Source organism: Zalophus californianus, chromosome 3 (assembly GCF_009762305.2).
Source record: "Zalophus californianus isolate mZalCal1 chromosome 3, mZalCal1.pri.v2, whole genome shotgun sequence".
NCBI lineage: Eukaryota > Metazoa > Chordata > Mammalia > Carnivora > Otariidae > Zalophus > Zalophus californianus.
Genome location: NC_045597.1, coordinates 157,635,026 through 157,923,383, shown reverse-complemented (window position 1 = coordinate 157,923,383; position 288,358 = coordinate 157,635,026). Strand labels below are relative to the sequence as shown.

Genomic DNA, 288,358 nt, shown 5'->3' with positions numbered 1-288,358 from the left:
AGTATACCAGTTTACACTTTAGCTAACAGTTTATGAGAGCTCCAGTTTCTCCATAATCTACCCACCCTTTAATTTTAAATTTTTGCCAATATTATTATGAAATAGTATTTTGTTTTTTTATCTTCCTAGTCATTGGTAAGATTGAACATATTTCACGTATTTATTGGCCATTCCACTTTTCTTCTGTGAGGTGCCTCTTCATGTCCTTTATCCTTTATCTTTTTCTATTGGGGTTATTTGTCTTTTTCTTGAGTTCATTATATGAATTTTGTGAGTTCTTCTGGTGTGTGGTTTGTCCATTAACTTTACAGGTTTTTTCGGTCATATACTAATTCTTTCTTTTAATGTTAACAAATGTATTAATGTTTTCCTTTATGGAAATGGTTTCATCTTTTGTCTCTTATTTTTAAAACAAAACACTTCCGAAAAAAGAATAAAAAATTTTAAATTAAAAAAACACTTCCTTATTACAATATAGGTATTCTATATTTTATTTTTAAAATATTATGGTATTGCTGTTTTTCACATCTAGATCTTAAATCTGGAGTTCATGTATTGACTAATCCATCCTCTTTCATTATTTTGAAATGAATCTTCTATGAAATGCCACATTTGGGGGTGTTTCTTCTGGGCTCTCTATTCTGTTCCATTGGTGTGTTTGCCCTGCCCAATTCTGTTTTAATTCCTACTGCTTTAGAACGAGTGCTAAAATCTGATAGGGCAGTCTTGTCACTTTTTTCTTCAGGAGTCTCTCATCTATCCTTAAGTCTTTACTTTTATAAATATAAATTTTATAATCCAGCTTGTTTAATTCTGTGAAAAGCCTTTATTGGATTTTTATTAGAATTGCATTAAATGTGTAGATTAATTTGGGCATAATACTGAATTTTACCATCCACAAACATTTATTTAGGTCTCTTATTTCCATCTGTCAATAAAATTTTCTTTCTCCATAAAATAGTTGAGCACATCTTTTGTTAGATTTATTCTTAGGTACTCTGTGGTTTTTGTTGCTTTTATTATGGTATATTTTTAAATCATACTTCCCAGTAGGTTGTGACTTGTATGTAATAATGCTTTTTTAAACGTTGACATTTGATCAGTAACCCTACAAAACTTTCATATAGACAGTCATTTATGATTCAGTATACTTCTGTTTCTTTCTGCTCTTTTCTCATTTTTTCTCCATTGAATTACTGCACCATCATTGTCTCTGCTATAGTATTTATATGATAACATGACCTTGTTCTTGAAAAAGGAAACAAGTTCAGTGATTCATGATTAAGTTTTATATATACTTATATAAACTTTATATATACCGTGTATATATTTATTTATACACTGTAGGTTTTGGAAGATAATCTCAGCCATAACCGAGGTTTCTCAGCCTCAGCACATTGACATTTTGGGCCAGATGATTCTGTGTTGTTGGAGGCCAGTCCTGTATATGGTAGGATGTTTAGCAGTGTCCTAGTCTTCCCACATCTATAAAAAGCAAAAGTATTGCCAAATGTTCCCTAGGGGGGCAAAGTCACACCTGACTGAGAATTATTGCCCCAAATCAATTAAGGAAATTATTTCATATTCTGTTTGCTAAGAATGAAAGAGTATTGAATTTATCATGAAAGGGTATTGAATTTTAACAAATCTTTTTCTATATCTGCTGAGATTTTTTTCCTCCTTTAATCTATTAATAGAAAATAAATAATATAGTAAATTACATTATTCTTTTCTAATGTTAATCTGTGGTATAATTTTATTAACATAGTCTGAAAATTGTGCAAAACTATGATACTTTTCTTCATTTTGCGGAGGGGAGGGAGTGAACATTAAAACAAAACGGTGTAAAGTAGATCCCATGTTACAAATTGAATTTTAATTGCTATCATTAAAGCTTATTTTACCTATCCTATAATACAATTTGCCTGCTTTATTAATGGTCTGGTTTTAAATAATCTATTTTGGGGTTTACTCTAGTACTTTGAATAATGAAGTGTTATGCGTACTTTCTTCAAAATAGAGAAATCACTTAAAATTTACTTTCATTTAAATATCAAATTAATAAAATAGGATTTGATAAATGCTTCAATAAGTAATATATTTGATTTAATTAAATGTATAACAAAGGAGTAGGATTTAATTACTTGTAAGCTGTGGGAAATCAGTGGCAAATCAGATATGATCATTCAGTTCTATGTTGTATAAATATTATCTACTGCTGGTCTCATGATGGAAATAGGCAGTGTCACCTTAAGTCCAGCTGCCATTTTCTTTTAAATATTCTCTTAGAACTATATTTTCATACTCTTTGGACTAAAAGCAACTTTTCTGGTGGTTGTTTTAGCATTATCATGAAAGTGAAAGCAAAGAAAAGTGGGAATACTGTGGTGATTTTAGTAGACTTAAGTGGAATTAGTAATAATATCAATAAGAGGTAGAAAAATGACATTTCCAATTATAGACCGTAAGTTGACTGGGTTTAGGTAACAATTCGGGATAAATTTTATAACAAACTATTTTAAAGAATTTTGCCTAGGCCTAAAATAATTTTTCAATTTTTTTCCCTCTTGTAGTCACGTTCTATATCTAGTTCCCCTGTGATGGTAGCTCAGCCAGTTTATCAGCAACCTGCATATCACTACCAGGTAAACATGGAGTTACAGTGAAAATTCTCTTTAAAAACTGTCAGTCCTTTTTGGGTAAATTTCATTGTATTCTTTCTCATGCAAATACTCTAATAATTTAAAAGAGATAGTTAAGCCTTGATAGCAGTGCTGGTTTTCTTTTTTTTCTTTTCTTATGGGGAACTAAACAATATCATACAAGAAGATGGAATGTTTGCTTCATTTAACCAAATGTAATGAGGTTGGGTTTTGCTCTCCTGGCTAACATTTAATCTAAGAAGTTTTTAGAAATAATTCCCAAAGAAAGATACAGATAACATACTGGATCACAGGCTGATTTTTTAATGTTATTGTTAACATTATGTCACTTTCTTGCTATTATATTTAACATAATCTATATTAAAATAAGTAATATATTATGGTTTATATTATGGCAGCCTCTTTTAGTTAACCAGTACTCTTCATTAATTCTTGTGGGAGACTGGGGATAAATGAGCCATAATGCCAGACCATCTTGGTGTTTTATAAATAAAGAATATTTGTTGACATACTGTCTATGGCTGCTTTTGTACTACAATGGCAGAGTTCAGTAGTTGCAATAGGATATTATGGTCTGCAAAGCTGAAAATATTTACCCTCTGGTCCTTTATAGAAAAAGTTTGCCAACCTCTCCTCTATTGCACTCACAAATAAAATCACATTCTTTCCTACCTCTGGAATTGTGGAAGAGAATTTATTTCTGTTTCTTTTTTCTTTTGAACTTTTAAAATAGACCCAGATTAAATGCTAAGTTTCCTGGAATTCTTTTTAATATTAGACTGGGTTTTGCGGGGGGATGGTGGTGTTTAAATTCTAAGTAGAATTTAAGATTTAAATTTATTTAAATTTATTATATTATTACATACTAATGTATATTATATATTATTACATTATTTATTTACAAATAAATTTGTAAATCCTGTTACCATGCTAAATATAAAACTATCTAAAGTGTTTCACTTACTAAAGATGAAAATAACTTAATGACATATATTTAAAATATATATATTAACTTAATGACATATTTAAAATATAACTTAATGACATATATTTAAAATATGTCACTTTTCCCTAAGCTGCCTCCAAATTCCAGCAGAAGCCCCAAAGACAGAATATTAGGTACCAGAACTTTTAATATGATAAGCCAAATATTGTGAAACCTGTTGGCGGACCCTTAGCTTATTGCCCACCTTGAGTACACATGAGGGGAGGATGAGATTGCAAGAGAGTTGTTAGAATGCTATGGCATGTCCCCTTCTTCCCAACCAAGTAAAGAAGACATCAGAGAATGACTGAGAAAACTTAATGTTTGTCCCCTGAAATTTGTGAGATGGTACTTGGACCTGACCTCTCCTAAAAAAGTCCAAAGAGAGAGGTGGAGGGTTGTGGTGAGGGGGAATAAATTAATTAATTAAAAAGTCCAAAGAAGAAGCTGGACTAGTCTCTGGAGGCTAGAAGACTGCAGTAAGAATGTGTTGAACTTCTACTCACAACAAGCAAAAGTTTATGCGTCCCAAGAGCAAGATGTGAACCTCACAGAAGAAACCCTTTTCAAAAACTTAAAGGTGATCCCAATAAAGAAAGAACCTGTGTGAAGTAGATGTCTAGAATCAAGGACTAGAATTGCAGTTAGAAGTTCTCAGTGGGGAGAGGCGCCTGGGTGGCTCAGTAGGTTGGGCATCTGCCTTCAGCTCAGATCATGATCCCAGGTTCCTGGGACTGAGCCCCGCGTCAGGCTCCCAGCTCAGTGGGGAGTCTGCTTCTCCCTCTCCCTCTGTTTCTCCCCCTGCTCGTACTCTCGCTTGTTCTCTCTCTCTCTCTCTCAAATTAATAAGTAAAAATCTTAAAAAAAAAAAAAAAACAGTTCTCAGCAGGGAGATCACCAAAGAATCCAGTAAACTACCTAACTAGAGAGTCAGCATTTGGAATCTGCCACACTTAAAAAAGTGATCTGTCCTAATATTTATCCTGTGGCAAGGAAGAACAGCTCAACACAGTGCTTTTAAAGTGTCAGGGGGCGAGAAAGAATAGAAGTGCTTTCTGCTTGCACCCCATTGAGTCCAGCTCCTCCCTTCATTAATTGATTACATACAGCTATAGCTCACTTGACATACCAAATACATTCTTAAAATTTCTAATACAGTTTAATTTTATAGTTTGACTCTGATGTTCTGTTTGACACAAGTTATAAAATTGGAAGTATGTTACCTAGATATTACTCAGGAAGGACTTTGGTACCAATTTATAATATAATATTTTGTAATATAAAAAAATCATTTCACCTCACATATTTCTTTTCAGGTATATATTCATCATTCTGCCTCTTTGATAAGAATCTTCCATTGTTCTTTCTTTTTACCAGTTCTCTTTTTTTTAAAGATTTATTTATTTTGAGAGAGTGAGAATGAGAGAGAGATCATGAGAGGGGGGAGGGTTAGAGGGAGAAGCAGGCCCCTCGCTGAGCAGGGAGCCCGATGCGGAACTCGATCCCAGGACTCCAGGATCATGACCTGAGCCGAAGGCAGTCGCTTAACCGACTGAGCCACCCAGGCGCCCATCTTTTTACCAATTCTAAGATTGGTAGCTTTATCATTTATTAGTCAAATCAGGTAATGCATGGTCTAATTAGTATTTATCTCCATATTTCTCATTTCATAAGTAGTTATTTCATTTATCTAAAAACTCTATAAATCATTTTATTTCAGATTTTTTATTAAAATATTTTAGGAGATTATTTATTATCCTGCCTGTCTGAATGTAGACTACAGAACATAGACTTCACATTATCTTGGTCATTATAATATAGTGATGTCATCCATTAGCAACTTAAATAGCACTAAATTAACAGTGATTCAGTTTAGATGGCAGATCCATGGCATCTTCTTACTCTTTTTTCTGTTTTTTTTTTTTTTACTTTATAATGAAAAAAGACTATTAAAAATGGAAAATAAAGAATAAAACACATATTAAGAAATAATACAACTAGTTTAAGAAATAAATGTCTGACATACTGTCATTTACAATAAGTTTAAAAAATTTGACCCTCTTTTATTTAACAGGTTTTTAATATATAATTCACATAGCATTCAATTCAGCTTTTTAAAATGTGCAATCGTGTTTTTTACTAAATTCAGAGTTTTATAGCCATACCACAGTCAATTTTAGAATATTTTAATCAACCGTCCTCCCAAAAAAACCTTACCCACTAGTAGTCACTCCTCTTTCCTCCTACTCCCAGCCCTAGGCAACCAGAAATCTATTTTCTGTCTTTATAGGTTTGCCTATTCTGAACATTTCATATAAATGGAATCTACCATATGTGGTTATGACTGGATTCTTTTATTTAGCATAATGTTTTCACGGTTTATCCATGTGGTGGCATGTATCAGTACTTCATTTCTTTTTATAGCTGAATAATATTCCATTATATGGATATAACACATTTTGTTTATCTTTTCATCAAATGACAGACATTTGGGATATTCCCATTTTTTGTCTGTTATAAATACTACTGTGATCACTCCTGTACAAGTTTTCTTTTAAATGATTTATCTCCAGATATGACTTTTCTTTTTTTTTTATTATGTTATGTTAATCACCATACATTACATCATGTATGTTTTCCTTTATCTTAGCCTTATTACCTGGGAGTAGGATCACTGAGTCATATGGTATCTCTATGTTTAAAGTTCTGAGGAAGTGTCATCTTGGTTTCCAAAAAGGCTGCACCATTATACACTCACACCAGTTGATGAGGATTCTAATTTCTCCACATCCTTGTCAACACTTATCATCTACCTTTTTAATTATAGCCTGTCTAGTGGAGACAGTGGATATAAAGTGATATCACACTGATTTCCATAAGCTGAGGCCAATGATGTTGAATATCTTTACATATGCTTATTGGCCACTTTTACATATCTTCTTTGGAGAAATATCTATTCATATTCTTTACCCATTTTTTAAATTTGGGTTACTTTTCTTTTTATTATTGAGTTATAACACTTCTTTATATATTCTAGATGCGAGTTCCTTATCAGATATGTAATTTATAAATGTTTTCTCCCATCCTTTGTATTTTCACTTACTTGCTGGTATTCTTTGTAGCACAGAAGTTTTTCATTTTGATGGAGTCCAATTTATCTCTTTTGTTGCTTGTGCTTTTCATGTCATAGTGTAATTGCCTAATTCAAACCCACAAAGATTTACACATATTTTCTTCTAAGAATTTTATAGTTTTAGCTCTTACATTTAGGTCTTTGAACCAATTTGAGTTACTTTTTGTATATAGTTTGAGGTTTAGGGATCCAGCTTCATTCTTTTGCATATAGATATTCAGTTTTGGCCCTTGTTTATAATCTGGGTGGGTTTTTTGTTTTTGGTTTTCATTTTAGGCCCCTGCACAGTGTCTACCAGGACAGTGGCAGTGGGGTGTTCCTCAGGTAAATATTAACTTTTTTCATTGTGTTTTTGTGAAGACTGAATGAATATTAAAGTCAGGAGAACTAGATTTGAGATATTCCTCTTCTATTTAGTAACTGTGATACCTTTGGCAGTTAATCACTATATTTCTTAGCTTCCTCATTGTAAAATGGAAGTAATGATACCACATCTTTGTAAATTTCTTTACCTGATCTTGGTGAAGATGAGATCATGTAAGTGAAAGCATTTTATTAAAAGTGAGTACTCATATAAACATGAAAAATTACTTTTTACTATTATGGGAAAATGTATAATTTTTCCAGTTGTACTTCAGATTTTGCTTCAGTTTGACTTGTGCTCCTAAGTAAATAAACCATCTCTCAACTTTTGATACAAATAGTATACCACCAAAACTACTATTTAATGACATTTCCCATTTCCATGTGAAGTCGCAAAGCTAAGAATAGATGTTTATGCCAACTCAGTACTGTAAGTTATATTATTACAACCTTTGATAGTGATCTTAATATAACTATTTTCTGAATTTATGAGTTTCTGAAGCATTAAGAACTTTTAATGTTTACCAGTGGTAAAGTTCTTTAGTCACATCTACACAATTGAAATTTGTAATAAGATACATCTATGCTATCCCTGGAAAAGAATTTCAGCAAAATAGGAAACAAATATTTCTGTCATCTGTTGGGTAAGTCATTTGGTTTAATTGAAATAATTAATCATATTTGAATTAGAAATATGGTTTTGTTTTAGTCTCCTGCCTCTTCCGCTCCATTCTTATACCTGCAACCTTCTGAGGTTATTTATCAACCAGTGGAAATTGCACAAGATGGTGGATGTGTTCCTCCTCCGCTATCTCTGATGGAAGCTTCAGTTCCAGAGGTATATATTAGTCTCAAGGTGATTTATCTATAACTGTCTCATCTTAACATTTCTTTTTCTTTTCTAAAAATATTTGTTTAAGACCCTTGTGGAAGCTGCACGTTTTTTCTTTGATTTATTCACACCTTTCCCCTTTTATATGTATCTAAGAATGCTTCATCTTAGACTTTTTTACTAACTAGTTCTGAACCATTTCTAAAACCAACTGTTCACTGTACTAGGCTAATCTCTGACTTGATCTCCTCGAAAGAGTAAGATACCAAATACTTCTCTTTCTTCTGGCTTGCCTGTCAATCTGTGTTGTTACTAACATTCTGTGAATTAAAAGCATATAAAAATTCAAAAGATCTTAAAAATTTCTTCCTTCAAATATGTAAATCAAAAATATTTCATGGGGCACCTGGGTGGCTCAGTCAGTTAAGCATCCAACTCTTGATTTCAGCTAGGTCATGATCTCAGGGTCATGGGATCAAGCCCCACGTCGTCAGACTCTGCACAGTCAGAAGTCTGCTGGAGTTTCTCCCTCTCCCTCTGCCCCTCCCTCCCTCAAATAAATAAATAAATCTTAAAAAATATACTTCATAACTACAAATTGTAAATGCTATCTTCAGTGTCTTTAAATTACGTTCCCAAACAATTACTTACCTTACCATCTATGTGCCAAGAACTGTACAGGTATGTTTTAAATCAGTGTTATAAAAGATTAGAAAATTAGCACCCACCTCCCAATTAGGGTGTATTATATTATTTTTTATATTGCTAAGGTTTATAATATTATGTTCTGGAACAATAATTTTCACAGTTGGATTTTAATGTTACTATCACTACTTCTACCAGGATTTTTCTGTTTTCATCTCAGCCTGCATTCATTACTTGCTTGACTGAATCTGCAAAGTACTCTTTGTTAAAGAAAGCTTGTGGGTGCTGTATTCTCTGAGTTTCTTACATGCCTATTTGTTCAACATTGTTGCCTATAAATCTGAAAGACAGTTACACTAGCTATAAAATAGCTGCATCATACTGCCAGAACAAAGTACCACAAACTGGGTGGCTTAAACAACAGACATTTATTGTCTCACAGTTCTAGGCCCAGAAGTTGAAGACGAAGGTGTTGGCAGGATTGGTTCCATTGAGGGCCATGAGGGAAGCATCTTTTCAGGCCTCTCTTCTTAGCTTGTAGATGGCCACCTTCTCCTTGTGTCTTCACATTATTTTTCTATCTCTGTGTCCAAATTTCTCAGATTAGGTTCTATGCTAATGACCACGTTTAACTTGATTACCTCTGTAAATACCCTGTCTACAAATCAGGTCACACTCTGATGTACTAGAAGTTAGAACTTCAACGTATGTTTTGAGGGAACCAAATTCAACTTTTTTTTTTTTAAGATTTTATCTTTATTTGAGACAGAGAGAGAGAGACAGAGCACAAGCAGAGGGAGAAGCAGGCTCCTCGCTGAGCACGGAACCTGGGATCATGACCTGAGCTGAAGGCAGATGCTTAACCGACTGAGCCACCCAGGCGTCCCCCAAATTCAACTCTTAACGTACTATTTTCTTATAGAACTTCTAGTCTACTCTTTTCTGGTGTTGAGTGTAGCCTTAAGGAATTTTGAAGCTGGCCTGATTTTCCCCCTGAACATAATTTGCTTTTTCTTCCTGCATGCCTTATGATGTGAGGTGTATTGTTGTTGTTGTTGTTTTTGTTAAGATTTTACTTATTTATTTGAGAGAGAGAGAGCAGGGGGAGGAGCAGAGGGAGAGGGGCCAGCAAATTCCGTGCTGAGCTCAAAGCCTGACACAGGGCTGAATCTCATGATCTTGAGATCATGACCTGAGCCAAAATCAAGAGTTGGGCACTTAAACCACTGAGCCTCCCAGGTGTCCCATGAGGTGTGTTCTTAGTTGTCTTTGCACGTACTATTCCCACCTTTTTTCTCTTAATTCTTCAAGCATCAACTCCACTAGAAAACTTTTTCTGACTACCTCCCCAATTTTCTTAAGCTAAATCAAGTAGTTTTCCTTTCTTCTATATATGTTTCACAGGACTTATGGTAATTTTGACTATTCAACTGTCCCTAATCAGTCTATAAATTAATTAAAGATAGGGAATGTGTTTTCCATTTGTGTTCCTCCATTGTGTAGCAAAATGCCCAGTACATTGCAATGAAAGGTAACACATTTTTTTTCTTTTTTTTATAACAGCCTTATTCTGATCATGGAGTTCAAGCAACGTATCACCAGGTTTATGCTCCAAGTGCCATCGCTATGCCTGCACCTGTGATGCAGCCTGAACCAATTAAAGTAAGAAGTGTGTTTTGATCTTTTATTATTTTTTCAGTCATGTTTCAAGTTTTTCAAATTTCTTTTCTGAAAAGAAGTAATTTTGGATACTTATATTACATTTGTGATCAGAAGAACAGAATTAGTGAACTATTTCATGTGAAGAACGTACAATTCTAAATTAACTATAATTTTTACAGTTAGTTTTGAATAAGTTATAAACCACACATGGTCGAAAATGCTTTATTTACTGTAATAAAATATATATAACTTACAATTTGCCACTTTTAAGTGTATAGCTAAGTGGTATTAATTACATCCATAGTGCTATGCAACCGTTACCACTATCTGTTTCCACGCTTTTTCATTACCCCAAATAGAAAATCTGTACCCATTAAGCAATAACTTCCCATTCTTTTCTCCCTACCAGTCCCTGCTACCCTCTAATCAACCTTTTGTCTCATTGAATTTGCCTAGATATTTCATATACTCAGATTTTGGTTGTGTTAATGGCATATAGCATTTATGGGGAGATGAAATCAGTTAACAATCTACTCTTCCAGTTTGGGAATTGTGCTTGTGCATCCTAAATCAGATGCAGGCCAAAGAGTGGGAATCCAGTTAGATCCATGTATATATTCAATATATTTCAACTCTCTACTATGTAGCAGGGAATTCTGCTTATTCCCTTATGACCTAGTTTCTTAGTGAAACTCTTCATCATTACTTGGAGGAAATGGACTATATCTGTAAGAACACAGATTAACTATTGTGATGGTAATATGAATCTTGTTTACAGTGTACTTTGGTAAGGAAAGTAGGCATACTCTACAATAAAATGATGGAGATTAGCTATTTCACACGCGTATTTATTTATGTGTTGGAACTCAGTACCAAGACAGTCTACTTTAAGGAGCTGCTCCCCTCTCCTATCAGCTCATCCTGTCACCACTCACCGCATTCCTTCACTGCTATTACTACTGTACTGCACACATGAAATAAAACCATAATTTGACCTAGTGTCACAGCCTCGAGTGTTCCTAAAATTTATCTATCAAAATCTTCTAAAACAGACTTCCTCTGATGTTAACATTTTCTCCAAATATACTTCTCTAGGAATAGTGAAAAGAGCTTCGCCATATTAAATAAGTACTAGTTTTTTCAGTTACTGATTATATAGATCATATATATAAACACAAATGACTGAAGTTGTACTTGAATAACTCTAAGAGAGGATGGAGTGGTACTTGGGTAGGAGAAATTTTCAAAGGACATTAGGATAAGGAAGGGAAAAATGAAGGGGGGGAAATCAGAGGGAGAGATGAACCATGAGAAACTGGACTCTGAGAAATAATCTGAGGGTTTTAGAGGGGAGGGGTGGGGGGTTAGCCCAGCGATGAGTATTAAGGAGGACACGTACTGCATGGAGCACTGGGTGTTATACAAAACAATGAATCGTGGATCACTACATCAAAAACTAATGGTGTATTGGGGCGCCTGGGTGGCTCAGTCATTAAGCATCTGCCTTCAGCTCAGGTCATCATCCCAGGGTCCTGGGATCGAGCCCCACATCAGGCTCCCTGCTCCGCGGGAAGCCCGCTTCTTCCTCTCCCACTCCCCCCGCTTGTGTTCCCTCTCTCACTGTGTATCTCTCTGTCAAATAAATAAATAAAATCTTTCAAAAAAACAAACAAACAAAAAACTAATGGTGTATTATATGGTGACTAACATAATAAAATAAAATTTAAAAAATAAAAAATAAAAAAAATTTTTTTAAAAAGAATGTTAATGCTACACATTCTTAAAGTTTAATTCCTCTAGTTTAAGAATAAACACTTTTCTATATTTTCTTAAATCTATGAGTAGGAAATGACAAATGATACAGAGAAACTTCTATCTTAATCTTTAGTCATATAGAAAGTACACATATGTTGAATATAAATCATAACAGAGGCATAAATAGATATCTTTCTTTGTGCATATAAGCTTACAACTGGAACCAGTAACTTGCCTCTTCATTCTAGAGAAATGCTGCTAAAAGGGACTTCACCCCTTCTGTCCTGATAGAGATCTTTGCTCTATCATGCCGCAGACCAAAAGGGAACAAAACTACTGACTTGTTTCAATTTGGAATTTAATCTGTCTCATTTAGGGTTAAATAATTCTGGTAATCACATGGGATACATCCTAGGGAATATTTTAGTCCTACCCAAGTTAAAATTTAAAGAATAGGGAAGAGTTGAAGAGTTCTGAACCATACTTAACTAGCTTACTCCAAAGTATCTGAGCACTTGAACTATTATGCTTTTAAGATCAGTATCAAATCCCTAGGTAAGAAGGGTTTAAGTGGAAAATTATAAAGTGTTTCTGTTTTACAGTGTTTTTCCATTTTTGCATTAATATAAGTATCTAATAAATTCGTTCCTACAAGAATTAACTGAGATACTGGAAACTGGGGAAATTATAATTTGAAGTTAACCTTTAAGTTAAATGTTCATTTTATGAACTCTTGCCATTTGCAACGATGTGGATCGAACTAGAGGGTATTATGCTAAGCGAAATAAGTCAATCAGAGAAAGACAATTATCACATGATCTCATTCATATGTGGAATTTCAGAAACAAAACAGAGGGGCATGGGGAAGAGAGAAAAAAATAAAACAAGATGAAATCAGGGAGACAAACCATAAAAGACTCCTAATCACAGGAAACAAACTGAGGGTTGCTGGAGGGGAGGGCGGTTGGGGGATGGGGGTACTGGGTGATGGACATTAAGGAGGGCATGTGATGCCATGAGCACTGGGTATTATATAAGACTAATCACTGACTTCTGCCTCTGAAACCAATAAAACATTATAAGTTAATTAATTGAATTTAAATAAAAATTAAAATAAAAAATCATTTAAAAAGTTAAATGTTCATTTTATTTAACTCCAGTATATAATAGCTATTCATGAAAATATTTGATATTAAGGATAATATTTACTTGCCAGGCTATAAGGAATTTCTTCTAATTAAAGCACCAATTGGATTTGAATGAAAAGCACAGCTATTTACCTATTACATCTTACCTTTTAGAAAGACACTGTGATTCAAAGGTAAATTAGAAAAGGATGTGACCTCTTACCACTATCTGTTTCTAGCTCAGAGACCCATAATGTACACTTAAAATAAAAATTGACACTTTACAGAAACATTCCACTACTATCTTCTTCCTAACCATTTCCTTATTTCAGTATCATTAACACTTCCTATAAAGCAAGTTAGAGACTAAAATTCCCAAACATTCAGCAAGTCATCAGAGTAGAAGACAACAAATGTAAAGCACTGCATTCTAGAGGGCAGAGACAGGAAAAGTCTGTGCTTTGCAGCTCTGGGCTTACAGGAAGATAAACATTTTCATGCACTGTACATAGTCAAACTATAGATAGTCTCAGATTCTGCAGAATAAATTATTTTACTCAATAGAGAACTTGGCAGCAGAAGCAAAAAAGCTCACTGAACTAGGCACTAGGAATTGTGTAGGTTCTGTGTGTATCAAGCCTCTATAAGCATAAGAGAGGGGATGGGGACAGTAAGAGGAATCAGGAACTCATGAACCTTTTAGAATTGTCATGGACAGATCTCCATTCAAGGATAAGCTAAACAGAAAAGTATATACTGTATAGGTCCCATGAAAATATTTTTGCATATGGCACTACAGTGAAGGCAAGAATAAATAGCATATATATGGATATATGTATTAAGAACATATAAGGAAATTAAATTAAACTTGTAAAAACGCATCCTATGTTTCCAGTAATTACAGACTGAAAAACAGGAAAGATGAAATGGTTCTCGGCCAGTTTAAGAAAACACTGTATGAAACTATTAATATGATGGAAAAAATTAAATTTGTCTTTGCTGTAAAGGACCAGTAGTTACTATATAAAAACAAATCCTTGACATAGAATTTTTTAAAATTCTCTCAGAATACAGAAGATAACATGAAAGATAAAATGATGAAAGATAAAATGCTACACTAGAGAGAATAGAGACAAGTCCAACCAAAAAAAAGAGTAATTCTCAAAAAGAATACAGAAAAAAATTGAATGAAAAGAATGAGCAGGAATTTTAATAGTAAAACAAAAACACCCTTGGTTTGTTTTGAATTTACAAGTCAAAATGGATTTGCCATTCTTCAAGCAGAATTAATGAGAGGTAATCCATATATAAATATTCTGGTAAATATCCATTGCCCTCCTTCAAACATCCTGGTCCTTTTAACTTTGTTTCAACCATTTATTTTTTTTTCAACCATGTATTTTTAAATAATTTTAGACCTAAAGTTGCAAAAAAGAATAGAGTTTATGTATCCCTTAGCCCACCTTCTCCTAATTTTAACAACTTATATAATCATAAACAATTAGGAAAAACAAAAATTAGCATTGGTACAATAGTACTAACTAAACTACAAACCCTATTTAAATTTCACCAATTTTTCCACAAATATTCTTTTTCTGTTCCAGGATCTAACCCAATACCCCATGTTACATTAATTTGTGATCTCTCCTTACTCTCCTCCAGTCTGTGAAATTTAGTCTTTCTTCGTCTTTCATGACTTTGACACTTTTAGAGTACTGGTCAGTTATTTTGTTGATTATCCATCAATATGAGTTCGGTATTTTCTCTTGATTAAATAGAAGTTATACAGGGGCTCTTAGCTGGCTCAGTCGGTAGAGCATGCGATTCTTGATCTCAGGGTTGTGAGTTCAAGCCCCACTTTGGGTGTAGAGATTACTTTAAAAAAAATAAAATCTTAAAAAAATAGAAGTTATGCATTTGGGGCAAGAATATCACAGAAGTGATGTTTTCAGTGTATCATTTCAAGGGAATATACAGTATATCTGATTGCTGGTAATAAATAACCTTGATCACTTTACGCATGAAAAGTAAATTGCCTAAGTAGCAGAACTAATAAGTGGCAGATCCAGGATTCTAACCTAAGCATGCTTTCTACCAAGAGAAAAAGTTAGCTGGTCTTCTGAAATCCCTAACGGTAAAGTTCATTGACAAACCTATCCATGCACAAAGAACTTCCCATTAGGATTTTAGAGCTTCCCTCTTAAATATGGACGTGCAATCACATTAGAAGAAAGCCTCCAGAATGAGAGACCACAACAAACAGAAAGAAACATATAATGCAGGGGACAGAAGAAAATAGCAAAGATACTATAATTAATATCCTCTTAGAGATAAGAGAAAATTAATGAGAAGTGGTCCATGCATAGACAGCGGGGCAAACACTTCATTTTTTCTCAAACATATTGGTCCTTTTAACTTTTTTTAACTCTGCATTTTGAAGTAATTTCAAGATTTACAGAAAAGTTGTAGAAATAGAATAGTGTTTCTGTATATCCTTCACTACTGTTCTTTGACTAGAGAGGACTGGTACAGGGAATAAACATTAATACAATCCTCTTAATTAAACTATATACCTTACTCAAATTGTACTATTTTTCCATTAATGTGATAGCTGAAATAAATTAAATGTAAAACATAGGCAAAAGCTTTTGAGAAAATAGAACAAAAAAAAAGAGGTGAATAATAATAGAGAAGATAGAAGCTTAACCCAAAAAGCTTTTTGAAAGATTAGAAGATTAATCCAAGAAGTCAAATATTAATTCCAGAAAAATAAATGATTTGGAGGAAATAAGCAAAAAGTTAACACAATAAAATTCCCTAGGAAGTTAAGGACAAGGGTCTCTAGATTAAAAGGGCCTACCAATTACTTGGCATAATTACTGCAAAAGACTCATAGTAAGACACATTATTGTGAAATTTCAGAATGGTAGGGATAAAAAAAAAAAACTCTAAAGCAAGAAAATAGATCACATACAAAGAATCAGCAACACTGGACTCTAGAAAACAATGGAGTAAAGCTTTAAAAATATTTAATGACAATTTTAATCTAGGATTCCATAATAGACATAAATGAAAAAATATATTGTCATACAGTAGAGTCTCAAAAAATTTACGTCACATGCATCTTTTCTCAGGATGCTTCTAAACATGTATTTCACCAAAACAGGAGAATAAACTAGGAAAAGACATGGGATGGAAAAAAAAAAAAAAACAGAAAACAAAAAAACAGGCATCTAACACAGGGCAAAGTCTATGGGAATTCCGAGGATGACGATAAAAAGAAGTCTCTGTATGATAGCTGTGTAGCTGATTTAGAGAGCAATCAGTTCTGAATTAGAGCAAGATTCAGGATTGTTCTCTGCAGGAGAAGTAATTTTTATTTGTGTAGAAAGTTGTATTAAGTATCTTACAGAACTGTGTAAAGAATATGGAGAGACTTAGCCATAGGTTTGAAGAAAACTAAATGAATGGGGAAAATGAAGCAATTAGTAAAAAACAAAAAGGTGTTCAAAAAAGAAAACGTAATTATAATATACCAGATGGCTCGGGCACCTGGGTGGCTCAGTTGGTTAGGCGACTGCCTTCGGTTCAGGTCATGATCCTGGAGTCCCACGATCGAGTCCCACATCGGGCTCCCTGCTAGGCAGGGAGTCTGCTTCTCCCTCTGACCCTCTTCCCTCTCGTGCTCTCTCTCATTCTCTCTCTCTCAAATAAATAAATAAAATCTTTAAAAATATATATATATACCAGATGGCCCATTAGTGAACAGTATTTAAGCATAATAATTAAAACAATTAACATAAATTTAAGCAAAACCTAGGATATAAAGAGGATGGGCAAGGAAATAAGAGATATTGAAAGAGTTAAAATCCTTATTGACCATAAAGTCATTAGATAATGAAAATTGTTCAGTTAATAGAGACAGAAATATAGAAATAAATACTAGAAGAAACAACTCAAACAAATGAATGTGACCACCTCTGAAAAAGTGAAGTGAAATAGGTAGCAGTGGAGTGGCAGGGGAGGAGGAGTGTGTTGAAGCTCTTTTTTCCGTACCCTTTAACCACTATTTGCTTTTTAAAACTAGGTATATAATTACTTTAATAATAAAAATTAACTTCAAAAGTGCAAGGAACACCAGATTGTTTCCAGCCAAGATATATCAGGCAAATGTGAACAACATTAGGGAAAAAACCCAGGATGACATTAATAAGAAAGTAAATTTCAAAGTAAAAAGCATTAAACAAGACAGAGAAGTCCAGTTTGTTGTGATAAAAAGTCAAATCTAATATGAATAAGTAAGTCTAATAATGTAACATCAAAAATATAAAGTAGGGGCGCCTGGCCGGCTCAGTCAGAGGAGCATGCCACTCTTGATCTTGGGGTTATGAGTTCGAGCCCTACATGGGGTATAGAGATTACTTAAATAAAACTTTAAAAAATAAAAGAGAGGGGGCACCTGGGTGGCTCAGTTGCTTGAGTGTCTGACTCTTGATTTCGGCTCAGGTCACGATCTCAGGGTTGTGAGATTGAGCCCCCAATCAGGCTATACACTCAGCAGGGAGTCTCCTCAAGATTCTTTTCTCCTCTCCTTCCGCCCCTTCTCCCAGCTCTCACTCGCTCGCTTGCTCTCTAAAAATAAATAAGTAAATCTCTTTAAAAAGTATTTAATTAAATGAAAAAGTCTAATACTGTAATATCAAAAGTATAAAGTAGGGGCACCTGGCTGGCTCATTTGGAAGAGTGTGCAACTCTTGATCTCAGGATCGTAAATTCGAGCCCCATCTTGGGTATAGAGATTTCTGAATAAAAATAAAAAACATAAAATATATACATAAAGTAAAAACTGCTAGAAATACCAAGAGAAAGAAACACAGCTGTGATAGGAGACTTTAATATCATAATCATAACTCAGATTCAAATAAATAAGACCTAAAAACACTATATATGAATAATACATTTGAATTTTGTGCCTTGCAAAGAGAAAGCTACTTCTTTTCTAACATTTACATAAGTTGATAATATTTTAGTCACAAAGTAAATATAAATTCAATAAAGTATACTGGCTATTTTCACTAACTATAATGAGTTACATGTATGAAAGGAGAGCATTGTGCAAGGCAGAAGCATTGAGAGACTGACCCTAGTAGGCAAGGTTGCCTACTGAAATGGCAACAAAGAGTTGTTATAGCCTAGATGATGATGCCTAAGGGCTCTAGGTCCGGTCATGACAACCCCCACTCCTTCTCAAACCACAGCATGAGCTAGGACCACTCTCCATTCCTCTATTTTTTTTTCCACCATCTAAATGTTACCAACCATCTTAGCTGATGATACCCTCAGGAGAAAATTTTCTCAAGGCGAAAACCACAAAACATCTGAGAACAACAACACAAGTAATATGTGAGAGAAATAGCAGTGAACTATAATTGACATATAACATACTAGTTTCAGGTGTACAACATATGTATATATTATGAAATGATCATCACAGTAAGTCTAGTTAACATCCAAAACCTCACATGCTTACAATTTTTTTCTTATGATAAGAACTTTTAAGATCTCTCTGAGCAACTTTCAAATATGCAATACAGTATTATTAATTTTAGTCACCATGCTGTACATTAGTGGTCCACTTAGAAATGTCTTCTATATGTATTACCAAAGCCATTATTTTTGCTTACTTTTCCATCATTCAGATTTAAGATTCTACCAGTTTGAGTTAGTTTTCTCCACACAACTAAATCAGTTAAAATAAATTACTTCAGACTTTAGTTACACCTTTCATGAAACAGTGTTGTTTCAGAGCACGTATCTGTTGCTTATCTTTAAAACTTCAGAATGAATACATTAGTGACAGTGACAGATTTTAAAGTATTTGTACATTGCAAAACACCTTATCTTTCTTCATTCTTTCTGCAGTGAAATGTGCTTAATCTAAACTCTATTAGCTCTTCATTGCAAGGGTGAAAAAGCCTCCTATTTCGTCTTGTAAACCTTTAAGGAAGAGACCTTTATATCATTCAGGAAATTTTAACCAAGGTTTATTTAAGACCCTCCTCTCTCAACTTTAAAAATTAGCCAAAACAATTTTTACTTGAAAAATATTTATAGGATATATTTTCTGTCTTATACTGTCAATTTTGTCTTTTTCATATATAACATTTTACATCATTTCATAATGCTTATACTACTTGGAGTTTACCTCAACTCCTTTATTTTCACTTTCTATCTTGACTTTTGGTATTTTTTTCCCTTTCTTGAATGCTCTTTAAGAAAGTTTCTTTTTAGGGCGCCTGGGTGGCTCAGTTGGTTAAGCGACTGCCTTCGGCTCAGGTCATGATCCTGGAGTCCCGGGATCGAGTCCCACATTGGGCTCCCTGCTCAGCAGGGAGTCTGCTTCTCCCTCTGACCCTCTTCCCTCTCGTGCTCTCTATCTCTCATTCTCTCTTTCTCAAATAAATAAAATCTTTAAAAAAAAAAAAAAGAAAGTTTCTTTTTAGAAGGAGGGAGTCAAAATCAAATCAGTTTATCCTTCTAATCTGACAAAGATTTAATTGGAAGATTAAATTGAAACTACATCAAAAATAAAAAACTTTAATTATGGGTTAAAATTATTCATTACTGGGGCTCCTGGGTATCTCAGTTGGTTAAGTCACTGCCTTTGGCTCAGGTCGTGATCCCAGGGTCCTAGGATCGAGCCCCGCATCGGGCTCCCTGCTCAGCGGGAAACCTGCTTCTCCCTCTCCCGCTCCCCCTGCTTGTGTTTCCTCTCTTGCTGTCTCTCTCTCTCTGTTGATTAAATAAATAAATAAAATATTTTTTTAAAATTATTCATTACTCTTTCTGACACATATTAATATGTTCTGTCAAATCTGACAGAATCTAAATAAATTATGGGCCATAAGTTAATTAATAAATCACATAAATAAGTTGCCCCTTGCATAGACATGTCATATGGACTCTACCATATGACAAGTCTTAAGTAACAACTCATTCTCAGTAGTTCAATTTATCAAGCATTTATTGAACATTACATTTGAAAAATAATATTTGAAGTGCTGTAAATATAATTAGTAAGATTTCACCCTCAGTTTTATATTCAGCTCTGTCCATGCCCTGAGCCCATAATTTTTTCCTAACTTTAACAGTTACCTGTAATGTTACATTAAAAATTTTTCATGTGTGAACATTTAGTGGACTCGAAGGTACCACTTCTGTATTTTTAAGTGTAGTAAAATTATTAATGGGGAATAAGGCAAGGATGTCTCACTTCATTTCTTCATTTTAACATTGTCCTGGAAGTCCTGGCTAATGAGGAAAGACAAGAAAAGGAAACAAAAGTATATAGATTGGGAAGGAAGAAATAAAACTGCCTTTGTTTGCAGATGACATGATCATCTATGTAGAAAATCCAGAAGAACCGACCAAAAAACTCCTGGAAGTAATAAGCAATTATAACAAGGCTGTAGGATACAGGGTTAATACGCAAAAGTCAACTGCTTTTCTGCTCACCAGCAATGAATAAAAAAATGAAATCCTTAAGTGTAAATCTAACAAAATATGTACAAGATCTAGATGAGAAAAATTACAAAACTCTGATGAATGAAATCAAAGAACTAAATAAATGGAGAGATATTCCATGTGCATGGATAGGAAGACACCATATTGTCAAGATGTCAGTTCTTTCCAACTTTATCTACAGGTTCAACACAACCCCAGTCAAAATCTCAGCAAGTTATTTTGTGGATATTGACAAACTGATTTTAAAGTTTATATGGAAAGACAATAGACCCAGAATAGCCAACACAATATTAAAGGAAAAGAAGTCAGAGGACTAATACTACTCAACTTCATGACACTATAAAGCTATAGTAATCAAGACTGTGGTATTAGTAAAAGAAGAGACAAATCAATGTAACAGAATAGAGAGCCCAGAAATAGACCCATATATATTCAACTAATCTTTGACAGAGGAGCAAATGCAGCACAATGGAGAAAAGATAATCTTTTCAACAAATAATACTGGAACAACCAGATATCCACGTACAAAAAAAGTGAATCTAGACACAGATGTTACAATTCTCACAAAAATTAATTCAAAGTTGATGACAGATCTAAATGTAAAACACAAAACTGTAAAACTCCTAGAAGATAACATAGGAGAAAATCTAAATGACCATGAGTTTGACAATGACTTTTTAGATACAACACTGAAGGCATGATTCATGAGAGAAATAACTGGTAAGTTAGGCTTCATTAAAATTAAAAACTTCAGCTCCGTGAAAGAGAATGCCAAGAAAATGAAAAGACAAGCCATAGATTGAGAGAAAACAAAAACATATCTGATAAATGTTATCCAAAATATACAGAGAATTCTTAAAGCTGAACAATAAGAAAATGAACAAACTGATTAAAAAACAGGGGGAAGGCCTTAACAGACACCTCACCAAAGAAGATACACCAATGGCAAATAAGCATATAAAAAGATATTTAACATCGTGTGTGAATAGGGAATTGCAAATTAAAATGAGATACCACTACACACATATATTACAATGTCGAAAATACAAAGCATTGACAATACCAATGCTGACAGGGATGTGGAGCAACAGGAACTCTCATTCATTGCCGGTAGAAATGGTACAACCAGTTGGAAGATAGTTTGACAGTTCACTATGAAACTAACCATACTCTTAACATAGAATCTAACCACACTCTCAGATATTCACCCAAATGAGTTGAAAATTTATGTCCATGGGGCACCTGGGTGGCTCAGTCGGTTAAGTGTCTGCCTTCAGATCTCAGGGTCCTGGGATCGAGCCCCACGTCAGGATCCCTGCTCAGCGGGGAGCCTGCTTCTCCCTCTGCCTCTGCCCACTGTTCTGCCTGCTTGTGCTCTCGCTCACTCTGTCAAATAAATAAAATCTTAAAAAAAAATAAAACGTATGTCCACACAAAAACCTGCATACAGATATTTATAACCACTTTATTCACAACTGTCAAAACTTGGAAGCAACTAAGATGCCCTTCAGTAGGTGAATGGATAAATTGTGGTAATATCCAAACAATGGAATATTATTTAGCAATAAAAAGAAATGAGCTATAAAGCCATAAAAGACTTAGAGGAAACTTAAATATATATTATTGAAAGAAGCCAGTCTGAAAGCACTACATACTATATGATTTCAACTATATGACATTTTGAAAAAGGTAAAACTATGGAAACAGTTAAAAAGTGAGTGGTTGTTAGGGGATGAGGGAGGGAGAGGTGAATAGAGCACAGAGAATTTTTAGGTCAGTGAAACTATTCTATATGATAGTATCATTATACATTTGTCCAAACCCATAGAATGTATAACACCAAGAGTGAACCCTACTGTGAACTATGGACTTTGGGTAATAATGATGTGTCAATGTAGGTTCATCAGTTGTAACAAATGTACCATTCTGACTGCCAGATGTTAGTGGAGGAGGTTCCCATGTATGGGGTTAGGGAGTCTATGGGAACTCTGTACTTTTCTTTTTTTTTTTTTTTAGATTTTTTTTTTTTTAATTTATTTATTTGACAGAGAGAGAGACACAGCACAGCGAGAGAGGGAACACAAGCAGGGAGAGTGGGAGAGGGTGAAGCAGGCCTACCGCAGAGTGGAGAGCCCGATGCAGGGCTCGATCCCAGGACTCTGGGATCATGACCTGAGCTGAAGGCAGACGCTTAACGACTGAGCCACCCAGGCGCCCCGGGAATTCTGTACTTTTCTGACCAGTTTTTGCTATGAACTTAAAACTGTTCTAAAAAATTAAGCCTGTTTTTTTAAATTATTAAGGTACTCAGGTTCTAATCCATATTTTAATTACTGATTTCCTATATTCAGTAGTATAATTAGTTGTGGATGTGCCCCACATGAAAAATAAACATTGAAATATTGTCAATAATTGTTTCCTATCAGTTCATTATTATACTGTCATAATTATGACAATCTTTTCTTTGTACTTACATCTTTCTTTAAAAGGTAATGTGCATTATATATAATATACATATTATATATTTACTCATTATAATGTATAATTGTTGGAAGTTTTTGTTTTCCACACAAATGGCAATTCATATCACTATTCTTTTTATCTTCTTAATACATTTTAAGGGATAGTATATCCCAGCTCAATCAGATTCTCTAAAAGAATTAGGGAATTACACTAATTAAGTTCAGAATCATGTTGCTGCTCTTAAATATACATACCTGAATCTTGTTGCATTTGGTTTTCCTGAAATGTTAAAATTCCATCTGAGATTCATTAAGATAACCAAACTGAATATTATGTCACTTTTTATACTCAAAATGTTAATGATGATTGTGTCCAAGAGATGGGGTCTATATGCTGTCATGAGTACCTTTGTAGCAAAAAATGTTACATACTGATTTCTTAATGGTATTATAAAATAACCATGGTTCTAATTATTTACATTTAGAGTTCAAGGAAAAGAGTTACTAAGATTCTGCATTGAGTTTTAAAGTTAATTTAGTCCAAAGACCACCCCCCCAAAGAGGCTGTGGATAAAAATGTATTACAATATAACTTTATAATCCTACATATTTTACATTTAAAAACCTGGTTCTGAGAAGGGGTCCATATACCTCAATATACTGCCAAAGGAGTCCATTGCACACATACACAAAAACAGTTAACTTCTTGCAACTATTTATGAAAACCTATGTTGTACCTGTAATATATAGAAAGAAGAAACAAAAATTTTAAAAAAAGTTTGCCTCTGTGTTAGTCACTTTATTTCACTTGTAACATAAATTTTTGCAAGGAGGAATGTCTCTAGCCGCATGTTCCTAATTCTAAGAGCTTTTAAGTCTTCCATACTGGTTGAGACTATTCAAACTAGATAAGGAATGACATAGAAAGCAGGCTGATAAGGAATAATACCAACCAGACATTGCAAATACAGTTTACCACATTAAATAAACACACCTTAACCACAACAAATATAATGAATGTAATTTTCTATTTAAAAAACACTAATAGTCCCAGTGTTAAAAAGTCAAGGCCTTGGAAGTATTAGAAACAAACTTCAATATTACAAGATAGTTCTTTGTGCTTTTGTAAAGACAGGAAACTCAGTTTCTGATGGTAAAACAGAATAAGTATAGGGCACCTGGGTGGCTCAGTTGGTTAAGCAACTGCCTTTGGCTCAGGTCATAATCCTGGAGTCCCAGGATCGAGTCCCACATCGGGCTCCCTGCTCAGCAGGGAGTCGGCTTCTCCCTTGGACCCTCTTCCCTCTCGTGCTCTCTATCTCTCATTCTCTCTCTCTCTCAAATAAATAAATAAAATCTTTAAAAAAAAACAGAATAAATATAGATTTAACTTAAACATTATGGTAACTAGTGCATAGATACTCACTAATCTTATATATCTAAACATGTACCTAGTTAGTCCTGTTCTTTGTAGTCTCAAAAACATTAGTTTCAATAGCTTCTGAGTTTCTCTCAAGATTTCTATTAAACTTGTAATGTCTGATTTTGACTTTCATTTAATCAAGGTGAATCCAATATATTTGAGGTTGGTGATAATTTATTTCCACAATATGGAGTATATACACTCTTTAAATTTAAGGCATCTTATTAAGGTTTTCTTTCATAGATATTCAGAAGTACTTGGCCTGAAAATTTCTTTGCAGCCTGAACAGGTTAAAGCAGGAGTCAACACACTTTATATAAAGGGCCCAATAGTAAATATTTTTAGCTTTGAGGCTACACAGTCTCTATCTCAACTATTTGATACTTGCAGCATGAAAATGACCACAGATAAAATATAAACAATGAGTTGACTGTGTGCCAGTAAAACTTTATTTACAAAAACAAAAGATGGGCCAGACTTGGCCTGAAGTTCATAATTTCACAACTCTTGGGTTAGCCCATTGCTGAGATCATGCATCCTTATAAAATTTAATGTGAAATACAGTACAAATGCTTTGCTTATGTTTCTATTTTTAATTATTTCTTTTTACTTTTTTAAAGATTTTATTTATTTGATAGAGAGCATAAGTAGGCAGAGAGGCAGACAGAGGGAGAGGGAGAAGCAGGCTCTCTGCTGAGCAGGGAGCCCAACGTGGGGCTCAATCCCAGGACCCTGGGATCATGACCTGAGCTGAAGGCTGCCACTTAACCGACTGAGCCACCCAGGCACCCCTAATTATTTCTTTTTAATCTATTTTTAACCTAACATGAACTATTTGACCCTGGGCCTCTGGACTATAATATTTACATTTGTCATAAGTTCTTACCAGCCAAAATAGTTATTAATCAATGTGGGTTAAGGGTGGATAAAGATAATTTGAGGTATATATTAATGACACTGCAAAGGTAGATATAGTTGATACAGTATTCTAAGTCAATGTAATGCTTCTTTTATGGGGGAAAAGCTATCTCATTGTGTAGCATATTTTATTTGCATACCCAGTTACATATTTCCATTCTGAGTTTGAGCACTTAATTCCCTTGCATTCTGAGTCTGTCATTCCCTCTGACTGGACATTTTTTCTCATTTTGCTCAATCTTCTTTCTTTCCCCTTAGCACACAGATTACTTGGATGAGCATCTTCTTTTTCACAAGAGTCAACTTATCAAATTTTAATTGCTTACAGAATTGGAAACTTTTTGGATACCATCATCCCCTACTTTAAGGATATATGATAATAAGCAGGAGGATTTTGTATTACATATTTCACTAAAGATATTTTAAATTTATCTGTTTTGGAAAGGCAAGAAGGAAGAGTATAGGGGTGTCTTTTCCATTCCATATGAAATTATTGTTCCTTCAGTACTGAGATCTATTCAAACAACTCATGTAAGACTTATTGCCAAGATTTAATGACTCAGCCAAATTCCAAGGGTCTTATCCTAGTTCTTATCCTCTTAGATTCTCCTAAATTTAATACTGTCAACAGCATATGTTCAAATTTTATTAATTCTCAGATGTGGTTCTCTTTCCTTACATTCAGTTTGAGTTTTCAGTATCTCTTTCAAAAATATATTTCTTCTTTTACCAACTACTAATCATGGCACTATTCGCTTTGCCCTGTAAACTGTCTTATAAGGGAGTTTTCCTGTTTTCTTCTGTACTTTAATAGTGTTTAATAGTGACTCTGACCTTAGTGCTCTGATTCTCTTTCTAATTTAACCCTAAAAAACAAAAAACACCTGAATGAGTGTTTTCCTCTAACTCAAAATCACGAATACACAATTTTTTACATTTTATTTTCAGAATCCATACCTCTTAATGTTAGTTTGCTCATCTTTCTTCTCTCCTAAAAATCAAAACAACACCAGTGATTTTTCTGACCTCTTGATGCTACATGGTCTATTTATATTATGTCCCCTTTTCAGCTAACTTTATAAAAATATTTGTTTTTCCATTACCAAATCCCTTTGTTAAGCTCTATTATTGCATAACCAGATTACTATTTCTTCAAGACCTCTCTATATTCAGGGGCGCCTGGGTGGCTCAGTCGTTAAGCGTCTGCCTTCAGCTCAGGTCATGGTCCCAGGGTCCTGGGATCGAGCTCTGCATCGAGCTCTGCATCGGGCTCCCTGCTCAGCGGGGAGCCTAGTTCTCCCTCTGCCCTCCCCCTTCTTGTGTTCCCTCTCTCGCTGTGTCTCTCTGTGTCAAATAAATAAATAAAATCTTAAAAAAAAATAAAAGACTTCTCTATATTCAGTTTCCATCCTTCAGTCATGTATACAATCTGAATTTAGGTTTTTTAATCTGAAGTAGTTTTTTTCCTCTTAATCACTCTCATCAACTGTTATCCACATCCTTTCTAAATTCCTTACCATTAAATATTATATTCTCCCTTCAGTATTCCCATACTTATCAACCTAAATTACTCATATACAACTATTTCTAGTTCTTTTCTTTGAGCTATATTGAAGCTGCTCCTGTTCCCCCTAGACATATGAAGTCTTCAAGCAATTCCACTTACATAGAACAGTTCAGCTTCACTTCTCTATTTTTCCTGAGAGTACCAGAGCATATTGCCAATAAGCTGTGAGTAGTTGACCAGGCTTGAATAGCTATATATTACCACAAATTTCATTCATTTACCTGATATTTATTGACCACCTCCATGTGCTAGCCAGTATTCCAGATACTGAGAATAAAGCAATGAACAATACTGAGTGGTATTGGACAGTATTGAACAAACCAGAGAAATTCAGGTCAGTCTATAGAGTTTAGCAAACCAGATGAGTTTGAACCCCTAGAGTCTGTCCCCAATATAGTAACCACTAGCCACACAAGGCTAATTTCAATTTTAAATTAATTAAAATTAAATGAAATTTAAAATTCAGTTCCTCAACTGCAACTAGCCACATTTTAAATGCTAAATAGCTCCATGTAGCTAGTGGCTACCATACTTGACAGTGTAGACAGAGAACTTTCCCATGAACAAGTTCTATCAGACAATACTGCTCTAGAGATACTGGAACAAATATGGAAAATTTTGAGCCTATCTAAAATTTAAAAATATGTCATGGGACAGCTTGGTTACCTAAATTAGGAGCTGACCAACAAAGTGCCAAAAGGATAGTAGCAACTAGGTGTTTCTTTGCCCCAAACTAATCTTAACACACAAAAAAAATCTCAGGATGACACAAGTATATGGAATTACTCTATTATATGGCTATCCTACCATTGCCAAATTCAAGGGTACCCTTTGGGTTTCGAACAACTTTCTACACAGCCTTCTGCCAAATTCCCCTTTTAAAAGCATGTTTTTAAAACGCACCTAATAATGTTTTCAGAAATAGAAGGAATGTTTTAACTCACTTGTTTCTGTGTTGACCTGTTCCTCATTTTTATATACTAAGCATTGTACTGTGACACTAAATTAGAGATTGTCTAAAATAGATTGTAAGCTCTGAGAGAGCAGGTAGTAGTTCTGGAGCCCTCCTCATCTCTAGTCTCTCACTTCTTAACACTCTAATATAATTAGTACACTTTCTGCAAGTATTGAGTAAATGTTCATTGATGTCCTACATTCATCTACCCTAATGATCTTTTTCTTTGCTGTTCAGACTTTCTGATCTGTATTTTCTTTCTCTTTACTTAACAGACAGTGTGGAGCATTCATTATTAAGACAATTGGGCAGCTCTAGTCCAGCTCAACTGATTTCTTGTCCAATGATCCTTGTGTGGCCGAGATCCAGCTTCAACGAACCGGCTAGAAGCTGCCCGTTGTGATACTTAGGGTTAGTTAATACCTCGCCATACTTATTTATTCCATTATAAGCTGTCTAAATTTGATGAAATTTGCTTTTTCAGCTGTTTTACAAAACTATTTAGGTAGTTGTGGCATGTTGGTTTATGTGTTAATCTAACTGTAGTGACATTTTCTACAACATGTTTTACCATTCCATAAATAATAACCACATTGGGAATAGTGAGGTGTCTTTCATTTTCTCTGCTTTGTGTTATTTCTTTCTTTCAGTCTTTTAGAAGTAATGTTTAATAGTCTTTGCTATTTATTTTAATATTTAGGATGAGTCCTTTCTAATAGAATTTTTAATACTTTCATGCCTTTTAGTAGAAGTACATTTGATCTTAATGATTCATTTCCACTACTTGCTATTTTGTCATTTAATATGCTTTTGTCTAAGTTTTTATTTATTTGTTACTGCTACTCCTTATTTAACTTTGCTTCTGCCATGGTTTTCAAAATTTGAGTAATATTTATACTTTTTTATAACATTTTCCAAATATTAGAAAAAATTCAACATGATCAGTGTTCTTACCTTTTCATGTGATTAATTTGACTGTATTAAACTTTTTCTCTCATATTTGTGATAATGCTGCAGCCTTCCTATAATATAAGCCATTTGGTACCAAAATTTATATAATATGGATTACCTAATAGAATTGTTTTGATAAAAGAAGGGCTCACCTCTGACATGATCCCATAACGCTGACTGATATTCCACTATATTTTGGCATTCTTTGAATGCTTTAATCTTTTGAACTTTTCTTCTTATATGTTACCAGTATATTCAATTACAGATATTATTATTTAAAAAGACAATTATTTTCATAAAAAAGCAAAACTATTTCTTACACCAAAGGAAAACTTTAAATTCTGATTCTTATAAAATTCTTATAAAATTGTTCAAAAGTTACTGAACAAAGCTTAAGTGTTTTTAATCACTAAAATTTCTGTAATAGTATAAAAAATCCATTTTACATTCACTTGCCTTTTCTTTTACCAACTTCCTAATTTTAGGACAGAAGAGGAAAATCCACAAATATTGGCATTGCCTTAATAAATCTCTCTCCTCTCCCCTTTTCCATCCCCAAATGTATACATGTTCAACAGCAGAAGCAGAAATGATAGGACTTAGATCCCAAAGATTTTCCTGGTGAGCCAAATAGGGTGTTTCTTTGAAACCATAATGAATATGTTTGCCAGCCAGGTGGTTTCATGAGAACAGTAGGACTATATGATTATATACTAGCATACAAGTATCCCATGCACATTAATTATTCTGTTTTTAGAAATATAAATAGACTTATTAAATATTAATAAACTTTTAAAGTCGCACAATGAAATATCAAAAGTTTTTGTTCTGTAAGTAAACATTATTAACCACTGATGTTAAAGATCTTTTAATAGCACTATCCTTGAGAACAAAAAAAGTTAAATGTTTTGATTTTCAAAATGTTAAACATGATGCTAAACAAATCCTGCACTGTTAATAAAAGTTAATGATGTATTATTGGGTAAGAAATTTTGATAATAATTGATACCCAAGTATGTTTCTTCCACAGAGCTGTATAGATTATGTACGTACACACATCTACTATTTCTATACACATATATAAATTATATACATACACATTATATACATATGCATATATATAATTCATACATTATACACTTTCTTAGACTTTAGCTTTATTTTGAGGAGCTAATTAAACCTGCAGAATTTATTGTCAACCTGTATATATAGAAAACATCATCAGCTTTCTTTATGGCCTGGTTTGATAGACCAAACATGTTACTTCTACAAACAGAATGGGAGGGTAAAAATTCTCCTTATATAACTAAGTAAAGCCCATTTTAATTTTTCTCTTTTCTGTAGTATATCTTCTATACATAAATTTGAGAAGTTTTTATTTACTTAGTTCCCATTTTGAAAGGTCAGTCTGACGACATCTGAAATTCACTGTGTTAGAGTAAAATAGATAATATAAATACATGTACCAATCACAAAGTAATAACTTTGCAACGTGTTTTCCCAAAATCTCTAATACAATCAGAAAGATGGTAGCTTGTCAAAAGATAAAGGATCTTGGAAAATTAATACTCTAACTTCCTTTCCTGTCAGCTGATTTCAGAAGGATGGCTTAGAAAAAGAGGTATGATTTAGTTTATAATACTGCTTTATAAATTTCTGCCAAAAATGGCAGTACAGTATTTTCAAACAAATTTATACCTAACTCCCAGATGTAGGAGTGTTTCATGGATTTATGCTATATTTAACTAAAATAATGAATTGGGGTCATATACACAAAAAATTTTATATCCTTCCCAGAAATAGTGTTTGGACAGTATTAAAATACAGAATCAAAGTACTAGAAAAGACTTTACAGGGACATCCAATCCAACTTTGATATCATGCTTTAACATTCCCTATTGTTATGATAATAAATTGTTGACCCCGTAGGCCTATACTTTGACTAAAATGTATTCTGAAATCTCTATAGACTTCTGGGGAAAGGAGCAAAATTTTCCAAAGCGTGGGTGTAATAGTCTTAATCGGTGCTATTTCTTTCAACTCTATTCAGTGTTTCCATTCCTATGCATAAATTCCTAAAAATATGCTATCAGCTCTGTCCTTCCAGGTTGAGTACCACTCTCTGATTACAGCTTCAGTTATTGCTGTTTGTTGGACCTGCTATATGTGTTTCTGTCTCTTTGCTTTTATGTATTGCATAAAGTTGCTAATATTTCCTGCATTCTCATGATTCCTCTCAGAAATCAAGCGCCATTCAAGACTAGTTTTCACATTGTCATTTTTGTCCTTTCCACCTGATAATAATCCTTCTTCAGTTTTCTATATACTGGTTATCTTGATACCTACTTTCTGACCTGTCAGGATAAATAGCAGGCATCGATTTTAAATTAGTGAATTAACAGATTAAGGTTTTCCAGTTTTACCATTCTTTTTAGGTATGCTGCTTAAAATAGTATCAACTAATATAATACCAAGCCTGACTGCATTGAAGTAAAGATATACACAGTAACAGGCTGAATAGTCATTGAAATATTTTATCTAAGCTAGTGAATGATACTATATTGACAAATGACTTATTTTTAAGACATGTTAATTAAAAATTTTTCCATCTACTGCTTTGTCAGTTTTCCTCATTTGATACGTATTTCTTAGTTAAAACAAGCCAATACTTGATTATTTACTAATATTTTGGTACATAATTTTCTTAGTGAAGCTAGTATATGTTAACATCAGTTTTGTGTTTCTGTCAAGGTATGTACCCGTGAGTAAATATCATTTAGTATTTCTCTAAAGATGTCATAAACGTCTTGGTGTACTTCTTTCCTTTGGAAAACAGGGATATGAGAAGCTGCCTCCCTATACCTAGGAACTAAATCCCTCCCCTTCCTTCCCTGCTGAGTTTTTTCCTCACTTCAACCCTCTTACTTACTGGTTTTTGTTTCTCATCAGAGAAAATTTGGGAAGCCCTAGATCTTCACACTTATTTGGGATATACCTACAAGATTCCAGTAGGCCTGAAAAGAGAATTTTTAATAAGAATGTCCTTTGATTAGACTCTTACTTTTTTCTTCGTTTCTTCCTTCATGGAGTAGAAAAGATAAATACATCTCTGAGAATTTTTCTTTTGTGGGGAAAGTAACACTTTTGAGAAGATGGTAATTTTTTGTGTTGTTATTTTGTTTTATAAGGGAGTCAAGTTTCTGCTCTAAAGCCTAAAGCCTTCAAAATAAATGTCTCAAAGCTTTTAGCATTTATTTTCTTCTGGCATGATCTTTGATAGGTTTCACTATTTTAAGAAGTTTTCCCTTTGGAAAATTCCAAGCTAAAAATCAAACTGTACTCTTCATGTCCCATGAATTCCCTAAGCCTACCAGTTGTCCTCCTTCAATCCGGAAAGAATTCCCTGTCTATTCATCTGAATGTCTACTTTCCAACTTGTTTTCCAAGTACTATATCCCTGTTGTTTGAATCAATTAAAAAAAAACCAACAGCTGAGTGCACTAACAATGAGAAAGACCTCCCTCCTGGTTTTTCCCCATTCTGGCTATTAGCATTCTGAGGTACCTCTATTTCCTATTTTGGATAGAATTTCTCCAAATTTTTAGAGGCCCTGATTCTTTTCTTATCTACCCAATTCAATTAACTTTCTTGGATTTAAAATGATAGGGCTTAAGGATATTTACTGTGTAGTCATTATTTATGCAGTCATCTCTGGTTTCATTTTCAAATGTGGCTCTAAACTGAAAGAAAAGAAATGCAATCAAGTATACTTAATTTTGGAAGAGTTTTGCCCATTCCAACCATATTTAATGATGTTGAAATTCACAGGATATTCCTACAAAAGATATCTACACTGGGCTAAATATATAATCTAATAATACTAACTTGAATTCTAGATTTTGGAAATAAAAGCAAGAGAGAAAACAAGGCTCTTTCCTTGCTTCAACTTGACTAAGAATAGGATTAAAGAGAATTCCAATGAAACCAAACAATCCAATTTGTAGAATTTCTAACAGTATAATCTAACATAAAAGAAAAAAATCAGGCAATATGGGGAAAGATGTTTTGACTTAAGGAATCCAGCTTAAAAGCAGCTAATTCATGCTTAAGAGTGTCATTCTTGGTTTTCACAGCTTCTCTCCTTCTTTCATTTCTGAGCTTATTGGTACTCTTAAAGTTCTATTTTTCTCACAATGGTTTCTAATAACAGAGTGAGCATTTTGGAAGTATGAAAAAAGAGAGAACCAAGATAGCTTTTGCTTAATGTGGAATGTTATATCCTTTTGATCTTCAATTTATTTTGCTTTATATATTATAAATATATAAAAAGGAAATTTTAAAAGATAATGATCAGGCAGAGTTACCTCTGTGTCTAACTCCTAAAGAGCAGATGCAACTATAGAGAATATGTTAGTTAACACACATCTTTTTGTACATCTGTGTCTTATTCTTAATTTCAAAAAGGCTATCCTGTTTCCTGAAAGGATTTCGTAGGTGCAACCCTAGATAATAATGGAATACCGACATTCTGTATTGCACTTTAGATTTGTTTTTGAAGTTAAAAACTTCTTTTGAAGATTCCGATTTATGATATAAACCTAACACTATACAACTCATTTAATCATTCACTTGCTTCTTGAAAATTATTTTCTAAATCATTGTCACCTTTGCTTAAATGTTGTAAATCCAATACAAAGAACTTAGTTTTATTTTCTTTTAAATGATAAATTATTTGGGAAAATATCCAAAATTTATTCTAAAGATCATTTCTTCAAATAAATCATTCACTTGGTCTTTCTTTATTAAATATCCTTCAAACTAAACATATTCACACTCTGTAGGTAAAGGTAACCAACAATATAGTTTTCACTGACATGATTTAATCTCAGGTCATGAAGTTTCAAAAGAATCTTGACTCTATTAATAAAAGTACAATTCATTCTATTATAATAAGACAAACCTTAATTAGGGTCTATCTGAATAGAGTCATGTGTAAGAACGTCACTACATTTTTTCTCAGAAATAATTATATACTCAGAGATTTGCCAAGTTCTAATATGAATATTAGCTTTAACCTCTGAAATATGATTATATGGATTCAGAATTAGGGGTCCTTGTTCTCCAGCACTTATCTCCTCTTGAATCTCACTCCCAACTTCACTGATGAGCAGCAGACAGGCTTGATTTGATTACCTTTATAGAAATCAAAGCTGTTTACCTATGGACAAGGTCCTCTGATGTTTTCTCAATCATATGAAGTTCTGCTTTCACTTTTCTTTGTAGAAGTCGTTCTCGACTTTGCTAATCTCTGCTCCAAGTTCTTACTATATGCAGAAATGATATATTCATCATTAAATCAGGACATTTGAGAGTGAAAGGGGATACCAAAAGTAATTAAAATGATACAATTTTTTGAAATATACTTATTAACCAATAAAGAAGTTGATCATATTAATATATCTATAAAATCATTCTATTCAAAGACTATTTTTCAAAAATAAAATTCTAATAATATAGTAGGCATAAACCTAGAATGTCCCAGGGAAACTGGAATGTTGGTAACACTATTAATATACTACAAAATGAATGTAACATTAAACTGGGATCAAAAAGTATAGTTTGAAAGGGTTTAAGCCTCAAGGGATAGGCCTGAATTCCTCTATTACTTTAGCCCTTGAAGCTTTATGATTTCTGGTTTAACCATTGATACAGCTATATAAATTGAATTATGTTTAGGTATAAGCCTATTTCCCTATGTTATAAACACTAAATCATAGAATCATACTAACTTGAAAACTACAAAGTCTACAACTGTGGAAAATATTCAAGATATCAATCTTAAAATATTGGTAACTTAACCTTATAACTAAATTTGCTATATAATAACTAGGTAGTTATCAAGAAAAGCTTTGGTTTAGTCATTGAAGATTAAAGTCCATGATAATATTCCTTATAAAAATTATATTAACTCTGTTGATAATTTGCTATAAAATCTTGCTTACATTGTATTTTTGCTTACCTTATTATTCCAAAGCAAGAATAACCCCTTATTTTTATAGCACTTTATAATTTACAAAGACTTCATGTATATTATCTCATTTTGTCCACTCAATATATCTGAGAAATAATCAGGCAACTTTTATAAAAGAAGTGAGGCTTAGAGTAAGAGAATTGCCCCAAATGACATTACTATTAAGTGGCAGAACCCAGACTTTTGATTACTAATAAACTTCACCAGTAAGGAGGCAAATGATTTCTGGGGACTAGAGGAGCTGAGAGGGGAGGATCCTTAGAGAACACAATACTTTTTAGAAATAATTTTTGCCCAGTCCAAGAGTTATGGACCATCTTTTGTTCAATCACTAAAATTAAATCTTACACAAATTAAGTCTTAGATCAAAATGTCTATTCTAATCCCTTAAGCATCTGGGATTCAGAATCAGAAAATATTTCAATTCTAAAATAAACAAATTATGATAAACATGAAACTGTTTACTCATGATTTTAGCCAGTAACTGAAGTATGAACAGTTCCCTAACCAAAAACAGTGGAAAACAGAATTGCCCTATAATTTTATTTTTTAGATTGTTAATCAAAATGTTCTTTAAAAGTGCTGTGCAATTCAGCATTCTGGGAAATATAAGAAGGAACACAAGGTGAGAAGAAGGACCTTTTAAGTTACCTCTGAAAATTTTAATCCCTCTGATAGCTAAAGATACCTATAAGTGGTGCCATCTACTCTATATTTTGGGAATGTGGGTATTTCCACGAGTTTTTGGAAGCATAAAGTCCACCAACAAAAACAAATAAGCCTTTGGTTGCTTTTCTTCCTTTCCATTCTTCTTGCTAATAACTGCAATGTAGACATTTATCAGTCTTTGTATAGACCCTCCATGTATTGTTTGCCATTTTGAGAAAGGACTAGTTTTCTTTTTTTACATCTTAATACAAGGGCCAAACTCATGCCACTCTTTATACTGATAAAATGTGTGATTCTAAGATAAAGGGATCATTATCCTAATTGCCTACTAAAGTTTCCTTAGCTCAAAAATTTAAACAGTGCCTAAGGTTAGGTACAGCATGTCCTCATTGGAGTGAGTTTCTCAAACACTGTTTTTGGTAACTATCTTTAACTTATAATACTTTATAAATGTTTCTTTTCTGGTTAGACTATTTTAAACCTTCACAAATTATCCTGAAGTGTAACCCTACAATTTAAAAACATTTTAACCCTAGAAGCATTTAGGTTTGATACACCATAAAATTATCTATTGTTTTTATGACTTACTCCTGATAATTGACCTATTCTTATAGTTGTTACAAGTTACATTGCAAGTTGTTACATTGTTAGTAGACATGCTCAGAGTCTTGCTAGGTCAGTAGAGTGGCATCTGTGCCCAAATCACAGAAAGCAGAATATATAATCAACTATGCCTCTTTGGAGAAATTTACCTTTTATATTAGAAGCTTCAGTTCATTTCCCCTAACTATATATAAGTTGCTATTTAAGTTTTTAGAAGAAGTACTTGAACACTTGACATTAAATTTCTGTTGTCAGATTCAGGCTGGGCAACTGACTTAGCCTTCATGCTATTTCTGAAGTTTTAATCAGCTTCATTAGATAAACTCAGGCTTGATGCATGCATTCCTCTTGAATCACAACATTCAAACACAGATAATTTAAAGCAGTACAAATGATGAGATTTTTAGGCAAAAGTATTTGGCTGAACACTGATGCTCTAAAGTAGGCATTTACTCATTATAAAAACACCTTAGCTGAAATTTTCCTATTCTCAACTATCTTGACCAAAGCAGTATCTTCTAACAATCACTATGTTCAGTGGTGGATCAAATAAAAAAATTTGTTGGAACACATTCTGTTCATTGGATGTTTTACTTAACAGGATAAAATGTTACTCTAGTAATATGAAAGTTTATTAATAATTCCCTGATTTTCTCTGGGTAGTTGCTTTCTCAACCATAGGATCTAATTTATATATAACTAAGTATATAAATCTTCCTTTGAAGCGTATCTTTACCAAAGTTCAGGGTGACACAAAGGAAGTATAACCTAATAATTTAGAAATACCATTAGATATGGCCGTTCTCAGATCCTTTGTAGTGAGTTTTTGTTAAAGCCCTAGGATACAGCTTGGTCCCCCAGCAGGTTTTAAGGTAGCCCACTCTTTATAGTGGGAATTTCTTAAGGCACACCTCTCCTCAGAATCCAGGCCCAGTTAATACTATTTTTTTAATTTTTCCCTTAAGTAATTATAAATTAAGAGCCATTTAAAATGCATTAAAACCCTAATTTTCTTTAAATCTCTTAATAGGAACCAAGGTACATTCTGTGAGAAGCTTTTCTCAACCTTCATCTGTAGGTTTGCAACCTCGATATTACTGAAGCCCACAATTTCATCCAATTTCAGAGCAGAGGATTCAATTCTTACTCCACCTTCCTCTACTGATTCTGTTAAGTAGAGTCTTAGATAACTATTTTATCGAATAATAGAAAACAACTAGCCCCATGTGTGGTCTGGTAACCAATATGAGGGGTTTGGATGTGCCTAACATAAAATGTTTTTGCTTTTTTAAGGGCATTAAAGAAACCTTAGTAGCCAGAACATTGGAGGTGCAGGATAAAATCATGGTTTCCTTTATTAATTCACACACATTTAAGTAACTAGACTTATAATTTGTAACAAAGAGAACAAAGGTTGTATCTATAAAACAAGTATTTTGAGAAAGTCTGAAAATTTGGTCATCATCTGGCTATCTTATCAACATGATAATGTCTATATAAGCACTTAAAAACATTTTTGGTGTTTGGATTTTTCAGATTTATTCCAAATGTTTCATATTTGTAGACATAACCATAGCATATACAGAATATACATAGCAACAGGCCATTTACTGAAATATGGCAAATTCAAAAAAACACTTCTTGCTACAGAGATAATGTATGTAGAAGATTCTAGCTTCTACATCATTTTGACTTTGCTGTATTTAGGTTTGTGTATATTTCACTTACATTAAATATTTTTATAAAACAGTTCAAACTCTAGATTTACAGGAGAAATGTTGACAGATATTAATATATGTAAAAGATAATTTATATATATATATAATATCTGGAAATCTGTCATATTATGACCATTTATTTTATACCAGTTACTATGACCAGAGTAGACACTATTCTTAAATATAAAGATACCTCTATTTCTGGCCCTCTTTGTCATTCATACCAAAAGTATAAGGGTTCTTATAGCATCTTAGCAAGTATGTAAGTATTCACTGCATATATCATGTCAGATTCAATACATATTTCTTCCTTTAACACTGTGACACTATCATAATTCCTTTTTATCTTTCATTCACGTCTTAGTTTGTGAGGTTTCTAGGCTTTCAAAACGTTAACTTTGAATAAAACTTAACCCATAACATTATATTTCATCTTTTAAATACAAAGAAGCTATGACTGTCTGCTCTTTCAGAATTGAAAGTTTTTTATAATTAAAAAATGGAGCACTAGGTAGAACTTTTTAAAATTAAAAAATGGCCATGCCAACTTTTCTTTAAATGCTGTTTAATATATATCCCAACTTTCTTCTGTAAAAACATTATATTCCTTATATACAAAACCGGATTGATAATAAAACAATTAAAAGTTATATAAATAAGCAACACTTAAATTGACTACATGTAAATTTATTCTAGCATTTATTGAAATTTGATTGCACATAGTAGAAAAGTCTTATTTTTTCACTTTTTAATTTCATGTATACTATAAAAACTAAAGCTAGTTTTGCACTTCTGTTGGAAAAGAGTAAGAATTATATATATTATTATTATATATATAATATTATATATTAAAACCTTCTTACAATGTTAGAAAGATAACGCATTATAACTTAATTTTTTATCTTGCCTCATAAAGGATAATAATTATCCACTGATGTATCTACTTTTTGAGTATATTGTCAAAATGTTTCTATGCTAAAATATTTAGGTGGAAGATAAAATGTAATAGCATGGTCATATTAATTATTCTGGCACATCCTAAGTCCACTCCATCTAATAAGAATATTTTATTTTGCTACCTTTATTCTGAAAGTAACATGCTATGTGTTAAGGTCCAGTATTCTCTAATTAGAGCCCTAGTCAAAAATATCATGAAATATTCTATTTAATACGCCACTTGTCTGGCATTTTCATTTTAATCCTATATTTGTTATTCAGGGCTTATTCAGTATATACCAAGGCATTTTTGTTCTAAAACTTTCGTAAATTTCAAGAGTCCAAGAGTAATTGCATTTTCCTTCAAAGAAAGATTTCTATTTGAAGTATTTTTCTTAGCTAATTTATTTTAGGCAATTGTACTCCTTACCAAAACGTACTGATATACTTTCACAGAGCATTCATTCAATTCCATAAAGATTATATTAATATTACTTCATTTTTCTCTCCAGATATAAATTACAGAAAAATGGAGATGGTATGAAAGTCATTAATATAAACAACAAAAAAAAAAAAACCCAAAACGCTGTTATGTTTCAACTGTGATATTTGGCTCTTATTTTACAGAGAATGTAAGATACCAATAATAGCAAAAACAAATTTAATACCTTAAAGAGATAAATGTTTTAGCTTTTAACTATCAAGGTCCTTTTTGCTACAAATCAGGATATCAAAATGGACAAAGATATAGAGACTATAAACTTTCATCCTTAGTCTCATACAGTTCTGAAATGACCAATGATACTATATAAAGGAAATACTTAACACAAAAAGTATTACCAAAAAAGTGTATTTTTTTTCCTTTGCTGTTTTAGAGAAAAACATCTAAAGGATAATAATTTTAAAGTATACATCAACAATTTGAGATGGTTTTAATACTTTCAATGTGTTTCTTGATAATCATATTTAGGATCTTTGTTTTTAACATGTCTAACTTTGGTACCAAAGCAAGCAAACTATATACAGTATATACACTTAAATATTTTTAGCAACACATAAACTTTCTAAAATCCTTATTATCTGACCTATTGTGCAAATTATTTTTAAAAGATACCAATACAAGTAAATTTTTTTCTGTACTATCTAAATGCTGACTATTAAAGTTAAACTTAGGATTATTTTATTCAGGCTATATCCAACTGTTTATGAGAATAGCTTTCAATTAAAATAACACATATAATATCCTAAATGTCTATGCCAAAGGAAAAATGAAAATAAATTCAGCAACAATGTTTTACCAGTTAGATTTTTATGCCTGTGCCCTATGTGTCTATCTTTAGAGAATGACTTGTTTAAAACTCTTGAGATCAAACATAATCTACCTTCACTTATGAGTATTTAAAACATCTACCTCTACAGACTTACTAATGATGGGTTTTGATAACTTGGTTGACCTTGGCTAGTCCCCTTCTCACTACTCTTGATGTTAAGCAGTTTTTCCTTTGCTTTTCTGAGATCAGGTTGATTTTCTAATTTTTACACTTAGCTACACATAGTTAGTTATACATTTATATTGGCTTTTGTGCTCCAGAATGGATAGCCCTACTTTTAGATGGTCTCCATAGATTATGGAAAAAGGAAGAAGTCCTATATAGTCTCCTTAGGATAGAAAACTAATTTTATGACATCAGTTACAATAAAACAAAAATGTTTTATTTAAAATTTGCTATAAATTAACTACCTCCTAGAGGCTGATTTTTATGTGGGCAACATTTAAATAAAAAATATTTCTAGTTTGAGGATTATTAACTAACAAATTATTTTTTAATGCTAGGTCACACAATGTCACAATGAACGTTAAATTTTTTTCCTTTATATTCAGCAAAAAATACTCCTTCCATATTTTAAATGGTGTGGAAATCCAACCATCAGTTTTCATGCAATGAACCATACATATTTTCAATAATTCATCTCAGTGCTTACATTTTTCTTCTCTAATACCAAAATAGGCTTCTTACACATTGTTACTTGATTTATTTAATTACATTCCAGTGATGAGTTATAAAATGAAACTGAACTCAGGAATAAAATGTTTGCTTTTTAAAAAATGTAGGGAGTTTCCATAAAATAAGTTTTACAGAAATTTAAATATAAAAAGTTAATGCAGTAAATTCAGGACTGAAGATTCTTTGCTTAATGAAAGCCTTTATAAATTGCTTCAGTAAGTGACTTTCAAAGACAACCTAAAAAATTCTATATATATATTTTTAAGAGTTTATTATAAATGCTATATACTTTTTATAATACACCAGTCTGATTGTATTAACAAGTCATAATCTACCATGCAAAAAATACTGAAAAAAAAGTACCCATCATGCCTTGCTAACTTGGACTTTGTAACTTGAATTTAAACATAGCTCTGAAGAAATTATTTAAAACATAGAATAAAGATGTAGGTGTTCTTGGCTTCCAAGTTAGCAAGGACTTTAATACTTTTTTATACATTTTTATAAAACTAAAATTTAAATGATAGCTTAAAGATCCATATAAAAATAAGTTTCATCACACTTCTTCAAGGGTGTAGCCTATGTCCAAGATAATAGCTATGTTTCATTAAAAATGTAAAATATGACATTTTGTGCAGTTCATAATAAAATCTCTAATTAGGGAAGTTAGAACATGTCTTCATGTTCTATGAAATAATTTACCAGGAATTATTCAATATGTAGCATTTTAGCTAACAGGTGGTATTTGCTTTGGTAATAACTGAGTCAAAGGGCATTTAATCTGGTTTCTGCAGGCTTATTAGGAAAGGACCTAAGAATACAGTAATAAATGTTCAGTAAATTCATAGAACTTAAACTGTTAGTAAATAGATGAGTCTTTTCATAAGTCACTTGTTTTAAAACTGTATGTATGAAATGAAAAAGTTTCGGTGTTTGTAAGCTCTAATAAAATTCTCTGGCTTGGTTACTATAATAGTCAATTCAAATAAAACTTTTGAATATTGGCATGTTTTCATGTTTAGAGATAAATGTGTATTTATAGTATTAGTAAAATGGTATTTCAAAATACTTAGATTCATAAATTTATGACAGCATACTTTTATTTAGAGAACTGTTGGATTCAAGAATTTGGAACAGTGTTCTGAAAATAACAAAATAATCTTAAGGAAAAGAAAAAGAGACCTATAGTTATTGAAATATTTAACAATTTTACACCAGCACACATAAGCAGGCTTAGGATATAAAGGAAACTATCGAAAGCAAGAGAGAAATACATCATACTTCATGATGAAAGCAAGAGAGAAATATATTTCATGATAAAGGTGAGTATTTTTCCTAAGTTTCTGTGTTGGCACTCATCGATTTCATAATCTAGCTATCAAGAATAATTCCTCATCTTGAAACACTCATTGCTTTATTTCAATTAAGGGTTCTTATTGAGACTTTTCATCCTCAGATCTTTGGCTCTGATTATACTACTTCCTCTTTCCCACAATACAATGCCCTTAGTATACTCTATGATTGTGTTGGTTGTGGTGTTGGTGCTGCAGCTCTGGCATCAAGACAAATCTGAGTCCAGGCTCTTCTGTTTTACAAGCTATAACCTAGCCAAATTACTTAATCTCTCTGTGCCCCAACTAAACAGAGAAAGAAAAATACTTCAGAGTTGATGGGGAAAAAAAATGAGAGAACACAATCAAGGAACATAGAACCACTGGTTCTCTCCCTTCACCTTTGTTTGTTACTGTGAACTAACAATGAAAAAATGTGGCAAAATTATGACCATGGGATTCTCCCCTTAAATCCAAAGAGAGGACTTACTGAACAGGTATATTTGCTAACATTTCTATTTAAAAAGCAAGATATTTTCACAGAGGCGTATATGGAAATGGTCAAAGTTTTAGAGTCATAAAACCTTACCTGCTATAAAATTTTTATTTTTTTCTACACTTAGCAGTAATGATACACTTGGTAGTGAACATTAAAGACTGAAGTACTAATGTCTAGTTTAAATTTTTACTTTCTCATTGCCTAATCTCTCTGAACTCATGAATGGTGATTTCATTTTTTTGCAGACTTTAACATTTGTTATTTTCAATTTTATCCTTTTACCTTTTGAGACTATGTTGTTAGATCATACAAGTTCCTAATTGTTATATCCTGTTGGTGCATTATTCCTTTATATTAAGTCTCACTCTATCTTTAATAATGGTTTTCCCTCTCTATATAGACTATCTACTATTAATATTACAGTACCAGCTTTTCTTTTGGTTTATTTATACGCCTAGTGTTTCTTCATGTCTCATTTTCTAAGTATATACTTTTTAACTACATATAGCTAACTTTTTAATTCAAGCATGAACATTGCTGTCTTTTGAAAGAAGATTCATCCTGTGATATTTATTACAATTCTAAAATATTTGTAATTATACTTATTTCTACGTCTTATTATGGGTTTTCTTTTACCATATTTTTCATTTTTCTCCTTCCTGTCTTCTGTTGGATTGAGTTTTAAACATTTTTCATCTGGCTTGAAAGAAATACATTCTATTTGTATTATTTTAGTGATTTAACCCAAAGTGTGTAACATTCTTAACTTTATATCTTTAATATTTATAGCTTTTTAACCAAGAGGACCTCTTCTAGACTAGCTCAAAGGAAGCCAAATTACTGAAACTATCTTATTAATGTTTTCCAAAGTAAGTTATTACACTTTTTAAAATATTTTGAGGAAAAAATGTGTAGTTGTATTTTTATTCAATGTACTAAGAAAACAGAAATTCTAATCTTTACACAATCATAAACTAGTTTTTGAAGTTTATCTTCATGTTAAATCCCATAATCCAGTGACTGTCAACTATGAAGGGTACATGCACAAGGCATGGCCTTAGGAACGGTAGCACAGTAAGGATAGTACCATTTTCCCCATGCCATACACTAAGAAAGGTGGCATCATCCATTTCCAGTTATTCCTAGAGCTGTCCCTCCAGCTTACCCAGTGAGTCTGAGGATCTCTGCAGATGTTTCATCCAAAAATCCTTCATAACTTGAAAGCAGGGCTCATCTCTCCTGGGAGCTCTAATTTTCTTCTTGCAGATGGCACACTTGTTTCCTGAAACATCCTGACATCTCATACCTTCCCGTTCTTAAGTGAGGAGTTGTGGACTTTAAAATCTATGGTGAGTAATCTATGCCATAAACCAAATGCGGGTGAATGAAATTCAGTTAATAGCCAAGGATGGGAACTTCTGTACTTAGTCTCACTTACTTTGAAGATGCAAGTATGGCTAAAACTATCAATAGCTATTCATGAAAAGAGGCACAGTAGACAGTATATTATTTCTAATTGTCAGTGCCATAGGAAGATCCTTTTTTTTTTCCTAAGATTTTATTTATTTATTTGACAGAGAGCGAGAGAGGGAACACAAGCAGAGGGAGTGGGAGGGGAGAAAGCAGGCTTCCCGCCAAGCAGGGAGCCCGATGCGGGGCTCGATCCAGACCCCCGGGATCATGACTGAGCCAAAGGCAGACGCTTAATGACTGAGCCACCCAGGTGCCCCTGGAAGATCCTCTTGTGTAGCTCTTCCAATTCCCTTTCTTCATCATGAAAATACAAGTAGAAACTGATTAATGTGGATATTATCTTTTTTAAATATTTTTTAAAGATTTTATTTATTTGACAGAGAGAGTATACAAGCAGGCAGAGGGAGAAGTAGGCTCTCCGCTGAGCAGGGGAGCCCAACATAGGCTTGATCCAGGGTCCTGGGGTCATGACCTGAGCCGAAGGCAGCCACTTAACCAACTGAGCCACCCAAGTACCCCAAGGTGATATAATCTTAAGCAGGGTATTTTAAATGTGATCAACTATTCCCTATTAGATGGTTCTCTTAATTCACAGGATCTGTACTGGGTAACCTAGGACTACCAAAAAACTAAGACAAAGCAGCAATTTCACCTATAAACTGGTTAGTCCCTTCCCCTCAGCTCAAAGTAGTTCTTAGTGATAGAGGAAAGTAGCTTAGGCTGGGTTTCTCTTATCCTCTGTCTCAAAAAAGAGTAAGACATTCCTCTTGGAAGGTTCAGATCCCCACTTATTAATCGTTATTAGCTTGGTTGTTACCGTTTGGCCCTTCCAGCAATATTAACCCCCAAATTTGGTGTGTTCCTATTGATAAAAGTTAACCAATGCTACACAAAGCTCCTTTAAGAGGAAGGGTCAGCACCAGCTAGCTGTTGTGTTGAAATGACGTATTTCATACTGTTTTAGTTCTGCAAGGGACTCAAAGCCTTTCTTCTAAAACTGATCCCCCTAACCTGTGCTCTTGATTACCCCAATCTATGCCCTAGCTCCCTCCAAGCTGTCAGGATTAGTAAACCTTTGCTGCAAAATAGACACATGGCTGTCACTATGTCTAAACCCTTATAGGTCCACTCATATTAGTCACTAAGGCAAAGGATGAGGGCAAGGACTCACCCAGGTTTACAGTACCCCAGACTTCACCAACAAGAACAGTTGATCTATATCTGGTAGAACTATGGATAGTGGGGAATTGCCTCCAGGAGACAATTTTAGATCATCATATAGCAGCTTTATGGACTAAGTATTAGTCAAGAGGCATGGCCTCCCCCCATAACTCAGGGTTACACTAATGCAGGCCAAAAATGCAACTTACCAGGTGTGGGGCAGTCAGAGATCCAGGAAACCATCCCTACCATAATGCCTATGGAGGAATCTGCTGAATACTTGGTACTGCCACCTGCTATCCAAGCTACTTCCTGATTATAAGGATCCTAGTTGGAGGCCCACAGCCTGACTAACCACTGGCTTTACTTCAGTCTTGGAACTTCCCAGATCTAAAGAGCTATTTCCCAGGCTACCTGGCTGGCTCATTCAGAGCATGCGACTCTTGATCTTGGGGTTGGAAGTTTGACCGCCATGTTGGTTGTAAAGATTACTTAAAAATAAAGAGCTATGTCCCAACCACACCTACAACTGTGCAAAAAAAAACATGCGTCTTACAGCCCACGTTCCGGCCTAGGCTTTCTTGAGTACTTTGACATCAACTTAATATTCAACTTATCAGGCTTTTCTCAGCCCCTATAGAGGTCATACAGGTTAAGAAAAATAATGAGGCCTACTTCGGAATAACTTTGAGATTTCAGTGAAATCAGAGATTGTATCTATTTATTGTTCCTGCCTATTCTTGATCTCCATGGGTCTTCTGACTTCTGAGGTGCCTAATCTCTGAGTTCACTTGTAGAATGGCTCTCATAAACAGTGATGCCACCTAACATATACACTGACCACAACTTCTAGCATGATTTCATTGATAGGAGTGTAGCCTACTAAGTTGACATATTACTTTAATCTGACATCTTGTGAACACCTGCTCTATCACCTTCTGCAACTCTGCCCCCAAGAATACCCCAAAATGAATATTAAGAGCCTCAAGGTAGTAATTTGGGAGAAACCTCCTTTCTGTCAAGGGATCCACAAGATGCCCTCTCTAAAAAATACATGCCCTCCAGTTTTAAGTTTCACCTGTTCTCCACTTGCCATTCCTAAACTGCTGGATCAAACCGAACACATCCACTAAGAACCCAAAGGCCATCTCCTTTGTCTATCTTGCCTCCAACAGAGAATCCAACTGGTTCACCTTCCATATCACCACAGAGTAACTTAGATCCATACTTCTTCACTCAAAAGTATCTGTCTTCTGTATTAATTATGTCCTCTCCTCTTTGTTTCCTCTATTTTCTTGTGCCCTTTGGTACCATAAATATTCTGGTAGCCAGTTAAATTCCCGTACAAATGACAGACTGCACGAAAGGAACTCCATTAACACCCAGAAAGCCAAGGTCCAGTGTATTGACTAGCACTAGGCCATAGGAAAGAACATTCAAGTGGAAGACACTGTCTCTCCTTTCATGATAGGTTCAGTAAGATTGCTGTAAGGGGACTTCAAAGGCAGAGGTTATCATTCCACTGGTTTTCCAAGTCTGTTTTTGTTCATTCATATAAACATATCTCATCTCTTTCACCACTCTACTCCATCCATCCCTAGCAAATATTATACTCCCTCAAAGGCCCCAGTAATCAGCCCTACTAATCCCAGCATGTAACTAGAATATGTCACGTGGAAAGCCAAGGATTCCATTATGAAGAACAAGGAGTGTCTGAAGGAACATTTGTAGAAATGATCCTTCCATCTTTAGAATGCCTTCAAGCATTCTTTTCTAAGCAATGTTTCCAAGCAACCAGAAATCTCTCACCACACTGATTAATAAAAAGAAACTGGAACTGAATAGTAGCACCTAGAATAAATCTGGGGGAACTTTCAGCACAACAGTTTACTTAATAGTGAGCCTTCTCTCTTGCTACCATGCTTAGAATGGATTTTTCAAGGCAAGTTCTCATTTTAAACTTTGGCCTAGCTGTCCAATCACCTAGGAGATATAAAGCTGGCTTTCTGTGTTGTAGTCATTGTATAAATTGATACCTTAACATCTTCTCTGTGATGTTCTCTTATGGAGCCTTGGAGAGATCCCTAAATCCAGTTTGAGATTCCTGGAGCATTGATCATTTCCTCCCTTCACCATCACCTTCAACAAATTCAACAGAACAGATCTGAATAAGGTACTCACAAACTTTTAAACTTTAATAACTTAACAAAGCAAAAGAAATAATCAGTAAAAAGTACTTGAAAATAAATGTATTAACATTTAGAACTATTCACACAATGTCTATATTGTATTATAGATTCTGATTGACCAAAAGAAATCATATAAGGTAAATTATATATGTGGTGACAAAATTATGACCAAGAAATAAAAAGAAAATGTAACTATTTTGAACTGTTTACAGATTTTTAAATCATTATCTGTAAACCTAATGTTATTAAAGTTTAAAAATTTTAACATACCAACTACCTCGAGAGCTTTATAATTTATCACAGATAGTCCAAACAAATTTGATACATTTACTTATTAGCTTACTAAACATTTAATAGAGTAAATGTCCTTTTTCAGTAGTTTGAAAAAAAAGGATTCTGATCTTTTTTTATTACTTTATGTAAAACAGTAATGGCTACAGTCATCCCTTATTTTAAGAAAAGCAATAAAATTTCTTCCTTAAATTTAAATTCTGCATAATTAGAAAGCAGAAAACTAATTTATTCTAAATATTCTGAAATGTCAATGCCAAGTAATTAAATATGTGAGACTTTAGGGCCATCTACTGGTTGAAGTGTAATGTTACAAAGCACAACTACCAGACTATTAACTAAAAAAGTACAGTTATAGTTGTAGGAACTGAAAACATAAACATGGGCAAAAACCATCTAATCCAGGACACTAGTTTTTAAAGGTTTAATAAAAGAATCTCTTTCTAAGAGGAAACCCAACATATATAACAAAGTTGGACTACTAAAAGCTGAGGTAGGGGGCCTCCAACCCCCACTCTTCACTCATTTGTCCAGCAGAGGCCAGGCCAATGAAAAGCCCTTAAGAGGTAGTCTGGGCAAATAACATTAACTGTGGCTTGGAAGGAGGCACAATGAGAAGGAATAATGTCAGCAAAGTTTTCTCCTACCCATCTTTACCCTGAAGACATCTTAGAGACACTGGTGTACAAAGGATAGTGGTTAATGGGCACAGGGAAACCGAAGAGTAGGGGGTAGGCACCTGAAAGGCGACAAACCTCTTTTCACAAGGACATTATGTGCTCATATGATGCAACACTTTAGAAAACATTAGTATAACTTTCCTGAAAATGCAAAATAAGAAGATAACACATTTGCTTTTTTACCACAAGCTGATTAAGAACTAAATTTCTAAGTCCTATGGGCTTTTACCAGCCAGGCCCTGGACTGGTCTAGTCTTGGAAATAAGAGCCCAGTTTCAGGTCCCAGCCTCCTCCCTTCAAAAGGACATGGATGTCCACAGAATCGAGGCAAGAAACAGAGCTCTCCAAGGCCCCTCTCTGTGGCAGAGACCCCCAACCTGGATAGCAGCTTATCAGCTAGGTTTGGGGTGACAGGCTGGAGCAAAGTTCCAAAGACTCGCAAACATTCCAAGGCCACGTGAAGCACAGTACCCAGCCAGGGGGCATCCACTGGGCTCTCCCAGTTCAACTTCCATGGTGCATGCCTTTGGACAAAGCCATTAGTTTGCCGGACACAGCTGGACACTGCCTCCAGAGCCTTATAGATCTGAAAGTTATCATAGTGGTCAGCTACCTGCCTGGGCAAAGTGGCCACTGCGTTGACCAAAGCATAGTCCTCTGCTTGAGCACGAACTGATGGCCCCACCAACCCTGGCTCACTGGGAAAGCAGGTAGTGCAGAAAACCGGGTAGGTCCCAGAAGGATTTATTCTTTTGGCAGTGCACCGGTTCAGGAGACCTCCCAAAGCATCTGCCAGCTCAGAATCTAGCAACTTAACCACCTTTTCATCATAGTAATCGCAGTCCCAGTTGGGGACGCCCTGCCGAAGAAGAAAGTATCGGAAGCCATCCACAGTATAGCGATCAAGACAAGTCCTGGGATCCACCACGTTACCCAAGCTTTTAGACATCTTTTGGCCACAGACCGTCCAGTGAGAATGGACATAGATGCGGTGTGGTGGGCTCATGCCGGCCCCTAAAAGGAGGGCAGGCCAATAGATAGCATGGAATTTAAGAATGTCCTTGCCTATGATATGAGAGGTGCTTGGCCACCAAGATTTAAACTCAGCATTTGGGTAGCCAATTACAGTAAGGTAGTTGACCAAGGCATCTAGCCATACGTAGATGGTCTGCGAATCGTCCCCGGGCACAGGAATGCCCCAATGCAAGTGGCTGCTCTTCCGAGAGACAGAAAGGTCCGGCAGCTCCTCCTCCAGCCACTCAAGAACTGCGCGATGAAATGGCTCGGGAGTGATTGCCTGAGGGTCGCCCCGCAGCCACCGCTGAAGCGGCTCTCGGAACTGAGAAAGCCTGAAAATGTAGTTTTCTTCCTTGGTCCAAGATACGGGATGCCCACTCTCTAGAGATACAGGACACGAGTCCCCTGACGAACCCGACTGCCGGGTGACCTTGGCCTCAGGCAGGAAGCACTCTTCGGAGGCGCAATACCAACCTTCATAGAGCCCCTTATAGAGCAGACCCCGGGCCTTCAGCAGTCCCCAGAAATGCTGCACAGCGATCCGGTGCCGGGCTTCCGTGGTGCGGATAAAGTCGGTGGAGGAGATCCCAGCCTCCCGAAAAAGCTGCTGGAACTGGGCAGACACTCGGTCGCACAGCTCGGTGGGGGCCAGGCCCGCAGCGGCTGCTGCTTGCTGAATCTTGAGGCCATGCTCGTCGGTACCAGTAGAGAATCGCGTTGCGGCAGCGCTGGGAACTCGGAGGCGACGGTGGCGGCACAGGGCGTCTGCCAGTAGCGCCGAATACAGGTGTCCGATGTGCGGCGCCGCGTTCACGTAGAAAATGGGTGTCGTGAAGAAGGCGCGCGCGCCGCGAGCATCGTCGCGGGCACCGAGAGGGCCCGAACTGTAGTGGCGTGGGCTGGAATACTCCAGGAGCGAGACTCCACTCGTTCCCGGGCGTCCTAGCAGCCGCAGGACAGAAATTCGCAGCATGATGCCGGCCGGGCCGCAGCTGCGGAGGGGGCGTTCTGGCAGCACGTGTGAGGGGCGCATGCGCAGCCGGGGCGTACCGCCGCTTCCGGCCGGCTGGAAAGCCAATGAGTTGGGGCCCCGAGCGCCGGCCCTCTGTCGGCCGGCCGCCCCCCGCCTCAGCCCCCGCCCTGGACGTCGTGGCTGTGAAAGTGGAAGCGCAGGAGAAAGATGGCTTAAAGGAACAGGGTTTAGGAGAGCTTATGAAAGCAGATTTTTGTATAACATCTTGTGTGCCCCGCTTTGGTTTTTGTAATTTTGTATTTGTGGATCTGTTTTCCTCTCTAGGCCGACTTGCTTGTTGGGGCAAGAATTTTACATTCAGACATCTTTCAAACCCCAGTCAGTGGCTGGCACGTTGCAGGACAGCAAGAGTATGCACTCTACATACGCCGTGGTCAACATAGGGATTTGAAATATCATCTAAATTTTATCTCAGAACCAAGCGGACACAATAAATCTGGAAGGAGGAGTGAGAAAAGAAGAAAAATAATTACCTAAAGCGCTGAGGGAAGAATAAGAATCAGCAAACTAATGGAAATCTTTAAACACAATTTTTGATGAATCAACCAAGGAAGTAGATTTATGTGCCAAGTCTTTGCCAAAGATTATTGAGATCCAGAGAGGTGAAATGCAGTCTGTTGTCATTGGCAAAGGAAAAATCAACCTTCAACTTTATTTCTCAAAGTAGTTGTAATTTTCATTTGAAGTGGTCTTGCAGTTCTTCTACAGCAGTGTTTTTCAAGTTTGCTTTTAGTAATGGGACCCTAGTTCTTTTGGGGTGGATGCCTCCAGAGACCAGAATTGGATTAATATTAATCCTTGCTTCGTGAAACACTCATCTTTGGTCTACGATTGGCTATTTTTTTTTTTCATTTACATACTATGTTCATTTAATAATAAAATGCAATACAACACCTGTGAACCCACAACCCAACCTAACAACTAGAAGTGGTTCTCTAACTGTGGTTACAAAAGAGCAGCATTAGCAGAACCTGGGACCTTGTTAGAAATGCATATTCTTAGGCCTCACACCCCGCCCCCCCACCCCACCTATTCTGGGGGTGGAACCCAGCCATCCAGGTTTTAATGAGCTCCCCAGGTGATTCTGATGCACATTCAAGTTTGAGAACCACTTAACTAGAAGATTACCAATGATTTAGATCTATGTGGAGAAAATCCTGTCTTATCTTCCTCCCAGAGGTCATTATTATCCTAAATTCTGTACTTTTGCATTCATGTTATATACATAGTATGTCTAAGCAACATATTGTTTAATTTTGCTTGTATTTAAACAGTCTAAGAAAAGATTTCATGCTACTGTGGTCTTCTTCCACTATTTTCACTCAACGTTTTGTTACTAAGATTCATCCATGTTTCTTTCTGTAACTCTAGTTACTTCATTTTGACTGCTGAATAATAATTTGTGAATGGAGGCATTTGGTAAATTGGATCGGATTTGTGTGGTGATTTGGAAAGTAGAGCAATCAAATTCTCTAAACAAGTACAATAGGTAACAGCAAATATTCTTTGAGTACTTAGTTGATACACTCTATCTGATCCAGCAGCTTAGGAAAGGAAAGTGAAGAATAGGTAAAAACTAAAACTGGAGGGTATGTACAGCACCCTCCAGAAAAGGAGATAAATCCAGGCTAAATGTCTAAGAAATCAAGTTTTCCAGTAACTCTCCACACCCCCCACGCCACCCCTTTTCCATGTAATCAATTCTTTAGCATAAAAATATGCTAGTTTTTCTCCTGTTTTAAAGAGAAAAAACTCTAGGTTGCGCCGGGGTGGCTCAGTCGGTTAAACATCTGCCTTCGGCTCAGGTCATGATCCCAGGGTCCTGGAATCGAGCCCCTGCATCGGGCTCCCTGCTCAGCAGGGAGCCTGCTCCTCCCTCTCCCTCTGCCTGCCGCTCGCCTTGCTTGTGTTCCCTCTCTCTGTCAAATAAATAAATAAAATCTTTAAAAAAAGAAAGAAAGAAAGAAACTCTCAACCGCCACTACTGCTCCATTACTTTCCTTCCCTTTATAGCAGATTCCTTGAAAGAAATGGCTATTGTTGGACATCTGAAGGGTTCAAGTTGTTTGCTCTTAGGAACAGTACTACTATTAACTTTCTTGTATAAATCTCCTGATACTTACATGCTAAAGTTTCTCTAGGTATATATTTAGGAGTAATATTGCTGGATCATAGAGGATACGAAAGTTCAATTTCACAAGATAATGCTAAGATGTTTTCCAAAATGGTTAAACAAATTTACATCCCCATCAGCAAGATACCATTGAAGAGGTCTTTCCAATACTTGATATTAGCTCCTTAATTTTTGGCCAGTTACATAAGTATAAAATATTATCTCACTTATGTTCATAGAAACATTACACACAATAGCCAAAAGGTAGAAACACTCCAAATGTCTATCATCTGATGAATGGATAAACAAATATGGTATATCCATACAATACAATATTATTCAGCCATAAAAAGGAATGAAGCGCTGGTGCATGCTTAGGTAAACCTTTAAAACATTATGCTAAATAAAAGAAACCAGGGACGCCTGGGTGGCTCAGTTGGTGAAGTGTCTGCCTTCAGCCCAGGTTATGATTCTAGGGTCCGGGAATCGAGCCCTCCATCGGGCTCCTTGCTCAGCAGGGAGCCTGCTTCTCCCTCTGCCTGCCGCTCCCCCTGCTCATGCTCACTCACGCTCTCTCTCTCTCTGACAAATAAATAAATAAAATCTTTTAAAAATAAATAAAAGAAACCAGACACAAAAGACTGCATATTGCAGATTCCATTTATATGAAATATCCAGAATAGATAAATGCATAGAGATGGAAAGGATATTAGTGGTTGCCAGGAACTAGGGGAAAGTTGGAATGGAGAGTGAAAGCCTAAAAGATATGGGTTTTCCTCTTGGGGTGATGAAAGAAATCTGAAACTAGATAGTGATGATCATTATACAATATTGTGAATGTACTTAACGCCATTGAATTGTACACTTTAAAATGGTTAAAATGATAAATTTTAAGTATATTTTACCACAATACAATGCTATCTCACTGTGATCTTAGTTTGCAGTTACTGAAATAGAAGAAGCTAAGCATCTCTGTGTGTTTATTAACCATATATGTTTCTTTGCCTGTGAACTGCCTCTTTGTATTTTGTGTCTTTCTATCGACTTGTCTTTTTCTTTATTTTCAGAAGGTTCTTATATATTCTTGATGCTGTTCCTTTATTGGTTGATATTTTACAAATATCATATACTAAACTGTATATTGTCTTTTCACATTAAACTTCTTAATGAATAGAAGTTCTTAATTTTAATATAGTAGAATTTATCAAAATTTATCTTATGCTTGTCATTTTATGATTAATTGTGATTATTTTCTGATTTTATTTTGCTTTAAAAATACTTTTTAGTACTCTGATATTAGAATAAATATATATCCATATTTTCACATAAAAAATGTAAAGTTTGCTTTTGATGTTCAAATTCTTCATGTAAAATTAAAATTTTTTTAAAGATTTTATTTATTTATTTGAGAGAGAGAGAATGAGAGACAGAGAGCATGAGAGGGAAGAGGGTCAGAGGGAGAAGCAGACCCCCCGCTGAGCAGGGAGCCCGATGTGGGACTCGATCCCGGGACTCCAGGATCATGACCTGAGCCAAAGGCAGTCACTTAACCAACTGAGCCACCCAGGTGCCCTAAAATTGAAATTTTTATATGATACAAGGTGGGGATCCAATTTCATCCCCATATAGATGATAAATTGTCCCAGCTCCATTTCTCCACTGATCTGCCATGCCACTTCCATCATATATTATATTTCCACATATGCAGGCTTCTGTTTCTAGGCTCTTTGTTCTATTGTATTGGTTAATTGGTCTATGCCTTGCTAAAAACAGATTTAATTACTATAACTTTATAATAAATCTTAATATGTAGTCTTAATATCCCCTCCTTATTCTTCTTCAGAAGTAGGTTAGGGGCGTCTGGGTGGCTCAGTTAAACACCCGACTCTGGATATCGGCTCTGGTCATGATCTCAGGGTAGTGAGATTGAGCCCTGCATCCAGCTCCTTGCTAAGGTTCTCTCTCTCCCTCTCCCTGTGCTTTATAAATAAATAAATAAATAAATAAATAAATAAATAAATAAATAAATATCTTTTTAAAAACAAAAAAGAAGTATCTTAGACATTCTTGGTCTTTTTATCTTCCACATAAAATCAACTTGAGTGATTCCATGCAAAAAACCTTTTGGGGCTAAGATCACCATTGCATTAAATCTATAACTCAACAACAGGTGTCAAGGGCTAGGTAGAGAGATAATTACAGTAGTAAGTGTTCCTAAAAAGGACTATGTATATCACTCCATTTACCTGCCACTCCTTTAATGCTATTCAGTAAAGTTTTATAATTTTATACATACAAGTCTGGCTTATATTCAGGAGATTTATTCCTAGAAACCACATGGCTTATTGATCATGTAAATGGCATCATTTTCTGAAAATTATGGGAGTTTAATTGTTTGTTACTGGTATATTAAATTGATGAAACCGATGAAGGTTAAGCTATTCTGTTTGAAGAAAGAGTGGTATGGTAGACCCAGAGCCCTGCCTGCTTGACCTCCCTTCATGATCAAAGCCCCCTCTCTTCACCAAAACTGACACTCTTTGGAACCAGAGGGCTCTTCCATACATAGTTCAAAAACTTCTGATCTAGAAAAATAAACAGTTAAGAATATTCAATAAGGGGCACCTGAGTGGCTCAGTCAGCTAAGCGTCTGCCTTGGGCTCAGGTGATGATCTCAGGGTCCTGGAATTGAGCCCCACATCAGGCTCTCCGCTCAGCAATGAGTCTGCTTCTCCCTCTCCCTCTATGGTCTCTCTTACTGTCACTCTCTCTCAAATAAATAAAATCTTTTTTAAAAAGTAAAGATTTTATTTATTTATTTGACAGAGTATAAGCAGGGAGAGCAACAGGCAGAGGGAGAGGGAGAAGCAGGCTGCCCACTGAGCAAGGAGCCCCAACTCGGCGGGCCTGGATCCTAGGACCCTGGGATCATGATCTGAGCTGAAGGCAGACACTCAACCAACTGAGCCACCCAGGCACCCTTAAAAATTTTTTTTTGTAAAGAATAATATTGTGAACTATGGGACACTGAAAGATTATACAGCCATTAAAAATTTTTAAATATGTAATGTTGAGAAGCCAGACTGTAGAATGAAATAAAAAGTCAAAATAAAATCTTAGGCTACGCAACTATTAAGTATGCATGAGTGGCATTTCTAATCATTAAAGAAAGCCTTTTTTAAGTAAATAGTGCTTTCAATAAGTCATTAGTTACTTAGGAAATTTGACTGCATTATGAGACTAATAGTGCATTAGTTAAAACTCAGTGTTGGCCTGCTAGCTTGTGAATTCTAGAGAACATAAATTGGCTTTTTCATCTTTGTGTCCACGTGTGCCCTACATATATAGTTGGTGCTCCATAAAAACTAGTTGAATTATTGTTGAATTTATTTCTTGGGATCAGGGCCACATAAAACAGATTGGATTTAAAAGTTACTATTATGCAAAAACTTTGTAGGGAATAGATTGAATGATACATAACTATCTCTTAGAAGCTTTAAGACTTTAATGAACTTAAGTGATCCAGACTTGAGTAGTAACTATGAGAATAACTTGCTACCAGTTTTGGAGACTCTCTTGATAAGGTTCATTCATTCATTCAAGGACTAAGTGAGCCCATAATAGAATGCAAACAAGAACTGATAATATATCTTCATCATATCCAGCCACATACGAGCCTGCACTTGGGGAAACCCTATTTGCAATACAGAACTGAAAGCTGTCCCTGAAATCTAGAATTGTCAGCAAACATGTATAATTCCATACAGAAAAAATGACCAATGATAGAAAACATTTATTCCAAAAATGTATCCTAATTACTACAAGTACTCAAAGTATGACAAGCCTCAGGAAGCATGATTGGTAAAAAAATTATCTATGGAAACAAATGTGGTTGTGACAGTTGGATATCAGAGTAGGAGAAACTGACTTTAATCCATATTTTACCCTTTATATAACAATTGCCAGATGCATCAGAGTTAAGCAAGAAGTAAGGGTGGGATGAATAGGAGGAGCACAGATTTTTAGGACAGTGAAATTATTCTGTATGGTACTGTACATATATTTGTTATATATTTGTCAAAACCCATAGAATGGACAACACCAAGAGTGAATCATGATGTAAACTATGGACTCTGGGTGATAATGATGTGTCCAATAAAATTTTATTTTGTTGGATTTTGGAGAGAAAAATGGAAGTGATGGTTCAATTATGAACAAAAGGAACTGTAGTTTCTTTTACTAAAGACTTAAAAAAATATATTTAAGGACATAATGATGTATCATATTCATTCATTTGTTAAATCATCTGCCCTCAATTGGACTACAGCAATACTCTCCTGACTGGGTCTCCCTCCATTCTTGATCCATTAAAACCATTTTCCTCAAGGCAGCCATAGTGATTCATCAAAAATACAAAGTGATGTTACCTGCCTACTTCAAATTACTCCTTTGATTTTTCCATTTGATTATTTAGTTCTCCCTTGTTGCCTACAAATAAAGTCCAAATTCCCTTTGCATGGTATATAAGACCCATTACAACTTAGCTCTTCCCTCTCTTACAGCTCAGTCTTGTTTCAAATTTTATGTTCTAGCAATTTGCAACTGCTTCATGTTCTTCAAGTTCATGCCATACTATTCATGATTCTATGACATTGCTCAAGCTTTTCCCTTTCCCTGGCACATGCTCCGCACCTTTATCTATCTTATGCATATTCATCCTTTGAGACAGCTCAAATGTCATCCTCCAAACTGAGTTAGAGGCCCCCTCTTGGGTTTCTGTAGCATCCTATGCATACTTCTATCTCATCAGCTACCAAATCGTATTGAAATTATCTGTTTATAAGTCTGTCTTCTCCATTGAACCATGAGTTTTTTTAGGGCGGAAGCCATGGTTAGTCATCTTGTGTACCAGCCAGCATCTAGTTCAGTGCCTGGAATACAGCAGGCACTTAATAAATACAATGAGTACTTAATAAGTCATCTTCCAGGTACTGCAACAGGTACTAGTGAACTTCATATATTCAATTTCTGCCACCCAGGAGCTCACAGCCCACCATACAAAAGAGGACATGAGAAATGGCAGGCATGAAAGGACTGTGAATAGTCAAATGAGTCACACTGGGTGAGAGTCATCTGTCTTAGCCAAATTGAAATTGCTTACCATCAACCATGCTCATCCATGAGAATGAAGGACCATGGAATTTTCTTCTGTTAAAATCACTTCTGAGAAGTATACTATTTTTTTAAAGATTTTATTTATTTATTTATTTGAGAGAGAGAATGAGATAGAGAGAGGCATGAGAGGAGGGAGGGTCAGAGGGAGAAGCAGACTCCCCGCTGAGCAGGGAGCCGGATGTGGGACTCGATCCCGGGACTCCAGGATCATGACCTGAGCCGAAGGCAGTCGCTTAACCAACTGAGCCACCCAGGCGCCCGAGAAGTATACTATTTAAACACAAGTAGGCAGAAGGACAAGACAAGAGATCCTAGTGATCTACAAACTAATCCATCCTCCCCCTTTTTTTTTAAGATTTTATTTATTTATTAGAGAGAGAGAGGGGGGGAGAGGGAGAAGTAGGCTCCCTGTGTGGGGCTCGATCCCAGGACTCTGGGATCATGACCTGAACCAAAGGCAGATGCTTAACTGGCTGAGCCACCAAGGCACCCTTCCCACCGTCTTTTGAGAGTTTTCATATGTACTCTTCAATGTAATTGAGAAATCTTTACTGGCTTATGTTCTCTAGAATCTGAAATGTGATCAGGTTTATTTTGTAAATAATGGGAGTGGTGGCAGAATCACTTCCTCCCTATTATTATTCTCAACGCTGTTTTATAATGGAAGCATGTTAACAAATTTATTTTGTGCTATTAGCCAAGCATAGTGTTAAGATATGAGATAAGATTATCTCATTCAACCTTCATAACTAGCCCATGAAGTAAGTACTATTATTAACTCCATTTTGTAGGGAAGGAAATTGAAACTGGAAGAGGTCAAGTAACTTGCCCAAGATCACGTCTGTGGTAAGCATTAGAAGCATGATTTGAAGCCAGGCAGTCTGATTCCAGGACTCACAGTTGTGATGAGTGCACCATGCTACCTGAGCTGTAGATGGTAAAATGCAGTAAACACTCATTACAACTGGTCCATTATAAATTGTTCTTGACTTCAGGTAAATGGCAATTTATAACACTGAATGAATCAAGTTATCAGTTTTGTTGCCTTTTTTTTTTTTAAATTAAGGATACTTTGGGACCTGTAAAAGTGTTAATAGTTACTCTCATATGCTGCCTAATTGTGGAGTATTTTAAATTTTAAGGATGTTGAGGAAACTAATTATCCACATAACCGTCCTCCTTTGTAATTAAATAAAATATTATTATTAAAATATTGTAATATAAATTTTTTTATATTTGGCAGTTTTCATTAGTATATGATTTTTCCAGCGGAAAGAGTCTTCCTATGGAAAGAAATCCTCAAAAGCGCTACCTAAAGACTAAAGTGTTTGTTTAGGAAAAAAAAACAACTACTTTTCTCCTTTTGGACTCCAGAAACAGTTTCTCCTAAAGCTGACTTCCTTTCTGGAAATTATTTTTGTTTCCAACCATATTGAGAATCCATTTTTTTTTTCATTCCTTCTCTCTCTCTTATTCTTTCTCTTTCTCCCTCCCTTCCTCCCTCCTTTTGCTTTTCTGGTAATAGCAGAGAGGAAGGAGGGGGTGGGCACAGGAAAGAGGGAAAAGAGAAAACAGAAAAAGAATTGCATGCCGCTATGCCTGAATATATCCTTTACTTGTAGATAATTCCATCCGAGTTGCACTTTTGCCTTTTATTTCCGTTTTTGGACACCTCTTTTATCATCCAGCCAACTGGGACAGACAAAGCACTGTTGGTGCCCTGAGCGACAGAACTCTGGTAGGGGGCTGGCTGTAAATTGACGTGGCATGGAAATTCTCCGCTAAGTTGTAGCAGCTTGCATGTTTCTCCTAAGATCAAGCCCAGCCTCCCAGAACTGTAGCTTAATCATCATGGGTTCAACGACTTTACAGAAAAATGGATAGAAAAAGTCTTCAGCTCCTTTCTTTGGACTCAGATGTTTTCTTTTCGACTATCTATGGTTTAGCTGAAAAAATCAAAGCAGTTAAGTCTGTAACTTTCTTTTTGCAGCTTAAACAACAGAATTTGCTGCTCTCCCTCCCCTATCCTGCAATTTAATTCCTTACAGATTTTGCTATGGGGTGCGGACTTAGAAAGCTAGAAGACCCTGATGATAGCAGTCCTGGAAAAATATTTTCTACCCTGAAGAGACCGCAAGTGGAAACAAAGACAGAATTTGCTTACGAGTATGTATTGCTGGATTTTACTTTACAAGGTAATTTTTGCTTCTATTTTATTTGTTAAATGAAATCTTTCAAAGAGAAGGCACTAGTTTTTTTTTTAAGTGTTGCTTGTGAATTTTTAAACTATTCTTCACAATCAGATTGTATAAATCTAACAATAATGCTTTGTTTCTTAATTATATTTCAAAAGATTTTTGTTTTGTTTGCTTCATTTTTTGTAATATGGCTCATATGCACTTTGTAAAATTAGAAAAACTGCTTGGAATTATTTCTTTCATTTTTAAATCAAATGCTTATTTGTAGGATATATTAAAATGTTTGATTTCCCAGCCAAATAGCTATAGCGTTAATGACAGTTTGGGTCTTGAAAAAGATCTGGAAGTCACAAGAAGGTAGCATGTAGGATATATGATTTACATCGTGCGGCAGAATATTTGCTAAGATAATTCTGAGGTTTCCAACTATGTAAAATTTTGTGATTGTGCTAGTCACTTTATATTTTTGGCCAAGCTAAACTTGAAGTTTGAAAATACAGTAAAAAAAAAAAAAAAAAAGATAGTCTTCTGTAAGACACTTCCTTTGCTTGGTGCCCCGTCCCTAACAGAGAAACTCCCTGTTCCAGAAAGTTGGAAACACAAATAAACAAGCCCAGATGGCAGCCCTGCGGAAGGAACAGAGGCAGCTCAAACTCACAAATACTTTGCCTCACTTCTTTTGGAAACCTTAGAGTATACAACTGCATGGATAAAACTGAGCTTTTAAAAAGCAGAAAAATATCTTTAATTATGGGGTACTGAAAATGAAATTTAGAATGTCTTGCTTGCTGTTAGAATTTCCAGATATCAGTATTTTAAGCTCTTATTACAAAGTTACACTTTTCATTCTAATAAGGTACACATTTTATCAGTTAATAGAAAGTTTATACTAAATAAATTATCATGTTGGATATTAATTTCTTTTCAACTTAAACACAAATTCTCCATTTTTTGGTTTGTTCTGTGAACAGGGCATCTCTGTGCTAGAAACAAGAGCAGCCCATTTTTCTTTGTCAAAAATTGAGCTAGCCAGCAAGCAAACTCCCTTCCAGGGACATACACAAAATCTGTACATATACTTTCAACGTATTCACATTTCTACTTTTATTTAAGGCTAAGGCTACCAAAGGAAAAAATGTCAATATTCTTAATTTTATTTTTAATTATGAAAGTTAAAAGTGGATTAAAATAATAGTGATAATCAGAGAACTAACCAATCATGTGAATTTTTTCTATACTTTTTCAAAAACCATCATTTGAGAAATATTTGTGATGTGGTGCCATGTTTTCTCCATTCATTGTTCTTATCAATTATTTTTAGGACAAGTTTCTGTAAATCCATAGGACACAAACACTTTTCTTAAACTTAAAACCTTGTCTACTCATAAACTTCAGGCCAGAGCCATTTTGATCTGCGCTTTTTAAGAATTGCTGCACAATCCACCATAGGATCATAGGGCTTAAAGTAACTTGACATTTTCTTTCTGATTTATTTCCTTTTAACCATCTTAACAATCTCAAACGAATATGTATAAATGCAGTCATGCTTGAATTAGAAACATCTACAGCTTTCTTCAGAAGTCATTTTGGTTTTGTTATATTATCAGAAGCCCTTCTCTCTGTGAAAGGAATATAATCGCTACCTCCACTCTAGGTGTTTGGAGGAGGTACTAGTGTTACACTATGAAGTGTTAAGTATGAGCACGGATAACAAATGTTAGCACAGAAAGCAGGCACATACTTTAAAGTTGCATCTGGTTCCTATTTGGTTGAGGCGCCTAGTCTCCTGGTGCCCCTTTCTGTCCAATTCTTCCACATTTTTTTGTTGTGTTTTGTTTTGTTTTTGTCTTTGCCTTTGCCTCAGAAGCCAAAACTCTGTATTCTCCCAACTGCACAAACCACCTTTCTTTATTCTGTTCTCTGACTTCCACCTGCCACTCCAGTGTATAGAGGAATGAGTCGGGGGGGGTTGGGGAGTAGGGTAGAACATGCCAGCCTTCTATCTAGCACTGGCAATTCTGTCCTGGGACTGCTCTAAGTACTGAATAGTGGCACCTCCTGCAACCTTTCAGGAAACAGAATGGTCTGGTGACAGCTGTGTGTGCTCATGATCAGCCTGTCTCTTACCTTGTTTTCCTCCGTTTTTTTTTCAAACAGAGGACATGAGACAGAGAGTAAAGTCTCACTGGGGCAAGAGGAGGAGGCCCTTTGAAATTTCCAGTGCCCTGAGTTAGGATGGCTAATTACCATGAACAATTTATTTATTTTCCATTCAGTTCCATTCTCTATTTCTCTCCCTCTCTCTCCCTCTCTCTCCCACTCTCTCTCTTTCTCTCTCTCTCTCTCTCTCTCTCTCTCTCTCTCTCTGCTTCCCCACACTTTTTTTGCAGGGGTGGGCAGGGGGACTTTGAGCCATTATTTACATCTCCGTGGGAGAAATAATAGCATAGTCATCAAGCACATAAGACTCTGGAATCAGAGTTCCTGGATTCTGAATCTAGGCTCTTTCACTCTCTAACTGTGGCAGGTTTATAAATGTTGCTATATCTCAGTTTCCCCTTCTGAAAAAGAAGGGTTCTGATGTTGCCTACATAATAGAGTTGTTTTTAGGATTAAAGAGGATAATACAAGATAATCCACTTAATAAAAGTTAACCATTATTATCCATCCTGGCCTTATGCCAGATCTACCAACTGCACTAGTGAGATTTTGGTACAATTTTTGTGATAAGTTTTCTGGATTATTGTATAGGAATCTATGAATGTGTATTTATGAGAGTGTGTGAGTGTATACATGAGCGTGTTACAGAATTTCTTAATGAATAGTTAAATTAACTCTGCAAATGATCCAAAAGTGTTAGTTTCATCCTTAAAGCCCAGAAAAGAATTTGAATAACAATAGCCTTAAAGATTTTTAAAGCACATACAGCTTTAAGATTAAAAGAGTTTTTACAATACTAAAAACCCAACAGAAGGACAGATGGTAGCTTTGAATTTCTAGTAAAATTATGTAAAATATATTAAATAAAATTTTGCTGGCCTCTAACTTGCTTCCTTATTATTAAAACAAGAAACTCTCAGTGTTTTTTTATCACCCTGTTAACAGCAATCAATACATATGACATATGTATTCTGTAAAAGATGCTGATAAGTACTGGAAATACAAAGAGGAATAAGACAGTTTCTGCCCTCAAGTATTTTATATTCTAAATCGTCAAACTGGACAAGATCATGAACTCCTCAAGGTCAGGAACTATATCTTATCCATCTTTGTATTCCCTGTGTCTAGCACAGTGCTTGGCACATGAACAATGGCCAATAAGTTTTGTTGAATTAATGAATAAAAAATTACAATACAAGATACAAGAGGTGTCAGAAAAAGGAAAAATCAGTTTTGAATAGGATCAGTTGGAACTGGAACTAGGACTTTAACTGACCCTGAAGAACAAATAGGCCTTATTAGTCAGAAAAAGATTAAGAGGTTGAGGTATATTCAAGGACTACTGACTAGAGCAGTGAGCTACAGGAGGTTCTGTTGGAGAGAGGGAGAAAATGAGGTTGGAAATAAATGGAGTATGAAATGCTGTGACCTGGCTAAGGAAGGATTCCTTGATTCTACGGGAATTAAGTAGCTGTAAAGGCTTTTGAATGAGTAGTCAATAGGTACAGAGAAGTATTTTTAGAAGATTGATGTAAGATTGAGTGGGAAGAGATGGAAGTGAGGACATTTATTTAGAAGGCCTCTTGTAGTGGTCAAGGCTACAAGTGGACATTAGGATATGCATGGGGGGCAGCGAAAGGATGGAATGCAAGGGGCAAATATAACAGACATTATGAAGAAGGAACTTATAGCTTGTAGCTGGCTGGATATGAAGGGACAGAAAGAATGCGGAATCCAGGATGACTTCCTGCTTCTGAGTAAGTGTTATAACTGAGCCTGAGTAACTGTGGAAATAATGATGCCTTTTACAGTAGGAAGGGCATCCCAAAGAGAATCAATGTGTGGTGAAAAAGCAGTTCCATCACAGGCATGTTGCGTTCAAGGTGACAGTGGACATCTTACGGATACAGAAGGGACTGCTTCTATAAGAGATTCTTACAAATACATAGCTGGAGATGGTGATTTCCAGGAGGAATTGAAATAGGTAAAGTCTTAAAGAGAAGGAATGTGGGAAAAGCATAAGCATCTTGGGCTGAGTTGGCAGGCATATTTAGCTGTATTGAGGACAATTCCACAAAAATGACAGAGAATGAAGATAGTCAGGACTGTATAGCACCAGAGAACACAAGGAAAGGGAAGGCTTCAAAAAGCAAGAAGTGGTCAGTAATCTTAAATGGTAGAGAACTTTTTTTTAATATTTTTTTAATTTTTTTTAAAGATTTTATTTATTTATTTGAGAGAGAGAATGAGATAGAGAGAGAGCATGAGAGGGGAGAGGGTCAGAGGGAGAAGCAGACTCCCCGCTGAGCAGGGAGCCCGATGCGGGACTCGATTCCGGGACTCCAGGATCATGACCTGAGCCGAAGGCAGTCGCTTAACCAACTGAGCCACCCAGGCGCCCAAATGGTAGAGAACTTTTAAGAATGAAGATGCAGCCCTGAAGAGACTGCATTAAAGAATCAACAAGCCGTGAATAATGGATCAGCAATGAGGGAAGGAAGAGGTTGGGAGGAGGGTCCATCTAAATTTTCTGTATCTGTCTGAGTCTAATAATTTCATGAACATTTTCTCAAACAGTCAAGTGACTGAATTTACTCAGGCATCAGTGTAATCCCTGTTGTAGTGCCTAGCCCAAATTCCTACCAGGTGATAAAACCTATACGGGGAGTTCCATTATGTTTGAAATGGTGAGATATTTGGTTTAGGAGAATAATAAAACCTCACAAATCCAGACTATTGTGGAAGAGAAGGAGCCCAATCTGAACTGGGAGAGAAGAGAATCTTTGATCATAGCGTACAGTTGATCCACTTAAATACTGATGTTGAGAGAAAATACATATACATTTATATTGACAATGTAATTTATATTTTCTATCTTACATATACTTCTTATATCTGGGTGGACATTTACTCATCCACTGAACTAGTATTTATTGAGTACCTACTGAGCTAAGAGCTAGGATGCAAATATAAATAAAGCCTAGTGCCTGCTCTTTATGAACCTGCACCCTAGTTGAGCATTCTACTGAGGGACATTCAGTTACAATGTGTACGTTATATACTATGACACAGGCTATGCTAGAAGTGTGAGGGTTATAGAAGTAGAAAAAAGAGGACCTCTACCTGATTGGTGGGATCCAGAAAGATTCCTTAAAAGAAGGATCACCTCAATCTGAGATGTAAAGAATGGGTGGGACTTAGATAAAAGTTTGTATCCAGAATAGAGAAAATACAACTGCAAGTTGATAAGGAAAAAACAAACAACCCAATAGAAAAATGCACAAGGAATTTGGACAGACACTTCACAAAATAGTTAATCTAACTGGTCAATGGACATATGAACCTGTGTTCAACCTTATTAATAACCAGGAAAATGCATGTTAAAACCACAGTGAGATACCACTATAAATCATCCAAAATGGCTAAAATTTTAAAAGACTGCTAATACCACATTAGTAAACTGGTACAACCATTTTGGGGAAAAAAATGCTTTAGCATTATCTGGTTAGCTGAAGATATACCCGATATAAATGTGTGCACGTGTGTACCATGAGGCACATACAAGAATGTTCAGAGAAGTGTTATTTATGATAACCCAAAAGTATGAACAACACAGAAATCCAAGAACAAGAGATTAGAAAAATAAATTGTGGTATACTCACACAATGGAACACTATACTGCAAAAGTCAGCAAACTCTTTCTGTAAGGGGCCAAATAGTAAATATTTCAGTCTTTGCAAGCCATGTGGTCTCCATCACAATTACTCAGCTCTGCCATTGTAGTACCAACACTTTGCCAACCTTGACTGTACTGCAATGAAAATGGGTAAACTAAAACTACACAAGCTACACGAGACAAATCTCGCAGGCATAGTGTTGAGTGAAAGAGGACAGACACTGGAGGCCCCTGGCTGGCTCAGTCAACAGTGTGTGTGATTCTTGATCTCGGGGTTGTGAGTTCAAGCCCCATGCTGGGTGTAGAGATTACTTAAAAAAAATAAAAATAAAAAAATCTTAAAAAAAAAAAGGCAGACACGGAAGTATATGCCATATGGTTCCATTTATATAGAACAAAAAATAGGCAAAACTGAACTATAGTGTTTAAGGCTGCATTCTTGGATGGTAGACTAAAAAGAAGAGAAAGGAAATGATGACCATAAAATTCAAGATAGTACAGAATGGGAGAGGGAGATTGTGATTGGAAAGGACAAAATGGGAAGCTTCTGGAGTGCCCACCGTGTTCTGATTTTTGAATGGATGGTGGTTACCCAAGTGTTGTCAGTGTTAATGTTTTGTTTTGTTTTTTGTATGTTAGTTACATTTCTACCCCTACCCAAAAATCTTCAAAAGATTAAAAAAAAAAAAGGCTAAGTAGGAAGTATGGGTAAGGCAAACAGGGCTGAAAGACAAGATATACAGACTCAGAAACGAAAGGAAATTTCATGGTCTGTCCAGGAACCACAAATAAAACAGAATGGATGGAGAGTAGCACAGGAAGGAGGCAGCAGTGAAACACAAGGCTGTAGGAGTCTGAAATGGTCATAATTTGATCTTTCATATATCTGCATATAATAATGAACCATGTAGTTCAATAGAGTTTTAGCATATTTAAAACTACAGTTACATTACTTCAATTAAATATACTAAAGAGTGACTATAAAAATGGCAGCTTTCATTGGAAATATAAAAGATTACATAATTTGCAGGGTGCCTGGGTGGCTCAGTCGTTAAGCGTCTGCCTTCAGTTCAGGTCATGATCCCAGGGTGCTGGGATCGAGCCCCGCATTGGGCTCCTGTTCAGCGGAAAGCCTGCTTCTCCCTCCCCTAGTCCTCCTGCTTGTGTTCTCTCTCTCACTGTCTCTCTCTCTGTCAAATAAATAAAATCTTTAAAAAAAAAAAAAGATTATGTAATTTGGATATTGTTCATATAGCAGTTCATATTGCTAAATAATTTTAAGCATTTTATTAAAGATTTTATTTATTTATTCATAAGAGACAGTGACAGAGAGAGAAGCAGTGGGAGAAGCAGGCTCCCTGCTGAGCAGGGAGCCCAATGCGGAACTCGATCCCAAGACCCTGGGATCATGACCCGAGATGAAGGCAGACGCTTAACCATCTGAGCCACCCAGGTGCCCAATTTTAAGCATTTTGATAAGCAGAGTAAACCAAATATTCCTCTTAATATCCATACATTAGGTTGCTTAACAATTTATTATAGTCCAAAAGCTTTAGCCTAGCTCATGTCTGAATTTTCACAAATTCTTAACATGACCCAAATCAATGAAGTTTTACTTTCTTGTAGGCACTAAAGTGTATGGCTGTGGAGTCATCTTGTCTGGTTTAATCACAGCCTCACCACTAACTAGCAATTTGGGCAAGTTACCAAATCTCTCTTTTCCTGAGTTTCCTCATCTGAGAATAATGATAGTATCTACCTTATGGAGTTTTGTAAGGGTTAATTAAGATTAGGCATATAAAGCATTTCACATAGTGCCTGGCACAAAATAGGGACTCAGTATATGTTACCTATTATTTTTTACTATAACTGCTAAATATATATGGAGATTGACAGTCTATTCCCTTTTGAAAATATGGTGAAATTACTTGCCAGTGTTTATACATTGCATGTTTATCTGAGGAAACAATGTTTTATAAATATTTCAAAAACACATAGCAATCTTCAGAAGTAAATTGGTGGAAAGAACATATATATGTCTTGGACAGTTTTCATAGAGTTACATCATCAGAGCAAAGCTTTTGACATTGAGCAAGTTCTTAGCTTTATACTGGAAGGTGAATCTATTTCTAAACTTTGATCTTTGTCTATGAAGCTTTTAAGAAAATGAGCATAAAAAAGTGTATTGACATTTTCTTTTAGAAACTATGAAGATAAATGATAGAATGTTGCTTGACCTTCGGTATTTTTCAATTTTAATCATAAAAATCTACTTTGCATTTGTACAGTTTTCAAAGCAATGACAAAATGCTTTTTTTCATCAGTAATTCACAATAGTCTTGTAAAGTATAATAAAGCATTTACAAATCATGTAGTGTCAATTTAAAAGTAACCAACCACACCCAATAATGCTGTGAACAGCACCATTTGTTCCTTCTTCCAAAGAGCTGAGCAAGGACTGATGGTGGCTGGGGAGCTAGGAGGAGGAAGATGGATGGCTTGCAGCTGCTGTTAACCGCCTATGCTTTCAAATTCTAGCCAAAACAATTACCACCTCCCTCTGAATTTCCTGGTTTCAAAAGTAATAGAGCCAAGGGGCACCTGGCTGGCTCAGTCAGTAGAGCATGTGACTCTTGATCTCAGGATTGTGAGTTCGAGCCCCATGTTGGGTGTAGAGATTACTTAAAAATTAAATCTTTAAAAAAATAAACAACAAAAAAGCAATTGAGCCTCTGATATTACTGCCTTAGTATAAGGACATCAAAGCAAAGGAGGACATCAAATCAAAGGCTTGGCCTCAAGCACCAAGCCTGTTGTGGAGAGGTAATTACTCACTCTGGGCAACACTGATGAAAATTCTTCACTCTGTGTGCACAACTCTCCCCTTCCTCACGTCTCTCAGCTGAATCAGGCTTCTAGTCTCTTTTCAGCACAGTTTAAAACATTAGTAAGAATCGAGGGAATTACATAAAGGGAAGTTCTCATAAAAATTCCTGGATTTATTTTTCCTCTTTTTGCTCCTGGGTTTACTTTTCTTGAATGATGCTGGCATGTTTAAAGCAAGTCCCAATGTTGGATAAGAAGGACGATTTGTTACAAGAGTGAACCCTAGCCCATCTATCATCATCCTTCTCTTCTTCCCACTAATGAAGAATTGGATCACTTTTTCTGTATCCTAGGATGCTGAACACTGTCTAACGTGATCTAGGTGGCCTGGCCTGGACCTGAGCAGGCTCTGGTCAGCAGAGTCCCTGGTGTGACCCATAGCAGAAGTTGCAAACCAAGGAGATAATGGGCCATAAGCAGCCTTCAGACAGGTCTCACTTGATGTGTACAGTATTAAAATATTTGAATTAACTGTCACTTTTTAAAATTGGCAAATATTACATAAGAATCTGGATTTGGGAGTCTTCTTAAAAATTAGAAGATCCTAATAACAACTGGGCCCACATGCTTATATGGCAGCCCTGAGCCGTAGCTACTGCCCTTTTTGGACGAGGTTCTAAGTCTTTTCGAGGTCCCACAGCCTCCTCCAAAACAGGTCCTTTCTTCATTTTATCAGCCTGGTGCCTTCAGGCATTTGAGTCTGGGGCTCAACATAGTAGGTCAGTGAGTTAGGAAGCCCTGATCTGGAGTGTGAGCTTAGGGGTGCCTAATCCACAGTGTGAGTTGGGACATGAGATCTAGAGCATGCATTAGGGCCTCTGCTCTAGAGTGTGAGTTAGGAACCTCTAGAATTCTACAGGTTGGGAGCCAGACCATGTTTTTGGAATAAATCCAAATCCCTACAATGATCTTTCTGGAGATTTTTTAAATCAACAATGACTTATCTCTGAAGACAACTTCATCTGAAGCTCTCTTTCCTGAACTGGACCACCAACAGACAGGCACACCCCTGGTGTCTGAGTGTTTACTTTGTGCCAAACACTGGGCTCATGTTTTACAGTTACTATTGAACAACTATTTACTATTGAACAATTCTGTGAGGTACTACAATTATTTATCCTTGTCTCAGAGAGGCAAAGTAACTTGTTTCAGATCTGGTAAATGGCATAATCATGATTTGAACCTAGGTGATTTGCTTCAAGAGTCTAATGCTCTTAGTAAAATACTGCATTGCGTCTCTTTCCAGAGGAGAGGACCTTATTTATTTAAAAAAGCAGGCAACAGTTATATAGCATATACTGCATGCCAGATACCTTCTAGGAACAAATATTAATTTATTTAATCCTTCTGACAATCCTATAGGGTAGATCCTATTCTTATTCTCACTTTGCTGATAAGGAAACTGGGGAACATGGGTACAAAGTACCTTGCCAGGCTAGTAAGTTGCAGAGCTGGAATTGGCACCCAGGTTCTACAGTCTGTTTTTTAAACTGATGCTCCACAAGTACCCTGGAGCTCTGTTAATTGAATATGTTAAACCTAATTTTTTTCATTTGTTGGTCCTTTAATAAGTATTTTTAAGCACTTGCCATAATTGTCATGTCTATGCTGAGTGCCACTTATCAAAAGACACAGACCTCCAGATAGAAGAACATATACACTTGAGGTGGTTGAATAATGAATGTAAGGAACTGAGCCCAAACAAACATGATCTTTACATAAACTTATGTTAAGATATATTTGTATAATTTTTTTCCCTCTCTAAATTTTCTAGATTTCTCTGTAATTCCTCCCAAAAACCGCTGTGTGTGTTTGTGTGTGTGTGTGTATGTGTGTGTGTTTAGTGCATTAACATTTCTTTTGCTTTGAGACTCAAGAAAATAACCTTACTTTAGTGAGAGTGCAAGAGGGTGTGGAGTTAACCTGGAAGGCTGGATTTATTCCATTGACATCACCAGAGAATGAGATGTTCCTTAGAAATACATTCTCCACTTGAACAAGAACCCCCTTAAGGACCAGTGTTATTCTGTTATAGCTATCTTCTTAAGAGGTGATTGTTTTTAACATGTTACATAACTCTGCCTTTGAAAACCATATTCTGAAACAAGAGAATGGAGGGAATGCATTCATTATCATTATCAATTTGGGACAATGAAGTGTAGAAAGCCCATTAAGTGACCCTAAACTGTAAAGTTTTTATAGTTCTTTTATCTAGTTTTATAATTCATTTTATTACCTCTGATGTCATCTATCTCCCTTGCTACTACTGTTGTGTCCCTGCTCCTTCTTAGCGGGTCTCTGAGCCTCGACCAAATCACTTGGCATTGAACATGAGATACTTTCAAGTTGTACACACAGGCAGAGAATTAAATAACATTGAGTCTCATAGACAGAAAGTTGTGCCCTTTTCAATTCTTTTTAAGCCTTCCAATCAGTTTGGAGTTAATATATCTTTAAAACCTCTCTAACAGCTAATTTTCCTTTTCAACAAAAAGAACAGAGCTGTGGCTCAGAATCTTTGGTAGATAGCATTATCTGGCTAGAATCTAACAAGTGTTTTCATTGTATTCATTTGTATGACAGCTTTCTACTTACGGTAAGTGATTCTGCTTTTATGGTCATATGAGAAATATAGATTCCTATTGAAATAAATGGAAGTTTAAAATGAAAATTAAGAGGCACCTGGGTGACTCAGTCAGTTGAGCGTCCAACTCTTGATCTCAGCTCAGGTCTTGATCTCAGGGTCGTGGGTTCAGGCCCCACATTGGGCTCCAACTTTAAAAAACAGAAAAGAAAAGAAAATTAAAAGAGGAAATTTAAGAATATGGAAATATAGATGGTACTCAGATATGATAAAAATTGTGAAAGTGTGCTCAATGACTTAAGTTTGGGATACACCACCCCAGTCCAATACACACTTGGTAGTAAAGGGAGCTGAGGGTGGCTCCATGCCTCTCATGAAAAAGTGGATGATCTTTGTGAGAACTTTTTGAGAACCATACATATATTTAAAGAACTGAGCATGTCAGAGTCCTACTATTCTTCCCTGCCACCTGCAGTTTGGGTGAATACTCTCTATGTACCTGTCTCCTCCACTGTTCAGTCTGTGTCATACCAGCTAGCTTCTTCTATGGGACAGCCCTTCACATATATCCAGATGGTATCCTGTTCCTCCTTTATTTGACACATAGTTGCAGAACACCTGTAAGGGTCTTCAGACCCCTCACTCTCCTGAACACATTGTTTTTAACATACTCCAGCTTGAAACTGCCTCTAATTTGGCCCTTAAATTGAACATAATCCACTTATTAACTCAACAAATATTAACTGAGCATCAAAGTGGTAGGCACTGTTCTAGGTATAAAGAAATAGTGGTGAACAAAATGTGAATATCCCCCTGCCTTCATAGAGCTTTCATTTTGGTGAGGGAGGCAGATATTAAATAAGATAACGGGGTGAGGGGCACCTGGGTGTCTCAGTCAGTTGGGCCTCCAACTCTTGATTTAGGCTCAGGTCATGATCTCATGGGTCAAGGTATCAAGTCCCTGTTTGGGCTCCACACTCAGCGGGGAGTCTGCTTGAAGATTCTCTCCCTATTCCCCTTCCTCCACTCGCATGGGCGTGTGTGCACAGGTATGCACTCTCTCTCTTTCTCTCTCAAATAATTAAGTCTTTAAAAGAAGATAACCAGGGTGAATACACTAGTATATTCTGATTATTATTTAGCTGGTGATAAATGTGTAAGGGAAGGAAAATAAACAGGAAGTATTCCAATGTTGCTATACTTAGCACAGAATTCAGTACTCAACACAGAGTTCAGTGAGCCACCTTCCTATGGAGGCAATTTTCTTTCAGATGACCATGATCACATTGGATTAACTGCTAACTTATAATTAATCTGTGGTCAGCTAAAGTCTCTAGGGCTTCCTTTTTCCCCCACCAAACATGAACATGTATTTAATCAGATTTTTCTCATTCTGTAGTTTTGAACTATGAAAAGAACTAAGAATTTATCCCTTTTCAAAATTTTTTTTTGGAACATTTATACCACCAAACCAAGAGTTCTTCAATCCTCATTTTCTTAGCCAATGTATTTGCAAACCACTTCTTTGCTATATAATTATCATTTTTCATTGACTCCAAAACACTGTTGATTGTAAAATACACCATTACTTTATGTACTAAGAGAAGAAAAGAATGTATGAATTGAACCTATGACTTACTACTGTCTCACTTAGTAATTTAATTTTACCAATAGTAAAAGCTCCATTAGACATTTTTAAACATTAATTATATTCCTTCTATATCTCTCCTACATGCATAAAAAAGGAAAAATAAGTGCAATAAAGATATCCCTAAAGCATCTTTACACTCAAGCCCCAATTCTTGTAAATCACTTTCAAACTCAGAGCCATGTGTCCCCTTATTTCCACATTATTTTTCCTCTGGGCTGTCAGGAGTATTGGAAATGCCACATTTCTGGGGCGCCTGGGTGGCTCAGTCGTTAAGCGTCTGCCTTCAGCTCAGGTCATGATCCCACAGTCGTGGGATCGGGCCCCACATCAGGCTCCCTGCTCCGCGGGAAGCCTGCTTCTCCCTCTCCCACTCCCCCTGCTTGTGTTCCCTCTCTCGCTGTGTCTCTCTCTGTCAAATAAATAAATAAAGTCTTAAAAAAAAAAAAAAAAAGGAAATGCCACATTCCTTAAAAGAGTGCTGGGCTTTTCTCTGAAGTACCTGATACCCATTCTGCAAGTTTGAGACTGAGGCTCCTTGATATTGCCAGAGGTTACCAATGGCAAGTTTTCAGGCAACAACCAGGGAACTAGGACTCATAGTGTAGTTCAAGTGATCCTTAAATAGTTTGTTGAGTGAAACCTCAAGCACTCTGTCTAGGCATGCCATAGGGAAAAACAACCCAACTTCACACAGGTAGTGATACCCACTATAATTATCACCTGGCCAACAGTAGTGGTTAAAATGCCAGGAGAGATTTCCAAGCCAAGGCACATCCTTTATTCTTGTACTGAATTTTATAATTTATGAAGACACACTTTTATAAAATGAAATGCTCATCTCTGCTCATATATTTTTAAGTTATCAGCTATAATCTACATATTTCTGTGTTTCACTTTTGTCAGATAAATAGTATTTTTCATAAACTTTAAAATTTCTTATACTTTCATGAATTTTTAAGTTTTCATTTTACAGTCTACCTTGCCAAGGTCATCATGTAAAACCAATGGAAGAGCATCAAAGTTTATTTTTCTGTCATCATTTTGAGGGAGAAGTCATAGCATACCTTTTCAAACCAGTAAACTAGTGCCATTGTACTTTAAAAAATATATATATTTAACATAAATGTAAGACCTAAACTATAAAACTCCTAGAAAAAAACATAGGGGAGAACCTTCATGACATTGGATTTGGCCAAGATTTTTCAGATATGATACCAAAAGCAGAGGCAACAAAAGCAAAAATAGATAATGGGACTATATCAAACTTAAAAACCTCTGTACATCAAAGGACACAATCAACAGAATGGAAAGTCAACCTATGAAATGGGAGCAAATACTATATCCAGAATATATTAAAGAACTCCTACAACTTAACAACAAAAATAACCCAATTTAAAAATAGGCAAAGGGCTTGAATAGGCGTTTCCCCAAAAATGATACACAAATGACCAATGAGCACATGATGTCCAACATCACTAATCATTGGGGAAATGCAAATCAAAACCACAATGAAATATCACCTCATACCTATTAAGATGACTACTATTTTAAAAAAGGTACAAAAAACAAGTGTTGGCAAGGATGTAGAGAAATTGGAACACTTGTACTCTGTTAATGGGAATGTAAAATGATGCAGCTACTATAGAAAACAATATGACCATTCCTCAAATAATTAAAATTAGAATTACTATATAATCCATCAATCACACTTGTGGGTATATATCTGAAAGAACTGAAAGCAGGATCTCATACAGATATTAGCACATCCCCATTCATAGCAGCAGTATTCACAATAGCCAAGTAGAATCAACTCAACTGTCCACTGATGGATGAATGGAGAAACAAAATGTGGTATATACATACAATGGAATCTTATTCAGTCCTAAAAAGAAAGGAAATCTTGTCATGTGCTACAACATGGATGAACATTACGTGAAATCAGCCCGTCACAAAAAGACAAAATAAGTTGACCCACGAACAACATGGGTTTGAACTACACAGGTCCACTTACATGCAGATTTTTTGTAAATACAGTACAGTACTGTAAATGTATTTCTCTTCCTTATGATTTTCTTCATAACATTTTCTTTTCCCTAGCTCACTTTATTGTAAGAATACAGTATATAATACAACATACAAAATATGTGTTAATCAACTATTTATGTGGCTTCCAATTGACAGTAGGCTACAAGTAGTTTTTAGGGGGTCAAAAGTTATATGCAGATTTTGTCTGCATGGGGGCTGATGCCCCAACCCCCACGCTGTTCAAGGGTCAATTGTAATGTATGGTTCTACTTGTATAAAGTATCTAAGTTCGGGCGCCTGGGTGGCTCAGTTGGTTAAGCGACTGCCTTCGGCTCAGGTCATGATCCTGGAGTCCTGGATCGAGTCCCACATCGGGCTCCCTGCTCAGCAGGGAGTCTGCTTCTCCCTCTGACCCTCTTCCCTCTCATGCTCTCTATCTCTCATTCTCTCTCTCTCAAATAAATAAATAAATAAATATTTAAAAAAAAATAAATAAAGTATCTAAGTTCATCAAATTCAGAAGCAGAAAGTAGATTTCATTTATTTTTTTAATTCTTTTTTTCTTTTTTTTTAAGATTTTTTTTATTTATCTGACAGAGAGAGAGAGCAAGAGAGGGAACACAAGAAGGGGGAGTGGGAGAGGGAGAAGCAGGCTTCCTGCTGAGCAGGGAGCCCGATGCGGGGCTCAATCCCAGGACCCTGGAATCATGACCTGAGCCGAAGGCAGTCACTTAACGACTGAGCCACCCAGGCGCCCCCAGAAAGTAGATTTTAATATGTACATATATAATATATATTGTCTTTGACATAGAACCTTTTTGATTGTGGTAAAATATACATAAAGTTTACCATGCTCACCATTTTTAAGTGTACAGTTAGTGGCATTAAGTACATTCACATTGTTGTGCAACCATCACCACATTATATGCAGATAAAGATTATAAGCAGATACCATATAATCTTTAATGATGAAGGTGATATTACAGAACTAAAATAATCAAATAATATTAATTACTAACTGCTGAGCATCTGGTAAAACGACAGAATAATTGAAATATTTTCAAATATTCTATATTTACTAACAACTTAAGTGCCTTTTGAATTAATTAAGTACCTTTTATATATTGGCTGCTGCAGCGCTCCACTCTCTGGGATCATGGCAAGATCACAGAGAACAAGCAGAGCACTGGCTGTGTAAATTGCTCTGCACTCTAACCCAGAGTTCCAGGAAAGGGGACTTTTCCCAATTCTCAGTTCTTGGTTTCTGGGGTTTCCTTCCAAGCAGTGGCACCAGAGTAGACTAGGTGAGACAACATGGGACCAAACAGTGACTCCAAGCGTGGCAGCAAGGGAAGCAAGACCAGCAGGATCGAGAAGCTCTCCAAGCCTACAGTCTTATTCTTTGTATGTGATATGGTCCTCTCCCAAATTTCTCCAGATTTCACTCCAAGATGGAGCTAATTAGACCCAGTGTAGCTCTACCTCTCATTCCTTCTTACCTCTTTTTCTATGTGGTTTTCTTCATTGCAATATTATTAATGTAAGGAACATAAAATGGGGCCTGAAGCTAGAGCCTTCTGAAGTGAATTATGACCTTTAACTCCACCTGGTTGAATTCTCACCAGGTTCTTGACCACCTTCACTTTTATAATCAAAAGAGTAACAATTCCACAACACTGCCTGTGTGTTCTTTCCCTGTTGTGTCTCTCTCCAACAAGTCATAGAGAAACTGTACATTTGTTCCTGAATTTACTGGCTAACTTTTTTGGTTTCCATTAGCTAACCTTGATGGCTTTCCCTCCTTTATGCAATAATTTCACCTCATAGTTCCCCTTATGAACAGTATTTCCAACTTAACATCATAACCTGGGGAAAATGCTGGGCATAGAAAGAGAAATAAGGTAGGTTCCTTGCCCTGAAGGAATTCTCTAACAGCAGAGATAAACATATAAACAAGTAACTCTACTGACATCTGAAAGGGAAATAGTAGAATGCACAGTACAGGGGAAGCCGTAATTAACCAGGCACAGTGGAGCAAGAAAGGAAATCAAGGCCTGGCAGCAGGAAACAGCGAGCGAGATTCAGGAAGGGCAGTCGTACAGGCCCGCCAAAGCAAGACACACAAGAAAACCTGTGACAAGAGTGAAGGCTGAATGAGAAGAAAGAGGCCAGACTATGAAGCTTCTTTGGTGTCAGGCTAAAGCACTTCCGCTTTCTACAATATGCAACAAGATCCATTAAAAGATTGCATTTTTAAAAAATTTTTGTAGGATTAGCATATAATTCTAAAAAGTTTAGGTTATGTTTCATTCCTTAGTCTTAACAGTTTATTCTGTTTTATAGTTTTTCCTTTTCTTTGTTTGGAAATCAGGGTTTAGTTAAAATACTTAAAAAGTAAAACCAAATGAATCACAGAGTGATTGCCACACAACCACAGAGAACAGGACCGTTTTGCAATGAAATCCAGCCGTTTCTTCAAAGTCCAAGATGCATCTCTTTTTTTTGTTCCTACACCTAGTGATAAAGAAAATATATTGTAAATAAATTATGTAAATCTAGAAGAGGATCAGAATTTGTGGAAATGGATTTGTCTTGGTTTATATAACTTTCCTACTGAGTGTTTTATTTTCTTTTGAGAAGTTGGCATGAATACCCAGTGTTGGTGGATTTCTGTTCCATCACGTGGATATTAGTGTAAGAGGAGGTGGGGATTTCCTCTGACCCTTCTTCTTTGTCTGCTTCTTAACCTCCTTCCTGTGTTCAGGCAATTAGCTGCAGTTCTTTGCTGGATGCCACTGACCAAACTGACAGAAGGCCAACAGCCAGCACTGCCCATATCTGGAATTAATTTCATATGTTTTGTCACTCAAGATAATCAAATTGCAGGTCTATTTCTAGATATTAATTCTTGATTGTTTTCCAGAAAATGAGGAATATTGTTGCAGAAAATAAAGTTGTTTTTTAAATTAATTCTGCTTGAACATAAAGAACATTTTCCCAAATAACACATCCTTCTCCTTTTACTAAAAATCATACACATTGGACAGCTTTATAGTTTCTATAGATTTACCCTGCTTCAAAGGGATAATTCAACTGCATATCAATTTTGCATTTGAAGTTCCTCTACATTTAGGAATTTTACTTATTAAAAAAGAACTTCTGGGGCATTTGGGTGGCTCAATCAGTTAAGCATCCAACTCTTGATTTCCACTTGGGTCATGATCTCAGGGTTGTGTGATTAAGCCCTGTGTCAGGCTCTGTACTGGGTGTGGAGCCTGCTTGAGATTCTCTCTCTCCCTCTGCCCCTCCCCCCATTCTTTTTCTCTCTCTCCCTCTCTAAAAAAAAGACCTTCTGGATACCTTTACTTTTTCAATTCCTTTCCTCAAACATTTATATAAGTATTGAAATCAGTATTCTGCTAAGCGAAATAAGTCAGAGAAAGACAAATATATGATTTCACTCGTGGAATTTAAGACAAAACAAGATGAACATAGGGGAAGGGGAGAAATAAAAACAGGGAAGCAAACCGTAAGAGACTTTATAGTTAAGAGAACAAACTGAGGCTTGCTGGAGGGGAATAAGGTGGAGGGATGGGCATTAAGGAGGGCACTTGTTGGGATGAGCACTGGGTGTTACACGTAAGTGATAGAAATAAGAAAGCAGGGGCGCCTGGGTGGCTCGGTTGGTTGAGCGACTGCCTTCGGCTCAGGTCATGATCCTGGAGTCCCGGAATCGAGTCCCACATCGGGCTCCCTGCTCGGCAGGAAGTCTGCTTCTCCCTCTGACCCTCTTCCTTCTCGTGCTCTCTATCTCTCATTCTCTCTCTCTCAAATAAATAAATAAAATCTTTAAAAAAAAGAAATAAGAAAGCACTTGACAATTTCTGCTTAAATATCATTACCCCCACTTGTAATTTTTAGATTTGTATGAATTTTATATTAAAAAATTATGCATCTTATCCTGTTCAGAATTGTAAAAACAATTAGCTCTTCCACTTAATATTGTTTCTCTTATGTATGTCTTCAGTATCTATTAATGGAATACAGTCCCTCAAATGAAATCCTAAAAAATAAACCTGCCTTAATTGAAAAATGTGTGTAAGGCATTTCTACTTTAAAACATATTGGTAATATTACATATCTACTAGCTTATAAGGTTACTTTTGCTTTTTTCTGAAATTAATTTAGGTGTAATACATGCTAGTGTAATTTTGAGATTAAATCATACGAATATGTTTCCTATTCATTAGTATTATCATACATAGATAGAAATAACGTTTTATAAAATAACATTTTATAAATGTGCAAATTTCTCATTGCATTTGCTATTTCAGCTTCACCAAACCCAGAAGTCATCAAGATAAATTCAATTTCAGATATAGTAACAAAAGTGGAAGACTACTATCTTAAAGGATATATTGTTGGGGCTATTCATCCTGTTATACAACCTGTGGGGCAGCGAAAACACCTACCTGCAAGTTACCTGTACAGAGTAGTGCTATTGCGCTTGAAATTAAGGTAAGCCTGGTGCTCAAGGAAATAGACTAGGAAGCAGTTGAGACAGTTTTCTTTGGCTAAAAGAAAAAGAAGTTTGAATGTAGTGATGGAGAATAAAGGATAATTAGGGTGTTTGGTTTAGAGCACATTTTCCAGTAGTTGAGGGGGATTGAGAGAAGGAAACTTACACCCCCTTCCTTTTAAAGCTCTTCATTGATTTTAGCCCCTTGCAAACAAATGGGTCCTAGGTGAGAATGTCAGTGAACAAAGGAAAAGGAAAATATAGACTCAAGAAGTACCTAGAAGCTTCAGTGGAGTAACCGTCAGCTACAGGTCCTGTCACTGGACTAAAAGAGCTGACTGGACCAACAAAGTCCACTTTCACTGAGCATTTTTTTTTAACTGTCCTATATTATTTTATTTATAGTGGCAACAGAAACTCTCTCTCCCTTCTAAAACTTTTACAGCAGAAAGATCTACCTGCCAAGTTCTCACAAATCAGATAGACTTATCAGCTTTTTCCAAAAAAAGTAGGATGTAAAAACCATCCATTTTTTCCACTTTTTTTAGTAGCTGCTTTCCCAAACAATACTGCAACTATTTTTGCCAGCCTAGCTTGTAAGTTTGATAGTTTTCAAAATACAGTTGCCCTTTCCAATGAAGAATGAAAATAACCAAACCAATGTCTTTAACACATCAGTTTTTTTTTTTTTTTACACAACTCTTGAACTATATCAAGCCATCTCAAAGACCAGGGTAAAAACTGTTTTCTCTTTTTAGTGATGGACTAATAATTGATCACTTTAACTAAGAAAGGGCTAAGCAAGGAAAGAAAAATGAAATAAGAGAGAAAACAGGAAAATTGAAAAAAAATAAGGACTTTAAAAAACTCCAGTTGTGCTTTTAAGGGACACTGCCTTGCTACTGAGTAACTGCCAACTTATAGATATCTAAGAGGGTTTGTACGGGCCCCAGCTTTCACCATGATATGGAACCTCATCCAGTATTTCAAGCATTACTAAATAAACATACCATTTTATCACATGGTAGCAACACTTATGTCCTAATTACAAATCTTATAAACTATGTATAAATTATTTTTCCTCTTTTAGCATTACTTCCAGTGGACTAGCAGTGCTCTGACAAGACTAAGAATAATCAAGGGGTAAAGATCAGAAAAGAAAAATGGAAAAAGACAGGATGATATTTATTTGCATTCAGATAGGACCCTTACTTGTGCTTTTGTACAAAAATGAGGTATAACAGTGATCTAAAATCATTTCTCACAGTTTTTAGTAAAACAACTGGTGAATTTTTTCTTCCATATTAAATTAGAAATTAAATTAATAGAGGTTTAAACTAAGAAAATTTAAATTAATAAAAGTTACTCTGTTTTTCTGGTATTTTTACCTAAGAAGACAACCATTAGGCTCAAAAAAAAAATTGTCTTGACCTTATTTATGAGCTGATCATTCATTTTTACATTGAGCATATTAGTTAAAAATAATCAACTAACTTCCAACCATGAATATATTCTCTGTTACAGCCCGAAGCATTCGGCAGTACCCAGTGGACAAAGACGCCCAAGGCTTGTGATTGAGGAATATCCTCTAACTTATGAGACACAAACATGTGACATAGCAAAAGAACTGATAGAAAAGGTACTACATGTATACATTTGTGATATCGAGAAATATTTGGTATTTCTTCTTCATCAGTTTCCTTTCTTTAAAAAGAACAGGGAAGGGGCGCCTGGGTGGCTCAGTCAGTTAAGCGTCTGCCTTTGGCTCAGGTTATGATCCCAGGGTCTTGGGATCGAGCCCCGCATCAGGCTCCCTGCTCAGCAGAAAGCCTGCTTCTCCCTTTCCCTCTGCCTGCCGCTCTGCTTACTTGTGCTCTCTATCTCTCTGTCAAATAAATAAAGAAAGAATACATTTAAAAAAAAAAAAAGAACAGGGAAATATGGTGAGTGACTTCTACCAGAGGTTAAAACATATTGAAGCACACATACCAAATTGTACAGTTAGAAATACAGGCCAATGAAACAGAATGGAAATGCCAGAAATAAATTTACACACATATAAAAAGTTTGGTAACAAACCTGATGAAATAAAATTGGGGAACAACTGGGGTGCCTGGGTGGCTCAGTCGTTAAGCGTCTGCCTTCAGCTCAGGTCATGATCCCAGGGTCATGGGATCGAGTCCCCCACTGGGCTCCCTGCTCCGCGGGAAGCCTGCTTCTCCCTCTCCCACTCCCCCTGCTTGTGTTCCCTCTCTCACTGTGTCTCTCTCTGTCAAATAAATAAAATCTTAAAAGAAAAAAATGGGGGAACAACCATCATTTAGTAAGTGCTACTGGGAAAATGGATAATTGTTCTGTAGAAAATAGACTCCACACATTTCAAATGAGATAAAGGGGTAATTTTTTTTTACCTATAAAAAAATCCAGAAGAAAATGAAAAAGTATACTAAGTAGACGTACACAATTATGAATAGGTTGAGGAGTTTGAGTATATAAATATAACTTATATACTAGGAAAATTAAGCTTTAAAAAAAGAATGGCGGGGAGGAATCCCCAACAAATGTGTCCTATGGGAGCTTCATTTAGAATTTATAGGAAATGAATACAAATGCATGAAAGTAATATCCAGTATTGAATGGACAGACAGAATCCATGGACAGCAAAATACAAAAGGAAACACAAACAATAGACACTTGGAAAAAGATTCAACCTAATAATTTTTTAAATAAAACAGTATTAATACCTCACCAATATTAACTGAGAAATTAAACTGAAGATATTAAATCCAGTGTTGGAAGAGTTTAAGAAAACATTCATATATCGCAGTTGGCATTGTAATGAATTATTACAGTGTTTCTGAATAGCAGTCTGGTCATAAAAATCGTAAATCCCATTTTATTTCTTTTATTAGAATCTATTCCAAGAAATTAACTGGAAAGGGAAAAACTTGGGGCACCTGGGTGGCTCAGTCAGTTAAGCGCCCTACTCTTGAATTTAGCTCAGGTCATTGTCTCAGGTCCTGGGATGGAGCCCCAAGTGGGGCTGCATGCTCAGTGAGGAGTCTACTTCTCTCCTTTTCCCTCTGACTCTCCCCCTCCCCGGCCCCCCGCTCATGCACGTGTGCTCTCTCTCTCAAATAAATAAATCTTTTTAAGAAAAGAAAGAAAAGGGGAAAAGTCATTTTTATTCAAAGATAGTTTAATGAACAGTGAGTAAGGGGCCAGATTCTCAATAATTGGAAAACTGAGGAGGCGGCCATGGTATACTGATACAATGTAACAGTTTATGGGGATTCAACATAACTATATTGACTGTTGAGCTAGAAAAGTCTATACAATATAACTTAATTGAAACTTAAAGGAAAAATTGAACTCTATATATACATATTGATTAAAACCAAGAAAAATTGTACATTCATAAGTATTCTAAATTGATGGGATTTTAAGTGAAAGTTTGTTCTTAGTTGCATTGACGTATTTGTAAGGTTTTAGGTTTTATTTAAGTGAATACAGCCAAAAACCTAAGGCATTTCAAGTAAGAAATGTGTTCATTGTTTTTATTATTGTTGCCAAGATTTAAATGGCCACGTGTGTCTGTAGTTTTGTGTATAGCCAGTTATAGCTGCTAATGATATTTCCCTTTTAGGTATAAAGTCACCATTCAATAAGGTTTTCAGGAACAGTCCTTGAGACTAGATTTTTATAAACAAGTTCCACATACTGTTTACTACTACTATTCTGGGAAATTTCAATTTGTTTTTCTGGGAATAAATCCACTCCAAAAAATTTCTTTTGAAACAAAAATGTAACTACTAATTTAATCTTAATAGATCACCATCAGAGCCCTTGTTTTGCATTTAACTTCCTGGACACAGTTAAAGATCTATTTAAACAGGAAAGTACTGTTATTTCAGCAATTAGAGTAATGGGGTTATTTCATGAAGAGAAAAGCTTCAGGAAACATAACACATGAACTATTTGAACATTGCCCCATGTGTGAACAAGAGCAATAGATGAATGCCAAATATTATTTTGGAACAGCTGTCTTACATAAAGAGTTTATTGTTAAATAGCTAGATTTTAAGTCATTTTACCATTATATCAATATTTTCACTATTTTTAAAATTAGGTTTATAAGTGTTTTTCCCAGGATTTTTAAATAAAAATAACATTATCAATCTTCCGGGCACCTGGGTGGCTCAGTTGGTTAAGCAACTGCCTTCAGCTCAGGTCATGATTCCAGAGTCCTGGGATCGGGTCCCATGTCAAGCTCCCGGCTCAGCGGGGAGTCTGCTTCTCCCTCTGACCCTCTCCCCTCTCATGCTGTTTCTCTCTCTCTAATAAATAAATAAATAAATAAAATCTTAAAAAAAAAAAATATTAATCCTCCAACTCAAAAAAATGGAAAAAATGTTAATACTCTATTTGTTACCAGACTTTTCCAGATAAAACTTTCTAGTAATAAAAAATAGAAAAAGCCTTCTGCACTTTTTCACCCAAATCAGCTAAGAAGGCCTAGAGAAAGAACTGACAATAAATTTACCCATTCCCACCGGCAGGATACCATACCTCCTTACCACTTCTTTCTCCTCTCCCAGGACATTTGATATAAAGGACAATTTATGGTTACTTTTATGGCGTCATGCATTATTAAAACCTCAGTATGTTCATTTATAGGAGTAAATGATATTGTGTCAGTGTCATCCTCTATCCTAGCTCCACATACCCACACCTCCATCGTGCTTGGAATTCTCCTCACTGGCTGGAGCTGAGTGACCGTTGTGGGCATTGCTGTCTGGTTTTGCCCCAGTTGTTCCTGGCCTTTTTCATTTATTTCATTTCTGACCATAGGTGTTTGCATTTACAACTTCCACCATAAGTCTTTTTCCCCTCCCAGGTAACATTTAAAACATTTAATTTAGGGGTGCCTGGGTGACTCAGTAGGTTAAGCCTCTGACTCTTGGTTTTGGCTCAGGTCATAATCTCAGGGTCGTGAGATCGAGCCCCACATTGAGCTCTCGCTCAGCAAGGAGTCTGCTTGATGATTCTCTCTCCTTCTCCTTCTGCCCCTTGCCCCACTTGCACACTCTCTTTCTCTCTATCAGATAAATAAGTCTTTTAAAAAATCATTCAATTTAAATGTTTAAAACAGTGACCAAATAAAAGATGTTGCTATTTCTTTATTTTTACTTATTTAACAAGTATTTATAGAGCACCCACAGGTACAAAACAGCACAATACAAAAATGATTAAGACACAGTCCTAGTCCTCAAAAGAATTGCCGGTTTAACAGAGGAGAAAAACGTGGATACAAAAAGAACAAAGAAATGAAGCAAAAGCAGAGAAAGGGAAAGGTGCCCAGCATGAAAATCACCACTCTCAAGGTCTCAAATTATTTCACTGGCGTTATATTATGCGCTTCTGAATCCTATTCTTTAACTTATATGATTGAATCTAATCATGAACATTTGGCCCAATAGGAGACAATAGCATCAAGATATAAGCATATATGAAAGCTTTCTGAGAGTGAATCAGGCCTATGCATTATACATACACATTTGTCAAGAATTAGACTTGTGACATTTTTCTTTACCCACATCAACCAAACAATGCTGTATGTTTTTGCTTTTAAATTAATGTTTCTTCTTTATTAATTAAGATTGTGTTATTTTGAGGATTTCTTGGAATAGTTTTTAATTTTGCCTCAATGGGAGAGACCATTGTTAACAAGTCTGCAAAAATCATGTTATAGAATTATTAGTTCTTCCCAAATAGTAACCTTTTGAAGAAGAACATGATTCCTGTTCTCCTAATTTCTAAAGTGTATCAGTTCTGTTTGAAGAAGTCACAATAATAGTGTGACATAGTCTTAGGAGTAGTGCTTTATTAGAAGTTATTACTTTATGTATGAATGGGTCTTTAGTTAGTGGTCAATTTACTTCTTCTTATGGATTTCCTTAATAAGCCTATAGGTTAATTGATAAAGTAATCAATGTAAATAAATTTTACATTTTGTTCTACACTCTCTTTTCAGATTAATATAGCTGCTAAGAGAGGAATGAAATTTGTTGGATTCATATCACAGCCTTATCCACCACTTAAATTCTGCAATGGAAGCAATCACGATGGAGATACAGAATCAACACTGCCTGTGAGACACACTTCGGAGGAAAACTGTAAAAGTTGGAATGAAGGAACATTAAGTGGGCAATCGTCTGAGAGTGGAATTGAGGAAGAACTTCATCATGAAAGTGGACAGTGTCAAATGGACCGAGATGGCAGCCCCAGTTACTCTAAATCCAGAAAAGGAGAAGGTAATAGACAAGTCGAAAGAGTGTATTAGTTTAAATTTAGCAAAAATAAGTTTTTGATGTTTTTTAGAAACGTGAGGCAAAGTAAATTTCTAAAAATTATCAAGGCTGAATAAACTAATAAACTTGTCTTGATTTTTTTGAAATTTTTGTAGCCAAAACTAAGGTAGGGCAGTTTTTCAAACAGTCGTCCCTGGCATGGTCATACAATGCCATCCACATAAGGAAATTTTGTTTTGAAAATTGGTTCCCATTTGGTCATTCACCAGCTCCCCTATGAAATGGAGGCTGTGTGTGTACAGAAAGTGATTCTATGAATATAGAAAGCTGTTCTGATTTATGGTTTTTTTAAAAAACAGTGTGTGAGAATTTTAGTTTTGGCCTTTCCCATTTCATGGATGGTTTTTGCCTTTGAAGTTAATCGGCTTTTTTTGATCATCAAGTAGAATATGGGAATGCACATCATGATGAAACAATTAATATAACAATACTGCCTGCATCTTAAAATAACTTTAAACATTAGTTTTATTCTACTTTGGCAACTAGCAACTCTTCCCAAGAAACTGAGACTACTTTTTCATGTATTTTGGCCTGCTCAGAGTTTTCTGCTACCTTTGCAGACATGCTTTAAAAAGCACTACTAGAGAAAGTCAAAGATGATGCATACCTTAGAATTAAGAGTTCTGGAGTCAGACTGCCTCAATTTTGTCATAGAAAGGGGGTTGCTGTGAGAAGTAGTAGTAGTAGTACACACTCTGGTGTAACACACCGCACACACGTACATTGGCCTTCTAGGTTGTAGTGAAATGTGCTCAACATTCTGAGGATGACAGAGACCCACTCGGCCATGGTCAGCACAGTCTTTTTAAGAACAAACCAGAAGCATCTAATGCATCATCTTACCCCTCCTCACCACCACCACCATCCTATTTTTTCACCAGCTCCCTAACTAACAACCGTCCTGATTTTCCTGCACTGTAAACATTTTAGGAACCAAAGAGTTGTTGGAGCTATGGTCAGAGACCTATTTGCTATCTAACATGCAATGCTACCTTTAAACTCCCACTGGTTCCCATCCTAACTTTGATTAGATCGGGTGTTTATTTCCAGTCCTTTTAAGTTCTAAATCCAATATGCTACTTAATTTAATTCTCAATCTTTAGATTCTACTTTCTTTTTTTAATTATTTTTTAAAATTTTTAGAGGGCAGGTGGAGGGGCAGAGAGAGAATCTTTTTTTTTTTTTTAAATTTTTTTTTTTTTATTTATTTATTTGAGAGAGAGAGAATGAGAGAGAGAGAGCACATGAGAGGGGGGAGGGTCAGAGGGAGAAGCAGACTCCCTGCCGAGCAGGGAGACCGATATGGGACTCGATCCAGGGACTCCAGGATCATGACCTGAGCCAAAGGCAGTCGCTTAACCAACTGAGCCACCCAGGCGCCCCAGAGAGAGAATCTTAAGCAGGCTCCACTCCCAGTGCAGAGCCCAACCCAGGGCTTGATCTTACAACCCTGAGATCATGACCTGAGCTGAAATCAAGAGTCAGACGCTTAATTGACTGAACCACCCAGGAGACCCTAGACTCCACTTTCTTAAATCATATACTCCTTCTTAATAATAAACTTCTTAATAATATAAATCATATACTTCTTAATAATAAACTTCTTAATAATATAAATCATATACTTCTTAATAATCATATATGTCTTAATAATAATCATATACTTCTTAATAATAATAATGACTCCACTTTCTTAAATCATATACTTCTTAATAATATAAATCATATACTTCTTAAAAATTTGTCTATGGCAATAGTTTTTAACTTTGTGTGCAGGTGTGGGATGGTGGCAGCATGAGGGTGCGGGGAGACACACACAAAAGACCCCTTGGAGAATCTGGTGAAATCCATGGAGACTCAATCCAGAAAAATGCACACGGGGGCATCTGAGTGGCTCAGTTCATTGAGCATCTGACTCTTGTTTTTGGCTCAGGTCAGGATCTCAGGGTCGTGAGATCGAGCCCTGCATCTGGCTCCACGCTTCGTGTGGAGTCTGCTAGAGATTCTCTCTCTCTCCCTCTCCCTCTGCCCCTCCCCCCACTCGAGCACTAAATAAATAAATAAATAAATAAATAAATAAATAAATAAATAAAATCTCTCTTTAAAATGCACATAACATGCATACCCCCAAGTACTTGCGCAATACAAGTGGTGTTAGACTTCCTAAACATAACCATATAGATGGGTCCATAGACTACTCCCCAAGTTAAGAATTTGTCAACTTATGGAAAACTAGTAGATATGACCCAGCAGTTCCACGTCTAAATATGTATTCTAGAGTCACTCCCAAATATGAGACATGAATAATGCTCACATTAACAAAATTTTGAAAACAATGTATCAACAGGAGAATAATAAACTGGAATATTATGTAGCAGTTTAACTAAATGAATAAGGTCTATATGTATTAATTCAACTTCAAGCATAAAAAGAAATCAATTTGTAGAGGCAGCTGGGTGGCTTAATCAATTAAGCATCCATCTTTGGCTCAGGTCATGATCTCGGGCTCCTGGGATCAAGGCCACCCTCCCCCCTCCCCCAGCCCCGGGTCGGGCTCTCTGCTCAGCAGGGAGTCTGCTTCTCCTTCTCTCTCTGCTCCTCCCCACCACCACTTTGCTCTCTCTCTCTCTCTCTCAAATAAATAAATAAAATCTTTTTAAAAAATCAATTTATAAATGCATATATACAATATCATACTTCTTTAAAAGTTTTTTAAACTGCAAAACATAATATATATTAATGGGTATATAAATGTGCATTAAAAGATTAAAAGCTCGAATGAGAATAAAAAACACCAAATCATTATAGTAGCTATTTCTGGAGAATTGGATTAGGAAAGACTACAAAGTGAGCCTCAACTATATCCATTTCTCATTTCCTGGAAAAAAAGTCTAAAGGAAACAAGGCACAAGGTTAACATTTAATAAAGCTGAGTGGTAAGTAATTTTATTATTCTCTATGCTTGTCTGTTTGCTTGAAATACATGAGTAATAAAAAAAAATTTAGGAATCTTTTCAATAAATGAATAAATACTTTTTCTTCTTTCTGAACACCTATCCCCAGATAACAAGTTGTATACAGTATTCAATGTTTTTGATGATGAATCAACCTTTTGGACCTATCAGGAAGGCATCCTGTCAATGAAAGTAACAAGAAAAGGATCTGTCATTAGTACACTTGATGCTGATTGGCTGGAGTTAACTACATTTTATTATAAACAAGGCTTGTCTTTAATTGATTCTTTTGTATGCTGGGAAACATCTAAAGGTAAGTTTTATATTATGATATATTGATAATTAAAGAATTTGATCTGTGTCAGAGTTGGTGGAAATGTTTTGCCTCTCAAAATCAGTGGCTAAAAGGACAGGTATTATTCATTAGGAATTAGATTTCAATTATTACACAGCTATGTAGCTTTATTTTAAAAGCTTAACCATCTTGCTTTCCTGCTGCCACTGCTTTTAGCAACCTTGAAAGGAAAGAAAATAAACAGATGACAGAATTTCCACTAGACCCAACTAGCACTAAGGAAAACTTTCTTCCTTCTGAGCCACATGTCCTGATGACCCAGATTTTGGACAGTGTGTCACATCTGGTCTGGGCCAGTGATTAAGAAGCCTAATCATATTCCAGTTTGTACGGCATGGATTGGCATGCCCATAGATGAGAGCATCAAGGTATAACCAGCAAGGCCTTTCCATATCCATGTGAAACGAAGGCCTTCAAGCTTAGCCTCCTTGAATACATGACCTATGATCTGTCTTCCAGCCAAACACAGGCTTGGCAGGGGGGGGCTCTGAGAACACGAAGTAACTGGAGGATCCAATGCCCTCTGGTCCCTCATGCCTTTCCTATGTTCTTTTTTGTGGAAGGTAACTTGACAGTAAGCTGAGGGGAATATCCTCAAGCCCTGTCTTCCCATCACTACAGCTGCATGCTCCTCCGCATGGCTCAGCCTTCACTCCTGAAGGAGCTGATTCTCCAGAGGCTCCCAGTGGGAATTCCCACTATGACTCATAATAAAGAGATTGTGATGATAGATAGATACATGATAGATGATAGATAGAGATAGATAGATGCAAGCTTAACCATCATGTGTGGTAGAATTATAATGTAATGTTTGCTGCTGGGTTGTAACTGTCAGAAATAGACAAAACACTGTATGATTGACTAGGATTTTCCAAATAAGATGTATTATAACAGCCCAGTTAGAAGGATTATAATTGCATTTGACAGTTACTATCCAAACTTACACACTATCCCAATTTTGGTCACTATTTACCATGTACTCCAGTCTATATCTGACTCTAAAATTTGTATAGAAAAATAATCTTTGGTTCAAAAATGATATTGACTCTATTTATTTCTGCCTCCTTTTATCTTTCAACTTCCCCTAACCTTCCTCTTTTAGTCACAATAGAATATGTAATCATTCATGTCTATCACAAAAACAAACAAAACTTTCCAAAAATTACTTTCTAGGGAAAGTGTTTTTAAAAAGAGATTAGTGCTAAAAGAGAAGAAAAATTCATAGTTAGGAGACTTGAAAAATAAATTAGGAAGGATGAAGTCTATGAAAACCAGGATAATTAATTACCTCAGTGAGTTAGAGGAAAGAACAAAAAAGCAAATAAGATCTCAATACCTTATTATCCTTAAATCAGACTATCATTCAGTATGGAGTTTCCTCAAAAAGTTAAAAATAGGGGCACCTGCGTGGCTCAGTCATTAAGTATCTGCCTTCGGCTCAGGTCATGCATGATCCCAGGGTCCTGGGATCGAGCCCCGCAACCGGCTCCCTGCTCGGCGGGAAGCCTGCTTCTCCCTCTCCCACTCCCCCTGCTTGTGTTCTCTCTCTTGCTCTGTCTCTCTGTCAAATAAATAAAATCTTTAAAAAAAAAAAAGAATAAAAAAGTTAAAAATGGCACCACCCTATGATCCAGCAATTGCACTACTAGGTATTTCCCCAAAGATACAAAAATACTGTTTGAAGGGACACATGCACCCCGATGTTTATAGCAGCATTATCAACAATAGCCAAATTAGGGAAAGAGCCCAAATGTCCATCAACTGATGAATGGATAAAGATGTGGTATATATACACAATGAAATATTACTCAGCCATCAAAAAGAATGAAATCTTGCCTTTTGCAACAATGTTAGATGGAGCTAAAGTGTATTATGCTAAGCAAAATAAGTCAGAGAAAGACAAATACCATATGATTTCACTCATATGATATGTGGAATTTAAGAAACAAAACAAATGAACATAGGGTAAGGAGTAAAAAAGAGAGGGGGGAGGCAAATCATAAGAGACTTTTTTTTTTTAAAGATTTTATTTATTTATTTGATAGAGAGAGAGAGACAGCGAGAGCAGGAACACAAGCAGGGGGAGTGGGAGAGGGAGAAGCAGGCTTCCTGCGGAGCAAGGAGCCCGATGTGGGACTCAATCCCAGGACCCTGGGATCATGACCTGAGCCGAAGGCAGACGCTTAACAACTGAGCCACCCAGGCGCCCATAAGAGACTTTTTTTAAAGATTTTATCTGTTTATCTGAGAGAGAAAGAGAGAGCATGAGCGGGGGGTGGGGGTGCTGAGAGAGAGGGAGAAGCAGACTCCCCACTGAGCAGGGAGCCTGATGCAGGCTCAGTCCCAGGGCCCTGAGATCATGACCTGAGCCGAAGGCAGACTCTTAACCGACTGAGCCATCCAAATGCCCCATGAGACTTTCAAGTACAGAACAAACTGAGGGTTGCTGGAGGAGAGGTGGTCAGGGGATGGTCTAAATGGGTGATGAGTATTAAGGAGGGCACTTGTTATGACGAACACTGGGTATTATATGTAAGTGACAAATCACAAAATTCTAATCCTGAAATCAATATTACACTACATGTTTAACTAACTAGAATTTAAATAAAAACTTTTAAAAAATAAAAAAAAAGAAAATCAGCCTATCATTAAATCAGGGATACCTTAACTAATAGAACTAAAGACTTTGGGTAATTATTTAAAATTATCAAGAATCATGGTCCAATAGGTTCTTTTAACTAGAAACCAAGAGTAAGGATCTAGCCCATTGAAACACCCAGAAATATGGCCCATAACACACAGCCCATAGCAGGTGCTCACAGATATTCCTTAGTATTTTTGGTTATTAGAAACTTCTCCCAAGTCGGTCTTTTATGGAAACAGCAAAATCTAATAAGAAGAGCATGGACTTTAGGATCAGATAGACCAGGGTTTAAATTCCATGTCCTCTGCTTATTAGCTGGGTGATCTGGAGAAGTTAGGGAGCTTACTGAGCCACATTTTCCTAAAAGGTGAATAAAAATATTCCCTACTTTACCACTGTGAAAATTTAATAAAATATAGTATGTACAAAATGACTCCACAGTGCCTCGCCCACTGCCAGAGCTTATTTTCTGCTGTTAGTTTTCTTTCCTGTGGCTTCCTGTGTGCAGTTACAGTACTTTTCATATGGATCACCTACTTAGAGATCAGTTTATGCTTCATGTATTTCTCTTTCTCTCTTCTCTTTCTCCTTCTCTTCCTTCCAAAAAGTCTAAGTTGGAGCCATTTCAAATTTTGGTTTGTGACCAACTGCTGAAGGAAAAACGAAAAATACTCCTTTCAAAATCCATTTCAGGCATCCCTGCCTTGGGCTTTGCCTGGTGAAAATAAAATTAGCCCCAGCAGTTGCCAGCTAGAGGCTCTGTAGGGCTTTTGTTCCCAAAGCCTCAGAAGCTATTTAGAGAGCCCAGGGGAGAATCTCTCCCTCTCAGCAGCTCTGGAATGTCTCATTAGACACTTTACATTATGAGCCATGCCAAGGCCCTAACGAGCCACCACGGTCTGTGGGGTCTGGCAACTGGGTGTGTCACTCGGGACTTCCCTATGAGTACACAGGGAAGCTGCAGAGGGGAAATTGTGACCCATGCCTGTGTCACTGTGAGAAGCAAGTCAGAGGAAGCAGGGCTGAATTGGTTGCTTTGTTCTGGGGTAGTTGATGCCTGACAACTAAAGCACATGGGGGACAATGTGTATTTTGTTTTGTCTTGCTTCCATCCTCTTCCAAAATGTTGTCAGAAGTCAGCCTATCAGGAATAGAAGTACAAAACCAGATATTGCACAGACATTTAAATACATTACTCCATAAATCTCATTTGATAAAATATCTTCCTCTAGAAAGAGGGAGAGGAAGAACAAAACCTTTAAAATTTTTCTCCTTTGGTGGGGTCATAGTGGAGAGGTTGTGAGATTGCGAATTCTTCAGTGCCCTTTCCCACGCACTCTCCAAGCATTTTCTGCTTCAAAAAGCCCCACAGAAGAGGCACCCAGTGGCCGTCTTGTTGTTCTTGCAGCTTGAGGTTTCACACTGCAATGGCCTCCTGCATCCGACCTCCTGCAGCATTGCTGGGCCCTCACCCTCAACAGGCTTCCCCAGTTGAGCCAACAAAGACAAAACACTTTATTTTACCAGAATGTGTAGAGATCCAGTGGGCCGTTGGCATGGACTGAGATGAGCAGCTTTGCCAGCTGGTATAAAACACACACACACACACCCCACCCATGAGGTTCCCATACTTTACTAGCCTATAAATGCCCCCATCGATGTCAGAGAATAGTCTCTCCCCACCTTTAGTACACCCACATCTTAAGGCTACATACATACATAAAAAAACATACCGTTTTTTATGAATTTTTAGACTTAAATTCATTTTGATCTCTTCACCCCTATAAAGATGCTTGTGTGGAGGTATCAGGCAAGCTGTATCAGAATGAGGAATAGGGTAGAGTACTGACAAAGAAACATGTATTAATTCACTTCATGTATATGTATATGCCAGGCCCTATGCCAGGCACTGGGTTTACAATGATGAGCAAAATGGACATATTCCCTACTCTCAAAAAGCTGGCCATGTGGCATAAGGCAGTCAGGCAGCAATGGGTATGGAAACATACATGTCTAATTTCAAAATTGAGAGAAGTGTTGTGACATTACCCAACATGACGTTGTAAGGAGAGGTCCAGAGGTCCCGCCTGATGAGGCACCAATCACACTGAGACTGGAAAGCCAGCATTTGAGAGCCATGGGTAGACCATTCTAGGCAGAAGAAACACCCCCAGATGTTCAAAAACCCTAGGGCAGGAAAGAGGATCTTTTCCCTGCCTAGGTCTGTGTCTCTGGAGCAGGGTATGAAGAGATAATGGCTCCAGACAAGGTAGAAGGGGAAGTTTATGTATGCGCGCTCTCCAGTTCTCAGAGACGGTCCCAGGCCCATCTCTAGGCAGTTTAATGCCAAAAATGACACATGGACCAAAAATACTAAAATGGTATGTTACCTTTCCTCACATTTACAGAAATGTCAATGTCATATGTAGCTGAAATGAATGCGTCAGAGCACATGTCCTTTAAGCTTGTGCTTCTCAAACCAGAATCCAAGTACCCTGGGGGATATGCAGCCTTGTGCTCAGGAGTACAAAGGTTCACAGGATAAAACTCTTCCTGGAATATCAATATTATTTAAGATGGGGAGATGGAGAACCGCACTTTTTTACATAATAGGAATATAGTTGAAAAGAACGCAAGGTTTGCATGGATTTTAAGATATAACATTAGACTTTAAAGAAACCTTATTCTTGCTACAAATCACTTCACACTGTACTTGGAGACCATCCTTCAAGGATACAGGTATACTACCATTTGCTATTGGTGGTATTTGGCTAAAAAAAAAAATTAAGAGGCAGTGCATCATCAGGTCAATGCCTTGTAACTTTTTCACATTATGCACACATAGAAAAGCATACAGGTATAAGAGGATAAAGCTTTTCTGAGCAGAAGGGGGCGCCCTATTCTTGGCACTTCTATAACAGGTTCTCAGCATACCAGTGGGCTAAGGCATACTGGGTGGGAAGCTCTGGGATGTGTAATGTTAAGAAGTGACTCTGTTCGGGAACAATTATTAAGTAATTGTTTAGAATTATCACCTCACCACATGACCTGAAAGATTTAACACACCAAGCACCCAGTCACTCTCCATGAGACCTTCCCAGCCACCCTGCCTTGCCACCACTTCTGTTAGGGCGAATTTTTCAGGAGATATAAGTACTTTGTCCTGTGTAAGTATCCTTCATCAGTGGCTCTGGGGATTGGCATGGGCCACTCCCAGAGCCCTGGAGTGAGAAGGAGGGACCTAAGTATAATATCCGTATAGTAAAGTCCATTAATCTTATGTGTACAGCTGAACAGAACACAAATGTTCAAGATACAAAACATCTCTTTATATGTCAGTTCTATCTCAATAAAGCTGGGAGGGAGGAATGTAGAGGGGGAAAAAGATGGTACAGAACACTTCCAACATCCCAGAGAACCACTTCATCCCCCTTCCCAGTCTACATCCTCCCACGCAGAGTAAGCATTACTCTGACATCCACCACCAGAGATTAATGTTGCCTGTTTTTGAACTTCACATAGGTTGAAGTATACAGTATGTACGTTTTTGTGTCTGGCCTCTTTTGCCCAACATACTATCTGAAATTCGTCCATGTTGCTACACAGCAGTGAGTCTTGCTTGTTTATCCTTGTGTAGTATTGCATTGTATGAATCTATACCACACTTTCATTCTTTTAAACCAAAAGAAATTTAGAAGTACTAGGGTACCCCAATACTGAGAACAAGAAAACAGGCACAGAGGGGCGCCTGGGTGGCTCAGTCGGTTAAGCGGCTGCCTTCGGCTCAGGTCATGATCCCAGGGTCCTGGGATCGAGCCCCCTGCGTTGGGCTCCCTGCTCGGCAGAGAGTCTGCTTCTCCTTCTCCCTCTGCCTGCAGCTCTGCCTACTTGTGCTCTCTCTCTATCTCTCTGTCAAGAGAGATAAGATAAATAAGATAAGATAAGATAAACAAAATCTTAAAAAGAAAAAAAGAAAGAGAACAGGCACAGAGCCACAAAACCGATGGTTCTCACATTATATAATCCCCAAGTAAACAAGAGGCAGATTATAATTACATAATTATCACAGCATATAATTATTTCTAAAATTCATACCCCCCCATGCTAAAAAAGGACTTGTGGCATACATAGTTTTATAGATGGTCTTCTGATGCTCTAAACTTACAGTCAGAAAGGTTTACTTCCACTGGTCACTTGGGTGTGACAGTGGACAAGTACATTTAAAGGAAGTGGAACATATATATATATACTGTAATTCCAACCAGTAAATTAAACTTTACTGGGTTTTTGGGAACCAGTCTGAACAATGTAAATTCTTCATGATGTTCTGCCCTAACTGTAAACGATGTAAATAATAATAATAATAATAATAATAACAAGGATTTTCTTTTAAAGTTTATAGCCTGTTAATAAAAATCAGAACTAAAAATTACATTGAAATTATGTTTGTCTTTTTTATCTTTAAACTTAAGGGATCACCTAAAAACTTTGTAGGTTATAATTTAGATCACTGTCCACCAGGGAGACTTTGATGCGACATTGTACAGTATAAAAAAATAAGATGTTTAACCAGCATATGACCATGGGAAAATTGTCTCCTATTGCAAAATAAGAGACAAAAGAACGTCCATAAAATCAGTTTAGTTTTCACCAGCTGGTTATTGTCAGCTATTCAAGAAAATGTCAGAGAGACCCTCCCTTAAAACTTCCTTCCCAGCAGGAATTCTTTTGACAATGACTTCTGTTTAGGATTTTCCTGTTACCATTCTTTTATTATTTTTTTAAAGCATCATGGATGTAAAGAATTGTTTTGTGTTTATAGTTTTTGAAGTGGTCTTGCCTTACATTAGTTTTAATATCACACCTGTAATTTCAAGGATTAACATTTTTTATGTTTTCTCTCTTAATGGTGTAATTAATACGCATAAACATACAGATTGGAAACCAAAATTTGATTTCGAGGTGAAGGTCGTTTCCCAATGCTTTTTAGGCTTAGGAAATCCACTTGCTTCTCATTGTACAATATTATTTTATCTTGGTTTTGTTCTTCTAGTTTTCATATTTACAGTGTGATTTTAATTCAGTGAAGTGCAAACCTGTCTTGAGCTTTCCCAAAAAAATTATAATAATAATAACCTTCAACGAGAAGGAGGAGGATGTTGTTGACTCAGCCAAAACAAGTGCCTATTGATGTATATGCTTTTCTTTCAGCTTACTAAAAGGGTTATCTAAGGATTTAAATGAACTTAAGAGACTCAGTATTTGCAACTCTTCTTGACTGTATCCTTTTCATCATAGGGGACATTTTGCCTAAATCTTTGGAAGGATTCTTTATCTACGAAGAAGAAGGCTCTGGCGTTCCCAGTTCCATTAGGAAAGGAAATGATGCCATCGTAGTAGAACAATGGACTGTTATTGAGGTAAGCCACAATTTTCTGACACTTTAGCTTAAATTTTATATTTAGTTTTACATGATAAAGATCTTCATTGCCTAATACATACAGTATCCTTCAAACACGTGTCTGTGCAGGGTTCAGAATTTCATCACAAATGCATAAACAAACTTTGTTCAGATTTGTGAAAAGGTGATTTCCTTTACTCAATGTTCAACTTCATTATAAGAAAGCAAAATAATTACCTATATCTAGATAGCAGTAGACTCCCAAAGATTTGACATTCTAATCCTAAGTAAAGATCCCTGGCGCTGAGATTCTCTTTACACATGCCATGACAACTGGCTGAAACTGAGAAAAACTCAGTCAACAACTACCATTTTATCTCCACAAACAACCAAGGTGACTGACTTTGTTTTTACCTTGTAAATTGACTTTCAAAGGCAAAAATATCCAAAAGGTGTTCTCTCTCTCGCCAGGCCAGATATGTGCACACAGCCTTGTCCTTCCTAATCAGAGATGACATGGCTGATGCTGTCGTGCCCTCCGAATTCAGATGTCCCCGAATGGCCTGCCCTTGAGGTGTACAGGCTGAGTTCAGGCAGACGTGCTGTGTGTGTGAGGGCCTCACGACAGGCTCTTTCAGGGACACCGTTGCCTTTCTGGCCTGATAAGGGCAGAGAGAGAGGCATAGCTCGTTTTCAAGGAAACTCAAACTCCCACTGAGGGGGAGGAAAGGATTTGGGGATAGAGGTAAAACTCCAAGTAAAAATCAATTCCAAATGAGTAAAAAGCAGGGAAGTGACTCAGCATCTAAGCCCTACTCACCTTTCACTCCCCCATCTTCACTTCCAACTCTTGTCCTCACTTCCCAGTCCCTTGACCAGTGTTTCTAAAACTGTGGTCTATAAACTGCTTGGATCCAAATCACAAGGGAGATTTTTTTAAAGGCAGATTCCTGAGCCCCGTACCTTACAGTCTGATGCCTGAACAAGGCCAAGGGAACAAGACAGAAGGAAGGTCCAAACTCTGGAGAACCATATGGAAACCTCTCTCCACTCTGATCCCCAGTGTTTCTACCTTGGTTCAATGGTTAGAAGGCAGCAGGTAGCAGAAAATGAAGCCCAGGAATAGTGCAGCTGGTGAAATTGTGTTTCATGGAGTGTGAACTCCCTTTGCTGTCACACCCATTACCCATTATTGTAATCACCTGTGTAGCTGGTTGTCTTTGCCATTAAGACTATGAGCTCTTATGCTTATCCATGCAGGGTTGTGAAATCAAAACAGATTATGGCCCCCTGCTGCACACGCTGGCTGAGTTTGGATGGCTCCTGACGAGCGTGTTGCCTACACCTGTACTACGACATGACAGGTAATGCCAAAAGATCCTTACAAACTCTCATTTAATCCTAAAACATAGCTCATTTGTTAGATAACTCAGTTCAACAAATTCTTATTTAATGTCTACAAAAAGCATTTCACCAAACTTCTAATCTGATTTCATGGACCTTGGAGATCAGCTCCTCTAATGCCCTCAAGTTATAGATGTACAAGCTACAACATCTCCTTCCCAGGGGGGCATGCTCAAGTTCACATGGCAGAGCCAGGCAGGGGCGTGGGGACTGACTCCCAGCTGAGGGTCTCTCAAGATACCAGTTCTTCCTAGAGTGAAGATTGAGGAGAGATCAATCAGCAAACAAAACAACTCAGCCCCCTCTGTAGACCCTTTGTCCTCCTCTTCGGCACTGTGTGTGCAAATCCACCCTCACCAGAGTGCACGGCCAGGGTCAGGACTGCAGTGCGGGCCAGGGAGGCCTGGATGCAGACGCACAGGCACTGCGGTCTCCACTCCTCCCCTCCAGGGAGGTGGCTGACTGCCCCCGACCCCAGCACAGACTTGTTAGCTGTTTCCACTCAAATGAAGTGCGCACATTAGAACCAAAATGCCATTACTGGGGCGCCTGGGTGGCTCAGTCGTTAAGCGTCTGCCTTCAGCTCAGGTCATGGTCCCAGGGTCCTGGGATCGAGCCCCGTGTCGGGCTCCCTGCTCGGCGGGAAGCCTGCTTCTCCCTCTCCCACTCCCCCTGCTTGTGTTCCCTCTCTCTCTCTCTCTCTCTCTCTCTGTCAAATAAATAAATAAAATCTTTTTTAAAAAATGCCATTACTTCACCAATACCAACTTTTCCTTTTCTCCTTTTGCTGACCTTCCCTATTTCCTTTCCTGTGAAGGAAAAAGTGAATTGTACCTTTTTTTTTTTTAAGAGAAAGAAAGAGAGAAACCAATTAAGTCTTCTGTATAAAGTGCTTTGCTATCCCCTGGACTCAGCGATGTTCCATCTACCTTCTTGGCTTCCAGAAAATGCTTGAGTGCCAACGAGGTTCTGCCTGGGCCGCAGCTGCCTGCAGAGGACAGCACAGTCCCAGTGGCCTTCCCCTTCCACAGCCTCAATGACCAACCAGTTAACACTGAGTAATTGTCAGGTGCAGCTCAAGGTAGCAACTCCTCCTTTCTCAGTCTTACCCACCCTCCTGCCTTCTCTGGCTTTTCCAGCTTAGCAATTTACCCCTGTCCAGTATCCCAACTTCCCCACAAACTTTAAAACGTTAGATTGGCATGGCTTTATAATAAAACCACATCTTCAGGGAGAGGGACAAAGGTTGATACAGAGCAAAGATACTCAAGCTTTAAATGGAGGGGTTAGAAGTAAGCAATTAAGCTGCTTTTCTTCTCAGAGATCTATTGGTAACTGTTCTCACATTATGAGTGACAACTCCCTGAAGCATTATTTCCCAATGTTTTAAATCTGTGACATTCCTGTCAGGTCACAGTATAGCAGTAATTCTCAAGATTCGGTCTTCATACCAAGCAGTATGAACCACCTGGGGAGCCTATGCACATACAAGGGCTGGAGGCCCACCCCAATGGAATAGTCAGAAGCTTTGAGGGTGAGACCCATGAATCTGCATTTTCACAGGCCCCTGAAGCTCCTTAACATCAGAGGAATTTTGCAGAAGGTAGTGAGAAAGGAACTCTTCATCCCTACCTTTCTACCCCTCACAGTCATGCCCAAGCATTGGTCTAGTCCACTCCCCACCCCTCTCAGAATAATTTGTGTACGTGGCCTTCTCATCTTTTTGATGGTTCTCATAGGTGTATAATTTAGGGTGTCATCTAGCTCCTTATAGTTAGCTCTTCCTAAAAGTACTCTAAATTTTGAAACTTTCATGTTCCTTTTTCCCCAATAAAAAAAATATATATTTATCACCTCCCTCCCATTCACTCAGAGATTCTGCTCTCATGAGTCTAAATTTTTCTTGGGACACCTCGTTGGCTCAGTCGGTAGAGCATGTGACTCTTGATCTCAGGGTCCTGAGTACAAGCCCCATGTTGGGGGTGGGGCCTACTTAAAAATAAAACTTTTTAAAATATTTTCTTAAAATGGTATGACTGACTGACTGGGCACTGATTAGGTCTAGCCTACCAGGTGGGAAAAGAGGTCTCAAGTATAATGTGAAGGGAGAGGGTGGTAGAACCTGGAGCCACACTTGACCACCTTGTCCTGTGTGTCAAACTGCATAACATCACAGGCTGTCCCCAGTGAGTAGAAGGCCCGGCTCAGTGGAATGAGGAGTGGCAGTCCACTGGTTCTGAAGCAGAGGTAGCACCACTACCTCACCACCATCCCAGCTTCTCCTGTCTCCCTAGGACCCCTTGAGGCACTATGAGGTCAGGGTAGGACTTTCAGGCCCTCCTTGTGAAGGTTCATCTTTATGTGTAATTAAAATAGCAAAAAGTCTACTTACAGGACTGCTCATTAAACAACTTTGTAAGAGCAAAAAATTGAACAAAATATAAATGTCTATCAAAAGGAGTGGTGTGTGTGAAGGTTAAAAAGCTATACAGCAAATTCTAGTAAATGGTCAGCTCTTGGGATTGTGGATGGGGGACAGAACTACTTTGTCTTTATACATTTTCTGTGATTTGACTTCTTACAAGGAACACATATCTATCCTATTTTTTTATTTTTTTAAGTAAAAAAATCAATTAATAAAAAGATGTGGAACTATATATAGTGTGTCTTGAAGGAGCCTATGGCTGGTTAAGCTTAAATTTAGTACATAATCAGGCTTGCATTTGGGTTGAGGCAGGTCGAACTTACGTACCTACGCAAGTATAGGTTGTAGAGGAGCAGTAAAAACATATAAACCGTCAAAGTTGGATGGAATCCTCATGTAAACATTTAACAGATCCCCGCTTAGAATCTGCTGTTTACCCTGGATAGAAAATAGTAGAAAAATACTTTTCAACAATAATCGCCCTTATGCAACAAGGCACACTAGAACAATGTCTACTGTTCTTCCATATGCCAGGAACATTGTGTAATATTGATATTTATTTTGTTCCTTTACATTTTGTAACTTGGGTCCTTCTAGGAGCCTGCAAGGTAGACGCCCTAGGATGAAGGTGAAAATTCATTGTTATTATCTGGTAACAAATATTATTGATAAAACCTGTTAATCCTCTGCCTTCTTATTCTTGTCCAAATATGCTATCTCTGCAACAATCATATGCTTGTCTTAGCTGCTTCAGTACACACAAAGGTAGTACTCACTGTCAGCCATGTCATCTTTAAATATAAAGAAAAATACTACATACAGTTCATCTTGGTCAAGGTAGAGGATAGAGCCGGAAAGTTTTTTGGTCTCTAAAACTAGAGGAAGAATCCAGGCTGTGAACTAAAAACAGATCTCATTTTAATTACAGCTTCACCATGAACTAGCCATGTGACCTTGGGAAGTCACCTAAACTCCTTAAGCCTCATTTTCCTCAGCTGGAAAATGGCACAATAATATCAGCTTTACTGGATTGTCATGATGATTAAGCAAGACCATAAAATTAGAGCTATTTTATAGCTAATCCTTTAGCAGAACCAAAATCCCGAAGGAGTTGAAACCAATTATGCAAGGGTGGTTGCTCAACCTGTCCTAAATCAGGATAGTTCAGAAAATGTAAATACTGTAGTTCACTATATACTAAATCAGCACTGAGGATTACAAGCCAAATAAAGGAACAGAAATAAATAACACTATAAAAATACAGACTTACAAGTATACACACACCCAGAAAAACCAATATCTGTCATGATCTTTTTGGGGGGGCCCACATGACTTAGAACCCTTTCCAGTAAGAATTTTCCTCCTTAAATATTTTTGCCTCTTATACAACAATAGTGTCTTAAGCAATTTCAACTTTTTCCCACTCTTCTGTCACATACACCATAACTTGAACTGTCTATACATAAGGTATTTTCCTCTCATTTCTTTCATTACTCAATTATATTCTGTTACTAGTTTGCATAAAAATATTTTCCCAGTGTGTCCTTACACTAAGGTTGTTGCTTCATTATCTTAGGCAATATCATACCACCAACGTTTAAAGCGACATTGCCATGGAAACATGATAATGTGGTAATCGGATAGCACTACATTATTCCAGGGTTATTGTTGTCAGCTGTGAAAACTTGCCAGAATCCCTTCTTAATCGTTATCACTATGTGATAACTAACAAATGGGCCCAATTATTTTCTTTTCGAGAAATCAAGGTGAAAATTGACATTAAACTCTTAGGGCAAATCTGGTAGAGGATCAAATTAGCCCAACTAGCAGCTAATATTGCTGACCTTAAAATAATCACCAGAATAAAATGTAAGAGGAGCCCAAGTTCCCTCTGTTTGGCTACCTCAAACCAGCAGGGTCATTCCCCACTCCCTGAATAATAATCTGGAAAGGGATGGGTGGGGGAGGAGCATTTTAACAAGAACCCAAGGTGATTCTGATGTACTTTCAGAAACACTGAATTATAGCCTTACAGAGAGAGAAAGCATTTTAGAACACAATATAGAAGAAAGGTGTACACCCTCATATCTCAGAAGACAGAATTTAAAGACAGGGTCTTTGGGGTACAGTGAATCAAGTTACACTGTTCTGAGAATACAGAACAAGTCTGGTCCTTAAGAACAAGATCTGAATAACAAAAAGAGAAAATTATCTTCTCGCTGTGATGTTGGGGGCCCTGCTCCGTCTTGCGTTCTCTGCAGCCCCTGCAGACAAGGCTCCACAGCCTTGCGGTCACCACAGCCCAGAAGCACTGAGAAGTCTACGTAGTCATTTGAGACACTTATGTGCCCCAAGGATTTCCTCTCAACCTTCAAGTGGCAGCTAAAGCAGAAGCTGCATATTTATACACAGTTGAGGGAAAGGCTAGGGCTTCATGTCTGGTCCATTTTAATGCAGTTCTCTTCCCTTTCTAATTTAAATTCTGTAGAAACAGTATGGTGTAATTCAGAGTCAAGCTCATAGTAATCTTGCAGTGAGCAGCATTTTGATAAGGCCACGTTTTTTAAAATAGTCATTTTGTCTACTGTAGATACTTCCAGTTAACCACTTCGTCAACTGAACTTAAATTTTTAACATTTTGTCAAGCCGAGGGGTTAGGAGGAGCTAAATTGTGGGAGTGCTCTTTTTAGTTTTTAACACAGCATATTAATGTGAGTATGACCCCGAGAAACAAACCAGGGTCATAAGGCAAAGGAACTTTGTGACTAAGCACAGAGCTATAAAGGTGCATGCTAAAATAATTTTTTAATTTTGCTTTTAAAAAGTGAATTTTATTTCATTAAAATATGAAAAGCAAGGATTTATTCATTTCTGAGTTGCAAACATTAAACATGGCAATTAATTAACGAATGAAATGATACAAAACTAATCAGAAAATATAAATTAACATAACAGTTCTGTTTCCTCTAGTCTAATGGATTTTGGAACCATAAATGAAAACTTTTATAAGAGTATGTTTATTTCACAAACGACCAAGCAGTTGCAGATAAACCACTCATTTGGAACCAGCTCAGCTGTATTCAAACTGAATCACATTTTCACATTTTATTTTAAAATGTTCTTTCAGTTCAACTCAAGTATCTATTGAGTGCCTGGTATGTACAAGGTAATATTTTATCCACTCTAGAGGCTGACTCTGGCTTCATAATTGGCTTGGAGACACAACACAGTTACAGATAACTAATGCAGCTCCCCCTGAAACTAATAATACACTATATGTTAACTAAATTGAATTTAAATAAAAAAATCTTTTAAAAACATACACATAACTAATGCAGAACAGATCATGACAGGTCTTGCAGTGGAGGTCTACAGTCTGTATTCACAATAGGAGCAATACTGCCCCAGGGTAGTGAAAATTGGTTGTGGGAGGAGGTGAAGAAATCTTAAGATACTACAGTGGTTTGTGGTCCTACAAAAGGTCACAGTACCTAAACACAAACACAGCATATCTCTAGTTTTAAAGATACTATTTATTTATTATTTATTTATTTTTTTTTTTTTGAGTGAGAGAGACAGAAAGTATGAGCAGGGGGAGGGGCAGAGAGACAAGCAGAGTCCCTGCTGAGCAAGGAGCCAGACTCAGGGCTTGATTCTGGGACCCTGAGATCATGACCTGAGTCAAACTCTGACACTTCACCAACTGAGCCACCCAGGTGGCCCTCTTTAGTATTAAAATTTAAAGGGGGGAAGGGGGCATGGGGCGCCTGGGTGGTTCAGTTAGGGAAGCCTCTAACTTTGGTTCAGGTCAGGATCTCAGGGTCCTGGCTCTGCTCTCAGCAGGGAGTCTGCTTTTCCCTCTCCCTCTGCTCCCCCCATGCTCCTCCTCCTCCTCTCTCTCTCTCTCTCTCTCTCTCAAATAAATAAATAAATAAAATCTTTAAAAAAAATTTAATGGGGGATTTGGGGAATTAGAGGATAAATATCTAAAAAAGTCTTCTTGAGGGACACCTGGGTGGCTCAGTCGGTTAGGCGACTGCCTTCGGCCCAGGTCATGATCCTGGAGTCCCGGGATCGAGTCCCACATTGGGCTCCCTGCGCGGCGAGGAGCCTGCTTCTCCCTCTGACCCTCCCCCCTCTCATGCTCTCTCTCTCTCAAATAAATAAATTTAAAAATTAAAAAAAAAGTCTTCTTGAGGAAGCAATAATGAAAAGAGTTGAGCATAAGGCAGGTGAATATGCTTGAAGACATCCGTGAAGGAGGAGGGCAGGTCTGTGAAAACAGTGGTATCTGAGGGGGACCTTTAGGAAAGAACAGAGCTTCCAAAAGCAGTTTTAGAGAGCAGAATACTCCTGGTGGCAGATAGGGCTAACTATTTATTACTCGGTTTCATCTCATGTAGCAGCACTGATCTGTTGGTAGTGGCTGCCTGTAACACTATAAAATCCAAGGATTCTGAGACTAGAACCAGGCTTAGCAAAAAAGACTGCAGTGACCAATTAGTGATGTCTGCCATGTGCATAGAATGTGGAAAGTTAAGGTATGAATACCACAGATTATTTCCTTTCTCTAGCAATCTTAACCAAAAAAACAGGAAAGTGCAGGATATATTCAAGGAAAAATGAATACAGGCCAATGAATTCCTAAAGACCTCTTCTAATTCAAAACCCAAAGAATTCAAGACTGATTTTTACCAAAAAATAAATGTGAAAGGGGAGGGAGCATATTTATCATGTGTAAATCTACATTCTCCCGCATGTCACCATTGCACGTACTCCTAAAACAATTTGTCTTAAACACACCCGTAGGAAGTGCACAAAACACAAATGGGTGTAATTGTAATCACTTGTATAATTTCCACTGGACAAGGAACAGTCCGCCTGTTGCTGGCATCTTAGAAGCACCCCCATGTATTTCCTACTCCTTTCACTCAGAGGTAACATCCTAATTTTTAGGATAATCACTTCCTTGCTTTCCCTAAGAGTTTGATCACTCATGCATGCATACCTAAACAACACAATTTAGTTTTGCCTGTTCTTGAATTTTATGCATATGGATATACAAATATAAAATATACTTCAACGTGTTGTTTCTTTCACTTAACATTGTTTATGAGATTTACCCTTGTTGTTGCATGTAGCAATTTCTTTATCCATCCTGCTTACTTGTGATTTGGTTGCCTCCAAAGGTTGGCTATGACAAGCAGCGCTGTCCTGAACATGAGCAGGGATCCTAGTGCACATAGCCATGAGTTTCTCAAGGGTGTAGATCTAGAGGTGGAATTGCTGGGTCATAGGGCATTTCTTTAGCTTTATTAGATAAATGCCAAACTCTTTCCAAGTGGAATGTTGCAGTTTACACTCCTAACCACAGAATATGAAGTTCCCATTGCTCCAATAAAAATATTGTCAGATTTTTACATTTTGTCATCCTAGTGTGTATACAGTATGATCTCAGTGTGGTTTTAATTTGTATTTACCCAGTTACTACTGAGACTGAGCACATTTTCATATGTTTATTGGCCATTTGGATTTTCCTTTTATAAAGCACCTATTTAAATCTTTTTCCCACATTTAAAGTTCTATTTATAAGAATTTTTTATATATATACTGGATATCAGTCCTTTATTTTTTACATGTGTTGTAATTATCTTCCCTAATTCTTTGTGGCTTGTCTTTTTACTCTTTCTGTGATGTCTTTTGATTAACAGAAGTTTTTAATTTTAAAATAGGCAAATGTATCTATCTTTTTTTTTTAAGATTTTATTTATTTATTTAACAGAGAGAGACACAGTGAGAGGGAACACAAGCAGGGGGGGTGGGAGAGAGAAAGAGAAGCAGGTTTCCACTGAGCAGGGAGCCTGATGCGGGGCTTGATCCCAGGACCCTGGGATCAGGACCTGAGCCGAAGGCAGACACTTAACGACTGAGCCACCCAGGCACCCCCAAATGTATCTATCTTTTACCCTTCTTGGTATATCATTTAAGAAAATCTTCCCCTTTCCTGAAGCAGCTAGGGAAGGGGAGAAGTGAATTATTTTTAAATTTGGCTATAACATGGGCCATTTTAATATCTCTAACACAAAATTCTCTAAGCTACAGTTATTATAAGCTGCTGTGCCTAAAGGGTAGGTTTTGTGAGAAGGAAAAGGAATAGTTAAAGCTTAAAAGAGTTATAATAAACGTCAGTGAACATCATAGATGTAAAAATACCTAAGAAGCCTTTTATTTCACCTCCAAGACTTTGCTCACTTTTATGATTTTTTTTAATGCATGTTCTGGACATCAATACATTAACACAGAAACCAAATGACCACCTTTTCATACAGTCTTCGAGTCTTCAAATATTTGCTGAGCACCATTTAGAAAGGGGACTTTCTGGGGCGCCTGGGTGGCTCAGTTGGTTGGGCGACTGCCTTCGGCTCAGGTCATGATCCTGGAGTCCTGGGATCGAGTCCCGCATCGGGCTCCCTGCTCAGCAGGGAGTCTGCTTCTCCCTCTGACCCTCCCCCATCTCATGCTCTCTCTCTCTATCTCATTCTCTCTGTCAAGTAAATAAATAAAATAAAATAAAAATAAATAAATAAACACTCCCACACTTTAAAAAAAAAAAAAAAAAAAAAAAAAAAGAAAGGGGACTTTCTGTTAATTAACATGGAAGATGCAAAGATGAGGAGACAAGATCCTCAGGGAGCTCAGACATGGTAGGGGGAAATGTGTACCAGCAACAAGACCTGGTAAAGGGAATGAGCTCCATATGAGGGTTCCATGGGAGCCCCAAAAAGGAGGTGTTGCTCTTCAGTTGAGGGATCATTGAAGACTTTCTGAAAGAGGTCACCTTGAAATGAATCTCAAAAGATGGACAGCCTGGAAAGAGGCAGAGGTGGTGTCATGGGCATTCCGGTGGGAGAATACCACAAGCAGGAATTCCAAGACTAGACATGAGCAACTGACAATTCACACAGGACCATCAACCATGATCTTGGTTTTTTTATATTTTGAAAAATGTAGAAAGACTTGCTCCCACCTATCCATAAATTCTAAGTGTTCCAGCTCTGTTTCAAAGATGCTTGAGGGGCACCTGGGTGGCTCAGTTGGTTAAGTGTCTGCCTTTGGCTCAGGTCATGGTCCCAGGGTCCTGAGATCAAGTCCCACATCAGGCTCCTTGCTCAGCAGGGAGGCTGCTTCTCCCTCTCCCTCTGCCTGCCGCTCCCCCTACTTGTGCTTTCTCTCTCTCTGTCAAATGAATAAATAAAATCTTTTAAAAAAAATTCTTGAAATCATAAGCAAATATTGGACCAAGCACAAGTTCCTGTTGTCCTCATTACTTCCTGCAAAAACAATCTAAAAGTTTAAATGTCACTAAAGATATTATCAAACTGTGATAGAACTGCTTTTTAATTTTGTTTTTGTGCTTGTTTAGTAATGCTGTTCACTCTTAACTGAATTCATGGGGCGAATTTTTTAAAGCACAATTTCAATGATCCACCTTATATGTGGCACTTAAATGCCATGGGTCAAGATCTTGCTCCTGTCTCTCTTTGCTTTTGCCATACAAACACCAGGACCTGTGTGGTCTGTTTAAATAGTCTAATTGGCCCAGGAAAAAAATGAACACTTGTCTTTATTTTCTTCATTATTCTCCACTACAACTCCTAAACATTATAAGCTGAAATGATACATTTGTGAGATGCTACATAAATATCTGAACTTTTGCAAAATAGTCTATGCTTATCCATTCATTACAAAGTTTTCCAGTCAGAATGGAATTAAATTAGGCCACTCTTCTCTGTAATCAGGGCTTTACTGAATCCCTTCTACACTTGTTGTATAGATAGTATGCTGGTGTGGGAAATAGAGGAGACTGAAGACAAAACTCTTAAAAACTCTGGGTCTCAATTTCCTTATCCACAAAATGGGGAAAATAATACCTTTGTGCCCACCTTAAAGAGTTATCAGAAGAGGGGTGCCTGGTTGGCTCAGTCAGTGGAGTGTGTGACTCTTGATCTTGAGGTTGTAGGTTCGTGCCCCACGTTGGGTGTAGAAATTACTTAAAAATAAAATCTTTCTAGAAGGTGGGGGGGGGCTATCATAAGAAACAAGCGTCCTCATTTACAAGGAAAGCACTCAGTACATCAAAAGCACCACACAAATCCAGGTTACCCTTCTTAGTTTAGTCCATGAGGTCTTCTGTTGTTGGGAAGCCAGTCTTTTTCTTGGTAATCTGTAGATGCCATAGCAAACCCTGCTCCCTTAAACAACACCCAAATAGAAAGTCTTCTTTTTGTTTTCATTTGAAAGGCATAGAAGAAGGTAAGGAAGAGAGAAGGAAACATTTATTGACTGTCTGCTATGCTTCAGGATCCATGCTAAGAATTTTACTTCCACCACCTCACTGATATTGTTAGAACCACCTCTGTTTTACAGAAGAAAAACAGGAGGCTCAGAAAGTCTTGGTGACTAGCTCAGCATCACATAGCTAGTAAGTGGCAACACTCAGATGCAAACCCAGTGTTGGTCTGACTCTAAAGCCATACATGCTGTTTCCCCCACACTCGACTGCCTCTCTAATAAATATGTCACTGACAAATGATGTGTCCGCACATTTCAGTGTGAAGCTGTAGAGCTGGTCAAAACCCCATTTTCTCTCCCATCTGTGGCCTTACTCCTCTGTTTCTGCTGTAAATACAATCTCTGGTTCACTCTCCCCAGATCCTACACTAGTGTCTGCCCACATTAAAAGGTGAGTGTAATACCAAGACAGAGAGCAAAAGGCCCTTGTCCCAGGGACAGCAGCAATGCTGGTGGTCTCTCTTGCTTCTTCTAGGTCTACACCTGCCCTCTGGTTTTTGCCTGATCCTAGCTATGAACCAAGAGCTGACTGAGGCTTTATCCTTTCACTCTACTTCAACTGATCTGACCTTTGCCTTATCTCCTTTAGTTTGGATCAACGCCCCGGGTCCCACATGAACTCTGGCCTCTGGAGTCATGATGCTTTCCTGGTCCTTCTTCTGTACTATGACCCTCCTTTCCCTTCCCCAGTCTGGGCCCTTTTATCCCTTCATCCTGCTCCCCTCCATTGCCTGCAGGGAACTTAGCGCCCCCAGGCCTGCCCTGGCTGACCCGTCCCTTGTGCTGCCTGTGCCCTCATGCTAACAGGGGCACAGGGATTATCTGCTGCCCTCAGGAAGGAAGAACTAATGAATGTTTTCATATCTTTGCAGACTATTCCCTTGACGAGCTTATCCTTGCAGCTTACACTCTTGACCAACACAGGTTGTGCCAGAACTCTTTCAGAGCTTATATGTAAATCTAGCGTTTCTCAAAAGCTGCATTCATTTCTGTTACATCAAAGCATGATTGCCTATTAATAATAGTCTAAAAGAGAATTTGAAGATTCTTAAATTCCTTGCAGGAAAATACAAAGTTATTCAGTTAACTTTTTGGATGAAAATTGCTGCAGGGAATAGGAGACAGAGGTCTTGACCTCTGAGTATCTGGGGCATTTTAACTACTCTCTGGTCCTGTAATGACATCATCAGTCAAATACTTTCAGAATCTGTGCTATGAGGCAAATATTCCACCCCAGCTCAGTAAATAGAATTACCTCAGGAGCCACTGGAGACAGTGAGGCACTCACCCTGCCAAATAGTTGTCCCTCTGTAAGGCTTCAGACCTCTTTCCCTTAGTTCTACCATGTTTAGATTCTCCAGACCAAAAAGAGTTCCATACCTCACAGATGTTCTGAAAAGAGCAGGACACATTTTAAATCAGAATGGCCCTGGGGCGCCTGGCTGGCTCAGTTAGAAAAGCATGCAACTCTTGATCTCAGGATTGTGAGTTGAAGCCCCACATTGGATATAGAGATTACTTAAATAAATAAACTAAAACAACAACAACAACAATGTGAAAAAAAATTCAGAATGGCCCTCAGAAAACCAGGGACATAGCAATCTCAGACATATTTCAAATTGAGGCGCTTGTTCTAAGGACCTCCCCAAGAGATGGGAAAATGCTGACCTTCCACAGTCTTACCTGGGCTTCTGAAGACTGTCCTAAGATAGCCTTTGAGAAGGCATCTCTTCATTTACTGTTTTACCCCACTAGGAAAGGTCGAGAAGCCTGCTCTATTTTTTTTTTTTTTAAGATTTTACTTATTTATTTATTTGTCAGAGAGAGAGCACAAGCAGGGGGAGCGGCAGAGGGAGAGGGAGAAGCAGGCTCCCGCTGAGCAAGGAGCCTGACGTGGGACTCGATTCCAGGACCCTGGGATCATGACCTGAGCCAAAGACACTTAACCCACTGAGCCACCCAGGCATCCCAGAGAAGCCTGCTCTAGGTAAAACATCACATCCTAGGGCATTCAGACTTGCCTCAGCCTATAATGGGTTGGAAAGAACTCACTCCAGGTCACTCACAATCCCTACCCTGACATTCTCCTGCTTTCTATTCAAGAAGAATAATTCTGCCCTGAGCCCTCCTCATCTTTGCAGAGTTCTAGGCCTGGTTCCCTAGTGGGATTCTCTACCTGAATCACACACTTTGAACATTACCAAGAAACCTCCTCTGTATTCTCAGGTACCTTCTCCATTGACTTTTCTCTCTAGAAGATATTCTAGATTCTAAGACACTTAACTCCACCCTACATTTCATTAAACAAATAGAAAAAGTAGAAAGGAGGTGCCTGGGTGGCTCAGTCGTTAAGCGTCTGCCTTCGGCTCAGGTCATGATCCCAGGGTCCTGGGATCCAGCCCCACATCGGGCTCCCCGCTCAGCAGGAAGCCTGCTTCTCCCTCTCCCACTCCCCCTGCTTGTGTTCCCTCTCTCGCTGTGTCTCTCTCTGTCAAATAAATAAAATCTTTAAAAAAAAAAAAGAAAAAGAAAAAGTAGAAGGAAATCACATTTGTCGTACACCTTCTAGGAGCAGGCACAGTGGAGGTCTTCATACACATCAACGTAATTATCCTTTGCAAAGTCCCTGACAGGAAATGAAAGCCAGAGAATTTAAAAACTTTGATAAAGTGGTATCATCAGCTATTATGGTAGAGTTGGGATTTAAACTCAGGAACTCTTTGGCTCCAAAGCCACTGCCTTTTCCAGCATATTCCATACTTCCCAAACACAGACGAGCCTATTCTGTATACTGCTAGTCTCTTCCCTGTATGCCTACATCACAACCCATGTCTCCTGATGATTGTTCCCAAAAGTAACAATATACAGTTACCCCTTGAACAACATGAGTTTGAACTGTATGTGTCCACTTATAAGCAGATTTATTTTGGTAAATATAGTATAAAACTGTAAATGTATTTTCTCTTCCTTATGATTTTTTTCATAACATTTTCTTTTCTCTAGCTTACTTTATTGTAAGAATACAGTATATGATACATATACAAAATATGTTAGTTAACTGTTTATATATTTGGCAAGGCTTCCAGTCAACAACAGGCTATTAGTAGTTAAGTTTTTGGAGAGTCCAAAGTATATGTGGATTTTTTTTTTTTAAGATTTTATTTTTAAGTAATCTCTACCCCCAACCTGGGGCTCAAACTCACAACCCCAAGATCAAGAGTCACATGGTGTACCTACAAAACAACTTAGGTGCCCCCATATGTGGATTTTTGACTGCGGTGGGGAGGGGGTTGATGCCCCCTAACCCTCATGTTGTTCAAGGGTCAATTATACTTCATACCAAGTCTTTTCTTCTAATCAAAGACAAGGTTGAACTAAAATGAGATTAGACTAGAAGCATTCTTTTAAAAATAAAAATAAAAAAGAAGCAGTCTCTTATTACCACTTTGGGGGAAATTTTGCTATTTCTCAAAATTCAACAGTATTAGTAAGTTTGGGATTTTCAAATGGCGTGGGGTTAACATATACCGCTAGGGCCAGAGTTTCAATGTTGCATTTGTTTTCCAGAAAAAGAGCTCAGCATAAAATGCAGCTAATAGTGAGGTTTTGTTTGGGTTTTTTGCATAATAAAAGTCGTAACTGAGCAACATTAGCTACAGACACTCCTCCCCATAAAGCCATGGAGACTGTGAAAAGCATTTCAGAGAAATACAAACCCCAAGTAGTCTTTGGCAAGGGGTAATTTGCCATGATGATAGTTAAATAAGGAGAATACTGAGTAGCTGACTACAAAGAAGCATCTGAAAATAAAACTAGCTGTGGCTCAAGTCCCTCATCTGAAAATGTATATAAAATCTCTCACATGTGACAGCCTAAATTGGTCTCTTCTTCTTATGAGGCAAATTTGACAATGCATACCAAGAAGCTTAAATCATACCCTTTTGACCTAATAATCCTACTCCTGAGACTTTATCTCAAGGAAATAAGTCATAAGAATAAGGAAGACTATCCATATTTTACAACAACATTATTTAAAATTTAGTGGAAAACTGGAAACAACCTAATTTTCCAATAATACAGGAAAGGCTTAATACATTTTAGTATCTTAATTCTTTGAGAGACTGCAGCTATTAAGAATATGATCACAAGTGTACAAACAAGGAAAGGGAGTTTAGTGAAAAGGATAGAACACAGAAATGCAAATATGTAGTGGTTACAGAACTGTGAAAATTCTCATTTTGATAAAGACTAGGAGGGGGCAAAAAAAGATAAAAATACTTACATTAGCACATTAAGATTACATGTTTTAAACAAATTTTTCTTTGGTAATGACTATATTCAGTTTTTAGGCATTTTTTTCTTGTTTTTCCAGCTACAACTTATATAGAATCATATTTCATAATTATTTTTGGATCAGAAGATTATATTACAAAGGATACATGTGGAATATTCTAGCCAAGTGTAAAATTGAGAATTACTAATTTGCCAATACTAACACTATTGTTTTAATTTGCAGTGAAGGGAATTTGGCTACAAAGCAAGTTGTGTTCCTTCAGAGACCAGTTATGTGGAATTCAGCTGCTCAAACCCCAGAAGTGAGTAAAATTGATGCTTTACTAAATGTTCTACTGAAGCATTTAATCCTTAAACTCTCACTGTAATTCTAAATGGTGAATACAGATGAGGAAATGTGGACTTGATATGGAAATAGTCTCTAAGCCAACATATAACAACAAAGGAAGTATGTCAGTAACCAGATGACAGGAGACAGTTCTGAAGGGGATCAAAATATGTTACCCAAAATGTGCCACCTGGGCAAAGGATTATTTTGAGCTGAAGGCAATTAAGAAACACAGACATAGGAGTAACTTTCTATCCTCTCCCTTTCTGATAAAAAACAGGGCATAAATTTCCCTTTTTAAAGGTAACTGGCTCAGTCAGTAGACTCCTGATCTTGAACCTACTCTGACTCTTGATCTCAGGGTTGTGAGTTCAAGCCACATGTTGGGCGTAGAGATTACTTAAAAAATAAAATCTTAAAAAAAAAGGTAACAAATTTCCATTTGTAAAGTTGTTCCCCTCTCCTGTACTAGGAGGAGAAGACTCCTACTAATCACCAGAGATGACTTATTGCTAGAGATGGCACTGACTTGAGTATACATAAACAAACCTTACTAAAATAAACCTTATCTTCCATTAGGTTTGCCACATACATACCTTTCCACAATTCACTGCCCATAGAAGCCCAAAGCCCTGTTCCTTTGTGTAGTCACTTTGCTAAAATCATGTATAAGCTCCCAGGTCTCACAACCTCTTTAGGTTTTCACTTTTTCTCTGTGAAGCCCCCATGGACATCCAAAATAAAATTCTTCTCCTGTTAATCTGTCTTTTGTTAGTTTAATTTGCAGACCTCAGGTACTGAAACAAGAGGATAGAGGAAAAGTTTTTTGTGAGTGTGCCTAATATTGCAACAGTCATACAGATGGCCAACACACACATGAAAAGATGCTCAACATCACTAATCATCAGAAAAATGCAAATCAAAGCCACAGTGAGAGATCACCCCACACCAGTCACAGTGGTTAATATAAAAAGGATAAGAAATACAAGTATTGGCAAGGATAGGGTAAAAAGGAAATCCTTGTGCACTGTTGGTGGGAATGTTAATTGGTGCAGCCACTGTGAAAAACTGTATGGAGTCTTCTCAAAAAATTAAAAATAGAATTACCATATGATCCAGTAATTGCACTTCTGGGCATTTACCTAAAGAATATGAAAACACTAATTTGAAAAGAGATATGCACCCCTATGTCTATTGCAGCATTATTTACAATAGCCAAGATATGGAAACAGTCCAAGTGTCCATCAATACATGAATGGATAAAGAAGGTGTGGTACACACACACACACACACACACACACACACACACACACACACACACACACCATTAATGGAATATTACTCAGCCATAAAAAAAGAATGAAGTCTTGTTGTTAGCAACAACATGGATGGAGCTAGAGAGTATAATGCTAAGTGAAATCAGTCAGAGAAAAGACAAATACCATACGATTTCATTCATATGTGGAATTTAAGAAACAAAACAGATGAACAAAGAAAAAGACCAAAAAAAAAAAAAAACCAGACTCTTAAATATAGAGAACAAACTGGTGGTTACCAGAGGGGAGGTGGGTGGGGAGACAGATAAAATAGGTGAAGGGAATTAAGAATACACTTACTATGATAAGCAGTGAGTAATGTATACAATTGTTGAAACACTATTTGTACACCAGAGACTAATATAGCACTGTACAATTACTTACACTGAAATTTAAAAATAATAATAAAAAAATAAAAATATTACAGAGATTCCATTTATACAATATTCTCAAAAAGATAAAACTACATTGTGGAGAACAGGTCAGTGGTTGGGGAAGGGAAGTGATAACGGGATCGCACAGGAGGTTTTAGGGAAGATAATGGAACTGTTCTGTGTCCTATTGTGGTTACACAAAACTATACATGGCTGTGGAAATTCATAGAACTATACACTTTTAGTATATAATAATCTAAAAATTAGAAGATTGGTTTATAAATCACATAGACTACCTTTTTTTATGTCTTTGTCCTTCATTAAAGTCTGTCCTTGGTAGAAACTAAAAGAACAGTGGAACAGATCAATGAAACTGGGAGCTGGTTCTTTGAAAGAATTAATAATATCAATAAACCCTTGGCCAGACTTATCAAAAAAAAAAAAGAGAGAGAAAGGACCCAAATAAATAAAATCATGAATGAAAGAGGAGAGACCATAACCAGCACCGAAGAAATACAAACAATTATAAGAACATATGATGAGCAACTATATGCCAACAAATTAGGCAATCTGGAAGAAATGGATGCATTCCTAGAGACATATAAACTACCAAAACTGAAACAGGAAGACATAGAAAACCTGAACAGACCTATAACCAGCAAGGAAACTGAAGCAGTAATAAAAAATTCCCAACAAACAACAGCAGCCCAGGGCCAGATGGCTTCCCAGGGGAATTCTACCATACATTTAAAGAAGAATTAATACCTATTCTTCGGAAGTGGTTTCAAAAAATAGAAAAGGAAGGAAAACTTCCCAACTCTTTCTATGAGGCTAGCATGACTTTGATCCCAAAACCAGACAACGACCTCACCAAAAAGAATTACAGACCAATATCCCTGATGAACATGGATGCAAAAATACTCACCAAGATACTTGCCAATAGGATCCAACAGTACATTAAAAGAACTATTCATCATGACCAAGTGGGATTTATTCCTGGGCTGCAAGGGTGGTTCAACATCTGCAAATCAATCAATGTGATACACTACATTAATAAAAGAAAGGACAAGAACCATATGATCTTCTCAATAGATGCAGAAAAAGCATCTGACAAAGTACAGCATCCTTTCTTTATTAAAACTCTGAACAGTGTAGGGATAAAGGGAACATACCTCAATATCATAAAAGCCATCTATGAAAAGCCCACAGTGAATATCATTCTCAGTGGGGAAAAAAATGAGAGCTTTTCCCCTAAGGTCAGGAACGCAACAGGGATGTCTACTATCACCACTGCTGTTTAACATAGTACTAGAAGTCCTAGCCACAGCAATCAGACAACAAAAAGAAATAAAGGGCATCCGAATTGGTAAAGAAGAACTCTCTCTCTTCACAGATGTGGAAAACCCAAAAGACTCCACCCAAAATGGCTAGAACTCATACAAGAATTCAGCAAAGTGGCAGGATGTAAAATCGATGCACAAAATTGATTGCATTTCTATATATTAACAATGAGACAGAAGAAAGAGAAATTAAGAAGTTGATCCCATTTACAATTGCACCCAAAACCATAAGATACCTAGGAATAAACCTAACCAAAGAGGCAAAGGATATGCATTAAGAAAAATATAGAGGGATGCCTGAGTGACTCAGTCAATTAAGCGTCTGCCTTGGACTCAGGTCATGATCCCAGGGTCCTGGGATCGAGTCCCACATCGGGCTCTTTGCTCAGTGAGGAGCCTGCTTCACTTGCCTGCTGCTCCCCTTGCTTGTGCTCTCTCTCTCTGACAAATAAATAAATAAAATCTTTAAAGAAAGAAGGAAAACTATAGAACACTCATGAAAGAAACTGAGGAAGACACAAAGAAATGGAAAAACATTACATGCTAACAGATTGGAAGAGAAATTATTGTTAAAATGTCTATGCTACTTAGAGCAATCTATACATTCAATGCAATGGCTATCAAAATACTATCAACATTTTCCACAGAACTGGAACAACAATCCTAAATTTTGTGTGGAACCAGAAAAGACCCCAAATAGCCAAAGGAATGTTGAAAAAGAAAACCAAATCTGGTAGCATCACAATTCTAGACTTCAAGCTCTATTACAAAGCTGTAATCATCAAGACAGTATGGTACTGGCACAAAAACAGACACACAGATTAATGGAACAGAACGGAGAAGCTAGAAATGGACCCTCAACTCTATGGTCAACTAATCTTCCATAAAGCAGGAAAAAATATCCAATGGAAAAAAGACAGTCTCTTCAACAAATGGTGTTGGGAAAATTGGACATGCAGAAGAATGAAACTGGACCATTTCCTTACACCACACACAAAGACTCAAAATGGATGAAAGACTTAAATGTGAGATAGGAATCCATCAAAATCCTAGAGGAGAACACAGGCAGCAATGTCTATGACCAGCAACTTCTTGCTAGATACATCTCCAAAGGCAAGGGAAACAAAGGCAAAAATGAACTATTGGGACTTCATCAAGATAAAAAGCTTCTCCCCAGCAACGGAAACAGTCGATAAAACCAAAAGGCAACCAACAGAATGGGAGAAGATATTTGCAAATGACATATCAGATAAAGGGCTAGTATCTAAAATCTATAAAGAACTTATCAAACTCAACATCCAAAGAACAAATAATCCACTCAAGAAACGGGCAGATGACATGAACAGACATTTGTCCAAAGAAGATACCCAAATGGCCAACTGAAAAAAATACAAATCAAAACCACAATGAGATACCACCTCTCACCAGTCAGAATGGCTAAAATGAACAACTCAGGAAACAAATGTTGGTGAGGATGCCGAGAAAGGGTTGGTGGGAACGCAAACTGGTGCAGCCGCTCGAAAAACAATATGGAGTTTCCTCAAAAAGTTGAAAATAGAGCTACCCTACAACCCAGCAATTGCACTACTGGGTATTTACCCCAAAGATACAAATGTAGTGTACTGAAGGGGCACCTGCACCCCAATGTTTATAGCAGCAATGCCCACAATAGCTAAACTGTAGAAAAAGCCCAGATGTCCATTGACAGATGATTAGATAAAGAAGATATGTTGTATATATACAATGGATACCACTCAGTCATCTAAAAAATGAAATCTTACCATTTACAATGATGTGGATGGAGCTAGAGGGTATTATGCTAAGCGAAATAAGCCAATCAGAGAAAGAAATATTAGATGATTTCACTGATATGTGGAATGTAAGAAACAAAAGAGAGGATCATAGGGGAAGGAAGGGAAAAATAAAACAAGTCGAAATCAGAGAGGAAGACAAACCATTAGAGACTCTTAATCATAGGAAACAAGCTGAGCGTTGCTGGAGGGAAGGGGTGTGGAGGAATGGGGTAACTGGGTGATGGGCATTAAGGAGGGCACATGATGTAATGAACACTGGTTATTATATAAGACTGATGAATCACTGAACTCTACCTCTGAAACTAATAATACATTATATGTAAATTAATTGAATTTAAAAAAACAGTAAATCTTGCTTAAAAAAAAGAAAAAGGACTGTCCTTGCATAATGAAATTCTCATGAAGTAAGGCTATGCAGGATTAAAGCAGTGGGCTTTCTATCTTATTCCTTTTATCTATTCTTATTTTTCTTTCCTTTGGAGGGAGGCCTCTAAATGAATTCAAGGATGTGACATTCAGTAGGATAAGAGGGTCCAACCAGAATTTTGTCTCCATCTACTAAATGTTCTCAATTTTTTCTTCCAAGATCTTTTCTTTAAGATATTTGGAATTCAAAAAAGAATCCCAAGATCTTTTTTGTTTCTTTTGAAGACTCAAAACTAATCAAAAATTTTTATTACCTAAAAGTCTCTATTTCATTTAAATTCTTCAGCCCATTTCCCTTTGATAATTATTTAAAAGAAACAAAGGTCATTTAAAAGTATTTAGTTTCAGGGAGCCTGGGTGGCTCAGTCGTTAAGCGTCTGCCTTCAGCTCAGTTCGTGATCCCGGAGTCCTGGGATCGAGCCCGGTATCAGGCTCCCTGCTCAGTTGGGAGCCTGCTTCTCCCTCTCCCACTCCCCCTGCTTGTGTTCCCTCTCTCGCTGTGTCTCTCTCTGTCAAAATAAATAAACAAAATCCTTTTAAAAAAGGTATTTAGTTTCAACTAACTCAGAGTAGAGTTTCCATTCAGTGTTGTTTCTAGGAGTAGAAAACAGAACATGAAAGGATTCCTGGGGATGGGGTGCATGTGTGTGCACACACGCATGAGTGCTCACATGTGCTCGGACCCCCACACGCACGTGCACACAGCATCTGCCACACTCTCCAAGCCTCCACATCCTCATCTATAAAATATGGACAATGTTAGTACTTACCACAGGGTTGTGAGGGGGATTCAGTTAGAATACATGTAGAGGTCTTAGCACAGTGCCTGGTCATATGAAATGTTGCTTTTGTTTTTGATAGGAACGTTTTTCTTTCAATACTAGATGATTAAACACTACAATAACTCTATGGAGAAATTGAAGAAGAATCTAGAAATTCCTAATGACCCTCCATTTTCTCCAGCTAAAAATTACCTTCAGCTAGTATGCAACAATGTAGTATATTAGTTTTTGATTATCCAAAAAACATATATATGTATATATATACATATATATATGAAATATGGCAAAATATTAACAAGTTTAGAATTAGGTAATGAGTATATGGTGTTTGTTGTACTATCCTTTAAACTTTCTGTCTACTTGAAATTTTTCATAATTAGAAAGTTGGGGGGGGTGCCTGGGTGGCTCAGTTGTTAAGTGTCTGCCTTCGGCTCAGGTCATGACCCCAGGGTCCTGGGATCAAGCCCCACATCGGGCTCCCTGCTGGGCGGGAGGCCTGCTTCTCCCTCTCCCACTCCCCCTGCTTGTGTTCCCTCTCTTGCTGTCTCTCTCTCTCTGTGTCAAAATAAATAAATAAAAATCTTTTTAAAAATAAATAAATAAATGAAAAGAAAGTTGGGGAAAATTAAGCTAAAAAGCATTAGTCATCAACAACTTTTTTATTAGTTATTAATTAGTAACTAATTAATTACTAAAATGCTATACCAAAAAGGCCCGTAAGGAATGATTTAAATACAACAGAAGGGTCTCTCTCTCATAATAGTCTAAAGATGGGCAGGGCCCTCTAGGGTAGGGCAAGGCTCTGCTTCATGACTGGTTACCTCTGCTGCCCTCAACCTTTGGCTTCTGCCTCTGGACCCAGGGCTGTTGTCACAGTTGTTGCTATGTCCAGCCAGCAAGAAGCAGGAAAGAGGAGTTCAAGGCATGCTTCGAAGGCAGTGACCCCTAAGCCACATATTTCTTCTCTCATCCCATTGACCTGAACTTATTTATGCCACCACAAGTGTCTGCAAGGGAGGCTGGGATATGCCACCTGGGCAACCATGTGCTAGTGCCACAGTGAAATAGCACATGGCCAGCTAAAAGTTGCAAGGCATTGGCAAGGAGGAGTTCTGTTATTGAAAAAAAGATGGAGAGAATAGGGAGACAGGAGTTTAATGTTAATGGTTCCAATTTTAAATTGTTTTTCTTCTTTAGAGCAGTTTTACGTTCAAATAATATTCTTGTCTTTATATCTCAAAATGAATGATTTCAGGAGGTAAAGTCTTCTCGGGCACATCTGTTGAACCATTTCTCTAACACAAACCAAGAAGTGAAGAGGCAGCAGCCAGAAAAATATTCTAAATTAGATCTTTTCCAAAGTAGCTGTAATAAAATCATACGAACATTAAGAAATATTTAATGTACACATTAACTTCTTTACCTTACAGTGAGACAATTATTAAACTTTGTTCTTACTTTTTCAGTCATTTGAAGTTGATTTGAAACTATTTGAAAATCATAAAGGTCATTCTTTACTCATTAACTGTTAGTATCCTTGACTGAAGTCCATGTGAAATCCAATCAGGTGCTAGTGTAAGCAGAGGATGTCGTATCTCAAAGAGCATTAAGTAAAAATCAAGATAAAAGCATTTTGCTTTTATATTTAATGAGGTTCTTCATCTAGAGAATGCTTTCCACTCAAAGCAAATGGGCTTTTTCCTGGTGTGAGCAGAAGAGGAAGAGCGGTCCCTGCTGTCACAGGGCAAGGTTCAGGCTGGAGATCAGCTCTCTTCTGGGCCACCCATGCTCTTACCTATTGATGTCCCTCCCTGGAAGTGTAAGGGACAGAAACCCTGCTCAGATAGCCTATGTATGTAAGGGAATTTATTGGCTTCTAGGTGGGAAGGATACTGGCATAGCTTTTAACATCAAAAAAGAGCTACAAGAACCCTCAGGTACTGACACAGGAGATTCAACGTTGCCAGGATGTTCTCTTTCATCTGTTTGTTTCAGCTTCTATGTGCATATGTGCAGAGGGCTTCTAATAAGGTGAGTGTGGCCACCTCATCAAAAAGAGCTTCTTAGGGGGGCACCTGGGTGGCTCAGTCATTAAGCATCTGCCTTCAGCTCAGGTCATGATCCCAGGGTCCTGGGATCAAGCCCCGCATCAGGCTCCCCACTCCACGGAGGGCCTGCTTCTCCCTTTCCCACTTCCCCCGGCTTGTGTTCCTGCTCTCACTATCTCTCTCTCTGTCAAACAAATAAATAAAATCTTTTTTAAAAATTTTTTTAAAAAGAGCTTCTTAGAGTGCCTGGGTGGCTCAGTCAAGCATCCAACTCTTGATTTCGGCTCAGGTCATGATTTCAGGGTTCTGAAATTGAGCTCCGCACTGATCTCAGTGCTTAAGATTCTCTCTCTCGGGTCACCTGGGTGGCTCAGTTGGTTAAGCGTCTGCCTTCAGCTCAGGTCATGATCTCAGGGTCCTGGGATCGAGTCCCATGTCAGGCTCCCTGCTCAACAGGGAGTCTGCTTCTCCCTTGGCCTCTCCACCCTGCTTGTGCTCAAATAAATAAATAAAATCTTAAGAAAAAAAAAAAAGATTCTCTCCCTCTCCCTCTGCCCTCCCCCACCCTCCTCTCTAAAAAAAGAAAGAGCTTCTTTATCCTACAGTCCATCTAGCAATCCCAGGGAAGGACCCTGACTGGATCTGATTGGGCCATGTGCCCACACAGCAGCAGGGAAGAAGGTGGATAGGAAAGCTGGCTAGCAAGGTGGTTGTCCACTACACCCTTTTCCTTCCCAGACTTGAATGATTTTGACAACCCCAAGCTGGGACGACCCAGGAACAAGTTCTGTGAGTAAGCAGGGGTGGGGTGTCTCCACATATTTCAAAATCTCTAACTAACTCTTCCAAGTGGTACTAGAACTACACTTCTGCTTGCGGTAGCTTCCTGATCCTCCTGCAAACCTGAGACACACAAGGAAGACAAGTCCTGAATGTTGCATTCCAAGTTTTTACTGCTTTATAAACTATATTTTTTTAGCTCTTCTTCTACTCTGTCCATCGTAACACTTTCCATGACAACACCATGTCTTATGATTGCTCATGTAATTCTGGCTTCATTCTTTCCTTTTTGTTTTTAAGACACTGACAGTGAAAAATGGAAGCCAGAATGGTAGGATTCCCTAAAAATTCAACTGACTTGTCACTGAGGCTCATGTATTTGAAATGGGTCACCCATTTTTATCAAATATTGAGAATGATTCTCAAAAGTTAATAGATTTTATCAAGAATGGTATTAGATCTGCATCCAGATCTTGGTATAATTTCCTCCAATTTTATAGTGAAAATATCAGAAAAAAATGAGAAGCTATATGAATAACTGGGCCATGTATCATGGAAAATTTCTCCCTATTGACATAGAGAAATATTCAAAATAGAGTGCTAAGTAGAAAAGTGAGTTGTACACATCTATGTGTGCATATGCAAATACATATTTAGAGAAAGAAACACAGTAAAACATGCCAAATTTTAACAGCAGTATCTCTACAAGATAGGATTGTGGGTGGGTTTTGCTTTTTTATCTTTGCCAGATTTTCTACACTGAACGTGTATTATTTTTGTAACTGAAGGAAAATTGTATTTGGGAAACACACAAATCTTTGACCTTAAATCTACTCATATTTTTGCAGCTGTGGGTAATATAGTGTGCAAAGAATGAGATAAGATACTTGGGATCCAGTTTGAGACCAGCTGTTCCCTGACCTTGCATAAATCCTGTCTTCCTTCTGGGCCTGGGTCCTACCTCTGTTGGATGAGGGTTTATAGTAGATGATCTCTCAGGACTGGTCAGGCTTCAGACTCCTACATTCTAAGTTATGAGAACATTGCAATTTGATCTGTTGGAAAAACTATTAGTTAAAGTGGAGAGTAGAGTGGGGGAGGCAATAGCATTGCTGAAGATGTATTAAGAGTCATATGGTAAAAAAGAAAATAAAAGTGTTTGTTCTGAAATCTTTTTTAGACTTACCTACGATGCTAGGTATTCTGTCATCTTCTAATATTTGAAATTTACATTTGGTGGCTGCTCACTTATTAAAACTTATCTAAAAGTAAATTACTATGAATATCATATCATTCTGAATAACATCCATATTTTATTAAGAAAATTCTCATTGAGTATATGAGAGTTGGCCTCTATTGGCTGGCATACAATAAGGAATTTATTACAATATTTACATTTGGCCCTGTTGCTGGTGAGGAAGGAAAGGTCTGGGCAGCCAAGTGCTCCCAAGCATCCCTGCCTTCCTATTTCTCTCAGTCAACATTGAGAGGTCATCCAAGAGTAAATGCATTCTTTATGCATGTGGGAAAGGGAGCCAGCAGAAAGGAGCCCAGCCTGGCAGTACCCACCAGCCCTTCCTGCAGCCACAAGGCCATATCCTCACTGACCAGGGTCCCAGTGCCAGAAAAAGTATGCCATTCTCAAATCCAGCACCCAAAGAATAAAGCTGTCAGGTTCCACTGCTTGTATTAAATTCAATACTTCTGGTGAGTGAGAATCAAAAAGAAAAGGATTTGAGGGGCGCCTGGGTGGCTCAGATGGTTGAGTGCCTTCGGCTCAGGTCATGATCTCCAGGTCCTGGGATCAAGTCCCATGGCTAGCTCCCAGCTCAGCGGGGAGCCTGCTTCTCCTTCTCCCTCTGCCTCTCTCCCTGCTCATGCTCTCTCTCTCCCTCTCTGTATCTCTGTGTCTCAAGTGAATAAATAAAATCTTAAAAAAAAAAAAGGATTTGAGATCTGATATTTGCATTTGGTGAATACAAAGGGGCCAATGGAAATGTCACCACCACAGCTATGTCTGATTTGGGACCACAAAGGCTCTTGTTGAGGCAGGACCCACTTGTTCGCTTAAACTTGCCCAAGGACTCTAGTAACTCAGCCAAAAAGAAAGAACTGCCAACACATGCCTTTCTATGCAACATGCTGAGGGCTGCTTCTTCCTATACAAGCAACGTCATAAACGGTGGTTAGATTCCATGGTAGCATATTAAATCTAATTTAATAAAGTTTTTGTTTCCTTAGTATATTTGCCATGAAAACCAGTAGAAAATACTTTTTTATTTTATACACTACCAATTCAACAAACCTATGGGTTAACAAACTTTTATCAGACCAGCCTGGGCATCTGACTTTTACATTTTTTTTTCTAAGTTTTATTATTGTAGCTCTTGCATTTAGGAAAATATAATCCTAGTTCCTAACTAACAATATAAATGAACTTCCAAGAAATAAACTCTCTATAAATTGGGAAATTACTGTGCTTTTTTATCTTTTTAAATTTTATCTTTATCTTTGTTTATCCTTGTTCAGATTTTTGTACCTAAGAGTATGTGATCATATTCTAATGTCACATTATCAGTATTAAAGATACTTGTAGGGAAATCTCATCAGGAATCTGAACATCTGCCTGTTGAGTTGCTACAATTTACTCCCTGAGATTTCCTTGTATTGACTTATATGCCTTATTTTGACTTGTTACCTTGGCAAAGACCATGTCCTCTTCACTTTGAGCTGCACCAAGGACATTGTCAGCCCTCAGTAAATATTTCACAGCAAAAACACCCACAGTTTATCAAACAGTCTGTAGAATGAGCTGTTCCAGTTGCTGAGCATTCCCACTGGGTCAGGCAGCCGCGGTTTGTAGCAGAACAAGGAGAGTGGCCTGCCTGACCCAGGAGGACCCTCCAGGCCTTCCCTCAGTATAAACACAGTCAGAATTGTGACTCCTCTGTGCAGTCTACTTCTACTTGAAATGCGTGTGAGGTGGCCAGTGAAGCACGTTTTCTGCTGTCTGGATCCCAACTAACACCAAGAAGAAAAATGGAACCTTTTTAATGTATTTCTACTCTACTTTGTTCCCCAAAGTATGATCTCAACAGGTTTCTCTCCCCAGAGATATCACTGAGGGCCCAGACATGTACACAACCAACTTATCAGTGAGGAGAAGGATGTGCCAAGAAGCTACTAAGAGTTGTGAAACGGAGAGGAGCTCATTCTTACGGGGGCGGGGGCGGGGGGAATATGAAGGGTGGCTCTGAGCTGGTCCTTGAAGGCTTTTAGGATTTTGAAGAGAAGCAGGGAAAGGACATTTCGGGCCGAGTACAGTCTGTGCTAGATCCGAAGGACAGGAAAGCACCCATCTTTTTAACTCCTGGTTGCCAATCTCTTGTGTTTCAGAGGAAAGCAAGCCGGCATATAAGAGGTGAGGACCGGACCAAAGTCACTAGCAGGAGCATTGGATTGGACACGGCCACATCACCACCAGCAGAGAGCAGAAACCCGCCTGAGGAGGGCCTCCTCTCTCCTTCGAGAGAGTGCTGGACGAAGGAGAGGAGGCCACCACAGTACAGCGGCTTCTCTGGGTTCAGCAGCAGCGACAGTGTCCTACAGGAATTAGATGACGGACAGTTTGACCAGGAAGACGGAGTGACTCAAGTCACTTGTATGTGAGCAACGAAGTCAAGCAACAGAAGGCCCTGTAAATAATTAAAATAATTGCCAACTGACTTTATTGTATTACTTTATCTGCATTTACGTAATATTTTGAATTTTTCCAGAGTCTGGCTTTCCTCTAATCTGTATAAACTTGGGCTCAACCTCCTGGACAAGGAAGAATAACCAACATATTTGTAAATTTAGAATCATGTTTACACTTCTCTCAACTAAAACATCTGTTTAAACAGATGTTTCATTAGGTTATTAACCAATAATCTACTTCAGTTTCTCATGAATGTACAGGATGTACTTTTCTTTCAGTTCCTGATGAGAAGCCTAAATATATCAACCAATGTTTTGCCTAATTAGGAAGTTCTCAGGAAGTCAGAATCTTAGTTAAGGTAAAAAGCAATCTCTATCTCTCTTTAAATCCCTCTCTTTCATATACCTATAAAGGGCAAATCAATGAAATACCTATTTCCTGAATATAACAATTAATTCAAATTTTGTCTTTTTAATGATGACATGTATATACAAAGCCAACTCCTGTTTGTTAAAATATTCTTCAAAAACATCCTTTTTGTATGTCTTTGCTTTTAAAGAGAGGGTCACCATGTTACCAACCCCGTACTGATTTCATTGAGCTTAAACTTTATTGCTTCTAACAGCCTAGAAATAGAGCAAAGCAGCATCCCTCAAAATTCAATATGAAAAGAACCCACAATCTCAACATTTAAAAACCTTAGTAGAATGAAAGAATTTTCTTCACCTTAAATTGCAAGAATTGAAAGGTACTCATAGCTCCATGTGTATGGAGACCCATCTGTTCCATCTCTGCTTTTCTTGCTCTGCTAATAGGGATGGCTCTGTCTTGCCCAGCCTTTAATAGGTAAAGACTAAAATTCTACGTAATAGAGGATTTTCATCTATCTATGAAAGGCTTACTTTGAAAGGTGGGAATCTTCAAGTGAAATACAACTGACTTCGCTATTGATGAATTCAGCCTATTATCAATTTTTATTAGCATTGGTGTTGACATTATCATTTGAATAATAAAATGTCATTTGTTATTGGGCTATTGTTTTTTTTAACACAAATGCTCATAATATGTTTTGTACATATGACAGATAATGTATTACATGTTATCAAATATGTAGTGGGACTAAGCCAGGACAATCTCCACGAACTGTTGATAAGATCAACATGGAATTATTCCACTTCTACCATGCAGAAGCATTACCTTTATAAGTATAAAGGAACTGAAGAATATTTTGATTAGTATTATTCCATGGAAATAGCTATCAGCAATATTTGCAGAAATGTTTTTTTGTTTTGATTTTCAGATGAACCGGAGTCCCATTTTCAAGGGTTGGTGAGTTTTGGGTAGAAATAAGCATTACTTCTGGAGCCCACAAAATGCCACAAGTTATGAAACACAGGGAATGTTCTCAGAAAGGTCAGTGATCCCAATGCCAAGATCTATAAGAGACTCCTGTGTCATTTTGTCAGTATACAAAGGGATTTGAAGTATTAAAAACTGAGATAGAAATTTATATTTCTAATTTAAAGGAAAACTCAGGAATATATCAAGCACTTAATTTTTTAAATTTGTGTTAAGCATCTTTTTTTTTACAGTTTGCTTTTAATCTAAGTGTTATTTCTTCTTGTTAAAAAAAAAACTTATGGGCGCCTGGGTGGCTCAGTTGTTTAAGCGACTGCCTTCGGCTCAGGTCATGATCCTGGAGTCCCTGGATCAAGTCCCTGGATCGAGTCCCGCATTGGGCTCCCTGCTCAGCAGGGAGTCTGCTTCTCCCTGTGACCCTAACCCCTCTCATGTGCTCTCTCTCATTCTCTCTCAAATAAATAAATAAAATCTTAAAAAAATAAAATAAAATAACTTATTATAAAAATTTAGCAGTTCTATCCTCCAAAACCTATTTTATAAGTATTTACTCCAACAACTACCCTTAAGTTACATGGCATATCTGTATTACAGTGAATAAATAATGACCAAGGGGTTCTAGAGCATCTTAAATATATATAAGTAGCTCTGAGTCTACTCTTAAAAAAAAAAAAGTAACAAAACTTGGACTCTGTATGCCTAAGGAGTAAATGTAACTAATCATTATCTGTCAACTGTATATTTAGTTCTTTTCATAACACTATGTAATTCTAGAGGCCCTGGCATATGAATTACTAATACCTATAAATTATAATGAAAACGTTAAATTATAATGAAAAAGTGTTAAGATCATAGATGTTGGTGTCAAGTTCTGCCATTCTCCTTGGTGCAGTATCTCCAGGACTTCTGTCTTAGGTCTAAATGACCGCCTGTTAGTTCCTTCCCATTTGGACTGAATGTCACCCTGTTATCTTCCATGGGCAACATTTAACACCTACTCCCCAGAGAAATCACCTCTGAGCTGATGAGCAGCTCTATCAATGTCACAACAATTTCCTTCAGCATAAAATAAATGAAAAAGATAAATGGGCTTTCAAGAATCTTCAGACACCCATAAAAGCAGGAGGCAGAGCTATCGTCAATCCAAATCACAACTATCGCCAAATTATTTATAGATCAGGTGTTTATATATTTGAATATAAATGTACCAGATGCGTTTTCATTTCTTTCATTCTGGAAGAGCTGAGAAGCTGTCTCATTTTCCTAGCCTTTCCTCACTACCTTGATTCCTCACCACCATTCCTTCTGGGCTAGAAGGACTGTGGCTCTTTCAGCATCAGGCTAAAAAAGATTTCTTCTCTCAAATCCTCAGGGCCCCAGAGTATCCCTGCATGGAAAGGCTAATCAACTGAGAATTCAAATGGAATAGGTGTTAACAATGGAGAGCATCTGTCACTAAACATGTTAAATCAATTTACTGGTGGGTATGTAGGAAAGCTAGCTAAATGCAAACTATCAGAATTTAGAGCACATTCATTTAAATAATACTTGTTGTGGTGATTTATCATACCTTGAGAGTGAAATTTATTTTTGCAATTACCTAAAGTTTATAGAGCCAGTTCTGACAGATGATTAAGTTCTAAGATGGTGTTTGAGGTGGAAAATTAGTTAAAACTCTAAAATAATGAGCCTGGTTTCTGCTATGGTCATAAACTTTCTGTGGAGACAATTTCAAAAATGGATTCTGAAAATTTTTGAGCATTAATATCATTGTATATATAAGTATCAAGGTGATTTTTGTAGGCTTGTATCAACCAGCATTCTTAGTTGGAAGCAACAGAAGTTGACCTTGGCTCATTTAGCATTAAAGGAGTTTATTTCAAAAGATATCTAGAATTGGACTTCATCAAAATTTAAAACTTCTGTTCATTAAACTCATAGTTTCAGAAATGAAAAAGCAGAGTGCCTGTGTGGCTCAGTCGGTTAAGTGTCTGCCTTCAGCTCAGGCCATGACCTCAGGGTCCTGGGATCCAGCCCCATGTCAGGCTCCCTACACAGTGGGGAGCCTGCTTCTCCCTCTCCCTCTGCCTGCCAATCCCCCTGCTTATGCTCTCTCTCTCTCTCTGTCAAATAAATAAATAAAATCTTTAAAAAAAAAAAAGAAATGAAAAAGTAAGCAACAGACTGGGAGAATATGTTTGCAAAGTACCTGTCTGACAAAAGATTCAGATCAAGAATATGTAAATGGTTCTTATAAATCAATAACAAAAAGACCCAGCACCCAATTATAAACGGGCAAAAGGCTTAAACACTTAGTGAAAGAAAATATAGAGACTTCTGCTTCCAGAAAAACGGAGTAGATTCCTCCCATGAAGTATGTATATCTAAAAGCCCTGAACATTATATATAAAACAAACATAAGATGACCAGTGTCAAGTTCTTTGGTTTTATTTTTCTTCACATATCTCAGACTTGAGACCTGAAGAAGCCAGCAATCTAGAAATGCCAATGCTGCAGATCAAAAAACCCTGACAAAAGCCTAGCAAGATGGCAAATATTTAGACAATAGCCACTCTACTCCAGCCAAACACTACAGAAAAACCTGCGACCTCACCCTTACCTATACCAGTACAGACTGAATGGAAAGCATAGATTTCTACCCTTACAAGTCTATATGAAGGGGCCCCAATACCCTGGCTAGGGTTATGTCAGAGAAAGACAAGCAGGGAACCATAATTTCAACACCACTGGTCAGTAAGAGCCCCCCAACCCTCACCCCAAAGTGTTAGTGGAGATCATATAGGAAGCTTAGACTTCACCCCCATCCAGCAGTAATGAGGCATCTCTCTCCCTCCCCATTGTGGTGGTGTCAGAGGAGGCTTAGTGCAGAGTCAGGACTTTAACTATTGTCCAGTGGTAATGAGGCCATTTCCACAGAGGTGTCAGTAGAGACCATGTAGGCAACTGAAACTCCCACCCCTGCCCATCAGTGGAGAAGAACACCCACCCCTCTCAGGTGTCAACAGAGGTTGAGTGGGGAACTTGGTCTTCTAGCTCCACTCAGCACTGAGCAGGCAGTACCCCCTTTCCTGCACTGGAGTCGTGTCAGAAAAAGCCAGCTAAACACAGAAGGTATATATATATATATATATATATGATCCAGGATCTCATAATATGAAAATATCCAGTTTCAGTAGACAATTATTCATCAAACCACAAACTACAAAGATCCCAAGCTAAATGAAAAAAAACAAAAAATAAATGCCAACAATATAGAGACATCAGAATTAACTTTAAAAGTGTTTGGAGCACCTATGATGAAAATACTTCAAGAAACAATTATGAATGTGCTTTAAACAAATGAAATAAAAGAGAAAGCATCAGCAAAGAAATAGAAGATATAAAGAAGAACCAAATGGAAATTTTAGAACTGAGAAATGCAGTACCAAAATAAAAAGCTCAGTGGATAGGCTCAACAGCAGAATGGAGAGGACCAAAAAAAAAAAAAAAAAAAAAAAAAAAAGAGTATCTGTGAACTGAAAGAGCAACAGAAATTACCCAATCTGAACAACAGAAAGAGGGGCCCCTGGGTGGCTCAGTCATTAAGCATCTGCCTTCGGCTCAGGTCATGATTCCAGGGCTCTGGGATCGAGCCCCACATTGGGCTCCCTGTTCCGTGGGAAGCTTGCTTCTCCCTCTCCCACTCCCCCTGCTTGTGTTCCCTCTCTCGCTGTGTCTCTGTCAAAATAAAATAAAATAAAATCTTCAAAAAAAATGAACAACAGAGAGAAATAGACTTAAAAAAAAGAACAGCCCTTTCAGGGCTTTGGACTGTCACAAAACAACAAATGATGTAATATTCCCATCATTAAAGTTCTGGGGGGAGGATTGGAGAAAGGGAATGGGGTGGCTGAAAATTCCCAAATCTGGTCAGAGACAAACTTAAGAGATTCAAGAAAGTGAAACTAATCTTTAATGATGAAAATCAGAGTAGTGGCTGCTTGTGGGGTTGGGGTGGGGGGTGACTGCTGACTTGGTCCATTCAGGCTGCTGTAACAGAATACCACAGACTGGGTGGCTTGTAAACAATAGAAATTTACTTCTCACAGTTCTGGAGGCTCAAACTCCAAGATCAGGGTGTCAGCAGATTCAGTGTCTGGTGAAAGCCTGCTTCCTTGTCCATAGATGGCTGTCATCTTTCTTGTTTTTTTTTTTTTTAACTTAAATTCAATTAACAAATAGTGTATTATTAGTTTCAGAGGTAGAATTTAGTGATTCATCAGTTGCATATAACACCCAGTGCTCATTACATCAAGTGCCCTCCTTAATGCCCATCACCCAATTACCCCATCCCCCCACCTCCCTTCCAGCAACCCTGTTTGTTTCCTATAATTAAGAGTCTCTTATTGCTTGTCTCCTCTGATTTTGTCTTATTTCTCCTTCCCTTCCCCTATGTTCACCAGTTTTGTTTCTTAAATTCCACATATGAGTGCAATCATATGATATTTGTCTTTCTCTGACTCACTTATTTCACTTAGCATAATACCCTCTAGTTCCATCCACGTTGTTGTAAATGGCAAGATTTCATTCTTTTTGATGCCTGAGTAATATTCCATTGTATACATATACCACATCTTCCTTATCCATTCATCTGTCAATGGACATCTGGGCTCCTTCCATGGTTTGGCTATTGTGGACATTGCTGCTATAAACATTGGGGTGCACATGCCCCTTTGAATGACTATGTTTGTATCCTTTGGATGAATCCCTAGCAGTGCAATTGCTGGGTTATAGAGTAGCTCTATTTTCAACTTTTTGAGGAACCTCCACACTGTTTTCCAGAGTGGCTGCACCACCTTGCATTCCCACCAACACTGTAGGAGGGTTCCCCTTTCTCCGCATCCTCACCAACATCTGTTGTTTCCCGGATTGTTCATTTTAGCCATTCTGACTGGTGTGAGGTAGTATCTCATTGAGGTTTTGATTTGTATTTCCCTGATGCTGAGGGATGTTGAGCACTTTTTCATGTGTCTGTTGGCCATTTGGATGTCTTCTTTGGAGAAATGTCTGTTTATGTCTTCTGCCCATTTCTTGATTGGATTAGTTGTTCTTTGGGTGTTGAGTTTATAAGTTCTTTATAGATTTTGGATACTAGCCCTTTATCTGCATGTCATTTGCAAATATCTTCTCCCATTCTGTCGATTGCCTTTTGGTTTTGTTGACTGTTTCCTTTGCTGTGCAAAAGCTTTTTATTTTGATGAAGCCCCAATAGTTCATTTTTGCCTTTGTTTCCCTTGCCTTTGGAGACGTGTCCAGCAAGAAGTTGCTGTGGCTGAGGTCAAAGAGGTTGCTGCCTGTGTTCTCCTCTAGGATTTTGATGGATTCCTGTCTCACATTTAAGTTTTCCATCCATTTTGAGTCTATTTTTGTGTACAGTATAAGAGAATGGTCCAGTTTCATTCTTCTGCATGTGGCTGTCCAATTTTCCCAACACCATTTGTTGAAGAGACTCTTTTTTCCATTGGACATTCTTTCCTGCTTTGTGGAAGATGAGTTGACCATAGAGTTGAGGGTCGATTTTTGATTTCTCTGTTCTGTTCCATTGATCTATGTGTCTGTTTTTGTGCCAGGACCATACTGTCTTGATGATTAGAGCTTTGTAATAGAGCTTGAAGTAAGTCATTGTGATGCCACCAGATTTGGTTTTCTTTTTCAACATTCCTTTGGCTATTTGGGGTCTTTTCTTGTTCCATACAAATTTTAGGATTGTTTGTTCCAGTTCTGTGAAAAAAAAGTTGATGGTATTTTGATAGGGATTGCATTGAATGTGTAGATTGCTCTAGGTAGCATAGACATTTTAACAATATTTGTTCTTCCAATCCATGAGTATGGAATGTTTTTCCATTTCCTTGTGTCTTCCTCAGTTTCTTTCATAAGAGTTTTATAGCTTTCATAGTAGAGATACTTTACCTCTTTGGTTAGGTTTATTCCTAGGCATCTTACGGTTTTGGGTACAATTGTAAATGGGATCAACTCCTTAATTTCTCTTTCTTCTGTCTCATTGTTAGTGTATAGAAATGCAACTGACTTCTGTGTATTGATTTTATATCCTGCAATTTGGCTGAATTCCTGTATGAGTTCTAGCAAATTTTGGGTGGAGTCATTTGGGTTTTCAACATAGAGTATCATGTCATCTACGAAGAGTGAAAGTTTGACTACTTCTTTGCCAATTTGGATGCCCTTTCTTTCTTTTTGTTGTCTGATTGCTGAGGCTAGGAGTACAGGAAGTCCTGTACTGAAGATACTACTGTACAAGAAGATAGCCATCTTCTTGCCATAACTTCACATGGTGGAAGGGGCAAGGGAGCTCTCAGAGCTCTCTTTTGTATGGGCATAAAACCCATTCATAAGGGCTCCACCCTCATGACTTAATCACCTACCAAAGGCCTACCTCTCAACACCATCACACTGGGAATGAGGATTTCAACATTTGAACTTTGGGGGACACAGACAGTCAGTATATAGCAACTATAAAGGAGCACATGGGGAATTTTCTGGGGTGACAGAAACATTCTATATCTTTATTTGGTTGAAACCCAAATAAAGGGTTGAAATAACACAAGTGTATGCAATTGTCAAAACCCATGAACTATATACTTAAGATAGGTACATTTTACTATGTGTAAATTGTGTCTTATTAGAAGAAATACTGATTGGAGAATTTACAGAGTTTTCAGGAGGGCTAGAGAACCAAGCTCAATGCTAAGCTTCCAGGACAAAGTGCAAACCTACACAAGAGGACAAGCCTGTTGAGGCACCAAGAGCCACTGCCAGGAATCCAACTAGTTCACAGCTGCAACTTTTTTAGGACCTTGCAGCCCCCAAACCCAAGTGTTTCTGTTGCCATCCTTTTCAGCAAAATGACTGCCCTTTGTTCAACGTTCTTCCTCTCCTGACTTTCCTGTGAATCGGCATCTCACATGGGTGAGCCTGTGCTCAACTTGGGAATAAGTCTTCTGGATTCTACAGAATGCAGAATATGAGTATTATGGGATCCTGGGCAGGCGACACTCATCAGGCTCAAGATTCCCCAAACATAGCATACATGTTTATTTATGGTGTCAAGTCAGACTTTGATTGGACCTTAAGCAAGTGATCAAAAGTTAAAATCACCAATAATGGAGCAAACCAACATCCTGTGATTCCTGATATATGCTGAGAAGGACACAATACCATTTGTGGCACTCCTGGCAAAAAATGCAGAGCATGAATGAAATCATTAGGAAATGTTAGATGAACCCAAACATTCTATAAAATAACTGGCCTACATAGCTTTAAAAATGTCCAGGTCATGAAAGACAAAGGACATGAAAGACAACAGGAACTGTTGACAACTAATTGCAATACATGACTTTGGACTGCATCCTAGATGGACAGGAGGGGTGGCTGGTGTGTCAACAGAAAGTTATATAACATAACTGGGACTATGGCCTGCTGATTAGATTATAATATTGTATCAATGTTAAATTTCTTTTTTTTAATTTTTTTTAAAGATTTTATTTATCAGGGGCACCTGGGTGGCTCAGTTGTTAAGCATCTGCCTTCGGTTCAGGTCATGATCCCAGGGTCCTGGGATCGAGCCCCGCATCGGGCTCCCTGCTCCACTGGAAGCCTGCTTCTCCCTCTCCCACTCCCCCTGCTTGTGTTCCCTCTCTCGCTGTGTCTCTCTCTGTCAAATAAATAAATAAAATCTCAAAAAAAAAAAGATTTTATTTATCAGAGAGAGAGACAGAGAGAGCGCACAAGCCAGGGAAGAGGGAGAGGGAGAAGCAGGCTCCCCGATGAACAAGGATCCGGATGCAGGACTCTATCCCAGGACCCTGGGATCATGACCTGAGCTGAAGGCAGACACTTAACCGACTGAGCCACCCAGGCACCCCTCAATGTTACATTTCTTGATTTTGGTTACAGTACTGTAGCTATGTAAAAAAATTTTTATGAAGTATACACAAAAATATTTAAACACAAAGGGACTAATGCCTGGCACTTACTCTCAAATGATTCAGAGAACTAAATGTGTGTATGTATCTATGTTGAGAGACAGAGACAGAGAGATAGAAAATCTGATAAAGCAAATGGGGTAAAATGTAAACAATTGGTAAACCTGGATAATGGGTATATGACAGTTCTTTTTTTTTTTTTTAAGTAAATTCTACACCCAACATGGGGCTAAAACTCACAACACTAAGACCAAGATCTCAAGCTCCACCAACTGAGCCACCTAGGCACCCCGGGTTTTTTTGCTTTGGTTTTTCTGGGTTTTTTTTGACAGTTCCTTTACTCTTCTGGCAACTTCTTGTAAAAAGCTTCAAAAACAAGAAAAGATCACTAGTCAGCCAGAAAACATGACACATGTTTACTACAAATAGTAGCTTTCTTTTCTTCAAGATTTTAAAAAATGGGATTACTAAATAAAACAAGGGAATTAGAAGACTTGCCTGCATGGAAAGAAAGTTTGAATGGACTAACAAGTTTCAATCAAGTATTCATTTTGCCCTCCCAGTTAATCACTGCTGTCCCTGAGCTAGTAGAGCTGGCTCCGTGGGTTGGGCTGGCCAAGAACCACCCAAATGGGGACACCTGGGTGGCTCAGTCGTTAAGCATCTGCCTTCAGCTGAGGTCATGATCCCAGGGTCCTGGGATCAAGTCCCACATCAAGCTCTTTGCTCAGCAGGGAACCTGCTTCTCCCTCTGCCTGCTCCGCCTGCAGCTCTCCCTGCTCTCCTTTTTTTTTTTTTTAAACAAAACCAAAAAAACCACCCAAATAGACATGTGGGAAATTCTGAAGTCCAGGCTTTCCAACATAAGAATTTTTGTTAGTTATGCAAAAAACTACTAAATACGTGTAATTTAATGGGCATGCTAAACTTTAGGGATGAAGTTGTTTTCATTTTTTTTTTTAAAGATTTTATTTATCTGACAGAGAGACATAACTAGAGAGGGAACACAAGCAGGGGGAGTGGGAGGGGGAGAAGCAGGCTTCCCGCTGAGCAGGGAGCCCGATGCGGGCTTGATCCCAGGACCCCGGGATCATGAACTGAGCCAAAGGCAGACACTTAACAATTGAGCCACCCATGCGCCCCTTGAAGTTGTTTTCAAATGTGAACTGGCATCTCACATGGGTGAGCCCATGTTAAAGTTTCAAAAAAGAGAACCACTTATATCACTGTAATAGATGTGGTTAGTACAGTGATTTTCTATTTCTTAAAGCATGTCTTTGAATTTCAGTAATTAATATAAAGCAGAAACACACCAAAATTGGATATTTTATTTACATTTCCTTCTTCTTTCCCAAACTAGAGGCATAGTCTAATGTTTACACTACACATACAAAAAGTGGGTTTTAACATTTCAATATTTTTTCTGAAAATATTAGTTCCTTAACCACATATGCTTTTGAATTTGTTTTCCTGGGAAACCATGTGTCTCAAAATTTTTATTTTTTAATCCCCTCCAAAAGTATTAAGATTAAAATGTCCAGCTTTATGATATAGCCGCAGTCTGACAATCTATGTATGTCTCATAATAGCTACTGCCACAGACCCAAGTTAAAATGAATGAGATTCATTCCTTATTCCAAAATATCTTCCAGATGAATAAAAGATTTAAATGTAAAAAACAAAACTATAAAATACTGAAATAATATATGACCAAATATTGAAAGCATAATTCAAAACCCAGAAGCTATAAAGGAAAAAAACTATGTAAATGCCAAGACTAAATATTTACAACTTCCACCAGAAAAACACTCCATTAACAACATCAAAAGGTAAACAAAAAACTGGAATCAAGAAATGATCAAATGACAAAAGGCTAATATTCTAAACATACAAAGAGATGTTAATAAAAAACAGATATACGGGGGTGCCTGGGTGGCTCAGTCATTAAGCGTCTGCCTTCGGCTCAGGTAGTGATCCCAGGGTCCCGGGATCAAGCCCTGCATCGGGCTCCCTGCTCTGCGGGAAGCCTGCTTCTCCCTCTCCCACTCCCCCTGCTTGTGTTCCCTCTCTGGCTGTCTCTCTCTCTGTCAAATAAATTTTTTAAAATCTTAAAAAAAAAAAAAGACAGATATATGGCCAAGTAGAAAAAACTGTAAACAACACAAATAGGTAGTTTAAAAAAAATACATAACCAAAAAACAAGATGATTTCAACTCACTAATAAAAAACTGCAAAACACCAAAAAAATATATATCTATATATCATTTTTCTTCTGAGTTGGCAGAGTTTTAGAAAGATTGATAACACCCAGTGTGGGCCAGTGTGTAGTATAGTGCAGAGGAGTGGCCTTCTTGTCGAGTAACCACTGAGATAGCCTTGAAGATGCAGGCCCCAGGGAGTGTGGGATAACAAGACAGAAGGCGCCTGGGACACAGATGAAAGAGTGGGAGCTGCTGCACTAATCTAGGACTGCTGACCTCTGGTCTTGTTACAAAAAAAAAGAAAAATCTTATATGGATAAGCCACTCCATTCAATACACGTTGCCTAAGGCAACCCTACTCATACAAGGAGTAAAGCAGTATTGCCAAGATGGTAGCTGCAATGTCCAGAAACATGTGAGGTAGTGCAGCAAAATGGAGAAGGCTGAGCTTTGGAGCCGGGACTAAGTTCAGATCCTGGCCCTGCTACTTGTACCTGTGGACGCTGAACAAGTACTTTGAACCTCAGTTTACTTGTATGTAAAATGGAGAGAGCAACAAACAAATTAAGTTGTACGAAGACTAAGTGGGATCGTGTGAGAATATACTTACCACAGTTCCTGACACCAAGATAGGTGCTCAATAAATTGAAACCAATTTTTCTTTATGTCTAATTTTAAGTTTTTTAAAAGTTCCTTTTAGTGTGGTTAACAAATTACTCCTGGGAAACTCCAGAATAAATATAGGGCATCTTTAAAATGTGAATATCCACAAACATTTAAATATATTTCTATGTAGTTAATAAAATTTTCATCACGACTTTACCACGTATACTTAGTTCACAGGATCTCCAAAAGAGCCAGAGCCCCAGGACCAGACGCTCAGCAGCCGAGAGCAAACCATGTCTGCGGACAACCATGCTGGTATCACTAGAGGTACAGATGCTATTAAAGGCAGGTATCTTTAGTAGAAGATGGAGGGGAATATATTTTAAGAATGCTTTTTAGTTTTCAATGCTCAGGCCCTTGACAGGGATGAAGCCCTCCTCCTGAAACAGACCCCCTGTGAGAGGGTGCACATTCGCTGGCTCATCCACTCATTCATTTAACAAATATTTATTGACTCTCGGTCAGATGCCATGCTAGGGACTAGAGAACAGACAGTCTTGCCCTTATGGAATCAATAGGCTAGCAGAGGAGAAAGATAGATGAATAATAATAGACATAATTATATAATTGTAGTTGATGGAAAGAATACTCTTACAGAAAGCAAAATTTGCTAGGAGAGCATATAACAGACAAACCTAATATATTCAAGGTCAAGGAAGGCTTCCCTAAACAAATTATACTGATAAATATTTCCAGTAATAGCATGCGTCATGTGTTTGTGTTATAAAATTATAAGCAGGTCATTCTAAACGTGAAGACCTATGAAATTTTCAGGGGTCCCAAAAAATGTTTGAGACCAGTTAAAAAAATATGGTGGCTCTAAAAACAATGAAAATTACAAAACGAAAATATTTCATTAAATAGCTATAAAATATAAAACTTATCAACGTTAGTTCCTTTCATATTCACAAAAATGTCCTTAATTTTGAAAACAACGTGTAGGGATGCCTGGGTGGCTCAGGTGGTTAAGTATCTGCCTTTGGCTCAGGTCATGATCCCAGGGTCCTGGGATCAAGCCCCGCGGTGTTCTCCTTGCTCAGCGGGGAGCCTGCGCCTCCCTCTGCCTACCACTCCTCCTGTTTGTGCTCACGCTCTCTCTCTGACAAATAAATAAATAAAATTTTTTAAAAATGTGTAGATTAGCTTTTCTCAATTCCAACGAATTCCAGAGAATGTGTGATTATTGATGAGAAAACATAGCCAATTGTAAACCAAGTGACCAACAGAGATTGGTTGTAATTATAATTAATTCTTAAAATCAATTACAAAAAACTGTTCAAATTTATATTTTAAAATATAAAAATTACATTTAATGTGAAATGGGGTTACATTTTCATATATTTGGTCTTGAGCAGGGCAGAATCCATTACCTACAAAGATCTTAAAATTGTCTGACTTTAAGGCCTTAAGCAGCTCAGAGCACAGGATCTCAGACCATACAAAGCAGCAGACGGCTGTGTCACGATCTGGGATTAGGGGGTACAGATCGGTCCTTAGCAGTAGATATAGGATGTCACAGGCACTAGACGAGAGTAGGCAATCAGGAACTTGCAGGATGAAACATTCTTCTCCCGTAGGTTGAAAGGACATTGACATTAAGAGAAATCTAGTCCTGTCACCCTCCACCTGGCCTCCCATTCACCATCACCACTACGCTTCCAGGCTAAATCTTTGATAGATTTTCATACTCAATTCTGACTCTAGCTAAGTAATGATTTTTATTTCTGAGGGAGTATATAATGAGCTCCGGGATACTGGTGAGCCCTTGAATCTTGCAAATGAGTGGAGTCTGAGAATTGGCAGAGGTAACGATGCCTTCAGTTTGGAGGGACTTGACAGCCAGAAAGACACCCTTCAGGGGCATCTCCTTCTAAGGAGGCCCTCTCTTCTGACCCTTAACACCTCACTTCACAGACTGGCCTCTCGTAATGTCCCAGAAATGTCACAGTCAGTATGGGCACATTCTATCTGCTATTATCTTGCTCAATCTGAGCTCTCCTGATGGGTTCTTCTCATAGTGATTGCTCTACATCTGAAACTAGTATTTAATTATAATAACAAAAACTTAGTCTCTAACCTTGCCCTAAAAGTTGACATCTTATTCAGAAATAGCAAACCCCATTCATTCCACCCATACTGTTCTCACCACCAAGCTCATTTTGCCACATACCATATTTCCCTTGCCCCAAGCAATGCTTGAAAACTCCCTCTCCTCCTAATTCCCCTAAATCACCAGTAGTTATTTTAAATCCTGTTGTATCAACACATTTAACTATGATCAGATGTTCAAAATAACTATACATAGATATACCACCAGAGAAAATTGATTGATAAATGGACAGGGTATGAATAAAACTTAGAAAAAACTTCCTATTAATGTGAGTGAGCAAAAGGATATTTTAACAGAGGTTGTTGCCAAGACCTAGCCTCTTTAACTAGACATGATAGGATATTAACATAAGCCATTACAGTAGTCCCCCCTTATCTGCAGGGGATAAGTTCCAACAACCCCAGTGGATACCTGAAATCATGGAGAATACTGAACCCTACATAGCATATTTTTTTTCCTATACATATATACCTATGATAAAGTTTAACTTATCAGTTAGGCACAGCAAGAGATGAACAACAATTAATAAAACAAAGATAACAATACACTGTAATGAGTTATGTGAATGGGGTCTCCTCTTGCACTGTAATCAGCCTTCTTGTGATAATGTGATACGATAAAATATCTATATAAGGCAATGAAGTGAGGTGACTGACAGAGGCCCAGTGATGCAGCATTAGGGTACTACTGACCTTCTGAAGATATGGCAGGAGGCAGGTCATCTGCTTCCACACCACAGTTGACCATGAGGAACTCAAACTGCAGAAAGCGAAACCATAGATAAGGGGGGACTATTGTATTAAAGCACACAACTGGTATGTTACTCAGTTAATTTTTTTTAACTTTGTAAAGGCAATTTTCACAAGTAACACTAGAATGTAGAACCAAAAGACTATATATTGTAAGATATTCTGAACTTAGGAAGAAACTGAAAATCTATAGTTAAAGATGCACTTTTCCATAACTTATTCCTCTACTTTGAAGGTCAAAGACATCACAGTTTCTTTCTTCTCCACCAATCTCATTTCTCATGTCCAGAAACTGTGCTGTTTACACAGCTGTTATCTAGAGCTTATTTTATAATTTGCTTTCAAGATCATAAATACGGTCCTGAAAATGCTTCATCCATTTACCTAACTAGACAGATGCAAATGTATTTTCATCAGAAAAAAGGCTTCTCTTAAGGGAAACCATTCATGAAATATGTCCTTTCCATTAATAGTTTACAATATCTCAGTTTATTCACTCAACTGGACCTAGATTATCAGACACTGAATTTTTGAAGGGTGATGATTTGAAATTCCATATTTTATATTAAATCACTTTATACATAAACAGAGAAGGCTATAGCCAAGTTACAACACCTGCAATGAGAAATTCTGACTGAAGTAAGCACATTCGGGTCCAACTTGTGAGATCCATCAGGTTAGTGCTTGGTTGTATAGGAAGCCCCTAGGAAGAATGGGTACATTGTGAAGCTTTTGGCATACTTATAAATTAGCTAGTGAAAGCTAAAGGCAAACGGGATTTTAGCCAGTTGATGACTGACCTATTTTTGATTTAGAATTGTAAGCAGGAAAAGAGGTTATTTATAATCAGCCAAAAATCACAGTAGTGATTAAGATATGCCCTAGAAATAAATCAGGAGTTTTGGAAGTCCCAAAACATCCCTACTATTTACTACATCTGATGTACCAAATACTCTATTAGATGAAAAGATTTCACACAACTCCCAACCTCTAGCTAACCTGCTCCCAGAAACTAAGATAATGACTGCATTGTTAAACTCTGGCTCCAAGAAGCACTTTGTGGCCAAACTAGAGAATCCTATCTAAAATGGGATTTAACTTGGGTGTTTTAAGAATGGAGATTATGGGGGGGGGGGGGTCCAAGATGGCAGTGAAACAAGAACCTTAATTTCATCTGTTCCCAGGAATTCAGTTGGATAGCTATCAAATCATTCTGAACACCTAGGACTCAACCAGAGATCTAAGTAAAAAATAGCTGCAACTCTACAAATAGAAAAGCCACCACTTCCTGCAAGGTAGGAGATGCAGAGAAGTGAATCCGAGGTGACAAATGGGAAGATAGATAGCCGGGGAGGGGGTCCCCGTCAGCCACTACCAGCAAGTGATAGAGCAGCGGAGCACAAATTTGGAAGTTTTAGAAGTCTGCTCCACTGAGGGACGTAGCTCCAGTGGCTAAGCAGGGGGTGAAACCCTCGCTGGGACAGTGTGGTCTCAGGACCCTCAGGGTCACAGAAAGACCGGAGGTCACTGAGTGCGGCAGAGCTCCCAGGTATCGGAGCGGGGAAGCCGGCTGCAGAGACGGAGCCAAGGCATGGGCTCTCAGCTTGGGGTTGCCATAAACCGTGATCCCCGGCACAGTCAGGCCACTGCTCCTCCAGCAGAGACCCAACAAGTGGCAGATCCGGGGAGACACCCCTTCCTCCCCCAGGAGGAGCAGACCTATCCTCACAAACCTGGCAGGCCAGAAAGGACTGGCATGATATATTCAGGGTGCTAAATGATAAAAATATGCAGCCAAGAATACCTTACCCAGCTACGATGTCATTCAAAATAGAAAGAAAGATAAAAATCTTCCAGGACAAACAGAAACTAAAAGAATTTGTGATCACCAAACCAGCCCTGCAAGAAATATTAAAAGGGATCTTTTAAGCAAAAAGAGAGTCCAGAAGTAACATAGACCAGAAAGGAACAGAGATAATCTACAGAAACAGTGACTTTACAGGTAATACAATGGCACTAAATTCACATCTTTCAATACTTACTCTGAAAGGAAATGGGCTAAATGCTCCAATCAAAAGACACAGGGTATCAGATAGGATAAAAAAGCAAGACCCATTGATATGCTGTCTGCATTTTAGACCTAAAGATACCTCCAGATTGAAAGTGAGGGGGTAGAAAACCATTTATCATGCTAATGGACATCAAAGGAAAGCTGGGATGACAATCCTTCTATCAGAAAAATTAGATTTTAAACCAAAGACGGTAATAAGAGATGAGGAAGGACACTATGTCATAATTAAAGGGTCTATCCAACAAGAAGATCTAACAATTGTAAATATTTATGCCCCTAACATGGGAGCAGCCAACTATATAAGCTAATTAATAATAAAATTAAAGAAACACATCAATAATAATACAATAATATTAGGGGACTTGAACACCCCCCTCACTGGACTGGACAGATCATCTAAGCAAAAGAAGATCAATAAGGAAATAAGGGCTTTGAATGACACACTGGACCAGATGGACTTCACAGATATATTCAGAATATTCCATACTAAAGGAACAGAATACACATTCATCTAAACTGCACATGAAACATTCTCCAGAATAGATCACATACTGAGTCACAAATCAGGTCTCAACCAGTACCAAAAGACTGGGATTATTCTCTACATATTTTTGGACAAAATGCTTTGAAACTGGAACTCAATCACAAGAGGAAATTAGGAAAGAACTCAAATACACGGGAGGCTAAAAAGCATCCTACTAAAGAATGAATGGATCAACCAAAGAATTTTATTTTATTTTATTTTTTTAAAGATTTATTTATTTATTTTGAGAGAGTGAGAATGAGAGAGAGAGAGTACATGAGAGGGGGGAGTCTCCTCGCCGAGCAGGGAGCCCGATGTGGGACTTGATCCCAGGACTCCAGGATCATGACCTGAGCTGAAGGCAGTCGCTTAACCAACTGAGCCACCCAGGCGCCCAAACCAAAGAATTTTAAAAGTTCATGGAAACAAATGAAAATGAAAACACAACCATTCAAAATGGGATGCAGCGAAGGCGGTCCTAAGATGGAAGTATATAGCAATACAAGCCTTTCTCAAGCAACAAGAAAGGTCTTAAATACACAACCTAACTTTAAACCTAAAGAAGCTGGAGAAAGAACAGCAAATAAAGCCAAACTCAGCAAGAGAAGAGAAATAATAAAGATTAGAGCAGATATCAGTGAAATAGAAACCAAAAGAACAGGAGCGCCTGGGTGGCTCAGTCATTAAGCATCTGCCTTCAGCTCAAGTCCATGGTCCCAGGGTCCTGGGATCAAGCCCCAAGTCGGCCTCCCTGCTCGGCGGGAAGCCTGCTTCCCCCTCTCCCACTCCCCCTGTTGTGTTCCCTCTCTCACTGTGTCTCTGTCAAATAAATAAAATCTTTAAAAAAAAAAAAACGAAACCAAAAGAACAGTACAACAGATCAACAAAACTAGGATTTGGTTCTTTGAAAGAATTAATAAGATTGATAAAAACTTGGTTAGACTTATCAAAAATAAAAGACAAAGGACCCAAATAAATAAAATCATGAATGAAAGAGGAGAGATCACAACCAACCCAAAGAAATACAATTATAAGAACATACAATGAGTAACTATATGCCAACAAATTAGGCAATCTGGAAGAAATGGATGTATTCCTAGAGACATACAAACTACCAAAACTGAAACAGGAAGACGTAGAAAACCTGAACAGATCCATAACCAGGAAGGAAATTGAAGCAGTAATCAAAAATCTCCCAACAAACGAGAGCCCAGGGCCAGATGGTTTCCCAGGGGAATTCTACCATACATTTAAAGAAGAATTAATACCTATTCTTCGGAAGCAGTTTCAAAAAATAGAAATGGAAGGAAACTTCCCAACATTTCTATGAGGCCAGTATAACCTTGATCCCAAAACCAGACAATGACCTACCCCACCAAAAAGGAGAAATACAGACCAATATCCCTGATGAACATGGATGCAAAAATTCTCACCAAGATACTTGCCAACAGAATCCAACAGTAGATTAAAAGGACTATTCACCACGACCAGGTGGGATTTATTCCTGGGCTGCAAGGATGGTTCAACATCCACAAACCAGTCAATGCGATACACTACATTAATAAAAGAAAGGACTAGAACCATATGATCCTCTCAAAAGATGCAGAAAAAGCATTTGACAAAGTACAGCATCCTTTCTTTATTAAAACTCTGCACAGTGTAGGGATAGAGGGAACATAACTCAATATCATAAAAGGCATCTACGAAAAGCCCACAGCAAATATCACTCTCAATGGGGAAAAACTGCGAGTTTTTCCCCTAAGGTCAGGAACACAACAGGGATGTCCACTATCACCACTGCTGTTCAACATAGTACTAGAAGTCCTAGTCTCAGCAGTCACAGAACAAAAAGAAATAAAGGGCATCTGAATCGGTAAAGAAGAAGTCAAACTCTCACTCTTCACAGATGACATGATACTCTATGTGGAAAACACAAAAGACTCCACCCCAAAATTGTTAGAACTCATACTGGAATTCAGCAAAGTGGCAGGATATAAAATCAATGCACAGAAGTCAGTTGCAATTCTATACACTAGCAATGAGACAGAAGAAAGAGAAAATTAAGGAGTTGATCCCATTTACAATTGCACCCAAAACCATAAGATACCTAGGGATAAACCTAACCAAAGAGGCAAAGAATCTGTACTCAGAAAACTATAGAACACTTATGAAAGAAATTGAGGAAGACACGAAGAAATGGAAAAACATTCCATGCTAACAGATTGGAAGAGAAATTATTGTTAAAATGTCTATGCTACCTAAAGCAATCTACACATTCAATGCAATCCCTATCAAAATACCATCCACTTTTTTCACAGAACTGGAACAAATAATCCTAAAATTTGTATGGAGCCAGAAAAGACCCCGAATAGCCAAAGGATTGTTGAAAAAGAAAACCAAAGCTGGTGGCATCACAATGCCTTACTTCAAGCTCTATTACAAAGCTCTAATCATCAAGACAGTATGGTACGGGCACAAAAACAGACACATAGATCAATGGAACAGAATAGAGAACCCAGAAATGGACCCTCAACTCTATGGTCAACTAATCTTTGACAAAGCAGGAAAGAATGTCCAATGGAAAAAAGGCAGTCTCTTCAACAAATGGTGTTGGGAAAATTGGACAGCCACATGCAGAAGAACATACGACCATTTTCTTACACCATACACAAAGATAGACTCAAAATGGATGAAAGACTTAAATGTGAGATAGGAATCCATCAAAATCCCAGAAAACACAGGCAGCAGCAATCCTAGAGAACAAAAATCCTAGAGAACACCTTGGCTGCAGCAACTTCTTGCTAGAGACATCTCCAAAGGCAAGGGAAACAAAGGCAAAAATGAACTATTGGGACTTACTTCATCAAGATAAAAAGCTTCTCCACAGCAAAGGAAACAGTCAATAAAACCAAAAGGAAACCAACAGAATGGGAGAAGATATTTGCAAATGACATATCAGATAAAGGGCTAGTATCCAAAATCTGAAGAACTCATCAAACTCAACACCCAAAGAACAAATAATCCAGTCAAGAAATGGGCAGATGACATGAACAGACATTTGTCCAAAGAAGATACCGAAATGGCCAACTGAAAAAAATACAAATCAAAACCACAGTGAGATACCACCTCTCACCAGTCAGAATGGCTAAAATGTTGGAAACAAATGTTGGTGAGGATGCCGAGAAAGGGGAATCTTCTTACACTGTTGGTGGGAATGCAAACTGGTGCAGCCACTCAGAAAACAATAGGAGGTTCCACAAAAAGTTGAAAATAGAGCTACCCTACAACCCAGCAATTGCCCTACTGGGTATTTACCCCAAAGATACAAATGTAGTGTTCTGAAGGGGCACCAGCACTCCAATGTTTATTGCAGCAATGCCCACAAAGCCAAACTGTGGAAAGAGCCCAGATGTCCACCAACAGATGAATGGATAAAGAAGATGTGTTATATATATATATATATATATATACACACACAAAGGAATATTGTTGAATCAAAAAAAATGAAATATTGCCATTTGCAATGATGTGGTTGAAGCTAGAGGGTATTATGGCGAGTGAAATAAGTCAATTAGAGTAAGACAGTTATCATATGATCTCAATCATATGTGGAATTTAAGAAACAAACAGAAGCTCATAGGGGAAGAGAAGAAAAACTAAGACAAGAGGAAATCAGAGAGGGATCCAAACCATAAGAGAGAGACTCTTAATCATAGGAAATAAACTGAGGGCTGCTGGAGGGGAGGGGTGGAGGGATGGGGTAACTGGGTGAGGGACATTAAGGAAGGCATGTGATGAAATGAGCAGTGGGTATTATATAAGACTGATGAATCACAGACCTGTACCTCTGAAACCAATAATACATTATATATCAATTGAATTTAAATTTAAAAATAATAAAATAAAATAGAAGTCATGAGTCTTAAAACAAAAAAATGGAGATTACCTGATGGTGCATCTTTACAGTACTGGTACTACTGAGAAGTCATATGGGAAGGGATGCTGGTTTTCTAGGCCCCATAAGATGAACTCTTCTCCTTTCTTCATCTTTTCTACATTAACTTCCACACTGTTCAGGAATTTGAGACCCCAGGTGTTCACTATCTAACTGTGGAAATTCTGGACCAGCATTTAATTTCTGTGGCCTTGGTTTGTTTTGGAGTTTTTGTTTTGTTTTTAAATCTGTAAAATGAGAACTCACCAATTCCTAAGGTTCTTTTCTGGCTCTAAATATATTTTCTTATCTTTCTCCTTGGGATTTGCGAATACCAGCATAACAGAGCCCTTTCAGTTGTGCTAAGAAAAGCTCTTACTTTAGATTCAGGTCCCCAAATTAAGCAAACCCAAGTGATTCAAGAGTGGTGATATGGATTCAACACCCATGTTGCTCCCAAGCAGAAAAATGTTCCTACGTCTAGAATGTGCTAAACAAGACTGCACAAGCCTGATGGCCCTATGTGTCCTAAAGATTCCAGACCAGCTGGTATGGGGCATACTCAAGTCTTTCAAAAAGAAAAACTAAATAGCAATTTCCCCTATCCCCACCCCATATCTATCTAAGATGCACCTGGAAATTCTGCAATGGCAGCAATCTTTGTAAGCAACCAAAACATTACAGATCCGTTAAAATCTACTTGATTTCCGGGGTGCCTGAGTGGCGCAGTCAGTTAAGTGGCCAACTCTTGGTTTTGGTTCAGGTCATGATCCTGGGGTCGTGGGACTGAGCCCCAGGTCAGGCTCCACAGTCAGCACAGAGTCTTGTTGGGACTCTTTCTCCCCCTTACTCTACCCCTCTCCCCTGTTCTCTTTCTAAAATAAATGGATAAAATCTTAAAAAAAAATTTTTTTTTAAGGGCGCCTAATTGGCTCGGTCAGTTAAGCATCTGCCTTCAGCTTTGGTCATGATTCTGGGTCCTGGGATGGAGCCCCTCATAAGGCTCCCTACTTGGTGGGGAGCCTGCTTCTCCCTCTCCCACTCCCCTGCTTGTGTTCTGTCAAATAAATAAATAGAAATTTTACCTGATTTCCCTCAATCAAATCAACCCAAGATACAAGAGGGTTATTCTCCCCAAAGCCATGGTTAAAGATTCTCATATAGTATTAATCTCATAAAACAAGGCTTTTAGAGGTGCCTGGGTGGCTCAGTCAGTTAAGCCTCTGCCTTCAGCTCAGGTCATGATCCGAGGGTCCTGGGATCGAGTCCTGCATCGGGCTCCCTGCTAAGCCGGAAGCCTGCTTCTCCCTCTGCCTGCAGCTCAGCCTGCTTGTGTTCTGTCAAATAAATATATAAAATCTTAAAAAAAAAAAAAAAAAAGGCTTTGAAATCCACCAAACTATTAAGATTCAACATGTCTGAAATAGTCTGTCACATTTGAAAAACAAAACAAGGTAGGAGGAGATGAGGCAATGAGCTCGGCGGGAGCCGGCGAGGGCTGTCGCCGCCGGGCGCGGGTGTCCCGCCTCGTCTCCTTCAGCGCGACCCACCAACTCCACGGCAAATCTCTGAGTAATGAAGAAAACTTGAAACTGTTTGGGAAATGCAACAATCTAAATGGCCATGGAAACAATTATAAAGTTGTGGTGACGGTGCATGGAGAGATTGATCCTGTTACAGGAATTGTTATGAATTTGACTGACCTCAAAGAGTATATGGAGAAGGCAATTATGAAGCCCCTTCCTTGATCATAAGAATTTGGATCTGCATGTGCCATACTTTGTAGATGTTATAAGCACGACAGAAAATGTAGCTGTATATATCTGGGAAAACCTCCAGAAATTTCTTCCTCTGGGAGTTCTTTATAAAGTAAAAGTGTATGAAACTGACAATAATATCGTTGTCTATAAAGGAGAATGGCTTTTAGGGGTTAATACTGTAGAAAGACTAATTTCTTTCCATATTTTAAAAAGGTCTTTATCCCCTGGGACTATTAAGAAGTCGTCACACACTTGTTATGCCTCTACATTGTGTTCCGTGCCCAATTAATTGAAATCGTTGTGTGTAAGACCTGTTGTGAATTCAAATCTATCTTAAAACCAAACTTGTAAAACATCCTGAGTATCATTTAGAGAATATTTTATTTATAGATTAAAAATCACTTCATTTTCAGTAAAATGTGGTGTGGAATTTAAAAGTAAAATAAATCAATTTTTGTTTTTCTGTTAAAAAAAAAACAAGGTAACAACCAACTCTGACAACAATCTAGTAAGAGGCAGGTCAGCTGAGGGGCTACCCTCTCCCTCCTTTTTGCTCTATGTAGCTTTCATCACCCTCTGCAACCCTGGGAAAAGCAGATGGTTATGCCCCAAGCTCACTCCTTCCCCTAGAAGTGAATGTTTTTGCTATCACCAGATTTCTCTCTCCTTAAGGAAACAATAGCTACAATTCCTAGTTGTCTTGAAATAGGTGTACCTTTTACCTCATCTCCTAAATTTCCCAGTGGTTTCCCAACTGATAGCACATCAGAGGGACTTGTGAAGCTTTTATTTATTTAAAGATTTTATTTGTCAGAGAGAGAGAGCACAAGCAGTGGGGGAGGCAGGCAGGGGGAGAAGCACAAGCAGTGGGGGAGGCAGAGCAGGGAGCCCGATGCGGGGCTTGTTCCAGGACCCTGGGATCATGACCTGAGCTGAAGACAGGCACTTTAACCGACTGAGCACCCAGGTGCCCCTCGGGAAGCTTTTAAAACTGACGTTCTGAGCCTCCCATTCTCAATCAAATCAGTTTCCAAAGGCAGAACCCAGCAAGCTATAGTTTTAAACTCTTCCTTTGTTTTTTTATGTACAAAGAGGTTTGGAAGATATTCTTCCACCCCACTGTCTTGCAACTCTCCTACTCTTTCACAAACTGGTAAGCAAGTTCTTTGAATCACAGAATTATGTTTTATGTATCAAAAATTTAGCTATTAATGCATCAGTACAAAGAGGTTGTAGTAAATGGTAACCTGGAGGAAATGATCTCAAGTTCAGCTTGTCAGTCAGAGACTTAAATGAAGCATGTGATTGGAAGGCATAAAGAAGTAGGTAACATACAAGAAACAGAAAGTACCGGGGCGCCTGGGTGGCTCAGTTGTTTGGGCGACTGACTTCGGCTCAGGTCGTGATCATGGAGTCCTGGGATCGAGTCCAACATGGAGTCCCAGATCGGGCTCCCTGCTCAGCAGGGAGTCTTGCTTCTCCCTCTGACTCTCCCCCACCTCATGCTATCATTCTCTCTCAATTAAAAAAAAAAAAAAGTACCACTATCAGATTAAAAATTGTGTAGCATGGAGAATTGAGATTAACAGTGAATTTGAGAGGATTGCTGTGGTAGGCTGAATAAAGTCCCCCTAAAACGTCCACTTCATAATCCCAGAACCTGTGACTATTTATATACAAAAGTGATTTTGCAGACGTGATTAAGGATCTTGATATGGGGACATTATCCTGGATTACCCAGGTAGGCCCAGTGACATAATCACAAATCCCCTGAGAAGGAAGCAGAGATCACTACACAAGATCAGGCAATGTGATGATGGAGGGAGAGATGAGAATGATGTGGCGGCCACAAGGCAAAGAATGCCTGCCGGCAACTCCCAGCAGCTAAAAGAGGGAAGGAATAGATTTTCCCCTGGGCTTCTAAAAAGAACCAGGAAACTAATTTTAACCTAGTAAAACTATTTCAAGCTTCAGGCCTCAAGAACTATTAAGAAGAAATTTTTTTTTTTTTTTTTTTTTTAAAGATTTTATTTATTTATTTGACAGAGAGAGACACAGCGAGAGAGGGAACACAAGCAGGAGGAGTGGGAGAGGGAGAAGCAGGCTTCCCGCGGAGCAGGGAGCCCGATGCGGGGCTCGATCCCAGGACCCTGGGATCATGACCCGAGCCGAAGGCAGACGCTTAACGACTGAGCCACCCAGGCGCCCCAAGAAGAAATTTATATTAAGTCACTAAATCTACTACAGGCAGACTTCAAAAAATTAATACAATCTAAGGGTTATCTCAAGAATTAGAATCCAAAATCTGCATTTGTTTTATAAAAAAAACCCCAAAGCACCAAACATTTTGGGCGCCTGCGTGGCTCAGTCAGTTAACCGTCTGCCTTCGGCTCAGGTCATGATCCCCGGGTCCTGGGGTCAAGTCCTCCCCTGCTCAGTGGAGAGTCTGCTTGTCCCTCTCCCCCTGCCCCTCTCCCCTGCTCGTTCTCTAATAAAATTTTTTTTAAATCCAGTTAAAAACCCAAAAACACCAAATATTTTTAAAGTGGTTTAAGTATTACCAAAATCAAAAAAAGCGTAATTTTTCTCTATACACACCTGATTTTAAAAACACAATGACAGGGGCACCTGGGTGGCTCAGTTGGCTAAGCATCTGACTCTCGGTCTTGGTTCAGGCTCAAGAGATTTGAGCCCTGGGCTGGGCTTAGGAAGACTCGGCTTAGGACTCTCCCCTCCCTCCTTCTCCCTCTGCTTCCTCCCTCCCCCCTTTGCACATACATTCACACTCTCTAGTAAATAAAATCTTTAAAAATATTCACTCTCTAGTAAATAAAATCTTTAAAAATCTTTAAAAATACCAAAGATATTTTTGGGAGCAGTTAAGTAGGAATGTCCCACAAAAATCAAAAGGATTCTATTAAATTACCCAAACTGGATGAAATGGGTGTATCATTTGTAATAGTGACCATACCCACCATTTCCTCATCTAGGAGTTTTGTTGTTCCTTTGACTCCCCTCAGTCTATCTGAGGGAGAAAGAGGAAAAATATGAGGACACGATCCTATTGTTCCTACTTGATTTAACCTCTTACTTTAAAAACAATGTATAAAGCATTTTTAAAAAATAACATTTCCTTCTAGGCACTAACACTAAGGAAAATCCAAAATATTAAAATCAGCAAATACAGAGATGTAGAAAATTTTCACATAAAGCATACTGTATAAGAATATTCCTTTGACAGTGTCACAAAAGGCAGTGAAAATCCTACAAATCCGTAACAAATTTTTTTTTAAAGATTTTATTTATTTGACAGAGAGAAAGCGAGAGTAGGAACACAAGCAGGGGGAGTGGGAGAGGGGGAAGCAGGCTTCCTGCTGAGCAGGGAGCCCGATGCGGGGCTCGATCCCAGGACCCTGGGACCATGACCTGAGCTGAAGGCAGACGCTTAACGACTGAGCCACCCAGGCGCCCCATATAACAAACTAATTTTTAAGTGAATTTCTAGTTGTTGTACAAGATATAGATGGCCCTCATGAGATCCACCCAAAATAGAGTGGTAAATACACTATTAATGGACTTTTTTTAATTTTTTAAGTAGTCTCTACACCCAGTGGGGCTGGAACTTACAACCCCAAGATCAAGAGTTGCATGCTCTACCGACTGAGCCAGCCCAGACACCCCCACTGTTTACAGAATGATAAATTGCTTTTACCAAGGTTTATAGAAGAAAATAAAGGATAAAATGCTAACTTCATTTTAATAAGTGAATAGCTTACTAATTTTGAATGTTGATGCTGTACTTAATCCTAGGATCAGTAACAGACACTTGAAATACTACCTTCATGGATGTAAGTTCAGAATATCAATTGTATTTATCTTTTGGGAATTTAGATTATCAAAATTTAGTATTCTATGCTTAATTACATTAGATTCTCACATTTGATACAGTTTTGAGTACTATAAAATGTAAATAACAGAAAAATCAAACAAATGAAGAAATATAATTAGATTCCCAGCCTACATAAAATATCCAGGTGTTCCCCAAATGTTAAGAGTGAGACTCCTAGTTAAATTTTTTGGATGAGTCATCTAACCCTCTAGTGGATTCACTTGGTAGTTATCTGGTTTTATTGTGTACACTACACTAATAACGCATTTTTCAGAAACCACATTTGGATCTTTAGACCATCTCATATACGCTGTTTTGTTGTACAAAACATCTGTAGTGGCTGCTTAGTTAACAATTAGCTGCATTCAAGAATGAAAATCATCTACTTTTACTAAAAAACATTTGCATAGCATGGAAAAACACCAAGAAACCTTTTAGCCAAAATCAACAAGTATTCAAAAAGGTATACAAAGCAGTGCCTGGGTGGCTCAGTCAGTTAAGCGTCTGCCTTCCGCTCAGGTCATGATCCCAGGGTCCTGGAAGCCCACATTGGGCTTCCCTGATCAGTGGGGACTTGGCTTCTCCCTCTCTGCCTCTCCTCCCTGTTCGTGCTCTTGCTAAGTAAAAAAAAAGGTATATAAATGTAGATTTTGACTGTGCAAATAAAATTATTGGAAACCTTCAGGCAAAAAGTTGTCATCATATAGACAGTAGGGCAAAGGACCCAGGGAAAAAACAATTTAGTTCTATTACAATGAATTTCACATCAGTTAGTAAATACGTTTAAAACTGTAACATGGTCCTTGCTAACAATGTAGTCATGGACTTCTAATTTGATACTGATATTAAAAAGCATTAACTCATTAAGAATTTAACTGAGAAAATGAGAAATGCAAATTTACAGTGAAAGAGAACTGTAGACACACAAAAGAATCATACTTACAGAAACATAAATTATTAAAAGTTACTTTCCCTGATATGATAGAGGAAACAATAAGTTGACTAGAGATCAAAATAATTTATGGAAAAGGGGCGGCTCAGATGGTTAAGTGCCTGCCTTCGGTTCAGGTCATGATCCTGGGGTCCTGGGATAGAGTCCTGCACTGGGCTCCCTGCTGGGCGGGGAGCCTGCTTCTCCCTCTCCCTGCTGCTTCCCCTGCTTGTACACACTCTCTGTCAAAAATAAATAAAATCTTTAAAAAATAATAATTTATGGAAAGAAAGTTTTAACTTTTGGATCTATGTTGGATAATCAAAAGTGCAGCCTAACTTCCTTATTACACAAAACTGAGTTTTCTATACCTCTCTTCTTAGAAGATTTATTGTATAAATTCTTTGCTAGGCTAATTTTTTAAAAAATCACTTAGGTACATACATGTGTATTTTCAAAATTTCGGTACACAGTATTAAGGAAGAACAGTAACTTTCATTTAAGTCTTACCTAGTACAGTGAGTCAGTTTCATAGTACAATGAATATGAATGTCAGTATGAATACAAAAGCAAGCCTACAAACTGATGTTTTGTTTTTGAGTTTTTGTTTCTCTGTTTTATGACCAGTTCCAAACACAGTACAGGGAAAATGGAATGAGTAAGAAAAAACATTTTATTTCCCCGTTAACACCAAGTCATATTATTCAGAATGTGTTTCAAAATACTTAGCCAGATCACCAATCCCAGCCACTGCCTTAGTTCAAATGTTCACTAAGAAAATAAGCAACAGAAATCCATTGTAAGACACCATCTATAGAGATCAGCTACATTGCTATATATCATTTATTAACTTAGTAATTTAGTCTCCCAATATTTAGCAAGTTTGTGTAAAAATTACTATTCCCATTGGTTAATATAAATGCATAATTTCAAAGTTAACATTCCTTTCACTATGAACATAAAACTTAAAAAGATAGTTGTGGGTTACAGTAAAGTAATGACTGGCTGCTGGGATAGCACTGTTCAAGGCCAAATACACTGGGCAGGCTTGTAAAGGCATAAATATATATACACACACACTCAATTTGCTACTATTCCCACATTTCTGCTATACATCCTTGTTGTATAATATGGTATAAATTATTTCCTCAAATTTGAAAAAAAATCAAGATGAATGTTTTCATCTTCATTTCAAAATAACCCTTTTAAATGAAAAAAAGTTCCCATTTGTTAAGTCTGTTCAAGAGATGCATTTAAATATTTTCTTCACTACATGTATAATTTTTTTTACCCTTACTGCCTCATTACAACCAGTTTAGCAATAAGACCTCCAGTGCTTTGTTGAAAATTGCATTCAGGAGACTAAAAGGTTGTAAAATCTGCAGCTGAATCTTTAAGACAGTGAATCATAACAAAGTCCAAAAAATGTATAACCATCAACACCCTTGGAAGCTGTGAATTATTGCAAAAAAAAAAAAAAAAACACCACACACAAGTGCATATAATTCAAACAAACTTTGTGGGGAAGGGATGTAAAATAAATACTACAATATTTTTCAACTCTATTTAAATGTTATTTAGATGCTTACATGAAAGGGTTAATACTACTAACAGGAAGAACCAAACTATTTTAAAGGCTGCTCTCCAAGTAATTAGAACAATTTTGCAAAACAAAGCAAGAGCCTATGCTAATACATTTTTCCTGTAGTGTAATGTAATTGCTAATATGAGGTATAATCTGTAAGCAATTAATACAAATATAAATAGGTATAAGCCACACTAACTCAAGTCTGGTGAAAAGCTTCTCAGCTAATGTAGTTTGGATAGGGAATTAAGGGAAATGAAAACGGAAGGACAGGGCAGGTTTCCAGTGGGAATGTCATTTACATGCCTTATCACTATCATCATCTTGTATTTAACAGTCCACTGTTGCAGAAAGGTAATCCTTTCCAAGTATGCTGGTCTAGAATATACTTTATGTAGCACAGTAAGATTATATAAGTATTACTAATACTTCATTTGAATTTATATTTGGACTATACACATAATCATATGTGTATCAAAAACTATAAACAGAATTTTAAAACATTTTCATCTCATTTTTGAAAAGTTAGCAGTTAAGACTGAACTGTGTACTACAGAATTTTCTAGAATATCTAACCTAGGGGTAAAACCAAAGGAAAATATTACTATTTCTTTAGTAAACAGCTTGTGCGAAACCTCAAGCTCACTCATCTTTTTATAGATGGGTTTATTTGATGAGGATTGTGATCCAATGATTGTTTAGCAGCAATTTTACCAAACTGTAAATTCTTTTATTAACAGGCATTATAAACAGATAATACTAATCTTATTTAAAAACCATGAGTGCCACACTGGTGAATATACAGCTCATGAATAACTTAAAAAGTATTTCCCATTTTAAAAGGCAACACTCAGCATACAAAAACCTATACTAAACAAAGAAGCTATAATATGGATACATGATTGATGTGTCTAAAATGATATATATACAGTACATAATTATTGTTAATTATGTGATCAGTACATTTTTTTCTGTATGATTCCCTTCATGCTTCACTTTCCCCAGAAACTGAATTCTGAACTTCCTCTTCTAAAATTGGTACAATCAGGTTATCCTTGGACATCAAATTATATTTCATCACAAATTTGGTAAACCGGTGACACAAAAATGTTTCATTCTGTAGAGAGAAAGAAAAAAAAAGTTATTTTAACTTATTATTATTCAAAACCAAAAAACCAGACATAACATCAACATATATTATTGTCATTCTGATAAGAATGCATCAGGAGAATTAGTGAAATATACTTACTTCATATTCATCAAATATCTGCCGATGATGAAAATAAGCATGTGAAAATATTCTGTAAATCCTACGGCATACTGATCCTAGTTTTGCTACAGATGATTCCTTTATGCTAACCCTAGAAATAGGAAAGAAATCAGATTCATAGAGCTGAGCAAATCTTACAAACAATATAGTCTAGTCTTCTCAATTCACAAGCGTGGAAACTTACACCTAGGGGAAAAAAGTGACCAGTGCAAGGTCACAGTGCTAGTAGGTGGCAAGAGTAGGGCTAGGACCCCTATTCTTTACTCCTGGGCCAGTGCTCTTTCTACCTAACCAGAGTGCCTAAGAAATTCAGCATTACAAGTTTTGAAATGTTGTTAAAGTTCAATGCAATTAAATCTCTGACAAATCAAAATTTACTAAAACATAGCACTGACAACATTAACACTTTGTCCACTACAGACGATTAAAACCACTAAAAGGAATTTTTTATTCTATACAACCTGATTTTTTTTTTAAATAAAAAGCCTACAAATTTTGGTATTAAAAAAAATAAAAATAAAAAAAATGTAAGGGCGCCTGGCTCAGTCAGTGGAGCTGGCGACTCTTGATCTCGGGGTTGTGAGTTCAAGCCCCATGTCAAGTGTAGAGATTACTTAAAAAATAAAAAATTTTTAAAAATGTACATAGGATACTGAAGCAAAAAACAGTATTTTTTTTAGCACATTTAACACGAGCTCTATATTTGGGGGAAGAATCTCCAAATCTATCCACCTGGTAACAGTTATCTTAATAGAATAAAAGGCCAGTCAACAAACCTCTCCAATAATATATCACAATATAGAGAAGTTTCTTTCCAGATCTTAAAAACCTATAGACAAGGATAAGGAATCCTTCAAAAACAAGCAGTCCAACTTAGGAAATTCTGCTTTTTAGGCATGCTGTGTAAGAGGACGCTAGCTCTATCACAGAGATTCAAGTAAGTAAGTGTGTAAATATCCCAACTCTAAAACATGAGGGGGAGAGCCGTGGAGAATGACACACAGCAGCAGGGACTACACCCTTGACTAAACTGACCTGTGAGCTTTGGGAGCCAAGTCCTGCTGCTTTTAGTTTAACCACAACCTTAATTTCAAAATCTGAGTAATTCTGAACTAGCTAAATATACAACAGCCTAAAAAAAAAAAAAGGTTTAAAGAATACAATGCATTAACAGCAACCTAGTGTGTTTTAGTAAAATACCAATCTTTTAAATTAAATCCAAAAAGTTTAACACCATGTTTAAAAATTTTATTTACCTGCTGGGAAAATATTTATTGCTATTCAGAAGACATGCAGCACCATCAAGCGTATGTCTAGTATAGTCTATTGCAGGACACTATAAAAGAAAGGATATAAAAAATGCATCATACCTCTTACATGAGGTCTGTTTATTATATACTTGCCTTATTCCAAAAACCTGAGCATGTTTGAAGAAAAAAGTCTCTTATGATATCAGAATGACTGTAAAATTCAATGTTACAACAACAAAGTTAAAGAAATAAAAAACAGGTGAAATTAATTTTAATGATATATTTTATTTCACTCTATATAGCCAAAATTATGTCAATATATAATTGACAGAAAAATTATTAATAAGCTTCTTTGGGGTATTTAAAAATTAAGATGTAATTCACATACCATAAAATTTCTACAACTCTCAAGTTTTCAGTATATTCACAAATTTATGTAACCATCACCAACTACATTCCTAAACATTTTCATCACCCAAAAAGAAACCCAGTATCAATTAGCAGTCACTTCTCATTCTCTCCTCCCCCTAACTTGAAGCAACAATTAATCTACTTTCTCTCTTCCATGGATTTGCCTATTCTGGGTATTTCCTAAAAATAGAGTAATATGGGGATACCTGGGTGGCCCAGTCAGTTAAGCCTCGGACTCCTCTGATTTCGGCTCAGGTCATGATCTCAGAGTCATGAGATAGAGCCCCAGGTTGGGCTTGGAGCTGGGCATGGTGTCTGCTTAAGATTCTCCCTCTCTGGGGCGCCTGGGTGGCTCAGTCTGTTAAGTGTCTGCCTTTGACTCAGGTCATGATCCCAGGGTCCTGGGATTGAGCCCAGCATCGGGCCCCCTGGTCGGCAGGAAGCCTGCTTCTCCCTCACACACTCCCCCTGCTGGTGTTCCCTCTCTTCCTGTGTCTCTGTCAAATAAATAAAATAAAATCTTAAAAAAAAAAAAAAGATTCTCCCTCTCCTTCTGCTCCTCCCTCTCCCCCAAAGCAACATTTCATTAACAGATTAAGCATCAACTAGTAATCACCAAGTTACTCCTATCAAAAGAAATTATGACTAAAAGAAATTATGACTGAACCAAAAAACTAAACAAGTATATGTCATCCATTATACATATCAGCATGATACGACAGATAATGTTATTCTGTGATAGCCAGCGAATCATAAAGTGAGTTCTAACCCATGATATTGCCCAGTTACAAAAATGATATAATCATAAGAAATCCTAAAATAGCACTGTGGCAATAAATTTGCAATAAGAACTCTAAACCAAATGGCAAAATAAACAGGGAACACTAAAAATTTATCTACCACTCTCTTGGAGAGATTTAGGTTATGATGGTTTTATTAGTCATTCTATTTCATAATTTCTCACCTCTTTTGGAGTTTTATGAGCTGCACAAAGAAAAATCCATTGCTCAGTTGCTGTCATCTGAGTACATGTATCTGGATGGCATTCACTCTGTTACAAAAGAGTTACATTTCTTAATACGTAAAACAATAAAAAAAAGTTTATCATTTGGGTTACTACACTTCCATGTAAAATCCTAGAATAATTAGAAATGTTGGGTAAATCTTTGTAAACACCTTAAGTTACAAAACAAGAAAAAAATCAGAACTTCCAAATATAGCTTTAACTTAAAGAAAATATTACCTGAAGTTTGACAGCAAGTCCATTTAGTTCAAGACAGAATTGCCTAAAAATGCAAATACATAAATGAAAAGTCTTATCCATTCTCCACATTATTTTTAGAATACTAATTGCCATTAGTACCATCCTTCCTCTCTCGTCACCATTATCAACACCATCTGAATTTACATGGCACATTTCTTAAAAAGACATACAGATTCGTAAGTAAAACCCAAAACTAACAACCCTAATAATGTTCAAGATCAGAGTACACTGAGTTGATCAGACTTATACACTGGAAATTCAAACAATTTTTCTGAGAAGTAATTTGGAAATATATACTAAGACCCTTAGGATGTGTATATTTTTTTCTGAGTCATTCTCCTAAGAATCTATTCTAATAAAATAATCAAAATTCCATGTATATGTACAAAGATGTTCACAGAGAATATACATAACGTTTTTTTTGAAAATCAGCAATTGCAGAGTCGTAAATTGTTGGCATATACATAAACAAAGGATATGTCTATATTCACAATAAGATTCCAGTTATGTAAAAAATTATGTGTATATATATTTATACACAAACATATATATAGAAAAAGGACTAAAGGCACCTGGGTGGCTCAGTTGGTTAAGAGTCTGCCTTCGCTTCAGTCACGATCCCGGCGTCCTGGGATGTGTCCCATGTCAGGCTCCCTGCTCAGCAGAGAGCCTGCTTCTCCCTCTCCCTCTGCCTCTCCCCCATGCTCGTGCTCACTCTCTCTCAAATAAATAAAATCTTCAAAAAAAAAAAAGACTACACGTTTATATTCCTATATATTTTATAAGTTTTGTTCTGATTACAAACACCATGCTCCTTATAAAAAGTCAAACATGAATATATAATGTATAATAAGAAAATCCTCCATAATTCTACCACCTCTTTCCAAAAGTTATTATTTACAAGTAAATCTGATTTTCTACGCAAAGATTAAAATATACTGGGATCACATCATACACAATTTTGTAACTTGCTTTTTGGTCACTTAGTAGATTGTAAGCATTTTTTTCATGATATACTTTTCTTCTACAACTGCCAAACTGAGAATTATAAAGCCTAGAACAATTGCTCGGAACATAGTAAGTGCTCAAAAAACATTTTTGAATAAATGAAGAATGGAGGAAATTTCATAACATCAAGATTATCATTTTTAAACAAACTTGTTATTTTATATGAAAAGACAATTAATCGTCTATGTCATGAGGCTAACTTATTCTATTGCTGTCAAAATACCAAATGCATTCCCTCTAAAAATCTTACCAAATTAATCAGTATTATGTTTCCCTAACAGATGAGAACAATCTGATTCCCTAAAAATGCAAAGCGAAAACCTACAAAGGTAGAAAATAAGAGAGAGTCCCATAGGGCAGAAACAAAACAAATAAAAACCCTGCCCACATATGAAAGAAAAACTACTTAAAGTATATGATAACAGAAGAAAGCAAATAAGGAGTCAAATTTTCACTTGTCTGTGAATGTATTTCCTTTCAGATCCCTAACAATAATGCTGTTCTTAGATCACAAAAATAACACTATTTCTGAATCATCACATCACCCTCTACTGCCCCATATCTGTAGCCTGCATGTTACATACAGATTTTTTTGTTTTAAGATTTTATTTATTTATGTGACAGAGAGAGACACAGGGAGAGAGGGAACACAAGCAGGGGGAGTGGAAGAGGGAGAAGCAGGCTTCCCGCTGAGCAGAGAGCCCAATGAGGGGCTCGATCCCAGGACCCTGGGATCATGACCTGAGCCGAAGGCAGACACTTAACGACGGAGCCACCCAGGCGCCCCTTACATACAGGTTTTTGAGTTGTTTTCCACTAAGTGGTAATAAAGACAGGTGGTGAAAAATAAGTTTCTCATCTAGTTTAGCTCACTTATGGACCAAGAGCAAAATTAAGCTACTGATTTGGCAGTGTTATGGGTACAAACTGTGGCACACAGTACAAATATAACAGCTTCAAGTTAATTCATTACAGGGCTAACACATACAGCTGTGCAGCTGAAGAGAAACCAGAGCTGAAATCCAGCCTACACTGTAATCTCTAAACCATGGATCCTGACATAGGATTGTATCCCCTCAGGGGGCGGCGGGGGGGGGGGGGGAACACATCTTTTCCTAGTTACAAAGATTCTGTATGGGCTAGTGAGAGATCTGAATGAAGTCCCATTAACATTATAGTATTAACCAATGAGAGCAAGTATTAAGCCTCAAATCAATTACATCAAGTACATGAAAAAAACCAAAAAGCTACTTTTGAAACTCTTCTTGGTGAACTATAAAGATGTATACACTATGATAAAAACATAAAAGAATATATGTGATGTATAATATATAAATACAAAACCAAAATAAATTGGATAATATTCAAGGGAAAAAGTAAAAATAACAGTAGCAGAACAGGATAAAGATTTTTTAAGTTTTGTATATTGCATATTTTATAGTCTAAGTTAAATAGGGAGAAGTTCTTAGATCTGAAATTAAGATCTTGTATACTAAAATCAGTCCTTGGGGGTACCTGTCTGGCTCAGTCAGTAAAGCATGTGACTCAACCTCAAGGTTTCAAACCCCATGTTGGGTATGGAGCCCTATGATCAATCAATCTAAATCTGTGAAGTCTAAAATTAGCCCTCACTTGTTTGGAATTATACTTGTAGTGGAAAAAACATCCTCATTTATTTTCATCATTAATCCCAAGAGGTAAGTAGGTAGTTATTTTCAAAGCTGATTAAAGTAAGGCAAAGAATATGCACTGAAGTGTTATCTTGATTTATAGGAATGGGAAAATATCTACATATTCATACTTTCAATTATCATGTATTAAGATGTGGTTTTAAAAAACTAGATCAGGGGTGACTGGCTGGCTCAGTCGGTGGAGCATGCAACTGTTAATCTTGGGGTTGTGGGTTTGAGCCCCATGTTGGGTGTAGAGATTACCTTAAAATAAACTCTTAAAAAAAAAAAAAAAACCTATATCAATTAGTCAAGTGATAATGTCCAAGAAACTGGCAGAATACAAAAAAGTCTTAGAAACCTGATATTGCTGAACTGTTATGACAAGACATGTCTTAGCAATGTCTAGCAGGAAATGTGATCTATTTAGGGCAAGTCCTATTTCTACTCCACTTATTACTTAAAAATCAATTCAAAAAGTAACAAACCCTGATGAACATGTATCTCATGCTACATTCTTCATATTTAACCTACCAAACTGATCTCAGCTCCCATTTATAGTGGGAAGTTTGTAACTTCTGAACAACTTAGTAACTTCAGGATTTAGCTGCTTTTAAAGATAACTCTAGTTAACTAATCATTCACTAGTCATCAATTCTCATTCAAAGGGCATCATGAAAAGTGCCTAAACTCCTTACTGCAGAATTACAATTAATCTTTAAAGATTTATTTATTTGAGAGAGAGAGAGAAAATGAGCACATGTGTACACATACGCTTGCAATCCTAGGGGAGGGAGAGAGAAAGAGAATCTCCAGCAGACTACTCGCTGAGTGAGGAGCCTGACAGGGGGCTCGACTTCATGACCCTGAGATCATTACTTGAACTGAAATCAAGAGTCGAACACTTAACCTACAGCCACCCAGGTACCCCCAGAATTAAAATTAATCTTTATTTATCACATGGAAGACTAGAAGTTCACAGTAGTTAATAAGCAACTCATCAGATACCAAGCCTAGACTAGGACCTTCTTGTGATCCTTATAGAGAAATAAAGTTAATATGCGTGAATAAATAGAAATAATGCATTTGTGGTTAAGGGATAACTTGTGGTTAAGAAAAACTGTGTAGGGGCACCTGGCATGGCTCAGAGCATGCAACTGTTGATCTTGGGGTTGTGGGTTCAAGTCCCATGATGGGTGTAGAGATTACAAGAAAAAAAAGAGAGAGAAAGAGAAAGAGGGAAGGGGGGAGAGGGAGACAGAGAGAAAGAACAAAAGAACAAAAAACTGTGTAAATAGATAATAATGCCCATATCCATAAATGAAGAAAACAATAACAAAGTTGAAAACTTTTATCACACTGAAAACACAAAAGCTTTGAAATTTGGCTTTTTAGTCTGTGATTACATAATGATTTTATTTGCAATTCATAATCATCATTAAAGGTTATTTTTACAAGTGGAAGTACTATTACTATTTTGATATATCATGAAGATTTACCTTAAATGTTCATATTTCCATACACCTTCATCTTGGCCTTCAGGTGGTTCAAGAATTTTGTCAATATTGGAACAATCTGCTCTTATGTTTTGTTGAATATACTATAAACAAAAAAGTTCTCAAAGTTAATTAAAATATTATACTTCATGATAAATCTTATGTTAAATATATTTAATTTCTGAATACGTGGCTGCTCTTACGTTCTAACATTTTTGGGTTATACATAAAATAGGAAACCAAGTACAGAACCATAATCACTAATTCAGAGGAAAGGAGGTAACCCTTACCTATGCTTTCTCCAATTCAACTTCTCTGGGATATGATCTACCATGTAAATGCAGATACGGTACTCACCAGGACTGGATGTGGGATCAAAACTGTAAACTATAATTTTCATAAAAACATAAAGTGTAGACAATATAACTGTGGTACATAATATAGAATTTCACTAATATCAATTATCTAGAACAGGCAAATCTATGGAGACAAAAAATACTAGTTGTTTAGGACTAGGGAAAGAAGAGGAGACAAAGGAGAATGGAGATAAGTGCTAATGTGAATGAGACTTCTTTCGGGTGGGGAATGAAGATGTTCTAAAATCAGAGTGTGGTAATGGTGTACAACCCTGTGAATATACTAAAAACCATGTACGTATATTTTAAATGGGTGATTTCTATGGTATGTGGTATCCAATAAAGTTGTTTTAAAAAAGTGACTAGCAGAAAAACTACGTTAAAAGAAAAAAAGCCATGGACATTCACTTTTTCTTTTTTTAAAGATTTTATTCATTTATTTGACAGAGAGAGACAAAGAGAGCAGGGAACACAAGCAGGAGGAGTGGGAAAGGGAGAAGCAGGCCTCCTGCTGAGCAGGGAACCCGATGCAGGGCAGGATTCCAGGACCCTAGGATCATGACCTAAGCCAAAGGCAGACGCTTAAAGGCTGAGCCACCCAGGTGCCCCCACTTTTAATTTAACTAAAATAAAATAAAACTTTAAATTTCAGATCTTTTTAATGTTTCATTCAATCTATGATTTAAATACTCTGAAATGTGAATAGGCTAAATTAGATTAAAATGCCTGATTACAGAAACTTAATAACTACAGGGCCTTTTTACACCTATTATGCTTATTTTCAGACAATGTTTCTTGACTATTACTCTCATGTGAAAAGCCTGCTCAAAAGATTTTAATGACTATTTAAACCATTCTCCCTGCTTTTCTGACCCTATCCTAAGTTTCAAAGTTCTGCATGAAACTGATTCCCTCAAGCAGAAAATAGCAAATTCTTTACTTTTTCCACTGGCCCTCAAACTCCATACAATTCTTTCCAAATTCCTTCTCCCCCAGCACATTCAAATCTTTCCTGATTATTCTAGTACTCACAGAACTGCCACTGATTTCCTCCATTTGTCACTATATAATCTAAATTAGCAATCTGTCTATGCACTCTTATCTTTCCTGCTCCCATTATACCTCCTATAGAACTCTTACAAGCATTTATTTATATTTAATATACAGCAATTAGTTATTTTTGAGGGTCTCCCTCAAATAAAGAGACTTAGTTTTGTTTTAAATTTTAGTATTAGCATTTGGCACATAGGAAATTTTTAACAAATTTTTATTGTCTTTTCCTAAACTATATTACTTGAAGTCAAGGATAAAGATATGTAATTACCTGAAATGCTAAAGCTGTGAAGGATTAGGGAGAAAAAATTTACCAAAAATGGAGTGTAGACCCTGATACTTTAATATTCTTTAGTGGTCCCAAAAACAGTTTGGTAGTTAGCACACAAAAATATGTTCTCTGCAACATGGTTTGCTCATATATAATCAATATTAATTTTTAACCACATATTTAATAGCTGAATTTACTTATAATTATTAAATTTTTTATAAGTAGAATTACAAGTTGTCAATCTTTAGGGAATCTAGAATTCTTTTATTAATGATGATTTATGTAAAATATTTAAGAGAACAAGAAATCCTTAACTTTGAAAGAAAGCGAAAATGTCATTGTTTTCTGAACTGTCCTCCATACTTTCATGCAAATAGAGACAGCTATCTTTATTTTTTTTTTAAGATTTTATTTATTTATTTGAGAGAGAGAGAATGAGAGAGAGAGAGCACGAGAGGGAAGAAGGTCAGAGGGAGAAGCAGACTCCCTGCTGAGCAAGGAGCCCAATGTGGGACTGGGATCATGACCTGAGCCTAAGGCAGTCGCTTAAGCAACTGAGCCACCCAGGCGCCCCAAGACAGCTATCTTTAAAATGAGCTAAAAAAAAGAAGTAAATGTCTTAGTGCTCACTGAATTTAACTTTTATCTTAGGGAACTCTTTACATTGTTTCTGAGTTAGTAATATCACTAATTTCTGTTTATTCTGGAAAATTATTTTTATCACCCTCAAAAACTATCTGAAAACTAAAGATTTATAAACTGCAACACGTTTCTCTATTATCACACATCATAATATGATATAAATCTAAACTAGGATTAATTTTTTCATGTGTATCACAAGATAGACAAACATAAAATAAGAAAAAAAGAATTAGCTCTATCATGAAAAGCTGGAATATTAAGTACCTCTTCAACACTACCTTTATTATGTTGTTTAGTAATTCAGTTAAACAGAAGAGCATTTGCCATTACTACTTAAAACTTTTGCTTCCGGGGGCGCCTGGGTAGCTCAGTCGTTAAGCGTCTGCCTTCAGCTCAGGTCATGATCCCAGGGTCCTGGGATTGAGTCCCACATTGGGCTCCCTGCTCTGCGGGAAGCCTGCTTCTCCCTCTCCCTCTCCCCCTGCTTGTGTTCCCTCTCTCGCTCTCTCTCAAATAAATTTAAAAAATCTTAAAAAAAAAAAAACTTTGCTTCTGAATTTTAATGCTAAGACTTTTTGAAACTGAGTAAACTGTACAACTATTACTCAAAAAACTGGCTTTGTAATCTTTAAGGAAATCTACAAAAAAAAAAAAAAATCCAGAAAACAATCTCGTAACAATAGCGTTCTTTATGCTTCCAAGGACTTTAAAATCCTAACTTATTACCATTTCTTGAAAAGAAACTTTTTGTTAGCTTCCAAAGGCATTACCACTTCCACCCGATACTGTCACTAGCGTTTCAGATGCTCTCAGTATATATACTCACTTCCCAAGCCTTTCAAGTCTCCTCAGTACAGGAATTACTATATCAGATTTTAGACTAAGTCAAAAACAGCATGAAATTATTCTTCTTTCTGTTATGAAAAAGGCAGAAATATATCTTTCTAGTGATTTCCTGTGGGCTATAATTAACAATTACAATGATCTAGTACTGTAAGTAGTGTAAGACTTTTCCTAAAGCAGTTTTTAGACTGTATTTTATGTAAGACTTTTCTTAAAGCAGTTTTTAAAAATCATTTGGAAAGAGTAAAATACCATGCAAAAGCATTTTATTGCTTCCACTTCTGGGTAAGATGGAGTAAACACACATCAACTTTTCTCTCCTGGGGTGCCTGGGTGGCTCAGTCATTAAGCATCTGCCTTTGGCTCAGGTCATGATCCCCAAGTCCTGGGATCGAGCCCCGCATCGGGCTCCCTGGGAGCCTGCCTCTCCCTCTGCCTGCTGCTTCCCCTACTTGTGCTCTCTGTCAAATAAATAAAATTTCTCTCCCACTGAACAAAACCATAAAATCTGGACAGAACTCAAAGTGCAGTAATTTGAGGTCTCTGTAAAGCAAATATCAGAAAGAGGACATGGAAAGAACACCAGAATTCAAGGTATCACTGGACTGGCAGTGAGTTTGCTGTGCTTCTTTTGTCCTCTGGTATCCCCCGGCCTCAACTCAATTCAGGATAAAACCCAAAAATTAGCACTGTTGGTGCTGACAGATCCAGGAGAAACTACATAGTTCCGTTTCAAGGAGTGGAAAATGGTACTCCTAAAACTCAACAAAAGTGGAAGAAAAGCTCCTGGGTTTTTGCCCTCTGCTTTTTCTCCCCTTTCACAGTCTACACCTGAGAAAATTCCACAGTGGCAGCAAAAGCAGCTGCCAACAGAAAAATGCAAGAGACAAAATTCTCAGGAAGAGAACGCTTCTCCATCTGGTGGTGGGATCAAACCTTATTTCTTTTTCTCTCTTTACCTTCCCACAACTGCCCACACAATTCTAGTAAGTGATTTCTGGCTGGAGGACCAAACAGAAGGGCCCCAGGAAACCAGAATGTATCCAAGAGATATTAGAAAGAGTGAAGCTCAGAAAAGTGACCCCATAAAGGTGTTTAGAAACTCCTGGGCTCTATCCTAATCTGTGCATGCCCACACGCATTGATCTGATCATAATTAGCATATGACAGATGGAGAACTGAACTAATGGATATACCTTCACCCAGGCTGAGCATGGGTTGGTACACACAGAACAGATTCAAGGAGTAGTGCAAAGGCTTTGAAAACTGAACCAACACTGGAACCTCAATCTGGCTGGAACCTGCAGCCTGTATCTAATCAGGTCAAAAGCCTGCTAAAACAAAAATATCAACATTCTCCATGGGATTAAATAAAACCAGACTCCAAACATAAATTCAAAATGTCCAGAATACAATCCAAAATTACTTGGTATACAAAGAACACATGAAAATATCAATTCAAGAAGATGAGTGTGCTGGGGGAAGGGAGTAATGGGAAGTTGTTATTGTTTAATGGGCACAGAGTTTCATCTGTTAAAGTTGAAAAGTTCTTTTAAAAAAGATGAAAGGGCAACTTCTCGGGTCCCCTCCCTCTTCGGGAGCTTCTTACTATCACTCAATAAACTTTGCTTTGCTGACCACCAAAAAAAAAAAAAAAAAAAAAATCTGCAGGTAAAGGTGGTAATGATGGCACAATATGAATGTACTTAATGCCACACAGAACTGTACACTTAAGGGACCCTAGCTGGCACAGTCGGTAGAACATGTTGGGGGTAGAGTTTACTTAAAAAATTAAATTAAAAACTTAAAAAAAAGTACACTTAAAATGGCAAAGTGGTAAATTTTATACTACATATATTTACCACAATAGAGAAAAGCAGAGTGAACAACAAACAGGAAAACCCAAAGAAATCCATGCCTAGACACATAATCAAAGTGCCAAAAACTAAAGATAAGCCATTGAAAAAAAGACACAGGACCTACAAAATATTTTAAAAACTGCAGCTTTCTCATCAGAAACCACAGACAGGGCACCTGGGTGGCTCAGTTGGTTAAGCAACTGCCTTCAGCTCAGGTCATGATCCCGGAGTCCCGGAATCGAGTCCCGCATCAGGCTCCCTGCTCAGCAGGGAGTCTGCTTCTCCCTCTGACCCTCTTCCCTCTCGTGCTCTCTCTCACTCTCTCTCTCTCTCAAATAAATAAATAAAATCTTTAAAAAAACAAACCATAGACAGGAGGGAATGGCACATGTTAAGAGTACTTAAAGAAAAGAATGGGGAATGGAGCACCTGGGTGGCTCAAACGGTTGAGAGTCTGCCTTTGGCTCAAATCATGATCCCAGGGTCCTGGGACTGAGTCCTGTGTTGTCAGGCTCCCTACTCAGGGAGGAGTCTGCTTGTCTCTCTCCCTCTGTGCCTCCCCCTCCCCACCCCCCGCCATGCTCACTCACTTTCTTTCTCTCAAAATAAATAAAATCTTAAAAAAAAAACGTCAACCCAGAATTCTATATCTAACAAAAATACCCTTCCGGAATGAAGATAAAGACATTATCAGATGAAAGAAAACTAAAGATAACTCCTAGCCAGCAGATCACTCTACAAGAATTGCTAAAGGAAGTACTTCTAGACAAAAGGAAAAGAATAAATAACACCAGAAGAAAACTCAGAATATCAGGAGCAACATAAATTATAAATATCTGGGTATAAATATAATAGGCCATCTCCTCCTGAGTTCTTTAAAATATGTTTGGCAGATGAAAGCAAAAAATGTAACATTGTCTGATGAGGTTTTCAATGTAGGTAGATGTAATACAGGCAACAAAAGCATAAAGGGATAATGGGATCTACAGGAAGGTAGTTTTTATATTTCAATTAAAGCGGTAAAACACGGATTCTAAGTAGACTGAAAAGTATTTAGTAATCTCTAGAGCAATTATCAAAAATATTATATAAAGAGATACTCAGGGCACCTGGATGGCTCAGTTGGTCAAACGTCTGCTTTTGGCTCAGGTCATGATCCCAGGGTCTTGGGATCAAGCCCTGCATCAGGCTCCTTGTTAAGCAGGGAGCTTGCTTCTCCCTGTCCTTCTGCCCCGTCCCCCCCACCCGCCCCCCGGCCACTAGTGCGTGCATGCTTTCTCTATTGAATAAACAAAATCTTTTAAAAATAATAAATAAAAAAATAAAAAGAGACTCAAGGGGTGCCTGGGTGGCTCAGTCGGTTAAGTGTCTGCCTTTGGTTCAGGTCATGATCTCAGGGTCCTGGGATCAAGCCCTGCAACTGGCTCCCTGCTCAGCGGGGAGTTTGCTTCTCTCTCTCCCTCTAACCCATGCTCTCTCTCTCTCATATAAATAAGTATGTTTAAAAATAAAAATTAAAAAGATACTCAAAATTAGAATTAAAATAATAAAAATGCTCAATCTGTAAAAAGGCAGAAAAGGGGAAAGGAACAAAAAAAAAATGGAGGGAACAAACTGAAAACAAGTAATATGATGGCAGTAATATAAATCTAAACATATCTACCAATAACTAAATTAATATTAAATGGCCTAAATACACTCATTGAAAGACAAAGACTATCACAAAGAACGAGGAAAATGACCCAGCTATACACTGACTACAAAAAACTTACTTCAAATATAATGATTTAGATAGGTTAAAAGTAAAAGGATGGAAAAAGATATACCATACAAACATCAATCAAAAGGAAGCTGCAGGGAATGAAAAGTGGTTCAAAGAAAAAAAACCCAACAATCAGAGCACCTGGCTAGCTCAATCAGTGGAGCGTGTGACTCTTAATCTCGGAGTTAAGAGTCTGAGCCCCAAACTGGGTGTAGAGATTACTTAGAAATAAAAATTAAAAAAAATTTTTTTAAAAATCAATGGATACATTATATTAATATACAAAGGGAAAAAACCACAATCATCTCAATGCAGAAAATGCATTTGACAAAATCCAACATCTTCTCATGATAAAAACACTCAAGACTCAAGACTAAGTATAAAAGAGAACTTCCTGGGGTGCCTGGGTGGCTCAGTCATTAAGCGTCTGCCTTCAGCTCCTGTCACGATCCCAGGGTCCTGGGATCAAGCCCCACCTCGGCCCCTGCTTCGCGGGAAGCCTGCTTCTCCCTCTCCCACTCCCCCTGCTGTGTCTCTGTCAAATAAAATCTTTAAAAAAAAAAAAAAAAGAGAACTTCCTAATTATAATGAAGGGCATTTATGAAAAACCCATGGGTAACATCATACTCAATGGTGAAAGACTGAAAGGTTTCCCTCTAGAATTAGAAAAGAGACAAGGATGCCAGCTTTCACCATTGCTATTCAACAATGTGCAGAATTTCTAGCCAGAGGAATTAGATAAGAAAGATAAATAAAAGACTATCTCTACTTGCAGATGACATAATCCTATATACAGAAATCCCAAAGAATCCACAGGAAAGCTAATAAATCTTAATAAATCTAAAATCAGCAATAGCAGGATACAAGATCAATATACAAAATCAGTGTGTTTGTATACACCTTCAATGAATAATCCAAAAAGGAAATTAAGAAACCAATTCTAGGGGAGTGCCTGGGTGGCTCAGTCGGTTAAGCGTCTGCCTTCGGCTCAGGTCATGATCCAGGGTCCTGGGATTGAGGCCCACATCGGGTTCCCTGCTCAGCGGGGAGCCTGCTTCTCCCTCTCCTCCCAGCTCGTTTTTCTCTCTCTAGCTATCTCTGTCTCTCTCAAGTAAATAAATAAACAAACATTAAAAAAAAAGAAACCAATTCTAGAGGTTCCTAGGTGGCTCAGTTGGTTAAGTGACTGCCTTCTGCTCAGGTCCTGATTTCCAGGTTCCTGGGAGCAAGCCCCACATCAGCCTCCCCACTCAGAAGGGACTGCCTCTCCCCCTGCTGTTGTGCAACCAAATAAAAGCCCTGGACCCAATGGCTTCATTGGTGAATTTTACCAAACATTTGAAGAACACCAATCCTCCTCAAACTCTTCCAAAAAATCAAAGAGGAGGGCATACTTCCTAACTCATTCTATGAAGCCAGCATTGCACAATACCAAAGCCAAACGAAGACACTCGAGGAAAACTAGAAATCAATACCCCTTATGAACATTGATACAAAAATCCTAGCAAGCCTAATTCAGCAGCAAATTAAAAAGATTATACATCATGATCAAGTGAGATTTATTCCTAGAATGCAAGGATGGTTCAACATGCAAAAACTGATCAATACACCACATTAACAAAATGAAGGGGGGGAAACCCCACATGTTCATCTCAACTGGTGCATTTGACAAAATTCAACACCTTTTTAGGATAAAAACAGTCAACAAACTAAAAATAGAAGGAAACTAGTAACATAATAACCCAACATAATAAAGGTCATATATGAAAAACCCACAGTGCACCTCATACTCAATGTGCAAGACTGGAAGGTTTACTCTAAGATCAAGAACAAGATAAAGATGCCTGCTTTTGCCACTTCTATTCAAAGCAGTATTGGAAGTTCTAGCCAGGCAATTAGGTAAGAAATCCTGATTAGAAAGGAAAATTACCTGTTTACAGATGACATGCTCTCAATATGTAGAAAACCCTATAGATTCCACAAAAAAATTGTTCAAATAAATTCAATAAAGTAGTACACAACCTCGACTTTTTAAAAAAAATTTTTTATTTATTTGAGAGAGTGAGAGAGAGAGCACACAAACAGAAGAGGGAGAAGGAGAGGGAGAAGCAGACTCCCCTGCTAAACAGGGAGTCTGACGCAGGGCTTGACCCCAGGACCCTAGGATCATGACCTGAGCTGGAGGCAGATGCTTAATGGACTGAGCCATCCAGGCGCCCACAACCTCTACTTTCAAAGGGAGAAATACCTATACATTTTTCCTCTAATTTTTCCCAACTTCCAGGCATAGAGCTCTAGGTTTATATTTCTGTATCCTCCACAAGGCTTATCTCATTGCCCAATACTTGTTTGAACAATACATTCTTAAAAGGCAATGAACAAATAGCCATTCATTCATGAATGCTTGTCCATTTCCTGTGCTAAGTATCTAAATATTATACTGAGTCCATTCTAAAGGTTTTTAGGATTTGTTAATATCATGAATTGTTTTTTATGCTCAAAGAATTCAACTACATTCCTATTTCATTTTCCAGGATCCTCAAATAACACAATAAATCCAAATAGCTATCTACGTTTATTATCTAGCCATCAAGATAAAGCCAAAGAGCCTCTCTCTATTGCGTATTTTTCCTTTAAATATGTTAGTTAACCAATGTCTAGTCCAATATACTAGTACACTCTAATTTCAGTCATCCTTTTGTTAACCCCTTAAAGCAACTTTTAATAATTAGCTATAGAAACTATTTTCCCCAGATTATAGATTTTACTCATTTTGGAAGAACTGCTACATTTTTTTTAAACCCAATGAGTACATATGTGATTCTCAATAAGAATGTGTAAGAGTCTCTTGAGGGGCTTTTCAAACCACACATGCTACAGAAACCCACCTCCTTGATAATCACTGCCTTAGTAAGCTACTTGATAGTGGCAACAACCTAAAGGGAGGCATCTTAGCCCTCAAATATATTAGAGCTGCACAAAAGTTAAGAACTAATGGTAACTTGGGGCGCCTGGGTGGCTCAGTCGTTAAGTGTCTATCTTCGGCTCAGGTCGTGATCCCAGGGTCCTGAGTTCGAGCCCCACATCAGGCTCCCTGCTCAGCAGGAAGCCTGCTTCTCCCTCTCCCACTCCCCCTGCTTGTGTTCCCTCTCTGGCTGTGTCTCTGTCAAATAATCTTTAAAAAAAAAAAAAAGAATGGTAACTTTTAATAAATTTAGATATATGTTCTCAAGTGTTCAGTCACCAACTATGTTATTTTTCCTACTTAATTATGTTATTCTAATTTAGCATTCAATTAACTTTGAATTAAATTCACTCTAAAATAAAATTTGGTACCCTAATTTGGTAGATATTAACAGATACTAAAATGTACTTAAGCTTCATTAGTTTACTATATCATCTTAAAACAAAATGGAGGATTGATAAAAGCTTTAAACAGGCACTCTGTTATTTCCATGGATTCAGACTTGTGCTAAAAGATATAAGAATATTTATGCCAAGGGAAGTAAAATGCTTAGGTTACTGTAGTTGCAAAAAAAACTACAGTTATTACCTGCTGAACAGCTAGTGTACTGTCCATTTCATCAAAGGATTCATCAGGCCAATTATAGAAATCCTATTAAAAAAAAACTCATTGTTAAAGCACATACAAAGTTACAAAAAAGCAACATTATTATGATTAGCTTCAATTCTTAATATAAGTTCCAAAGTTACACTAGAGAAGAAAGCTCTCATACTATAAAGAACAGGATTATCAGTGAATAAGGGAACTTTATTCAATGTTTTTAAATGAACACCAAGATTTTATTTAACTGAACTATAAGTTACATTTTTTTCAACCACAAATCCCTCAAATAGGGCTCCCATAACTTTCCATGTATTACCTGAGGAGGTAAATCACTTTTTTGTTTATGGTTTAACATTTCTCAAAAAGTTAAGCTGAAAAAGAATCTCCAAGCACTGAATCAGTTTTTTACCAAAAGAGAATAGTTTGTGGTGGGGGTAGTTATTGTTCCATAAGTACTATTGTAAACAGACATTATAAATTATTATTCCAATTCCAAATGGTGTTTTAAATTTCTAAATCAAAATATGAGCTCCATCAAAAAGTAGTCATCCAGCCTTCTTTTAAGGGCGATCAATACTTTTGTGGATCACCTTGCAATGGTTCTGAATTCTTCTATAGATAGTCCATTTCACAGACATTCCCCTAAGTGATTAAGAATCTTCCCATCTGACTTTTTCAGCAAGGTCTACCTATGTATCCTTAGCAGACAGATAAATGTCTCTGGGGTATAACTGGGGGAAACAGTAGTGAACCAATGATCTATAATCCTGTACCAATCAACATGGGTAAGTCTCCAAACACCTTGAGCAAACTGAAGAATTCACTGTATGATACCACATGAATAAACATTTAAGAAATCCAAAGCATACCTACAGATATAATGCATACATAGTAAAAGTACGAAGAAAAGGAATAATCATCTTCATTGGTTGGGAGGAGTGAGAAGACAGAACAGAAGAATGTGATAAAGAGGGATTCATCTATATTAGTAATGTCTTAGTTATGAGTGTAGGTGACAGGTATACCTTCGTAAGTGTCTTAAACTTTTCATATCTTTCTTTTTTATAGTTGCCCTGTATGAATGAAAATGAACTTTGTTTTAAAATGTTAAGAAATAAAAACAACTTTCTGGAAATTGTTCCAGGATGTGTCTCCCTAGATACCATCTAAATATTATTGAACACTAGTTTTTAAATTGTTCCTATGTAATTTATACTAAAACTTGTTTCTATCAATTTGCTTTGACTATACTTTCCTTTTTAAAAAAATTAAGGTAGTTTGTAAAATATTTTGTTTTAAAAATATCAGAAACACATATAGGAATAGCCAGAAAACACATAAAACTGTTAACTGGTAATCAAATGTTTTGTCTCATCATAACTGTCATATAAACACAAAAGGAACCACAAATCAGCTTAATGAACATTCTCATCTACTTCAGGGAATAAATATTTATTGAAATTATTTGAATATTTATTGAAAACCAACTATGTGCCTATATCCCAATCTAACTAATTAAAAAAAGACAAGTAGAAAAAAGTAGATAGTTCTAAATAAATCATTTAGAATAGACCTATTTCACTGAAGGAAATTAGTGTGACAGACAAGGAATAGGAAAGAATGCTGCTTATGCAGTCTTTTCTTTTTTTAATCCTGACCTTTCCTGTGATGATTTAACAACCTTGATCTATGACAATGTGGAAAAAAGCAAAGGAGATTTCTTATGTGACTTATAACATAGGAAACAGATATGTTACAATATTAACTTAAAATATTTTATAACCTTACAAAATTAAGAATTGAGTAAATAAAAACGAATGGCGATTCTCAGAATGTGAGTACAAAAGTCGACCTCTGCATATAAAAATATAAAAGTTGATCACTTAGGAGAAACAATGTTTCCAAAGAATAAGAAGTTATCTGAGAAAAGAGCATTTATAAATAAAGTTTGGAAAAGGTAAAAAGAAACAATAATATATAAATTTCCAATAATATAAATGTCAGTTCCAGAAGTAACTGACAGCTAAATTTGACTCTAAAATGCGATGTTTAAGCTCAATACTCTAAACTTCAGTACTACTAAAAACTTGTTAAAGAGAAAAGGTCACCAGTGAACTAAGAATCCAGAGACTATCTAACCTTGAGCAAATGCAGTCAATTCTCTGGGCTTCAGTTTCCTTACCTGTAACATGGACGTTGGAAGTGTCTGGATCTAAAAGATACTTTGAAAGGACCCCTTTCCAAAATTCTGTACAGGATATTAAAATCTATTCTCTGGCACAGTCAGAGCTCCATGGTTTTTTCCTGGGTTTCCATCCCCCTCCACTTATACCACTTTTTCTTTAAAATTACACTTTAATACATCTCTTCTGATTTTAAAGAATATATCAACAGCAATGTATTTCAGCTGGTAGATGAATCACATCAAATCTAAATGCCTGTTTGATTTTTCTTTAGAATGTGAGGCATCCCGTCTTTTGAAAACCCCCAGAATCAATACCTAAATGAACACCAACTCACCCCAAATACTGCCCTACTAAAAGTTGATAAAAGTATTAGCAGTTCATTCCTTGACTATGCCTCACATAATAAGAAGGAATGACATCTAACCAGGGCAACCTGACCATGAAAACTTGCTGGGGCAGAGAACAGCTGCAGCGAGAAACGGTCAAAGGCAAACTGCAGGAGGAGGATAAAGTAAATTATCACCACCCGGATCCGGCTAGACAAGCTGGACGGCAGAAGCCGGGCAGGCACGTCACAAACCAGGTAGGAACCGGAAGTCAGAAAGAGGTTGGCTGTGTTTACACCCCCTCCAGCCGTGGCGGCCCTGACCCTCACGAAACCCCCAGGGTCACCACCTGGCGGGCCGCGCCCCTCCGACGATGGTCAGCTGTGGTTCAGGTGAGAGGCGAGAACAAGCAGTCGCTGTTGACACGCTCTCAGCCCCGAGCCTTGGCGGTCACCGCCCGCGGCTCCGACCCACCCCCAAGTCAGGGCTCCGCAGGCCTTGCGATCCGCCACCGCCGCCCCAGCCAGACCCGGGGGCTGCGGCTCCGGAAGAGCAGGCCGGGCACGCGTATCCCTGCCCCTCAGCTTACCGCCCCGGCCCAACCTTCCTCTCAGGGGCGGCCAGCGTCGCCACCGAGGGTTCCCCGGTAGGAAAGGTGCAAAGATAGTACCTGCGCCTTGGTGCCCGGCCTGTTTCGCCTCAGCACTGCCGTCCCCTCCGCCATGACCATAGTGCCAGAGTCTGGGCGGCTGGAGTCGATACCCGGATGTAGGGGAAGGCTGCCTGCGCCGGAGGAGGGGGGGTGGGGGCGGGACGGGGTGGAGCGGCGCTCTGGGTCCGGGCGCCAGGGAGGGGCGGTAACTGACGGATCAGCCGTAGCCCGCGCGGAGCAGGGCGGGAGGACCGGGAGGAGTCCCAGAAAGGACCGGCTGGCGGAGGGAGGGACACGAAAGAAGGAACAGCCGACGACTGATACGCGGCGAAGTGGAGGAAGGGAGAGACATTGCGGCGGGGGGCGGGGAGTGGCCTTGGGAGAGCCGACCGGCACCTAGGGCAGCTGCGGGAGTCAGGAAAGCCTGCGTGACACGTTGGTGCATCTCCCTGGGCTTAAGGTAGTTGCGCTGAAAAGACAGAGCTTGCATAATGGTGACCGTTTCAGTAAACCCTTGTGCAAGCAGATACCCAGAGAAGCATAATTCTGTCCCCAGATCCGCCTAGACAGGCGAAGTGGAAAAACAGGCCAGCAGTCTGGGAAATTTCCTCAGACCCCCGCATGAAACCGACCCAATCTCAAAAAAGATAGGGCTTAGACTGTCAAATGATATTTTCACCATCCGTTGACTTAAAAGCCAAGGACCTTTTCAATGACGAGTTTGTGTAGATAAAAGACTCAGAGGCTAATTATCTGAGAGCGTGGACATCTGGTATTGTGCGTTAGGCAGACAAAATTAGCTCGTATTTTTTGCAGGTCAGAAGCAGGAGGAGAAAATGCCCCTTGACAGACGGTGGGAGTTGTACATCTTTACATGATTCTAAATTTCCTTTGTTGCAAGTTTTAAGTGTTCTCTTAACGTTATGAAATCATGGGAGTTTTGGCAAACTTTTGTTTCCTGTTTAGAAACGTTAAATCTTTGATCTGGGATAAGGGAGGCCATAGGATACCAAATGGGAAGCCAGCTCACAGGGTGAAAACTGCATATACTAGGGTGATTTCCAAAAGAAGAAAACATCAGATATCCCATCAAATACACCTAAAGGTGTATTGAGAATGCCTGAGAGCTATATCACAGACAGCCTCCAAAAACGGAGGGAGGAATGCAAGAAAGGTTGGTTAAACTAGTGGGTGCAAACTGAATAACTGTCAGTGACTTGGAACTTTGCTCAAAGGGGTTAGACAACAGGAAGTTGGTTTGCCTTTAAGTAAGATTCCTTTTTTCTGGAAGATGGATAGACTGGTAATTTTTCCAGAGCAAGGAACTTAATTCCAACATTATTTCCTAGTATATCAAAAGATTTATTCTTTCCAGAAATATTTATTAAGCCCCACTATGTGTTCAGCACTGAGGTACAAGTATGAAAAGGCCCAATCTTTATAAATTGCTTAGAGTCTAGCAGTAGGGACAAATGCACAATCACCAATTCTCTTGCTAAATATGGTGAGAATCTAGGACAAGTGGCACCCAAATGTTGCCTTCCTAAGAGACACGGGGTGGGTCTGGGAAGAGTAGAGTCCTAGGTAGGCTTTTAAGTCCGTGAACAACTCTACCTCACTCCAAGGATTAAGTTAATATTTCTCAGATTGTGTGGTAGTGTCCCTGATTTGCAAATATCAGTTACCTATAATTGAAGGGGCTCATCTTAATGTTCTCTTAAGTCCAGATTTGTTATATGATTTCACCTCATCTGAAAAGAACAAGAGAAAAAGTGAAGAAGTAGGTATTAAATTCAGGAACAGAATAGGCATTTATCTCTGAAAAGTCTGAAAAAATTGCATTAGGATGTCAACTCTGGCCTTGGTCACAGGAAGAACCTTGTTCTTTACAGTTGAAATGTTTCTAGCTCATAACCTTCACATTTTAACTCCTCTGTCAGTCTGCATATTATGACCTCCAAACAAAAACAATTTTCTAACCAGTGTTAATTTGGGGGGTGAGAGAGGGGAGGGAAGAAGAAGAAAAGAAAGAGCATGAGCATGGATAATAATTACATGTACTAATGGGTTACTTGAATATATTGGTTAAAGAAGGAATAGTCCTTTTAAAGGTAATATGGACAAATGGAAAAAACTCTGGGCTGGGATTCAGAAAATCTAGATTCTCTTGCCTGTTGACTGTAAGACTTTGAAAGAACTATCAAAAGTTTCTTTATTTGTAATGAAAATAATGCACAGCACTTCTTTCTACCTCACAGAGGCTGAAAGCAAGTATAAAAGTATTCCTGTGATAATTGGCTGGCTCAGTTGGTAGAGTGCGTGACTCTTGATCTTGAGGTGGTGAGTTCAAACCCCACACTGGGTGTACAGATTACTTAAAAATAAATTTTTTTTTAAAGATTTTATTTACTTATTTGACAGAGAGAGACACAGTGAGAGAGGGAACACAAGCAGGGGGAGTGGGAAAGGGAGAAGCGGGCTTCCTGCAGAGCAGGGAGCCCGATGTGGGGCTCGATGCTGGGCTCAATGCGGGACTCGGTCCCAGGGCCCTAGGATCGTGACCTGAGCCGAAGGCAGACACTTAACAACCGAGCCACCCAGGTGCCCCTCTTTTTTTTTAAAGATTTTATTTATTTGACAGAGAGAGACACAGCGAGAGAGGGAACACAAGCAGGGGGAGTGGGAGAGGGAGAAGCAGGCTTCCCGTGGAGCAGGGAGCCGGATGTGCTTGATCCCAGGACCCTGGGACCATGACCTGAGCCGAAGGCAGATGCTTAACAACTGAGCCACCCATGCGCCCCCAAAAATAAAATCTTAAAAACAAATTAAATATTCCTTGACATCTATTAAAGTTTTAGAAGAAAATATTTTATTATTATTTTTTTTAAGATTTTATTTATTATTTGACAGAGAGAGACAGCGAGAGAGGTAACACAAGCAGGGGAGTGGGAGAGGGAGAAGCAGGCTTCCCGCAGAGCAGGGAGCCCGATGCGGGGCTTGATCCCAGGACCCTGCAACTATAAAAACACCTATAGAAACCATGGAAGAACCTTTAAGTATTAGAGAAGACTTTTCAGTTTGACATAATACCCAGAAGCCATAAATGGAAAATATTAATTCAGCTATACCAAAATGACTTCCTGCAAGTTCAAAGCATAAACAGAATCAAATTCAAAATGATAAACGGGAGGGAAAAACTTATCACAAAGAACAAATTTCCCTAGTAAATAAAGATATCACACAAATCATAAAAGCCCAATTGTCCAATAGACAAGCAGAGGATATTCACAGCCACTAGGAATAGTCAGTTAACAATAAAGGAAACAGAGGTGAGTGTCAAACACAAGATGCTCATCTCATTTCATAATGATAAAAGTAAAATTATAAGAATGGCAAAATAAAACCTTTATAACATCCTCTCTTATTGAGGCTGGGAAGCAATCAGTCTCCATTGCTGTTAGGACTGTTGATTGATAGAACTTCTATGAAGGGCAACTTGGAGTTAGGGGTATGTATATACACATATGACTGAAATCCACATACCCTTTGACATAGCAATTAATCTTACAGATATACTTGTTCACGTATGCAAGTAATTTATGCAAAAATTTTATTCACCGCAGAAGTATTTTGAATAGCATAAGACTAGAATTTAAATATTCATCAGTGGAGAATGCTTAAATTATGGTTCACCCATATAACAGAACATTATACAGCTATAATGAAAATTTAAAAGGCTCTTTATGTTCCTTGTAGATTCATTCCAAAGACAATATTAAAAAAGGTGCCAAATGGTGTGTATGGAATGTTATTTTTTGAAAAAGAAAAATGAGTATATTTCACATACATAAGACACGTATATATACATGCCCTAGCACACATGTGCACACACACTCACACAGAAAATGTACAGGCAAGGTACCCCTGAAAATATAAAATGTAACACTAGTTGCCTCTAAGGATGGAACTCTGTGGCTGGGGGATAGGGGAGGGAAGGATACTTTTCAGCGTATATCTCTTTAGTGTATATCCCCCCTTTTTTTAAGATTTTATTTATTTGAGAGAGAGTGAAAGTGAGAGAGATCACAGAGCGAGGAGAAGCCGACTCACCGCTGAGCAGAGAGCCTGATGCTGCGCTCCATCACAGGACCCTGGGGTCATGACCAAACTAGAAGAGAGACGCTTAACCAACTGAGCCCCCCAGGCGCCTCAGTGTATATCCTTTTGAATTTTTAACTATGTGAATGTTACCCATTTTTATTTTATTTTTTTAAGATTATTTATTTAGTTGACAGAGAGAGAGAAGGAGCACAAGCAGGGGAGTGGGAGAGGGAGAAGCAGGCTTCCCGCTGAACAGGGACCCTGATGCGGGGCTCAATCCCAGGACCCCGGGATCATGACCTCAGCTGAAGGCAGACACTTAACGACTGAGCCACCCAGGCACCCTACCCATTTTTAAGTAAAATCAAAGTTTAAGGAAAAAAAATAACAGGCCTGACTCAAAATGTTAAGGGACATCGAGTCCCCTCCTTTTACAGTTAATTCTTAAACTAAGAGGGGTTAGGTGATTTGTCCATGTCATAGAACTATAATGTAAGCAACACAGGATCATAGCTTAGATTTGTTTGGGCTTTCTCTACAAGGTTGCTTAACAGTAAAGGAAACCATGTAAATACTCTTCACATAAATAAATCAAAAGCTCAAAACTCCATTTTGGTGTGGGTGCAGTGAAACAACAACTTGCTAGAAGAGGCATGACTTGGTATCACTCTGGAGAGCAATCTGGTAGTCCTTACCAAGAAGGTTAAAAATGTTCATAACCAGGTAAGTGCAGGTGAAGACTTGCCTTATCAGATATCAAACCTAAATATAAAAGTTTATATTTATATTGAATACAATGTGGTGAAATAGAGAAATCAATGGAACAAGCCTATAAAACCCACAAGTAGACGTATTTAAAAATTTAATGTACAATAAAGGTGATACCTCAAATTTCAAGGTGGGGTAGTGGTGGTGGGTAAAATGGTTAAAGTTAACACAAGCTAATCATTGGTTAAAAAAAAGACACATAGACCATATAGTAAATAAATTATGGATTAATTAAATGTTCAGTATTTTAAAAACTACTAGAAGTGAGATTTGACTAGCTAGAAACAAAAACTGCACATCAAATTAGGACAAATATGACAAGTTAGTACCTCTAATATATAAAACCTTATGATCCATGTTCGTTGATGGTAATGCAAAAGGGTGCAGCCACTATGGAAAACAGTACATAGGTTCCTCAAAAAATTAAAAATAGAGGGGCACTTGGCGAGCTCAGTTGGTGGAGTGTGCAACTCTTGTTCTTGGGGTTGTGAGTTAGAGCCCTCTGATGGGTGTCAAGATTTCTTAAAAAAAATAAAATCTTAAAAAAAATTAAAAATAGAACTACCATAGTTTTAAGATTTTATTATGAGAGAGAGAGATAGATGGGACATGAGCGGGGGGGGGGGGAGGGAGGGGCAGACTCCCTGCTAAGCAGGGAGCTTAGTGGGGGGCTGGATCCCAGGACCCCAGGATCACAACCTGAGCCAAACGCAGACACTTAATCAACAGAGCCACCCAGGCACCCCAGAACTACCATAGTTCTATCTAGCAATCCCACTTCTGCATATTTATCCAAAAGAACTGAAATCAGGAATCTCTAAAAGATATTAGCACTTCCATGTTAATTGCAGCACTATTCACAAGAGCTAAAGATGTAGAAACAACCTAAATGTCCATCTATCAGAAGAATGGATAAAGGAAACATGGTATATATACATTCAGCTTTAAACAATACTGCAATATGTGACATGAATAAACTTTGAGGACATTATAACAGTCAAACACAGGATAAATACTGTAATATTCCACTTATCTAAAATAGTCACTCATAGAAGCAGAGTAGAATGTAGGTGCCAGGGACTGGGGGCGGGGGGGGGGGGATGGTGAGCTGCTAATCAAGACATAATGTTCCAGATAAGCAAGATGAAAAAGTTCTAAAGATGTGCTGTTACAACACTGTGCCTATAATTAACAATACCGTATTGTACACTTAAAAATCTGTTAAGAGGATAAATCTCATGTTATTTTTTTTAAAGATTTTTATTTTATTTATTTATTTGAGAGAGAGAGAATGAGAGATAGAGAGCACGAGAGGGAAGAGGGTCAGAGGGAGAAGCAGACTCCCTGCTGAGCAGGGAGCCTGATGTGGGACTCGATCCTGGGACTCCAGGATCATGACCTGAGCTGAAGGCAGTCGCTTAACCAACTGAGCCACCCAGGCGCCCTCATGTTGTGTTCTTATAATAAAATAAAATTGAAACCTTATAATCAACTTTTTAGATAAAAGTTTTTGTAAAGCATACACTTTCTGGAATAATAGTAGGGAAAACCATGTTAACAGTAATACCCATGCAAACACAATAGCTTCCGAGTAATTTTATTCTCAATTTCCCCAATTTTTTGTGTAGAGTAGTTTAAAGCACACTTTTTTAAAAGATGTTATTCATTGAGAAACAGATCCAATGTGTGGGGGGGTTGGTAGAGCGAGAATCTCAGACTCCATGCCACATGTGGAGCCCAAACTCATGACCCTGAGATCATGACCCGAGCCCAAATCAGGAGTTGGACCCTTAACCAACTGAGCCACCCACGCACCCCTTGAAGCATACTTTGGAGTCAGACAAACCTGATTTCAATCCTAAGCTATGACTTAAAAGGGGTATCACCTTGAGCAAGTTATTCTTTACCTATGAGGCAAGGAATAGCCACCTCACAGGGTTGCTTAATTACATGTAAGTAAGCAAGATTATGTATTAAATGCCTAGAACAGTGCATGGCAAATGCTCAAAAATGGTAGTATAATCACAAAAATTCCAGTTGTAATTCTATTTTACCTTATTTTTTTGTTGACCAAAAGATAAATGACAGCATAATGTTGTGAAACGTGGTTCCACACCCTCAGCACTTTTTTTGGCATAAATTTCTCATGCCAAAGTTCTTTTCCCTATTAATTCCCGTATCATCTCACAATCTAAAATTATTTTATAAATTCTGCTAGACAAGCATCATGGGACTACTTCTATGGTACCAAAACAAACAAGAACTCCCCCATCCTTCTAATTTGAGATTATAAATGGAGTCCTGAAATTTTAAACATACTTGGATGATCCAAGGTTTGGAAACTATTGCCTTATCTCAAACTCATTTGCTTGGGTGTTTGAAAAACAGAATTGGGGAACATGGCCTCTGCACTGGTTGCCCAACTCTACAATTTACCAGCCATGGAGCCTTGAAGTCTTCAAGTTTCCTCATCTCTACTGAGTCAGTTTTCTCATTGGTAAAAGGAAATCCATGCTTGACAAGGTTATAAAGAGCAAAACAGATTATCTAGCTGTCCTTCAGGGACAATAGGAAACTGATGACCCACTAGGGTGCTGTAAATTAAACTTTTAATTCTCATAACTGAGGATAACAAAGATTAAGCCTTCGTATACCAAGTGGCACCAAAGCATTAACGTACACACACACTTTACTGATAAGGACATGACCGAAAGTTGAGACTTACTCCATGCCATTTACAATTTTTTTAAGATTTTGAGAGAGCACAGCAGGGGGAGCAGCAGAGAGAGAAGCCGGCTCCTTAATGAGCAGGGAGCCTGATTTGGGGCTCAATCCTGGGACCCTGGGATCATGACCTGAGCCAAAGGCAGACGCTTAACTGAGCCACTCAGGTGCCTGCCATTTACTTCATTTAGATTTCAATTCCATACGACAAATATAGGGCACACTCTAAAAGACATGATCAGACTGATTTATAGGTAACCAAAACTAGAAAATTTGACCAAGAATAGCTGGTCTGAGAGGCAGTTTAGGGGTTGGTAATCAAGTCTGGTGTAGGACTGTTTGGATTCAAACCTTCTCTCTCTAGCTGCTATAGCTAAATCAAGCTATTTGTCCAGCTCTAACTCCGTTTCCTATTTGTTAAATTCAACAAATTATGAACTAGATACCAGTAATTACCACTCAGGTACTACCCATCCCTGATCGCAGTGGTCATCAACAAGGATTGAAATGATGTGTATCGAGTGCTTAGAATTACCTGACAAAGTAGCCACAGACGAAGTTTCAGACAGCAGCATCTGGAGGTGGACTGCCAAATCTGCCTTTGTCACTTCCTACTGTGCTTGGTTATTACTCAACGTGTGTGTGGTGTGTGTGTGTGCCTTACCTTCCTTATTTGCAAGATGAGAATGACTGTACCCTAGAGGGTTGTTGAAAGATTAGGCAAGTGATATGCACCAAGAACCCACAACAGTAGCCAGTGGATAGAAAATGCTCCTGAGGTGTTAGCTGTAATCACCAGCATGCAGCACATAAAAGGCATTCAACCAGTAGTAGCTATTAAACCTTCCATGGATTTTTTTCGAAGTAAATTATGTAGAAGTATTAAAAACTGGGCAACTTCACTAAGTTTTTCTAAATACTTACAAAACAAGATATTTAACACTAGATTCCATAAATGACTATACTTCAATGTAAGCTTGTTATACATGAGGTTAAAATACTGCTACTTTTAAAAATGTAAGTAAGTGTAAATCAATGGCTTTGTATCAGCATCAATAATCTGTGTAATAAAGTTAAATTCAATGTGAAGAGTGGAAAGCCTGTTTTCCCAGAAATCTCTGGTTACTTAAAAAAAAAAAATTGGAGAACCCTAAAACCATCTTAAATTACCAAATAAAGATTAACCACTCATTTATGCATTTTTATTTACTAATGTTTGTATCAGTACACTAAAACTGAATTTTAGAGACACTGGATATCATTAGTTTGGATACCATTAGTTTATTATAAAAGAGAGACATGAAAATTATTTACATGATGAAAGATTTCACTTCACTGGAATGGGCAGCTTCACTTCATGCCATTTTAATAATGATTTCAGTCCACATACTTTCCGAGAATGTCACCATCTCTAAATAAGAAATAATCCTGCAAAGAGAGAAGCCATTAGTTAAGAAAACTAGTAATAAATATTTAACTTTATTAGATTTTATTTATTTGACAGAGAAAGAGAACACAAGCAGGGGAGTGGCAGAGAAGCAGATTCCCCACTGAGCAGGGAGCCCAGTGTGGGACTCGATCCCAGTACCCTGGGATCACCATCTGAGCCGAAGGCAGCTGCTTAACTGACTGGGCCACCGAGGTGCCCCACAAATATTTTAACTTTTAAGAAATAAGTTTACACACCTTGTCATCTAGAACTACTTTGGTGCCTCCATATTCTGGGAGAAGAACTTTATCTCCAACTTTCACACTAACTGGTTGAATCTCTCCACCCTTAAAAAAAAATAAGGATATTTATCAGCAAAACACCTAGTTCACCAAATATTTACACCTTCTATTAATTAAATATGCTCATTCAAATCAACTGTTAAAAAAGGATTTGGTGACCAAGTGATATGATTTACACTATAATCACAGTTCTTCGCTCAAAAATATCACTGTAGAATTACTTTGAAACAATGCATACATGGAGGCTTAAACTAAAACCTAATTTCAGAGTAAAGTTCAGAGTTAAAATGGTGAAGCTAACTTAAGCTAACTTTTTCATTGTTAAATATTAACATAACCTCCAGACTACGTGAAATAAATCAGTTTTAAAAACCAGATTATGGTAGTCAAATTTAACAACTTCTAATACACAAACATTCAACAGGTATTTACAGAATTTAGAACATATACTTCTTTCATGATTCAATTTCCTTTCAATCAAAGTGCAGGTTTAAGGAGAGAGACTGCAGCATAATGCCCCCTCCCCAAAACCTTCCTATTCTGACTCCAAGATACCTCCTTGTTATAACTTTCTTTCTTACAGGCAACTGGAACAATGCAATCACTGTATCTGACTCCAAAGGCATTTATTATGTATTCTGGCTGACTTTCAAATCTGAAGTCTAATCAATTGGAGAATGCCTTTAAGGCTAGGTCCAAACTATTCCTTTCAGTAGTATACCAACTAAGGCCAAAAATGGTTAAAAGATTAGGGCAATTACTGTGTTAGAGGTTAAATCTAGAGTTTAAATTTCCCCTCAACTCGTAAAAGCACCCATGGATCATCTGTAAGCATTATTTTTTGTTTTTTCAAAAAATTAGAATTTGAAGAAAACGCTGGTCATACTAGACTACCAAATGGTTACTGATTTTAATACTCTGGAACTCTCCATCACACAAAATAAGCAACTTCATTCTACAGTCATTTTCGTTGAAGAAGCAGATTAGACGTGACTGAATTAGGGAATGATCCTGAAGATAACACAAAGCTATTTAACAGACCACTTTTAATAATCACCAAGAACTTTTTCCTCCTCCACTTCACATAAAAATAGTTCCACCTTAGCCCCATTTACCTTTCCTTTAGAGCCCGATCCAACAGCTACTACTGTTGCTTGCAACACTTTTCCTTGAGATTTTTCTGGAAGCATAATACCTCCTTTGGTTACAGTTTCAGCTGCGCTCCTTTCAACTAAAACTCGGTCAAAGAGGGGAAGAAACTTTCTAAACGCCTGCCCTGCCTGTAAAAAGAGAAATGTTAAATTTGAAACAAAAACAGTTATGTGATTACCTTAAAAGCGTTACACATCAAAAAGCACGTGTGGCTTTCAAATTCAACGCCAAAAAAAAAGATTATTCGTTCAAGAAAACCACTTGAATGTTTTGCTCTACGTTCTGAGTTTAATTTCCCATTCCGTATTATGTTAGGGGTCGTTGTTGGCTCCTCTGGTCAGCAATCAGACGAGCTTTAAGGGCAACCTTAGTTTATTTCAAGGTCAAATATTTTCCTTCCTCAGATTTCTCTGGAAAATTTCAGCAAAAACAGTGAACCCCTGCGCCTGGAGCCAAGCTTTTCAAGATATTACCACCCACAAAGGCCTCACAGGAGACTCGGGTCCGCCGCGGCGCGTGCGTCGGGGTTCCAGCCCCCAGGTCCACAGGCGTGCGGGGCACACGCGTGCAGAGCCCTTGGCGGAGAGCCCCGGCCTCTCCAGGGTTGTTGCAGGCGCAGATCACTCAATGGCCCCTACCCTCCAGGTAGGCCCAAAGAGAAGCGTCCGGCTGCCCATGCGCTTCAAGCAGAGCCGGGCTCTCCGGCCTCCAGCCCATGCGGGACTCACCATGACGCCGACCGCCGCAGTTGGTACTCTGCTCTGGAGCTGCCGCTTCTGCAAGAAGACCCGCAGTACGACCCTTCGGCCACGTGAACGTGGGAAAAGGCCTCCCAGCGCGCAGGCGCGCTCACTCCTACCCCCCCCCGCTCCTCCCCGCAAAAGAGGGTGGCCGCACTAGCGCGCGCTGCGATTCGTCCCGAGGTCTGTGCGTCGGCCACTGACGCGAGTACGGGGAGGCGGAAGAAAAGAGGAATTCTTTCTAGGCTTTTCTAGGCCTCCAGCCGAGGTGAAAGTACTAGCTTCGTTCCTCTCCCGGAAATGACGCGCTTTGAACCTTAACCCACAGAGAGCGCAGCGCTTCCCGGAAAGTTCTGGAACCGAGTGCAGCCCGGGAACTAGCCTAAGCCCTCCCGGAGAGGGCTGAGCCCGCTGGCCTGGCACTGCTCGGGTAGGGAGGGGCGGAGCTGGCGCATGGAGCGTGCCGATTGCCGGGCCCGGCGGACGGGAAGGGGTGGGAGCCGCCCGCGCACGCGGAGCTGCGGGGCGGGGGGAAAGCGGCGGAGGGAGGGGACACGGGCTCTTTGCCGTGTGCGCCGTGCACTCTGTCCCTCACTCGCCTCCGACGGCCTGCCTCACGGTCCGCACGCTCTGCCGCTGCCCCGCAGGTACACGGCCGCCCCGCGCCGCCACCTCCAGGCGCCCGGGATCACTAGGCCGGCTCTTTCCCCACTCCCTGTGGTGTTGCCTGGTTGGGTCAGCAGGCGAGAACCAGGGCTTTTCTACGGCGCCGCAGGCCTGGGCCAGCGGGCCAGGCCTCACGGGTCCATGTCGGTGCCCATCACGTGCGCCGTGGATTGTTCGCCTGGGCAGGGCGCAGGAGGGAGGGCTTGTCCGGGAGTTCGTGTGGAATCGGGGGAGTGTATTCGCGTGGGCTTTGCGTTGCAACCCTGTCTTGGTCGACTGCAGAGTGCCGGGCAGGGTGGTCGCAGCCGCCTTTGGCCCCCTGGACCGCTCTCCACCCTTGACCTTGCTGAGGGCGTCCTAATGCAAAGACACGTGGGGCCGGGCCAGAGCCCCCAGCCTCGCGGCCTTGCGGGCTGCTCTGATACAGTAGCCCCGAGTGGATACATGAAGACACATCTTGCTAAGCGGATTTTTGCACCGTCAGGAATGTTTTTTCTGCCTTGGTTGCTCTAGTTTATAGCCCACTCCTTTCCTGCAGACTTGGTTTTTCAGGAGGACATTTAGAATGGATTTGCTCTCAAGGATATTTTAGCGGTGAAAGATTAACTCGTTTCTAGCGGCTGGGGTAGGTGGCCTTGGAGAAGGAGATGGTGTGTGCTTTGTGCTAGTGCTCTAGGTTAGGCGCGGGGACGGCCTCACGTGGGGACTTAACGCAGGTAGCTGGTGTTCTGAACATATGTTTCCGTGGCCTGGGTGTAGTGACTGGCAGAGGTCAGTCCAACTTACATTTAACATTTTTTGTTCTATTGTGTATAGATGTCATGTTTGCTGTAATACACAGGGGTACTGCTAGTATTGATGTACTGCTAATATGATTCCCCCCCTCCACAGAAATGCTTCGATTACCCGCAGTCCTTCGCCAAATTAGGCCAGTATCCAGAGCACTGGCTCCTCATCTCACTCGGGCCTATGCCAAAGACGTGAAATTTGGTGCGGATGCCCGAGCCTTAATGCTTCAAGGTGTAGACCTTTTAGCCGATGCTGTAGCCGTTACTATGGGGCCAAAGGTATCAGTGTTTTTATTTTGTTGTAATTTATAATATTGTGAGTTAAATAGTATTTTAATGATATCAGATAGTCATACTGAACAGTAAGTACTTAAGTATCCATTGTTGAGAAACTCCAATATACCCATAAGAGTTCCCAGTTACTGCTTAATTTTTTTTTCTTTTACTTAGATACAATGGTCTTAAAACTTAAACTGTTTCTTTAAAATTTGCGGAACTTTCTTTCCTATAATGTATGATGTAACGGAGTGGTAACTCACAGATCAAAGTGGATTCGCAAACGGAAGGTAGAATTAATGGAAGGTAGACTTATTCTTGTTTGCCTAAGTTTTAGATTTTTTCCCAGTAGTTCGTACCATTGATGGAAGTATGTAATTTAGTATGTAGTACTTAAAGTATGTGCTTGTAGGTGCTAGTTTTACTTAATGTTTTTATGTTGTCCATTCTGTTCCAAAGCACATTTAAAATTTTAAGTCTCATTCAATGTGAAGAGGTGGTGAGTGAGGGGTAACAAATAATTTGAGAAGACCTTTGAAGGTGATGCACAAGTGTAGTGATGCTTAATTTCAGGCTGACAGTTCCAGTATCAAAGTATTGATATAGACTGTATAAAATATGGTATGCCTCACAAGTAGCAGCTTTGGTTCAAATCCAGAAGCTGCCAATACTGTTTGCACCATGATTGAGATTTAACACTGAAGCAGCCCTCCCTGGAAGAGTGACTTGTACTTGCCTTGCTGTTAGTATTTTAGTAGTTAAATTTTAAAGCCAGTTTAAAAGTAAGTTTTCACATCACTTTCAAAGATAGCAGGCACCAGACAAAACTTAACTATAAACTATGTGAAGAATATTCTGGAATTTTATTATGATTTACGAGATTGGTTTATTTTGTGGGGGGTTTTGGGGTTTTTTTGTTTTGTGTTTTTAATGAGAGGACATCTTGTAGTCTCTAGGATTTTTATCTATCATAAAATCTCTTGCAAAGTTAAGCACTTGGCAGAAGAGGTCATTTTGTCTATAAGCTTAAGAACACTGATGAACTTGCCTTTGAGATTCATGCTGCAGATCTAATAAAAGTGACAATTTGTGTTGGGACTTTCAAGTGATTATATCCTATTATTCAAAACTGCTCATTGTGTTTTAAGCTAAATAGCACTTATGTTCTGTCACTTTTTTTTTTCTGTAATTATAGGGAAGAACAGTGATTATTGAACAGAGTTGGGGAAGTCCCAAAGTAACAAAAGATGGTGTGACTGTAGCAAAGTCAATTGACTTAAAAGATAAATATAAAAATATTGGCGCTAAACTTGTTCAAGATGTCGCCAATAACACAAATGAAGAGGCTGGGGATGGCACCACGACTGCTACTGTCTTGGCACGCTCTATTGCCAAGGAGGGCTTCGAGAAGATTAGCAAAGGTGCTAATCCTGTGGAAATCAGAAGAGGTAGGAAAGTCTCTTCATTGTCACCACAGTGTTTTGAAGTGTCTTAAAAAGTTGATTCTTGTTTCTCCTCTCTCTCAAAAAAACCTGAGTTTTCCTTCAGCAGATAGTGATTGGATGCCTGGCTTATGTAGTGTGTACTATGCTAGGTGTTAAGGAGGGAAATATAACTGAGACATTCCTTGTCTTCTCTCCTCTGTGTTTTGAGCCCCCAACCCCCACCCCAGCACATAAGGGAAATTTATTGGAAGATACAGCATGTACTGTGTACCTTGAAAATAGTAAACTTTTGGGGATTAGCACAGGGAGAGATTATACAGTTTTGCTATATTACAAAGTAGGGCTAAACTAAGTCACTCAGGATATCAAATTTTTTTAATATATATATATAGAAAAGCAGGGGGTTTTGTTTGTTCTTACCTCTTAAGAGCACATAGTACATTAGTGGTCTTTATTTTGTTTATTATTGCTTGCTTTGGGGAACTAGGCCACAATTTAAAGATCTGCTCCTCAGCATGAGCTCCATAGTGATAGAGACTTAAGTCCTGTCACTGCCATTTTTTTTTTTAGCTATGTACTCAAACTTGGTTTTTCTATCTTGAAAATGTAATTGCTACTTATCTCTAGGGTATATTATTGTCCATATTAGGAGACTTGAGAGTAAAGGGGGATGCTATTAACAAGTTTTGTCAGAATTGGCATCCCAGCACACTGATGTAGCAGCATTCCACCTATTTCCGTGTTTGAGGTCCAGATGAGTGTTACATTAAAAAAGCAGTTTGAGGGGCACCTGGGTGGCTTAGTCGGTTAAGCGTCCGACTCTTGATTTCCGCTCAAGTCATGATCTCAGGGCAAGCCCCACATCAGGCTCTGTGCTGGGCATGGAGCCTGCTTGAGATTCTCTCTCCCTCCCCGCCTGCCCCTCCCCCCTGCTCTTTTTTCTTTCTCTCGGAAAAAAAAAAGCAGTCCGAGTGTAAATCATGGACAAGTATTAACTGAGGTTATTAAGATTACTTCTCCAAAGAAATGATTGTTACTACATGCCTTTCTTTGGATTTTTTTCTTGAAGTTAACATTTCTCAAAATAAGGGAAGAGCCAGCACTATCCTGATTGAACAAAATTGGGTGATCCTAAATCCAATGTTGTGATGCTGTTGACTGTTAGAACAAATATTTCGCTTATAATTACATATTAAATGAGGAAATTTCAGATAATTAAAACCTGTAGGGGCATAACCGTGTCATTCAATTGAGAGAGGTATTGGCTCACCCTGTTGGAAACATGCAACATGATTGGATTGGGAATAGCTTATACAGAATGAGTTGAATGGTGAGATTCTTGAAATTAGACACTTTTTTTTTCCTTAGTCCAGTTTTCAAAATAATTTTGTTCTGTGAGTCTTCATTTATTAAAGTTCCTGTTTCAGTGCATGCCATTCAACTCCATGAGATTAAGAAAAGTGCTGGCACAGAAGCATAGTATAGGTTTATTAACACATAAAAACATTTAACATGAATTGAAATTTTTACTTGACAAGGAACCATGAGAGAATAAGCATTGTGATGGCGTTTATTCTTGAATCAGGTGTGATGTTAGCTGTTGATGCTGTAATTGCTGAACTTAAGAAGCAGTCTAAACCCGTGACAACCCCTGAAGAAATTGCTCAGGTAAGAATTTTTCATATTTTATGATAAACGTGATTTTATTTCATAATCACATACCTGTGTCAGAATAATGATACCAACCAGTCACTAACATTGAACATGTTTCTTCTTACTGCTACAAAACATTTAAAAATAATGCAGTGACCATAACTAGAGTCTTAGTGGGCTGTCACTTTAGTTCTACCTGGCTCTAAAACTCATTTGTTTGTTTTGGAAAATGTTCTTCAGCCATTTGTCAAAAGGTGCATAATTTTTTGTCATGTTAGAATATTGCCACTTTTTCGGGGTGGGGAAGCCTCCCTTTTTAAGAATAGTTGTGTTTATTTCATATCTTTTAATAACAACGTAGCCAAATGATGAATTTAAAAATAACTGAAAACAGAACCAACACTTGGTTAGAACTATTAGACCACATCATCGTTGTCCATACTCTCCTCCCCCCACACCCCCCACCCCACCCCCTGCCCCCATGTATCACTTTGGAAGTTACTAGGAAACGGAGGGGAGCTGATTGGGGCCATAGGCCTTATCTTTTTAACTTGGAAGAGTGACTTGATTGTTGTAGGTTGCTACGATTTCTGCAAATGGAGACAAAGAAATTGGCAACATCATTTCCGATGCAATGAAAAAGGTTGGAAGAAAGGGTGTCATCACAGTAAAGGCAAGTGTTTTTCATGATAGCTTGGAATGAGTTGTCTGATGATCAAAACAGTTTTTAAATACAAAAATTTAAACTGTATGTTTTGTATATTTAAATCCTTTATGGATAACGTTAGCATTTATGTACACTAGAGTAATTACAACGTTTTGTGTGAATTTTTAGCCTTTGCTGTCAGGAATGAATCCGTTCTAACTTAAATGATACTGTCTTCTAGATGTAAAAATTCAAATACACATTTTTGAAATTTTTGCAGAATGGGGCGTTGGATGCCCTAGGGCATTTGCATACTTACAGGCTTGGATCCCTCGTGATCAGTGGGGTCTCTCAGTCTGGTCTATCGTTATAATTTTTTGTTTCTTTAATGAAATTCATACAACTAATTTTTTTATAGGATGGAAAAACACTAAATGATGAATTAGAAATTATTGAAGGCATGAAGTTTGATCGAGGTTATATTTCTCCATACTTTATTAATACATCAAAAGGTAAGTCAGTGAAATTAAAAAAAAATACAGCTTGCCATGTGTCAGATTATAAGCATTTATCAGGTCATATCTCTAAGAAAAGAAATTTATATATTCCAAAAGTTATGTAAATGAGAAATGAAAAACATGAACTCCTTAGTCACTTGAAATGTACTCAAACTATGGTTTATAGCTTTTTCATTTAAATAAATTGCAGCTGTTTTCAGAATATTGTTAGTTTTTTAAGTTTTGAAATGTTCCTTGTTTTTGCAGGTCAGAAATGTGAATTCCAAGATGCCTATGTTCTACTGAGTGAAAAGAAAATTTCTAGTGTCCAGTCCATTGTACCCGCTCTTGAAATTGCCAATGCTCACCGTAAGCCGTTGGTCATAATTGCTGAAGATGTTGATGGAGAAGCTCTGAGTACACTTGTTTTGAATAGGTAATGGGCCATGGTATTTGGTTTACATTTCCAAATGAAAAGCAATTTTTTATTTTGATGTTTGAAATCTCCGTTATGTACCCCCACATCGAACCACTTGTGTTAGTATCTAGCCTTGTGTGTAATGTAGGTGTGCTTTAGGAACTCTTGGTCCGGTTATAATGGTTCTTTCTTTTTGAATGGGTTCTTTTTGAAAGTCCTTAATATTTTGTGTGACTTTTTCATAAGATAGCCTAATTTTGTATGTGGTGTCTATTTTTTATTATAAATGTTTACAGTTTTGAAGAAATGACTTTTTTCTGGAGAAAGATTCTCACGATTAATTTTGCATGGGAAGAAGTAAATTAAAATATTTTCTCTATCTTATTTTTTAATTTTATTTTATTTTAAGATTTTGTCAGAGAGCACACACAAACGGGGGGAAAGCAGGCAGAGGAAGAAGCAGGCTCCCTGCTGAGCAAGGAGCCCAATGCGGGACTCGATTCCAGGACCTTTGGAGCATGACCTGAGCTGAAGGCAGATGCTTAACCGACTGAGCCACCCAGGCACCCCTGTTTTTTTCAATTCTAGATCAAAGTGTATTTGTCAGTATGTTATATAATCTATTTAAAGAAAAAAAATTTTTTTTAAAGATTTTTTACTTATTTGACAGAGACAGCGAGAGGGAGAAGCAAGCTCCCCGCCGAGCAGGGAGCCTGATGCAAGGCTCGATCCCAGGACCCCGGGATCATGACCTGAGCCGAAGGCAGACGCTTAACGACTGAACCACCCAGGCACCCTATTTAAGAAAATTTTTAATTAATGGTCTGAAGTAGAGAAATTGACACTCAGTCTAAGATAAATTGAGATTTATTCACTTTCTTAATCTATAATGTATTACTTTTGACTTTAAGACAGGTAGTTAATGCTATAAACAGAATTTTAGGGCATTATTGGGGTGTCTAGTTGGCTCAGTCAGAAGAGCATGTGACTCTTGATCTCAGGTTGAGTTCGAGTCCCAGTGGAGTATGGAGATTACTTAAATTTAAAAAAAAGACTTAAAAATAAGAATACTAGGGCATTATTAAAGTACATATTCTTTCTGCTCTTAGAATTGAGGTGGCTCAGATGTGTCTGCCTTTAGTTCAGGTCATGATCCCAGAGTCCTGGGATCGAGCCCCATGTTGGGCTCCCTGCTCAGTGCGGAGTCTCCTGCTCCCTCTCCCACTGCCTCTCCCCCTGGTTGTGTTCTCTCTTTCAAATAAATAAAATACTTACTTAAAAAAAAAGTAATACTTTCCAATTTCATTATAATGGAAATGCACAAATGAAATAGGTGTGTATGAGAGATTGTGCATACCTTGACACAAAAGCTCCGAGTGAGTTGATGTATCCTGGAATGTTTGTTAGCTTGGATTTGCTTTTTGGTTTATGAAAAACCTTATGAGATAGTGGGATTTGAAGCCAAAATAAAAAACAAACGTAGACCTACAGACCAACAGAGTTCATTGAGCCAATTTACTGGTATCTGTAACATTGGATGGCTGATTTATTTGGCATACTATCAGAGTTTATCCCTCTGATTTTTATTTGACTTTTTAATAAAATAGACCCACTTTGTCTTGAATTTTAAATACTCCTTGGGGCGGCTGGGTGGCTCAGTTGTTAAGCATCTGCCTACGGCTCAGGTCATGATCCCGGGGTCCTGGGATCGAGCCCCACATTGAGCTCCCTGCTCTGCGGGAAGCCTGCTTCTCCCTCTCCACCTGCTTGTGTTCCCTCTCTCACTGTGCCTCTCTCTCTGTCAAATAAATAAAATCTTAAAAAAAAGTACTTTTTTTTTTTAAAGACTTTATTTGAGAGAGAGAGAACGAGAAGGGAGGAGAGGGAAAAGCAGGTTCCCTGCTGAGCAGGGAGCCTGATGCGGGGCTTGATCCCAGGACCCTGGGATCATGACCTGAACTGAAGGCAAACACTTAACTGACTGAGCCACCCAGGTGCCCCCTCCTTCTCTTTCATAATCTAGTCTTGAGTGGACATGTCTTTATATATTCTAGGTATTCATTATCTAATAAAATTGCATGTGACCTTAATGTTATTATCAGCTTCTTACATTTATAAAGGAACTAAATTAAGAACATTGCTTGCTCAAACTTCAGTAGTAACTTGATCTAATACTAACTAGAACCCATAGGATAGGGGTAAATGCTTATTAGAGCCCCCAAATTTAATAATTAGTAATTGTTCTGATTTTCACAGTCTATAAAATGGTTATCACTGTATTTAACTTAAAAGTTTTTTGCTTACATTTAACATTTATGTTCCTGGGTTCAGTTTAACTGGAAAGTAAGGTCAACGGTTTGTGAAGAAGGTAATTGGATATTGGCAAATATGGATGAATGGGAAGTTGCTTTTGTCTTGCCTTGTTTGACCAAAAGTTGTTAGGAAGCAAAAAATTCTAAAAAGTGAGGTTTCCAGGGGCACCTGGGTGGCTCAGTCAGTTATATGTCTGCTTTTGGCTCACGTCATAGTCCCGGGGTCCTGGGATTGAGCCCCACATTGGGCTCCCTGCTTAGCCGGGAGTCTGCTTCTCCCTCTCCCTCTTTGTCTCCCCCTTCATGCTCTCTCTCACTCACAAATAAATAAAATCTTTAAAAAAAAAAAATGGTTTCCTAAGTAATCTTAGTACTTAAGAACTAGACAAGCATTTTTATTAGATTTAAATCTCATTCTTATTAATAACTATTCTTAACAGGCTAAAAGTTGGTCTTCAGGTTGTGGCAGTCAAAGCTCCAGGTTTTGGTGACAATAGAAAGAACCAGCTTAAAGACATGGCTATTGCTACTGGTGGTGCGGTAAGTAAAATATATGTGATGTTGGTTTACTGAATCTTTTATACTTCCCGGGCCTAAAATTTATAGGTAGATTTTATTGTCAGTTATGTCAGATATTACTGTCTCAACTGTTTACTTACTCTGTGTTTCTGTTAGGTGTCTGAGAGGTGAAGCTTTGATTAAATAGTGCTAAGGTCCCTTCTCTAACTTGCCATGAGTCTAGCCCCAGAATAGGATTATTTGACCAATCTGTTTTCAGGAATACAGTAGAAAAGACATAGAACTTAAGAGTTTAAGTATAAGGCCTAGTCCCGGTTCCACCAAAAGTGACCTTGGAGAAGTTGAGTTTATACTTTTCTCAAATAAAGCTAATGAATACTGAGGATTAAGTGAAGTGGAAAATTTAGTGAAAAACTTGATCGAGTCTTACCTGGACTAGCAGTTGTCTTGAAATCTCACATTTCAAAGAAATACAGTATTACAAGATGTTTCTCTCATCAAAACACCTGCATGATGGTATTATTGATAAACCTGGTATAATGAAAACCCTGCAACTCGTTCATTTTTAAATGTTTTTGTGTAGGTGTTTGGGGAAGAAGGATTGACTCTAAATCTTGAAGATGTTCAGCCTCACGATTTAGGAAAAGTTGGAGAGGTCATTGTGACCAAAGATGATGCCATGCTCTTAAAAGGAAAAGGTGACAAGGCTCAAATTGAAAAACGTATTCAAGAAATCATTGAGCAGTTAGATATCACAACTAGTGAATACGAAAAGGAAAAGCTGAATGAACGTCTGGCAAAACTCTCAGATGGAGTAGCTGTGTTGAAGGTAAAATTCATTGTTGTGAATGAGCTTCTTGAGTTCTGATCCCAAGAACGATTTTGTTTCTGTGGTATTCCCTAACAGTGCTGTGTAACCAAAATGTTTTGGGAAATGGATATATATATATATATTATATAAAATTTTTTTGCTGGAATACTCTCCTTCCTTAAAACCAGTATTGAACTTGGGGAGTGTTCTGTGGAAAAAGTGTTTTGTTAATAAGCACTTTGGTATTGGACTGATGTGGGACCCTGCACTCACTGTATTAGCTGTTTTTGTTTTTGTTTTTGTTTTTTAAGGTTTTATTTATTTATTTGAGAGAGAGTGCAGGAGGGGGGGAGGGCCAGAGGGAGAAGCAGACTCCCCGCTGAGCGGGAAGCCCGATGCAAGACATGATCCCGGAATTTCAGGATCATGACCCAAGCCAAAGGCAGTCACTTAACCAACTGAGCCACCCAGGCGCCCCCATTAGCTGTTTAATCATGCAGTCACTTTTAACAAGTAGGCAACTTTGTCTACATTTTTTTTTTTTAAAGTAAACCCAGTGCTTTTTAGTGACTCTTGCCAGTCAGCATCGTGAATGGGAGAAGCCCATACTAACTGGAACTCTTTGAATCTTTAGGTTGGTGGGACAAGTGATGTTGAAGTGAATGAAAAGAAAGACCGAGTTACAGATGCCCTCAATGCCACGCGCGCTGCTGTTGAAGAAGGCATTGTTCTGGGAGGGGGCTGTGCCCTGCTCCGATGCATTCCAGCCCTGGACTCAATAACTCCAGCTAACGAAGATCAAAAAATTGGTAAAATTGCCTGACAAATGAGTTGATTTGCAGCCTGATTTTAGTCTGTTAGAATATTGTTGCTGCCCGTCAAATAGAACAATACATCACAAAGCAATTTCCAGAATAACAAAGATAGAATAGCACTGATAATCAGAGAATAGATGAAAGATGTAATCATGTCTTTGAGGGGGAATGATTTGACCTGTGGAATTCCCCAGTTGGGGTTTTCCTCTATCAATAGTCTCACAGATAGAATTGTGTTGTAATTTTTATAAAGAATGAAACTAAATTTGCTAAAATTTGTTATCTTTAGGTATAGAAATTATTAAGAGAACACTCAAAATTCCTGCAATCACCATTGCTAAGAATGCAGGTGTTGAAGGATCATTGATAGTTGAGAAAATTATGCAGAGTTCCTCAGAAGTTGGTTATGATGCTATGCTGGGAGATTTTGTGAATATGGTGGAAAAAGGAATCATTGATCCAACTAAGGTAAATAGTTGACCATTTTCTAAAAATTCAAGAACTCTTTTTAAGTCTTGTTAATTTTTTAAGAAAAGTAATATTTTATCAAACTTTTTTCTCAGGTTGTAAGAACTGCTTTATTGGATGCTGCTGGAGTGGCCTCTCTGTTAACTACCGCAGAAGTTGTAGTCACTGAAATTCCTAAAGAAGAGAAGGACCCAGCAATGGGTGGAATGGGTGGTATGGGAGGTGGCATGGGAGGCGGCATGTTCTGATTCCTAGAATAGTGCTTTACCATTATTAATGAACTGTGAGAGGAAGCTCAAGGCTGTGCTCCTCAACCGTAACTTCAGAGAAGTCAGTTCAAGGAAATGACTGAAGAAAAGGCTGGCTGATGTTTAAGAAAATCACTATAACCATCAGTTACTGGTTTCAGTTGACAACATATAATGGGTTACTGCTGTCATTGTCCATGCCTACAGATAATTTATTTTGTATTTTTGAATAAAAAGACATTTGTACATTCCTGATAACTGAGTGCAAGAGCCATGTACCAACGTACTGCTTTCAACTTAAATCACTGAGGCATTTTTACTACTATTCTGTTAAAGTCAGGATTTTAGTGTTTGCCATCACCAGATGAAAAGTAAGCAGCCTTTCTGTGGAGAGTAAGAATAATTGTGTACAAAGTAGAGAAATATCCAATTATGTGACAACCTTTGTGTAATAAAAATTTCTTTAAAGTTAATTGTGTTAGCCTTTCCATGATGTAGAAGAGAAATGAAAGCCAATAGATGAGGGGTAGGGTTTGGCACAAGTGTGTAAAACATTATTCCACCTGTAGTATTCTGTTTCTCTTTGCTAAAGACAATTACATTACTACAAAGGTAATGGAAAGTTTTAAAGGTGACAACTCATTCCTGTGGAGACAGTATTTCATGTGTTGAGGTCTCATCATAAAGAAAGGGGGCAATCTGTCATTTCTTGTGGAGGTATAGAGATGCTTCAAAGCCTTGGCATAATAAATGGATTCCTGGGGCACCTGGCTGGCTCATTTGGAAGAGCATGGAGCTCTCTCGATCTTGGGTTTGTGAATTTGAGCCCCACATTGCGTGTAGAGATTACAAGAAAAAAAAATGGATTCCTGTTAAATGAGAAGGGCAGGGTTTGTATTGTAGGAGTGTACTTTAGTGGAAAGGAGAGGGGTGTGCCATTCAAGCATAATGAGTAGTGGGGAAGGGCATCCTTACATGATAGCCCAGTGTCTTCACCTTTGTTAAGAATTTAAAGCAGATGCTGGCTCAATGCACTTGGTCTTTATTAGAAATGGAAATAATGGAAATGTGGCTTATTTTTATGACCGTACCTGGGTGTGTTCATGTTGGGGACAGAAAGATTTACTACAAGGCACAGATCTTGTGTAACAACATATTGTTACATACTGCTTTCACCTGTGCCAAAAGACCTAGTCTGCTCCTCTGGCCTTGGGGCTGCTTCCTTGAGACTGGTATAAGCTAGGCACTGAGGTAAATGTTCTTGTGTACAAAGCTTGGACAGAACTAGAAGGAAAAATAAAGTCCATCACAGATCAAAAGCCAAAGTCACTTGAAATCTGTACCTAGAAATAATCTGTGCTTTGCTTGGATTAGAAAGAGAATGACAAGAGATTAAAGGGGGCTAAATAAAAACCATTTTAAGTGAACAAAATGTGCCTAGAATGTAGTTTTGGCTATAGAAGTAGCAAAAGGCAAACCAGTATCAAAAGAAACCTTCGAGAAAGGGCTTGCTTATTTTTTATTTTTTTAAAGATTTTATTTGACAGACACAAGCAGAGAGGGAACACAAGCAGGGGGAGAGGGAGAAGCAGGCCTCCCGCTGAGCGGGGAGCCGGATGCGGGGCTCGATCCCAGGACCCTGGGATCATGACCCGAGCCGAAGGCAGACACTCAACTGACTGAGCCACCCAGGCACCCCTCAAGAAACGGTTTATATAGTTAATCATCTTAAAGGCCAAGCTAGGTGATAAGAAAAGGTAAGAGATGAAAAACACCTGGACTTTAAAAGATCATTAGAGCATGACCAGCCTAAAGAGATGAGCAGAGGAAAAAAACCAGTGTCAGTGCTAGACACTGACTCAAAACTCTCAACAATCTTGGATTAGGGACTCCTTGCTACACCTATACCACACTCACTGTAAACAGGCTGTGAAAGGTTAAGTAGCTTATACAAAGTCTAAGAGCTATTAAGTGGTAGACCTCAGATTTGAACCTGGGTTTGAACAGCTTACGCTCTTAAAGAGCCAGCCTGGAATGAACCCCCTAAGCCAGGTTCTAGGCAATTGTAAAACCCTTTGAAAGCTGTAGCCAGAGAAATCATTTAATTGGGAAATTGTATTTCCCCTCTGTCACTAACCTTACAGAATGCCAGCAGGTAGGCATTTCTGCTCCTTCTCTCTCTCCTCACCCCCATATTTCTCTAGGACAAGAGAATCATGTAGAAAAACAAAAGACTTCCAGATTCTGCCATTTGAGAGTCCCTCCAATGAAAAGGCTGGCTCACCTAATCACTGTACAGTGGAATTCACCAGTCAGTATGCCGTACCTTAATGCCAATAAGCTTTTTAGTCCCTTACTTTCAAATATCAATGGGTAAACAAGAACCATCAGACAAGCCTAAACATGAAGAATAGCAAAAACCAGAAAGGATCTAGGGGAAACTTAAATCATAGTAACTTAAAGATGAGATCTTGTTGCCATAAACCAAGGAAGCCGTAACAAAAAGGAACAATTAGAAAACATTATTGGCCAATATAAAGTTAACAGAAGGGCTGGAAAATAGAACTGAGGAAATCTAAAAAGCAAAACAAAAAAATGGAAAATAGGAAAAACGATAAAGGTTTAGTATAAGAGGTCAAATATCTAATTACTTAGGAATACCTGAATGATAGACCCAGAGAATATGGAGAGGAGGAAATTAACCAACAAATAATTCAAATTCCTCAGGATTCAAGTCACTGAGTTTGTGACTGACAAGGACCCACCAGGGGCCCAGCACAATTAATTAGGACAAGGCAACAGGGCAGATGAGCATGCGATTTCAGACTACCCAGGAGACAAAGTTGATTTTTAAAAGCTTCCAGAGACCAAAAACTGGATGCTATGCAAAGGACCGGGAATAACAATGGCATAAGACTTCTCAAGAATAGCACTGGACACCAGAATACAATGAAGTCAGATCTTCAAATTGGGATGAGAAGAGGGAGAGGATATTATCTTTAGAGTTCTATACTCGAGTGTGAATATAAAACAATGACATTCAGACACTTGGGGATTCTAAAAACTTAGCTCCCATTTCCCTTTTCTCAGGAAACCACTAAAGGATTTCCCCAGCATTTTGAAAGTAAATTAAAAATCGGAGGCCAAGATTCAGGATACAGGGAGCCCGCAAAAGAGAGGTGAAGGGCAATCCTGGGATGACTGCGGGGGAGCCCCAGAAGGACAGCTGCACGACAGCCTAGAGAGCAACCAGTGCAGACTGCACGACAGAGGGGTGGCTGCAAGGAACGGAACGACTGAACTTGAAGCGGGTTGAACACACTACAATGCTGTTCTTGCACATAACCAGGAAGATAAAGTTGACAGCTGCAAGGTTGGTTCCTTCAGCCCTTGATGTCCCAGTTGGCTTCTCTGGAATTACTGCCTCTTCCCTCTGTGACAAGGTGACAGATGTAGCTGCAAACCGTGTCCAAGGAAAACAATCAGGCAAACACCAAGGAAAAGTTTCTCTTGCTTTCCACAGAGAGAAAAACCTTACCTAGTAGCAGTCCTATCCCATCAGTCTTCCCCTAAGATTCCAATGACCAGAAGTCACTTCAAGGAAAGTTTATAAAGGTGCTGTTTTCCCTCTTCTGATAAAGCAAGCACTGACGCCACACTGAAGTCCACAGGTCATGGCCTCCAGAGTGTTTTACTAGGTAAAGCAAAGAGCATAGGTACTGGAGCCAGAATGCCTGGGTATATTGTATCCTGTCTCTACTTACTGTAACCTGGGTTCTCACCATACTTAGGGAACCTCATGGTTGACTAAGATGGATGGCTAGATCAAGGTGATAGTTGTGTATTCCCGGGATCCCTCACCAAAATACCATCTACATACTCTCATAATAGCAGCCCAGTTAGATCCCAACCACTAAGTTAGATTCTGAACCTGAGAGCTTATCTATGGCATTTACAAGAATAGTGGTAAAATTTAGGTTCTTATATCCATCAAAAGAAAAGTAATACATACAGGGATAAAAAATTATCTGGGTCTTATCTCTGCCATTTGAAAAAAATTTTGTTATTTAAAAAGTAATTATTGGGGTGACTGGGTGTCTCAGACGGTTAAGCGTCTGCCTTCGGCTCAGGTCATGATCTCAGGGTCTTGGGATCGAGCCCCACACTGGGCTCCCTGCTCAGCCGGGTGTTGGCTTGTCCCTCTTCCCTCCCCCCGCCCCACTCATGTTCTCTCTCTCTCTAATAAATCAACAAAATCTTTAAAAGAAATAAATAAAAGGTAATTATATACAAACTACAGATACTCTGAGGGGATACCTCATTGGTAAGTGGAAAGATACTGCTTTACCTGTGTGAAGCCCCAACCAGTTCCATGTGAGTAGACTGCAGGAGTCCTTCACCACCGTATAAACCAGCAAGTGGCACACAGCAGGCACTCAAAACAGATTTATTGGAAACATGCTTTTATGTAGGGAGCTAATTACTGGCATACCCTGTTTATCTGAGGAAACAAATAGCACTCTGACTAGAAAGATAATTTAAGAGGGTTGTTGTGTATGGAGTGAAAAGAGGGAAGATCAGTATTAATTAAAGGAAGACAATTTTGCCCAGATTTGTTTCATAAAATGCTACAATTAAACTTTACTGTGTCTAGTTAAAATACACATGGAAATAATACAGGAGGATTTCAATAACCAAAGTAACTGTACAAAAAATAAACAAATTAACTTTATTAAGTTACCACTTCAGTCCTTGGACATTGATTTGTTTATAAAAATATCAGTTTGAAATATATTATTGAAAGTGAGTACACACAATAAATAGGAAATAGGGAAGCATGGTGCTGGAAACATATCAACCAACTAATCTTCATTCATTACCCACTACTGTAGACAAAATTTGACGAACAATCAGCATTACTGAAAGAGCAGTGAAAGTACCTGGGAGAGGGTTGCAAACTACAAGAGAACTAGCTTAAAGCTCTGGACCACTCACCAAAAAAAATATTCATTGTTTATCTGGGAGTTAATCTCACTGAATATGGCACTGAATTTACCTACTACCCATAAGAACAATTTAAAAATAAGAAAAGTAGCGGAGGAACCTTCATTAACAGTATTTTTAAGTCAAAGTTTACTTTAAATATCTGATGATTACCCAAATATTCTAAGCTAAGAGGCAGGTCCTATGACAATAAGTTATAAATAGTCTGAATTTAATAACTTAAAGGTGATATGGTTAATATAATACATACTATGTGAGTATCTCAACTAACCTCTTTCAAATAAGGTGATAATTAAAAGGCTTAAATTTACAGTTTCAATTTCTGATAAGAGTGATGTCCATATTCTAGCAATAGTGATGACATCCCATTATCGTAAATATGCTAATATACACATTACTTTGAATTACACTTGATTGAATTCTATGTACATGTGGTTCCATATTCCAAGTGCAAATTCTCAATGGTGCAGGTTTATAATCAAATCTGGGTTTAACAAATGCTTTCTGACTTCTGAAAGCAAATGATAAAAGCACTTCCTAAAAGTAAATAAAGTTACAAGTAAGTGACCAGTTCTTTTTCCCTTTACGTGTGATGAACTTCATGAAGCATTAATTCCCGAGGTATATTTGTTTCCGGACCATACAGCTTACATGCTCTTCTTTCAAAGGCAGCTACCATCTGCTTTACAACTTCATCGAAAAACAGTGTGGCAAGCTGAGAGTGTAGAAGGGAGCGAAATTCAAAAGAAATCTGTAGGAAAAGGTTAATTATTTTAGGAAGATCTTTCTTTTACTCAGTCTCTACTTAGGGTAGTGGTACTCAATTCAAAAGAAATTTGTAGGAAAAGCTTAATTATTTTAGGAAGATCTTTCTTTTACTCAGTCTCTACTTACACTGTGAAATGGGCTGCTTGGCCAGTATCTAAGGCAAAGCTGTATGGGTATACCTAGATGACATTTTTTAACACCCCTCAGAAGACGGAGACTTAGTTTCCACAGTAAGCACAACTAATGCTGACACTGTAAGCTTAAGTAAACAAGACCTGAATTTCATTTCAAGACAAATAATCTGTTTTTATTATTTCTAGTTAAAGAAAACTGGAAAAAAGCTTTACTGAATGAATACCGTATTATTCTGGCTTCTTTTTAATGTGCCCCTTTTAGATCTAACCTATCTCTCAAAAGGAAATAAAGGAGGGAACTAATCCTTCCAATAGGTATTCCTAGAAGAAGTAGCAGCAGGAAGAGGAGACTGATCCACAAAACAGATGGGGTAGGTGTTACATTCTTAAAGTCAACAATGATTTAGAACTTCATTTATATCTCCTCAAGATATAAGTCAAGGCAGGTGGTTTGAGAAATAGTATTTTAAGGACCAAATATCCACTAACCTTTAAAACTGCTTTAATTTTCATTTCTTTGGTAATTTTTCATTTTGAAGTAATTTCAAATTTATAAAAAAAGTTACAAAAATAGTACAAAGATTTCTCATACACCCATCACCCAGATTTCCCTTTTTTAGTATCTTATATAACCACAATGCAATTATTAAAGCCAGGAAATTAAGAGTTAATGTTACTAGATAATAACACTATAATCTACACAGGCCTTATTCAAATTTCCCCAACTGTTCCATTAATGTCCACTAATTTTTGAATGAAAATAACTCAAGAGCTGAGAACATCAGCATATAGCAATGTAATCAAAATTATGACTATTTCTTGAAATGCAATGCCTGAGTTACAAATACAGAGAATAACTCATGTATTATCTGTTCAAAGAAAAGCCACAAGCGGCTTTAAGTTTCTATAACCAAGGTGATGTGAGAACAAGGAAATACCGTAGTCCCTAGATTTTAAAAAACATATTTTCCTTCTGCACTTTACTTCTGCATCATAAATCAATGTGTAGATTTCATTTGGTGTTAATAAACTGTTATTAAGCTCTTAGTGAAGTCTTAATATGTATCTTATAATCTATGGACCTATAAAAATCAGAAAATAGAGAAGGAATGACTATTCAAGGTTTCAAGGAACAGAAAAAGAGAAAGATTCATTAGTATTCTTTCTTATAAAGTTAACACAGAAAAAGCACCCTGAGTGACAGCAGTGAAAGGGGAACTGACAATCTTGGGAATCCCAGAAGAAAAGAAAATGGCTTATATTGGCAAGAGGTCTCCCATCCAAGTACTAACCAGGCCCCACCCTGCTTAGCTTCTGAGATCAGGCACGTTCAGGATGGTATATTGGCAAGAGGTCACTTCCTAATACCAAACTGAAAATGAGATGTTTTTTTAATCACCTGTGGTCTGACCTACAAACATATTTTAAAAAAGAAATTTGAGATTTGAAATTTTCTGAATTCAGAAAGATGAATTCAATATTCAGAAATTTGAGATTTTCTGAAAGCACCTTTTAGTAATCCCTGTGCACATAAGATTAATTACAGCAGCTGGATTCTAATCAATGGATTATTCCTTCTTTATCAACTTCACCTGATACTTGGAACAAACCAAGGGCTGTATGAGAGACTTACTGAAAAATCCAAGGTACAAGTTCTTGGGTAGCCAGGAAGACCTGGGCTAAAACGCCAAACAGTCTCCAAATGATTGAAAAGCCTTCCGTCAGTACAGGATGCCTAGAACAAAATGAAAAAACAAGATTGCAGTAAAATCCATTTAGACTGTCCAGAATCTACAACTGAGAATTATTTCTTTTTTTAAAATTTTTTAATTTTTAAAGATTTATTTATTTTAGAGAGAGAGCAAGAGAGAGCATGGGGGGGGGTGAGGGGCAGAGGGAGAGATTCTTAAGCAGACTCTGTGCTGAGCATGGGCGACGCAGGGCTCGACCTCATGACCGAGATCACAACCTGAGCAGAAAATAAGAGTCGGTCGCTTAACCAACTGAGACACCCAGGCGCCCCGAGGATGATTTCTTTTTTAAAATATGTTTGTAGGTCAGACCACAGGTGATTAAAAAACATTTCATTTTCAGTTTGGTACTAGGAAGTGACCTCTTGCCAATATAAGCCATTTTCTTTTCTCCTGGGATCCCCAAGATTGTCAGTTCCCCTTTTCACTGCTGTCACTCAGGGTGCTTAGTTTTCTCCTCCAGCAGCAAAACAGAAAGTGACTTTTCTGGAAGTTTATTTCCGGCCCTGCCATTTATAAGTAATCCTAAACAAGTTAATTCCCTGTACCATATTTCCTTAAATCTATAAAATGAGTATAAGACCTATTTTATACCATCACTATGACATGTCTAAAATATTTATAAGGTATCTGGAACAGATCCTAAGTAGGGTACTAGAATTCTCCTTTCCTACCCAAATATTTTTCTCGTCTTTCACATTTAGTCTTTCCTTCACTCATTATTCTCTATTTCTAAGGGCAACCGTGGTTCTAGTTTTTCTGAGTCTGGCCCTGACCCATGTCCCTGATCCACTGCTTTCTAACCTCTAACCTCTTCAGTGCTCATGTTTATTTTATATGTGTATGTATACACTGAAACACAGTAGAGATATTATGTACAGTGCACCCTGATATTTCCCATTCTATATCATTAAAAGAAGGCTGACTAAGACCCACTAAGAGTTGCCTCCTGCAGTGTGAAAAATGGTGGCCGGAATCACAGTCACTAGTAGATTGTTAGGACTGGTTATGATTTTGAAAGAAGTTCAGCTTCTTTACTTACTATCCTAAGATGCTCTCTGGGCCTTAATACTAGTAGACAAATGATCTCAAGAAAACATATCACCTTCCCTCAGCAGCAAACCATCTTTTAAATCCTTGTTTCAAAGTCAACACCCAGGCGCCTGGGTGGCTCAGGTGGTTAAGCCTCTGCCTTTGGCTCAGGTCATGATCTCAGGGTCCTGGGATCAAGCCCCATGTCAGTCAGGCTCCCTGCTCACTGGGGAGTCTGCTTCTCCCTTTCCCTCTGCTCCCCCCCTTCACTTGTGTACATGTGCAAGTGCTCTAATAAATAAAATCTTTTAAACCCCCCCAAAAAAAGTCAACACCCCCCTCCCCAATTAAGGCTTAAGCTTCCAGCTCTTTTGGCATATCCTGGGGCCAATAAATAATCAAGTCCCTCTACCCTTTCTTTCTTTTTTTTTTTTAAGAGAGAGAGAGCACTCACAAGTGGGCGGGGGAGGGAGCTGTAGGGGGAGCAGGAGAGGCAGAGAGAGAATCCAGGTGCCTCTATCCCTTTTTTCTTTGATAACTTATTCCTCTTAACATTTAGACATCCCTCCCTGAGCCTATACACTACAGATTAGCAAAAAGGACTTGTACAGATAAATTCTTTTCCCCCAAAGTGTACTTTTTCTTCCCCAGCTATTGCCTCCCTAAACACAGAACGCAGGATTAATTCTGACTATATCTGGATCTCTCCACAGATAGTTTAAACTGGAAGCCAAAGAGCTTAAAATATATTTACAGTTTATTCCTCACTTCCTCTTCATCTAAACTCTTTTGAATCAATTATCAGATGAAAACATGGTAGAATCATTATAAAGAAAATCCAACTGCATCCATACTAAAAAGCATTTACAAAGAAATGCTCTATTTCACATTCATAAAAGAAAATATTTTAGTGTTAAAATGGAAACCAATGAATGTTTAAAAATTTATTTAGACATGATAAAATAGTAGTCATCAAAATGCTAACTAATAGCTAAATTTAGTCCCATTATGCTAAGTCACTGGAGAAAAGTGAAAATTTTCTTCAAAGGGTTCGGTTTTATATATAGTTCAATAAAGACCATCTAATTTTTAAACAGCTTAACAATAACCCACAACCCTCAGACCAACTAAGACCATCTAATTTTTAAAAGCATCAACAATCTATTATAAAATCTTATTATTTCAGTTACCCAACTTTAAGGTAATATGTTCTACCCTTCTTTACAATCACATAAGAAGCTTATAGGAGGGGTGCCTAGGTGGCTCAGTCAGTTAATCATCCGACTCTTGATTTCAGCTCAGGTCATGGTCTCAGGGTCATGAGATTGAGCCCCATATCAGGGTCCACACTGAGAGTGGAGCCTGCTTAAGATTTTCTCTCTCAAAGAAAAAAAAAAAAGGCAGCTTATAGGAAATTTAACAGTGAAGGAGAAACAGTTATTGGGAATAATCATTATAATATACCAACTTCTTCTGACTACTTTTTCACAAAATGTGGCAGTGCTGTATTCATACCAATAATCTAGCCCAAGGACCCACAGATTTTTACTGGTATGTTTAGATATTGCTAAAGGCCTCATTTCTAACAGCACAGATACTGACCACAATAGGAGGTATTATGATGATGACCTACAACTGGTTGTTCTGACTGAACTGACCCAGACCATACAAACTATGGCATGTAAAATGTTTGTACTGTGACTCAGGTAGTAAGATTCATGGAACCAATGCCTCTATTAAATCTGCTGAAAACTTTCAAGGGCTTCTGGCCATTACATATTCATGTACAATAGAATTACTGACATGTCACAGGCACATTTGGGGCAAGTAATAATTTGCAGAAAAAAGTCACATGGCTTCTGCTGTTCCCTTGGTTTTAATGATTTGCGTTCTATGCCACATGCTTGTATTAGGTATTAAAATCCAAAATGTGTTGGGCGCCTGGGTGGTCAGTTGGTTAAGCAACTGCCTTCGGCTCAGGTCATGATCCTGGAGTCCCGGGATCGTGTCCCGCATCAGCCTCCCTGCTCAGCAGGGAGTCGGCTTCTCCCTCTGACTCCCTTCCCTCTTGTGCTCTCTATCTCTCATTCTCTCTCTCTCAAATAAATAAATAAAATCTTAAAAAAAAAAAAAATCCAAAATGTGAACCCAGGGACGACTGAAAGCCGAGCATACATAGCTGTGTGTTACTCTCAAATACATCTTCAAATAATAAATTGGCACATTAAGTGAAGCAGCTTATTTTAATGGAAAAATAGCTTTGGGCTCTGACATATAGTATGAATTTGCATAACGTTCGTAATTTTTCTAATCCTCATAAACTGAGATAGCAATGATCATTTCATACATGTTATTATGAAGATTTTTTTCTTTCTTTCTTTTTAAAGATTTACTTATTCATCTGAGAGAGAGAGCATGTGCACACAGGGGCAGAGGGAGAGAGAGAGAGAAATTCCAAGTAGACGCCATGCTGAACGCGTAACCAGAAGCAGGTTGTTTTTCTTTTTTTCCCCCAAGAGTTCTTTTATTTAGATGTAGCATAATACATGAAGATTTAAAGTTTTAAGAGACTGAGGTCAAGAAACAGAAAAATATTTAAAGATTATAGAGATACTCACTGGTGTCAGAAAGACTGAACCAGAGTCTTGGCTATGTAATCTTGGGCAAGTTATCTAACTCTTCTAAGCCTTAATTTGCTCAACTGTAAGATGGAGAACGGTAACATTTGAATCTGAAAGGGCTGTAGCGAAGACTAAATGAATAATTCAAGTAAAGCACTACAAAGAGCTTGATAAATGTTAGCTATTGTAAGAGAGACAGTGCAGTACAGAACCCAAAACTATGAGACAAACGGGTGGAAACATTCATAATGGCAAAGTCCCAGTGAGGCACGGCCTTTTAAGTGGAGTTCAAGTTTGAGAGTAAGATGAGTGTGGACTCCAAGTCTTAGCTTTGCTGGACAGTAGACTCTCTGGTATGAGAGATGCCACCTCCTTCAATGCCTAACAAGAAGCTGACAAAGGCATTTAGCTCTGGCTAATTACCAAGAAATGATATCCTATGGGCAAAAAACACAACTAAGCTTTAAGTCTTTGGTCACCAAACTCTAGGAATTCAAAAGAACTCTATGGAATTCTGCCTTTTTTGTGTGTTTAAGCCTGGGTATCTGTCTATACATGTCCCCTCTTTTGACAAGGATAAGATGATCAATACAATACTTGTAACAGTACCTGGCATTTCAGTACCCACCGCATGGCAGGATGACCTCAACAATGTTTATGTTATCCACATTTGTATCTTTTCTACCTTTCTTCATCCTCTGACTTTCTCTTCCTTAACTTTTAAAAAAACTAGCACAAAAATTAACTTTAAACATTTTTCACTTGTGTGGTCCAATCTTTCCTAAGGGTCAGTAATCCTCAACTGAAGAAAAAAAGAAAAAGCTTCTTATTTACATATTCTAGTCAAATTTCTGTTTAAGAATAATGCTAATATTGTATAAAACAGCACAGTTAGGAGACATAAGAAATCATTTGTTTTTTCCCTTCCATCTCTGATTAGTTTAGGGAAATACTTTTAAGCTATTATACTTTAAACTATTTGATACAATCAATACTTGGGAAATATTTAAAAGCAATGAAAACCAAAACTATTACCTTTACCAAATGTGGTTTCACCAGGGTTACTACTGATGTGTAGCGCTCCAGCACAGGTGGAAATCCAATTTCTAATCGTGTTTTGCAGTATCCAGTTCTCTTTGATATCACATCTGATTTTTTGCACCAAGGAACAAAATGCTTGTAATCCTCCATTCCTGATACCACATCATACATTTCCTGCATAGAATATCTTGAAAAAAACAAAAAAGAGAGAGGTGTTAACTACACCTATTTAAAAGGCACATAGATACTTTTTTTTTTTTAAGATTTTATTTATTTATTTGAGAGAGAGAGAATGAGAGACAGAGAGCATGAGAGGGAGGAGGGTCAGAGGGAGAAGCAGACTCCCCGCCGAGCAGGGAGCCCAATGTGGGACTCGATCCCGGGACTCCAGGATCACGACCTGAGCCGAAGGCAGTCGCTTAACCAACTGAGCCACCCAGACGCCCTAAAAGGCATATAGATACTTTAAATTGAATATAAATAAAGCTTAGTGTGTACAAGGCAATAAATCATTTGGTAATTATGCTAAACCACACATTGAAATGAATGACTTCAAAGCAATACAAAAAGAAAAAAGGGAGCTAAATATTTGCATAAAGCAGAGGTCATAATTTAGCATACCACAGGTTGAATCTGGCTTACACATGTGGTTTTTGAAATTTTAATTAGCGGCCAGCATTTAAAAATTGAGGGTTTGAGAAAAAAAAAAAAATCAGGGCACCTGGGTGGCTCAGATGCTTAAGCATCTGCCTTTGGCTCAGGTCATGACCTCAGGGTCCTGGGATAGAGTCCCGCATCGGGCTCCCTGCTCAGTGAGGAATCTGCTTCACCCTCTGCCTCCCCACCCCTCCCCCTGCTCGTGTGCTCACTCTCAAATGAATAAATAAAATCTTAAAAAAAGAGAAAAAAATTAACTGGAAGCAACTTAAATACTTATCAGTTAATAGACATTAATAAATGCTTAATATAATAAAAATTATTAAAAATTATGGCATATCCATACTGTGGAACTCTGTACCAGTTATTTATAAGAATTAGAATCAAATATATACTTTAAAGTTTATTTATTTATTTTAGTAATCTCCACACCCAAAATGGGGCTCAAACTCATGACCCTGAGATCAAGAGTTGCATGCTCTTCTGACTTAGCCAGGCAGGCGCCTCCCTCTTTGTTTTTAAGTTTATTTTTTTTAAGATCAAATATATACTTTAGAGCAAAGAGGTTTACAATATATTCTTATATGAAAAAAAGCACTTTACAAAGCAGACAGGATATGAACGATTCTATTATCCATTTAGGAAAAATTATAAATAAATACCATATTTCTCACTTTTAAACTGATATTTATTTTTTCCTGAAACTAATTGTTATATCAATATAATAACTGTAACGAAAATATATTTTAAAGGCCCTAGAAGGACACAGATTAAACAATAGGGTTTTTTTTTAAGATTTTATTTATCTGAGAGAACACGAGCAGAGGGGAGGGGGCAAAGGGAGAGGGAGAGAGAGAAGCAGACTGCCGGCTCAGCAGGGAAACAAACATGGGGCTTGATCACTGCAATGGACAGAACATCTAAGCAGAAGGTCAACAAGGAAACAAGGGTTTTGAATGACACTCTGGACCAGATGGACTTTACAGCTACATTCAGAGCATTTCCATCTGAAAGCAACAGAATACACATTCTTCTAAAGTGCACATGGAACATTCTCCAGAATAGATCACATACTGGGTCACAAATCAGGTACCAAAAGACTGGGATCATTCCCTGCATACTTTTGGACCACAATGCTTTGAAACTGGAACTCAATCACAAGGGGAAATTTTGGAAAGAACTCAAATACAAGGAGGCTAAAGAGCATCCTACTAAAGAATGAATGGTCAACCAAGAAATTAAAGAAGAATTAAAAAAATTCATGGAAACAAATGAAAATAAAAACACAACTGTTCAAAATCTTTGGGATACAGCAAAGGCGGTCCTAGGAGGGAAGTTTATAGCAATACAAGCCTTCCTCAAGAAACAAGAAAGGTCTCAAATACACAACCTAAACTTACACCTAAAGGAGCTGGAGAAAAAAAGCAAATAAAGCCTAAACCCAGCAAGAGAAGAGAAATAATAAAGATTAGAGCAGAAATCAATGAAATAGAAACCAGGTTCAACAGAACTAGGCGCTGGTCCATTGAAAAGAATTAATAAGATTGAAAAGCCCCTGGTCAGACTTATCAAAAAGAAAAGAGAAAGGACCCAAATAAATAAAATCATGAATGAAAGAGGAGATCACAACCAACACCGAAGAAATACAATTATAAGAACATATGATGTGCAACTATATGCCAACAAATTAGGCAACCTAGAAGAAATGGATGCATTCCTAGAGACATATAAACTACCAAAACTGAAACAGGAAGACACAGAAAACCTGAACAGACCCATAACCAGCAAGGAAATTGAAGCAGTAATCAAAAATCTCCCAACAAACAAAAGCCCAGGGCTGGATGGCTTCCCAGGGGAATTCTACCAAACATTTAAAGAAGAATTAATACTGGGACACCTGGGTAGCTCAGTCAGTTAAGCATCTGCCTTTGGCTCAGGTCATGATCCCAGGGTCCTGGGTTCGAGTTCCATAGCAGGCTCCTTGCTCAGTGGGGAGCCTGCTTCTCCCTCTTCATCTGCCTGCCTCTCCCCCTGCTTATGCTCTCTTTCTCACTCTCTCTCTGTGTCAAATAAATAAAATCTTTAAAAAAAGAATTAGCTTTTACATCTGGACTTGGGAGGCCCTACTTTGGTGGTAGATCAAAAGATTATTTGAAAATGGGCGGTCTCCGACCTTGTCTGAGATTTGAGTGGTACTGTGCCCAGGTGGTGCTGTGTGCAAACCAGATTAGTGAAAGGCAGGGTTCTGGTACTGAAAACCTTCGACTGCCGTTCTGTGAAAATGCTTAGTTTTCCAAAATACTGGTCCCCTGCGGGAGCAGTGGCTCTCAGTGGTGTAACGGAACTGTTACCTGGAGATGTTGAGATGGCAAAGGAAAATTCGAAAACACATGAGAGAATACTTGGTTGGAACCTAACAATCTTACCCAGCATCCGGGAGGTTGAAGAAGAATAATGGAGCTATAGATGTCACTGACGAACAACCTTGCAAATGAGGGATCACTGTCTGCCCATGAAAACAGTTTGCAGTAACCTTCCTAAGGGCTAATGCTACGAGATTTGCTTGTATGAAAAACAAGGAAAAGCTCTTCACTTTACTGACATGGGAAGAAAACCTACAAATCAAGACAATAATATACTGGTTTTTTATTTTTGTAAGCAGATTATGAAGCAGCATCAAATCTAATGTATCCATAAGAATTAAGCCATTTGCTTTTACTTTTTGTCACACTGCCCTAGTTACAACCTGTTAAATAGATCACTTTGTAGATCTAGCTCTATTTTACAGGAATGCATAGAAAACTATGTTTTTTTACGGAGAAGTCTTTGTTTTCAGTTAACCAGACTTGTAATCAGATTATTCTGAATGCTTCACATTTGGTCACCTGTTTGAATTTAAAATGCATGATTGTAATTAAAGCTGAGTGAAATTTAAAAAATAATAATAATAAAATAAATAAAAAAGAATTAATATATTCTTCTGAAGCTGTTTCAAAAAACAGAAATAGAAGGAAAACTTCCCAACAATTTCTATGAGGCCAGTATGACCTTGATCCCAAAACCAGACAAAGACCCCACCAAAAAGGAGAAATACAGACCAATATCCCTGATGAACATGGATGCAAAAATTCTCACCAAGATGCTTGCCAACAGAATCCAACAGTACCTTAAAAGGACTACTAGCCACGACCAAGTGGGATTTATTCCTGGGCTGCAAGGGTAGTTCAACATCCACAAACCAGTCAATGTAATACACTACATTAATAAAAGAAAGGACAAGAACCATATGATCCTCTCAATGGGTGTAGAAAAAGCATCTGACAAATTACAGCATCCTTTCTTTATTAAAACTCTTCACAGTGTAGGGCTGGAGGGAACGTATCTCAATATCATAAAAGCCATATACAAAAAGCCCACAGAGACTATCATTCTCAATGGGGAAAAACTGAGCGCTTTTCCCCTAAAGTCAGGAATACAACAGGGATGTTCACTATCACCACTGTTGTTCAACATAGTACTAGAAGTCCTAGCCTCAGTAATCAGGTAACAAAAAGAAATGAAGGGCATCTGAATCGGTAAAGAAGTCAAACTCTCACTCTTCACAGATGACATGATACTCTATGTGGAAAACCCAAAAGACTCCACCCCAAAATTGCTAGAACTCATACTGGAATTCAACAAAGCATCAGGATATATAATCAATGCACAGAAATCCATTGCATTTCTATACATTAACAATGAGACAGAAGAAAGAGAAATTAAGGAGTCTGTCCCATTTACAATTGCACCCAAAACCATAAAATACCTACAAATAAACCTAACCAAAGAAGCAAAGGATCTCTATGCAGAAATTATAGAATACTCATGAAAGAAACTGGGGAAGACACAAAGAAATGGAAAAATGTTCCATGCTCATGGATTAGAAGAACAAATTGTTAAAATGTCTATGCTACCTAGAGCAATCTACACATTCAATGCAATCCCTATCACAATACCATCAACTTTTTTCACAGAGCTGGAATAAATAATCCTAAAATTTATGTGGAACCAGAAAAGACCCCAAATAGCCAAAGGAATGTTGGAAAAAAAAAACAAAACCCAAAGCTGGTGGGATCACAATGCCAGACTTCAAGCTCTATTACAAAGCTGTAATCATCAAGACAGTATGGTAGTGGCACAAAAACAGGCACACAGATCAATGGAACAGAAGAGAGAAGCCAGAAATCGACCCTCAACTCTATGGTCAACTCATCTTCCACAAAGTAGGAAAGAATATCCAATGGAAAAAAGACAGTGTCTTCAACAAATGGTGTTGGGAAAATTGGACAGCCACATGCAGAAGAATGAAACTGGACCATTTCCTTATACCACATACAAAAATAGACTCCAAATGGATGAGACTTAAATGTGAGACAGGAATCCATCAAAATCCTAGAGAACACAGGCAGCAATGTCTGTGACCTCGGCTGCAGCAACTTCTTGCTAGACACGTCCCCAAGGCAAGGGAAACAAAGGCAAAAATGAACTATTGGGACTTCATCAAGATAAATATATACATATATATATACACACACACAAATACATATAATGGAATACTACTCAGGCATCAAAATGAAGTCTTGCCATTTGCAACAACGTGGATGGAACTAGAGGGTATTATACTGAGCGAAATAAGTCAATCAGAGAAAGACAATTATCATATGATCTCACTAATATGTGGAATTTAAGAAACAACACAGAGAATCACAGAAGAGAGGAAAAAATAAATGAGACGAAATCTGAGAGGGAGACAAACAGTAAGAGACTTTTTTTTTTTTAAGATTTTATTTATTTGACAGAGAGAGACACAGTGAGAGAGGGAACACAAGCAGGGGGAGTTGGAGAGGGAGAAGCAGGCTTCCTGCCGAGCAGGGAGCCCGATGCAGGGCTCGATCTCAGGACCCTGGGATCATGACCTGAGACGAAGGCAGACGCTTAACGACTGAGCCACCCAGGTGCCCCAAGAAATTCTTAATTACAGGAAACAAACAGAGGGCTTCTGGAGGGGAGGGGAGTGGGGGGATGGTGTAATTGGGTGATGGACATTAAGGAGGGCACATGATGTAATGAGCACTGGTTATCATTTAAGACTGATGAATCACTGACCTGTACCTCTAAAACTAATAATATATTATATGTTAATTAATTGAATTTAAATTGAAAAAATTAAGTAATTCAAGATGAAAACAAAATAAAACATTGTTTTCAAAGTATTATCATGAAATGAGGTCCACGGTAGAGGGGAGGGGAAAAAAAAACCCTACCTCCCAAACTTCCCAGGTTTTAGTCACTTTGAAATAAATGCTAAAATAAGTCCCATGAAGAAGTATGAAACCTGCAGTTTAGGAACCTAAGCTCCATCTAAACTTGCGCCTTTTGTAATTCCTTAGTCTCTTAAGAAGATATACTTGATTCTAAACCACATTGGTCTGGAGGGGATTATTGGCAAGAACTAGTCATGTAATCCCATCTAAATGCAAGAGGGGAATTGGGAATAGTAGCCTCCGGGTGGGCAGCTTCTTCCCAGCAATAGCACCATGTAAAGAGAGCCTAAATAATTGGACAGGTAGACGTCTTTGCCAGAGCTGGTATCTGTTAAAAAGAGAAATGGCAATGAAAAGATAAATAGTGAATTGGTCTGTTTTAACAGCCTGGAAGCTGTTATAAAAGTAGTCTACAACAACTAAGAAAGCAGTATAGCACAGCGGTCAAGGGAATGGACTTTGTAGTCAGAAAGGGCTACACTCAAATACCAACCCTAAAACTAAGCCACATGACCCAGGGTAGGTTGTTTAACTTCTCAATTTTATTTTCTTCATCCATAACTGAAAAGTACCTCTACAGGGTTCTTTTGAGGGTTAAGTGAAATAGTTTTGGCATAGTGCACAACGCTTAATAAGCATTTAATAAAGGGGCTCCTGGATGGCTCAGTCGGTTAAGCATCTGACTTCGGCTCAGGTCACGATCTCAGGGTCCTGGGATGGAGCCCACGTTAGGCTCCTCACTCAGCAGGGAGTCTGCTTGTCCCTCTGCCCCTCCCCTGCTTGTGTGTGTGCTCTTTCTCTCTCTCAAATAAAAAAATAAAATCTTTAATTTAAAAAAAAGCACTTAATAGGGGCACCTGGGTGGCTCAGTCGCTAAGCGTCTGCCTTGGGCTCAGGTCATGGTCCCAGGGTCCTGGGATCGAGCCCCGCATCAGGCACCCTGCTCCACGGGAAGCCTACTTCTCCCTCTCCCCCTCCCTCTGCTTGTGTTCCCTCTCTCGCTTGGTCTCTCTCTGTCAAATAAATAAATAAAATATTTTTAAAAAAAAGCACTTAATAAATAGTAGCTAATATTATGCGTTTATGTCAAATACGGGGGAAAAAGATAAGATGATCACTGGTAAGACCAATTTGTAATAAAGAGAATTTCAGCATGAGAAAGAATAAGGAAGTAACAATAAGTAAATACGGGGGAAAAATAATCTTAGGAATCATGCATGACACTTAATGGACATTATCTCCATGAGCTTCAGTTTCCTCATCTCTAAAATGGGAATAACACTTAGTTTCTATGGCTACTGTGAGAATTAAATGTCACTATAAAGCACCCAGAAATACCTGTCAAATGACAGGTACACAGTAAAAAAAAAAAGATATTGGTAGTGATTCAAAAGTAAAACAAACCGGGAACCAGGGTGGCTCAGTCGTTAAGCATCTGCCTTTGGCTCAGGTCATGATCCCAGGGTCCTGGGATCGAGCCCTGCATCCGGCTCACTGCTCAGCAGGAAGACTGCTTCTCCCTCTCCCACTCCCCCTGCTTGTGTTCCCTCTCTCACTGTCCCTCTCTCTCTCTGTCAAATAAATAAATAAAATCTTTAAAAAAAAAAAGTAAAACAGATCAATTCACTATTTATCTTTTCATTGCCATTTCTCTTTTTAACAGATACCAGCTCTGGCAAAGACGTCTACCTGTCCAATTATTTAGGCTCTCTTTACATAGTGCTATTGCTGGGAAGAAGCTGCCCACCCGGAGGCTACTATTCCCAATTCCCCTCTTGCATTTAGATGGGATTACATGACTAGTTCTTGCCAATAATCCCCTCCAGACCAATGTGGTTTAGAATCAAGTATATCTTCTTAAGAGACTAAGGAATTACAAAAGGCGCAAGTTTAGATGGAGCTTAGGTTCCTAAACTGCTGCCAATGGATGGGGAATACCCACTTGAACTTTACATAAGAAAGAAATAAACTTTGGGGTTTTACCTGTATAGCTGCTAGCATTACCTTGACCAATACAGTGATTTAGCCAGTAATAAAGGTAATTTTAGTGACAAAAGCTGAGTCTGCTTAAAGTCCTTTACTATAGAAAAATCAGAACGGAAAAAGCAACTGAAAAAATTATTGAAATGCACTTTTACAAGAATTCATGTAATACTTTATGGCCTGTTGAGAATTAAGACTCCCTTGTAGAAATTCCCATATGAACAGATGCTGTATTTCTGGTTTAGCAGAACTGTAGTCTCTCTATTCTCTTCTGTATATACCCCTAGATCAGGGGCCAAACCTGGCCCAAAGCCTGGTTCTGCAAATAAAGTTTTATTAGCATGTAGCACACCCATTTATTACATACGGTCCACAGCAATATGTTGTTTGGGCTACAATTACAATGACAGAGTTGAGTAGTTGCTACAGAGACAGTATGGTCCACAAAACCTAACATATTTACTATCTGGTCCTTTACAGAAAAAGTTTGCCAACCTACACTCCAGGTGGTAGGAGCCTCTTAGCACATCTGTATGTTACTTACCTATGTATGTCTATATGTGAGGGAGCTACATAAACACATTGGGCCCAGGGCGCCTGGGTGGCTCAGTCGTTAAGCGTTTGCCTTCCGCTCAGGTCATGATCCCAGGGTCCTGGGACTGAGCCCTGCATCAGGCTCCCTGCTCGGCAGGAAGCCTGCTTCTCCCTCTCCCGTTCCCCCTGCTTGTGTTCCCTCTCTCGCTGTGTCTCTCTCTGTCAAGTAAATAAATAAAATCTCTTAAAAAATAAATAAATAAATAAACATATTGGGCCCAACATATCACTAATGTTGCCACTATAGAAACAAACAGTGTACAAAAATGTAGGTCTAAACAGTTCAATTATTTCCTTTACACATCAAGGTTTAAATCTATCCTATAAAGTTACCATATAATTATGTTCATTCAACAAATATTTATAAAACAGCAAAAACTGTGGAAAGGCCAATCTAGAAAAACCAAAGCATATTCTGTAAGAAGAAAATCCAGAAAAAAAGTCGTGTATACTCTACAGAAAATTGTGAACATACTTTCAGCAGAACTATTATTATATACAAACCCTATAATTCTCCTCTCTGAATATTCTTTTCTTTTGTTTATTAATGGTGCAGCAATTCTGAAGAAGGTTCTTGCATATATCTCCTTAGGCAAAACTGAGGTATGTAGTGGTAGAGTTCTGCTCATCAGTATACCACAGGAAGCTAAATATCTAAAAAGACAAAAAGTACTTGATTTAGCATAGCACTGAAAATTAAGAGGAAACACAAATTATAGATTGTAAAATACTATCACACGTTGTTTTTTTTTTTTAATGTAAACTCTACACCCAACATGGGGCTCGAACTCATGATCCCAAGATCAAGAGTCACATGCTCCACCAACTGAGCCAGCCTGGCACCCCAGTAACTATCACACTTTAGAAGGCTTTGCAACTTTAGACTATTCCTGAAAGTACACACACACACACACACACACACACACACACACACACACACACACAGTTGTGCACACATGCATGCGTAGGCACACGGAAAAAAATAAGTTTCTTTTTTTTTTAAAAGATTTTATTTATTTATTTGAGAGAGAGAATGAGATAGAGAGAGAGAGCATGAGAGGGGGGAGGGTCAGAGGGAGAAGCAGACTCCCTGCCGAGCAGGGAGCCCGATGCGGGACTCGATCCCGGGACTCCAGGATCATGACCTGAGCCGAAGGCAGTCGCTTAACCAACTGAGCTACCCAGGCGCCCAAAAAATAAGTTTCTTAAGTACCATAAAGAAAACTAAAAGTAACAGTTTATAGTTAGGGTTAGAAGTTTCTGGCACAAATGGTGTCTTTCCCAGAAAGTTGGCTTTCAGTCTATAGTCACATAGTATAACATATTCTTCCCATATACTTGCTAGAATATTCATCATCTATTTTCTTTTTTTTTTTTTAAGTAAACGCTACCCCCAATGTGGGGCTCAAACTCATAACCCTGAAACCAAGAGTCACATGCTCTACTGACTGAGCCAACCAGGAACCCTTCATCATCTATTTTCTAACTCATCTATCCAGGTTGTCTTCCCAGCTGGGTCCACAGAGGCTCCTTCATTCTTGATCTACTCTGAGACTTCAGATTGGAGATCGAGTGGCCCTGTTAGAACTGCTGTTCTGAATGACATATCAGATAAAGAGCTAGTATCCAAAATCTACAAAGAACTTATCAAATTCAACACCCAAAGAACAAATAATCCAATCCAGAAATGGGCAGAAGACATGAACAGACATTTTTCCAAAGAAGACATCCAAATGGCCAACAGACACATGAAAAAGTGCTCAACATCACTTGGCATCAGGGAAATCCAAATCAAAACCTCAATGAGATACCACCTCACACCAGTCAGAATGGCTAAAATTAACAAGTCAGGAAATGACAGATATTGGCAAGGATGTGGAGAAAGGGGAACCCTCCTACTGTTGGTGGGAATGCAAGCTGATGCAGCCACTCTGGAAAACAGTACGGAGGTTCCTCAAAAAGTTGAAAATCGAGCTACCCTACAACCCAGCAATTGCACTACTCGGCATTTACCCCAAAGATACAAATGTAGTGATCCGAAGGGGCATGTGCACCCCAATATTTACAGCAGCCATGTCCACAATAGCCAAACTATGGAAAGAGCCAAGATGTCCATCGACAGATGAATGGATAAAGAAGATGTGGTATATATGTATGTATACACACACACACACACACACACACACAGACACACACACACACACACAATGGAATATTATGCAGCCATCAAAAAAATAACAAAATCTTGCCATTTGCAACGACGTGGATGGAACTAGAGGGTATTATGCTAAGCGAAATAAATCAATCAGAGAAAGACAAGTATCATATGAGGAATTCTTAATCTCAGGAAACAAACTGAGGGTTGCTGGAGTGGTGGGGGTGGGAGGGATGGGGTGGCTGGGTGATGGACATTGGGGTGGGTATGTGCTATGCTGAGCACTGTGAATTATGTAAGACTGATGAATCACAGATCTGTACCTCTGAAACAAATAATACATTATATGTTAAAAAAAATAACAGGAAGGGAAAAATGAAGGGGGGGAATCTGAGGGAGAGATGAACCATGAGAGACTATGGACTGAGGGTTTTAGAGGGGAAGGGGGTGTGGGGATGGGTTAGCCCGGTGATGGGTATTAAGGAGGGCATATATTGCATGGAGCACTGGGTGTTACATGCAAACAATGAATCATGGAACACTACATCAAAATAATGATGTAATGTATGATGACTAATGTAACATAATAAAATAAAATTAAAAAAAAAAAGAACTGTTGCTCTGTTCTCCTTTCCCTTCCAATCTCCATTTCAATGCACATATGTAAAAACACATGTCAAGGAAATTAGAATGTTACTTGTTTTGGGTACTTCTAAATAAAGATGCCTGATATACTTTTTTTCATCTGAATATTTTTTCCTTTCCCTAATATGATTATTGCATAACTATTTCATACTACTATTCATGTATTAGTTCACACACTTATTGAGCTTTTGTTTTGTGCTAGGCACTAGGGATATAATGGTAAAAATAAACTTTATGAGGATTACTTTGTAGTTGAGGATTCAAAAAAAGTGCTAAGAAAGAAATGGGGGTGGAGACATGTAATTGGGAGCTCCTTTAGTTAGGGCGGTCTAGGAAGTCCTCTGAGGTTATATTTCAGCTGAAACATAATGGAAGAAGTTAGCCACGTAAAGAGAGAAATAGGTATGTATGTACATAAAAAATGTGTGTGTGTGTGTGTGTGTGTGTGTGTGTGTGTACACATGTATGGAAGGAGGAGAGGTAGATGGGGGGCATTCCAGGTAGCAGGGAAAGAGCTTAGCAGTATTGAGAGACTAAGAAAGACTAACAGTGTAGCAGCAGTAAAGCAAGCCAGGAGAGTACCATGAAATGATGTTAGATGGGTTGGAGCTGGATCATGCTGGGAATTATTAACCAGGAAAAAGCAATTTGGAATTTTTTTTTTTTATTGTTTCTGAACAGCTTTATTGAGAGATAATTCACATTCCATAGAATTCATCCACTCAAAGTATACAAAGGCTTTGCGCCCCCATCACCACGATCAATTTTAGAACGTTCGCATCCTTCTCAAAGGAGACGCAGCTCCTCTTAGCCATCATTCACCCCGCCCTAGGCAACCTACCCTCTCTATAGATTTACCTCTTCTGGACACTTCATCTAATTTTTTTATTAAATTCAATTAATTAACAAATACAGTATTATTAGTTTCAGAGGTAGAGGTCAGTGATTCATCAAGCAATTTGGAATTTATCCTCAGTGAGAAACTGCTGAAGAATTCAAAGTAAAAGAGTGCTATTTCATTAAATCAAATCTTCAAATTATTTTTTAAACAGTATTTTTTAAAAAGATTTTATTTATTTATTAGAGAGAGCGTGTGCATTGGAGGGGCAGAGGGAGAATCCTGAAGCAGACTCCCTGCTGAGGGTAGAGCCCAAGGTGGGGCTTGATCCCAGGACCAAGATCATAATCTGCACCAAAATCAAGTGTCAGCCACTCATCAATTGAGCCACCCAGGCGCCCCCAAATTATTTTTAAAATATTTCTTATTTTTTGTTTTTTAAACAGGTTGGGGGTTGGGAGGGAATCGCTGTGGCTCCCCCCCAACTCCCATCCCCCTCGCAGGTCACCAACTGCCATTGATGCCCAGGTATGGGCCGACCCTCCAGCTCCATCCATTTTCAGGGCTAGTTGATTTGGCAGGTGAGCTGTTACACACTCCTTAGCGGACCCAAATTTTTTTTTTTTTAAAGATTGTATTTATTTGACAGAGAGGGACACAGCGAGAGAGGGAACACAAGCAAAGGGAGTGGGAGAGGGAGAAGCAGGCTTCCCGCGGAGCAGGGAGCCCGATGCGGGGCTCAATGCCAGGACCCTGGGATCATGACCTGAGCTGAAGGCAGATGCTCAACGGCTGAGCCACCCAGGCGCCCCCCACAAATTATTTTTTAAAAGGGGAATGGATGGCCTGGTCAAATCTCCTTATGTCCTACATAAAATTTGCTTTATGAAATAGGATTTACATATAAATAAAATTTCTTTAAGGACATAGATACCCTACAGTTTGGTTGGGGAGGAAGAGACAATCAAATCAAACAAAGAATGGCTGAAGAAATTGGGAATATTCAGCCAGAAGATAGGGATTATACCTGAGGATATGGTTCCAAAATGTAAAACACAAGTCCAACTGGGGGAGACAAATTTGGGCTCCATAATACAAGAAAGAACTTTTGAACAATTAACACTCTTCATAAAAATTAGATGGGCTTCTTCCAGAGTCAATGAAATAGAGGTCAATGAAAATGGTTAAGCCAAAGGCTGCACAACTATTAAATAAAATGTAATGGAAAAGAATAAAACTGTATGGATGAACTGTATGGATGAACTTACTGGCCCCTTTTAAGACTTTAGGATATTTATGTATCCAGATCTAAATAACACTTCAGAAAAATGAACAATGGGGAAAATATAGTAAAACAAGATAGCTTTCAGAATCCTAAGTTTTCTAGGCTATAACAAGTAGTATTTGATTTTATAATGATGATAACAGCATATTTTAAAGATATCTATGACATTCTTTTTTAGTCAAAAGAGATTTTAGATAGATTCATCTTCTAGAGAGAAAAATTTGTTCCTATTTTAGATAGATTCATCTCCTAGAGAGAATAAAAATGTTAGTGTTCCCAAAAGTCTTTAAAAATACGATTTGTTATTTTAAAGGCAGAGATAATATTAAAATAAGCCCACTGTGAATTTTCTTTAGAGTTAACCTATAGAGTTTGCTTAGAAGTTGGATTATACCAATAAAAATGAATGACAGTTACTCTGCTAAATGAAGCAGAACAGCAGAAATAAAAAATTAGGCAGTTAATTTAGCTTCCCCCTTTAGAAAGTTACATAACATAATTTAGGATCTCTGTTAATTGTATTGATCACAAAAACCAAATCTGGTGTACAAAATACCTAATCACGTTTCCCTTCTAAAACATACTTTGTTACAACAGTTTTACCTATTTCCCCACTTTTTGTATAGATACCTTATTACCTATTATTGGAAGCCAATTATGTGACAGATATTGAGCACACCTAATAATTTTCTGATAAATCAGTATCAGAAAAGGCAGCATCTCTGAAAACCTTTATTTAAAAAAGCTAAGACCGTTGCTTCTGAAGAAGTGAACTGGTTGACAAAGAAACTTACTTTTCACTGTACATGGTTTTGAATTTTGTACCAAGTTTATGTAATACCATTGCCCCAACCTCCCCTTCTTCCTGCCCCCCGCAAAAAACCCCACAAAAAACCCTTACACAATCTGATTATAATAATAAAGGAAATACCTGTGTTTAGAACAAGCTAACAGTTTTCCTGATGAGTTCCCATACTATGGTTAAAAGCACTGGACAGCACATCTAGTTTCACACATTACCAAGAATAATATAATTATCTTCAACTGCAATGAGGAGCCATACAGTCATATGTATTGTTAAACCATGAAATTAAGACTGAATCAGATGAAGGACAGCTTTTTGTCACTAACTTTCCAATACTACATCTCAAATACTCTACTATAATAAAGGCCAGAACGTATGTTAATGCTTCTGCCTAAAAATTAGCTCATAAACTTCCTCCCTCTTCATTATTATAAATAAATATTTGTCTTGGAATTTAAGCCTTTGATCATTAAAACAATCTTATTTTTTTCTTAGAAGTAACAGTTTTGTTTATTTGCAAGCCAACGTTTTATAAGGGTAACACAAACAGATCTAAAGCATGACAGGCTATGTTCTGCTTAGAACTCCTCTTTCAGGTTGTTTCCTTCAGCAGGACTAAACGATATGAGATTATTTTATTTCAATTTCAACCAGTATCTGTCTAAAAGGATTTAGAGTTGGCTGTTTTGGGTAACTGAAAAATTCTTCATTAAATCTAAATTCCTGGAGTTCGACATTTGTGCTTTCTCCCTTCATTCTGCACTGTTTACAACTGAATACATCTTAAACACTATAATTTTCGACCATAATTTATTACAAAGTCATTAGTAAAAAGAAACTAAGTGGTCGAAGTATGTAATCATTCCTGTCTCCGCCTCCACCCACCAAAAAGGAACCAACCAGGAAAATCGAAGGCTGGTTCAAGGTTACAGGACCTCTAAGTTACAGTGGAGTGGAAAAAAATCGTATTGGCTACGTTTAGTTTTGCAAGCACCAAAGGGCGGAGTCAAAGACCCCCTACCCCAAACTGGGAAAGGACATCGGGCCAGCGGGCACGCTGGAGGAACAGAAGAGGGCTCACCGCCGGGCCACGAACTCCCACAGCCCGGCAGCCAGCAACTCTTGGGCCGCAAAGTTAAAACTTTCCGAGAGCAGCAACAGCAGCAGGCCGTAGGGGAGGAGACCGGAAGAACCCCAAGTTACCAGTTGTAGAGTCGCTTTATCAGCTGCGGCTAAAGTCGCTCGGCCGAGGATTCACCACCTCTCGCGAGGGTAGCGAGCCACCAACCCAGACCCGGCGTCTGGTACAGGCCGACGAGCCTCCCGCCCGGGGTGACGTGCGCAAAGCCTGAGTACCTCAAATGCCGATCTCAGGACACTCTGTCCCTTTAGAGACGCGGAAATGCATCCGGTCCGGCGCCGCCTCACCCCAAAATTCCTCGGTCCCTCCACTCGCCAAGCCCAGGCCGAAAGCTACCCCCGTCGCAGCACCCCTGTCATTACCTGACGTACGGCGCAGACCCCTGCGCCGAAGCCGGGGTTCCGGCCGCTGCCGTCGACTTTGGACGGCATCCCGAAACCACCTTTCTTAGAGCCCTCTGACCGGTCCGAGCTGCCATGATAATCTCACTGAAGCCGGTCGCCACCTCTGGGACCAGGCCCACGGCACCGCCCTCGGGCGGCCCGCCGAGCAGCCCGGCTCCAGCGCCTTCCAGCCAATCGGCGGGCCCCTTGAGCCGCCAGACACGCCCCCTCTTCCCACCCTGAAAGCGCAAAGCTGACGCAAGCTCCCACTGTTTGTAAGGCCTACTGTAAATGCTTTCGTCATCCTACCGGCCAATCAGGGAGCTCAGGGCCTCCCGGACACACCCCACTAGAGGCATGGCCGGCCTCTAGTTCCCGCTTCGCGCTCGGGGGCTTTTACATGAGACTCATGGTGACCGCACTCCCCACCTCCCGTGTTGGAACTCTTCCCCGGATTCGCCAACCGCCACCGTTCTCTTGGGTGCTGTGTGAGGTCGCGAGGCTCGGCACGCGAGCCCAACCCAGGGGTGGAAGGAAGCTCGAGGTTCTGGGCGTTAATTACGTAACTGTCCAAACCAGTGAGTGCTGAGCCGGACCGCCATCGCTACTGGCTGCGAAGTCTGGCCGTCGGACTCTTGCTGTTTAATGATTGTCTAACACGGGACCGGCTATGCTTACCCCAAGAGATTGTTGCGAGGGTAACATAAGGTCATGTCCTTAGGGAAGAGACTCATTCAATTTGCCTTCTCTTGTGTGGCCAACATTTTAATTGGTGTTTGTGGATAGTGTGGGTTTCCCATAGTCCAGACAAACCAATTTTGCTTTAATTTACCCATTTCAGGAATCAAGTCATCAAATCCTGACATCCTTTTCTCCTCCGTTTGTTCCCAGGTCCTTATTTAACCTTTGTACGTTTTCTGTAAACTGGATAGCAGTACCACGTACTGAATACAGTTTTGAGGAGTCAATGAGATGGTTGATTAAATATTGCCAACAAATATTGGGCACTTGTTATAGAAAAAAAAAGCAGGGTAATGAGGTGGAGAGGGGTAAAGTAGGGTGCTATTCAGTACAGAGTGGTCAGGTGGGCCTCTGAGGAGGTGATACTGAACAAAGGCCTAAATGAAGTGAGGAATTTATGTATTTGGGGGGGAAAGTAACTTCTGGTGGAATACCAAGTGCAAAGGCCCCAAACAAACAATTTTACCCCGTTTTATGAAGAGCAAGGTATTTGAATCACAGTGGGTGAGGAGGAGAGAGGTAGGAAATGGGGTCAGAGGTAGTGAGGACTTTATCATAGTGCCTGGGAGGCCATGGTACCAACTTTGGATTTTATTCTAAGTGTGAAGGGAAGTCATGCAAGTTTAGAGGTCAGAATAGTGACTTGATCTAATTTACATTCACAGAAATATTCTAGCTGCTGTGTGTATGTATGATTATTTGGGGGGGTGATATAAATAATGATATAGGGAATTTGTTATTTTTATTATTTTTCTATCTTGCTTTGTTCATTGCAGTCATGCTTTATGGAGTGAGTTGAAATCACGAGCTACAAAGTTTGTCAAACACTTTTCAATATAACACAGGATGTACTTGTTGATTGAGGTGGTTCTGTAGCTGCATCCAAGCAATTCTGTATTAGATTACCTTCAAATACAGAATCCATGCTCTTCCTGACTTAAATATTTTCAGTAATGTTTTCCTTAAAACACATTTTTATCATATTACTCCCCTGCTCAAAAACCAGTTGTTACCAGTTGTCTAGAAAATACAATGCCACCTCCTACTAAGTTCTATTTCAAACTATTGGTATTGTTAACTAGATGGGCTGTAAAACATAATTTTTCAGTACAATACATGATATGCTTATGTACTTAATATAAGGCCTTTTATTAAATTTGCCAAACATCTTCTCACTCAACTCTTCCAAGATGTATGAATTAGAGTTTCCCAATAAAAAACATTTTTTAAAGCAAATAAAAGAATCTTTGTAATAGATGACAGTACATGGTCCTCATCTGACTTCTCAGCAAAGGAAATATTGTCATAAGCTTAAAGGTGATAATAAACTCTGGTTCAGTTTCAGTAGATGACAGTGCTTTCATAAATTGGGGGTTAAAAGGTCTATCAACATAAAAAGATTGGTAGTAAATTAAAACTCAGCAGAGACCTGTGAGAGTCAGTCTCTTAGAGTCCAAACCATGGACTGTCAACTATGCTGTCAAAAATATATTTGACACAATACCACATATTAAATATTCTTGCCAAAATAAGTGAATCTGAATTTGGTCAATCTTATAGATAAGCCAGTTTATACAGGGGAATAGAAGAACAAGTTAAATGACACCAAAGGAAATTCAATCTGCCAAATAATATGGGAAATTTTATAGGACGAATGACCCATTTCTTCAACAAATGTCAAATACAGAAGGAGGAAAGATGGGGCACCTGGGTGGCTCAGCCGATTCTCTGACTCTTGATTTTGGTTCAGGTCATGGTCTTGAGGTCATGGGAAAAAGCCCCGCATTGGGCTATGGGCTGAGCATGGAGCCTGCTTAGGATTCTCTCTCTCCCTCTCTCTTTCTGTCCCTCCCTCCCTCCCTCCCCCCTGCTTGTGCTCTCTCTCTCTCTCAAAAAAAAAAAAGGAGAAAGGAGGCAGGGGACTGTAGTAGATTCATTTTTTAAAATAGGGAGAAGGGGAGGGGCAGAGGGAGAGAGAGAATCTTAAGCAGACTCCACTCCCAGTGCAGAGCCCCACATGGACTCACGACCCTGAGATCATGACCTGAGATGAAATCAAAAGTCTCAGAGGCTTAACAGATGGAGCTACTCAAGTGCCCCTATTTATTTTTCCTTTCAGTATTTTTGATATACAATGTTACATTAGTTTAGGTGTACAACAGTGATTGGATGAGTTTATACATTATGCTATGTTCACCATAAGTATAGCTACCATCCATACTGGTTAGATTTAAAAGATTTAAGAGACATTTTTTTGGATTTTGTTTTGAACAAATAAATATAAAAAGACATATACAAGACTAAGAAATTCAAGTGAAATCTCTACTTCAGTAAAGATTTATACTGAAGCTTTTATAAGTGAAATAAGATGTCTGTGATATGCTTTAAAATGATCCAATGGAGGGTGAAGAAATAGAGTGGATAAAACAAAATTGATCATTTGTTGACAATTATTGATCTGGATGATGGGTAAATGGCAAGTTTATAATAATATATCCTGTTTTAATGGATGTTTGAAATCTTTCTATATATATAATATTTAATATAAGGATGTTGTTAAACAGGGATTACAGAACCATGGTGACAAAAAGTGGATACTGATATAAGAAAGCAGTAGGTACCACTGCATGTCAAGGTTCTGGGTGTTAATTACATAACTGGTGGGTTTGATGATTTGCTGAGAAGACTCATGGGACTCCACCTATAGTTGTACTCACAGCTATAATTTATTACAGCAAAAGGATATAAAGCAAAATGAGTAAAGGGAAAAGGAGCATGTGGGATGTCTGGGGGAACTGGGTGAAACTTCCAAGGGTCCTTTACCTGTGAAATAAAATCATACAGGACGTGCTTAATTCTTCTGACAATTCTGACCACGTGTGTGAAATGCTGCCAACCAGATAAGCTCATTAGAGACTCAGTGTCCAGGGTTTTTATTGGGGGCTGATCATATAAGAACAGCGAGTCTTAATCAGTTCTGGGTATAGTGAAAACTTACCTGAAATACAGGTCTCTAAATGCCAGCCAAAGGCCAACCTTATAAGCAAGTGTTTCAAAGAATAGCAGGCAGGCCTGACTTTTGTGCACACTCCCCTCCTGCTGAGGGAACAAGGAAGAATTCAGGGTTATCAGAACTTAGAAACAGTCCCAAAATGCTGGGACCCCACCACTGCTTGGCTGGTGCTAGTGCCTAAGAAGCATAAAGATGACACATCCCCTACTCCCAAGCCCCCCAGAGCTGGGTCCCAGGTATCTGAGGAGGAAGTGTGGGCTGATATTGGTGCATCTGAGGGGGTGCAATGAGGCCCTTTTGATCCAGTCCTTCACACACTAAGAACGTAGGAAACAGGTTTAAAAATAAGTAACTTGCACAAACTAGAAAGCAGCACAGCCAGCACATGAACACCCGTCTTCTGACCTTGCATCAGAACGCTGCTTTGTACTCTATGACTTCTTGAAAGATGAAGCAGCAACTTTGTGATACTAAAATATTAGAACTGTTTTTTAAAACAGCTCAATTAGAGTCAGTCAAAACTCAAAATTTGAGGTAGTGATTCAAACCAGAAATGTGAACAAGAGAAAAGAGGATAATTGACTAGCCAGGAAGGGCCGCAAAGGGTAACAATATAGTTTAGGGGCTCTTCTCAACTTTCCAGATTCAGACATTTTTAGTTCAGGGCATTCGGAGTTTATCAAGAAAATGTGTCTTCCTGGTTACATAACCAGCCTTATCCAATCCTCGAATTCCCCTTTGGCAACTCCCTGCCACACACTGTGGCTTCTAGTCACAGAATGGCTCCTAGATTCTACAGACACCGTAGTGTTTGTGGCCTAAACGGTCCTCTTTTCCTAGAGGGTCCTCCTTTCTATTCCCGTCTTCCATCTCCTCTACTCCCTTTCATCTGGCTGCTTCCTCCTCCACCGTATGAAACTCATGAAATGTTCCCCCACCCAGAAAAATCTCAGCCTAGGCATTATATATAGCTATTGATAGCATGGTTTGATATTTCTGTACAGTCCTAAAATCCCACAAATATATTTAACTCTTCTAACCACTTTGTATTATAATTGTTTCTATGTCTTTCTCCCAGCATTGGACTATAAAGAAGCTGAAATACTAGGGTTTCTGTGGTATTTCTATAATATATGAAAACAGTAGGCAAAATATTTTACATTAGGATTACCATTTTAAAAATCTGAGACCTATCGGGCGCCTGGGTGGCACAGTTGGTTAAGCAACTGCCTTCAGCTCAGGTCATGATCCTGGAGTCCCTGGGATCGAGTCCTGCATCGGGCTCCCTGCTTGGCGGGGAGTCTGCTTCTCCCTCTGACCTTCTTCCCTCTCGTGCTCTCTGTCTCTCATTCTCTCTTTCTCTCAAATAAATAAATAAAATCTTTAAAAAAAAATCTGAGACATATCAAAAAAAAGAAAGAAAAAAAATCTGAGATATGGTTTCAATTCACCTGTCTTTTTGGTGTGCAGCGTTATTTCTTTAGTCAGTTTGCATATGTTATGAGTTTCAGATCTTTGAGCCCTTGTGTCCTCCACAAGTAGCACATTTTGTTGAGATTGCTCCTAAAGATGCTTTTGTTACATTAGCAAATTGTACTGGGACCTGGGATGTGGTTGGTTTAGGCCAGGACACCTGCCCTCACTTGGAGCTGTCAGTTACTCTCTTATTGATACCTCACTTCATTTTCAATTAAGCCTATTTCCTTCTTATATATTTTCCTTTTACTTTTGGGATTATTTTTCTTAACAGAAAAGAAAGAAACGAATTGGAGAGTGCACTTTGTCTTCTGTTATATGGAGCCATCTACCTCAGGTAACAGAACTAGTTTCATTATTCTTGCTTCAAACAAAAGCCTTCATATTTTCCTTAGCATTTTGTCATAAGTGTCAGCTCATTGAGATTTTAGCCTTTCTCACACTATTTTTGTAGGTTTTTGCCACTTTAAAATTTCTTTTACTTTTTTTTCCACTCAAGAAAATCTCACACCCTTTTTATAAGTTATTAAGTTTACAACATGCTAAATATTTTACCCAAATGTGGGAAAACGGCCTGGAGGTGCAAAGCACAATAAAATAATTATATGAAAAGAAAAAGCCAAAAATAACCAGTCAAAACAAAGTTACTGTAGCTGGCAATACTTAAAATTGGTAATTTGTATTATTTATTTATTTTAAAAGATTTTTTAAAAAAATATTTATTTGGGAGAGAGAGCATGAGCGGGGAGGAGGGGCAGAGGGAGAGGGAGAAGCAGGCTCCTGGCTGAGCAGGGAGCCCGATGCAGGACTCAATCCCAGGACCCTGGGATCATGACCTGAGCCGAAGGCAGATGCTAACAGACTGAGCCACCCAGGCATCCCTGTAATTTGCATTTTTTTAAAAAGTTGCATAGCTTAGAAAAAGTTACATAGCTGCAAAGTGATTCATTACTGATTACTGTTTAGCAATTTTAAGTGGAAACAATTTATTTAATAGGTTGCAATTTAGTAGATAATCCTAGATTTAATTACTTATAAAATAATTATATAATTTGATTTACTCTTTGGACTGCATTCTGATATTGTTAAAGCTTTAAGAAATTAACATTTTAACTTTCTTATGTAGAAATCTATTTTCCATTCATGGGGAAAAAATAAAAACTTGAGATTATGGTCTACATTCAAAGAATGTTTTACTGCTTAATTGCATTTCTTGATTTCACATTTAGGACTTTATAAGAAGTAAATTATGTGGTTTTCAATTTAACAGGAGATGATTGCAGAAACATCATGTCAGGGAAAATAAAGAGATTTCAAATTAAAAAAATGAATCAAAACACAGCTAGTTTCACAGCTTTAGGGAACTTAATAATAAATGAACTTTTAAGTCAGTTAACATTGGCATCTGAATACAAAATATTTATTAGTATTACCTATACAGATGACTATCAGCAGATGTGCAGAATTTTCTAAATCTCCACGTCTTTAAAATGCATGTACTGGGCGCCTGGGTGGCTCAGTTGGTTAAGCGACTGCCTTCGGCTCAGGTCATGATCCTGGAGTCCCAGGATCGAGTCCCGCATTGGGCTCCCTGCTCAGCAGTGAGTCTGCTTCTCCCTTGGACCCTCCCCCCTCTCAAGCTCTCTCTATCTCATTCTCTCTCTCAAATAAATAAATAAAATCTTAAAAAAAACCCTGCATGTTACTGAGTTCTCTATGATTGTCCATTTCTATATTACTGAATCTTAGAGAACTCAGGTTTCTGACTGAGTATGCCTTCATTTTTGTTGTTTTTCTAGTAACAGATCTTCATATCCTCTCCCTTTTTCAAGCATCTTCAAAAGACAAGAAAACCTATAAAAGAGGAATCTGGAAAAAGAAAAGAAAAAAAAGAGGAATCTGTTGTTTAATCTGAAGGGTGCTTAGGGCAAGATCTGTTTATCTCAAACCATCAGTGCAGCCTTAATGATATATAAACGAGATGGATATAGATAAGACAGTCATGCTATAATAATGCCCTGCTGCAGTTCTTCAAGGCATATTGCACATTCGCCAGCATCTTTACTCAGTACATCCTTAGATTAGCAGTTCATTATGAAAGGATATCTCAGGAACACCCAATAAGAAAGCAATGCACAGGGCAGGGTATGCGGGAAGGGGAATCAGAGCTTCCACGCTCTCTGAGCGTGCCACTCTCCCTAGGGGCCACATGTTTACCAACCCAGAGGTTTCTGATTTCTTTCTTTCTTTCTTTTCTTTCTTTCTTTCTTTCTTTCTTTCTTTCTTTCTTTCTTTCTTTCTTTCTTTCTTTCTTTCTTTCTTTCTTTCTTTCTTTCTTTCTTTCTTTCTTTCTTTCTTTCTTTCTTTCTTTCTTTCTTTCTCTTTCTTTCTTTCTTTCTTTCTTTCTTTCTTTCTTTCTTTCTTTCTTTCTTTCTTTCTTTCCTTTCTTTCTTTCTTTCCTTCCTTCCTTCCTTCCTTCCTTCCTTCCTTCCTTCCTTTCTTTTTCTTTCTTTCTCTCTTTCTTTCTTTCTCTTTCTTTTTCTTTCTTTCTTTCTTTCTTTCTTTCTTTCTTTCTTTCTTTCTTTCTTTCTTTCTTTCCTCTTTTATGTAGGACTCCTTTCATCTTTTGGCCTTTTTGTTAAAGTCTAATTTTATCAGGAACTCCTTATTTATTCATTATAGCATCTTTATGCTTGAACTCCTTCTTTTTTGGAATAATCTGTAATTATTATAGTGTGTAATTTTTGCCAACACCCACCTTCTTAAACAGTCTTCTCTTTAAGAATCTCTGGTGTAATAATTAGAAAATATGTATACTGAATGTGCTTGTATATACATAACATTAATCTGTGAATACATAAAACACTCAATCTTTGAGCAATAAGACAGGTGAGGAAAGGTTTTTACTTTTCATTTAATATCTTTGGGGAGATACTTTGTAAAAATATTTTATTTATTTATTTGAGAGAGAGAGTGAGCAAGAGAGAGCACATGAGCAGGGGCAGAGGGAAAGGGAGAAGCAGACTCCCCTAATGAGCAGGGAGCCTGATGCAGGGCTCCATCTCAGGACCCTGCGATCATGACCTGAGCCACAGGCAGCTGCTTAACCAACTGAGCCACCCGCGTGCCCCTAGTTTTTTTTTTTTTTTTAAGATTTTGTTTACTCATTTGACAGCATGAGCAGGGAAGAGAGGCAGATGGAGAGAAAGGGGGAGAAACAGGTTCCCCACTGAGCACAGAGCCCGAATCGAGACCTGATCCCAGGACCCTGGGATCATGACCTGAGCCAAAGTCAGATTCGTAACTCACTGAGCCACCCAGGTGCCCCTGGGAGTGTGTGTGTGGGGGGATACTTTTGAATAATTTGTAACATACTTTTTTTGGAAACAAAACTAAATTACCCATGACATTGGATTTGTCAACAGTTTGTTGAATAGGACACCAAATGCACAAACAACAAAAGAAAAAAAATGGACTTCATCAAAATTAAAAATTTTGTACATCAAAGGATATTGTCAACCAAGTAAGAAGTCAACCCTTAGTGAATTAGAAAAACTCCTGTGTGTCTCCTTTACTACTCACACAAAACACCTCACTTCTGGTTACCAAATGTATGAAAGTTTTTCCCACACCAAGTAATTCTGGGCAATACCAGCTAGGTGTTATTACCATTTAGCTCAATTCCTACACTATCTTTACCTGGAGATAGTATCAGATCCCACAGGTTAAGGGCTTAGTCCCACAAAACTGTTCCCATCGCATTTCAGATGCCAATTGCAAGTAGTACATCCCCGGGTTACCCACAACTTCTTTCTCATTTGGCTAGAAATCAGAGGTTCCTACAACCCTCTCGAGTTTGAGGTTCACCAGTTTATATTAAAGGTTATGATAAAGGATACAGATGAACAGCCAGATGAAGAGATACATAAGGCAAGGTCTAGGAGTGTCCCAAGTGCAGGAGCTTCTGTCGTGTGGAGCTGGGGTGTGTTACCCTCTCAGTGTGGATGTGTTCCCTAGCCTGGAAACTCTCTGAACCCTGTACTTGTTGGGATTTGATGGAGTTTCCTCACACAGGCATGATCAATTATTAACTCTATTTCTGGCCCCTCTCCCTCTTCGGACAAGTTGGAGGAGTAGGGCTGAAAATTCCAAGCTTCTAATTATGACTTGGTTTTTCTGGTGACAATGGAAAAAAGATGCTCATATCACTCTTATCACTTAGGAATCCTCAAGGGTTTTAGGAGCCATGTGTCAGGGACAGGATCAAAGACCAAATATTAGAACAAGAGGTATTCCTGGTGCTCTTATCACTTAGGAATTTACAAGGATTTTAGGAGATCTGTGCTAGGAACTTGAGGCACAGACCAATGTATAAATTTTCTATTATCTCACATATAGAATGGGAGAAGATATTTGCAAATCATATATCTGATAAGGAATTAAGATCCAGAACATTTAAGAATTCCTGGAATTTAACAAGACAAACAAAACCCACCTAAATTTAAAAATGGGCAAGGGTGGGGGACGCCTGGCCAGCTCAGTCGGTAGAGCATGTGACTCTTGATCTCCAGGTCATGAGTTTGGGCCCCACTTTGGGCATAGAGATTACTTTAAAAAAATAAAATAAACATTAGAAAATGGGCAAAGACTTGGATAGACATTTCTCTAAAAGATGTACTAATGGCCAATAGGTATATGAAAAGATGCTCAACATCCTTAGCCAATAGGGAAATGCAAATCAAAATTATAATGAAATACCACTTCATACCTACTAGGATGGCTATGAAAAATGATACACACAGAAAATAAGTGCTGATGAGGATGTGGAGAAATTGGATTCCTCATACATTACTAATGGGAATGTAAAATGGCTTAGCTGCCGTGTAAAACAGTTTGTTGGTTCCTTAACATATTACTCAGCAATCCAACTTCTAGGTATAGATATGTCCAAAAGAATTATTTAAAGCAAAGACTCAAACAGATATTTATATGCCTGTTGTTCATTGCAGCATTATTCACAATATCTAATCAGTGGAATTGACCTAAGTGCTCATCAGTGGATGAACAGATAAACAAAATGTGGTATATACATACAATACAGAATTACTCAGCCTTAAACAAGAATGAAGTTCTGATATATGCTACAACTTGGATGAACCTTGAAAATATTGTGCTAAGTCAAATAAGCCAGACACAAAAGGACAAATATTGTACAATTCCACTTATATGAAGTGTCTTGAAAAAGCCAATTCATAAAGACAGGAAGGTTAGACATTACCAGGAGCTGGGGAGAAGGGGTAATTGTTGCTTAATGCTTACAGAGTTTGTTTGAGGTGATAAAAAAGTTTGGATATAGTTAGTTGTGATAGTTGCACAACAGTTTGTACTTAGTGTCCCTGAATTGCATACATTAAAATGGTTCAAATGGTAGTTATATATATTTTACTACCAACATAAGTAAATAAAGGAATGCCTGCCAGATATGGCCCATGGACCAGAGTTTGCTGTTCCTTCTATAGGAGATCGTGACCTTAGTGGGCCACTTAACCCTTTATCACTCACCTGAGGATCCATGGGACCATTCATGTTGACAGCCTAATAGCAAGATATCCCTACTTGTTACCCGTGCTCAGTGTCTGAGTTAAAAGCCCCTCTAGTAATCATCTCTCCTATATCCTCATTATACACCTCAGTGCTCCTTCTCAGCTGGTTTTCTCTCTTAAACGTTTCCATTATGCCTTCTGGAAACTGTAATCTGTGATTCATAAGCTTCCCTTCTCAATACATCTTTTATTACAAGCACCTTTTCTTTCATTTCTTTTATATTTCAGTTAGGGTATTTTATTGATATTTTTCAAAATTATCTGTGTGATCAGGTCATACTGGCTATGATTTTTATTTCAGGAGAGTATAGAAGGTGTTGTATAGGGTTGAGAACAATAGTCTTAACTGCATCTTGGCTTTGCTGTGAAGCATTCCTGTACTTTCTCTCTCATATGGAGGCTGCTTATTTTTTTCTCACCCATAGGCACATTTTATCTAAAAGTGGAGGTGGGTGACAGACCACATATATTGTTGAACACTCGGATACATTTATTTCTTTTTCTGACCATGTTATACTGGAGATCTGTCTGTCTTCTCCCAGAATTCAGATGTAGATGAGAAAAGAGGCTTTGATAGGCAGTGTTTCTCAATGCATGGTAGTAGGCCACCTGTAAAGAATTATCAGCTCTTGGGCTCCACCTCAAATCTACTACATCACTCTGAAGTTTGGGTTCACAACCAACACTTTAGAGAACTTTCTCGGGGAAGGAGGGGGAGTTGGTTAAGCCTCTGCCTTGGGCTCAGGTCATGATCTCGAGGTCCTGGGACTGAACCCTGCATTGGGCTCCCTGCTCGGCGGGGAGTCCGCTTCTCCCTCTCCCTCTGTCTCCCGCTCAACACCCCCAAGCCCCGGCTCATGCTCTCTCTCTCTCAAATGAATAAAATATTAAAAAAAAAAGCTTCTCAGAGGATTTGAGTGGTTAGAATTTGAGAATCAGCGCATTAGTCGGAGAGAAAGGAGGTTTCAGAACTGAGCACATGCATGTGCCCCCTGCCTCTGCTAACTTCCACACATGGAGACCCCTGGAGAAGCATAACCATTGATAAGTTGCCATGAATTAGAAAAAGAGGCTTTATTAAAAGTTATTTTAAATTAGTCACCATTCCAAGAAAGAAAAAATGAGAATTTTGGAAGGGGAATTTGCTCACCCACATACTATCTATGTACTACACATGTACTTCAAGAGAATAGGACCATTGTGTCTCTCACTCCTCCCTACTGCTTTCAGACCATTATTTACCCACCTTTTGGTGAAAGCTGAAAATTCTTTGAAGCTCATATCCTTAGGGGATAGTGTTATCCTCTGTCTGGCTGCGTCAATGTCATCTGATGGAAGACAATTTTATACATTGTAGTGGACATTATGGTGGGCTACCCAGTTTCCTTCCTTTCTCCCCTCATAACTGGAACCGTTGAGAATTCTGTCTGTGGCAGCTCTCTGATGCATCCCTCTCTGGGTTTTGCTTGTAGTTAAAAGAGAGCTGCTTCTCCCAAGGTCATGCCCTCTTCCTGGGAAAATTCACATCCCAAATCTTATTGATATGGGAGTATAAAGCCCAACTCCCTTGCCTCAATTTGGGACAACTCTGAAGGGCCATCTCATCTCCAAAGCTCCCTATAGGGAACCCAACCTGTGATCCAAGAAAGCAGACTCTAAAATAAGACTTTTAGATCTGAATCACTTGCAGTCTGGCTTGCAATGAGGACCCTCTCACTGGTGATAAGCACAAATAGATTCTACTGAGATATTGGGGGAAAGCCACGGAAAGGTTGAGAGTGATTGGTCACTTATTAAATGTTAAGTGTAAAAGCTGGAGGGCATTCTTGGTAGTATATAAAGAGTCTCATTGGTTGCAGGTAGAGAACATAAAAAAGCTGATTGTCAAGCTTAGGTCTTAAGAGTAGCAGATCTCCAAAAGTGGACAGAATTTTCAGCCTCAGCATTTCTCTTACACAAAGTGAGGGCCCTGATTGGGAAGGATTGCAATCCTAAGAAATAGGACAAGGACATCTGGGTAAGTGCACTCAAGAATCTTGAAATCTTAGATTTCCCTGAATCCTCTAGACTTACAGAAGTGGCCTAATTGTCCCTGTTAAAAAGCTAGTACTCCTTCTTTGCTTGAAGAACATACAGAGACCTCTGACTTATAAAACAACAGGTGTCCTGCTCGGGAATTTTCCTTATGTTCCCTCCTGAACACCAGACCAATAACTGGGTCCCACCTAGCCAGGAAACAGTTGGACCTGCTAAGGGAGGAAAGGGACACCTCAAAGGAGCTGAAGGACTGAGCCAATATGTACCAACAGGAGCTAGGAATGGCAGGACTACTGTGGAAGTTGGTGGAAGAAGGGATGATCAAAAAAGTCAATAAGTGGCTGTGCTAGAATAGATATTCAATGTGAAGGCCAAAAAACTTAGCAGTTTTTTTTTTTTAGCTTTGTTTCCTAAAGCAATAAGGAATGTGAGAGAGGCACCAGCATCACTGAACAGGACTGAGACTAGGGTGAAGTGAATAAAGTACTTGCCTCAGGTGCAAAATTTAAGAAGGTACCAAAAAGCACAGTAACCAATATAATCTTTTAACATATTTTTAAAAATCAAAATTAATGGAGAAAAATCCATATGAACAAGATATCAAAATCTTAAATAAAGACAGGATCAATATTACTGATTTTTCCTTTTGCCCCAGACTCCAATATGGCCCAGGGAAAGCACTGTTAGTCATGGTGGCCGTCCTTTATAGGCCTCAGGTGATAGTAGCCAATAAAGTTACACAGCTGAGCTCCATGATAGCAATGGGGATGATGGGATCCCAAAATAGAGGCCAAGTGGTGATGCTTAACCATCAGAAGCAAGGTGGGCACAATTATAATTAGCACAGGGTTGGAATGGCTGCCTTGGGGGTCCTGACCTGCAGAGCGATATTTAGATGGTTAATACAGTAGGATTTCCTTAGAGGCAAATTGATGGGCAGCATACAAGGGTGTTGTTCAATCTATTAGAACCAGGAGAAATCAAGGATGGATGTTCAGGAGGCTGAAGGCAGCTATTCCAGTTAGGGAAAAAAAAAAAGGTGATTCTCTAGTTTTCAGACCTGAGCTAGTTTTCAAACTTAAAATGATTTGATTTTAGACCATTTGATTAAAAGAGAAGCTAGGTCCTCCGGAAAGACTATGTAACACCAAAGTATGTGTTAATGAATCCCCTAGTACTTTTCCAAAGGCACCTATCATTTGCTCTGGTAACTATACATTAGGAAAAGTGGAATAATCTAACATTTTGAGGGCCATGGACAGAGTCCAAGTTGGCCTTGATACCCAAAGTGTCATGGTGTCTGTTAGATTGGTGGTAGATTGGGTCACAGATAGAGTCCTGGCCCAGGTCTGGCTCATAGTGTCAAGTGTCATTTTCCAAGTTCCTAAATGTGTAAATGTAATGAACATACTTAGAAGTTGGCCAAACCTCCATATAGGTTCCATAGCCCGTAGAATAAGAACATATGGGGAAGGCTACTGAATAGCTCCCCCTACACCCTGCCAAGATAGTAAATAAAAAACATTATTATATTCTAGGAAATATGGCAGAGATCAGTGCCTTAAAGACCTAAAGCATGCAAGGATAGTGGTCCACATTATATTTACACTTAAGTCAGGCCCTTACAAAGCCTACACATATCCTGGAGGATGACAGTGAATTATCACATTCAACAAAGTAGTATCCTCAATTGAAGTTGTAGATACCAAATGTGGTATCTAGAGCAGATTAACAGATTAACATGACCTCATATACATAGTAGGCCAGTATTGATATGATGAAAGAATTGTTTTCTGGAGTACCTGGGTGGCTCAGTCAGTTGAGTGTCTGACTCTTGGTTTCGGCTCTGGTCATGATCTCATGAGTTGTAGGATCGAGCCCCACATCAGGCTTTGCACTCAGTGGGGAGTGTGCTTGAAGATTTCCTCCCTCTACCCCTCCTCCACACTCGCTCTCTCTTAAATAAATAAATAAATAAATAAATAAATCTTAAAAAAGAAAGAATTGTTTTCCATCCCTAATAATACAGAGGATTTAAAACAGTGTGCATTCTCCTGGGTTGGACATCAGTGTACGTTTTACGTTTTACCACTGGATTATGTTAACTCCCCTATAATATAGTCTATCAAAATAACTCTATCATAATATGGTCTTTTTAAAAAAATTTTATTTATGTAACAGAGAGAGAGAGAGAGAGAGCACGAGCCAGGGGGAGTAGCAAAGGGAGAAAGAGAAGCAGACTCCCTGCTGAGCAGGAAACCTGATGTGGGGCTTGATCCCAGGACCTCAGGATCATGACCTGAGCCGAAGGCAGATGTTTGACTGAGCCACCCAGGTGCTCCAACTCTATCATAATATTATCTTAAGCAATATGGACAGCTGGACATACAGCACATTATATTAGTCCACTATATTGATGCATTGTGTTAATCTTGTTAATAAGACTAGATGACCAGGAAATGGTATTTGGAGGCCTTAGAAATATACTCCAGAAGGTGGGAGATAAACCCATAGAAAATAAAGAGTCTGCTCCATTAGTGATATTTTTAAGGCAGGATTTCTCAACTGTGGCACTATTGACAACCTGTGCCAGAAAATTTCTAGTTTTGGGGAGCTGTGCAATATACGATGTTGTGCAGTATCCCTGACCTCTAGATGCCAGTAATTTCTCCCTTTAAGTTGCTCTAGGTGTTACAGTCCAGTTTAGGGAGACAGACACACAGAAATAGTGGTAATACAAAGTTATTACTTAGAGGTCTGTGGCATTTCAGGAGCATGGCAAAGCATGCAATCTAAATCTCACTCCTAGGGTGAGATTCCTGGGTGGAGTGACACTGGGCCAGTCTGACAGGATGAGGAGAAGTTGGCCAAGTGAAAGAGGGTAGAGGAAATGGGAGTGGAAATAGGAAGGAGGACCTCTAGGCAGAGAATAGAGTTGTGACAACCAAAAATGTCTCTAGACTTTGCCAGGTATCCCTAGGAGACAAAATCATTTCCAGCTGATAACTACTGTTTTAGGGGAATAGTGGCTTGGGGCATGCCTGGACATCCCCTCCAAAGTAAAGGACAAACTAATGCATCTTGTATCCCTATCACTAAGAAGGAAGCACTATGCTTAGTAGGTCTCTTTGGGTTCCGGGTGCCATCAAAAATTGCTGGCTTTGTACTGTAGCTTTTGTCACTGTTATTGACAACTTGTTGACTCTGGTACCTGCTGACAACAGAGCACCTGTCATTGACCAAGGACCCTAGTCTGCCCAATATTCCTTACCCTCCTTCATAAATCCTACTATTTCTCTGATTCTTATATACCACCTTCCTCTACCTCCTACCAATTTCTTAATTCAGCTAGTGACAACAGTTAGCCTAAGGTGAATCATTAATGACAATATTTCTGCTTTTTCTCCATGTACATCTATCATGGAGAATCCAGTAGCAAAATTTATGTGGCTGCTCCCCCTGTATTAGCTAACAGAGGCAGTATAGAGGAGGAAAGTTTGGAAGATATATTCATTCAACATTCATTCATTCATTTATTCAACAATGTAGTAGTACTGCAGGTACTCGTGGTACCATCTTGTCTCATGCCACCCCTTATGTCACTCTGGACACATACAGACCTCAAGCTCATTCCCACCTTGGCACATTTGCACTTGCTATGTCTGGAATACTCTTCTCCCCAATCCTCATTCCCTTTCTGTTCATATTATCCTTCCATCCTGCCCCCTCTCCCCTTATTCTGCTTTTTCGTCATAGTATTTGATAGTACCTGAAATTACACACACACACACACACACACACACACACACACACACACACACATTCTTAATCTCTCTCCCTCAAAGAATCCAAACTCCACGAGGACAGTGTCTTGTTCACCACTGTATTCCCAGAATCTAAAATAATGTTTGGTAATTCTACTACTGGGTACTTACCCAAAGAGTACGAAAACACTAATTCTAAAAAGTATATGCACCCCTATGTTCACTGCAGCCTTATTTACAATAGCCAAAATATGGAAGCAACCCAAGTGTCCATCAATAGATGAATGGATTAAAAAAGTAGATGAATGGATAAAGATGTGTTGTATATATACAATGGAATATTACTCAGCCGTAAAAAGAATGAAATATTGCCATTTGCAACAACATGAATGGATCTAGAGGGTATAATGCTAAGTGAAATAAGTCAGTCAGAAAAAGACAAATGCCATATTTCATTCATATGTGGAATTTAAGAAACAAATGAACAAAGAAAAAAATATGAACGAAAAACCCCCAGACTCTTAAATATAGAGAACAAACTGGTGGTTACCAGAGGTGAGGTGGGTGGGTGATGGGTGAAATAGGTGAAGGGGATTAAGGGTACACTTATCATGATGAGCACTGAGTAATGTATAGATTGTTGAATCAGTGCACTGAAACTAATATAACACTGTATGTTAATTATACTGGAATAAAAAAAGAATAAGTGATAGCTAAATCACAAGTTATAGAAGATTGTAACTAGGATGATTCTGTTTACATAAGTGTTTAAAAAACAAGGAAAATCAAACAACATACTTGATGATTACATACACATGTAGTAAAAGTATAAAGAAGTACAAGGGAATAATTAACACAAAATTCAAAACAGTGGATATTTCAAGTATGACTGATAGAGCTATAATTGAGGCAAGGCATAATGGAATCAGCACACAAAAGATTGATAATGCTCTTACATAGCAGCTGCATGGGAAATTGTAATGTATATACTCTTTGTGTATACAATGTGCTCCGTAATTAAACTTAAAAAATAATGTCTGGTATACAATAGGTCCTCATTAAATATTAATAGGTCCTCAATAAATATTTTTTGAATGAATGAATGGTGAAATTTACCTTTGGCATTTATTTTTTTTTTAAGATTTTTTTATTCATTTGAGAGAGACAGAGCGAGAGCACGGGCAGGGGGAGGGTCAGAGGGAGAGGGAGAAGCAGACTCCCCACTCAGCAGGGTGCCCGATGTGGGCCTCAATCCCAGGACTTTGGGACCTGAGCCAAAGGCAGATGCTTAACCAACTGAGCCACCCAGGTGCCCCTGCCTTTGGCACTTATATCAATCAGGTTTTAACTGAAGAAACAGACCACCAGGAGATACATATTAAGAGATTTATTGCAGGGAATTGCTTTATGCAGTTGTGGACACTGGCTAAGAAAGTCCAAAATCTAAAGGGCAAACCATCAGTAGGGGCAGGGTGGAATTCTCCAGCACAGGATGAAGTTGCTATCCACAGGTAGAATCTCTTCTGCATCAGAGAAGCCTAAATTCTGCTGTTAAGGTATTTCAACTGATTGAATTAGATCTACCCAGCAGCTAATCTAGGACAATCTCTTTTAGAGTCAATTATTGTGGACTTAAAGCACATCTACAAATACCTAGGTTGGTATTTGTTTGAACAACTAGGGATTGTAGCTTAGCCAAGTTGACACATTAGAAGACATCACAGCATTCCAGACACCTAATACTTCTTTCTGTGCCACAATCCCTTAGTTGTCTGGGACACGTACTCAGACTTGATTTATATGTGCTTTGAATCTCCATATTTCACCATTATGAATCAAAGAGAGCTCTTAGTTGACTTTTAACTAGAAAAAGAAGCTAGTTAATGAATTCACACTAAGATGTTAATATACTGCTGTTCTGTTCTAGTTAGGACTGGAATAGTTGGAAGAAAGAGAAATCTACCCAAGTTAGTTCAAGAAAAGCAGTACTATTTATTTATTTTTTAAAAGATTTTATTTATTTGAGAGAGAGAGGGAAAGCAGGAGCAGGAGGGGAGGGTAGAAGGAGAAGCAGACTCCCCGCTAGGCAGGGAGCCCGAATCAGGACTTGATCCCAGGACCCTGGGATCATGACATGAGCCAAAGGCAGATGCTTAACCGACTGAGCCACCCAGGCACCTGAAAAGCAGTACAATTTAAAGAATGGGTCGCTAGAAGGTTAGGGCTGGAGATAGTTCTGGATTTAGGGTAGCTGTGGGGACTTGAGGAGCAGGAATTTGTGATCCCTCAGTCTCATGTCATTAAAGTGACATTTTTCTTTGATTCTTTCTGTTTCAATAGCAACCAACAAGTTCCTTTCATACTTCTAGTTCAAATTTCCAAGAGAAGGAATCTTGGCTTAGCCAAAAACTTCTATTTCTATGGGTAGAAATGTCCTGTGTTCCAGACCAGGTTCTAGGTAGCTGACCAAGTGCCTATCTCTTCCAGGAGAACAACCAGTGCTGTTTCCCTGAGCAGAGTTTGGTCAGGTAGGTTGAAGCTAGAAGGGAAAGTCAGGCATGACAGGCACACTGACTGACATATTTAGAACGTTGTCTCAAGGTTATCTTTTATTTAACTGAGTAATGCATTAAATTTTCAGAAATAAGATTCTGTAGTTTTAGAACTTAAGGCATAACTGAAAGGGAGACAGAAAGTTTTGGATTTTTGGCCTTGGGTAGGTAGAGTCTGATACTCCTTTGATATAGGAGGCTTCTAGGAAACATTACACATCAAGATTGTGGGCCATTAATCCATAACAGTCCTTTTTTTACCTCAGAAAAGATGGGCTTGTGGGTACCTGGGTGGCTCAGTCGGTTAAGCGTCTGCCTTTGGCTCCGGTCATGATCCCAGCATCTTGAGATGGAGCCCCACATTGGGCTCCCTGCTCAGGGGGGAGTCTGCTTCTCCCTCCTCCTGCTCTTGTGCTCTTGTTTTCTCTCTCCCTCTCAAATAAATAAATAAATAAATAAATAAATAAATTTAAAGAATCTAAAAAAAAAGAAGAAATGATGGGCTTGATAAAACTGTCAGTGGTTTTCCTGTAGCACAGAACTTTAAGGCCTATTTTATAGTTTCATCCCCAAAGGTGATTTGAGCAAGTTACAGCTAGCATTTAACAATCTGCAAAATTATTATATCTTGTTTTTTGTCCAGAAAAATTATGTATGCTTGCTACTTGGCAATATTTTTTTGAGACTCAGAAAAGCCAGCCTCCAAGTACCCCTGATAAGAAAAGGAATGGGGGGGGGCACCTCGGTGGCTCAGTCGGTTAAGTGGCTGCCTTTGGCTCAGGTCATGATCCCAGGGTCCTGGGATCGAGTCCCACGTCGGGCTCCTTGCTCAGCAGGGAGCCCGCTTCTCCCCTGCCTGCTGTTCCCCCTGCTTGTGCTTGCTCTCTCTCTTTCTCTCTCTCTGTCAAATAAATAAAATCTTTAAAAAAAAAAAAAGGAATGGGGATGCTTGGCTGGCTCAGTCAGTAGAGCATGTGACTCTTGACCTCAGGGTCATGAGTTCAAGCCCCACATTGGGTGTAGAGCTTATTTGAAAAGAAAAGGAAGGAATTTTCCTTTTAATTGGGTTATATCACTCAAAATTGTCTAGGTTATAAAAAGAACAGATCACCTTTTCTAATTTTTGAAACAAAAAACTTCACCAGAAAAGGGCAGGAGATGTATTTTAAGTGGTATCTGAACATTATTTATTAATATTGAAAGTGGAAAGTAAAAGGTACTTATTGAAAAACCCTTGTTACTTATTGTCTGAAAATCCAAGTCATTGTTTTATTAAAGACAAATTAGCCTTTAGAAGAAGACTAAAAGAAGGAAATCTCCATTGATCTTTGGCAAATTTTTTCATATCTCATTATCCCATATATGTCTTTGCCCTACAAAAGTTAACTCAATACCTAGTAACCTAGAGAAACACAAAGGACATGCTTTGCACATGCTTTGCACATGCTTTTCATTTCATTTTTTTTTTTTTTAGTTTATTTTTAGAAATCTCTACACCCAATGTGGGGCTCAAACTTATGACCCTGAGATCAAGAGTTGCATACTCTTCCAACTGAGCCGACCAGGCACTCCATCTTTAATACATTCTTTTTTTGTGTGTTTATAAAAATATGTGCTCATAGCAGATGCTTAACCGACTGAGCCACCCAGGCGCCCCATGGATGGATTTTTTTTATATTGTTGATTCTTGGTGGATAATAACACCCTTCTGTAATTCCTTATTTCCCATTCATCCTTTTTTCCTTTCATTATTTTAAAATATGCTATTTTGTATACCTAAAAGAATATATGTAATCTATGTGTAGGTTATAAACCATGTAAGGAATATCTGTGGGCCCTCTGCTAATCCAGGAACTAGAGTTTACCAATAATTTGTATAATAATCTACATGTTCTTCTCTCTCATCCCCTTCCTCCCCCAACTATTGTTTAACCTAAATTAAAAATTGAAAATTTTATCCCATCAAATTGATTTTTTCATTGATGCTAATATTTTTGTTACTGAAGTTTCTAAGTATTTGTGTTGTCACTCTACCACACAGCCAGATGAACTGTTTTCTTTGTGATAGCTCTAACCTTAATCCTGTTTAATCTGTTTTCCTAGGCGGCTTCCGGTACCAACTTACCTTCTAAGTTATGTTCTTTTTCATTTCTGAAGTCCAAGGCCAGTGTGACAGTTCAAAATTACCCTAGTGTAATTGATGCATAGAAAAAAAAGACAGCCATATTCGGACCTTTTTACAAATTCCTGATTTAAGAATGACATTAGGATTAAGAGAGGCATTTCATCAGTGTTAATGCTGACGATCAGTGGTTTTCTAAGAACCTATAAAGTTAAAAGGCTTTAAAAGGGTGGCAAAGCTCCTCCTGTTTAATAACTTAAATTATATATATATATAAAAAATCCCGCCTTAGTTTTTCTCTCATTTCTTAAATGGGATTAGCAACAACTTGTCCACGTTACTGGTTGTGAGGTGCAACAGTCTTTGGAAATAACGTTGTAAACAAAACTCCTACCCAAATGGTAATTATTAAAAAGAAAGAAAAATGACCTTGAATTTCTGTGCGAAGGATGTGACTGTTATATGACTGTTTCCACAACTAACCACCGGAACAGCTGAGACAGATGCTAAGGAAAGCTTTCCGTCGGGCACCAAGACACCTTCCGGTCGATTTGGAAAAAGGGAATTGACGGTCTGAGGTTTCTTCCAGCCGTGAAACCCGTAGTGTTTCTTACAGTAACTATTAACTGTCCTCGCACAATCCACTTTCCTCCAGGGCAAAATTACTCACTTTAAAGGCACCAATTTTTGCCTAGGCCTTTTTCCGTGCCACCACGAAAACCGCCTCCGGGCCCAGTCCTGGCTCCCCCCCCCCCACAATGCATCTCTCTGTTCCATCTAGGTGGCTCCTCTGTCACGTGTCACCGACGGAGCGCGCTCCCGCTTGGCGCATGCGCAGAGAGCATTCCCCAGCTATTTTTCTCCGTGGCAGCGGCGGCGAGCGGAAGTCCTTGGGAGCGCCAGTTCCGTCTGTGTGTTCGAGTGGACAAAATGGCGAAGATCGCCAAGACTCACGAAGGTAAGCCCTCTTCCTATGGTTATGTGTCTTCTCTGCTGCCTAGCCTGCCAAGACTCTATTTTCCTAGGTTTTTGCCTCGCTCTGTGGTTTTTTTGGTGGGGTGCTGCGCCCGCGCTTGGGGGTCCCGGTCGTCTCCTCCGCTCTAGCGGCGCAGGCCACTGCCCCACGTAATGGCGTCCTACTCATACACCGCTGGCAGGCGCTTTGTTCCGTGTTTGGGTCTTGTTCCTTCAGAGTTGCTTCTCTTTTCTGACCAGAAGGCCTCGTTCAAACGGCTCGCCAACGAGGAGTCCAGGGCAAGGGATCGGGGAAACGGGCGTGGAAGCCAAAAGTCTCACTCGCCTCTCGGAACTGTTGTCCGCACAGTTTGTGCATAGCAGAGTCAGGAAAGCATTGAAATACGGCAACCGATTCTCAGGCAACCCCAGATCGAGTTTAGCCTAACCGAAGCCCATTCCTCTTAATCTTGGCTAATTTATGTGTCTTCAGGCATCTAAAATACTTCGTTTTGTTGTTTTTTTATACGAAGTGATTTGGGAATAAAGTCTAGTGGTTTTTCTTCCCTTGATCAGTTGTATTTGGTTTTTTTCCTTTGGAGACTGATTATTGGTGGAAGGAAAGGCACATGATTTTTATTAATGGCCAAAGCTTTCGAGGTACTTGATCGTTTTATGGAATACGGAGAATACAAAATTAGGAAAATGTTGAGAATAGGCCGGAGTCCTTTAGGGAGTATCCAGTACCCAGAAATGGCAGGAAATAGGGTCGCTTCAGAAAAGATGCGGCATGGGAATTTGGAGGTGCATTCCTTGATTTCTGACGTGGAATTTGAAGTGTTCATCAAACACGAGGCTTCCAAGAGTCACTTTTATTTCACTCGTCGTTTCCAAGTGCCTAGCTCAGTATAAGTCTGTGAAGTAACACAGAGTAAGGCCGTCAGAAGTTTTCCAGGCTAATGGGGAAACAGATGTGTATACGTTTTTCATTCTTTTATGAGGCAAATTAATGCTTAAATAGAAATACAAGCAATATGTCGGGATCCTGGGTAACGGAGTGATTAATTTGTGCTTAGGACTATTTCATAGAGGAGATGACGTGTCCCTTGCCTAAAAGGATCAATCCGTTTTAAATTAGGGGAGCACATTTGAGCCTGAGAGAACATCTTGTAAGAGGCAGGGAGTCGTGAAAAGTGTGTTTGAGTAGTGAACTGTGGCGCTGCAAGGAGGGAAAATGTAGACGAATCTGGAAAGGTTGATTGGGACCAGAATGTGAATGACATCAAATAATTGTGTTACCCACTAGAACTGAAGTCCAGCTTTCTGCAACTTCTGAAACATGCTAATTAATTGGCAATGACTTTAATATTCTTCTTATTCTTGGCAGGTATTTAGATTTAAACACTGTTTTAACCCTGAAGGTTTTTTTAGGCACTTACTCTTCTGTCATTAGACTAACTCGGACATACCTTTTGCAAAATAGTTAGAAAATGTAAAGATGTTGCTATTCTTGTTTGTTCAGGAGTAGATTGTTCATTTGGGGCATTCTGTGGCTTTGATTACTTGTTTATTGTTATTTTATCATAAGATACTTTTGGACAGGAGAATCAAAGTTTGGATCAGTTTTCCTGCTTTTTTTGAAACCCAGTTAAAAAGCTTTGGTCTATAGAAGATTGAAATTCACTGGCCAAATTTGCTATTTTATTTGGAATCATGCTGTCAATATGAATTAACTGATGCTGTAAAGAAAGCGTAGGAGTAATCATTTAATATTGGGGCGCTGTGTACAAGACACTGTCCATCATTGTGAATAGAAGATAGAAGATGATAAATGTTCAGTGGAAGTACACCGTTAATAATTATATAGTTTCTTACTCCCTCATAATATTTTTCTTTTCTTTTCTTTTCTTTTTTAAAGATTTTATTTGTTTATTTGACAGAGAGATACAGCAAGAGAGGGAACACAAGCAGGGGGAGTGGGAGAGGGAGAAGCAAGGCTTCCTGAGGAGCAGGGAGCCCGATGTGGGGCTTGATCCCATGACCTGAGCCGGAGGCAGATGCTTAAAGGACTGAGCCACCCACGCTCCCCCCTCATGATATTCTTTTTAAAGACCTGTAGTCCTTTATGGTGCATCTCTGTTTCGCTTAATAAGTCGTCTCTGAAAACCTGGAGCAGAATTCTTGGTGGGGTTTCTTTTTTTCTTTTTGGTGCTACTATAGCAATTAATAAATATTATATTAGACTATTTCATTGTGTTAAGGTTTTCTCATCCACTTTGAGATTGTTGTGTATAGGAACTATATCTTGGTATCCCCGGTACCCAGTGCCTAATGGGTACTGAATATTAACATTTATTGAGAGATTATATTGGAAATATTAAAAGTTTCACAGGAAGAGGTCGCTTAAACTGACTTGTGAATGATTGGCTAGGTTTGGATACATTGTTTGGCTGAGATAGGTGGGAAGTAGGACTTATTAATATATTGGGGACCTTCTGAATTGAGAGGAAGAAATATTAGGTTAGCATCAAATTAAAGAAGACTTTGAACACTGAGCTAGATATGACTTGGCTCTCCAGTGACTACAGAATAAAGTGCCTTACTCCTCCCAGGTGGCAAGTTACTTCTGCGTTTTAGGAAAGTCATTGTTTGCATTGTGAAGAATGACAGTAAGACCAACAATTCTTTTAAGCTAGTGAAGTAGTTGATAGGAGAACTTGAGTTTGAACCTCACTGGAGTGACTTTTACATTTTTAAAAGTTCACATAGTACTTGTTTTATTTTTGTTTTAGAGTTGTCCATCACGTTGCTTTTTTTTAAAGCTATATATATTTTTTAAGATTTTATTTATTAGAGCGAGAGACAGAGGGGGCTCGAGCAGGGGGAGGGGCAGAGGGAGGGAGAGAAACCAACTCCTTGCTAAGCAGGGAGCCCAATGTGGGGCTTGATGTGGGGCTCAATCCCAGGATCCTGAAATCATGACCTGAGCGGAAGGCTGATGCTCAACTGACTGAACCACCCAGGCGCCCCCATCATGTTGCTTTTTTAAGTAAAGACGATTATATAATCTTTTTATCCTAAGTAATGTTGCTTGTAAAGACTTTATTGTGTTTTGTAATTTATTTTTAAAGTAATGGGTGCATCAGTAATTTTTACTTGAATTTTGTGAATTAAATAATACTGTATTCAAACTGAAGGAGGTTATTGTTCTATCCTATATGTTCTTTTCACAGGTTATTAGTTCCCATCATTGAGCCAAACTGATAACTGTTTTTTTTATGCTGTCTTACTCCTTTTGAATATTTGTTTCTTTTTTTTTTTAAGATTTTTTAAATTTATTTGACAGAGAGAGACACAGCGAGAGAGGGAACACAAGCAGGGGGAGTGGGAGAGAGAGAAACAGGCTTCCTGCGGAGCAGAGAGCCCAGTGCGGGCGGGGCTTGATCCCAGGACCCCGGGGACCATGACCTGAGCGGAAGGCAGACGCTTAACGACTGAGCCACCCAGGCGCCCCTTTTTTGAATATTTCTGTTAGGATCAGCCCTTAACCTCCTCTTTAAGCAGCCTGATTGTTTATTATCCTGGTGGCTTACATTTTCCAGTATTGAAGTCTACAAAGAGCTAGACTGGTTCATATCAGTAAAATCTTTTGGACCTTTCTGCATATTAAGTTGTGTCAAGTGTATACAATTATTAATGTGCATAATCTTGCTATCCGCAGTTCACATATTGTTGACTTTGACAAACAAGGAAACACACTCTTTTTCCTCTTGGAATGGGGAAAATGGATTATCCTAAAATCTCATATATTGGCTTGTTTTGCCACTGTCTCTTGAATGGATTTTTGGGGGGGATCACAAAGCTGAAAAAGGTTTTTTCCCTAAATTTTTGCTTTTAGAATGTCTGGAATAGTCATCGTATTCTTCATTTTCTGAGATTTTTATTTTTCTGTGCTAAGAATACTTACTGTTTTGGTTTTGTAGACTTCTAGCGTGAATGTTGCTAGTAAAAATAAAAAGGAAAGCAAATTGCTTAAAGATTCTGAAAAAGATTTTCTTTTCTGTGTAATTATTTAAGAGTTGACTTAAGTAGTGCTAATTAGGGATTAATAACTTAGGAATTGACACCTATAGTGTTCAGTAAAATAATTTACCACCATAGTTAGTTTTGGGGCTTTGTTTAAGGAAAAGGATGAAAGTTGGGATACACAATATACTTGCTATTTTCTGGATGTCTTTTAGAGGTGTCATATGTGAGAAATCCTTGCTCACAACTTGATTCTGCCTGTTGGAGAATACATAACACTTATGAACCAGACTAAGGTGTCAGTAAGTAACATCCAGGGGCTGTGCCTCTGTAACATATAATGAACGGTGATTAGAACATTCAAAACAATCCAAATTAAAAATGAGGAATAAAAAGACACATCAAGGAGGAGAAAATGCTGCAAGCTGGATTAGCATTATCTGGGGCATGGAAAAAAGAAAAGGCACGGAAGTAGAAACCAGTAGAGAGACAGAATCAGTGGGGAGCAGTTAAACAGTTGCATCAGACGTGACCAGTGGTGTTTTGTATCAGAGTTTTATATTTAGGTCTTAGTGTAAATTATAAACATAGGTTGGGGCGCCTCGGTGGCTCAGTTGGTTGAGCGACTGCCTTCGGCTCGGGTTGTGATCTCAGGGTCCTGGGATCAAGCCCTGCATCGGGCTCCCTGCTCAGCGGGGAGCCCGCTTCTCCCTCTCCCTCTGCCTGCTGCTCTGCCTACTTGTGCTCTCTCTCTGTGTGTCAAATAAATAAATAAAGTCTTAAAAAAAAATAGATGTTGCCCATCTTTTAAAAGACCCCCAGTTCTGCATATTCTTTTGAAGTCACACTCAACTCCCAGTTAAAACATTTGATGTATTTATGTCAAAAATGTTTGTCATTTTAGGGGCACCTGGGTGGCTCAGATGGTTAAGCGTCTGCCTTCGGCTTAGGTTATGATCCCAGAGTCCTGGGATCAAGCCCCAAATCGGGCTCCTGACTGAGCGGGGAGCCTGCTTCTCCCTCTCCCTCTGTCTCTCCCCCTACTCTCTTTCTCTCTCTCTGTGTCTCAAATGAGTAAATAAAATCCTTTTTAAAAAAGTTTGTAATTTTAATATTTATCACATTTTTTCTGATTATAAAAGGAATGTAATTTTTAAGAAAACGAATGGAAATCATTTTTGAATGAATTGAGATATCAAGTGGACTAGCTCACAGATTTTATTAATTCACACTGTTAATTAATGTCAATCTTCTAGGGAAGGATTTGTTCTCTGATAGTTGAAAGCATTCCTAGGATCAGAAATCTCCTTCGAAAAGAGAGGAATTTCAATCAAATAATGACATTTATTTTCTGTAGGTCATTGAAGGAAATTTAGTTTTGAAATGTACGTTTATATCTTAACGTTTATTAGGATTTTACCATCATTTAGCAAAATAAATAAAACTAGAATAGGAACAGTAATAACGAAGATTGAGAAGAATTGGGACTTTTAAGATTGAAGATATTTCATAAAAGGGCTAAAAAAAATTCTCTTTACATCCAGCAGAGGACTCCATTTCAGAGGAGAGAGCTTTTTTCTGTTGCATGGGATCAGAGGCCTTGGTTTCAAGGGGCTAGAAGAAGAACCAAGAATGAGAAAAAAGGGCAAAACTTAAGAGAGCCATGCTTATATACTTTTTAAACTTTTTATTTTTTTAAGATTTTGTTTGTTTATTTGACAGAAAGAGGGAGAGAGAGAGCACAAGCGGGGAGTGCAGGCAGAGGGGTAGGGAGAAGCAGGCTCCCCACTGAGCAGAGAGCCCGATGCAGAGCTTGAACCCAGGACACTGGGATCATGACCTGAACCGAAGACAGATGCTTAACCGACTGAGCCACCCAGGCGCCTCTTTTTTTAACTCTATTGAAAACTGCAAACGTACAAAAATAGAGTAGTGAAATGAACCCCCCCCCCATGTTGCACCTATACCTAGCTTCAAAGTTATAAACATGGGCCCACTTTTGTTTAATCTGTGTTTGGTCCCTTCACCCTTCCCATTATTTTGAGGCAAATACCAGGCATATTATTTTATCCATATATTTTTCAGTGTGTATCTCTAACACGTAAAACTTTTTAAAAATACTCTTATTGCACCTAAAATTAATAGTTCAGTTTTATTGATTGCCTTATAAAAAAATTTTTCCCAGTTCGTTTGAATCAAGTTGCAGATAAAGTCCATATATCACTTAGTCTTAAATCTTTATATTCCTCCTCCATCTTTCTTTTTCTTTGCAATTTATTTGTTGCAGCAGCTTTGTCCTGTAGAGTTTCCTGTAGTCTGCAGGAACAGGGGAAGAGGGCAAAGAAAATACCCATGACACCTTCTTAGACTCTCCCACCACTACTGCTGCAATTAAGATGTCTGGAGACCCACAAACAAGGGAAGTGCCAAGAAAATTATTGGCTTTAGGAATGAACACGGTTCTGAAATCATACTTTAGGGTTAGGTTGGACCAGCCATGGCAAGGAAATCTTGACAAAGGATTTGCAAAATCAGGTGCCCCTCCCCCTATAATTTTAATGGCAATGAATGTACTCTCACAGTTCTTACATAGATATTCCTATCTGAAATAGTTTTGCTTGAGTCGTTGTGATATTCGTACCTTAAAATAGGAATACCACCTTGAGAAAAACCTCATTCTCGACAGTTTACCCTCAAGGCTCCTCCTTTAGTAAGGCTCTTGCAGACTCTCCGATACTTTTAGCGCACATGTAAACACGTGCGCATATGCGAGCAGTGGGTGGGGAAGAGGGAGAGGGAGGGAGATAGAGTCCTAAGCAGACTCTGTCCTGAGCATGCCCCACTAGGGGCTTGATGCCACGACCCCAGTCGCGATGTGAGTGGAAACCAAGAGTCGGAGGCTTAACCAACTGAGCCACCCAGGTGCCCCTAAATACAAGTGTAATACTTAACTAGTACTTTGATTTCTTGTCTAAGACATTTTTTTTTTTTAATTAAACCAGTACTAGACTGCCAACTCTGGGGATTTGAAGGATGACCCATAACTTCAGTTTTAAGATTCCAAATCTGCTCTCAAGATAGGGAATTCCTACTTTGTTTTTAAGTTTTCAGCATCAGTAACTGAGTGTCCTATATATGCTCCCACTCCATAGATTTTACTGAAGATGGGAGGGTTGTGTGGGGAACAGAAGTGAAGCGTTCATCTGGAAAATCAGATAATTTAGAAATAGACATTAGATATATCTGACTCCTGATAACCCCCCTTTTAACGCCATAAAGCTGGAATTTTATTGATCTCACTTATCCCAGCTCCCAGCTGTTCTTCATTTTACTTGTTCTTTTAATTTCCTCCATTTCATCTCTCAAAATGATTCTTCCTGTTATATGGAATAATTCAGCTCTCTTCTGTTCTCAAACTTACGTAAGTAAACCCACCAAAAGGACTTTAAGTTTTTTATAAAATTAAACATACACCGCTTTAAGACCCAGCAGACTAGATACTAATCTATAAGACTAGGTATTTACACGAGTACTATTAAATCCCATGTTTACATAAAAACCTGTACATGAATGTTCTATAGCAGCCTTATTTGTAATCTTTACAAACTGCAAGCAACCTGGATGCTGTAGTACATTGGAATACTACTTGATAATGAGAAATATTAATACACGCATCAAGAAGACTAGAATATTTATGGGTTCACATGGATTAGAGTGCCAGCTCTTGGCAGTCTTAACGTGTGGCCATGAGGAGGTCCTAGTCTCTTGTCCAGTCACTAGCAGACAGTATCCATTTTTCTTTATCTTCACATCTGAATGTCTCAACTACAGGGAGTCTGAATTGGAAAGGGATTAGGGAGGAACAGAGGATTTATTCATGTTGGTTATAATTGAAGTAGGAAGAGATTAGCATGGACATTTCCTCCTTCCTCTGTCTCTTCAAGTCTTTTATTTAACATTTTGGACTTCTGGTTATTCTTTTTGGTGTCTTCCCTCTTTTTTTTTTTTCTATTGTTGCTAACAAATCTTACACATTTGTTGTCAGAAATGATCTTTAGTTTGTATATCAGAAAGTGCAGGAATACCTGCATACCAGTAGCTATAATTTGTGTGAGACGGCTTTGAAAATAAGAAATTAGAGACAGCTTAGCCTTTCCCAGAGATGCAAAATGTTTATAAAATTTGGAAAAGTTACTTTTAATGACTTCTACAGATTGAAAGTTACTTTTTAATTATGAAATAGTGTAACATACAGAAGAGTACAGGAAAAAATATAATGAACCCAATGTAATCCCATTGCTCAGATATACTGGTTCTTAATATTTTGCCGTATTTGTGCCACAGATTTTATTTTGTAAACAAAATATCACAGTTACCTTGTTTATAAATGTAATAAAATAATATTGAGTTTTCTAGTTTTTAATTTTGTCATTTGCATAACTGCTGAGTGTTGTGGAAACTGTTGTCTCAGTTTTGTGGGTAATGTGACGTTTGTGTAAATGTGCTGCAGTTTACATTGCATAAACGACCCACGAGCTTTTAGACTTTTTATCATAGTTTCAAGCAGATATAGCACCTGGTTTGCATGTAAACATTGAACTATACAACTTGTAGAAATTAAGTAATGAACTCTCTTCAGAATTAATTGACTACAAAGAGCTGTCTAGCCCCTAGGTAATTTTGTTGCTGAATTTTATTTAATAGGAATCCAGTCATGATACAAGGCTTTTTATACAAACAAATTGGATATTTTGAGTACTTTTGTAATTAGAAAACTCTGTTGCCAGTCCTTACATAAAATCAGTAGGTAAGATTCAGTAGATGAAAGCAGTTCCTGAATAAATATATTATCCAAATAAAGGACTAGCTGCTGAAAACTTGGACTGGAAATCCTTTCAAAGGAAAATAAAACTGTGATGTATTAATGTGTGTGTGGAGGAGGAGAGTAAACTGCACAATATGTATGGTATGATGCAGTTTTTTTGAAACAACACCCCTTTCCTATTTTTGGTGGTGGTGGTGGTTCTGTATGAGCTAGAAAAAAGTATAACATGTCCTAAATTGGAAATTTTGGTAAGGGCAGGCCGGGGCTGGAAGTGGAGAGTTTCCTGGGGTGTTTGTTGCTAATGTAGAAACCTGGGCTCTTCAGTTGGTGGTTCCAACTTAATGTATCTGAGGCCTGGATTCAGTCCTTGTAACAGGGCCCCAGGTGATTTCAGTGTAGGTTGTTAGTAGACTAGACTGATGCCGTAGAGGGGAGATTGCAGATTATTTGGCTGGCCTCATTTACCCATTAGTGTGTCCTGTCTGGATCCTGATGGCAGTAGCATATGTGGTCCAGTGAAAGAACCTATTTACTTAAAAGTGGGATCCATGCATCTAGTGTTTGTTTTTAAGCCTCAGACATTTCAGAAATGCAAATGTTCAGAAAGAAAAAAAATATGAAGACTTAATCTCCATTCACCCCTTAGCCAGTCTTGCTAACCACTCTGGTTTCTTCTGTATTTCAGGGCAAAAAATTCTTGGGGTGAGGGAAGGGACCAAATGTGGATTTAAAACTTTTAAAAAATACACTTCAAACAGAAACAAAAGTAGAATAGTAAAATAAACAACCCAGCTTACATGAGGATATTTCTGTTTGTGATTGATCATGGTGGGGACCCCTGGCTACCTGGGCTGCTGTAACAGTTTTGAGGGGAGAGATGCTGGAAAAAGTAGTAACTGTGGAGATGGTGGTGCTCTGGATACATGATAAGAATTTTGAGATGTGGTTACAAACTGGAGCTGCTCAAGTTCAGTGGTAAACCTGTTCCGTTATTTTGAGTTTCTGAGACTTGCTCCCACTTACTGGGGAAATGTGGTCCACCTGCGCTTTGGACTAGATAATGTTACTACATTTTCTGCTTTAAACCACACCCATCCTGAACTACAGAGGGTTTTCTCCCTTTGCTGAGGGTTTGGGTTGGTTATTTGCATTGTGCCATTTGAATCTTTTTCCTTTTGGTCCTTGCAAACTAGTAAATGAGCTTTTTTAAAGTGCCTAGTGTCAGAGGGTTTTAATTCAGTTGAAGGTAACGAGCTGGCAAGAGTTATTAATTCATGGAATGCTTAAGTGCTTCATGTTCATTATCTCATTTAATCCTTTAAAAAAACATGTTGTAGGAAACGGGGACACAGAGGTGAAATAACATATTAATTGGTAGAGAAAGCCTTTATTTGAAGGCAGACATTTTGATTCCAGAGCTCATACTTTTTTTTTTTAAAGATTTTATTTATTCATTTGCGAGAGAGAGAGGGAGAGAACAAGCAGGGGGAGAGGCAGAGGGAGAAGCGGACTCCCTGCTGAGGAAGGAGCCCGATGCGGGACTCAATCCCAGGACCCTGGGATCATGACCTGAGCCGAAGGCAGACGCTTAACCGTCTGAGCCACCCAGGTGCCCTTTCTTCAGACTCTTAATCGTGAAACTAATGTCATGGTGGTTGCAGCCAAACAGGGTAGGGCTCTGAATTCTAGGCTATAAAGAATTTAGACTTTATCCTTTATTTTACTCTTTGGAGTGTGATCCTAGGTGTTTAGGACATCACCTGCGAACTTACTAGGAATGCAGAAACTTGGGTCTGATCCAGGCCTACTGCATTTTAACTCTGTAGACAATTTGTTGCACATTCTAGTTTGAGAACCACTTTCCATAGTACTGTTTTTTCATTTCTGGTATTGTTGACTTTAAATGATCTTGAGTGTGGTTCTTGGTCCCTAATCAACATTGACAGTATTATTTTTTCATTTGGGGAAAGGTTTGGAATTCAACAGTAATTTAAACTTTGATAACCTGTTCTAATTTGTAGTTGATGAAATGGTAAGCATCTCTTCTGTGTACAAGTATTGTCTGTTGAGGGGAAGATACATTAAGTAAATCAGTACTAGGTATAGTTCTAACTCCTTGTATATAATAGTTATTTTAAAGTTTATGTATTTAGAAGAGTACTTTGATAATTCCTACTAGAGAAATGCATTGTTTTGGGTCTCTTTGGAAAATTCAAGTCTGTATTAACTTCCTTACAGATATTGAAGCACAGATTCGAGAAATTCAAGGCAAGAAGGCAGCTCTTGATGAAGCTCAAGGAGTGGGCCTTGATTCTACAGGTTATTATGACCAGGAAATTTATGGTGGAAGTGACAGCCGATTTGCTGGATATGTGACATCAATTGCTGCAACTGAACTTGAAGATGTGAGTTATTGAGTTTACAAGAATCAAGCATTTCTTTGATGAGCAAAAATATAAGGGAATTTTCTGTTTTAGTCATCTTATTTAATCTGGGAAGATTTGGGGGATTGGGAAATCATTCTTTTGGAGGATAAAACTATTGAAGGTGTCCTTTCTCTCTAAGGTCCAGAGACTTCCGGAAGTCATCACTTCTTTATGTTAAAACTTTATGAATCTTTATGTTAAAACTAGTTTGTTTATCCAGCAAATAAGCTGCAAATCATTAACTATTGTAAAATAAATCCTGCTTGTTACCTCCTAAGCTCTGTCTAGAGTAGCCAGCATGAGACGTTACTTTATTGTAGATAGCCATCTGTCCTTGCCACTTTTGACTTCCGATTTGTATTTGATGCTGTGTTTTTCCCCTTGGCATCTTTTTTTTTTTAAGATTTATTTGTCAGGGCACGTGAGCACAAGCAAGGGGAGCAGCAGGCAGAGGGAGAAGCAGGCTTCCTGTTGAGCAGGGATCCTGACGTGGGACTCAATTCCAGGACCCCAGGATCACGACCTGAGCCAAAGGCGGACGCCTAACTGACTCAGCCACCCGGGCGTCCCATCCCCTTGGCATCTTAATAAGAATGGAATGTTTCTTGTTACTGATGCTAATGGCCTTTTTTAGTTACTCTGGAGGATGACCGCTTCTCGTTTTGAAGTGCATCCCTCAAAGTGTTTTTATATAGTCCACATAGCTTATTTTGTCAGACCATTCCAAACATCCAAATTTGGTGAAGTGACTGTTCAATTTTTGCATAATTCAGTAACAAACGTTTTATGTATATAGATTTTATCAAACTTGTTTTTATGAAATGCAAACCACATTTTATTTTATAATTGGCACTTTTTTTTTTTTAAGAAAATTTTTCAAGTTCTAAAGGTACAATTTCCAGAAGCTAAGGGGGAAATTTTGATTTCGTTTTTGAATAAAATAAACGAGGTGTTAAAATCTTGGGAGTTAATCCATTGTTGTACTTCTTAGAGTAGTAAAGTAACAATATAACATTGGTCTGTTTAAACATACTACTAGGGAAACAAATACCTTTAAAATTAATTATATTTTATTTGTGTGGTTAAAAATGTTTAAAAAAACATGAGTTAAAAAAACAAGGAAGGGCACCTGGCCGCCTGAGTCAGTAGAGCATGAGACTCTTGGGGTTGTGAGTGTAGAGATTACTTAAAAATAAAATCTTTAAAACAACAACAAGGAACCTGGAGAGTTCTAAATAAGCTGTTTGTAGTTTCCAAATTTGAAAAACAAATTTTTTTTCTTTTTCTTTGAAGATTTTTATTTATTTATTTGTCAGAGAGAAAGAGAGAGTGCACAAGCAGGGGAGCGGCAGGGAGAGCAGGCAGAGGGAGAAGCAGGCTCCCCGCTAAACAAGGAGCCTGATGTGGGACTTGATGCCAGGACCTTGGGATCATGACCTGAGCTGAAGGCAGATACTTAACTGACTGAGCCACTCAGATGTCCTGAAAAACAAATTTCATTATGCTTTCTGTGAGAAAATGAAATGTTCAGGCTTTCTTAAAAGTCCATACCTATCTTACTTTAATTAGCTTCCATAGAAATCATTCCTTGTTTAATGTTTTTAAAAGTAAAGAGAACTAAATTTAATTTCTTTAAAAGGTTTGTGATTTGAAAGAAACCCTAGGTGTTTAGAACTTTTATGAACAAAGGTTTAGACACCACTTTGCCAGTAAGTCTTTTGATACCATGTTGAATCTGTATATGCTTTTTAATTTTTAAGTTCTGACATTTTGTTGGTGGCTTTTTGGGGGCATTTCATTGCAGGATGACGATGACTACTCATCATCTACAAGTTTGCTTGGTCAGAAGAAGCCAGGATATCATGCCCCTGTGGCATTGCTTAATGATATACCGCAATCAACAGAACAGGTGACTCTCCTCTTGTTCTTCTCCCCTCGCAGCCCTTTTTAAAAATTAAAACCAGAGTTTATTCAGTTAAGGAAAAAATGTCTCAATTCCTGTGGAAGCCCCCATATTTTAGAAATCAAGTTATTAGAATGTCTTGAGGAGAGTTGATTGGGAGGATTAGAAGTAGTACTTAGTTTATTTTGTTAAGGTAATCATTTCATGAAGAAAGGAAGTATAGAAATGTTGACAGTGTATATTGTCTCATTTCCCTGTGTCTTATTTTTTCATGTTAACATCCATAAAATGTTAGAAGATATTTCTTTCATTAGTAGGTATTTATTAAACATTTTTACATATTTTCTAATGTTCTGGGTTTTGTATATGATATTCTCTTTGGTTATTTAATAAAGTAGTTATTAAATGAGACATACCTCTTTTCAGTATGATCCATTCGCTGAACACCGACCTCCGAAGATTGCTGACCGGGAGGATGAATACAAAAAGCACAGGCGGACCATGATAATATCCCCAGAGCGTCTTGATCCTTTTGCAGATGGTAATTCTTTCCCACTTTTCTATAAGTTTTCAGGAATTTATTTGTCTTAAGTTGTCTTTAGCCCTTTGATTTTTTTTGGCATGCTTATGAATTTGCTTTTCTTTTTTAAAATCCCCCTTATTATAGATTTGTATAGATTTGGTTGAAGTCACAGATGCCATATTCTTCATCTTTATAATGCAAGTTTTCTTTCCAGGTAGAAGGACAAGAAAATAATGAGCCAATGCCATAGAAACGCAAAGGGTTAAAGGTTTTTCTTTTACTTTTGTTTTGGGTACGCTTTCTATACTTTGAACAAATGTGTTTTTCTGCTCAAAATACTTTCAAGCTATTGAAAGTTTTCATTCCAAATCCTAGACTTTTGGGCTTGTTACTTTTGAGAAACTGTTTCTCACATTAGAGCTCCCCCCATATTGCTCTAAATATAGTTTAGTAAATGCACCTATTTTGCTCTAAGCATACTTAAAAGTTAAAACAAAAGTATGTATACAAAGACTTTGATATTTTTAATAGTTGGAGTCTGTTTTGCTAATTTTAGTGTGCAGGTCAGCACAAGGGGCATAGTGAGTGAGCCTGATGGAAGCTTTCCTCAGGTGAGTTTCAAAATCAGAATTAGGTGCCTGTTTCTTAGAATTAGATTCTGCTGCAGGTTTACAAATTAGACTTTCAGCCTGCATGAATTAGTAGGGATATTCTTTTTTTACTTGCATAATTGTAATTGATTTAAACATGTATGTCAGAATTCACAGGCCCATACTAACTGTCCTTAATTTCTTTCCTACAGCAGTACTGCTATATGCCAGTCCTGTCTGCATTCTTAAGGGTGCAGTTCAACACATCCTCTCTAGATTATGGTGAAAAAGTATTCCAAAGGAAGTCTTATCAGAGCTAGTGTCAGAAAGAATGACACTATCAATTGGGCATGATCTTCAGCATAGGAAATGTCTTAGAATTTTATTATTTTTTCCTAAATTGTGATGCTATACTACTGGTATAGCTGATTATCACATTTCTAAAACATAGTGTGCCTCTGTGAATCTTGTTCTGTACTGTTTGGGCTTCTTTAAGATATTCTGAAGTTTGAAAGCAAATACTGAAACTTGAACCAAGAGACTAACACATCTCTTTGTACACCACTTTTCTTCTGTGTGAAACATAACCGGTAGAAGTAATATATTTCAAGTAATATGTTTCCAGTTGTAATTTTTACTTTCTAAGAAAATAAAAATGTTTTTGGGTCAACAAAACTTAAAAAGAATGAAGCCCTTTTTAGTAACATGACATCAGAGTAAGATTATAGGTGTATTTTAAAAGTCAGATTTTCTAAACTATAACTTTTAGAACATTGTATGGAGAACTTATCTAGTTATAGTTATTTGTAGTCAGGATTTTAACAGCTTGCAACAGGTAATGTTTTGAATATAAATATCTTTCCAAAGTGTTACTAATGGTAAAGAGATAATTTTCTAGGCTTCTATTCTGCTGCTTGAAGTCAGAACTGCTGATGGAGACAAAGGCACGAAAGTGTACGTATTCCGGATTAGCAACCCAGGAACCCATCACTTCTGAAGACTCTAAACTGTGCTGTCATTTTGTTTTTATATGCATTAAAATATTTGTTTTAAACTGCTGTAGATATGTTTGTGTTCAAACAGGTTAAATTGATCAGCAAACTCAATAAAAAGTAAGATGTATAATTATTAAAGTTTTCCATCAAAAAATAAATTAAATGATTATGGAATAACATAATATTAGAGCAGGGCAGATAAAATCAGTTTAACCTAATTATCTTTTATTTATTGTACTCTTGTCCTGTTGCTGTTCTTTTCTGCAGGAGGGAAGACCCCTGATCCTAAAATGAATGCTAGGACTTACATGGATGTAATGCGAGAACAGCATTTAACTAAAGAAGAGGTATGTGAACCTATTTTTATTTTGGTGGTTGTGAAAGAATGTAATAGAAAGTTCAAATTGAGAGACTTATGTTTCCTTTTTATTTGCTGCACAAGTAATATTTCAATAGTATTAATAAAAACTAAGTTGAGAAAGAAACTTTACCCAAAATTCTGCTGCCTCCCAAATTAAACTTTTCATATTTCTGTATCCTTTTCCAGTCCTTGGTCCCTTGGCTGTCTGTTTGGGTGTGTACACGTATATGTGTACGTATGTGTATATATATACACACACACACACACACACACACAGACATGTATCTTATGGTGGCTATATCTATGGGGAGGATTGGTGGTGTGTGTCTGAAACAGACAGCTAAGGGAAAAGTCAGATAGTTAAATCATTCCTTGAAAAACTTCTAAAGCTTCCATAAGATTCAGTTTGGATATGGGTGGGGAATTCTGAAGGATTCTTACTGGCCTGCAGTGATTGCTCCATTTCGTTCTAACAGTAAGCCTCCATAAGTTTATTACAAATATATAATTTGTTATATGGAATAAGTATAATAATTACATAGTTATAATTTTTAAGTTTCCACTTTTTGCCACTTTTCTATCTTACTACATAATCTGCATTGCAGTTTATGTGAGTTTTAAATAAAACTTTTTCAATGAAAGTATTTTGGTTTTCCACTGTTTTTAAAGTAGGGTGCTCTGTGTTATAAATTCCATAGTTGCTCATCTTTTGCGCAGAAAGACATTGTATAAAACTAGAAATAGAGAAAAGAAAGGGAAATGAGGAAAGGCACTCCCAGTGGCTTAGAAAGCAGAATGAGTGAAGACAATGACATTAAATTGAAATGACTGTGCTGATTATATATGAAAATATGTTGAAAAGGTTTTAGCAATACTCAGTGATTTTTGAAATATTTGTAGAGAGAAATTAGGCAGCAGCTAGCAGAAAAAGCTAAAGCTGGAGAACTAAAAGTTGTCAATGGAGCAGCAGCATCCCAGCCTCCCTCAAAACGAAAACGGCGTTGGGATCAAACGGCCGATCAGACTCCTGGTGCCACTCCCAAAAAGCTGTCAAGTTGGGATCAAGCAGAGGTAATTTATTTTTATTTTTAATGACGATTATTATTGTTTTTAGATTTTCCTTTTCACATGGAGTGTATTAGCCTACTTTTGTTGACATCAGGTGAACACAGACCAGGTGGCTCAAACAACAGACATTTATTTCTTCATAGTTCTGGAGGCTTGATGGAGGCTTGAAGTCAATATCAAGGTGTGTGTGCATGGAGAGAGCAAGCAAGCTCTTGTGTATCTCCTAAGGACACCAGTGTTACCAGGTTATGGCCCTAACCTTATGACCGCATTAAATTACCTCACTAAAGGCCTCATCTCTAGATATGGTCACATTCGTGGTTAAGGGCTTCAACATAAGTTTTTTTGGGGAGAAGATACAGTTCAGTCCATAGCTTGGAATAAAGGAACGTCCCTTTTGGAATATTAAAACATTTCAGTATGTCACATTGTGGAGGTTGAGTACAATATACTGATCTTCTTCATTTTCTGATGGATAATTTAATCATCTGACCACTGGTGTCACATGGGTAGTGCTGCTGCATTTCCTTGGTCAGTTTATTTTCCTAGAGAACATCTTTGCGGGTTGTTTTTATTGTTTCATTTGTTTAAAATTTTTAAAAAATTGTAAAATATTAACATAAAATTTGCCATTTTAACCATTTTAAAGTGTACAATTTAGTGGCATTAATTAACACTCACAATGTTGTACAACTATCTCCACTAATTTTGAAATTTTTTCATTACCTTGAGCAAACTGTAATCATTAAGCAGTAATTTTCTATCCCCCTCACCCCCAGAGAAAATTACAAACATAATACCTCCTTAACAGCTTTTTAGCTGATGACTTTGTTTCCTATTTTTCCTTTCCAAAGTAGAAACAACAAAAAAACTTACACCATTCCCACTGTGAAATCTGCCAGTATGCCTATGTCTGTTCTCATTTACTCTTTTCTTTCTGAGTTGTCAGTGCAGGTTGAACAGCTTCTTATATACTATTTCCCATCCCCTCTTAACTACTCAGAGACTTTTATGTAACATCAGTTTTTTTCTCTGTACTTCAGGCTATTATCAGCAAACACTTTGTACCCATTTTCCTCTTTAAAAAACAAAACAAAAAAAATGCAGGAAACCATCCCTTGATCTCACATCCCCTTCCAGCTACCATCCCATTTCTGTGTCTTCACTGCAGATGCTTTGAATGAGTTGTCTATATCTGCAGTCTCTACTTATCTAGTCTTTTGCTTGCACCACTCCACCAAAACATCACTTGACCTCCTTTTGGTAGATCCAAGGATCAAGTCTCAGTCCTCATATCCTGTATCATCATATCATAGATTCTGTCATATATCAGTGGCATTTGCCATTACTTGATTCGCTTTTCTTAGGTTCTGGACTTCAGTCTCTCTTGATTCTCTTAATGCTCTCCTCACTGACTCCTGTTCCTCAGTCTTGTTTGCTGGATCTTCCTCACCTTCCTTTAACTTTGGGGTTTTCTAGTGCTCAGTCCTTGGACCTCTTTTCTAAGTGGAATCCCTAAGATCTCATTCCTGTCTTCATATACCATCTCTGTAAGACTACTCCCAAATGTACAAATCTATGCCCTACATGTTCTGGGTTCTCAGACTTGACACTTCTATTTGAATGTTTAGTAGATATTTCAAAATGAATTTTTCTAAAATAAAATTACCGATTTTCTCTGTTCATTCACCCCTTCCAGCCTGTTCCCGTGTCTGTTGGCTCAAGCCACATCGTTGAAGAGTCATGTCAGTGTCGTCCAATAGTTACTCTCTTGTCCTAAATTTTATCCATAAATTAATTTTATTGTCCCCACCTTTAAATATATTTGGGATCTAACTACCATTCATGACCTCTGTCTCCATCACCCTAATCTAAATCACCAGTTTTTTTTTAAAGTTTATTTATTTTAGTAATCTCTGTACCCAACGTGGGGCTTGAACTCATGACCCCGAGATCAAGAGTTAATATACTCTTCCAAATGAGCCAGCTAGGCGCCCCCTTAGTCACTGTTTTAGCATAGACTACTGCAGATTTATTTATAGACCGTGGCAGTATATTCCCAGACCCAGAATTGGGATATAATAAACCTAATAATTTCCAAACACTTTGAGTTTAAGGTAGAGCCTGAGGAGTTCCCATTTGCTTGCTGGTATATGAGAGGATTTGGCTCTTTAGAATATAAATTATTACTAAATTTATTTATTATTTATTTATTTTGAAGATTTATTTATTTGAGAGAGAGAGAGCACAGGCAGAGGGAGAAGCAGACTGCCCTGCTTTAAAAAAAAAAGATGTCTGTCTTATAAAACTGTAGAGTTTCAGATGATGTTTTCTTTCATTCTGCTTGTTTAACACAGCTCCATCCTAATCAGGACTGTGGGAATTACAGTGGATAGTAGAAAAAGTTTATCTCCTACCTGATCATCAGGAGGAGCAGTTGCCAAAAATGAAATTTTGAACAGTTTATGTGCTTCACTCACCTAATTGAAAATTTCTCAACCCTGAGTGACACGTAAAATTTTTTTTTTTTTTTAAGATTTTATTTATTTATTTGACAGAGAGAGATAGCGAGAAGCAGGAACACAAGCAGGGTGGGTGAGAGAGGGAGAAGCAGGCCTCCTGCTGATCAGGGAGCCCGATGCGGGGCTCGATCCCAGGACCCCGGGATCATGACCTGAGCTGAAGGCAGACCCCAACAACTGAGCCACCCAGGCGCCCCCATAGAATCTTTTTAAAGGAAAAATTGTGCCTTAAATTTGTTGTGGTATTTATGCAAATTTGCAAGCATAAAACTAAATAGAATTCTTGTGTTGGATAGGGCATCCAATTTTTTTTTTTTTAAGATTTTATTTATTTATTTGACAAGAGAGGGAACACAAGCAGGGGGAGTGGGAGGGGAGAAGCAGGCTCCCTGCTGTGCAGGGAGCCCAATGCAGGGCTTGATCCCAGGACTCTGGGATCATGACCTGAGCCGAAGGCAGATGCTTAATGACTGAGCCATCCAGGTGCCCCCATCCAATTTTAAATATATAAAAGTGTATTATAAAACTGGTGGAATATTTATGCATCTTAAGTACAAATTTTGTTTGGCTTACACTGACGCCAACAGAAGAACCTGCAGAGTGCAGACAATATAGTATCAAAGTAAGGCACAATATTCTGTTACCATGGGCTGTGTGATACCTTGCATCACCTACTCCTTGTCTGTTTGAACTATAATGGAAACTTTGATTACTTCACTCTACTTACAGTCTTTTTTTCATTGATCTTATCAGCATTAGAGTAATATTACAAATGTGATTGTAAATCTCAGGGTTTGAAATCGTGGCAGTATCTAGTTATAATTACACAGGTGGTCCAAAACATACTTAGATTAATTAAACACGCACATGAAACTGAAAAAAAACACAAAAATAGTATTTCTTAGTGAGAACTTATAGATATATGTCTCTAAGCACAGTTTGGGAAGTATTGCTATAATTAAATATGAAATTTTTTATTGCACATATAGACAGAGAAGGCTTAGTGATTTTTCTCAGAGTTATGGAGCTAATAGTGGTATATACAAGACTCACACCCAAAAATCCATTTTCTTTTTTTAAGCTAGGGTTTTTTCACTGCTCCAAATTAAAACTTCACATTGTTTTTAGTCAAACATACTTGCTATAAAGTAGGTGTTTCTTAAACATGGTAATTTACTCTCATTAATGCAGAATAAGACTAAAATATTTGTTAACAATTTTTTTGATAGAAATTTTCTAGTTATTTTTATGTGGCTGTGTAGGTATGTGAACTAAAGTGTTTTTTGCTTTGTTAAGACCCCTGGACATACCCCTTCCTTAAGATGGGACGAGACACCAGGTCGTGCAAAGGGAAGTGAGACTCCTGGAGCAACCCCAGGCTCAAAAATATGGGATCCTACACCTAGTCACACACCAGCGGGAGCTGCTACTCCTGGACGTGGGGATACACCAGGCCATGCAACACCAGGCCATGGGGGCGCAACTTCCAGTGCTCGTAAAAACAGATGGGATGAAACCCCCAAAACAGAAAGAGGTACTTCTAGTGGAATCTTGGTGTGTGTTTAGGTGAAATAATTGATTTGATGAATGGTATGTTTATAGGAGGAAATCTGTTCACATCTCTAGTCCTGGGTAGAAAGGTAAATAATCAGTCGCTTTGGGGGGATAGATAAAGAACTAAGGCGATCGTATGCTTGAATTCTTTTCCCTTCTTGAAAACATAAAATTTACCATTTTAACCATTTTAAGTGTACAGTTCATGGTATTAAGTACATTTGTAGTATTGGGCAACCATCACCACTATTTATTTCTAGAACTTCTTCATCATCCTGAACAGAAACTCTGTACTCATTAAGCAATAACTTACCATTCCCTCCTCCTCCCAGTCCCTGGTAACCCCTATTTTCTGTCTGTATAAATTTGCCTAAATCTCTGTGTGTGTGTGTGTGTGTGTGTGTGTGTGTGTAAACTTTTTAAAGTTATGGTTTGTTAATTCTTCATGAGATTACCTGTGAGAAGTTAAGGCTTAATAGTACATCTGTTACATTAAAATTTTATAAAGGATTTCTAATGATATGGGAGAATGCTCAACATATGGTGGATGAAAGAAGCAGTTTAGAGTTGTACATGTGGAGTAATCCACTGTACAGAGAAATCAGAAGTAGCTCAAGATGCATAAAGTGGCTGTCTCTGGGTTGTACCGTTATGCCTGGTTAGAAAAATACTTTTGTTTTTCTATTCCTCAGTGGCTACTACATTTTTGTAATCAGTGGGAAAGAAACAAAAAGTAATATGGGAGGATAAATATGAAATGAAAATTTAAACTTTAAATGGGTCTCTATTTTAAGAATATCCTGTTCTTGAACTTGACCCGTTTTAATATGGTAGCTCTTTGAGAATAAACGGTAATTTTTTGACAGTGGTTAAAATTTATTTACTTTTTTTTTTTAAAAGATACTCCTGGGCATGGAAGCGGATGGGCTGAGACTCCTCGAACAGATAGAGGTGGAGATTCAATTGGTGAAACACCAACTCCTGGAGCCAGTAAAAGAAAGTCACGTTGGGATGAAACACCAGCTAGTCAGATGGGTGGAAGCACTCCTGTTCTGACCCCTGGAAAGACACCAATTGGCACACCAGCAATGAACATGGCTACCCCTACTCCAGGTAGAAAATCTCCCATTGGAAATAATTTTTTTCCTGGAAATATTTTGAATTTTTTTTCTCTCAGGTATTGTGTGTGCTATTAATGCCTATTTTTAGCAAAAATAACTGGATTAAAAAGCTTTGGCTTGAATTTTTAATAACAAAGCAATTAAAACTAAAATTGGTATTTACTGTCTTATATCCCAAGGGCCTATGTAATGATAGAGCCTTGCACTATAGGGGCGCCTGAGTGGCTCAGTCAGTTGGGCGGCTGCCTTCGGCTCAGGTCATGATCCCAGGGTCCTGGGATCGAGCCCCGTATTGGGCTCCATGCTCGGCGGGAGGCCTGCTTCTCCCTCTCCCACTCCCCCTATTTGTGTTCCCTCTCTTGCTGTCTCTCTGTCAAATAAATAAAATCTTAAAAAAAAAAAGACTTGCACTATAGATTGTTACAGAAATTTGCTCTTTTGGTAGGTCACATAATGAGTATGACTCCTGAACAGCTTCAGGCTTGGCGGTGGGAAAGAGAAATTGATGAGAGAAACCGCCCACTTTCTGATGAAGAATTAGATGCTATGTTCCCAGAAGGATATAAGGTAATAACAAATACCAGTGTGGTAATATTTAGGATGTGAATTTTATTTAAATGTTTTTTGAAGAAATTAATTGGTCAAGTTTGTATTGGCCCTGCCCAAATTTACTACTGCTATTCCATTCTTTTAGCTATTTCCAAGTATATTTCAGTTCCAAAAGGTAATAGAGATGAAAAAATGAATGACATGAAGCTTTTACTACTTTTGGAAGGTGAGAAATTATAAGGACTTCTAGGACCATACTTTGAGAACTCCTGCCTTGGTGGTATGGAATAAGCTTGCTGCTTTAGTTTATCAACAGTCCCAGAATTAAGCTCACATTAGATCATAGTTATTTTATTTTGTGCCTCCCAAGATTTTGTTTATTTAAGTTCCTGGGTTGCAAATGAACACAAAGAATATTCTCTTTACCATAGCAACTTGAAGTTTATTTTGAATTACAAACTTTTCTAAGTACCTGGGACTCAGGACCCATTTGCTGGTCTAAAGGTAGTCTAAGTTAGCTGGAACCTAGGACATCTAGATGGCTTTTACAGAGCCTTATATTGCTAGTGCCTGCTGCTTTTTAAGAGTTTGTATGTTTTTCCCCTTGTTAGGTTTATATTAGAGTGTTTAAGTGTGCATGAATTTCTCCTTTAAACTTCTTATAGCCTGCACATAATGCTGTGGGAATAGACATTCTACAACTTACTGTTGTCTTCTTAATTGCATTCATTGATTTCCTTAATATTCCTATTCCTTAATAGGAGAGAAAAATATTTTTTAGTGAATCTTAGGTGAAGTTTTTGGTTTAATCAAATGGTGTATTTTATAGGGCTTTGGTAAATATTTTACTTTTGGTTTTTATTAATTTAGTTTTATACACAACTCATTTTTGTCAAACAACTTAAATATTAAGATTCTTTGCTTTTATAAAAGTGCAGAGATTTATTTGAATGGGTTTTCATTTTATTAAAATTAACCCTTAATTATGTGTACTTTGTGAGCTTATTTCCATTTATGACCTATCGGCTCATCAACATGTTTATATAGGTTAATGTTTGAAAGTGATCAGAATTTCATTAGCCTGCTTCAGGTATCTCATTTTCCCACATTCCTAATATTCTTAATTTATGTTTTAATTAGATGAGAAATATGAATGGTTGTCATACAGATTTTAAACATAAGATAGAAAGATGGGATCAATGTTAATTCTTGTTTCCAAGCAAAAGCTTCTAGCTAACAAACTAAGATTAAGTGCAAATATTAATTCATTATGTTATTATATAACATAATGAAACTTTATAAAGTCAAGAGAATCCTAAACTATCTTTTAACTGTACTAGGTACTTCCCCCTCCAGCTGGTTATGTTCCTATTCGAACTCCAGCTCGAAAGCTGACAGCAACTCCAACACCTTTGGGCGGCATGACTGGTTTCCACATGCAAACTGAAGATAGAACAATGAAAAGTGTTAATGACCAGCCATCTGGAAATCTTCCATTTTTAAAACCCGATGATATTCAGTACTTTGATAAACTTTTGGTGAGTAGTAATAACAACTAAAATACTGCTTTTTATTTAGGACTTACAAATTGCAATATCTTAATCTACCTTTACATTTTCTCTTTTTACTAATAGGTTGATGTTGATGAATCAACACTTAGTCCAGAAGAGCAAAAAGAGAGAAAAATAATGAAGCTGCTTTTAAAAATTAAGAATGGAACACCTCCAATGAGAAAGGTAAGTACCACTTCACTAAATCATCAGGTTCATTATAATTTTATGTTAGGAATTTATATTTAATCTCTTCATCTTTACCAATGGCATAGTGTAAGAGAAAGAAAGGTATGTAATATGAGGGATTTAGCTTTTTTTTTTTAAAGATTTTATTTATTTGAGAGAGAGAGAGAACGAGAGATAGAAAGCACGAGAAGGAAGAGGGTCAGAGGGAGAAGCAGACTCCCTGCTGAGCAGGGAGCCCGATGCGGGACTCGATCCTGGGACTCCAGGATCATGACCTGAGCCGAAGGCAGTCGCTTAACCAACTGAGCCACCCAGGCGCCCGGGATTTAGCTTTTTAATCAAACAATTTTATGCTAATAAGGATGTTGAAAAATGGGATTCTCCTTTTTGTTCTCAGGGCCTTTAAAACATGCTGAAGACACTAACGTAATTAGATTTATGTGAGGAATTACATTAGTATCATATGTAATTTGAAGATGGACATTGCTTTAGCGGAAGTTAAGGTGTTTTGTGTTGTATCCTGTGGCTCCATTATTCTACTAAATTACCCTTTTTTGAATTAACCGAAAACAATGAAGTTCGGTTACAGGAGTTCAAACTTCAGAATAATTTGATGGGAATGCACTCATGCTACACTGTGTAAGATGTCTGTGACGTTTACACTAAAAATACTGTTATAGAAAATCATGGAATAATTTGCATGTTCAAAATGCTTAATTATAAAGGAACACACCTTTTACTTTTTTTCACCTCCCAGGCTGCATTGCGTCAGATTACTGATAAAGCTCGTGAATTTGGAGCTGGTCCTTTGTTTAATCAGATTCTTCCTCTCCTGATGTCTCCTACACTTGAGGATCAAGAGCGTCATTTACTTGTCAAAGTTATTGATCGAATATTATACAAACTTGATGACTTAGTTCGACCATATGTGCACAAGGTTTGTTCTCTTCAAGTAGTGTTTCTACTGGTTGAATATTTTTTTTTTTTAAAGATTTTATTTATTTATTTGACAGAGACACAGTGAAAGAGGGAACACAAGCAGGGGGAGTGGGAAGGGAGAAGCACGCTTCCCGCTGAGCAGGGAGCCGTATGCGGGGCTCGATCCCAGAACCCTGGGATCATGACCTGAGCTGAAGGCAGACGCTTAACGACTGAGCCACCCAGGCGCCCCGTGGTTGAATATTTTTTAATGTAAAAGGAATTCATGGATTTTTAAAACCAGCTTATTATATTTGCAAAATTTAAAAAAATTCTAAAAAAGTAGTAACTGATGCATGCATTCACAGTATAAAGAGAAATTGCAGCCCCCAGCAAGACACTGAGTTAACCAATACTAAATTTACATGTCCTCTTAGACCTTTTTCTTTGCATTAGCATACATCACACATATACGAATGTATGCGTGTATATGTAGAAGGAACTTTTTGTCATTTTTACAGTGGATTCATACTCATATTTTTTCATTTGCTTTTATTGTTACAACATTAGGACGAGAAAAGATGTGTTTCTGTAGTATACCATTTAGTGTTAAGGACCCATCTTTCCGCTGGTGATGATAATGCCTTAGAATTGTAAAATGAAGATTGATGTATAAGTTATTATCTTTTAAAATGTTGACTGTTAATCTATGTGATTAATAGCTCCCCCCAGTTTTTATATTTCTTTATGTATCTTGAATTTGCATAATTGAAATTTTTAATTTGTCCCTTGATTAAGAGAGTCCTGGTGATTATAAATTTCCGGTAAAATATGTTTTGTGTGCTTGTGTGTTTAAATTACATAAATGGCCTATAATAAATTTTTTCTCTGTAATTTTACATGAGTATGGCATTAGTAATTGTTGTGAAAATGTAGCTCTTTTTCTTTTTCAGATCCTTGTAGTCATTGAACCATTATTGATTGATGAAGATTACTATGCTAGAGTGGAAGGTCGAGAGATTATTTCTAATTTGGCAAAGGTATTTATAGTATATTTCTAGAGAAGAAAGTTTTGTATCCATCAATAGGATCATTTGATTAGAGAAAGAGCGAGTTCAGGGTTAATGTTATCAGCTGATGACTGTCCTTTTTTCTTGACTTTTTAGGCTGCTGGTCTGGCTACTATGATCTCTACCATGAGACCTGATATTGATAACATGGATGAGTATGTCCGTAACACAACAGCTAGAGCTTTTGCTGTTGTAGCCTCTGCCCTGGGCATTCCTTCATTGTTGCCCTTCTTAAAAGCTGTGTGTAAAAGCAAGAAGTCCTGGCAAGCAAGACATACTGGTATTAAGATTGTACAGCAGATAGCTATTCTTATGGGCTGTGCCATCTTGCCACATCTCAGAAGTTTAGTTGAAATCATTGAGCATGGTAAGTTGTAATATAACTTTGTCCTTTATAAGACAGGTGTCCTGAAATTTGGGCTACTGATTTGGAGAGATAGGTGGAAGGACTTTATCTATATCAACACGATATAGTTTATGATGGGCTTTGGCACATTATCTGCTTATAGGCTGTGGTTCATACTGGCTTTTGCCTCATTTTGTCCAATGTGAACAGATTCTGCAGTTTGACTAAATGATGAGGTTGTGGAAATTAGGAAGTGTCACTTAGTTACAACCTGTGTTTGGTTTTTTAGGTCTTGTGGATGAGCAACAGAAAGTTCGGACCATTAGTGCTTTGGCCATTGCTGCCTTGGCTGAAGCCGCAACTCCATATGGTATCGAGTCTTTTGATTCTGTGTTAAAGCCTCTGTGGAAGGGTATCCGCCAACACAGAGGAAAGGTAGGTTCACCAAATAGATTTTGTTTTTCGTTTGATTTCTACTCATTGAAGTTAAAGTAACTTAAATCTAATTTATTAAGTATATATATTTTTTATTTTAAAATAGGGTCTGGCTGCTTTCTTAAAAGCTATTGGGTATCTTATTCCTCTTATGGATGCAGAATATGCCAACTACTATACTAGAGAAGTGATGTTAATCCTTATTCGAGAATTTCAATCTCCTGATGAAGAAATGAAGAAAATTGTGCTGAAGGTAATTGTTCGAAATTTTTATCCCAGATTTGTTCATCTAAATTGGGTGTGTTTCATGGTTCAAAGAGAATGTTAAAGAACGTTAAAAAAACAACTGTTGTGTGTTAAGCCAGGCCAGTTTTACTATTATCTTTTAACTTTTTAGGTGGTAAAGCAGTGTTGTGGAACAGATGGTGTAGAAGCAAACTACATTAAAACAGAGATTCTTCCTCCTTTTTTTAAACACTTTTGGCAACACAGAATGGCTTTGGATAGAAGAAATTACCGACAGGTAAACTTTTATTGTAAAAAATATTTTCAAGGGATTCCTGACTGGCTCACTTGGTAGAGCATGTGACTCTTGATCTCAGGGTTGTGAGTTCGAGCCCCACATTGGTTGTGGAGCCTACTTTAAAAAAGAATATTTTCAAAAATCCTTTCAACTAATTTTTAAGTCAGTTCGAATAAATGTTACATATTATTTTTGCCCTAGTTACCTCACAGTATGTGCTTGATTGTGAAAGGAAATGGATTTTAGTCAGCCAGTTAATTTCCATTTTGATTTTGCATCCTACGGTAAATTCCCAGCTAGGTATTATTGTCTTTGTATCAACGAAATGCTTCATCTGGCTAGGTAAAACATGACTGTAGTCTTACTTTAAATCACTTTGATTTATACCCACATTTGGTTTTTTTGGTCACCTTTCTCTTAAAGGTTTTATTTATTTTTTTTAAAGGATTTTATTTATTTGAGAGAGAGCGAGAGCAAGAGAGAGTGAGCATACAAGCAGGGGGAGGGGCAGAGGGAGAGGGAGAAGCAGACTCCCCACTGAGCAGGGAGCCCGATGTGGGGCTCGATCCCAGGACCCTGGGATCATGACCTGAGCTGAAGGCAGATGCTCAGCCGACTGGACACCCAGGCGCCCCTCTCTTAAAGGTTTTAAAACAGGAATTAACTATTCTCAACATGCTTGCTGGCCTGAATATATCTAAATGGTTTTTTTCCTTTTTAGTTAGTTGATACTACCGTGGAGTTGGCAAACAAAGTAGGAGCGGCAGAAATTATATCCAGGATTGTGGATGATCTGAAAGATGAAGCTGAACAGTACAGAAAAATGGTGATGGAGACAATTGAGAAAATTATGGGCAACTTGGGAGCAGCAGATATTGATCATAAACTTGAAGAACAGCTGATTGATGGTATTCTTTATGCTTTCCAAGAACAGACTACAGAGGTAATGATACTAATTATATTATGGCAAATTGCTGCTGACTTTCATGTTTGTAAAACACATTACTTTTCAAGCAAATAATTATCACTAAAAAGTAATTGAATTTAAAATTTTAAAAATGCTCATGGTCTCATTCCAGTTGTCTGTGAGGAAATACTCTTCTTTAAATTTTTAGATTTCATTTTGTTAAAACAATATTAGCATTTTTAAACTGTTCAGTCACAAACTGAATTCTAGTTCCCAGTGAATGTAGTTCTAAAATGTAACTTAGCTTTTCTTGTTTTAGGACTCAGTGATGTTGAATGGCTTTGGCACAGTGGTCAATGCTCTTGGCAAACGAGTCAAACCTTACTTGCCTCAGATCTGTGGTACAGTTTTGTGGCGTTTAAATAACAAATCAGCTAAAGTTAGGCAACAGGCAGCTGACTTGATCTCTCGAACTGCTGTTGTCATGAAGACTTGTCAAGAGGTAAACTTTTGTATCATATTCTTATTTCTTCACCAAATAGTTTCATGTGAATTAGTAACATTTTAACATTTTTTTTTATTACAGGAAAAATTGATGGGGCACTTGGGTGTTGTTTTGTATGAATATTTGGGTGAAGAGTACCCTGAAGTATTGGGCAGCATTCTTGGAGCACTGAAGGCCATTGTAAATGTAATAGGTATGGAATTTGCTGGTCATATAAGAATTTTTTTGTTTTGTTCTTTTAACTTTCTTTTTTTGTTAAAAGTAAAATATAGAATCAATTTAGGAGTTGAGGAATGGTTTCTGAAACTTTGTTTTTTTTAAGCGCTTCAGAATTATAGTGAAGTCGGGATGTCAAAAAAGTTTTCTTTCCTTAAACTCATTTATATTGTACTTTAAAAAGAGAAAAGAGGGCAAGTTTAGGACCTGTAAGAGAGGTGGGAATAGTTACAACTCAAAAAACTTTGAAGTCCGATGGAATAGAGAATCCTAATAAAAATAGTGTCTCACCTAAAATGTATTCAGGGGGTGGGAGGAGACAATGCTGAAATTTTAGTTTTAGGACAAAACATTATATATTTATTTAACCTGAATTAGTAGATGATTATGGCAGGTTTTTCCTGTCGTGTTGCAGGAACATAACCAGGGAGAAAAGTGAATTTTTCAAGTTGTCTCATTTTCTTTATGTCTAATTTTTCATCCATTTTTTCTAACCCAAAGTAAAGATACAAGTATATTACAAATGCTCTTGAGTATGGAGAGCAAAGATTTTATTATTTAAGGACATTATAATGAAGCAAACAGATGGTCTCTTGTGTTGACTCTTTCATTGCAGTTGAACATGACTGTTGGGAAAGTAACTTCTGTATGGTTTAGAGGAGCCAAAATAACCTAGCAGGAGGTCAGAATAGCTGGCTGTGATAGCCATTGTTTTTCTCATTTTATTTAGTAAGGGGTTTTTATGCAATATAGGAGATCTTCAAACCATTGCATTTACATATAATCCCCAATTTAGCCCTGTCTTCTATACTTGAAGATAGCTGTTTGCCAAAAATCAGTTACTTGGCCACTTGTGGGGCTCTGGTTTGCAGGGAATTTTAAACCATATTGTTGATCAGGGAAACATGGGAAAAGCAATGGAGAGAGAATCAGAACGAGCAATTCTAGTTAGAGCAAGAGCCCCTGCCAGCTGCCTCCTTTTTTCTCTCTTCATAGGTGTAAATACCATCCAAGTATGCCCTGCATTGCAGGGAGACTGGAGATCTGTTTGTTTTGCAGTTAAAGGGTAAGGGGGCCCTTTCTGGAAAATTTTGCTTTAATTTACATGTCTACCTCTGGCTTATATTGTTGTGTATGGCCGGAACATAAACTGTCCCCATATTTAAATGTGAGTCTACAAATACATTTCAGAACCAGATAAAACTTTTTTTTGTTGTTGAGTATCCATCATTCTTTAAATCACTTCACTAATTTCTTTCATTTCTATGCATAATCAGAAGTTTTAATAAAAAGTTAAAAACAATTCTGAGTCTGGTCAGAATCTGGGACTTTTTCTTTCCATAGGCAGCTGTAAGTTTATATTTATGCCTGGTCATGTATATTACATTGTTAAGTAAAAGGTAAAATGAACAAAGGATATAGTTCAAATGTTTATTGATAGTGTGTTGACTTCTGTTAAATAGGTATGCATAAGATGACCCCACCAATTAAAGATCTCCTGCCTAGACTCACCCCCATCTTAAAGAACAGGCATGAAAAAGTACAAGAAAATTGTATTGATCTTGTTGGACGTATTGCTGACAGGTAAGCAGATTACCTAAATATTTTTATGAGCTGTATTGGTTTTCACATTTAGCTACTTTTTATTTACTGCAAATTTGCTTAGTGCTCGCTTTGGCAGCACATATACTGCAAATTTGCTTAATATTGCAAATACATATAGTAAGACTATCCAGTGAAATTTTCAGTGAAATTTCAATTTAGATGGTGATGAGAGGTGGCAATATAGTTTTTAAGATTAAGCCAGCCTTTCTGAAGAGTGATGTTTTTATTTAATGCTTAAACTGAGTAGGCGATCGTATTTTGAGAACTGAATTTGTTTACCTTCTAAAATCTATCATCAAAAAGAAATAACTTTTTTCTTAAATTAGGGGAGCTGAATATGTGTCTGCAAGAGAATGGATGAGGATTTGTTTTGAGCTTTTGGAGCTCTTAAAAGCTCACAAAAAAGCTATTCGTAGAGCCACGGTCAACACATTTGGCTACATTGCAAAGGCCATTGGGTGAGTATTATTTATTTTTATATATGTATTTTTAACGTTGTAATAAACCCATCGTGTTGGAGAAGCTTCTATTTCTGTAGTAATCTCTAAAGGCATGGTGTGAGTAATACAATTGAGAAAGCACATCATTTAACCACTGACCTTCAGTTTTTGAGATGTTTTCTTAAATTTCAAATTAAAATAGTTTTAAAAGTTTTTTTTTTTTAATTAAAGATTTATTTATTTATTTTTACAGAGCAAGGGCAAGGGGGAGGGATAAAGGGAGGGGGAGAGTCCTAAGCGAACTTCTGCACTGAATGTGGAACCCACTGCGGGTCTAGATCTCATGACCCTGCGATCATGACCTGAGCCAAAATCAAGAGTCAGACACTTAACTGACTGAGCCCCCCAGGCACCCCTAGATGGACAGTTTTAAAATTTAATCACACCTCAGATATTTTCAGAGAGGAAAACAGTACCATCTTTAGAATAATTTCAAATTTTTGTTGGTTTTTTTCAGGATATTGTTTAAAATGTTAGAGCCAGTTCTTAATAAAACAATCAGCATAATTTAACTCATATTAATGCTTTGTATGTGTGTGGGTTTTTTTAACATTTTATTTTGAGAGAGCAAGCATGAGCATGGGGAGGGTCAGAGGGAGGAGAAGCAGACTCCCCACGGAGCAGGGAGCCCACCAATAGGTCTCGATCCCAGGACCCTGAGACCATGACCTGGGCTGAAGGCAGACACGTAGCTGACTGAGCCACCCAGGCACCTCAGTGCTTTGTGTTTTTTTGTTTAAAGATTCTTTATTTATTCATTTTGACAGAGAGAGACAGCAAGAGAGGGGGAACACACGCGGGTGGAGTGGGAGAGGGAGAAGCAGGCCTCCCACGGAGCAGGGAGCCCGACAGGCTTGATCCCAGGACTCTGGGATCATGACCTGAGCCGAAGACAGACGCTTAACGACTGAGCCACCCAGGTGCCTTTCAGTGCTTTGTGTTTTAAAAATAATTTTCTAGGGATGCCTGGGTGGCTCAGTCGGTTAAGCATCTTCTTTCAGCTCAGGTCATGATTCTAGACCCTGGGATCGAGTCCCGCATCAGGCTCCTTGCTCAGCAGGGAACCTGCTTCTCCCTCTGCCTCTGCCTCTCCCCACTACTCGTTCTCTCTCTCTCTCAAATAAAATCTTAAAAATAATTTTCTAAAATGAATCCACAAACAACCGAAATTATAACTATCAGATAATCTATGGTTATTTGCTTTTACTTCGTCAGAACCAAACTAGAAGAAATAAAGGAATAGTCATTTTAGAAAATGAGATACCACTCATACATGGGGCTCAGTAACAGAAAATATTTTCAAGCAATAAAGCATAATAAAAGTCAGATTGATGAGATGGAATTTCCTCACCCTCTTTTTGGTAGCGGTAATTTATTTCAGCAGTGATACATTCAAGATATTGCAGTGAATAGCTTTTGTGCTTTTTTTTTTTTAAAGATTTTATTTATTTATTTGACAGAGACACAGCGAGAGAGGAAACACAAGCAGGGTGTGGGAGAGGGAGAAGCAGGCTCCCTGCCGAGCAGGGATCCCGATGCGGTGCTCAATCCCAGAGACCTGGGATCATGACTTGAGCCGAAGGCAGACGCTTAACGACTGAGCCACCCAGGCATCCCACTTTTGTGCCTTTTTTTTTTTTTTTTTTTTTTTTAGCTCCCGTGTCTTTCTAAGTTTGTGGTAAAATAAATGCTTGAAGAAGTATAGATGTAATAAAGTTATGTGGGAGGGAAGATAAGGAAAGTAGATCTTGTGTGTTGGGGCCATGAGAGACTATAGTTTGGATACCACTTAGCTCTAGTGGCCACGTTTTTGACCACTCTAGAACTATTCATTTTAAGTGTCTGCCTTCAGCTCAGGTCATGATCTCTGGGTCCTGAAATCGAGCCCTGGGTCGGGCTCTCTGCTCAGAAGGGAGTCTCCTTTTTCCTCTCACTCTTCCTCTGTGCTCTCCTTTCTCTTGCTCTCAAATAAATAAATAAAAACTTAACAAAAAAGTAAGTTCTTAAGTAGAAACAAGTGTTAATGCCAAATGACTTTAAAGTATATTTTATCATTAAATTACAAAGTTCCCAATATTTACCATAAAGTTTTATTCCTTTGCACTTTTTTCTTTTCTTTCCAAAAAAAAAAAAATTAATTTATAATCTGACAGTTTGCTGACACACTGCCTTTTTTTCAGCCCTCATGATGTATTGGCTACACTTTTAAACAACCTCAAAGTCCAGGAAAGGCAGAACAGAGTTTGTACCACTGTAGCGATAGCTATCGTCGCCGAAACGTGTTCACCCTTCACAGTACTACCTGCCTTAATGAATGAGTACAGAGTTCCTGAGCTGAATGTTCAAAATGGAGTGTTAAAGTCACTTTCCTTCTTGTTTGAATATATTGGTGAAATGGGAAAGGACTACATTTATGCTGTAACACCATTACTTGAAGATGCTTTAATGGATAGGTAAGTGACCTGAACTAAATGCAAGGAAGTAGTTATAATTCTTCCTTTATTTTAGAACTTATTGGAATAATTATTATATGACCTATTTGATATGATGCAGTTAAAGAAAGGGAATACTGGCCTGGATTTTTATGAAACTGAACATGACTATACATTTTCTCTTCTAAGTGCCCCCTCCCCTTTTTAATCCCCCTTTCATATCTTAGGCCAAATACATTTTGAAAGTAGTAATTTGATAAACGTTTGTTTTAAAAATTAAATATAGAGGAAGTGATAAGCATGAGCTTATTGATGTGATAAAGAGACTGTCTCTTTAGCTTTACGTTACTGGATGTGAAGCAGAGATTTCCATTAGGCTTTTGAACTTCTGAATATAGCCACACTAGTCCCATTTCAGGCCCCAGTTGTGCAGACAGTGGCCATTGATACAGTACTGCTTGAGCCTTTTGACAGATTCCTGATGCCTTTAACTGTCTAGACTGACATAGAACTTTAAACACAAAAGTAACTGAAGGGTGTAAAGGAAAGGTCAAGGTCCAGGTAGTGGAAATGGCTGTTTTGGCTCTTTATTTTTCAGGAAAGATAAGCTATTCAAATTAGAGCCAGTCCAGAGATTAAAGTTATTCATGACCTTCCAAAAGGGAGACTTAATAGGACTCAACAAGTTACCAGAAGGTATAAATGCAAGACAGAGACAGAACAAGAATCATGCTCTGTAAAAGCCTGGTCACCTGGGGCCCAATAAACTAGAAGTAAATTGTTCATATTCCTCAGTGAGGGGTGCCTGAGCATCATAGTGGGCAGACTTTGAAGTATGTGACCTGAAGTTAAAAATTATATTGTGTACTATTAAGTTGAGGTGCAGCTCATTGAAGATTACTAAATGAGAAGAAACAATATTTGGGAAATTTATTAATGGAGGAATACTGCTTTGCTATGAGGTCTAATAGATGAAGCGTTATTATAGTGATAATAAGAAAAGATACTAGTTAAGTTCAGTGTGTTTTCTTAAAACCTTTAAGGTGGTGTTACTTCCTTTGAAGTCTAAGAGTGTGAACTCATTCTTTATACCCGGCACAAACTTGTTATCTGATGTTTGTACTCAGTTGGGTGTTGAATAAATAGCTCAGTGATTTGTCGTAAACATAAATGCAGTTAACATGGGAGATGATAGAATTCTTACTCTAGGTTTGAAAAAAAATTTTGTTCCTTCTCCCCAAATTGCATTTTTGAATGAAACTTAAAATTTATAAGGAAAAGGATTTAATTATAGTTATCTCTTACATACCAGGATTGAATTACTTTTTCAAGTCTGTTAAGTTTATAGAATTTAAAATGAGATATTACTGTTATTCATATCGAAGAGTCATGTGTCCCCTCTTTAGTATCATACCGAAATGTACATGGCACATGGCGCTTTTGCTCATACTCCTTTCACAGGTTAATTAGGAAATATGCTTTATTTTTTAACCACAGTGAGGTTTGAATCATTAAAGTAAATGTGCTCAAGTAGAATTCTGTCATTCTAAAGGCATTCTATATCAGATACCTAAGGTATGAGATGACTGCACTGAATTTGTAATTTAGTTTCTAATTAGGGCAGGCAAATATTTGTAAAACTGAGACTATATCTTAACAAAGAGCTTTTTTCCCCCACCCTGTTACAGGGACCTTGTGCACAGGCAGACGGCTAGTGCAGTGGTGCAACACATGTCACTTGGGGTTTATGGATTTGGTTGTGAAGATTCACTGAATCACTTGTTGAACTATGTATGGCCCAATGTGTTTGAGACATCTCCCCATGTAATTCAGGCAGTTATGGGAGCCCTGGAGGGCCTGAGAGTTGCCATTGGACCATGTAGAATGTTGCAGTATTGTTTACAGGTAAGGTTAAGATTTTTAAGGGGTAACTCAGAAAAATAATTTAGTTGAATTAAGTCACTATTCCTAATTAGGAGTAGGGTATTGGGAAGACATTTGTCGGGGGAGGAGAGATTACATTTTGTCTTTGCGTGTTGCAATTTTGTGCATTTGTCAGGTTTTTTTTTCCTCTTAAAGGGAAATGTTTGGAATCCTATCTTTGTGGGTTTTTTGGTTAGTTGTGCTAAGGTTATGTATGTTATTGAAAATTGAAATAATATATAACTTTTATTATTCTAGGGTTTGTTTCACCCGGCCCGGAAAGTCAGAGACGTGTATTGGAAAATTTACAACTCCATCTACATTGGTTCACAGGATGCTCTCATAGCACATTACCCAAGAATCTACAACGATGATAAGAACACCTATATTCGTTACGAACTTGACTATATCTTATAACTTTATTGTTTATTTTGTGTTTAATGCACAGCTGTTTCACCTCTTAAACTTGCTTCGATTTGGTGATGTAAACTTTTAAACATCGCAGATCAGGTAGAACTGGTCATAGAGGAAGAGCTAGAAATCAGTAGCATGATTTTTAAATAACCCGTCTTTGTTTTTGATGTTAAATAGTAAATGCCAGTAGTGACCAAGAACACAGTGATTACACATGCTATACTGGAGGGATTTCATTTTTAATTCATCTTTATGAAAATTTAGAATTCATTCCTTGTGTTTAAAGGGAATGTTTAATTGAGAAATAAACATTTGTGTACAAAATGCTAACTTGTGTGTGTTTTTTGAACATGACTTGTAAAATGCGGAACTTTGAAAAGTATTGGTTTGTGTAGATTAAGTGGCTTAATTTTATTTTCTGTTACCTGGTTTATAGAAAGTAGCTAGAATATAAACTATATAAAGTGATGGCATCTTTGTCAAATTCCATTGTTCTGTTGATAATGACATCAAGAAGAGTAGCTTTGGGGGTGTTCACCTCAAACTAGCACAACCGTTCCATCACCATAGAAAATATAGCACCTTTGCTAGCCTGTCTTGCATAATACTATTTTGCACTTACATAGCGCCTTTCATCTCTTGATTTCTCAAAATGCTTTATGAACATACTTAAGAGAAGTGATTCAAGTCCTCTCTAACTCTTGAGTCTGTGGTTAGAAGGTGGGGAAGGTATCTTAAACTTCAGATCTGCTTTCTACCTAAGTATTTGCTAATAGAATAAGACAATCTCTGGGCTCTTTCCCATGTCATAAGCCACTACTCAA

The 288,358-nt window shown here is 37.9% G+C and overlaps 7 protein-coding genes and 1 pseudogene across 19 annotated transcripts in view; 5 read left to right on the top strand and 3 right to left on the bottom strand.

Moving 5' to 3' along the window:
* The window catches only part of BOLL (boule homolog, RNA binding protein), a 53,794-nt gene extending 15,554 nt beyond the window's left edge, over window positions 1-38,240 (top strand). Inside the window, exons 7-12 of one of the 3 annotated variants that reach the window (XR_003519011.2) lie at window positions 2,574-2,645; window positions 7,058-7,105; window positions 7,854-7,982; window positions 10,185-10,283; window positions 28,290-28,425; window positions 37,299-38,240. Coding sequence is in view for 1 of the 3 variants with exons in the window: in XM_027588584.2 (XP_027444385.1) it covers window positions 2,574-2,645; window positions 7,058-7,105; window positions 7,854-7,982; window positions 10,185-10,283; window positions 28,290-28,313 (372 nt within the window). In the remaining 2 variants the exon portion in view is untranslated. Of the gene's footprint in view, window positions 1-2,573; window positions 2,646-7,057; window positions 7,106-7,853; window positions 7,983-10,184; window positions 10,284-28,289; window positions 30,018-37,298 lie in introns of those variants that run through there. The other 2 variants (XR_003519012.2, XM_027588584.2) reach the window with 2 other exon arrangements.
* The window catches only part of MARS2 (methionyl-tRNA synthetase 2, mitochondrial), a 70,291-nt gene extending 19,717 nt beyond the window's left edge, over window positions 1-50,574 (bottom strand). The window contains exons 1-5 of one of the 3 annotated variants that reach the window (XM_027588579.2): window positions 47,429-50,574; window positions 34,184-34,289; window positions 32,649-32,705; window positions 26,450-26,483; window positions 23,835-23,888 (exon numbers count right to left, since the gene is read on the bottom strand). In XM_027588579.2, coding sequence (XP_027444380.1) covers window positions 48,761-50,542 — 1,782 coding nt within the window. In that variant the 5' untranslated portion in view covers window positions 50,543-50,574 and the 3' untranslated portion in view covers window positions 23,835-23,888; window positions 26,450-26,483; window positions 32,649-32,705; window positions 34,184-34,289; window positions 47,429-48,760. Of the gene's footprint in view, window positions 1-23,834; window positions 23,889-26,449; window positions 26,484-32,648; window positions 32,706-34,183; window positions 34,290-38,382; window positions 44,117-47,428 lie in introns of those variants that run through there. The other 2 variants (XM_027588578.2, XM_027588580.2) reach the window with 2 other exon arrangements.
* Window positions 50,575-58,697: 8,123 nt separating this feature from the next.
* On the top strand, window positions 58,698-127,720 carry RFTN2 (raftlin family member 2). Of its 2 annotated transcripts, XM_027588582.2 has the most exons (10): window positions 58,698-58,736; window positions 59,939-60,085; window positions 79,405-79,588; window positions 81,114-81,228; window positions 85,624-85,903; window positions 89,024-89,227; window positions 97,212-97,333; window positions 98,575-98,678; window positions 114,012-114,090; window positions 126,393-127,720. In XM_027588582.2, the coding sequence occupies exons 2-10, from the start codon at window positions 59,947-59,949 to the stop codon at window positions 126,663-126,665; spliced, it is 1,500 nt and encodes a 499-aa protein (XP_027444383.1). In that variant the 5' UTR covers window positions 58,698-58,736; window positions 59,939-59,946; the 3' UTR covers window positions 126,666-127,720. The 2 variants fall into 2 exon arrangements, with proteins under 2 accessions (XP_027444383.1, XP_027444382.1); XM_027588581.1 differs by lacking the exon at window positions 58,698-58,736 and having other exon boundaries at window positions 59,426-60,085.
* Window positions 127,721-149,778: 22,058 nt separating this feature from the next.
* LOC113920320 lies at window positions 149,779-150,355 on the top strand (annotated as a pseudogene).
* Window positions 150,356-155,474: 5,119 nt separating this feature from the next.
* LOC113920961 (MOB-like protein phocein) lies at window positions 155,475-189,718 on the bottom strand. 3 transcript variants are annotated; one of them, XM_027591432.2, is made up of 9 exons: window positions 189,563-189,718; window positions 188,798-188,962; window positions 175,180-175,242; window positions 164,844-164,944; window positions 160,646-160,688; window positions 160,367-160,453; window positions 158,998-159,077; window positions 157,721-157,832; window positions 155,475-157,588 (listed from the first exon to the last, which is right to left on the bottom strand). In XM_027591432.2, exons 1-9 carry the CDS (start codon window positions 189,563-189,565, stop codon window positions 157,457-157,459), a joined length of 786 nt encoding a protein of 261 aa, XP_027447233.1. In that variant the 5' UTR covers window positions 189,566-189,718; the 3' UTR covers window positions 155,475-157,456. The 3 variants fall into 3 exon arrangements, with proteins under 3 accessions (XP_027447233.1, XP_027447230.1, XP_027447231.1); XM_027591429.1 differs by lacking the exons at window positions 188,798-188,962; window positions 189,563-189,718 and adding an exon at window positions 178,377-178,525; XM_027591430.1 differs by lacking the exons at window positions 188,798-188,962; window positions 189,563-189,718 and adding an exon at window positions 177,377-177,520.
* A 148-nt stretch (window positions 189,719-189,866) lies between these two features.
* Window positions 189,867-201,609, top strand: HSPD1 (heat shock protein family D (Hsp60) member 1). Of its 2 annotated transcripts, none has more exons than XM_027591428.1 (12): window positions 189,867-190,004; window positions 191,132-191,307; window positions 192,500-192,752; window positions 194,335-194,417; window positions 194,980-195,075; window positions 195,467-195,560; window positions 195,813-195,981; window positions 198,716-198,815; window positions 199,378-199,623; window positions 200,240-200,414; window positions 200,710-200,888; window positions 200,984-201,609. In XM_027591428.1, the coding sequence occupies exons 2-12, from the start codon at window positions 191,134-191,136 to the stop codon at window positions 201,134-201,136; spliced, it is 1,722 nt and encodes a 573-aa protein (XP_027447229.1). In that variant the 5' UTR covers window positions 189,867-190,004; window positions 191,132-191,133; the 3' UTR covers window positions 201,137-201,609. The 2 variants fall into 2 exon arrangements, with proteins under 2 accessions (XP_027447229.1, XP_027447226.1); XM_027591425.1 differs by lacking the exon at window positions 189,867-190,004 and adding an exon at window positions 190,067-190,221.
* A 3,965-nt stretch (window positions 201,610-205,574) lies between these two features.
* On the bottom strand, window positions 205,575-229,490 carry COQ10B (coenzyme Q10B). The gene is made up of 5 exons (XM_027590935.2): window positions 229,256-229,490; window positions 222,529-222,678; window positions 213,482-213,674; window positions 208,676-208,777; window positions 205,575-206,891 (listed from the first exon to the last, which is right to left on the bottom strand). The coding sequence occupies exons 1-5, from the start codon at window positions 229,369-229,371 to the stop codon at window positions 206,724-206,726; spliced, it is 729 nt and encodes a 242-aa protein (XP_027446736.1). The 5' UTR covers window positions 229,372-229,490; the 3' UTR covers window positions 205,575-206,723.
* A 5,319-nt stretch (window positions 229,491-234,809) lies between these two features.
* SF3B1 (splicing factor 3b subunit 1) lies at window positions 234,810-287,864 on the top strand. 5 transcript variants are annotated; one of them, XM_027588280.1, is made up of 26 exons: window positions 234,810-234,843; window positions 251,366-251,542; window positions 262,628-262,794; window positions 264,620-264,724; window positions 265,145-265,259; window positions 267,094-267,173; window positions 268,088-268,258; window positions 272,074-272,311; window positions 273,232-273,444; window positions 273,898-274,019; window positions 275,342-275,539; window positions 275,636-275,737; window positions 276,498-276,677; window positions 277,612-277,698; window positions 277,825-278,095; window positions 278,364-278,509; window positions 278,616-278,762; window positions 278,907-279,032; window positions 279,754-279,975; window positions 280,259-280,441; window positions 280,526-280,637; window positions 282,124-282,244; window positions 282,592-282,723; window positions 284,946-285,218; window positions 286,886-287,102; window positions 287,379-287,864. In XM_027588280.1, exons 1-26 carry the CDS (start codon window positions 234,825-234,827, stop codon window positions 287,535-287,537), a joined length of 4,083 nt encoding a protein of 1,360 aa, XP_027444081.1. In that variant the 5' UTR covers window positions 234,810-234,824; the 3' UTR covers window positions 287,538-287,864. The 5 variants fall into 5 exon arrangements, 3 of the variants coding, with proteins under 3 accessions (XP_027444081.1, XP_027444084.1, XP_027444083.1); XM_027588283.1 differs by lacking the exons at window positions 282,124-282,244; window positions 282,592-282,723; window positions 284,946-285,218; window positions 286,886-287,102; window positions 287,379-287,864 and adding an exon at window positions 281,657-281,753; XM_027588282.2 differs by lacking the exons at window positions 234,810-234,843; window positions 251,366-251,542; window positions 262,628-262,794; window positions 264,620-264,724; window positions 265,145-265,259 and adding an exon at window positions 265,307-266,785 and having other exon boundaries at window positions 287,379-287,537.
* Window positions 287,865-288,358: the final 494 nt, after the last annotated feature.

What these genes read in the sequence shown, in the direction of transcription:
- LOC113920961 (XM_027591432.2), bottom strand. An exon ending in CTCATAAAACTCCAAAAGAG is followed by an intron (nt 159,078 to 160,366) that starts GTGAGAAATTAT and finishes TTTCTTTTATAG; the next exon opens with TGTCCTGCAATAGACTATAC. An exon ending in AATAAATATTTTCCCAGCAG is followed by an intron (nt 157,833 to 158,997) that starts GTAAATAAAATT and finishes TCCTATTTCTAG; the next exon opens with GGTTAGCATAAAGGAATCAT.
- SF3B1 (XM_027588280.1), top strand. An exon ending in AACCCCCAAAACAGAAAGAG is followed by an intron (nt 272,312 to 273,231) that starts GTACTTCTAGTG and finishes TTTTTTTAAAAG; the next exon opens with ATACTCCTGGGCATGGAAGC. An exon ending in TGAAGAAAATTGTGCTGAAG is followed by an intron (nt 278,763 to 278,906) that starts GTAATTGTTCGA and finishes TTAACTTTTTAG; the next exon opens with GTGGTAAAGCAGTGTTGTGG.
- RFTN2 (XM_027588582.2), top strand. Translation starts at nt 59,947, where the DNA reads ATGGGGTGCGGACTTAGAAAGCTAGAAGACCCTGATGATAGCAGTCCT. An exon ending in TAAATCCAGAAAAGGAGAAG is followed by an intron (nt 85,904 to 89,023) that starts GTAATAGACAAG and finishes ACCTATCCCCAG; the next exon opens with ATAACAAGTTGTATACAGTA. An exon ending in CCTGTACTACGACATGACAG is followed by an intron (nt 98,679 to 114,011) that starts GTAATGCCAAAA and finishes TTTAATTTGCAG; the next exon opens with TGAAGGGAATTTGGCTACAA.
- HSPD1 (XM_027591428.1), top strand. Translation starts at nt 191,134, where the DNA reads ATGCTTCGATTACCCGCAGTCCTTCGCCAAATTAGGCCAGTATCCAGA. An exon ending in TCCTGTGGAAATCAGAAGAG is followed by an intron (nt 192,753 to 194,334) that starts GTAGGAAAGTCT and finishes TTCTTGAATCAG; the next exon opens with GTGTGATGTTAGCTGTTGAT. An exon ending in CTTTATTAATACATCAAAAG is followed by an intron (nt 195,561 to 195,812) that starts GTAAGTCAGTGA and finishes TTGTTTTTGCAG; the next exon opens with GTCAGAAATGTGAATTCCAA.
- COQ10B (XM_027590935.2), bottom strand. Translation starts at nt 229,371, where the DNA reads ATGGCAGCTCGGACCGGTCAGAGGGCTCTAAGAAAGGTGGTTTCGGGA. An exon ending in TCAGAGAGGAGAATTATAGG is followed by an intron (nt 213,675 to 222,528) that starts GTTTGTATATAA and finishes GTTTTTTTCAAG; the next exon opens with ATATTCTATGCAGGAAATGT. An exon ending in TGAAACCACATTTGGTAAAG is followed by an intron (nt 208,778 to 213,481) that starts GTAATAGTTTTG and finishes ATTTTGTTCTAG; the next exon opens with GCATCCTGTACTGACGGAAG.